The sequence below is a fragment of the Delphinapterus leucas genome, chromosome 2 (assembly GCF_059928025.1).
Source record: "Delphinapterus leucas isolate spDelLeu-1000000601 "Yukka" chromosome 2, BTC_Dleu_Yukka2, whole genome shotgun sequence".
NCBI classification, from domain to species: Eukaryota; Metazoa; Chordata; class Mammalia; order Artiodactyla; family Monodontidae; genus Delphinapterus; species Delphinapterus leucas.
In genome coordinates, this window is record NC_143130.1 from 168,888,435 (window position 1) to 169,132,227 (window position 243,793).

Sequence of the window (243,793 nt, forward strand, 5' to 3'; positions counted from 1 at the left end):
GGAACGTTTTCATTACACTTCAGTAAAGAATCGTATGAGGAAATATGGTCAAGAAGGTTTTTTTCACTTAACTTATGTGGAACCCAGTCAAAGTGATTCACATAACCAAGCTGATGCAAATGATTTTCAGTGCTTGATTTGGGTATATTGAGTATGTCCACTGTCTCCCACATGGTATCACGTTGCTTGTTCTCAATTATTGTTTCGATTTGATTGCTGTCAACTTCAACTGGTTTACCTAACCATGGAGCATTGTCCAGCAAGAAATCTCCAGCACGATACTTTGCAAACCACTTTGACACGTTCGATCAGTCACCTTCTCCATACACTGCACAAATCTTTTTGTGCGTTTCAGTTGCGTTTTTACCTTTCTTGAAATAATAAAGCATAATATGCCAAAAATGTTGCTTTTTTTCTTCCATCTTCAATATTAAAATGGCTACACAAAAATTCACCAATTTTGATAAGTCTTTTTTTAAATGCACCCTGATATGACAGCTGTCACATACAATCTAGCAAAATTGTTTCGAATGAATGGCTCTGAGTGCTACTAGAGCCATCTTATGGAAAAAACTGAATGAACCTTTTGGCCCACCCAATATATATATATAAATAACTTATAATGGGGACTTCCCTGGTGGTTAAGAATCCGCCTGCCAATGCAGGGGACACGGGTTCGAGCCCTGGTCCGGGAAGGTCCCACATGCCATGGAGCAACTAAGCCTGTGCACCACAGCTACTGAGCCTGCACTCTAGAGCCCGCGAGACACAACTACTGAGCCCATGTGCCACAACTACTGAAGCCCACGTGCCTAGAGCCCGTGCTCCCAACAAGAGAAGCCACTGTGATGAGAAGCCCGTGCACCGCAACAAAGAGTAGCCCCCGCTCACCGCGACTAGAGAAACCCCGCGTGCAGCAACGAAGACCCAACACAGCCAAAAATAAATAAATAAATAAATTTATATATAAAAAAAAAGACAGGAACCTTTTGTCAACAGGGAGTAAGAAATGAACACAGGTCAAGTTAAATCTTTAGTGTTTTTTAAAGCTGCATCGAGGCCAATAAAAATAAAAGTTGTCATTTGTTATGAAGCTGGATTATTAAATGAGGCAATATACCTTTATGTATTGAGGAAACCTGACTAGAAAATGTGTGCATTTGGGGCCAACAAAGATTTGGGTTTGAGTCCTGGCTCTTCCACATCCTAGTGGTGTCAGTTTAAATGAGCTTCTTAACTGTGGTTTGCCTGTCCGCACAATGGGCTCCTACTACCTTCCTCACACAGATGTTGTGAGGGTTGGGAGCATCACTGTGAAGTGCTTGGCATACCAAAGGGGACCAATGAAAAGTGACTGTTTTAATTGGTAAAATTATTACAGCACTTGATATCTTTCAAAGCATTCTCACTTTCGTCGTCATTTATCATCGCATCTCAGTGGAGGAGTTAGGTTAAGTGATCTGCCTAAACATGCCAGGCGTTGGCAGATTCGCACCTGAGAGCCAGGCCTCCAGAATGAGTCCCATGTTCTCTCATCCTGATTCCATGGAAGACATGTGCCAGATCGCAAAGCTGTGTGTCCGCTCAGAACTCTGTGCTCAATGAGAACACAGTGAAGACTAAAACGTGGTTCTTGACCTTGGGAGCATTATGGTGCATAGCAGGGGGGAGCAGCATGTGAATCAAGTACTTTAAAAGAACATCTTGGAAAGCCTGTATAAGGTATAGAAATAGTACAGAGGAGAATGTGGTTAACCCTTGGCTTTGTTGAGAATGTGATCTCTGACCAGAGTTTTCAAGGGTGAACAAGAGTTCGTCTTGCAGAGAGGTGGGCACTCCTTGTGCAGGGCATGTGGAGGGAACTGCGGGTAACCCCACATGGCACAGACATAAAGGGAGGTGATGCTGGCGGGGCTGGCAGGGGCCAGCTTGTGAACGGCCTGAGGGGGCCCAGTTAAGGAGTTTAGACATTATCTTAAGGAAAAAAAGGAGTCATCAAAAGGGCTGAAGCAGGGTGGGACTTGGTTAGGCTGGCATTTTAGAAAGATCATCTCTGTGCAGTCTCAAAGAATGGACCAAAGAGGGGAAAAGGCAGGTAGATTGGGGGATTTTTGCAGTCATCCACCTGAAGGATGATTAGGGTCCAAACTAGAGCAGAAGAAGCGGAGAGAAGAGTTGGTGATTCCCTGAATGTTGGGGTAGGGAGGAAGACTGCGTTATGCCGCCACCCCTGGCAGCCCCACCCAAACGCCTTGCACAGCCTGTTGCCTCGCAAGGCCTGGCCTGTGAACCAGCGTGACCGGGGAGCTTAGTAGGGGCGCAAAACCTTAGAACCCTCTCAAGATCAACTTGAATCAGAATCTGCATTTTAACAAGATCTCTGATTGATTCTTGTGCACTTGAAAGTTGGAGAAGCAAGGGTCGAGAACGCCCTGCTTCCATTCACCCTTTCATTGCCAGCTGGCCTCTAGCATGAGCCTCCATTTTGGCAAAGGTAGATTTACTGTAAAGATGCAGGATTAAACGACACATCACAGTATAAACATGTTCAGTTGCGTCTGGCATCAGAAGTATGTGGGTAGTGGAGGAGAAACAAGGTTTGAAATGTACAGGCCTACCCAAGTGTCACAGAGGAGAGAGACGGCAGGAAGAAGCAAAGAGGGCAGCTCTCTGAGGCCCAGACCCGGCTGGTTCACTTCAAAACTCCAGACTTGTAGTGTGTTTTCACTTGGAACAGTCTATAGGTGAGACTGGTGTCTGTTGTTCAACACTTGAGAGTGAGCATATCTTCAACAAAGGCTTACTTGTTTAAGGGGATTTTTAAAAAATCAACAGGAAATCGACTTCTCCTGGCCGTTGGAAAAATTACCTGAAAATCTCTGCTCATACGGCCAAGGCAGAACAGGACAAAGCGTTTTTCGAGCCTGTTGCAGGCTCTGACTAGTGTCCTAACCCTCGGGGTCTGAAAACACCGTTTTATGATCAAATGTTCAAACCTAGGTACCTGTTTGCACCACCACGCCACCAGTATAGGGTGTTGTCAAGCTTTTGAGCCTTTGCAGTCCCATCAGAAAGAAATGGAATCTCAGGTAGTTTGCATTGGCATTTCTCTAATTGTGAGTGAACTTGAACATCATATTCATAGGCTACCTTTGAATCTCTATTTGTGAATTACCTGTTTAAAAATCTTTTGTCCATTTTTTCTATAAGATTATTGGATGTCTAAAAATTTTTTTAAAGGTTCTTCGTATAAGATTTTTTTGCCCCTTTATCTGTGATATTTGTTGCACTATTTTCTGCCAGTTTATCATTTATCTTTTGACTTTGTTTATAGTGTTTGTTTTTGCCATGAAAAAATCATATATTGTTACATAGTCACTTTTATCAATATAGTAGGTTACGTTAATTGATTTTCAAATGCTTCACCAGCCCTGCTTTCCTGGGATAAACCTTAGTTGGCCATGATGATTGGTTATTTTTATGTGTTCTTAGATTCAATTTGCTAGTAGTTTGTTGAGAATTTTCACATCTGTATTTATGAGGGATACTGATCTGGAGTTTTCTTTTTCTGTAATGTCTTCGTCTGATTTTGGTGTCAAGTAATGCTGACCTTATAAAATGAGTTAGAACATGTTCTCTCCTCTCTGTATCCTCCAAGAGGTGTACAGTTGGCATTATTCTTGCTAAATATTTGGTAGAATTTGCCAGTGAAGACATCTTGGCCTGGAGTTCTAATCGCTGGAAGGTTTTAAACTACAAATTTAATTTCTATAATAGATATAAACATTCAAGTTATCTATTTCTTCTTGATTAAATTTTGGTAGTTTGTGTCTTTTAAGGAATTTTTCTGTTTCATCTAAATTGTCAAGTTTAGGGCAAAAAGCTGTTCATACTATTCTCTTATTATCCTTTTAATGTCTAGAGTGTCTGTACTGATGTTCCTTTCGGCTTTCAGTTTTGCTGTTTGTTATTTGTATCTTCTCTTTTTTCTCCCTTGATAATTCTAGGTAGATGTTTATCAACTTTGATTTTTTTCGAAAGGAAAATAATTTGTCTATTTTTCTATTCTCAATTTAATTGATTTCTATTCTTTATTTTCTTCTTGATTTGGGTCTCATTTCCTCTTTTTTTTTTTTTTTCTAGCTTCTTAGAGTGGAAACTAGATCGTTGTTTTGAGACCCTTTTTTCTTTTTAAAAATAGCTTTATTGAGATAATTCCCATACTGTACAATTTACCCATTCGAAGTGTACAGCTCACTGTATTCCTAGATATTGCAGTAATCACCACAGTCAATTCTAGAACATTTTCATCACCTCAAAAAGAAACCCTGTATCCTTTAGCTGTCACATTCTTTTTCCCCCCTTCCTCTGCCCTAAGTAACCACTAATCTACTTTCTGTCTCTATAGATTTGCCTATTCTGGACATTTCAGATAAATGGATTCATATAGTATGTAGTCTTTTGTTACTGGCTTCTTTTACTTTGCAGATATTTTCAAAGTCCCTTCATGTGCTAATATGTATTAGTAATTCATTCCTTGTTTTGGTTGAATTGGCCATTGGATGGACATACCACATTTTTTTAATCCATTAATCAGTTGATGGACATTTGTGTTGTTTTCCACCTTTTGACTCTTAACGAATAATGTTCCTATAAACATTTATGTATGTTTTTGTTCTCTAAGGTATATACCTAGGAGTGGAATTGCTAGTTCGTGTCTTTCATTAATTTTAGAAGCTGCCAGACTGTCTTCCAAAGTGCATCATTTTACATTCCCACCAGTTATGTATGAGGGTTATGATTTCTCTACATCCTTGCCAACACTTGTTATTATTCGACTTTTTCATTCTAGCCATCCTAGTGGGTGTGAAGTATCATCTCATTTTGGTTTTGATTTGCATTTCCCTGATGGCTAATACTGTATAGCATCTCTTCATGGCATTGGCCATTTGTATATCTCTCTTGGAGAAATGTCTATTCAGATCCTTTGCCATTTTTTTAGTTGGGTTATTTGTCTTCATTTTTGAGTTGCAGGAGTTCTTAATATATTCTAGATACAAGTCTCTTATCAGGTATATGACTTGAATATTTTTTTCCCATTCTGTGTGTGGTCTTTTCACCCTCTTGAGTATCCTTTGACATACAAAAGTTTTAAACACTGATTAGATTTCAAGTCTAATTTATCTGTTTTGTCTTTTGTTACTCATGTTTTTGGTGTCATATCTGAGAATCCATTGCCAAATCCAAGATCAAAAATTTCTACCCCTATGTTTTCTTGTGAGATTCCATGGTTTTAGCTCTTACACTTAAGGCTTTGATCCATTATGAGTTAATTTTTGTATGAGTTTCATTCTTTTGCATGTGGCTATCTATCATTTCAGCACCATTTGTTGAAAAGACTATCCTTTCCCCATTGAGTGATCTAGGTATCTGTATTAATCAAGGTTCTTCAGAGAAGCAAACCAATAAAATGTGTGTGTATCTGTACTTATGTCTATCTATAATATAGAGAGAGAGACGGTAGGGAGAGAAAGAGTTATTTTTATTTATTTATTTTTTTTTTGCGGTACGCGGGCCTCTCACTGCTGTGGCCTCTCCCGCTGCGGAGCACAGGCTCCGGACGCGCAGGCTCAGCAGCCATGGCTCACGGGCCCAGCCGCTGACCGGTATCCACAGAATGGGTCATCCTGTTCCCTTGATTAAAATCTCCCTCTGCCAAGGTCACTCTTGGTGAGCGTTCACGGGGGAAACAAATATCTTTGTGGCTTTTGCCCATTCATAGAGGTCTGCCCACGTACCTCCTCCCAGACTTCCTTGTTACCAGTGCTCCAATCACGTTCCTTCTGAGTCCCTGACCATCCAGCCACACAACTGGTTACAGCTCATGAACTGGTATATAATCACACAGCTGGCCATCTCTCCTCCCAAGCAAAATGGACAGCTAGGTGCACTGCTCGAAGGTCTGTCCACTGTGGGCATTTCCCTTCACGTGCTGTGTGTTGGCCCCTGCCCCCCAGATCCAGTCACCCCTGTTGCACCTAGATCGCCCAATTTAATTGCGGCAGCTCCCACCGAAACTCCTGACCTACAGGAAAGAATGGTGGATCACGCAGCTCTTCCAGGTGGCTGGGACTCGGCTCACAGATTCCTTGGGTGTAGTGAAAGGTGTATCGTATCCACCCAGGATGGGTTAGCAGATCTCCAAGTGACAAATGTCCCTAACATTCCTGTCTCCCTAAGCCTTCGGATCCTTCCCTCTGTAGTATCCCAAGGCAGGTCTGGCACTTCAGCTTCGCTTTTACTGTAGTCACCTTTTGGTTCGGGTTTCAGCCAGCCAAACTGTTAGAACCCTGTTTAACCCCCTAAAGTACAACATTAAATACACAATCTCTGGCTAGTGGCACCCTATAAATAAATTTGGCTTGACCCACCTTCTTGTTCCTTCCACCATTTTCTCATACTCTAATATCCATTCCCACACACATTCCCTGGATTTCTATATTAATTGGAAATTTTATGTGGTCCTTTTTGGAATAGTGCACCTCCCCATAGGTCACACTTTTTTTCTTTTTTTTTGCGGTGCACGGGCCTCTCACTGCTGTGGCCTCTCCCGTTGCCGGAGCCCAGGCTCCGGATGCACAGGCTCAGCAGCCATGGCTCACGGGCCCAGCCGCTCCGCGGCATGTGGGATCTTCCCGGACCGGGGCACGAACCCGCGTCCCCTGCATCGGCAGGCGGACTCTCAACCACTGCGCCACCAGGGAAGCCCAGGTCACACTTTTTACCCCACCTTGAGGAGCCTGAAGGGACTTGAGTCTAGTTATAGATGTAGAAGCAAAGGGGAGGTGGGTTGTGGGCACCGAGGTGAGGCCGCAGGGTCTGGCAAGGCAGCTACCGCAAGGGGGACCATTACAGCTTTCTCAGGCAAAGCAGGGTAATCTCCTTGGATAGGCTGGCAAAGAAGACTTATCGGAACTAAGGGGTTCTCCACTCCCAGATTCATCAGGATCTCTGCATATATCCCCATTCCAACTGTTGATGAAAATAATCAATAAACAGTCTATAATAGGAAGGGAAACGAGTTTCATCTGAGCCAAACTGAGGACTGTAGCCTGGAAGACAGCCTCTCGGATAACTGTGAGGAACTGCTCTGGAGAAGCATGGCTTTCAGCACAGTTTTATGTCTTGTCAGAACAAAGAACATCAGACAAGTCAGGGATGCTTTCCTTCAAGGTTTCAGAGGAAAACGGCTCAGCACGTACACAGCGAGTCAGTATGGCCTTGGCACCTGGGAAGGGAGTCATCCTGGACGGGGGACCAGCAGGGGCATCCCAGGAGGGGAGGCATTTAGTCTTTATTTTTAACATGGACGTTCTTCACTTCTGGGCAGTGCGCCCTTTCCTTTAATAATTAAAGCAGATGCACAGTGTACGCTCGATAGGCCACAGACAGGCCGTTTTCGTTAGCATAAAATTCAAGTTAACTCATGTATAAGCCAGAATGACTTCCCCAGACCTCAATATGTGAAAATATCTTTTATCACAACTTTCAGGATCACATTGCTTCCCAATTGTATTAGTCTCTGCTCGGGCCCACGTAACGAAATACCCCAGACTGGGGAGCTTCAATAGCAGAAATGTATTTTCTCACAGTTGTGGAGACTAGAAGCCCAAGATCAGGATGCCAGCAAATTTGATTTCTGGTGAGGGCTGTCTTCCTGGCTTAACGGGCAGCCACCTTCTGCTGTGGCCTCACATGGCCTGGCGTCTGCACAAGTGCAGAGAGCGCTTCAGTGTTTCTTCTTATAAAGACCAGCCGTATGAGATTAAGGACCTCCCCTTATGACCTCATTTAAGGTTAATTAACCTCCCTAGCTCCAAATACAGTCACACTGGGGGTTAGGGCTTTCATGTGTGAATTGTGAGGGGACACAATCTAGTCTACAACGCCAGTCAATGCTCAAGCTTTAACAGTATATACCCTGTGTGGTTCAGAATTCAATCTGCATCGTAATTCAGCCACTCACAGCATGAAGTTCTGGGTTTTATTTTCTGCAATGCTTGCTTTACAGCTATAGGAGGTAAGGATCTCTTTCAGGCAGACATAGAAGCATCTGAGTCCTTTATGTGGGGTTTGAACTGGAAATTTGAATCCCTGAGCTCATCCTTCTCTTTCCCTACTTTGTTCAGTGAAATTAGGAACAACCAGCCAATCTCATTACACTTGTTAGTTTGACCAAAAATGTTCCATGGTATCATATACATGATTGCCCAGAACCTTGCCTCTTACAAGTATTTGATTAGAAGAGTCCACTGGTGATATTTTGAATATCTCCATGCCACATCACACCATGGACTATTTGTGCTTTCTTTACTTCTGGAAATGGAGTCATTAGTGCCTTTAAGTCTAATCAGATTAGAGAACCAATTCCAGAAATCTCAGAACAAGTTAGAAAATTTATCCTTAAGATTCTGTTCTCTCGAACGACTCTTAATACCAAAAACCTTTATTAGCTAGGTCTGCCTGTGGTAATGAAGTATCACAAATTAGGTGGCTTAAACACCAGAAATTTATTTTCTCACAGTCCTGGAGGCTAGGTCCAAGATCATGGTGTCGGCAGGGTTGGTTTCTTCTGAGGCCTCTCTCCTTGGCTTAAAGATTGTTATCTTCCCTCTGTGTGTATCTGTGTCCTAGTTTCCTCTTCTTAAGAGGACACCAGTCATGTTGGATTTGGACTCACCCTAAAGCCTCATTTTAATTTAGTTACCTTTTGAAAGACCTAGACAGACACAATCTGAGGTACTAGGGGTTAAGACTCTAACATACAGGTTTTGGGGGAACATAGTTCAGCCAATAACAGTATCCTTGTTGAAAGTCAGTTGACCACAGAGATGTGGTTTTACTCCTGAACTCTCAATTCTATTTCATTGATCTGTATTTCTATATATTAGTACCACACTCTTTTTTTTTTAAAATAAATTTATTTATTTATTTATTTTGGCTGTGTTGGGTCTTTGTTGCTGTGCACGGGCTTTCTCTAGTTGTGGCGTGTGGGGGCTCCTCTTTGTTGCACTGCGTGGGCTTTTTATTGTGGTGGCTTCTCTTGTTGTGGAGCACAGGCTCTAGGCACGCGGGCTTCAGTGGTTGTGGCACGGGGCTCAGTAGTTGTGGCTCGTGGGCTCTAGAGCGCAGGCTCAGTAATTGTGGCGCACGGGCTTAGTTGCTCCGCGGCATGTGGGATCTTCCTGGACCAGGGCTTGAACCTGTGTCCCCTGCATTGGCAGGAGGATTCTTAACCACTGTGCCACCAGGGAAGTCCCAGTACCACACTCTCTTGATTATTGTTGCTTTCTAGTAAATTTTGAAATTTGGAAGTGTGTGTCCTCCTACTTTTTCTTTTTGAAGATTGTTTTAGCTATTTTGTGTCCCCTGCAATTCCATATACATTTTACAAGCTTTTCAGTTTGTACAAACAAGTCAGGTGGGGATTCAGACAGGGATTGCATTGAATCTGTAGATCAGTTTGAAGAGCATTGCTATCTTAACAATATTGTCTTCCAGTCCATAAGTGTAGGAGGTTTCTCCATTTATTTAGGTCTTCTTTCTTTCTAGTGTTTTATAGTTTTCAGGTTATAAACTCTGCTTTTCTTTTGTTAAATTTGTTCCTAATTTCACACGCTATTGTAAATGGAATTGTTTCCTTTGTTTCATTTTTGTATTCATTGAAAATGTATAGAAATACTATTGATTGTTTATTGATTTTGTATCCTGAGATTTTGCTGAACCCATTGATTAGTTCTAATAGTTTTATAATGTATTTCTTAGTATTTTCTGTATGTAATATTGTGTCATCTACAAATAGGTTTACTTTTTCCTTACCAATCTGGATACCTTTTATTTACTTGCCTAATTGCCCTGGCTAGAACCTCCAGTACAATGTTGAATAGATGTAACAAAAGCAGATATCCATGTCTTGTTTTTGATCTTGGGTGGAAAACATTCTTTAATCACTAAATATAATGTTAGCCGTAGGTTTTTTGTAGATGTCCTTTATCAGGTTGAGGAAGTTCCCTCTCCCCAGAGTGTTAAGTGTTTTATCATGAAAGAGGGTTGACTTTTGTAAAATGCTTTCTTCTGCATCTGTGACAACGATCATATAGGTTTTGTGTTTTTTTCTTTTGATATGGTGTATTACATTGATTTTTCAGATGGTAAACAACCACGCATTCCTGGGATAAATCCCATTTAGTCATGGTGTCTAATTCTTTTTATTTGTTGCTAGATTCATTCCTTAGTATTTTGTTGAGAATTTTTATGACCATATGTGTAAGATACTGCTTTGGAGTTTTCTGGTGATGTCTTTGTCTGGATTTGGTATCAGGGAATAATGACCTCACAGAATGAGTCCTCTTCTGTTTTTTGGAAGAATTTGTAAAAACTTAAGAGAATTCAGTTTTGAAACCATTTGGGCCATATGGCTTTTTTTTAATGGGTAGCTTTTTGATCACTAATACAATCTCTTCATGTATTATATAGATCTGTTCAAATTGTCTAGTTCTTTTTTATTATTGATATAATTGACATATGACATTATATTAGTTTCAGGTGTAAAACATAATTATTCAATATTTGTATATACTGCAAAATGATCACCACAATAAGTCTAGTGAATATCCATCACCCCACAGTTACAATTTTTTTTTCTTGTGATAGGAACTTTGGAAGTTGCTAAGAGAGTAGATCTTAAAATATAATACAGTATTATTAACTATAGTCATCCTGCTGTACATTACATTCTCATATTTATTTTATAACTGGAAGTTCGTACCTTTTGACCCCCTTCAACTATTTGCCCACCCTCCATCCCCCACCTTTGACAATCACCCATCTGTTCTCTGTATCTATGGGTTTGGTTTGTTTTTATTAAATTCCACATATAAGTGATATCATACTTTGGCTTTCTTTGTCTGCCTTATTTCACTTAGCATAATGCCTTCAAGGTCCATCCATATTGTTGCAAATGGCAAGATTTTTCTTTTTTTATGGCTGAATGATAATAACCATTGTATATATGTGCCACATTTTCTTTATCCATTCATCCATTGAAGGACACTTAGGTTGCTTCCATGTCTTGGTTATTTGTAAATAATGTCGCAGTGAATATGGAGGGGAGGGGCATATATCTTTTCAAGTTAGTGTTTGGGGTTTTTTGGATAAATACCCAGAAGTGGAATTGCTGGATCATATGGTAGTTCTATTTTTAATTTTTTGAGGAACCTTTATACAGTTTTCCATAGTGGCCACACCAGTTTACATTCTCACCAACAGTGCACAAGGGTTCCCTTTGCTCCACATCCTCGCCAACACTAGTTGTCTCTTGTGCTTTTGGTAATAGCCATTCTCACATGATAATCACACTGTGGTTGTGATTTGCATTTCTCTGATGATTAGTGATGTTGACCACCTTTTCACCTGCCTGTTGTGATCTGTATGTCTTCTTTGGAAAGATGTCTATTCGGTCTTCTGCCAATTTTTTAATTGGATTATTTGGTTTTTGCTATTGAGTTGTATGACTTCTTAATATATTTTGGATTAACCTTTTATCAGATACATGATTTGGAAATATTTTCTCCCATTTTGTTTTATTTCCTTTTCATTTTATTGATGGTTCCCTTTGCTGTGCAGAGGCTTTTTAGTTTGATGTAGTCCCACTTGTTTATTTTTGCTTTTGTTGCTTAATCCAAAAAGATGTTTGCCAAGACTGATGTCAAGGAGCTTAATATCTGTTTTCTTCTAGGAGTTCTGTGGTTTCAGATCTTATATTTAATTCTTTAATCCATTTTGAGTTTATTTTTGTGTATGGTGTAAGATAGTGGTCTAGTTTCATTCTTTTGCTGGTGGCTGTAGTTTTCCCCACACCATTTATTGAAGAGACTATTCTTTCCCCATTCATTATATATTGACTCCTTTGTCATAAATTAATTGACTGTGTATGTGTGGATTTACTTCTGGGCTCTCTGTACTATGTCATTTATCTATGTGTCTGTTTTTATGCCAATACCATACTGTTATCACTATAACTTTGTAATATAGTTTGAAATCAGGACATGTGATGCCTTTAGTTTTGTTCTTCTTTCTCAAGATTGCTTTGGCTATTCAGGGTCTTTGTAGTTCCATACAAATTTTAGGATTGTTTTTTCTATTTGTGAGACATGCCATTGGAATTTTGGTAGGGATTACAATGAATCTGTAGATTGCTTTGGGTAGTATGGACATTTTAACAGTATTATTTATTCCAATCCATGAACATGGAATATCTTTCCATTCATTTGTGTCTTCAGTTTCTTTCATCGGTGTCTTAAAGTTTCCCATGTATAGGTCTTTTACCTCCTTGGTTAAATTTATTCCTAGATATTTTATTCTTTGTGATGCAATTGTAAATGGAATTGTTTTTTAAATTTCTCGTTCCGATAATGTATTTGTATTTAGAAACACCATCAATTTCTGTATATTGATTTTGTTGCTGCAGCTTTACTCAATTCGCTTATCAGTTCTAATTATTTTCTGATGGACTCTTTTTAGTTTTCTCTATATAATATCATCTGCCAATAGTGACAGTTTTACTTTACTTTCCAATTTGGATGCCTTTTTTTTTTCTTGCCTAATTGTTATGGCTAAGACTCCCAATACTATGTTGAATAAAAATGGTTAGAGTGAGCATCCTTGTCCTGTTCCTGATCTTAGAAGAAAAGCGTTCAGCTTTTTATCATACCATTAGTATGAGGTTAGCTGTGGGCTTGTCATATATGGCCTTTATCGTGATGAGGTGCACTCCCTCTTTACTCACTTTGTTAAGAGTTATCATAAATGGATGCTGAATTTTGTCAAATGCTTTTTCTTCATCTATTGAGATGACCCTATGGTTTTTATCCTTCATTTTATTAATGGGACTTATCACATTTGCAGATGTTGAGCCGTCCTTGCACCTCTGGAACAAATCCCATTTGACCACGGATATGATCTTCTTAATGTATTGTTGGATTTAGTTTGCTTATTATATTATTGAGGATTTTTGCATCTATGTTTATCAGGCATGTGGCCTATAATTTTATTTTCTTGTGGCATCCATGTCTGGTTTTGGTATCAGGGTAATGCTAGCCTCATAAAATGAATTCAGAAGTGTTCCCTCCTCTTCTAAACTTTGGACAAGTTTGAGAAGGAATGGGATTAATTTTTTTTCAATGTTTGGTAGAATTCACTAGTGAACCCATCTGGTCCTGGACTTCTGTTTGTTGGGAGGTTCTTGATTACTGATTCAACCTCCTTACTAATAATTGGTCTGTTCAAATTTTTGTCTATTTCTTATTGAGTTATTTTATGTCTTGCTAGGAATTTGTCCGTTTCATCTAATTTATTGGCATAGTTATTCATAGTATTCCTTTGTAATCCTTTTCATTTCTGTAACAGTGTCCCAACCAAATATCTTGCATTTCTGATTTTAGTAATTTGAATCTTCTATTTTTCTTGGTCAGGCTACTGTTTCTGTGAACAACCGATTTGTGAACAACCGAGGGCATGTATTTTTTTTTCCTCTACTCGAATCAAGTCAGCCACTTCCAGTAATGAAACTGCTTGTTTTCACAGCTGTCCTGCATTGGTAGAACTACCTAGCTGGTTGAGCTGAGGGAATAGTGGAAGATGGGCATGGGAGTAACCCCAGGCCAAAATGCCAGACTCTCGCTTTTTAAAAAGAAGATTCTTGAATGAACTCTTCTCAATTTGTTATATACCTTTGGCTAATGTCCAGAGTCCTGAAATGGTTGGTTTTGACAGTTTTACCCAGTTTTTAAATTATTTTGTGTGGGGCAGATTTGCCAAGCTCGTCATGTTGCCAGTCCTGAATGTACTACTTTTAACCAGTATATTGGATATCAATCCCCCACTGTAGAGACTGAATTGACTCCTGAAAACGGATAGTTTTAAGTTTTAAAGATAAAATCATCATACCCATCTCTCCCCAGATTTGGACTACTTTAATATATTAAATAGCTACCATCTACTGAATATATACCATTGGGATAGTTGCTTTATCTACACACACACACACACACACACGTTCATTCTACAGTCCTCACACCTGTCTTGTAATGTTACTCCCATTACAGATGGGGAAACCAAGGCTTAAGGAACTTGTCTAAGGTCTCAGTAGCAGAGTAAGAATTCAAACTCAGGACATTCTGACTATGCTGTTGCAATTACACCTTGTCTCTGCAGCTTTACACCACTTTCTCCCAGGAAATTTGTTCTTGGTATCAATTTGATTAATCAACATGTGTGGAGCACATACTGTGAGTTTCTTGAGTGCTCATTCAACCTCTTGTTCATTCCATCCCCAACCGCCACCCCCATTCTAGTCTTCCAATGTAGGTCCAAGAAGCACTTGAATTGGCAGGGCTTTGGGCAAAAGGTTTTCACTAATAATTCAAATCACATTCAGAGCCTTTTTGAAAGCTACCCGAGAATTCTAAAAGACAATTTTTTCTGCGCTCTTGGTTTTGTTGGGACACCTATGAGCCAGAGAACCATCTAGGAAGTTGTTAATAAAACATGTCATTATTTCCTCATCTCCTTCCAGAATAGTACTTTAGAAGGAGAAAACCTGAAGTAGCAATTCAGGTTTTGCTTTGTGAATTACACCAGCATTAAAGTAAAATTAATCGATCTGCTTCTTTTCTGCAAGACAGCAGCAACACATTCCTGTACAAGGTTATTTAATGCTAGAATGCAGTACTACAGTTTGAGTGATCACATTCTTCAGGCTCTTTATCTAAATTGTTCTTTCAGCAATGAAGAAAATGCATCCCTTTTATTATTCTTGTGAAGTATCCATTGATTCTACATAGAAAATCTATCTACCCAACCAATCTACCTATATACCTAATCATCTAAATCTGGGCCTGCCTTCTAGGAACTCACACCCCAGGAAAAAGACCAAGATATAAAAGGTTAAGAGCATGAGATTTAATAAAATAAACATCAGACCAACAGATAAGTGGTTTGTGAAATCTACAGCTATGGCTAAGTCTAGCAATAAAAGGCAGGGGTCTGTACTTACAGGTGAAGAACTGTGACCAACAGACCAGTAAGAGAGTTAAAGAGTTAGAGATGCTGGAGCCCAGGATGAACAGACCAGGAAAGCTGGTCTGTTTAAGTAGGATTTTAGTGGTTGTTGAAATGACTCAAGATACGCTAATTGTATGAACCAAAAATACCCCCTTGTGTTGTTAACCTAAGGCTCAAAGGTATGAAGGACAGGACAGAGGTCTTGAGTCCTCCCTTTATATCCAGAAGGAATTTCATGGTCAAGAATGAGTCAAACTTGACTGTGTAAGGGAATCAGCTAAAAGACGTTCCCAGTCTCTATACTGCATGCACATTACTCAGTCTTTCCTTTATTCATCCAATAAACATGTGGAGATCCATCTGTGGGCTGGGTATCATGCTAGATACTGAGGATACAAAGTTGAAAAAGATATAACCCCTTCCTTCAAGGATGGAGTCCCAAGTATCAGGGGAGCACTTCTGAATGATAAATGAGTTCATCAGCAGGCAAGGCAAGAAGAGCATTCAGAGGGGCACGTGACAGGTTAAGGCAGTCTTTTAGAGCACAGGACGATTGGAACAGGGACATTAAGTAACGTGGCTGGCTGGAATTTGGGAAGATGAGTACCCAAGATGGAACCCTAGTGAATCCCAGCATTTAAGAGGTAAAGTAGGGAACTATCAAACAGTAGAAAGGTCAGTAATGTTAAAGCACGTTAGAGAAGCCAAGAGAATAAGGTATCAAGAAGACAATGGATAGTAGCAAATGCTGCCTAAGTGTCAAGTAATATAAAGATGGAAAGGGCCCACTGAATTTGCAGGTAGGATGTGACTTACACCATGGTGGGAATATATGGAAATTAAGCCGATTTAGCATCATGTTGAAGAAATCACTATGCCCTTGGAGTCCATGGAAGAACTTACCTAGGAGAGCAGAAAGGTCAAGGAAAGTTGTGTCTCCAACTAGAGTTATTTTAAGGACCAAGACATCTGACTCCAACAGTTAGGACGTTTAATCTATTTGAAGAGAGCCTCTCTACAGTTTCCTTTCAAAGGAGCCAAGATGAAGAAGCATTAAGGCCAAAGAGGAAAATCAGACTGATTTAGCACTGAGTACAAATACTGATGATTGCCCCATTTCCTCATGTGTCAATGTCCCACTATAATGGTAGACAATAATCCATCCCGTAAAAATGTTTCTATAATTCTCTTGCTCAAAATGGATGTTATGGCAGAGAAAGTTTCCTTGTATAGAAGAATTTCGAAGGTCCTAAATTTTCCCCCAAAGGGATTTTACCATGCTGTTTAAACAAAGTTATTCATGGTGAATACTAGAAACAGGTTGATAACATAAAGTTATCCACGTAAAGAAATCTTCCAGTGTAAACTCCTTGCTGTTCTAATCTTGCAAGCTTTACAAACGCCACTGCTTAAATAAAGAATAAAAACAGAGGAATGTTCCCCCCTGCTCCATGTCTCCCCCTCAGTTCCAAATTCACAAAATTGACTTGCAGCAACATTGGTGTTCCAGAGAAAATGACATGCAGGATCTGAGTACAATCAATCAGGCAGAGAAAACCCATCAGGCTTCATTCTACCAAAAAAATGCCAGGATAGCATTTCTGGACAAGATGGGATGTCAGGGTGTTTTCTGTAGCAATTACAGATCTTTTTCAGAAACTGCTAGGTAATCACTCTGAGAAGTGAAATTTTTCATTTTAAAATGAGCAAAAGAACCAACAGGTATCATTAAAATACGTATTTACATTATTATATTCACATCGGTTATCAAAATAGTATTTATACTTGAAAGTGTGGACTTGAGTCAGACGGTACTGTGTCAGTTCAAGTGTTGTGTTTCTAGCAATCTATTGCTAAGAGTCTTCCTCCATGAAACGAGCAGCTGTTTAGACTTTTCTCCTATTGTAGCAGCGTGTGTGAAGTTCCGCTTCAGTAACCCATCTGTCCATCAATGGAAGGGCATCCCTTAAATGTTGAAGGCCAATAGTTAGTATCTTTTTTTTTTTTTTTTAATATACTGGACCACAATTCATAAAAACAAGGGATGGTTCTTCCCACTACCCAAGAACCCCCAGAATACCAAGACAAATACATGTTCCACGAGTCAATCAGAAAGGTCAGTTTAAACTGTATGTTTAAGGCACAGACATTTCACACGGGACTTTCTAGGTAATAAAGGAAGACGTAATATAATTAACTTACATCCTATTAAGTTTCTGTTCTCTTTATTTGCAAGATAAGTTGATTAAAATGATTAACTGCCAGAACTTGTGGCCCAGAAGAAGCTCTGTACTGTAGTGAAACACACGTAAACTCTTACAGTTAATAATGCACCCAAAGTTTCATTAAAAAAAAAAAAATTAGCCAACAATAAGACTTTTCATGACTGTGGCAAGTTGTTGCTTTCTGGTTTTCTATGCAACTATTCCATATAAGCTTGTTTTTGGTATCGCGATGTACTGAGGGCTAAGCAAAAGAGGAGCTAAGGTAGAAGCACACAGTGCTTGCTAGATTATCCAGTTAAAGTATGTGATACTTAAAATAGTATCCTTTTCCTAGATATGGATTTTTATTCACATTTGCAAATACATTCTTCAGTAAGTTCTAAAATCTTCACTTTAAAAAAGTGAAGGTATGTGGAATTGAGATATTTATGTTCGTTTCCTTAAAAGAACTTTAGCACACCTAAGACAATAAAAAGAACCTATTTAAACATACTGTTTTAATGAAGTGGTATCTGATGGTCCTCTGGCCAGGTATTTATTTAGGAACCACCGCTTACAACTCCAACTGGTATTCCAAAGGGAGTAATTAAAAAAAAAGAAAAAAAAAATACAACTAATACAATTTCTCTTACTCTTCACTTTTTTTATTACTCAAAAGTCAAATACGTTATTTTTAAATTATTCATCCTCAATTTTGATTTAATGTACCATCATTTTCCCAAGATATGAAATTTCAGAATCTCTTTGGAATACTAATTTCATGTTTCTAGGTTTAACAAAGCTGCTGAAATTTTAAATTCCACTCTATTTCCCTGAATTCTCAAGACAGTTGCTGATGTAAATTTTAATATAAAATATTTAGTCACAAAATAGTATTGCTTTTTGTATGCACATAGTTGTAAGATTACTTTGCTTTTGTCAATAAAAACTATTCCATCTTTCATAAAACTCTAAACAAATTAAGAACTGTGATGGAGAACAAAAATTACACATGGTAAAACAGGTACCAGCACAACGTTAGGTTATATTACATCAAAAAAGTTTTTAATGGTCCCAAATATATATACTCAACAACTAAGCATACACTCAGGAGAAAAAAAAAAATCAAAAACAAAATGAAACAAAAAAAATTATGACACAAATGACCACATCTAGAATTCCACTCAATCTTTAATCAAGTAGGGACAAATCCCCACTTAAAAAAAAAATCTGCAGTTTGAAGGGCAAAGGGAACAGATAAAAAAGAGGAAACCTCATATTCGCCCCTCCCCCAAAGAGGTTTTTCCAAACCTGCTGTAGCTTGACTAAAATGTTCAGAATGTACGATTTTAAAGGCAGGTCTCTTTATACAAAGAAACTGCTGGCATTCTTAACTAGTGAAGAATTAGGGCAGAAAAGCCTATTCTTCTGAGTCTCAAACATGGTCCGAGAAAGCATATTCTGATTGTAGCAACTGACCGGTCAATCCAGAGTTCCACTTACAAAACCCCTGCCCTGTTGGCTTTTCGTTTCCATTTCCTTCCCTGAGAAAAGGGCAATGTGTGGTCCAAGCTTAGACCTCGAAGGTGTAAGTCTTCCCCCTAAATGTATAATTATCCCCTCCTCCTGCTCCACTGAATTGGCACTTGATGAGCAGAAGTCAAGTGTGCGAGCTGAGCCGTGTCAGTCATTCACAACAGGCCACTGCTTTGTTATAGATTTGTAGTGGGGAGGGGTAGAGAACCAGTTTTCTCAACAGGTACTGATCACAGGCAGCTGCCATTATGACTCAAACTTTGCTTTCTTTGACAAAGGGAGCGTGTCTTCCTTGTCTTCGTCCTCATCATCATCCTCATCGTCATCAGGGTAATCTACCAGACCCACGAGGCCTCCCTGTTCGGAAGTAAGGATTACTTTAAGAAAACACTACATTTTCAAATACATAGGTCTTAAGTCTGGTAAAGGATACACCCCCACCCCAATATACTAACTGGTTATTTCTGGGAGGCGAGATTGTATGCAGCTGAAATTCATTACATATTTCCCAAGTTTTCCATGATAAAATTTTAAGCAGTTTATGATCCTTGCAAAACACCCAGTAGATAAATACTAATTACTGAATTTAAAATTCAAAACTTAAGTTTTAAGACTTTATGCATTAAAAAAATTTTCTTTAACAGAGTCTAAACAGCATCAAAATTAAAACCACAGAAAATAAACAGACACTAGAAATGAGGGTAGACAGACTATCGGAGGCTAGGAAAGTGATTCTGCCCTGTCCCTTCCTCATTATTTCATCCAGGCTTCTTCCTTTTAGCCCTGCTCCTTCACCAGAAACCACTGTAGCTCACTTTAGTCTTGATGTAGATCAATGAATCCCAAATGCCAGTCTGTTAACTGCTAGTCCAGGGAAACATAAGGCAGCCAAAAGAATTGTTTTCTGAGATTATGTCTTTCCTACATTTTTGGTGGTAAAATTGTGATCCTTCCTAAAGGAAATGTTAGTGATAGTAGACAGTTAATTCTTTTTTATAAACCTGGCTTGACAAAATTAAGTTAGGAGTGTCCAGATATTTAGATTATATTCTTCCTACGAAGTCTTTATCTGGGTATTAATTGGGAAAGCTGATAAAAGTAAATAATAATTTAACTTTAAAATTTCTGTAAATGTTTTGACACATACAAATGTGAACTTAAGGTGCTAAAATGCAAACAACCAAAATAAGAATATATTCAAACTTCTGAATTGGTCATAAAAACTTTCAGAAGTTTCTCAACTGCTGGTGGGAGAATTATTCCCTAGTTCACAAAATGTTAAAATCAGTTCCAAAAGACAGTAACCAAAGGGACTACTAGTCACAACAATTTTACTGTTGGGAAAGCTTAAATTAGGTAGGTCTGGGAGTCAAAAACATACCTTGGTAGTAATAGCTGCCGTCTGAGATGTATTTTTAGGGATGGATCCAGGAGAGCCTGGAGATCCTGGGGATCCAGGTGAGCCTGGAGAGCCAGGCAGATTTGTTGCAGGTGACTGGCTGGAGAGGGTAGTCTTTGTTCCACTAGAGAGGGAAAGCTTGAAACTTGGGCTCTGCCGACCAGAAAGATTCGTTTTCAGAAGCACCTCCTTTTCCTCACTTTCTTTTACTAAAAATGAGAATACTGTCAATAATTGTCACCCATACTCATCTTTTTAAAAACCTCCAAGTGAGGTGGCACTAAAAACACAATTAACTAGCTTACTCCTCTGCCAGAGAGCGACACTGAAATTCAGTTTATGAACAAAGCTTAGCAAAATACTAAGCATCCTTATCCACAGGACTTTACTACTGAGAAGGAAGGAGACCGTCAGTGTTCCTACCCTTCTGAAATATCTCACTCAAGACAAATGAGGAAAATTTAGTCTATACCTTCACAACAGAGCTATTAAATTCACACTCTAAAGCAAGTCTTTTAATATCTGTTGTGACACAGTAGATACTAATCATTCTGTCAAGAAAAAAAGGATAAACCTAGAGTGAGAAAACCTTCAATATTTCCTTGCCCATCTTTTCAACATACATTTCTTCCTCTCCATGAATTTACTTATTGGATCCATAATGTCATCATCATTCTTAGTTTTGTCAGATGGAGACACGACAGCTTCTCCATCTTCCATGTCATCTTCATCTGTGTTGAACCACATCTCCTCTTCATCTTCTAGTGTTCTGGCGTCTCTTCGATATCTATGATTCCTCAAAATGGAACGCATACTATGAGTAAAGAGAAGAAAGTAGAATTAATAGACTCATATAAAGACTTTCGTCTTCAAATATTATCCCAAATTACGGTCTTAATAGATAAATGGAATAATACAGATTTATACACACAGAGGTGGGGGAAAAAAACAGATTTTACCTAGCATATAACAAAAAACTACACTCCACCATATCTAGTGTTAAGTAGTGGAATCAAAATTCCCATTATCAAAATTGTACTGTTACAGATCAGTTATTAAACTTGCTAACACTACGAATTAACAAGTCTTAATTTATGGATTTTAAAATATACCACAAGTATGTGAACTCAGGTATTTAGAAAAAAATGTACACAACTGCGTTAAAATAATTTGTAACCTTAAAGCAAAGCAAATACAATAATATTCTGATTTTACTTTGGACACAAAAGTAGCCTTATTGCCATATCAGTGTTTTGCTTTTTTTCTTTTGCATTATCTAACTTGATATATGCCTGAGAAAAGTCTACAAATCATACTGATACCCACCTAACACCATCAAGAAAACATTTACATTGACCATTAGAGAAAACTACAACCTCCATCTGCTTATTTCCCCCTCTGCTGCCAAGCTAAATAATAAACAAGCAAAGAAGAGCTACCATCATAAACTTGTCGCTGAATGAATAGGTTCAAATATGTGGTAATCTACCTGTCAAGTTTGGGATTATCTTGCCTTTCTCTTTGTTGTTCAAATCTCAGTTTCAATCCTTTAAATGTTTGTACATAATCTACATCTTCCAATGCTTTCCAGTAATTTTCAATTACATGAGCAGTTAATGATTTTATATCTTCCTATAAAAAAGAATTATAATAAAAAATGATAGGAAAAATTAGCAAAATATGAGGCTTAATTGTAGTGAACTCATAAACCCGCCCAAAATGGTTTAATTTCATAAAATTATTATCCAATCTTAGGGACAAAAAAATGCAAATGGGCATAACAAATACTGGCTACTTCAATAGCCCCTGACTTTTGGTGTACCTCAGAATTATCCATGGCTCTTTCCAAAGTAAATGCTCATGTCCTACCCTAGATGATTCTTATTCAGTAAGTCTGGGGTGGTGCCTAGGCATATATACAGAAAAGTGCTAGAGATGGATGGCAGTGATGATTGCACAACAATGTGAATACACTTAACGCCAGTGAACTGTACACTTTAAAAAATGGTTAAAAGGGCAAATTTTGTTACGTTTATTTTACCGAAATTTTAAAAAAGCATGCCACAGATAATTCTGAGACACACCAGTGTTTGAGAACTACCAGCCTACTATATCATTAAAGAATGAAATTTGCTCTTTAGAGACATATGGAGGAATGTCAAGAAAAATTCAAAAAACCTCAAAGTTAAAAACAAACAAAAAACGCATCTGAATACTTATGTCAACTATAATTTTACTTTCTTAAAATGACTACCGTGACAGTGTTAAATCAGTTTTCAAACTATCCTGAGATAATCTGAAACTAGCTGCTGAGAGAGATTATTTTGGTTTTTGTTAGTTCAAATTGAATCTCTCATAAGCTTTGGTAACACTGGTTTTCTTTCAAAAATTCTCTCCAAATATAATAATCTCAAATAAGCCAAAATACCAACAATGCATATTTGATTTGCTCAAACAAAACCAAAATTCTAACTAAAAAGTATAGAACCTACCACTCTAATAAATTCAAACATTTCTATTATGGCAGAGTTCATCAGATTGTAGCGGGATCCATTGTTGAGAAATGCTTTGACTACTGGTTCAAACAAAAAACTTTTCATTATATAGCGGTTGTAAAACTCATCTTTTAATCCAATAATCTTTCTCTTAAAACGAAGAGCACCTGAAACACAGAGGCATTGTTGTTCAAATTACATACCATATCTTCATATTTTAGAATTACAAAAAAACCTGTTAAATAAACATAGTTCTTCATGCAGTAATAAGTTACTGCTTCCAGAAGTATGAACCTAAAGATAAGGATTACAAAAAGGTTATCAGAAAAATGTATTCTAAAAGCAGTGTATGTCACCATAGAACACAAGTCTTAGACAGCCAGAAGAATTCTGGAAATAAGTTACTGATTACCAAAATGTACTTTACATCTGAAATTAGAGCTAAGCTAGGGCTAATAAATGAATTAACCTATCATACTACTTAAGATGAGAAAATTCCAAATATATCCTTTTGTATATACCTTCAAAACAATAGAAAAAACATTGTTTTATTAGGGCAATCCACTCTATAATTTGATCTTCCTTATTTTTGGACACTCTTATCAGGGTTAATGGTGTTTACATTGATTTGTTTTTGGATGTGTTTGTAGAAATGCCATAAACCCACAGAAATCTGCATGACCCAAAATTTGCCTTCCCGGAGTTTAGGAATCAATTTAGAGGATGTGTTTAAAATGTGGTCCTCTATGCTTACTGCAGCGAGTATGCTTTTTATTTTTTTCCCCTAGTTTTCCTTTTTACAATTAATTAGGCTTTAACTTACAGATTAAAAGGTATATTTACATCTTGAGGTATGGGGAGTTACTTAAGTCACCATTCGTCAAGATCCAAATATACTCAGACAGCTAGACTTCAACAAAGCCCTCTTTACCTAAATGGAATTATCAGTAAGTTAATGCCCCAGTTATTGTAAACAGTTCAAAAAAGCATACTCACTTCATGCAGTCACATCGTCTTCGGTTGGCAAGATTAAATATTGTGTTTGTATTTTGGTTTCTTTGGAGATCATGGAAGTGGCTCGTTAAATTGCCAATTTGTTATTAATCAAGTCCTTCATGAGCAGGTAGCCAGGCAACCATGCTGACACGGTTTCTGGGTAGGAAGGCAGAGGAGTAAAGCAGCTCAATTTTTCTTTAGTTGGCAGAAAAGAGGTCCACAAGTGAATGCCCAATTAGGTACAATTGATTATAAACTGCCTTAACAATCCAACTTATTTAACAGTGTCTCTTACTAAAGAGACACTCTGGGCAGGGAGTTCAAAATCGTTTATAGAAGAGTAATTGCATTTTATTTTTTAAACTACTGAGTATTTTCAAATACATAAGCATGGTGAAATAAGACATTTTAAACAATAAGCATCATCTTTCTTTGTGATAAGTCAAAGCCTAATAAGGGTTTATTTTCCCAAAACAATGATTTGAGAGCTTGTTTTTTGTTGTTGTTGTTGTTTTGTTTTTTAATGTTACTTGACAAAGGAACTTAGGCAGTTCCACTTGTCAGAATAAAAATCAATACTTTAGAGCTCATGCTAATAGGCCAAATTTTAAGCTTTTAGTAATTAAGGCAAGTGCTGTTATTTTAAAAATTGTTACTCCAACTTTGCAGGCTTTGTGAAGACTTGTGTCCTACCATAACACACACTAATTGAACCCTATGGTCTGCAAGCAGTTCCCGGGTAAGTGAAAAGAAAACCCCCTTCCTAGAACTCGCAAAGACCAGAGTATGCAGCTGGCACCACTGCCATCTCCTCAAGAGCAGTTTTGTTCAGAAACTGCCAAGTTAGACAGAAGGTAATTCTAATGGGCTTTTTTTTTGTTTTGCTCCTCATTTGCCCTCATTTTATTTATATCAAGAATCGTGTCATTTCCATCCAAACCTCTCCCCAAAAAGAAACTTGCATGAAAAATGTCCAACCACTATTCTTGCTGTTGAATAAAGTTACTTTCAAAAATTTACCAGTGAGTTCTAATGAAGTCAGGTTGCTTGAAGGAGGTTAGAGAAAGCTTTTGCGATAGGTCAAGTTAGCACAAATGTAGGATTGTCAATGTAAAAGTGCACTCTGCTTCCACTCACATCTCTAACCTTTATTTAAACATGCCAGGAATCTCTTACGCTTAGTTTCAATCATCTCTAAAACAAATAATAAATCTTTACCTTACACAACATGACGTTTTATGTAAGTCTGAAACTTTTTGCTGCATATGTAACTAATGATAGCTGAAAAAAAGCATCTACCACAAAATTTTTCTCTACTTCATTCTTCTTATAGATTTCCATATTTTAAAAAACAGCCAGACAACATACAGGTATGAACTAAAAAGCTACAATTTAAGATCCAAGAATCTGGTAAAGGCCAAGACTGATAAAACTGTGTGTGTGTCTGTGTGTTTATACACATACATATCTAACCTATAAAGACTAAACAGGATGGTTGTTCTCACTCACAGGCTTGACTACGTCGTCTTTACATACGATACAAGTATAATAATTAAGAACCAGCAGGTATGAAAAATTCACGGTCCCCAAACTGTGTACATTTAACCAATCTTTTGTCTTTACAAGTGGACATCTAAATCTACTTATAAAATCTCCCTTAAAAAACTATACTTAATATTTTCATGTACTCTTTCCTAAGACTGAATAGATAGTAAATCTCTGCAAATTTATGCTTAGTTCTTTTAGAAATCCTTGATTAAAACTCCTACTGTATAGCCAGTCCTAAAGAGTGCATTCCTAATGACTGGCATCTTCTTTCAGAAGCTACTCATTCTCAATCCTGGGAAGAGAAACACACTGAGAATCATTTGAGAAAGAGTAAGGTTTAATTAATGATAACCTAACTTAGTCTGGAAAATATTAAAATAATAAAACATAACTAAGATTTTTGCTAGCATGCTTAATTTCCTACAATATAAACTCATTAATTTGTCATGATTCTCTTCATAGTTCTCACTGAACTGTGAGAAATTTTCTTTGCAATACTGTAAGCAAAATGAGATGAAGGACTAAAGAAAAGGCCTTTCCCTTTCCTGCCACTCTCCCACTAGACTCATGTGTTCTACCTATACCAAACCTCTAACATACCACACTTTCACATTTGTTCATCTTAATTGTGTATTCAACCAAGAATTTCACACTCTCCCATGATCAAGACACAACTTACTTTACTTCTTTTTGCAAGGTTTTCCTGATCTGCCTCATTCAGGGAGAATAAATCATTTCCACTATACATCCAAACACACCTCGATATAGTGCTTTTGATGTTGTTTTGGTATTTACAGACCATCTCCTCCTAATGAACTCTGAGCCACTTGACAACTGACTTCAGGTCAATCATCTTTTTCCTAATACTAGGTATGCATCATACTTCATCAAATGTAAGATGCCACTGATCGCAAAAAACCTTCCTTTCTACTACTAAGAAAACAAAACAAAGAAAAAAAGCTACCAATCATAATGACATGCCATTAATTTTAAGACTCACCTTGATTTGAGATGATAAATGCATATCTTAGAATCAATAAAACATGGTAGTAGGTGTTAAATAAAACTGATTAATTTTTTAATTTATTCAGTTTTCCCGTTCTGTCCCATCTGCTCAAACTCCCTTTCCTACACTCAAACAAAACCTTCTATGTTGACATGAAAGAACAAATCAAAGAAGTGTTCACTATTAACTTCCTCTCAACTTGCTTTGGGACTCTCACTTTTGCTATGATAGGTTTATAAGGAAAATGAATATGAGTTTAAGAGCCCTTTATATGCACTATTCCTTTTGGCTGAAAAGCATCTGACCACATTGTATTCTCAGTTCATACTGCAGTGTGTACACCAGACTGAAAAACTAATTCAACTATAACAAGTGTCACCCTAATAGGTTTCCTTCTAAGAAAAATTCATTAAACTTTCTATTTTGAATACCATTTTAAAGATAAAATAAATGTTGACAGAATAAATCAATGTCAGAAATATCCTTATAAACAATGTTTTCATAATTTAAGGATATTTTAAAAGTCAATTAAGCAAAACATTTTTTTTGGCTGCGCCGCACAGCTTGTGGAATCTCAGTTCCCCAAACAGGTAATGAACTCAGGCCCTCGGCAGTGAAAGTGCAGAGTCCTAACCACTGACTGAGGACGGCCAGGGAATTCCCAAGCAAAATGATTTAAAACGAAGTAAAAAAAAGACAGCAAAAATGGATGTATATGTTCAGGCTTCTAATTACTGGATGATTATGATGCCTTTATACAACAACAAAACCAAACCTACCCATAAAAACCAAAAGGCCAGAAAGAGTTAGTTACCAACAGACATTTCTTATTGAGCCTCTAGGGTACTCTAAAACTGGTGTGCCAACTTACCAAAGAAGGCTGACTGCTACATGATCAAGAATATTCTGGGTTAACCTATTTCTAATTCAGAAACATGTTTTACTTCTGTAAACTAGGGTCTTAAGAATACAGTGAAAGTCAACTTTTGAAAAACATGTATAACTAAGAACAGCCTTGTTAAAAGACTATCTGTTGCTCTACGAGAGGTGACAAACCTTTCCCATAAAGGTCTACAGAATACATATTCTAGGCTTTGTGGGCCACATATGGTCTCTGTAGCTTTTTTTTTGAACAATGCTTTAAAAACACAGAAACTATTTTTCGCTTTGCAGGTTGTGCAAAAACAGGCCATGGACTGGATTTGGCCACAGCTGCGGTCTGTCACCCCTTCTCTAAAGTATCTGAGGTAACACAATGTCATATGTCAAATATGTCTCAGTAAAGCTGGGGGAAAAATATTTGTGGAATTAATGAACAGACCATCTGCAGGCATTTGTGCTAGGCATTCTGTAACTTAGAAAAAATGTATTTTGGAAACTCAGTGCTATTAGCTATGTTTTCCTAATTACGAATGTATTCTTCATGACTCAGTGTGAGACTCTGGTCTCACAAGAATGTCCAATTTGTGATTGTCATGCTATATAAGTCAAAAATAAATACGGCAAATAAAATGATTTAATGTGCCATTTTAATAATACTTTAATACATTTTGTAGGTACACTCTAACCCCTTTACTGTATATTGAGAAAGAAGAGTCAGGAAAGTCACCTGCTCAAAATGTGGCAAAAGTACATTATCAGTGTAGTTCAGTATTAGAACCTCGGTCTCCTGCAATCAGTGATCTTTTCTTCTCAGGCAATAACACCGAAAGATAACAATAATAATATACAGACAATAAGTAATTCTACCAGAAGCAACACTTACATAATGCCAAGAAAGCATGCTTTGAGGCCATAAGAACTAACACTCTCCGGAGAATGTCCTTATTAATAATGTAGTTCTTTATGTGGTAGGTATGGTGCTCCACACAAAATGTTAACAATTCCAGTACAAGTGCCAACAACTGGGCAGTCTGAAAATCATCTAAACAAAACAAAACACAATTATATTTAATGGCTTATATTCTTTTCCTCCCCAAATTAAGAATCCGAATTCTAATCAAGTAAAATCCCTTCTATTAACCCAAATATGTTAAAGTTAAGGAAAAAGGAACTAACATTTACTGAATGCCTACCATGTGCCAAGAACTGTGCTTTCCATTTTTTCACATTTAATTTAAATAACTCTGTGAAGAATTAGTGTCACAAGACCCAGGTGTGAAATGTTATTAGTAAGGCAAACTGGGATACAAATCTATTAGATCTGTTTCATTCGAGAGGGCAAGAATGCTCTACCATGTCTTATGTCCCTCAACGGATATACAGATATCACAGGAGGTCCTCCTACCACACATCTGGCTTTGATGGAACTACTCTCTCTGCTCCTTTGATTCATGTACTTTGTGCCTCCTTTTACTACACATAATGAGTCCACGCTGAATTATAATTCCTGGCTTATCTTCCTCACCAGGCAGTAAGCCTCCAAAACTATTTTACTCACTGTTTTTATTTCTCCCATTTAACCCCTAAAGATTATATATATAGCACAGTGCCTTCCACACAATGGGTTCTCAATAAATGTTTGATGAATTGAACATGTGGGTTTGGAAAGAAGCCTCAAGCTTTACCTACTATGAATAAAGTAGACAAGAAAAATTAGTATCACATTTCCAAGACTTGATTCTAGAGTCATTAAAAAAGGTAAATTTAACATTTTTTTCCTAAGTGGTGTCATAAGTTAAATATACTATATTGATAATTCATATGACAAAATAACTTACTTATTCTCAAAGCTTCAATAAGGAATTTCCCAATGAAGACCCTAAAACTATTTTCTAAATCAAACACACACACACAAAGCTAAAGGAGTAAAATGCAGAAATAATCCTACCTTGGAATAATCCTCAATGCAAAGAAAAACTGCTTAATACTAAGCATAAGCTCTGCTCTGTATCTACACACCTGGAGTACAAATAACTTAAAATGAATCTTCTAATAGCTTCTTCCTTCTATTTGTTTCATACATGTAAATGCAAACTAAATACAAATATTGCTTTAACAAAAAATATTGTTTTAAAATTCTGAAAGCAAAAAATTATCTCTAGTATATTCTTTCACAGTTCTAGTACCTCTGATTATAGCACTTTTAAAAGAAATTTTACCTTGAAATTACCTCTTTTGAAAATATATTAGTAGACCTCTAGGTTAACCCCAACTTTTTGAGTTTCAGAATTCAAGAACCAAGAACTTAACTACCAACCTGTATTACCTTACCTTTGCTAGGTTTGTCTTCTGTTGTATTTGCCAGTAAGGGAGCAGTAAGGACATGCATACAGTGCTTGTAGAAGAAACCCAGAAATTCAGTCTTTTCTGTTTTCTAAGGAATCGAAAACACTTCCATGAACTTTAACTGCATTGGTTCCTACCAGCAATAAAAATTACACTAGTATGAAAAAGAGAAAAATGCCCGTAGCTTACATTGGCAGTAGCTAACATGTTTTCTGGGTCAACTAATGTTCGAAGGAGGCCCATAAGCTGGACTGCTCCTCCAAGTTCAGGGTCTGTATCACAAATCATATGTTCTATAATGAGGTTGATGAGCAAAATATCCTGGTGAGAAAAATACACATAGTAAGGATCACTTATTATAGGAGGGAATGGAAAAAGCATATACTATGAGACATGCTACAACTACATGCTACAGCTACATGCTACAGCATTATACCTAGCTATGGCTTTCTTAACTGCAAACAAAATGAAATGCTTGACTGACTTCTTTAATGGATACAGAGCAGTTTTCCAAAAGTATGGTATAGGCACATTACACAAATAGTACCAAAAAGAATTTATCTTTAATCAAGAATTTATCTTTAATCAAGGGGATTTTATCTTTAAATCCCGATTAAAATAAAAACAAAGTTTCAGTTTGGTGCTAACACATCTTTTACACCTCTGAATAACAAAATCTCCCTTCTGAAGAAAGCTAACGGGCTTTACAGTAAGAATGCTTAGCTAAAATTTATAACATTGTTCTTTCACTGCATTTTTATAGATTCCTTCTATTTATGGCAGATGATAACTGCACCTATTCTCCATTTATGGAAATGATATAAAGTTTCCATTTAAAATAAATTTAAGGAAAAATTAGTTGGTACCTGAATGTCTGAAATTGGGGGAAACAAGATTACGTTATTTAGAGAGCACACAGGAGAACAAATATATTATAGATATTCCAAATGACATACAAAATTGACTTAGTTTTCCTGATGCTCTATTATGACTGGTTTTCCTGGCTGAAGAGGAAAAATTGAGAGGCATTCAGTGAGAAAAATCCCTCCTCTTGCCTATATATGCAATGGTAGGATAGACAGAGAAAATGCAGACATACATGGAAATAACAATCAGACTGGGAATCAAGACGACTGCGTATGAATGAAGTACATCAATATATGTTCAACTAGTGGGTTACAGCGCCAACAAGAATAGCCTTTATTTTATATATATATATATATATATATATATATACACACACACACATACATACATACATACATGCACACACACACACACAGGTTTTCAAGATAGGACTATTTCATAAAAGCAAAATGTGACATAATATTCAACAGTTCAAACTGGCACTTCCTGCACCTACTCTGACATTACAGTTTTGTAAACAAGTGTTAAATATAGAAGGTACTAGGCATTCCACTTCATTTTGACATCACAACACATTACGATCTCTTTAAAAAGTCTATTTCCTCATTTTGTAAAAATATGATAGGCTGGAATTCTACATATACTTTTTCTAAGAGATTGTCTTTTTACCCTCTGTTTGAGGGCAGAATATCTTAGTTTATTCTTAAGTAAAAAGTTACTTCCAAGATTTTATGGGGGAACGAGAAAATAAAAAATCAGGATGATGGGTTTAATTATCTGAAAAGAAAACAGAGCACAAACATTTACGGTTTCCACATACGCCATGTACCACTGACTCTGGGAGAACCTTTCACATCACCAGGATACATTCTCTCACCGACTCTGAAATTGATGGGCAAGTGAGCGAGTGAGTGAGTGAGTGTGTTTGTGTGTGTGTGTGTGTACGCAACACAACAGCTTGTTCCCTATGGTTAGGCAGTAAAGAAAGCACCCTAAACACTTTCCAAAGGAACGTGCTTCATCATTCTTGATGATTTTGAGACTCTATCCCTAGCAAAGCCAACGTTTTCCTAGGGAAGTTATTCATAATTCCACATAAAGAAGAACAATTTATTGATTAAATGATTTAAACAACACTACACAGCACATTAACTTCTGAATTAAGAAACTTAATCTCAAATTTTTTTTTTTTTCTCAGTACGCGGGCCTCTCACTGTTGTGGCCTCTCCCGTTGCAGAGCACAGGCTCCGGACGTTCAGGGTCAGCGGCCATGGCTCACGGGCCCAGCCGCTCCGCGGCATGTGGGATCTTCCCGGACCGGGGCACGAACCTGTGTCCCCTGCATTGGCAGGCGGACTCTCAACCACTGCGCCACCAGGGAAGCCCGATCTCAAAAATTTTTAAAGAAATTTAAGTTGAGCATTAACAACTGCTGTAAGATAATTTATAAACTGAGACAGGAGCCAGTTAGGGGAAGAATAAGCCATGATATTATGGCTATACTTTTCTCAAACATCAACTATTTAAATCTTTAAGAAATGAATAATAAATACAGTTATAGCTTCCCATGTATAAATACTTACTGTTAGTGCAAATAATATTTACCTTGTTGGTTATTTTTTGCTCTGTTAACTTCTTACTTACATCATCATTCTGTTGTGCCTCCTGCATGACAAACTCTCGTACCATGGATGGATTATATTCAACCAAGTATGAGAATATATCAGTAGCAGCACTTCGCACCTGTGTATCATCCATGCCCTGCAGATAAAAAGCACTTATTTCTCCTATAATAACAAAAATATGGAACTTGAAGCTATATAAATCCAAAACCTAACAAATTATAAGAAAACATTTGAATAAAAAAAGAGAGATCAAGGAAACTCTGCTTATGTAAAATTCTTTTTCTATGGATAAAGTTATACTTTCTTTTACTCCTGTTTTTTTTCTACTTTAACATTTCAACTAATAGGCTGCCAAGTTAACAAATTATCGATATTAAAAATATGGAAAATTCCTGTATGTGCCCTTTCAGTACTCTCTGTAAGGACTAATACTAGAATTTTATAGCTTTTTATGTAATACACAACTGATACTGAATATTGGCTATAATCAAACAGTTGCACGCTACATAAGAAATATACTATTTTGTGGATTAAAAATATGATGGTAATTAAGTATAAGGAGAAACAAACTTACAAGGATGACTTCTAAAGCTGGTAATATACCCATGTTTGACAAAGTCTTGAAAAAAGCATCTCTGTTTTGAGGTTGTAGCGTTTGGGAGAACGCACAAAATTCTTTTAAAAAGTTAACCTGAAATTAGGAAAAAGGATAAGTGAATATAAAAGGTGTGTTGTTTTAGCTTCATGCCCTCCATAATATCAAATTTCTTACCAATTCCTGTCTTTTTTCCTCATCTGTTGCTTCATCTGTTAGCTGTGCAAACAAATCTGTCAGAAATTTTTCATCTTCCTATGAAATCAAAGGATAAATTAATTATGCTAATAGTAAGAGTGTAATATATTTTCAAAACGCTAATACAGAAGATATAAATCGCAATAACTGGAAAAGGGGAAGATGGTATTGGCAATGCTGTTTTTTAAAAGAGAAGGAAAAAACTATGAAAGGATAAATTGGGGATTTATACAAAGATTATCCTTTATATTTCGGCAAGGCTCTATTTCTTAAGTCTAGTTAAGGGCCACATTATAAACACTTTAGGCTTTGCGGACTCCACCACAGCTACTCAATTCTGCTGTTATAGTAGGAAGCAGCCACAGGCAATGTCAATGAACAAGTATGGCTCTGTTCAGATAAAACTTTATTTACAAAAACAAACATGGTCTGTAGACCCATGATTTTCATAGGGTTTCATAATCTTAACTTTAGAAGTTAACGTTCTACAACCACTCAAATAAAGATAAAACTTCCTTCATGTTTTAAAACCAGAAATGATTCAATTATGTAAAAAGCTAAATTCAGAACTTTTAAAGAAACATCTATTATTTGAAGCTATCCACCTACAGACATATAACAATAATTATTAAATTATTCTATGTTAAATTAAAATGTATTAAATTATTTTAGAAATGATTCAAAAGATCCCTCATAGGATACTCATCTGGGCATGTAAAAGTTAGAGTATAGAACTTGGAAATAACCTCATATGTTATCTTATCTTACCTCCTTATTTTATAATTGAGACAGATTAAGAAATTTACCCAATGCCCAATCACAGTTAGCAGGTAGGTGGTAGAGCCTTCCTGACTGCCTGTTCAATTTTTTGTCACTATTTTTAGTTAAGATTTTGTTTTAATTCCATACTACCTCAGCTAGTAGAAATCAATTCAACACTACATGCCCTACAGACATGCCTAAGTCTAAATGTATATATGTATGCGTGTGTGTGTGTATATATATATATACATGTATATGTATGTGTATGTATGTATGTATGTGTGTATCTCCCACTAGTTTATAAACCCCTTATTCACTGCTGCAGGTGCTCAAGAAACATTTTCTGTGACCCTAAATTAGTTTGGCTATTCCCACCTTCACTTTTTCTGCAGTGTACAAATAGGCCACACCTCAAATGGCATCCAATATCAAGATCCATCTCAGACATAATATATCCACCAAATGGAAATCAAATGATTAAAGAAGATTCTATGAACTGCTGTGAAGTACAGAGAATTAAGAAGGTTCAACAGTATTACAAAGAATCAGTCAACAGTAAGGGTTATGACTGTGTACAAGGTAAGAACCTGCTTTAATTACTCCTTGTCAAAAAATGTGTAAAACTCACCTTCCTTCATAGCAGCACTTTCAATATAAATGCTCAGCATCAAGAGAAACAGAAAGACCTACAGCATTGGCAGCCTGCATTTTACAGAGCGTATTGTAGGGAAACAAAGACTTAACAACTTGAAATTATTCATACTTAATGAGTAAAACTGGCATTTTACAGGTCTGAAGACCAAGAAAACAAAGAAGTGACAAATCCCTATGTAACAAAATGAGAACCATGTGGAGCTGAAGAAAGGGACCAGCAGTGCTTAGGACTATCCAAGGAGACCAGGAATCAGAACTAGACCAGAACAGAGGATCTATTAGGTTGCTAGCAAAAACTAGTTCCTTAGCAAAGAACAAATGAAAATTGGTACCAGAACACCCTTCTTCTTCCATTATCAATCACAATACACTGTGTCAAGGAATACTGTTGTACTTACCAGGCTGTATTGCCTATGTTATTTGTCTGTCTTAAATGAATGGAAAACATGTCAAATTAATCAACGTGAACTGGACTTATCACTAGCTTCAGGAAAGCAGTTTTGGTAAAATTGACTTTTCTATCTAAATTCATATATATATATATATTAAGGTGATAAAACCAGGGTCACTGAAAATACAGCAATTTTCTAAAAAGGAATAGACAAAAATTAAATTTACTGTTTTACTCATAACGTGCTACCAAGCAGCTCTTACTGACATTTATTTGCCTCTTTTTTTTTAATTCAAATCCAGGTTTTAAATAATTATTTTATTTGTAGATCTGAGGTAAGGTCTTACAATAGCTTTCAAATCATATCACACAGCTGTTATTGTTACAACATCTTGAGCATAAAGAAACAAAACACACAGGAAGTGTGCAACTCACAAATCTTTGCACTATGCAAACTTATATTTCAACTGGACTAGACTAATTCATGCACCATGGGATAAATTACTGAGAGATTCTCTAACTTTGGGGGTGTTACAAATGCAGATTACCGGCCAGCTCAGACATTTGGATTGTGTGCTATGTGCAGAATCCAGGATGCATCCTAGGCAGTTCTGATGCAAGCACCCTAACACACCACACCCGAGAGACTGGGCATACTATAAAAAGAAAATCTGGAGTTTAATAGGCAATTATTAATAGATACTTTAAAATAATACTCAGGAGTCTTGTATCATGTTCAATGCTTTATAGGCATGCATCTGATCTAATCTTCAGATGACCTTATAGGGTAGGTACTAATATCACCAACCTTAAGATCAGGAAGCTGAAGCTTTAAGAGATTAAGAAAGTTGCCCAAGCCACATAGCTATTAAGTGACAGGCAGAGCTGAAACTCATACTCAAGCCTAACCTCCCCACACTCTCATCCATTACAAAAGCATGCCTTTTGGTAGGGAGACATGCAGCTATAACTTGCCAACATCTGCTGTACCTCTAATAAATAATTACCTGGGAGTTGTATAAATGCTAAAGAATTTGTATTCTATACTTAATGACATATTTCTTGGCTTCTCTTTTATTTTTCTTTCATCTTCCAATCTATTCTGTTCTATGCATAACTGATAGATTAATATTCCTAAAATTCCACACTCAAGTGTTTCATTAAGATCCTTTTCCTATTTCTTCAAGCTAGATTTTTTTTTTTTAATTAATCACCCCTAATCCAACACAACCTTCTGGTCCCACAGTATTATATATTATCTCTTGTAATATCACCAAAATACATACCTTTAGACAAAAATTAAAAATTCAATTTGTGTGCCTAAAAGGAACAGAAAATTATTTCTGCTGAAGGCAATCAGTATCTTTTTAAGTAGGAAAAAAAGAATGATCTAACTCACCTGTAACATACCAACAATTTCTACCTTATTGAAAAAGATAAAAGAGTGAAGTGTTGATAACATATTTTCTTCAAAGACTGAAGGGGTAGGTAGAACCATGTCTTGTATATACTGAACTCGGTATGTCTGATGAATTTTTTGTTTCAGCTCAGGATCTGATATGGGAATCACTTCTTTAAACTTGGCTGTTTTTGTTAGAAATTCCCTATGTTTTCGTGGTTGTGATAAAGCAGGATCATATTCTAAGCATCCAATGACGTCCATTATACATTCCTCAGAGAACATAACTTCAAAAAGAGCAGTTCGATTCAAGAGGAAGATGCCTTTGATAATTTCATACAAGTGGTGCAGTCCTTCAATATTTTCCAAATCCTCACACACATGAAAAAGCTCTAAGAGCTTTTTAATGTAACCCTCATTTTCCAGTGCTAGTGCAAGTTTTTCACGACGCAGGGGGGAAGGTAAAGATGATGCCACAAGTTCTGCAATTTCCTCAAGGCGACTTAATTCACAAGATGGCAATTCTAAACCTGGCGATGACATATCATCAAAACGCTCCTCTTCAGACTCATCTACAAGGTCCTGAGTGATGTCCACTGATGGGTCCTTTCCTTGAACCTAGTAAACAAGATTTATGATAGCTGACAAAGTATAATCAAAGCAAATCTAAATGGTATTCTTAGATACAAGAGATGTTATAAGAAAACTATTAATGGTAATTTTCAAGTTTAAGACTAGACAAACTTTAAGTCTTCAAACTTGACACCGGTGCTTTGTGACCACCTAGAGGGGTGGGATAGGTAGGGTGGGAGCGAGATGCAAGAGGGAGGGGATATGGGGATATATGTATAGCTGATTCACTTTGTGATACAGCAGAAACTAACACACCGTTGTAAAGCAATTTATATTCCAATAAAGATGTTAAAAAAAAACAAAGCTCGACACAATTGCCTACTTTTCTAAACACATTTCTACAAATAACATACACTTTCGATTTTAAGGAAGGAAGTTCAAAGTTCAGAAATGGAGTAAGCTTTCTTGTAAGTACAAGGTTTACCAGCAACGGAAACATTCTAAAGATGCACTAAACTAATTGTGACTGTGACTTACAGTGCCCTGCAGACGCATAACATATAGAGTGGTAAAACATCCACTCACATTTTATATCCATGGCCCTCTTTTCCAACAGACCAGGGCAAATCTCAGAAACACCCCTAGCACTATGCTCTGGTAGAGCCACAGAACTCTTCAAAGTTTAAGTAAAATTCAAACAAATGCTGTGACCATAGAAAATATATATAATTGTAAGCAATAAGAAAAATATTAGTTAATTTAGAAACCAAGGGCCAAGAGCATTTACAAATTGGCTTTGGACCAAAGTAGGTCACTGATTTGGTATGAAAATGTTGGTTGGTAGCCCAAAATGATGATTAAGAAAAACTGAGTGGGAAACAAGTGCACCCACACAAAAATAAAACCACATAAAAAGTAACTGCAACCTATGTGTAGCAGAGCTATCCCCTAGGAATACCTGCTTAAAGTTAAGTAACCAAACCATGGAAGTTCTCCTTTCTACACACCCAAACCTATACCTCTCATGATCCCCTAGAAGCTCTAAAGTTTGTCATAAACCCCAACTGTATGTCAGTGTAGGGGCTCTAATTATAAAAAGATAACTTATACGTCTTCACAATTAAATACATTTTAAGGTAAAAGAAAATTTTTACAAAAGGTCAAAGACGTATTTTGGAATGAAATGAGTTTTGCTATCCTGGCCCTGTAATTTGAGACACTGCCACTAAACCAGCCCAAAAGGCCAAGATGAATGGCAAAGGGATGGAAAACTTAGGCCTTATATGAAATGACCAACAAACTTAAATTGCTTAGCATGGTTAAGAGATGTTGATGGATACTAGAAGGGAAGAAGTCCTGGACTAAGTCTAGAAAAATGCTGCAAGGCAATACCGTCTTGACCTTAACCCAGTGGACAGCACCACTAAAAGGAGGCTAGGCACATTCACAGCTTTTACCTGGCATGGTCTCAAGTTGGCCCTGGATTTTTAAAAATTACGTAAGATCTCATCAGAGCTTTAGACTCCTAGTATTCAAGCTATGGCTCTACCTATAGAAAAATGGTAGGGGTTTGTTACAAAACCAATGATAAGGGATGAGAGCCCTTATTATAGTGAAAAATGCCATCTTCTGGAGTTAATTTGCAAATACGAAGGCTGAACAGGTAATCAAAAAGACCTGTGTTTAGGAATTTGATCTTCTCAGGGAAACATGGTGAAACTGTAATAATCTGACAAATATGTTTCAGTCTTACTTTCAGAAGAGAAGCAATAGAAGAATGAAAATTTAAAAAGGAAAGTAGACTAAGCTAGAAGAGAGAGCTTTCCTTATGAGAAAGGATAAATCTCAGAAGTCAATCTGGACAGATATGAAGCAAATGAGAATGTGAAGATCATAAAGATATAAAAAGGAAAAAGAGATGCACCCAGACATAACTGCTATCAAGGAGAGTACTAGATAATGTGGAGATTTTTTAGTTGTTTCTAGATCAAAAAATGATGAGTTCAAGAAATAGAGAAACATAAGGTCTCAGAGAACAAAATACAGTAAATTCCCTAAAATAAGCCAGGATACAGAAATTAATTGAGAAGTACAATCGGGATCATAAGAGTCATTGAGAAATGACATCTTGAACATAAACTATGTAAAAGTTGGGAGGGGAAGATCAGAAAGGAACAACAAAGTAGGCAGTGATTCCCAGGAAAGTTATTGTAGAGCAAAGTATACAAGTACTACTACTTGTGCCCCAAGAGAAAATGACGGAAAAATTTATGGTGTTACAGACTAAGGAGAAGCATAATAAAGCCCCAACAATTTTAAAGGAGAGCCAGGCATGACGGTTAACAGATTGAGTCCAGGTCTGAGTTAAATACTGACCCAATAAAAGACTGTGTCCAGGGTGGGACTGTTCATCTTAGAAAGGTGAAAGAGAACAAGATTTTTCTTAATAACAGGTGCTTTCAGCACCACCCTGAGCTCATTAATCTCTTCTCTTTCTATGGAAGAACTCCACATGACAAAAATCTAGAGGAACATGCTGTAAAAACAACTGTATGAGACAGAAAGCAAAGAAAACATGAAGAAAGCATAAAAACAAATGTTAGCTTTTCACATGTTAAGAGAAGGAAAGGGACAGCTTAACAGGCAGGTTAATTTATGAAAAACACAGCTAAGTAGAATTATATAGCAGAAATAAATTCTACAAGTTAAGGAGAAACTGTGCCTCAAGAGCACTGTGGCTTCTCCTAAGGCAGTGGCTCTTAAACTTCAGGGTGCATCAGAATCACCTGAAGCAGGCGTTGACAAACGAGCCAAACCTGGACCACCGCTTGTTTTTGTAAATAAAATTTTACTGGAAGAGAACGATGTCCATTTATTTACGTGTTATCTATGGCTACTTTCACAGTACAACAGCAGAACAGAATAGCTGTTAAGCTGTATGGTCCACAAACCCTAAAATATTTACCATCTTGCCCTTTACAGAGAAAATCTGACCTAGAGGGCTTGTTAAAATAGAATTACTGGTACCTACTCATAGTTTCTGATTCAGTAGATCTGGGATGGGGGTCTCAGAATTTGCATTTCTATCAGATCCCAGGTCATGCTCATCCTGCTGGTCTGAGGACCACACCTTGAGAACCAATGAATTAAAGAATCTCCTGAAAGTTATTTATTCTCCAGATAAAATAAACATGAAGATAGAGAAAGCATCCTTAGGATGTAATGGTCTAAATAAGTCCATAACAAGAACCAGTGGCTTTAGCCATCAGAGCACATAAAAAATGACCATTCTCAAAAGACTGTGGAGACTTTATCACTAGACTGAGGTACTAGAACCACTAGGGAATTCCAGAATCAATTGAGAACGTGCATGATGACACTGAAGAGATAGTCAAGAGCCATAAGAAGTTACTGAACAAGGGGTAACACGATCAGGCTTGCATTTTTAAAAAGATCACTCCAGCTGTGGTACAGATTTGGGAATGAAAGCAATAAACCAGGCAAGCAATGATGGTGGCTTAGTAAACTAACAGCAATGAAAATGAAGATAAGTGAATGCATTTAAGACTTACAATTGAGGGACTGAATGGATATAGAAGATGAAGGAAGGATAAACACGTTTCTAGCTTCAGCAACTGGGTGGCACTTACTGAGATGAGAGAGAGAGCTAGGAGAATGAACAAATCTCGGTGAGATTACGTTCAGTCTTAGACTATTAAATTTGAGATGCTAGTTAGCACTCATGGAGGAGCTCTCAAAGGCAGCTGGATATAAAACTCTGGAGTTCAGAAAAGGTCTGGGCTGGGTAGATTAATGTCAATAAACTGTACTTTCCTATTAATCAAGCTTTTTCACAGACAGCAGTGAATTTAGAAGATCTATATGAAATGTGTCTATTTAAAATTTGGGGCATTAGCATAAAGCACAGCAAAAAACAAAATGCTTAAAAAGAAAGCATGTTGATTTTCTGATTTTTAAAATTACCTGACATATTTTCTCCCAAATTTCATCACATCCAGCTTTTTCTTGAAAGCTAAGGGCCAAGTCATAATTTTCTGCTTCAGACCACACAATCAAAGTGTCCTTGAGAGAAAAGAAGTCTGAATGATTAACATATATTACCACAAACTACTTCAAAGTATAAGGCAAATGAACAAAGCAATAGGGAATTGAGAACAGTACTCATTTTTACTTTTTGTAACACTGATGTCAGTAATTTCCAATGCCTTTTTGCACTTCACTTTATCCAATCTATAAAATGAAAACATTCTCCTTAAGCACTACAAATTGAGCCCATAATCTAAATATATCAAAAAATACAAACTAAACATTATATCAATCCTTTGCTTGCACATTAAGTTACATTTTATGCTCTAGTCAAAATGCTCAAAGAGGAAGTCCTGAGTATTCAGTAGCAAGGGCGTGTCAGGAGGATGTGATTAATAAACATAGTTGCTCCTCCTCCTCTCTAACTTTCAGTATCGGGTGTTCTTTACCTGGGGCACTTGAGGCCCATGACGCCCTTGAAATTATTGGCTAAATTTGTAACGTGAGCATTTACCTGGACAGAGGTTTTTTAACTTTCACCAAAGTTCAAGAAGCAAGATGCTCCTACCACCTACCACCCTTTTATTCATTTCATACCAATTTTTGTTTTTTTAATGATAGTTTAATAAACAGTTCAACAGTTTTTACTAAGATGTAATCTCAGCAAGACACTACAATTATAATACCAAGACCACTTTATATTTCCTGTAGTACAAATAGTCTGTATTCTACAATATGCATGGTATATTTACAGGGTCTAAGGTATCTTTTTGAAATTACTCACTATAAATAAACACATACACTGTTTCATAGCAATTAACCATTTCAAAAAAGAGCCTTCCAGAGGGATCTATGAATCATATTAAGAATTTCTGAATGGCACTAGGGAGAGTTACATTTGAAAACGAAGCCTAATGTAACAGCTACCATGTAGCCTTTTTCAAACTGGTCCAAAGAGACAAATTAGGAGTAGAAATTAGATGTGAACACAATATAAAGAAAAATAATTTAATCTAATAAGTAACTGAAAGGAGCCAAGCCAAGGCTGGCTGAGCATCTATTGAAATGATAGAAGTTCCTGTATTGAGGAGGAAACATGACTATATTTTAAGCTATCTTAAAAGATCTATGTAATTTCTAATACTTTTCAGTACCTCGTAAGGACACCGCTTATTGTACACAAATGGATCCCATGTTTAAAAATTTGTCTGCTAAATTGCATATTTACTCTGTTCAGTCAATTATTTAACTGTCAATCATGAGACCAATAGTCTCTTACTGAACTAAAGTGATGCCCGCCAGAAGTAAATAAACAATCCTCTGATCAGGCTGTGCAGCATTACTAAGAGGATAAATCTGCAAATCTTACTCAGAATTCTAAAAAAGAGCTCAAAGTCCCCTTTTTATTATCTTCAAGAACTTCAAGAGATCATAGATCCCAGGCAAGCAATCTGTTCCAGTGACTGAGTAGCTGTTCCAGCTCAAAATAATTTACATTAACATTGTAAGATCAACATGTCAGAAATTAGTCTGTTGGCCTCAGTTTCATCTTTAAATAAATGGGATCATACTGTTTTGAAAACCATTAATAAGGTAAGATCTATTGGAAGAAGTCTAAAACCACTATCACATTAGTAATAAGATAAGTTTAAGACAATTGTAAGCAACTACTCTGTTACAATGTATATTCAGAATCATTTGGAGGCTTAAATCAGGGCACAGATAGAAATACGCTCTTAATTATCCATTTGACAAATTCATAAGTTTGAAAATTTTTAGGAATTACTCTTCTGTTTTCCTTGAAGAGCCTAATTTTCACCAAATCATCCTGCTTGCTTATCATCCAACAGCCTATAGGTTAAGACATATAGATTTGTTCATTCATCCTCAAAATAGACTTGATCTTTTCTTTTTCTTAGGATGTACTTTTACTCTTCAGCTGACTGAAAACTCAAAATGTTAATTTATGTATAGAATATCAAAACCAAATAATACTCTAGTCTCCAGCCATTGCAATCTAACCTGAGAGTTTTCTTAAGAACACCAAATGCAACAAAGTGAATTTAACAGACCAGTGACCATCAAGAAAATATTTCATATTGTACCAATACCTGTTGGACAAATAAATCACCATTATATAAATTTAGGAGTAAATATCCGATTTCCTATGTACTATCTGTGTGACCTCAAGCAAGCCACAATCTTTAGGCATCATCTTATGTGCAAAATAAAACTAACTTGCCTCTAGTAGTATTTTGATGGTCAATGATGAAGCAAAGCACTTTATAATTTATTTATAAAGTTATATATTTATAAAGTTATATAAATGTGTTGGTAGTGTATTTTACTTTAAGTTATTTTATATATGCATCTTCAGGGCAGTGAGGGAACCGATACTGATTTCATTGGCTTTGTAAAGCACTCAGTATTATCTACATGGGTATATTCTGAATAAATACCAATTTTGATGACAGTGCTTGCAAGTATTAAGTGAGAGATTTACTTTCAGATATCTCTTGCATCAGAAGGGTACAAGAAAGAGAGTGTACTCAAATTGAAAGTTCTTAAAAAACTTACATCATTATAAGGTCCCACTCAGGCTATATAAGAAATCAGATTCGTATTTATACTGAGTTGCTGTATAGAGATATGAATGTTCCCCCTGCACTAGCATTTACAGCAGTGAAGGAAGGAGTTTCTACCATTTAGTTGCGTTAGTAGCTGATTATTCCATCAGTGGTCACTTTTTAAATTCTCTTTAGGTAGAAACAAGAAAACTGTGTCGTTTTAGGTTTTAACTTTTGAGAATAAGGCTCAGTTAGTCAAATATCTAGAACTTAGCTTAACTTGAGGCAAGTTTTTCTTTTTTTAATTTAAAATGATTGCTTTATACATACAGAGATTGGTAGAACTGGATTTTAGAATTCGACTGGCAAAGCATCTTATAATCTACTCCAAAATTTTCATTGTAAGGAATCAGATGGCAAATTTTCATTTAATCACCAAATCGAGAGGATAATATGCAAGATAAAGAACATCTTCAAAATTTTACCTGTTGTTTCTGGTATGCAGTATTAGGATTTATTTTGGACTCTAAAAGTAGAGAACCTAGGAAAGAGGAAAAAAAACAAACACATTCCATTATGTAACTGTAAAGCAGCAAAATTATATTCCCTTACATACACACACATTTCTTTTTTTGAAGGACTGATGCACATACAACTTCAGTTGAGGAAATATTATTTTAAAACAATACAAATTTAAATATAATAGCCTGTAACCTAAGAAATGCTTGCTTTATACATGTTTACTTTTAACAAAACAGACACGATCATCTAAAGAGTGAGCACTAGATGGGAAGAGAAATCTAACAACTCCTGGGCAGCAGAAGGTAGTGAAACAGCACAGTGTGAAGCCAGATGATCTGGGATTAAATCTCTAATATACAGTATTATTTAGAGAAATATACAGTATTTATTTAGAGAAATAACTTAAAACATGCAAATAAGCATTATAAATAAAATCTGGTCTCTCTCAAGACTGAAAATAAGAATTCACTGGTAAAAGTCTGAAAACATCAAGGATATGATCCATTGCCCAAGTACATCCCCACATTATGATTCACCTTCAGAAAGTCTTATATTTCTGTTTAATACAGAAATCACACTTCTCCATCTTCAAATTATCAATTTACTTCTCAGAATAAGCTAATTTGCACATTTCTGTTTTTCCCCGGCAGTATTGTAAGACTCAAGGTATTAGAAAATAACTACTGCTTTGTGGCAAAGAGCAAAATAAAATAAAAAAAAAACTTATTTAAGTATAGTTGATTTACAATGTTGTGTTAAATTTCTACTGTACAACCAAGTGACTCAGTTATACATACATATATATATATATATATATACACACACACACACACATTTTCATATTCTTTTCCATTATGGTTTAATCACAGGATACTGAATATAGTTCCCTGTGCTATACAGTAGGACCTTGTTGTTTATCCATTCTGTATGTAATAGTTTGTACTTGCTAACCCCAAACTCCCAATCCATTCCCTCATTCCCTCCCCTACCCCGTCTCCCCCTTGGCAACCACAAGTCTGTTCTCTATATCTGTTAGTCTGTTTGTTTTATAGATAAGTTCATTTGTGTCATATTTTAGATTCCACATATAAGTGATATCATATGGTATTTGTCTTTCTCTGTCGGACTTACTTCACTTAGTATGATAATCTCTAGGTCAATCCATGTTGCTGCAAATGGCATTGTTTCACTCTTTTTTTTACAGCTGAGTAGTATTCCATTGTATACAGGTACCACATCTTTATACATTCACCTGTCAATGGACAGGTTGTTTCCATGTCTTGGCTATTGTAAACAGTGCTGCTATGCACACTGGGGGGCATGTATCCTTTCAAATTAGTTTTCTCCAGCTATATGCCCAGGAGTGGGATTGCAGGATCATATAGCAACTCTGTTTTTAGTTTTTTAAGGAACCTCCATACTGTCTTCCATAGTGGCTGTATCAATTTACATTCCCACCAACAGTGCAGGAGGGTTCCCTTTTCTCCACACCCTCTCCAGCATTTGTTATTTGTAGACTTTTTAATCATGCCCATTCTGACTGCTGTGAGGTAGTACCTCATTGTAGTTTTTATTTGCATTTCTCTAATAATTAGCAATGTTGAGCATCTTTTCATGTGCCTGTTGGCCATCTGTATGTCTCCACAATGAGCAAATTTTAAGACTAAATGTATACCTCTCCCCTCCTCAACCAATTCCAGTTTAAAGCCAAGTTCTGACCCAAAATACTTGAGAAAAAGCATTTTCTCTGAAGCTGTCTCTCATCCAAAGCTTTCAACTCTTCTCATATTACATTTAACAGTTGCTTTATCCATTCCAAATAGTGGCTAGACACTTGAGAAAAGGGCACTCTTAACATTTCCAAATTTGACTAGTTTTGCCTTTACGTTAAAATTTGTTTACTAAGTTTATGATACTGCCCCGTGTTAGTAATTTACTGATCATTCACTACCATGTGCTAGTAATGATGCTCAGTGATATTGAATATATATAGTAAAATACCAGCATTTGCCAAGCTGCAGTGACTTAATTTGCAAACACCTTGTGCACAAGAAAGCTTCCCACTTTACTTGAATCTTTCCAGTGTATAGCACAGGTGAACTGCTTAATCCAAAATCTGTCTCTTACCCTTTCTGTACTTAAGGTAACTAAACAGTCTCCCTATTTTCTCCTCCTGTACTCCCAACACCCCATTTCTTTAAGCTCTTTTCTTTTTACTATTTTTGGCTCACTGAGGTTCAGACAAATATTCTCACATTCTGGAGGAAGCCTGATTACTCTTCTTCCCATTTTTCCAACTTTTGCCACAATAATCAAAATAAATTTTCCAGTGCCCCTTAATTTTCTTTATGCACAATCATCGAATTTTTATTTCGGTAATTACTAAGAGCTGTCTAGTGATATATTTATAAGAAGAAAAAGCAGCAAGCAAACGAACTCAATGTCTAGAGTCCCTTAAAAGTATTAAAATTTCCAACTATCTCTGTAAATATTCTTTCACTGTTTGTTGTTTAATTACTAAAACAAAAATTGCACCCTATTATTTCCCAATGAAATCACAAAGTATGTCAAGTACATTATGGATCAAACTTTTAAAAGATGAGTCATGGCATATAATCATATTCAAAACATGTTTCTATGAGAAAATACATTCCAAAAACCCTACTTTGAAATATATCATGTCTTCAAAAAACAATCAATCCGCAGAAAACTACATAAATAATAGAGTGAAACAAATGGATTACTTTATAACATATTTCAGAAGATGCAAGAGATCTAATGTCATAGAACCAAACTAAGTAATGCCACCTTAAAAGTCAAACTGCACAAAAGCACAAAGGAAAAAAATCAGACATCATTGATAAATGATGCTAACTGGACATAATCAAAATTAAAAACAAAAATAAAAAATGCTACAAACAATACCATTAAGAATGTGAAAAGAACCCACAGAATGTGCAAAATTATTTGGAAATCATATATCTGATAAGGGACTTGCATCCAGAACTCTTACAACTCAATAATAAAAAGATAACCCAATTTAAAAATGGGCAATGGATCCGAATAGATATTTCTCCAAAGAAGATATACAAATGGAAAATAAACATGAAAAGAAGCTCACCGCCTTTAGTCATTAGGGAAATGTGAACCAAAACCACAAAAAGATAACCATTTTACACCAGCTAGGAAGCCTATAATCAAAGACACACAATGACGTGAGCTGGCAACCAGGTGGAGAAATTGGAACCCTCATACATTTTTCTTGTAGGTATGTAAAAAGACATCTACTTTGGAAAAATTTGGCAGTTCCTCAAAAAGAGAGAGTTATGGGCAATTCCACTCCTAGGTACATACAAGAGAAACGAAAACATCTGCCCACACAAATTTGTGTACACACAGCAAAAAAGTGGAAACAATCCAAATGTCCAAACACTGATGAACGGGTAAATAAAATGAAATACTATTCGGCTATACAAAGATATGAAGTTCTGATCCATGCTGTAACTGAACCTTGAAAACATAAGTTAAAGAAGCCAGTTACAAAGAACCACATGTTTTAGGACTGCATTTATATGAATGGTCCAGAATTTGCAAATTTAGAGGATTTGTAGATTAGTGGCTGTTTAGGACTGCGAGGAAGGGGGAACAAATGGGTAGTGATTGCTAATGGGTACACGATTTCTTTTAGAGGACAAAATGGTCTCTCATTGTGGTGATGGTTGCATAACCCTGTGAATATACTAGACAATACGGAACTATATACACTTTGAATGAGATGGCATGTGAATTCTGTTTAAAAAAAGCTAAAGTGTAAATATTCATACAATGGAATATCATTCAGCAATGTTAATGCATGAACCAAATATATGTAAATGCAAAAATGTATATGAATCTTACAAACATAAATGAAAGAAGCCTCAGACAAAAGTATATACCATAAGTCCATTTACATGAAGTTCAAAAAGTGGCAAAAATTAATCTATGGTGTTAGAAGTTAGGTTGTTGAGGGGAAGGGGAGAGAGAGTGACTGAAGAGAGACATGAAGCAGGTTTCCGGAGTGCTGGTTATGTTGTTTCTTCGTCTTTGTGCTGGTTATTTTGTGAAAAATTCATCAAGCTGAATACTTATGATTTGTGTACCTTTTTGATGTATTATACTTTAAAAGTTTTTTTTTTTAAGTTTAAGAGAAGGGGTAAAATGACACACACCATGGGGCTGGAGCTATCACTTCAAGTTGTGATTTCAAGAAACACACACCTGGGACTTCCCTGGTAGTGCAGTGGTTAAGAATCTGCCTGTCAATGCAGGTGATACAGGTTCAATTCCTGGCCCGGGAAGATCCCACATGCTGCAGAGCAACTAAGCCCGTGCGCCACAACTACTGAGCCTGCGCTCTAGAGCCTGTGCTCTGCAACAAGAGAAGCCACGGCAATGAGAAGCACGCACACTCCAACGAAGACCCAACACAGCCAAAAATAAATAATTTAAAAATAAAACAAAAAAACCCACACACCTGACTTGGCAACTGCTAAAACAAAACACCAACACCAACTATTATTTTTTGAGTACAAGTTTTTTTGCCCTTTTTTTTTTTTGCATTTGTTTCAAAACTCGGTAGTGTTACAGTGTTAGGATGACTAGAAAGGAAAAATCAATCACAAATTCAAAGTATGAAGTGTTCCCTTCCGAAATGCTGGCTAAAACAAGAATAAGCACATACTAGAAGCTTCTGGTAAGTTTTTCTTTTTCCTGGGCCATTCAAGATGTCAGGGGGAAGAATCTCACCTGAAACCATTTCAGCCATATCCAATGGTTTTAGTCTTAAGATATAACTTTAGGAAGTCCAGCTCTGGTCCCCAAATACCATGTTCCCCAAGATGTCAGTAGGCTGTAGAGGCTGGAATATGGGAAACAGCCTTTTAACTGGGGGGCTAAGTAAGATAATAATGAAAAGACACATTTCTAGTTTTATTCCTAGTCCATCTATTAGGTTCCCCACTCCCATCTCATAGTTTCTACTGAATAAAGTTATAAGCACTTATCCAATCAACTGAAAAAGATCCAGCTGAGTGTTAATATGCATTTACACAATCCTTCCCCCCAACAAGTTTATTTGTTATCAATTGCTACAGCTACAGTACTGGGAACTGTAGTTCCATCCCAGTAATAAGTGGGTATGGAAGGGGATGTAGAGTTCAACTGTAGGTGTGAGGCATTTATCATGGTAGCAGAGATAACAAGGGGAGAAATGAGGAAAATGTTCCTTAATAGGAGACCTTAAATGACATCAAGGGAGTTAAAGTTCTCATTAAGGGGAACACAATGCTTTTGGTAATGGGTAGATCCAGTATATCTTAGTAGCTGAAACACATACGTAAAACAGCCCCCCACCCCAATTTATTTGAGGAACACATTCATCCTATCCAATGAAATAGATGCCTTTATCCTCCAAGAGGAATTCATTCTCACCCCCACCCCCCACCATGACACAATCTCCTCACACGTCTGAGAAAGACACTCACACAGACAAGAGAAAGACAAGCCTACATAGCAAACCCCAATATCAAGACTTGAGAAAGGCCTTCTCACTTCCCACCTGAATGACTGGGAAGGAAATATGGAAACACAAAAATCGAGAGATTGATGTAGCTAAGGGGAATGCATCAATACATGTAATTAAGTTTGTCACTGCAGAATCTATCATTCAGACCACTAGCAAAATCAGCCACGCTCAGGTGAACTAAAGAATACTCCTGCACAGCAAATGCTTGTCAGAGTCCATCCCCAAGATTCTGACAGGCGTGCAAGGCCATATTTGCACATATACTTCTTCAAAAAATAAAGAGGGTCCTTAATTCTCATTTACTATTACCCAAACTGAACATCAGCACAACCTTTTTGGAGGGTCATTTGCCTTTATCTACAAAGCTTCTGAACACATACTACTCTTTGGTCCAACAATCCTAGGAAATTATCCTACACCCTCATACAGGTGCCAAGTATATGAATACAGATGTCATTAGCAGTGTTTGTAAAGGCAAAAAAAAACTAGAAACAATGTATGAGCCAGCTGGAGAGTGTGGGGATCTCAAGAGGCCTAGAAAAATCAAAACTATTTTCATAATATTACTAAGAGATTATTTGCCATTTTCATTCTTATTTTTCTCACAGTGTCTACACTGATAGTGCAACAGATTGAATGCAGAAGCAGAAAAGAACACTTTAAAAAAAATTGAACCAGACATTATAAAGAGATTTGTAAAACTGTAAAACAGTGACATTCTTGTCACTGAATTTTGCTTTAGAAAAGATCTTTAAAGTCTTATTTTAATTTCTAATATGCTAAATATCAATAGATATTTTTTATTTAAACATAAACAAAAGCTATTAGGGATCCTCAATTTTAGTACTATAAAGGTATCCTGAGGGAAAAAATCTGAGAAATGTTACTCTATGCCACCAACACTGTACTGTGTGAATTCAATATATACAGTGGAATACTATGCTAGTTTTAGATGAGATAGATCTGTATATCCTGACACAAACAGAGGCCCCAAATATACTGATAACAAGGAGATCTGTACACTCAGGAAATGGGGGGACAATGGTAAAGAAGGGGAAATGCCACTCATAACATCACCAAGACAACTACAGGTAAAGCTGTCATAGACTGATAGCAAGAAAAAGTGACCATAAAACAAACAGTACAATTATGAGTATAAACAATTAGGTCATTAAAAACGTTCCCTCCCTACTTCACATCTTGGTTCCTCTTGAACTTTTCTAGTATCCTGCTGCAACCCCCCAATACACCCCTATTAAAACAAAACAAACACCTCCAGGGATAGGGGGAGGGTAGTTAGTACATGCAGAATGAAGTCTCATCTGAAGAGTTGAAATCAGAGAACTTAAAACTAGTGCCTGTAGTATAGATCCAGCCAGCAGACAGCTTGTTTGATTCCTAGTTCTAACAAACATACTCAAACACAAAATTCATGCAAATCTTTTATAATGGAAAGATTTTACATTGGAAAAAAAAAAAAAAAGTCTAGATTTCCGGCTGGGTACAGGAAAAAAAGACCCCAGAACTATCCAATCAAAGAATCAATGCACCAAGACTTATGGTTAGAAAAAAATAATACCTCTTAGGGTTGCTTTTGAATATTAACTGAAATTTTATATTAAAGCGCCTACCCCAGAACCTATCACATAACCAGCACTCAATACTTTTCTTTAACAGCATGATCAGAATACCATTTCCCTGGCATCACTATAATCTTGAATAGTAGAAAAATTAGTACTGATAACAATGATCCAGAAACACACTACAAATAAAAGGCTAACCAACACAGGCTCATTAGACTGCCTAAGAAAAACCTTCTAATATATAGTATTTAGGAAATATTCCATGAAAATTGTTGAGATTTTTAAATCTTGTTACACAGTTTAATTTAGCTGGAAAATTCACTTGTTCAGAAGATATCAATTCCCTTCACTGGAGAAATGATAATACTATAGTTTCTATAATTTTATGGCTTTATTTTCAATACCAACCAATCAATCAGATTCCGGTAATATGGGAGTATCTGGTTTGCGGTTAAGAAACTTAGATCCTGACCTTAGTTCAGATTTGGATAAATACTTAAGGATTTCAGAATGAAGAGCTTCCAGGTCTGCTGCTCTTAAGTAACCAGTTCAATCTTACTGGCAATATACTGGCTTTTCCAGTATATTGAGATTATCAACGGTCAAAGCTAAGGGCAAGAGCTTAGGTACTATGCTTCCTTAGGAGAAAGAAAACACCATCAAAATGAATTAATGGAAGTCCAAAATTTAATGATGATAGGAGACTAGTGTATGTTTCAAACCCATAGCAGGTCTCTGTTCCAGGTCCCTCCCTCCCAATTTTGTGGACCACAGATTACACATGGCATTTAAAACCTAAAATGAAGGCCTGGGAAAAAAAAAAACTTGGTAGCATTATGTTAAAAGGTCCCACCCCTGTGTCAAGCCTTCACTACACTCCAACCCCATCAGGTATACCCAGTGTAGCCAACGGCCCTCAAACTTTCAAAAGCTATCACACGCAACAGATGAAAAATAAGGGTTTGGTTATCCTAAGCCTATTAATTTTCCACAAAGTAGGTCTACACAGGAGAAAAAAAGCACATTTATATCAACTTTTCAAAGTGAAATATTTCTCCCAGTACTGACACTGGGTTCTTCTTGGTAGCTAAATTTGGAGTGCTTACTATATGCAAGATTATATACTACTTACTGATTTATAAGAATAACATAAAAAATGCTGATGCTATCTCTGTTTATTTCTCACCACCGCAGCCAAAACAAAACAAAACAGACTCTCCTACCCAAACTGTTGACCTCCTTTTCTATTTATAGTAGGAGTAGAGGCAGATCTACAACCAAGTTCTATCAAGAGGAAGAAGCACAGGATTCCAGTTTTTACCATTAGCTAGCAGCACTACCTTGAATAAAACATTTCCCCATGTCTCATTTCTTCGTGCCTCAAATAACAGTGAAAATGAAATCTTTTTAACTTTGACTAGACAAGTCAGAATTAAAACCATTATGAAACGTAAAAAATACTTTATAAAACTTAAGGTGAAAACCAAATATAAGAACACTATTCTTTTTTTTTTTTTTTGCGGTACGCAGGCCTCTCACTGTTGTGGCCTCTCCCGTTGCGGAGCACAGGCTCTGGACGCGCAGGCTCAGCGGCCATGGCTCACCGGCCTAGCCGCTCCGGGGCACGAACCCACGTCCCCTGCATCGGCAGGTGGACTCTCAACCACTGCGCCACCAGGGAAGCCCCAAGAACACTATTCTTGATGATTGGCAAAGTAATCCAGAATAAAGAGTATAGACATGATTTTATGTTCAAAGACATCCTTCAGTGTGTGGAGAAATTCCAATTTCTTTACTTTATCAATTCTAAAATTGGCAGGTGGAGGTGGTAAAAATAATAATGGAGGAAACAAGTAGAATGATTTGAACATAAAGTGAGAGAGTAAGTAAAGGATGACATCATTACCCTCACTTCACCAACCTAACAGGGACAGCATAAACTGGGAGAAGAAAAAAAACAATAACTAAGTAATCTTTATTGGAGGATGGAACTTTGCAGGTACATGGCTATGAGGTAATGAGGTAATCTACCTTCGTTTTTAAAAAAAGATATGTTCCTACAACATATCTGCCAGTAGGAACCTACTGAATAAGGATGCAATCCAGAAAATGGGCTCAGTAACTTAGTGGGACATCTCTCCTCCAAGGCTAGGAGAGCTACAGATTTGCCAAGCACTCAGCTCCAGAGGGGAAGGGCATACTTACCCAGACACCTATGCCCTGTAACAGGGAAGACACAAATACTTCCATTCAGAAATTTCATTCCTGATTTTCAGATAAGTGTATATGCTCCTCTAACAAGATAAATGACTCATTTTATGGAAAACCAGAAACAACTTTCCATTTTGCCCATCGCAATAAAAAGAAAATTCTCAATTATCCTGTAATGGAAAATGAGGGAAGCACCCAATAATGGATAATCCAAGCTAGCAGCCAATACAAAACTCCCACATGTGGCTTGGAGATAAACTATAATTTTAAATATCTTTAGGCTAAAAATTGTTTTCACTTTCTTTGAAATGAACCTTGAATCTAAGTATAAAGCAGCAAATACAAGTAGACAATAATATGGGGGTTTAAAAACACACTATTAACAGTTAATGATGTTAATTAAATAATTCATAATACTAGTTTCAAGTCATAGTCTACAAGTCTTATTCAATCCCTGACACCTCTCCCCCACCTCAGTTCAAACACTGATCTTCCTTGTTTTTTAACCTAGCTATGTGATTTTAAGTTATTTAGCTTCTTTGAGCCTCAGTTTCCTGATCTATAAATATGGCTAATAACAGTACCTACACCAAGAGGACACCAGAGGATACAAGTGAAGAATCTCCGGCACACAGTAGACACTCAATAAATTTTGACTATTATTCCTATTTGGAGTTTTCCTGTTAGGAAAAAGACCCCCCATAAATCGTCAAATTAAAGATTATTTACAAAGTATTTTACAAGTATCCTGGAATTTTCTAAGCCTACTCTTTGAATTTAGTTTTCCTAACAACTTATAAATTTAACAAGGAGACAGTCAGTTTATTTCAGCTCTTTCCCTATTAGATAAAAATGGAAAAAACCCGGATTCCTATATTATTGTGTTAGAAGAGTATGATTCCCTATGACAATATGACGTTAAGACTTAATGCTTAAAAATACTTTAAACAAAGAACTTTGTATAATGAGTCCAATTAAACACGTGATGTGAAGGTATGTTTTATTTCAAATTATTATGAGGTTTCAAAGAATTCATCTCACATCTACACATGATTAACTGAACCTATAAAGCCTATACTTTCCAACTCACTATGTAAAGTTTTCCAAACAAGCAAAAACATAGAGGTTAGAATAGTTGGTTACTATATGATAGTCATACAGAAAAGTACACTAACACTTCACATTCAAGCTTGTATTTTAAGAGACAAATAATATAGGCCTCAGAAAAATTTACCCAATGTGTTCAAAACCCTTTAAATGCCTCCAAGGAAAAATAATTTTTCTCCAGTTTTAAGTTATTTTGGTAAGGCTTATAAAGTAATCTGTGGGCATTTTACTCCAAGTTACCATTTTTCTTTCAATTCAAATTGAAAAGCAATGTCCCTACAGTCTTCAATTACAGAATGGTGAGTCTTATTTGTTTTCCGTGGAATTGGAGTTCTGGGTAGGAAGTCCAATTAAAGGTCCTTGAAATGAGTTTGTAATAATTTAGATACAGACCTACAATCGTAATAAACTCAGTTAGCTACCATAAAATTATAGGCTATCGTTACAAGGCAGATTTTCAAATTCAGAAGGAACTATTTTGAAAAAAGTTTTACCTGATATGAACATTTTAAGGGAAATTCATGGTACGCCACCGGAGGAAGTGGCAATCCCTAAACTGCGTTAAGTCTTTAAAAATGTGAAACACTTATCTTCAATCAACGTGGTCTTTGAACTTGAAGGACTGTTTCAAAATATGTGAAACACATGCATCCCTAGGGCAGATTCGAAAGGTTTTAAAGGTTTCTGCCAACTTCTCCCCACCTGTTAGCTGAACCAAATTATGAATATACATTTAAGCAACAGATAAAATGCTCGGATAAAATGATTCCAAACTTGCAGGGTGTTTACCCAGTGAAACTACACACAAAGTTCTGCATTTCTAATAAAAAAGACAACTAACGCTGCGGGAACACAAATCTCTCTTCTCACGGCAAAGAAGCACTTCCTCTGCCGAGTGCAGAGTTGCCAGATCCAGAACCAAGGTTGCCAACCTGCAACAGGATCGGAAAGATGCAGCAATGATACGTTAAAAAACAAAAAAGAAGAAAAAGAAAAGCACAACAAAATGTTTATGCTCCAAAAAGTTAAACAGCTAAGAACTTTCTCAGCTCCGAGAAAAGTTTCATGGCTGCTTTACAGAAGCTTGAACTAAGGCAGAAGATCGGTTTGATCAGTAGCTTTCTCAAGGTCACTCTTGTGCAAAGTAACTGCACGGTCCGGACTCCCGCTCCCAGGCCCCCGACCTCTGCACACGCCCCGGCGGCACCGCTCAGACGCGCCTGGCTCCGCCCGTGCCCGCACAAGTGCGACGGGGCACTCAGAGAAAGAGACACTTGGAGCGCTCTCCGGGCAGCTCCGGGAGGACAGGGGGGCCGGGGGCCCGGGGGCCCGTCCTTCCCCGAGGCGGCGGCCGCCGCGGCCCAAGCCGCCGCGTCCGTCCCCTCCGTCTTCTCAGGCAGAGAGCCGCTAGCCCCACAGGACCGGGCAGGTGGCCCAGGGGCGAGGCGAGGGTCCCGCCGCGAGGGGTTCACTCACCGTCACTCTCGGCCCTGACAAGCAGGGACATGCCCTTCAGCCGCTCCACGTAGCCGGACGACACATGCCCGGTGCCCCGGTCGTCCCACTGCCGGTCCTCGTTGAGTGTGTAAACCTTCACCCGCCGCCGGGTGTCGGTCATCGTGCCGCCCGGGGTCCGGGGCAAAGGCCCCGCCGGAGTCGCCCGGGAAGGGGGTCCGGGGAAGGCGGGAGCCGAGGCGAGAGGACGCCCACGAGCGGAGGGCTCCCCGGCCTCACTGCCGCCGCTGGCCGCCCCGGGGCCGCGCTGCCGCCCTCATGGCCCGCCGCCGGGCCTGAGCTCTGGCCCCCGCCTTTCCTCGCCTCCGGCTCCTCGGCGCTATTGTCCAGGCCCGGCGAGGCCGGCCGCCCAGAGGGGGCCGCGCAGCGCTTCGCAGCCTCCCGCCCCGCCGCGCTAGGAACTCGCGGCGCCGTTCACTGCCCTGCTCCCGCCTCCGCCATGATCTCCGTGAAGCTGCTTCCCGCGCCGCCGCCGCCGCCGCCGCCTCCTCAGGCCGCCGCCGCCATGTTTTCCTTCCTTATACCTGGCCCTGCCACCGCAGCCGGGGACTGAGCTCCGCTCCCCTGCTTCAAATGTCCGAAGCCGACCGGCGCCTGGTCCTGCTGCAGCTGCCACCACTACGCGGGAGACTCCGAGAGCCCCCTGGCGCACGAGCGCTCTTGGCTACTGGGAGTCGCTTTCCCTCCGCCGCTGCCGCCGCCGCCGCCTCTTCCGCTGCCGCCGCCGCCTCTTCCGTCGCCTCTTCCGTCTTCCTCACCGAGCCAAAGCCGCCGCCATCTTGGTTCGCTCCTCAATGGCGGCGCGCGGGGCCACCCCGGTAGCAGCTGCAGGGGCGGCCCATTGGCCCCACCATTTAAAGAGACAGGAGGGAAGCCGCGAGCCTCGCAGCGGCGGAGGCTTCGGACGGAGGCGATAGGCGGGCGTCGGGTTGCCGAACTGGCGGGAGCGCAGGGAGTGGAGGACGCGGAACGCTGGTCGCGCCGGTGACGGACCGAGGCTCCCTCCCGCTCCCTGCACGGTACTGTCGTGCGAGCACGGGGCGTGTGTACGTCCGTCGCTCCCTGTGTTCGTCATCAGTCCCGTTCGGGATTCGAAAGGGGCGTGGAGCCCGCCTCCGGCTGCTGAGTCCTGAGCTGGTCTCTGCGCGCCGGGCGCTTGGCGTCTCCGGCTCTGGGTCCGCCCGCCGCCTACCCGGCTGGCTCGCTGTCCAGCCGCCGCTCCTTGCAGGCGTCCGGCGGCATCGGCCTGGGGCTTTCTCGCGGCGCGCCCGCCTCCGCGAGTGTGCTGTTCGAGCCGCCTTTGGGGCTGGACTGGGCACCCGGAGCGCGGAGGTCGGTGGCGCCGGAGCCTCGCAGACTCAGACCTTTCTCCTTTGGGAAGAAATTGAGAAGTTTTCGGGAAAGACCGCAGGTTTGGCCGCAGGTCCTGGGAGCTGCCATAGGGCACGCACCGAGATGGGAGTCTGGAAACTTGGCACAGTTTTCTATTTCTGAGCGTGGTACCAAGCCTGAAGTGACGAATCTAAGACCTCTCCTTAAATTAGCTGCTACCTCTTTTTCCTCCAGAATTGTTATTTTCTAGCTCTTCCTGTTGCAAAAAGAACTTGAGGGGCTTACAGAAACCAACGGGGTACTGTATAAATTCTCAACGTTCACTGTTAAGCACTGTTAATCTTAACAAAGGAATGTCGTTCCCATTCCTATCACACAAATGATAGCCACCATTTGGGGGGCTTTTACTCTTTGCCACGCTGTCTAGGTCATTGCTGGCCACTGGAAATAAAATGTGAGCCGCGTATGTAATTTTACATTTATGGTAGCCGCTTCTTTAAAATGTTTGAAGAAACTGCTGAAATTTGTTTTTATAATGTATTTTGTTGTCTTAAGAAAAAATGTTAAGAAAAAAATGTTGCCTGCCGTTCCACTTCTACAAGATTCCAGCCATTAGCCACTGCAGTGGCTCACGGACAGTGCACCATGAGGGGAATTCAGGAAGGAGAAAAACAGGAAGCATTCTGTACTTCGGATAAACTGGCCCCTGGAAAAGTAAGAAACATAGCCAAGGAAAAATTTCAGTGACCCCGAGATTCTAACATCTTCCCAAACGTAGAAAAGCACTAAAATCATTGAGATGTCTGTTCTTTGTGATTAGCAGTAACCTTTTCATGCTTGACTACAAATGTTTTTCACAGCAAAAAGTTCGTATATATTCCTGGCTCCTCCCTGACCTCTATGGAGCGGTTCCTCAGAGCTATCCGAGAGGCTGTCTCCTAGGCTGTAGCCCTCAGTAAGGTCCCAGAACAGAACTTAACTCACAACTTTTACATTTTGCCTCTTTATTTCAGTTGACAGTTTAATGCGATATCTTCAATATAAAATGAATGAGATATTTTGAATTACTTTTTTTCATACTAAATTCAAACTGTGATGTGTATTTTACCTTTAGTGTAAATTTCTATTTGGATGCTGAATTTTCATTGGAAATACCTGATGCGTATTTAGGTTTCACTAAATTTACACTTGAAAAAGTAGATTCACATATTACCTTTTTTCCAAAAATAAATCGACTATTTTTAAACTTTAATTAAAATTAAGTAAGGTTTAAAATTCAGTTCCTCAGTCCCACTAGCCACATTTCCAGGCCTTAGTACTGAAACCGAGCAGGACCCTATGGGGCTCCTGGGCACAGAAGCCTTTCTGTGTCCCCCGTTCCTTGTTTGTAAGGAACAGACCCCAGCTTCTATGATCTTCCCTGAGTCCCAAAGGGCAGATTCAAACAGTTGCTAATCAGGGAAGGGAGGGGATGCAGAGACAAGGGAAGAACAGCCAAGAAAGAATAGTGCAGCCTTGGGGCAGGATCCTGGTTCTTCAAGGGATGCACATAACAATATCTTTAAGCTCTTTATAGATCTAAAACCCCTAACAAATGGAAGATGTCAGGATTCTTCATTCCACGGAAGACCACCTGAGGCCAGATTAAAGGAACCAGAAAAGCTCATCAAGAGATTACCTGAGACCAGATGAAAGGAGTGCAGTTCCTGCACACACCCTAATCTTACCAGCAACCCCATCTTTGAACCATTGCTATAAAACTCCTCACCAAATCCTCCCGGGTTGGGACACACAGCTTTCGAGGGGAGGAGCCTACTGTGTCCCCTTTTGCCTGGCAAAATAACAAAGCTATCCTTTTCTACTTCATTTAAAACTCTGTCTCTGAAATTTGATTCGGCACCAGTGCACAGAGACTGAGTTTTTGGCATCATTACCCACATGTGGCTACTGGCTACCGTTTTGGCAGGTTCACGTGCTTAATATTATCAGAAATCTCACCAAACCTGCAATGTACAGTATTTTGAATTATACCCATCTATTCAGACAGAAGTTGGAACCTTCCTCCCCTACCACGTCAAATACAAAGAAGTGCTTACAAAGAACAGCCTGAGGCTTTCATCATTTACAAAAAAACCTGGAAAATTATAAAAACAGTAATTGTTTTTTTCTAAAAAGTAAGATGCAATAATTTCAAGCATATGGGCATGACAGCAATTATGTCTACTTTTGACACAGACATCTTTAAATGTATTCACATGTTATTACTTATTCGATCCCCAAACCAAACATGAAGTAATTTGTGGGGGGAAAAAATACTTTATTTTATAATATCTTTTTAAGGTAAATTAAACAGCAGGGTTTATTAAATGGCAAAAATTTTAAATTATATATACAACTAATAATAATTATGTTTAAAGGAACTTTTTACTATAATCTTAAGTAACAGTTGAGTTGTATTAGGGTTCTACCAGAGAAACAACCAGTAGGATACATCTACAGGGAGAAAGAGATTTCGAGGAATTTGCTTATATGGTGGTGGGATCTGGTTAGGCAAGTCTGGAGGTACATAGGGCAGGTCAGCAGCAGGCTGGAAGCTCTTGGGCAGGAGCTGACAAGTGCAAACCACAGAATTTCTTCCTCAGGGAACCCTCAGTTTTGGTGTTAAGGCCTTTCCACTGATTTGGATGAGGCTCACCCAGATTACTGAGGATAATCTCTTTTACTTAAAGTCAACTAATTGTAGATGTTAATCACTCTACAAAATACCCTCACAGCAACACCTAGATTAGTGTTTGACTGAATAACTGGGTACCATAGCCTAGCCAAATTGACAGCAAAACTAACCATCACAGTAATAAATAAATACCTTAATTTATAATCACTTAATCATATGCCATGCGCAAATGGTGATACAATTTAAGAAAATTCCTAATGGGAGGTTGCAGATCACAAAAGGTTGAGATACGTTATCATAGTGGTCAAGGATGTGGGTGTTGGGTTGTGAGTCCAGGTCCTGCCTGTTAGTAGCAATGTGATATTTGCAAGTTTCTAAACCTCTCTACCTCCTTTTCTTCACCTGTAAAATAGGAATAATAATAAGTTCTAAGGTTGTTGTATGGATTAAATAAGATACTGACTCCTCCTGTGCTCTAAATATAAAGCTTTTCCCCTGAACCCTGTACCTTCACCTACATACATAACATAAACTTATAAAATATGCAGTGGAGTCTATTCATTGTACAATATTTATACCTGCTCTATGTTACTTACCTTTATCCATGTCACAGTCATTAGTTTTATAGTGTTACCTCCTTTAAACTAAAAACCCTGGAGAGAACAGGGACAAGGATGCTGGATTATGCACTGCCCAACTCCAGAATGCTCCATCCCTATAGATGACCCCCATGTTAGGCCATGAAGATAATGGTGTCTGTATGGGGGGAAGGGCACAGCACCAATGCTGGAATTGTTGAACCCTAATTGTGGTTCAGCCAATAAACTGGTGGCCTAGGATAAGACACTTAACCTCCTTGGGCCTCAGTTTTCTAATTCCGATGAGAAGATCTTTAAGGATACTTCTAGCTTTCAAATTCCATAAGTGTGGAGCAATGATGGTAAGAATAATAGAAATTATTAAATTCTCCCCATAAAGGCAATAAGAAGATGTGGGGTGTGTGTGTGTGTGTGTGTGTGTGTGTGTGTGTGTGTAGTGGAATACTACTCAGCCATAAAAAAGAATGAAATAATGTCATTTGCAGCAACTTGGATGGACCTAGAGATTATCATACTAAATGAAGTAAGTCAGAAAGAGAAAGACAAATACCATATGATATTTATATGTGTAATCTAAAATATGACACAAATGAACTTACCTATGAAACAGAAACCAACTCAGATATAGAGAACAGACTGGTGTTCACCAAGGGGGGGTGGGAGAGGGAAGGACTGGGAGTCTGGGATTAGCAGATATGCAAACTATTATGTATAGAATGGATAAAGAACAAGGTCCTACTGTATAACACAAGGGAACTATATTCAATATCCTGTACTAAACCATAATGGAAAGGAATACAAAAAATAATATATATATAACTGAATCACTTTGCTGTACAGTAGAAATTAATACAATATATAAATCAACTATACTTCAATAAATTTTTTAAAAATTCTCCCCATAAATGCAGATGCTCATATGAGCATACATAAGCATTTTCATGACATTCATGAGCATTTTATTACATAGCACCATGTAATATAAACAGCTGAAAATAATCAGAAAAAACAGCAGAAAAATGTTCCATCAGTCATCCATTTTTGTTCTAAACTATTTTCATAAGTTAGATAGATATTTAATTTGCTATATACTTCTGAAAAAAAGTTTCTCGTATCCTACCCTCAACATAATGTAATCATGAACAAATCAGAAAATGAAGGTAATTTTAGATAAACCCTGTAGCAACAACAGACTTTGACCAGCTGAGAACTCACTACCACCCACAATTCATTTCTTTAAATATAAAAACTACCTTACAAAATACTGAATAGCAACTCTTCATGGGTTAACAACAAGCAAAACAAGTGTTAAATTTATTAACAAAGAACAAGTTAAATCGAAAACAAAATTCCCTAAGTCTGTCATTCAATTAGCATGCTTGGGGATCATTTAAAAAATCTTGAAAGAAAGAGGAAGGTAGTTTGTCCTCTCTCTTGAAAAGCTTTTAACATGAATTCCATATGTGTTTATTATTCCTTTCCATCAAAAATTTGATAAAGACAAGCCTTCCCAGAAGTACAGCTGTTGTAGCAAGATAAGCTTTCCTGCTGGAAACCCAATTGGTACTTCATTGACATAGACCTGTAATAAAAGGAGCAAAAATCTGTGATGTTGCTTAATTTTTATTAACCAACCAAGAGCTTCATTCATGTTCAATTGTCAATAAATGTATCAGTCTAGTCCTAGAAATAGTCATTTATGTGTGTGCCCCAGTGAATAATAATATAAGCAGGATAAATAGAAGTCATTATTTTACTAATGATATATATTAAAATGAACAGGTGGGTAGCTTAAATATTTGGGTACGTTTTATTTTTTTAATTTTATATTTCTATTTATTGGCTGTGTTGGGTCTTCGTTGCTGCACGCAGGCTTTATCTAGTTGCAGTGAGTGGGGGCTACTCTTCATTGTGGTACGCGGGCTTCTCATTGTGGTGGCTTCTCTTGTCGTGGAGCAAGAGCTCTAGGTGCGCGGGCTTCAGTAGTTGCGGCACACAGGCTCTAGAGTACAGGCTCAGTAGTTGTGGCGCACAGGCTTAGTTGCTCCGCGGCATGTGGGATCTTCCCGGACCAGGGCTCAAACTCACGTCCCCTGCATTGGCAGGCGGATTCTTAACTACTGGGCCACCAGGGAAGTCCTAGGTACTTTTTAATTTCAAAGCTTCCCCCTACACTCCAATCCAGGGAATGCCCTGCTACCAGAATTACATGTTTGATATACATATCCCCTATATACAGTGATATATAACAGGGGTCCCCAGCCCCTGGGCCGCGGACCCGTATAGAACCGGGCTGCACAGCAGGAGGTGAGCGGCGGGTGAGTGAGCGAAACTTCGTCTGCCACTCCCCGTCGCTCCCCATCGCTGGCATTACTGCCTGAACCATCCCCCCTCCCCCCCCCCGCCCCCCCGCCCGTGGAAAACCTGTCTTCCACGAAACTGGTCCTTGGTGCCAAAAAGGTTGGGGACCGCTGATATGGGATATGCTGGAAACTCTTCAGCAGGTTACTATTTTGCCTAAAAGTTCAAAGGATGAAACAGTCAGCATCTCCCTTCATGATCTGTTACTTGCCCCTTGAATTTTAACACCACTCCAGGGATGTTGACTGCTTCTAGTTCCCTAAATATTAGTTTTTGTTTTGTGTCTTAAGCCTTGTGCCTCTGTCTAGAATGTTCTTTCCATCTTGTTTCCTTTTAAATCCTGTATAGGTATCACCTACTCTGTTAGACCTCCCCTGACAGCTTCCATCCCAGACAGCCTTAGCCATCCTCTCTTTTATAACACTCTGTGTCTTTTCAATACTTAAACTATCACCTGTGCACTATTGGTTTATTAACATGCTTGATTCTTCTACTAGCTTGTGAAGCTCCTTGAAGGCAGGACTTTCTCTTATTCTTATGTATCTCAATGTCAAGTACATTGCCTGGAATTTGATTAATGTTCAGTAGATATTTGGTGAACTGAATGCTAAACTGTCTAATTAGGAAGGTCACCTAGTAATTGAGCACAGATTAGCTACAAGAAAATAAGTGTTAAACTAAGGCAAAGGTCATGCTGAATGAACACAGAAGTTGTGGTAAAATTGATGATTGCAGGGGTCAGAGAAGAGTTTTGTGGGAGAGGCAGCATTGGGATGAGATTTGAAGAGTTTGATGTCAAAAGAATGGGGAAAATAGCATCTGAGGCTGCAGGATTAAGAGAAAAAATATTTACAGCAAGGAGATATGAACATGTATGGAAATTCAGGAAACTGTAAGCAGATCAGCATGGCTGGGGAGCCCAAACTGAGGGAAAGTAGGAAATTAGGCAGAAAAGGGAGTTTGGGCCAAGATTGTGAAAGCCTGAAATGTCATTTGGATATTTGTTTGGATGCCATTCTGAAGATGAATGGAGAGACATGAAAAGTTTCTGGGGCAGAAAAGTGACAAGATAAAAATCTACACTTTGAAAAAACAAGTACATTTAGAGTAGCATCGAAAAGAATAAAATAGGAATAAACTTAGCCAAGGAGGAGAAAGACTTGTACGCTGAAAACTACAAAATATTACTAAAAGAAATTTTAAAATACATAAATAAATGGAAAGATATCTCATGTTCATTGGTTGGAAGACTTAATATTGTTAATATGACAATACTACCCAAAGCAATCTACAGATCCAATGCAAGCCCTATCAAAATTCTAATGCCTTTTTTGTTGTTGCAGAAATTGAAATATCCATCCTAAAATTCATAGGGAAGCTGAAGGGACCCTGAATAGACAAAACAGTCTTAAGAAAGAATAAAGTAGGAGGACTCACACTTCCTTATTTCAAAACTAACTACAAAGCTACAGTAATCAAAACAGTGTAGTACTGGCATAAGACAGACATCCAGACCAACGGAAAAGAATAGAGAGCCCAGAAATAACCTCTTGCACATATGATCAAGTGATTTTCAACAAGGATGCCAAGACCATTCAATGGGGGGGTGGGGGGATGGCAGGGTGGAAGACAGTCTTTTCAACAAATGAAGAAGAATGAAGTTGGACATGTAAAAAGATATCCACATGTAAAAAGAATGAAGTTGGACCCTTACCTTACACCATATGCAAAATTACCTCAAAATAGATCAAAGACTAAACATAAGAGCTAAAACTATGAAACTCCTGGAAAAGAACTTAGGACATGACATTGGATTTGACAATGATTTCTGGGACATCAAGAGCATAGACAACAAAAGAAAAAATAGATAAATCAGACTTAATAAAAATTTAAAAGTTTTGTGCAAAGGATACTATCAAGAGAGTGAAAAGGCAACCCATAGAATGAAACAAAGTATTTGCAAATCATATCTGATAAGGGATTAATGTCCAAAATATGTAAAGAACTCCTACAACTCAACGACAATAACAAAAAACATGCTATTAAAAAAAATGGGCAAGGGTTTGAACAGATATTTCTCCAAGGAAGATAGGTAAATGGCCAATAAGCACATGAAAAGATGCTTAACATCACTAATCATTAGGGAACTGGAAATCATTGCAGCTCTATTTACAATAGCCTGGAGATGGAAACAACCTAAGTGCCCATCATCGGATGAATGGATAAAGAAGATGTGGCACATATATACAATGGAATATTACTCAGCCATAAAAAGAAATGAAATTGAGCTATTTGTAATGAGGTGGATAGACCTAGAGTCTCTCATACAGAGTGAAGTAAGTCAGAAAGAGAAAGACAAATACCGTATGCTAACACATATATATGGAATTTAAGAAAAAAAAATGTCATGAAGAACCTAGGGGTAAGACAGGAATAAAGACACAGACCTACTGGAGAACAGACTTGAGGATATGGGGAGGGGGAAGGGTGAGCTGTGACAAAGCGAGAGAGAGAGGTATGGACATGTATACACTACAAAACGTAAGGTAGATAGCTAGTGGGAAGCAGCTGCATAGCACAGGGAGATCAGCTCAGTGCTTTGTGACCGCCTGGAGGGGTGGGATGGGGGGGGTGGGAGGGAGGGAGACGCAAGAGGGAAGAGATATGGGAACATATGTATATGTATAACTGATTCACTTTGTTATAAAGCAGAAACTAACACACCATTGTAAAGCAATTATACCCCAATAAAGATGTTAAAAAAAAAAAACACCACAATCAGATACAACTTCACACACGTTAGGAGGGCTACTGTCGGCCAGGATGTGAAGAAATTGGAACTCTTTTGTGCATTGCTGGTGGAACTATGAAATGGTGCAGCTGCTATGGAAAACAGAATGGCATGTCCTTCAAAAAATTAAACAAAGAATTTACCATATGATCCAGCAATTCTACTTTAGGTATATACCCAAGAGAATTGAAAGCAGGGACTTGAACAACTATTTATACATCCTTGTTTGTTGCAGCATTATTCACAATAGCCGAAAGGTAGAAACAACCCAAAAGTCTATTGACAGATAAATGGATAAACAAAATGTGGTGTACACATACAATGGACTATTATTCAGCCTTAAAAAGGAAAGAAATTTTGTCATGTGCTACAACATAGATGAACCTTGAGGACATCATACTAGGTGAAAGAAACCAAACACAAAAGGACAAATATTGTATGATTCCACTTGTATGAGGTACCCAGAATAGTCAAATTCATAGAGATGGAAAGTAGAGTAGTGGTTACTAGGGGCTGGGGAAGGTGGGAATGGGGAGTTATTGTTTATTGGGTACAGAGTTTCAGTTTGTGATGATGAAGAATTTCTGGAGATGGATGGTGGTGATGGTTGCACAACAATTAATGTACTTAATGCCACTGAACTGTATGCTTAAAAATGATTAAAATAGTAAAATTTTACGATACATCTATTTTACCACAATAAAAAAAGTCTACAGTTTAGAAGCTGAATTCTGGTGGCACTGCTGAAGATAGATTGAAGAAGGTAAAAACTGGAGTCTGGGAGGCCTGCTTGCAGATTATATAATAACAATCAGAGTTTCTCAGGAGGGTCTACGTCAGCACCAGGGCAGAGTAATGGAAAGAGAAGGGTAGTTACAAGGGCTATTTTAGATGTACAATCAATAGGAGTTAGACACTAACTGAATACTGAGGTGGAGATGAGTTATGGATTATCAAGGTTTCTAGGTCATATGACAATAAGAAGATAGGAAAGGGATTGCAGGAGAAAATTTGATAGGTATTTGTGTCATTTATAAAATATGAAATCAATTTAAATTAAAGGAATATAAAGCAATCATTTGCCCCTTTATCTAGATGCAGTGTGGTCAACTCTTTCTGTTCTGGTTTATTTGTACTACCAACGCTCGTTAATGTGGCTAAGAGCCAGGTTCCAGATTTGGACTGCATTTTGCCACGTTTTGTTCTTTCTATCACTAAATTTCATGACATCCGAGGTACAAGAGATAAGAGCTTTATCAGATGAGTCTAAATTGTATATTACTTAAATTATGAGATAATCATACATACAGAAAAGTGTATAAACATAATATACAGTTTATTGAGTAATAATAAAATGAAAAACTGTACCACCATCTAAAATGATCTCAGAAATACTCTGTGTCACCTTCCCCCTCCATCTTCCCTCAGGAGGATCACTTGTTCCTTTGCTTTTCTTTTTAGTTTTACCTCCAATGTACGGATTTCTAAGCAATATGCTGTTTAGATTTGAAAACTGAGTAAGAAGCACAGATTTAGCTGTGCAAAGAAAGAGCACAAAAGTGCCGCTGTTAGGCTCAGTCGTTGCTGTGGACTAAATGTGTTCCCCCCAAATTCATATGTTGAAGTCCTGACCTCCACAGTGTGACAGTATTTGGAGATGGGGCCTTTGGGAGGTAATTAGGTAGTTAAAGAGAGGCTTTCACGGTGGGATTAGTGCCATTATAAGAAGACACAAGAGAGAGCTTGCTTTCTCTCTCTGTTCTCTGTCATGTGAGGACACAACCAGACATCTGCAAACCAGGAAGTAGGCTCTCACCAGACAGGGATCTGTTGGCACCTTGATCTTGGAGTTCTCAGCCTCCTGAACTGTGAGCAATAAATGTTTGTTGTTGAAGCCACCCAGTCTATAGCATTTTGTTACAGCAGCCCGAGCAGACTAAGGTCATCATAGTCTGCGGGCATTAAATGGATTCAGGTTTCCTGAAAATTCAGAAGGGCCCTTCTGGGGAATTCAGGGAGCAAGGCTGTGAACGATTCCGGGAAATGAAAGATTTCCATTTGGGGGGCATCTGGTGGGGCTTAGCAGGGGCCAGGTCCTGATGCCTGACATAAGCACAGTCATTTTCTGCTCGTAAGTAGACTATGGTCTAGCTCTAGTCCTCCTGTATCCATGCCCTCTCTTTCTTGTTCTACCCTCTGGTTTTGGTAGACCACATTCTTTGGTAGCTTCTTGAAAAAAGTTCATGGGAAGGGAATCTTTTAAGAAACTTTTGCATATCTGACTCAATATTACTTGAAGGTTTAGTTCAGTATCGAATTCCAAGTTGGAGGTAATTTTCTTTCAGAATTTTGAGTGTTTCACCATTGTCTTCTTGTTTCTGGTGCAACTGTTGCAAAGTCTGGAGCCATTTTGATTCCTAATGCTTTGTATTTTTTTCTCTCTGGAAGCACAACTAAGTTTTGAGGTAATTTGCTACATAGCAATAGTAACTAGGACATGCATTTGCTTGGTTAATTGATTCTAAGCTCAAAGAGATGGGGGTAGTAGTATATTTTCCAAGGATAGAATAGATGGGATTGAAATAGTTTTGCATTTTTAAAAAACTTTCTTCTGATATGCTGCTTATCTCTTATGGAAGAACTCTTTACTTAAGTAGATACAATCACTTATGAAATGGATTTTTGAGCACAGTCTATATCTCAAACGTCTGACTCTGGTTCCGAGATTTGATTTGGGAAATATGGATCAGATCTGATTAAACCAACCTTATAGGGACTGTATAGATATTTTATACTATACTGAAATTCTGTGGTATCTTTTTCCCCCCTTAGGTGGTCTCAAAATTTCTGTTTAGTTAAACTTTTATTTATACAGGTATTATTATTATATTTCTATTTGAAGTTGGATCAAAGGAAAAAAGTGAAGGGAGTAAATATGATAAAGAATGAGAATAGGACTTTCCTGTGATCAATGACTAAACGAGAACACTGTGTTTTCTCTGAATGGCAGTTAAGAGTCAGTGTTACTTTCTCAGGCTGATTAAAACTGAGAGCCCGGGCTAGCAAGATCAGTGTGGGAAAGGGGAGAGTTGAAGGATAGTTGAAGCTGAGGTGTCTTAGCTGAGGTATCTCAGAAAGCAGAGTCTGAGACAAAGACTTGGGAATGAGTATTTTGTTGGGAAGTGTGATCTCACGGAGAGAAGCAATGAAGAGGGGTACAAGGCAGAAAAGGAGGAGAAGCCAATATGGGGAGGTGTTAGCCAACATGGCCACTGCTGTGCGTGGATGATTGCTTGATCCTACAGGGCCATTAGTCTGAGGGGAGAGATGGAAAGCATTTATTCATTAGCTCCCATGTCCCTCAGTCAAAACTTTACCCCATGGAGTGTTAATTCCCCTACACTTCTGGGTTTTGCCTACATGAGCACAGAGCAGGTCATCATGACGTCCCCACATTACAGCATCAGAGAGGGCCGGGGAGGGAGGTGAGAAGCATATGATACAGGGCTATGGTGAGGCTGTTAAGTTGCATCTGTGGGAATGTGATGAGTGCCCAAGCAGCACTGGTCACCACAGTAGTGCCTGGAATAAGAGAGAGATGAGTATGAGAGTATGTGGGGGGGAGGGGGGACTAATCTGAAAACATAGTTAATAAGTGGAAGTTTTCATATTGAATCATGAGACCCCTGAGAAGACTTTCCCCCTTTCTAGGCAAGAGGTGGCAGACTTCTCTGCACAATCTGATCATAAAGGGAAAAATTTTAAAGATGCTAAATCACTGGGATTTTCAACAAAATGGTCTAGCTAGGTCATTCCACAATGCATCCACAGTTGACAAACCCAACCCATTCGCATAATTTCCAAACAGCTTTTTAGTTTCTTACTCTTAAATATGAGTAGAGATCTTAGGCCCACAAGAGAAAAGCTCATAACATGGCATACGGATGCTGAAGCAACAAGCAAGCAGGGAAAAGCAACTTGGAGGAAACAGGAACTATTCTTAGAACAGGAAATTTCTAAAAACCTATTAATATCCTCAGAGATAGAGGATGTGGCACCTATGAAACAAAAATGGGGTGCTTTTAAAAAGGAACATTCAGAGAACAAAGTATAATAACAAAAATTCAATAGATGACTGGGAAAGAAAATTACGACTATCTCCTGAAAGTAGATCAAAAGAACATGTATAGGAAGAAATGATAAGAAAATCGGAGGAGCTTCCAGAAAGAACAAAGCGTGAATATTAGGAGTTACAGAGAGAACAGAGAAAATGGAAGGAAAATAATTATTAAGATTATTGATTCAAAAAGATTTCCCAGAATTGACAGACACGAGTGTCCAGACTGAAAGGCCCACCACGGTGTCTGACCCATAACATGCATATAGAGCAAAACCAAAGGACATCATTACAAAATATCAGAACCCTCGGGACAACAGAAAGATATTTAAATCCTCCCACGCAAAAGAAACAGGAAAAATAATGGCATTCGACTTCTCAACTGCAATACAGCAAACTGGGGAACAATAGAGCAATGCTTTCAAAATTTGGAGGAAAAATGGTTTCTAATATAAAATACTATACCTAGCCAATCAAGTGAAAAGTAAATAAAGACACTTGCAGACATGCAAGATCTCAGAAAATTGGCCACCCATATATTTTTTCTCTGGAAGCTACTGGAAGATGTGCCCCACCAAAAAGAGGTATTAAACTAATAAAGCGGAATATATGGGAGCCAGGAAACAGAAGATCCAGCAAAGGGAGGTTATGGGGATAAAATAGTGAAATGTGCATCAAAAACTAAAAGCAGGGGCTTCCCTGGTGGTGCAGTAGTTAAGAATCAGCCTGCCAATGCAGGGGACATGGGTTCAAGCCCTGGTCCAGGAAGATCCCACAGGCAGTGGAGCAACTAAGCCGGTGTGCCACAGCTACTGAGCCTGTGCTCTAGAGCCCACGAGCCACAACTACTGAGCCCATGTGCTACAACTACTGAAGCCTGCGCACCTACAGCCCGTGCTCCGCAACAAAAGAAGCCACCACGATGAGAAGCCTGCGCACCACAATGAAGAGTATCCCCCACTCGCCACGACTAGAGAAAGCCCGTGTGCAGCAACAAAGACCCAATGCAGCCAAAAATAAAAAATAAATTAAATAATTTTTAAAAAATCTTAAAAAATAAGAAAACTAAAAGCAAGAAAAACAAAAAGATTTTCAGAGAAGGAAAAGAAACATGGCTTAGTTGTGAAAGTGGTTTACATTGTTCAAGTAATGTAAACAGTGAATAATGATCTGACTAAATTTTGATAAAACTATAGTGGGGGGTGGGAAGAGTGAGTGTTAATGTATGGTGGTCATGGTGGGGCTCATGAGAAAGCTAAACCCCCTTTTCCGCTGGTGGAAAGTTAATAGATTATAACTTTTTAAAAAGTGGAAATAGGGAATTCCCTGGTGGTCCCATGGTTAGGACTCGGCGCTTTCCCTGCTGAGGGCCTGGGTTCAATCCCTGGTCAGGGAACTAAGATCCCACAAGCTGCGGGTGCAGTCAATAAAAACAAAACGGTGGCAATAAAAGCAGGTTTTTTAGAAATACAGGGGGTAAATATTCACACAGCTAAAAGAATTTTATGTGGTTGCCTCTAAGGGAAAAGAAATGGGCATCTGAAATTACCCGTGAAGTTATTTACTAAATGTCTATTTGGTGGAATCCCCTGTTATTCAATTGTGATTAGTCTAAGAAATATTGCTTTCAAGTTTATTGACAGTGTAAGTGCTTAATCTTCACTCTTAAAATATTAAAGTTCATTTTAAAAATTCATTTTTAATATTCACTTAGTATCCAAAATATATAGTACAAGTTGTTCTACTTATGGATTCTAGCAGGTATTGTGCAGCATTTAACCACATATAATGACAAGATTATCTATTTGTTTAAAAGTCCATTGGGTGGATTTAAGTGATTCTGCTGAAGAATAATGTTTTCCCTGAAAATAAAAAAAACATTCTACATCCTAGGAAATGGCTATTGTAAGCGGCATGAGAAGATGTTTTGGTCAGTGAGAATAGTTGGGTATGTATTTAACCAACTGTATTATATTAACCAGATTATGATTATGGGTGTAATTATTTAATTCTTTTTTGAGATATGAAGAATTTTGAAAGCATAGAGAGCAAAATAATGATGCTACCCATACAATGAAAGGGGAATTTTGCGTAGCGCCCTTACATTTGAATTGAGACCTGGGATGCTGGTATCTACACACTGATGAACTCTGTTAGAAACTTTTATGATCTTGAGGGATAAGAATGGCCTTTGGCAATTTGAGACTTTTGGCTCATAGCTGCTCTAAAACTTAGACTGACTTGAAGTTCAGTGTTCTGGTTACTCTGCACCTGGCTGCTCCTCCCAGCCACATCCGTTCTTTTCCCTTCCCTGCTCTGTGGCCTGGGGGGCTGATCTCCATGGAGTTTTTTACCAGGCTCTCTTGCCCTCTGGCTTCTTGCTTCTGGTTGGATTCAGTCCGCAGGAGGAATGGCAAGAGACTGTTGAGGGGGAGGAGATGCGAGGAAAAAGTGAATGTGTTATTTTTTCTCTTGTTTTCTTATTGCCTCGTGGCCTCAGTTCTGTCAGGGTCCACATCCCAGGAAAAAATGGTTTGTTGCGGATGGAGTACAGAGATATATAGTGGACTGAGATGGTGCCGGAAAACTCAGTTGAACCCAAATCCTGAAGGCCTCTATTTGTTTTGGATTTTATTCTGAAGGGTACAGGGATTTATGAAAGAATTCCAAGGGGGGGTCCTATTTATAAAGTAACTGTCCCAGACCAGACAAGAAATGGCAAATTATAGAATTAAAGCAGTTCTAGTGAATATAGAGGGGAAGCAATAGATTTCAGGTACTCCTATCACTCCCAGGAAGGAAGGTATGAGTGGAGGCCTGTAGGGAGGCTGGAACTCCCATCTCCACCCAGCAGTAATGAGGAGTACCCCAGCTTGGATGTCAGAGGAGGCCAAGTGGGAACCTGGACTTTTACCTCCACCTGGTAGTAACAAGGCACCACTCCTTCCTTCTCCTGGAGTGGAGTCAGAAAAAAGCAGCCAAAAGGAAGGCCTAAAGAATATCCAGAGTCCTATAACATGTTAACCAAAATGTCCCAAATTAAACTGAAGAGTCATTGTCATCCCAAGAACCAGGTAGAGCTCAAATTGAATGAAAAAGTACATTCAACAGATGCTAACACCAAGGTGACAGAGATGTTAGAATTATCTGAGAAAGATTATAGAGTAACCATCATAAAAATGCCTGAACTAGCAATTACAAACATACTTGTACAAGTGAAAAAGTAGAAAGTCACCCAATATGAAACAGATCATTGGAATAGCTCTATGATTATTAAGCCCTGTGAACTTGTAATTAAACTCTCCTCAAAAAGAAATCTTCAACCCAAGAAACTAGGGGTTCACTGGAAACTTCCTCTCAAGAGCCTTAACTTAATCACAACTTTTGGCATATAAGATAATATTCACCCTTTTGCCATATAAAGTGATATTCATGGGTTCTGGGGATTAGGATGTGGCCATATTTTGAGGAGCCACCATTCAGCCTACTACCTATAGCCACAGTAATCAAGATGTGTGATATTGATGCAGAAATAAACATAAAGATCAATGAAACAGAACAGAAAACCCAGAAACAGATGCACACAAATGAGCTCAACTGATGTTATACAAAAAGCAAGAAAACCACTTCAACAAATAGCGCTGGAGATTTAGAACATCCATGAGGGGAGAAAAGAACCTCTCTCCAAGTTTCACACCTTATTAAAAACTAACTCAAAATGGATCCTGTACTTTAAAATGTAAAACTATGCAGCTTTTAGCAAAAAAACATAGGAGAAATTATTTGGGACCTAGGAGAAGGGAAAGAATTCTTGGACTCAACTCCGAAATCACAGCTTATAAGAGGAAAAATGGACAAATCAGACTTTATCAAAATTAGAACTTCCTCTGTGACAGATCCTGTTAACAGAATGAAAAGATAAGCAACAGACTGGGAGGATTTATTTGCATACCATGTTATCTGACAGAAGATTTTTTTCTAGAATATACAGAGAATGCTCAAAACTCAACAGTACAACACACACACAATCCACTTAGAAAATGACCAAAGATATGAACAGACATTCACCAAAGAGGATATACAGCTGGCAAATACACGAAAAGATGTTCAACACCATTAGCCATTAGGGAAATGCAAATTAAACCCACAATGAGATATCATGTGCACCTAAGAGTGACTAATATTAAAAAATAGTGACAACACCAAATGCTAGTGAGGATGCAGAGAAATAGGATCACTCATATGTTACTAGTGAAAATAGTTTGCCATTTTCTTAAAAAGCTAAAATGAAATTTGACCCAGCAATTGCACTCCTGGGCATTTATCCCACAGAATTGAAAACCTATGTTCACACAAAACCTGTACACAAATATTTATAGAAGTTTCTTTGTAATAGCTAAAAACTTCAAACAACCCTGATGAACTTTTATGGGTGAATGGTTAAACAAACTATAGTTTTAAAAAAAACCCTCAAATCTGTCTAAAAACCAAGTCATACCTTATTAAAAAATTAACTCAAAATGGATCAGGGACTTAAATGTAAGATGTAAAACTATAAAACTTCTAGCAAAAGACATGGGAGAAAAATCTATAAATTGGACTTCAAAATTAGAAACTTCCTAGAAAAATTAGAAACTTCCATGTTATACCATGGAATACTATGCAACAATAAAGAGGAATGGACTACGGATACACACAACAACCTGGATAAATATCCAGAGAATTATGCTGAGTGAAAAAAGCCAAAGGATGCATACCCTATGGTTCCATTCACATAACATTGTTGAAATGATAAAATGATTGAAATGGAAAAGAGATTAGTGGTTGCCAGGGGTTGAGGAGGTGGGCATGTGTGGAGCTGGAAGGAAGTGGGTGTGGTTATAAAGAGCAACAGGAGGCATCTTTGTGGCGATGGAAATGTTCTGTATCTTAACTGTATCCGTGTCAATATCCCGACTGTGGTATTGCACTATATATAGTTTTACAAGTTGTTTCCTTAGAGGAAACTGGGTAAAAAGTACTTGGGATCCATCTGTATTATTTATAATAACTACATGTAAATCCGTAGTGTTCTCAAAATAAAAATTTTAATAATAGTATTATTATGAAGCAAACAACTGTGTAACCACCCTATATAGTTGGCCAGCATCTCAGAAGCCCTCTGCCCACCTCATCCCATTCAAAATTACTCCTTCCCCTAAAAGTAACCTCTGTTTTGACTTTTTATGGTACTAACTTTCTGGTTTATGTTTATAGTTTTACCACCTAAGTTTGCATCCTCCAAGGTAGCAGAGTTTTTCCTGTGTGGTTTTTTTTTTTTTTTTTTTTCTGTTTACTGCATGCTTACTTCCTGGCTTATTTATTTGTTTATTTTTTAGTTTTTTCATTCCTTCTATTTTATTTGAGTTTACATTGTTGTTCTCTCTCTAACTTCAAGAGATGAATGCTTATCTCATTTATTTGTAGACTTTGTCCTTTTCAAAGGCCAGTATACACTTTTAAGATGAAATGTTTTCCTCTAAATACTGCTTTAGCTGCATCCCCAACCAGGTTTGATATGAAGTATTTTCATTATCACTGTGTTAAAAACGTCTTATAAGATCACTATGATTTTTTTTTTTTTTTTTGCGGTACGCGGGCCTCTCACTGCTGTGGCCTCTCCCGTTGCGGAGCACAGGCTCCGGATGCGCAGGCTCAGCGGCCATGGCTCACAGGCCTAGCCGCTCCGCGGCATGTGGGATCTTCCCGGACCGGGGCACGAACCCGTGTCCCCTGCATCGGCAGGTGGACTCTCAACCACTGCGCCACCAGGGAAGCCCTATGATTTCTTTTTTGACTCCCACACAAGGATTTACTTTTATATTGTTGTTTTGTAATTGATTTCTAAGTTAACTGCAGTGTGGTGAGGGAACAGAGTCTGATTATTTACAATCCTTTTAAATTTGCTGAGAATGCTTTATAGCCAGCATATGGTCAATTTTCATAACTTATCTGTATGTGCTTTAGAAGTATTTGTAATATGGTAGTAGTTATGGTCAGTATTTTATATATGACCATTAGGTCAACTTTTCTCATTTTGCCATTCAAATCATATATTCTTACAGATTTTTGTCTGCTGTTCTTTTAATTACTGAGACTTAAAAATCTCCCATTATGCTGGTGGATTCCTCTATTTCTCAGCTTTCACTTTTTTTGAGGTCATCTTATTAAGGGCTTACGCATTTTAACTGGCTATAGCTTCCTGGTCAATTGACCTTTTATTACTGTAAAGTGACTGTCATTAATTTAGTATTGATTCTTGCCTTAAGGTCAATTTCATCTGATATTAATACAGCATACCAGCCTTCTTACTGTTAACGTTTGCATAGTATATCTATTCACAACCCTACAAGACATTCTTTTTATTATTTAATACATTTGGAGTTACCCATCTACGTGTTAGCTTTTTACCCTTTATTTTTTCTCCCAACTCGGACTTTCCATCTGGGATCATTTTCTTTTTGCCTAAAAGGCACCTTTTCATAATTTCCTATAGTGAGACTGTGCTCTTGGCAAACTCTTAGTTTTTGTCTGAAAAAAAATTTTTTTCCTGATCCCTGATAGATATTTTTGGTTGCTGCAGAATTCTAGGTTGATGGTTATTTTCTTTTAACTATATTAAAGGTATTTTTCCATTGTCTTCTGCCTTCTGTTGTTCTGATGAAGAAATCAGATAATTTCTGATTGCTACTAATGGTTGCCTTTTTGAGGATAATATATTTCATTTTCTCTGGCCAATTTTTAACACTTTATTTTTTGGTTTTCTTTAGTTTCGCTATTTATTTCACTTTTATTTGTATTGCTTGGGATGTGTTGAGCTTCTTGAGTCAGAACTCCTGTTTTTCATCATTTGCTTGACAACATCAACCATCCTTTCTTCAAGTATTGCCCTCTGCCCTCTTATCCTCCCCGTGGGGGACTCCATCTGATTGTATTTTAGATTTTCATACTGCTTCTTCTAAGTCTACCATATCTTCTGTATTTTCTATCTTTTTGTCTTCCTAATCTAGTCGGACACTATTTTCTTTCTAACTGGATTGCTTAGTTATAACAACCTGTGATCCAGTTAACGAAACCTTTCTTTTCCTAGCTAGATCGTCGCACTTGTTTCTCATTTATTTAAACTTACTTTGCACAGCTGTTTCATAGTATACGTACCTGTTAAATCCAATGCCTGCAGATGCTGTAGGTCTGGTTTGGTTTATTTCTCCTTCCTTTTGCTTAGAGAGTCTGATGTGGGGGCGGGGAGGGTTCTTCTTATTCTTTGGCTACAGTTTGGACATTGTATTTGAAAAATTATTTGTAGAAATACGTTAAGGCCAAGAATTGAGGTGCTTTACTTCAGAGAAGAGTTGCACTTGCCTCTGCCAGATTCCTGGGTTACTACTAATTCAGAATCACTTTAAAGCAAGTTTAAGCCTTGTCAAGACAGGCGATTTGAAAACTGGCCATAATTCTGTGAGGGCTGTTGTACTTCTGGTTCATCCTGTCTTATTAGACTCCCTGCTAATGTCCTGGGCTTGATTCTGTCCTTCTATTCTGGATAAATGGTTTCTCTTCATTTTTGGCCTCATAATTTCTTACTGTATTATCATTTTTTCATGCTATTAAGATTTTTTTAAATGTTTTACCCACACTTTTTGTTGTTTTCACCATATAAATTAGCCTTCAATGACAGGGTGACATATGGTATCTTCTTTTATCAGTTATATAAAGTTCTTAATAGCTACAAAGTTCTAAAGTTAAAGAATGGGATCTGAAGGAAAAAATCCATAATTAAAACTTTATTTGATAAGATCAGGAAGTATTATGATTTCTCCTCATAGATTAAAACATCTTTGGGTCCAAAACATCATAGTCCTCTCTTGAGTGCTCTTTTAAGTTTCTGTTAGTAGAACAAATAAATATAAGCAACAATGGAAGACTAGAAAATTTAAAAGCAGCTGAAATTCTAGAAACACATCAGAAATTAGTGTAACTAAGGTAAGGTATTAGTTTCCTAGAGCTGCTAAGAACAAATTACCATAAACTGTGTGGCTTAGAACCACAGAAACTCATCTCTTACAGTTCTGGAGGCCAGAAGTCTGGAATCAAGGTGTCAGCAGGGTGGTGCTCCCTCCAGAGGCTCTACTGGAGAGAATCTGTCCCTCGCCTTTTCTAGCTTCTAGTGGCTGCAGGTGTCCCTGGCTTGTGGCCGCCTCACTCCAATCTCCCTCATGGTCACGTGGCTTCCTCCTCTTCTGAGTCTTCTGTGAGTCTATCAGATCTCCCTCTGCCTTTCTCTTATAAAAACACTTGTGATGGCATTAGGGCTCATTCACGTAATCTAGGATAATCTCCCCATCCCTAAATCCTTAACTTAATTACATCTGCAAAGGCTTTTGTTTTTCCCCACATAAGGTCACATTCACAGGTTCCAGGGATTAGGACATGGATTATCTTTTTAAGGGCCACCACTGAGCCCACTACAGGTGCTATGATGCAAAACAAAATTAAATATAGCTATTGTTGTGATAAAATCTTGTTAAGATGAATAATAGTTGCTAAGAAATAAATTTGAATATTGCTCCAGGTCAAATTTGGAGTGTCCAACTTATTCTTTATACTTTTTTCATTCTTCCACCTTCCCTTAGTGTCTCTTACTTAAATCATGACAGTCATATCCTCCTCTCACATCCAGTTACCTAAAAAAGAAAGTGGTTACATGTGTGTTTGTCTTCCATACAAAAATATCTAAGGCTGCATGGAAACTGGGCATATTAACTCTGAAATGATAGCAGTGATTGCTCTAGGGAGAACTGGATATGCATTCAGAATACATTGAGTACCCTCCCGTGTTACAGACTGCAAGCATCCATCCTTTATGTTTTCTTCTTGCTTCTTTTGGGTGTTTACCAAACTAACATTAGAACCATGTGGGACATGAATTATAGAGTTTCCTCTTTTCCACAGTAGGGATAGAGTTCTAAGGATACACATACAATAAGTCCCCTACATATGAACCTAAGAACATTTTATGTATGCAGTTAGTCAAAAAGTATACATACTAAAATTCCAATTTTATAGTCATTTCAAAAAGCCTTCAGTCCTTGAGTGCTTTGGCACCAAAGTGGCTCCGTAGTGTTTTCTGTTGCATTTCCCATCTGAGCCAGAAGGTGGAGATGGTTCTCATTAGAGTAGTCACCCCTCCGCCCCTTCCTGACCCAGGAAGTTCAGCGTTCTCTTTTGGAATTAGGGAGTCAGCTTTTTGAAAATTCATAATGGCATTGACTTCTTGAATTTTAAAACATTAAATAATATAACAAGCACTAAATGAATATTGGTTCATTTGATAAACTACATGTGAGACTGCTTGGCAGAGAGCTGCATTTCTAGAAGACATTTGAAATTGGGACTATCTTTATGGTTCTAAAGGAAAAGAGATTTCATAGCGTTGGACCACTAGTATCAGTTAACGTTCTAGTAATCAACATGCTTCTGATTTCTGCATGCTTAACCTCTTAGGTCCCTTACCAGGAGAAACTTTTTGTCCTCTGATTAGAGGTTGCAAACTGCTAATCTGAGGGTCAAATCCAGTTCACTGACCTATTAAGTTTGCCTGGATAGTTTAAAAATTGGGAAAACTTACATAAAAATCTTGATTTCTGACTTCTCTTGAGGGATTGGGAAATCTGACCACATTGCTTACATTCCCACAGGACAACAATGTGTTGGTGATACACAGTAGAAACTGGCTTTGGAGAGGACATCCCAGCTCCAGTCAGCTACTATGTGTACCGTGCCCATCAGGTTTTACTTTTCCTGCTTCCTTATTGATGCCTGGCTCCTGCAGGTCCTTACGTTTCTGACTGTTCTTAGCAGATCAGCAAGTGCCTTGCTGCCGAGGAGACAGATAACTACATTTTATATAGATGAGCCGGCGGAACAGTTTTTGAAAGTTCGTGTGTGTGTGTGTGTTTAGTATAACTGCAAGAAAATTAAGTCCCAAACATTCAACAGACTTAAAAAGAAGAAAGATTTCCCTAGGTTATGTGATTTATATCACTTTTGAAGTTCCTTAATTTTTTCATTAGTTAATTTATTATCTATCATCTATATATCTATCTTTCTTTTGCTAAAGACATTGGAAAATGTAACATACTAAGAATTAAACCAAACTAATAAAAACTTTACCAAGGCTATTTTTTCTTTCTAAAGTGCTTAATAATATATATATATTTAACATACTGAACTGTGAACCACGCAGGCATGTTGCCTGCTTGGAGTTTACTAGAAGCTATTATTTCCACTGTGTAGCTGTGTGTATCATCCCGATAATTTTTGATTTTTATTTCAAGCACATTCAGATTTCCAACTAACACTTGAATAAATGGTACATACAACACGTCGGCGACCACTGCTGTGACGAAGAACAACTATTAACGTTACCCTGGCAAGATAATGAAAAACTATGTCTTTAAAAAGTCAACATTATACTCGGTGGCAAAATTCTAGAGCAGAGGCCATAAACTGGTAGCCCTACTACTATATCTGTCCCACACACTGTATTCAAAAAATTTGAATTACCGTAGTTGCAAGCACTGAAAATCGCAATACTATAGCGCATCCTCCACAAGGGGGCGCTTCCAGAACACTTGACTGGGTTAAATGACATGCCTGGCCTTACAGGGCACTAGAGTTTGTGACCTGTGCTCCAGGTATTCTTTTTCAATTCAGAAATATTACAAGGAGGCTCATTTTCACCATTTCCCCCTATTTTTAAAAAGTATTGGTAATATATGAAGGCATGAAAAAAATACCAAGAAGCAGCTGTTGGAAATGATGAAGCTAAAATGTGACATCATCGTAGGGTATAAAATCCAAATAAACTAGCAAACTATCAGAACTAATCAGAAGATTTAATAAAATGACTGTGAATCAATAAATGTAGCTATTAACAATGCTCTAGTATTTCAGCAAGATAATTTCTCCCTCACCTCATCTTATTTTTTTAATTGCAGTATAGTTGATTTACAACGTTGTGTTAGTTTCACCTCATCTTTTTAAAAATGTGTGCTAAATACAGTTGGTTCTTGTTATGTGTGGTAGTTAAGTTCTATAAAGTTGCCACGAACTCTGACTTAGTGAATATTGAACCACTGCTTCTAGGGGGAACACAGGGATGGGTTTCTGTGAGCCTCTGGTCACATTTTTGTCGACTGATCAATATACGACCTTGCTTTTTGTGTGTTTCTGTTTAAAGACACTTTATTTAATATATAGTGTTGACTCACTAACACTGATCTCACAGCCAACAACACTGTCACTCAGGGGACTTCCCTGGTGGTGCAGTGGTTAAGACTCCACACTCCCAATGCAGTGGGCCCAGTTTCAATCCCTGGTCAGGGAACTAGATCCTGCACGCCGCAACTAAGAAGTCCACATGCCACAGCAAAGATCCCGTGCACTGCAACTAAGACCCGGCACAGCCAAAATAAAAAAAATTTTTTTAATTTAAAAAAAAGCTGTCACTCATGCCTGTAGGAAGCTTACCTAACACATATTTTCTCTGTAAGGTAATCACAGCCTTCCACTTAGGAACACTAGACAGCACTTCTGCTTAGGGCCATTTTAAACAGCAAAATCACCCACAAAAAGCACAAAAATGTGAAAACCATGGCACTAAATAGATTGTGAAAAGGACATTTGTTGACATTTTGAGAGCTGGCACAGAAGGCAGAGGGTCACCTTGTTCTGCCCTAGCTGGGAAGGTGCACATTCGGTGACTCAAACATTTTCCCCAGTCTGAGCATTTGTGTGTCTGAATGACCTGAAAGTGTTCTAAATAGTGGTTTGTGGTTACAAATAAATTTTAGTAAGTAGGCAAATTAAAAAATACAGAATCTGCAAACAATGAGGATTGGCTGTACGTAAACTTACAAGCACACACATAATTTTACAAAAATACATATGTACTTTTTTTTTTTTTTTTTTTTGCGGTACGCGGGCCTCTCACTGCTGTGGCCTCTCCCGCTGCAGAGCACAGGCTCCGGACGCGCAGGCCCAGTAGCCATGGCCCACGGGCCCAGCCGCTCCGCGGCATGTGGGATCCCCCCGGACCGGGGCACGAACCCGTGTCCCCTGCACCGGCAGGCGGACTCCCAACCACTGCGCCACCAGGGAAGCCCCTGTACCTTTTTTTTAATGCAATTTTTCCTTTAGCGTTTTGGTTCCTTCCCCTTTTCATCCTCCTTCCTCTCCTCTATTACATACTCCTCTATTTTCACCCCTCCCCCAGGGTAATTTATGTTGCTAACTTAATTGACATCATTCCATCTTTTCCTTATGCTTATTTAATCATATTAAAAAACCCACATGCACATAAACATATATTGTTTTATAAAACTAGAATCTTAAACATTCTTAATCTCCATCTTGCTTTTCTTACTCAACAATATCTTATGGAAATTCATCCAAGTCAACTAGTGTGTCTCTAACCCAATCTTTCAATCTTTACAATAGCTGTGTCATATTCCATAGTTGGGGGGGGTGTATTTACTTCCTTCTTGATAAACATTCACTTTGCTAGAACAAATAATGCTGCAATAAAGTTCATAGGACATATATTCCTTTATTTCTGTCAGCTACGTCATCAGGAAAGGGACTGCTGGCTGTTGTCAGATTATTTTCCAAAATGTCTCTAACAGCTGACATTTCCATCAGCAGCATATGAGAGTACTCTTAACACACGTCCCTATAAGGAATAGATGTTATATGTCTTTTTTATTTTTGCCAGGATGCTAGTAAGAGAGTAATCTATCTCATTATCATTTTAGTTTGTATTTCCTTGACTACCACTGAGATTTTGTTTGTTTTCATTTGGATTTGCTTATCTGAGGACAACCTGATTTTCCACTGTTCTGTCTAATCCCTTCTTGTTGAAATATAAGAGTTCCTAATATATCAGAAATCTTAAATTTATTTTCTGATTTAAAAGTATTTTTCCAAATTATTAGACTTTGATTATGGTATTTTTCCTAAACATGATTTTAACTTTAATATAGTCAAAATGTTCAAATTTCCCTTTTTTTTTTTTTTCTTAAACAACAAACTTTAATTATTCACAGTTCTGGAGGCTGGGAAGTCCAGAGCAGAGTGCCAGCAGGGTCAGATTCTGGTGAGAGCACTTTTCCTAAGAAAGAGAAAGTAAGTACACTTTCTCTCTCTCTCTCATATAAAGGACGTGTCTCTTCTTATAAGGGCACTAATACATAGGGCAGGCCATCAGGAAGGGCAGGCTGGGGCTCTCCTGCACAGTCTGAAGCTGCTATCCATAGGCAGAATTTCTTCTTCTTCTTTTTTAAAAATATTTTATTTTCATACAGCAGGTTCTTAGTAGCTATCTATTTTATGCATATTAGTATATATATATGTCAATCCCAATCTCCCAGTTCATCCCCACCCCCACACTTTCCACCCTAGGTGTCCATATGTTTGTTCTCTACATCTGTGTCTCTATTTCTGCCTTGCAAGCTGGGTCATCCATACCAATTTTCTAGATTCCACATATATACGTTAATATGCAATATTTGTTTTTCTCTTTCTGACTTACTTCACTCTGTATGACACTCTCTAGGTCCAGCCACATCTCTACAAATGACCCAATTTCGTCCCTTTTTATGGCTGAGTAATATTCCATTGTATATATGTACCACATCTTCTTTATCCACTCATCTGTTGACAGGCATTTATGTTGCTTCCATGACCTGGCTATTGTAAATAGTGCTGCAGTGAACATTAGGGTGCATGTGTCCTTTTGAATTATGGTTTTCTCTGGGTATATGCCCAGTAGTGGGATTGCTGGGTCATATGGTAATTCTATTTGTAGTTTTTTAAGGAACCTCCATACTGTTCTCCATAGTGGCTGTATTGATTTACATTCCTACCAACAGTGCAAGAGTGTTCCCTTTTCTCCACACCATCTTCAGCATTTATTGTTTGTAGGTTTTCTGATGATAGCCATTCTGACCAGTGTGAAGTGATACCTCATTGTAGTTTTGATTTGCATTTCTCTAATAATTAGTGACGTTCAGCAGCTTTTCATGTGCTTCTTGGCCATTTGCATGTCTTCTTTGGAGAAATGTCTATTTAGGTTTTCTTACCATTTTTGGATTGGGTTGTTTGTTTTTTTTAATATTGAGCTGCATGAGCTGTTTATATATTTTGGAGATTAATCCTTTGCCCATTGATTCTTTTGCAAATATTTTCTTGCATTCTGAAGGTTGTCTTTTCATCTTGTTTATAGTTTCCTTTGCTGTGCAAAAATCTTTAAGTTTCATTAGGTCCCATTTATTTTTGTTTTTACTTCCATTACTCTAGGAGGTGGGTCAAAAAAGATCTTGCTGCGATTTATGTCAAAAAGTGTTCTTCCTATGTTTTCCTCTAAGAGTTTTATAGTGTCCAGTCTTACATTTAGGTCTCTAATCCATTTTGAGTTTATTTTTGTGTATGGTGTGAGGGAGTGTTCTAATTTTTCTTTCACAAGTAGCTGTCCAGTTTTCCCAGCACCATTTATTGAAGAGACTGTCTTTTCTCCATTGTATATCCTTGCCTCCTTTGTCATAGATTAGTTGACAATAGGTGTGTGGGTTTATCTCTGGGCTTTCTATCCTGTTCCATCGATTTATATTTCTTTTTTTCTTTTGCCAGTACCGTATTGTCTTGATTAATGTAGTTTTGTAGTATAGTTCTGAAGTCAGGAAGTCTGATTCCTCCAGCTCCGTTTTTTTCCCTCAAGATTGCTTTGGCTATTAGGAATCTTTTGTGTCTCCATACAAATTTTAAAACTTTTTGTTCTAATTCTGTAAAAAATGCCATTGATAATTTGATAGGGATTGCATTGAATCTATAGATTGCTTTGGGCAGTATAGTCATTTTCACAATATTGATTCTTCCAATCTAAGAATATGGTATATCTCTCCATCTGTTTGTGTCATCTTTGATTTCTTTCATCAGTGTCTTATATTTTTCTGAGTACAGGTCTTTTACCTCCATAGGTAGGTTTATTCCTAGGTATTTTCTTTTTTTGTTGCAATGGTGAATAGGATTGTTTCCTTAATTTCTCTTTCTGATCTTTTGTTAGTGTAGAGGAATGCAAGAGATTTCTGTGCATCAATTTTGTATCCTGCAACTTTACCAAATTCATTGATTAGCTCTAGTAGTTTCCTGGTGGCATCTTTAGGATTCTCTATGTATAGTATCATGTCATCTGCAAACAGTGACAGTTTTACTCCTTGTTTTCCAATTTGTATTCATTTCTTTTTCTTCTCTGATTACTGTGCATAGGACTTCCAAAACTATGTTGAATAACAGTGGCAAGAGTGGACATCCTTGTCTTGTTCCTGATGTTAGAGGAAATGGTTTCACTTTTTCACCATTGAGAATGATGTTTGCTGTGGGTTTGTCATATATGGCTTTATTATTTTGAGGTAGGTTCCCTCTATGCCCACTTTCTGGAGAGTTTTTTATCATAAATGTGTGTTGAATTTTGTCAAAAGCTTTTTCGGCATCTATTGAGATGATATGGTTTTTATTCTTCAATTTGTTAATATGGTGTATCACATTGATTGCTTTGCATACATTTAAGAATCCTTGCATCCCTGGGATAAACCCCACTTCATCATGGTGTGTGATCCTTTCAATGTGTTGTTGGATTCTGTTTGCTAGTATTTTGTTGAGGATTTTTGCATCTATATTCATCAGTGGTATTTGTCTGTAATTTTCTTTTTTTGTAGTATCTTTGTCTGGTTTTGGTAACATGGTGATGGTGGACTCGTAGAATAAGTTTAGGAGTGTTCCTTCCTCTGCAATTTTTTGGAAGAGCTTGAGAAGGATGGGTGTTAGCTCCTCTCTAAATGTTTGATAGGATTCACCTGTGAAGCCATCTGGTCCTGGACTTTTGTTTGTTGGAAGATTTTTAATCACAGTTTCAATTTCATTACTTGTGATTGTTCTGTTCATATTTTCTATTTCGTCCTGGTTCAGTCTTGGAAGGTTATACCTTTCTAAGAATTTGTCCACTTCTTCCAGGTTGTCCATTCTATTGGCATAGAGTTGCTTGTAGTAGTCTCTTAGGATGCTTTGTATTTCTTTGGTGTCCATTGTAACTTCTCCTTTTTCATTTCTAATTTTATCGATTTGAGTCCTCTCCCTCTTTTTCTTGATGAGTCTGGCTAAAGGTTTATCAATTTAGTTTATCTTCTCAAAGAACCAGCTTTTAGTTTTATTGATCTTTGCTATTGTTTTCTTTGTTTCTATTTCATTTATTTCTGCTCTGATCTTTATGATTTCTTTCCTTCTGCTAACTTTGTGTTTTGTTTGTTCTTCTTTCTCTAGTTCCTTTAGGTGTAAGGTTAGATTATTTGAGATTTTTCTTGTTTCTTGAGGTAGGATTGTATTGCTATAAACTTCCCTCTTAGAACTTCTTTTGCTGCATCCCAAAGGTTTTGAATCATTGTGTTTTCATTGTCATTTGTCTCTAGGTATTTTTTGATTTTCTGTTTGATTTCTTCAGTGATCTCTTGGCTATTTAGTAATGTATTGTTTAGCCTCCATGTGTTTGTGTTTTTTACGTTTTTCCCCCTGTAATTTATTTCTAATCTCATAGTGCTGTGGTCGAAAAAGATGCTTGATATTATTTCAATTTTCTTAAATTTATCGAGGCTTGATTTGTGACCCACAGTGTGATCTATCCTGGAGAATGTTTCATGTGCATTTGAGAAGAAGGTGTAATCTGCTGTTTTGGGATGGAATGTCCTATAAATATCAATTAAGTCTATCTGGTCTATTGTGTTATTTAAAGCTTGTGTTTCCTTATTTTCTGTCTGGATGATCTATCCATTTGGTGTAAGTGAGATGTTAAAGTCCCCCACTATTGTGTTACTGTCGATTTCCTCTTTTAGAGCTGTTAGCAGTTGCCTTATGTATTGAGGTGCTCCTATGTTGGGTGCACATATATTTATAATTGTTATATCTTCTTCTTGGATTGATCCCTTGATCATTATGTGGTGTCCTTCCTTGTCTCTTGTAACATTATTTATTTTAAAGTCTGTTTTATCTGATATGAGTATTGCTACTCCAGCTTTCTTTTGATTTCCATTTGCATGGAATATCTTTTTCCATCCCCTCACTTTCAGTCTGTATGTGTCCCTAGGTCTGAAGTGGGTCTCTTGTAGACAGCATATAGATGGGTCTTGTTTTTTTATCCATTCAGTGAGCCTGTGTCTTTTGACTGGAGCATTTAATCCATTCATGTTTAAGGTAATTATCGATATGTTCCTATTACCATTTTCTTAATTGTTTTGGGTTTGTTTTTGTAGGTCCTTTTCTTTTCTTGTGTTTCCCAGTTAGAGAAGTTTGTAGCATTTGTTGTAGAGCTGGTTTGCTGGTGCTGAGTTCTCTTAGCTTTTGCTTGTCTGTAAAGCTTTTGATTTTTCCATCGAATCTGAATGAGATCCTTGCCAGGTAATCTTGGTTGTAGCTTCTTCCCTTTCATCACTTTAAATATATCATGCCACTCCCTTCTGGCTTGTAGAATTTCTGCTGAGCAATCAGCTGTTAACCTTATGGGAGTTCCCTTGTATGTTGTCATTTTTCCCTTGTTGCTTTTAATAATTTTTCTTTGTCTTTAATTTTTGCCAATTTGATTACTATGTATCTCAGTGTGTTTCTCCTTGGATTTATCCTGCCTGGGACTCTGCGCTTCCTGGACTTGGGTGGCTATTTCCTTTCTCATGTTAGGGAAGTTTTCGACTATCATCTCTTCAAATATTTTCTCGAGTCCTTTCTCTCTCTCTTCTCCTTCTGGGACCCCTATAATGTGAATATTGTTGTGTTTAATGTTGTCCCAGAGGTCTCTTAGGCTGTCTTCATTTCTTTTCATTCTTTTTTCTTTATTCTGTTCCATGGCAGTGAATTCCACCATTCTGTCTTCCAGGTCACTTATCCGTTCTTCTGCCTCAGTTATTCTGCTATTGATTCCTTCTCGTGTATTTTCCATTTCAGTTATTGTATAGCTCATCTCTGTTTGTTCTGTAATTCTTCTAGGTCTTTGTTAAACATTTCTTGCATCTTCTTGATCTTTGTCTCCATTCTTTTTCCGAGCTCCTGGATCATCTTCACTATCATTATTCTGAATTCTTTTTCTGGAAGGCTGCCTATCTCCACTTCATTCAGTTATTTTTCTGGGGTTTTATCTTGTTCCTTCATGTGGTACATAGTTCTTTGCCTTTTCATTTTGTCTATCTGTGAATGTGGTTTTTGTTTCACAGGCTGCAGGATTGTAGTTCTTCTTGCTTCTGTTGTCTGCCCTTGTTGGATGAGGCTATCTAAGAGGCTTGTGCAAGCTTCCTGATGGGAGGGACTGGTGGTGGGTAGAGCTGGGTGTTGCTCTGGTGGGCAGAGCTCAGTAGAACTTTAATCCGCTTGTCTGCCAATGGGTGGGGCTGAGTTCCCTCTCTATTTGTTGTTTGGCCTGAGGTGACCCAGCACTGGAGCCTACAGGCTCTTTGGTGGGGCTAATGGTGGACTCCAGGGGGCTCAAGCTAAGGAGTACTTCCCAGAACTTCTGCTGCCAGTGTCTTTGTCCCCATGGTGAGCCACAGCCGCCCCCCACCCCCACGACTCTGCAGAAGACCCTCTAACACTAGCAGGTAGGTCTGGTTCAGTCTCCTATGGGGTCACTGCTCCTTTCCCCTGGGTCCTGATGCACACACTACTTTGTGTGTGCCCTTTAAGAGTGGAGTCTCTGTTTCTCCCAGTCCTGTCAAATAGCAATCAAATTCCACTAGTCTTCAAAGTCTGATTCTCTGGGAATTTCTCCTCCCGTTGTCAGACCTCCAGGTTGGGAAGCCTGACGTGGGGCTCAGAACCTTCACTCCAGTGGGTGGACATCTGTGGTATAATTGTTCTCCAGTTTGTGAGTCACCCACCCAGCAGGTATGGGATTTGATTTTATTGTGATTGCGCCCCTCCTACTGTCTAATTGCAGCTTCTCCTTTGTCTTTGGATGTGGGGTATCTTTTTTGGTGAGTTCCAGTGTCTTCCTTTCGATGATTGTTCAGCAGTTAGTTGTGATTTCAGTGCTCTCGCAAGAGGGAATGAGCGCACGTCCTTCTACTCCACCATCTTGAACCAATCCTTGACATTTTAAAATTACGTTTTCCCAGTCAAGGACATGATGCCTCTTTCCATTTGTTCAAACCTTATTTGATGGCTCTCAAAGAGGTTTTAGTTTCCTTCATGTAGATCCCAGTCTTGTTAAATTTATTTCCAAGTACTTGACAGATGTTGCTGCTATTATGAATGGAAAAATTCCCCCATTTCTTTTCCTAGGAAATTATTATTAAAATAGAGAAAGGTTATTGACTTTAGTACTTATAGGCCACCTTATGAAATTTATTAATACTAATGCATTTTCTTATTAGAATCTTTTAGGCTTCCTTGGTATAATATCATCAGCAAATAGCTGGTTTTTATCTCTGCTTTTCCAGTGTTAAACCAGTTACTTCATGTCTTCACCCTACTCTTCTTGCTGTAACTTCCAAAGCAACGTTGAGTATTATGGTAGTAGCATGTAGTCCTGTTTTGTTCCTGATGGTATTGAACACCCAGTGAATGTTTGCTGAGAATCAGGCAGTGTCCTAGGGTCTGAGAGTACTCTGGGGAATAAAACAAAAGTCCCTGGAAACATTGTATTTACATTCTAGAAGGGGGTCCATGGAGGGACTTTGAGTACCTTTGTTCCACAAATGGTTGTTCATGTTTCTGATTTTCATCTTGTGGCTTTAGTGTTTTTCCATTTAAAGACATTGTTTACTATTGATTTTTCATAACAATTCATTCCTATTTTTTAAAAGGGAGAGCTGCCAAATTTTATCCAATGGTTTTTAAGGATGAAATGATATGATTATTTAATTTTTCTCTTTTTAACTTGTTGATGCATCTGTAATGAAATATATTGATTAGCTTACTGATACTGAATTATCCCTGCATTCCTGGAAGATACGGCGTGATCTTGTTGTACTATTCATTTGTTATACTACTGGATTCTATTTACTAATATTTTATTTGAAATTTTGTATGAACTTTCAAAAGTGCATTTGCTCATTTTTGTTACTAAAGTTATGTAAGCTTTATAAAAAGATCTGAGATTTTCCACCTTTTTCCTACAGTGTGTAAATGTTCAAATAACATTGGAATTACATTATCTATTCCTTACTGGTTAAATAAATCTCAGGTGGTAATTAATCCTCTGATTCTGGCCTTATTTCAGTGGTAGCCATTGGCCTTTTGGGCACTTTAACCTCATTCTAGCTCCAGTGGCTCAGGCACTTTCCTTCTATTTGTGAGCGTTACCAAATTGGTCCAGAGCTTCCATAAGTTACCTATCATGATAGAGGAAATCTTAAGTCTCCTCTGCAGATATTGGCAGGGATGCTTCAGCTCTCATACTGAACAGGTAATCTCAATTTTTCCCATCTGCCAGAAACACAATCCTGTTAAAAAGGTAAAGGTGGGGCAAGGATGCCAGCCAGCTCCCTCAGGCCCCTTTCTCCATCAGCAAATGGATTTTGTCAAACTCCCATGGTCTCATGGGTACAAATATGTTCTAACCATAGTCTGCATTCTAAAAATAATGCTTGGAAGCTTTGCCCTGCAAATAGGCTACTGCCACAGCTTGAGCTAAATTGTTGCTAGAATTTTTCCCACCTGGGGAATCCCTCTTTTCCTCTCTAGCGACAGAGGAACTCACCACATTGCTAAGTACTTCCACTCCCACAAAAACGGCAGTGTCCTTACCATCCTTAATCCGCAAAAGAAAAAAGAATGAGTCAACGGAACACTCAAGTTAGTAAAATGCTGAGGAACTCAAGCTAACGTGACCCGAAGTCTTGCCATTAACCCTGATAATACTTTCTCACTTTCCTCTCAACATTGATTATCCCCTTATGAAATAATTACTGGCAGGCCCATGAAGATTTCTTACTCTTGTTGGACCACAGGAGGTTCAAATATGATCCAGACTGGTACTCTTAAATACTGCCAAGGTCTCATTCAATACACTTATATTTATTACTGATAGTTCAAGTGTACTTTCCCCCAGACCTCCCACCTCAGCCCTTAACATGATCTTCATGTTGAAGACCTGGTCTTCTGGAAAAAAATACCATCAAAAGACCAATCTTGGGCTTCCCTGGTGGTGCAGTGGTTGGGAGTCCGCCTGCTGATGCAGGGGACACAGGTTCGTGCCCCGGTCCGGGAGGATCCCACGTGCCGTGGAGCGGCTGGGCCCGTGAGCCATGGCTGCTGAGCCTGCACGTCCGGAGCCTGTGCTCCACAACGGGAGAGGCCACAGCAGTGAGAGGCCCGCGTACCACAAAAAAAAAAAAAAATCTTGAACCCAGGCAGAAGGAACCTTATACTGGCTTCCTAACCAGTTGTACTGCTGCAAAACTATAAGGAATACAACCTGTCATGTTTTAATATTTTAACAATACAAGTCTCCTTTTGAAGTTAGGAAAATTCACCCTAGCAGCAGACCTTAAACTGAGGCTCTTTGAGAGCTCCCAGAAGCAGAAGATGACATGAGACAAACCGCTTTCTCATGAATTTTGGAACAAGCAGATGGCACCACAATAGGGTCAGCTTCCACCCAAAATGCTGGAACACAATTGCCTGGGATTCCCCTATCCAGTGCTCTCCATGTTCCTCCTTCGTATCCTTCTCATCATTCTTTAATTTTTCTATTGTCCATTAGTTTCAGAACTTCCTGAGCCATGTCTCCTCTATTCCTTTCCATTTCTGGCCTCCTTACCATTTCCTTCTCTATTCCTCATTTATCCACAGACATGCAGGGTCCCCAGTTGTTTCACCTTTGCTCCCCCAAACCTCTCTGACCTCTACATCGTAAGCAAGAACATGTGAGATGCTAACCAGAGAATTCACTGCATTGCCTCCACAATCCTAACCCCATCCTTGAAGGAGCTCCACACCAATTTCCTGGAATCCACTAGACTGGTTCTCGATGGCCTTGGGTCTTGGTTTTACTCCTTATCATAGCCTCTAATGATCGATTTTCTGCAAGCATCCTAATTAAGTGCTTTTTCTCCAGAACACCTTCTCAGCTTCAGACCACCATCAGAGCTCAACAGATGACTACGCTGGTGCTCCAAGGGGAGAGCTGACGAGAAACTACTGGCTCCATGGACAATTTCACTTAGCCTTGACCAAAACCCATGGAAATTACTGAGATTGTTCTAAGACAGGTGATGTTTGTATGGAGCAAGACGGGACACTGACAAGGCCAAATACAGACCTTTCCCCTTTTGCCTGAATCTGCTGAGGAGGCCAGATACTGACCCTCCAATTTCCCATTCTCTGTCTCGTGATTGATTTGCTAAGATTAAAATTGTTTGTCCCCTGAAACTAGCTAACCACAGAGAAAACCATTTCCTCTTCACACAACTGACTGAGACTTCTGCTGGAAAAACAACCCCAAGTATAAATCACCCCTTCTGCAACCTGTTTACTCCTCCCCACAAAAGTCTAAGGCAGAATCACCCTGCAGAGACATTCTGATCTTTGGGTCTTCGATGCTCCCCCTATTGCCTGAAAACAACCTATCTCCTTACTTGACTGACTTCTGTCTTTGATATAAATCACACTAAAAGTGAACAGACAGTAGAGTAGTAGGGCAAAATCAAATGGACCAAGAAACAGAAATCAATCTCTGTTATGTGTAAATTTGATATATGATAAATAAGGTACCACCAAGGAATGGCAAAAAAAATTGTTTTATTCGATGGTAGTGGGCAAATTAGCTCACTCCATGGAGAAAAGTAAAGAAAATAAAGTTGAATCTTTAACTTATATGAAATAAAAAGGGTGGGTCTCAGACTGAAGACCTAAATTCAAAAGGTAAATTTATAAATCTAATTGAAGAAAATGTAGGAGAATATCCATGTGAACTAGAAGTGGGGGGAAATTTCCTAACCAAGACTCAAATAATGAATAAATTTGACTGCATCAAAATTAAAAATTTCTGATAAACAACGTACCCATTTGGCAAAATTAACAGAGACATGACAAACCAGGAGATGTTTGCAAATCTATAACTGACCAGGGATTATATCAAGCACAATTGATTTTAGATTATGATTTGTAGACCATTACTGAGTGATAAATTCAACTTAGAGAACTGCAAGCATAATTAAAAAAAATAAAGTAGGAAAGAATAGAAAATATCAGAGTGCATAACAAGTATTAGGAGAAAATACTCATCAGCCTTTTGTTTACATCATGTAAATGAAAATGTAAAATTAAAAATATATACAATACATGCATACATATATACAATAGTGTGTTTTTGTTGGGAATATATATATTTACATATATAGTACATTAATACATATTAATAATTAATCATATATTTAATTATAGAGACTTAATAGACACTTACACAATTATATATTACTGATATAATCAATATATACTCTAATTAATAATATATTGATATATAACATGTATACTCATATATGTATATATGTATGTATGTACATAAGTATATATGTATACTTATAAGATTATAACTATACATCTTATATATTAATATATTAATGTATTATATATTATATATAATGTGTGTTGGTTGTGATGTAACATATACTTCTTACTGTTGATTATGATCAAAACAGTGAAACACTCAACATTTAAGGGGCTCAAGCAAATCACTGAGAAAAAGATGATACTCAACAGAAAATTGGGCAAAGTATATGAACAGGCAATAAATAGAGAGGGAAGCCTGAACAGCTAACGACTATATGAAGAGGTTCTCAAACTTACTAGTAATCAGGGAGATATATTTTAAAACTATAGACCCATGTTACACCCATCAGAATGGCAAAAATAAAAAAGATGTCTGCTACTAAGTGTTGGAGAAGATGGGGTATATGGGAACTCTTGCAGTTTTGACAAAAGTATAAACTGGTAAGGTCATTCTAAAATAATCATCTGGAGGTCCTTAGTGACATTAAGAATGTGAATTCTCTTTGACCCAGCAAATCCACTTCAAGGGCTATATGTGATGGCCCTCCAATCATGCCCTTAGGATGGCACATACTGAGGTGCTCTTATGGTGGTGTTTATGGTTGGGGAAGTTGGAGGAAATCTAGGTTTTATCATTAGGGAAATGGATACCTGAAATGTGGTCAATGCACACTTATAATATGAATTGCTATCCACTAGTTGGGAGCAACAGACTTGTCTCCAAACAAAGGCTGATTACTTAGAGAAAAACACAAAATATGAAAAGTATCTTTTCATAATATGGCTAAATATATTTGCCTTTTATAAAATTAATACAAATACATTGTAAAATTTATAAAACATAAAAAGTAAAAACAGCTAGTATCCTCTTACCCAGAGTATAACCACTATTAATTTTGTGGTCTATATTCTCAATTTTTATGTCTTAAATAAAAGTTGGATTGTATTGCATATTTGAGTCTATAGTATGTATTGTTTTATAATTTTTTTATTTCCTTAACTCTGTATTAAATGAGTTTATGATGTGATTTTTTTTCCTTAAAAACCTGACTTTGGGGCTTCCCTGGTGGCGCAGTGGTTGAGAGTCCACCTGCCAATGCAGGGGACACAGGTTCATGACCCGGTCCAGGAAGATCCCACATGCCGCGGAGCGGCTAGGCCCGTGAGCCATGGCCGCTGAGCTTGCGCGTCCGGAGCCTGTGCTCCGCAACGGGAGAGGCCACAACAGTGAGAGGTCCGCATACCGCAAAAACAAAAAAAAACCAAAACCAAACAAACAAACAAAAAACAAACAAAACCTGACTTTGTTGCATTCTACCATATGGACATATCAAAGCAAATCTAACCAATTTCCTACTGTACATTTATTATTTATCAGTTTCTAACTGATTACTATTATAAACAATCCTGCAGTGAACACCCTCTAATAGAGGCTGACGTTTGGCTCATAGGCATTGGTATAAGAAAAGTGGATGTTTACAAGCCGCACCTCTTCTGATTTAATAGATGGTCATGGTGATTGGCGATCCTATACTACCAGTGGCTGAATATCAGCCCTGCTTCTACCTAATTCTTAGTGTTTAGTTAATGTTGTTTCATTAGGATAAATTCATTGAAGTGGAACTGCTGAGACAAACAGTATGAATATATTGCCAACTTACCTTCCTGTAAGATTCTACCAAGTTAGACTCAGACAGCCGTTCTCATTAACACTAGGTATTATTATGTTTTCGATCTTTACCAATTTCTTGTTACATTTTAATGCTAAGATCCTGTACACCTCAGCACTCCACTAACTCCAAACGATTATTGCCTCAAACGGCAGAGTCCAGATCACTCTCCTGTGCCACAGTCTTTCATTCTGAAAAAAAGTCTGACAAGTTAAACACCTTATACCCAAACTGTTCTGTTCCCTGTTGCTCCTTCAGAACTAAATAAACAATTATCATTTCCTTCAGCATTTGAGAGATTATTTTTTTTAATTTATTTTATTGAAGTATAGTTGATTTCTCATGTTGTGGAAAGATTAATTATACTCCTCAAAACAAATTTTAAAAATTTGCTCATAGGTTAAGTATTATTTTCTGAGGAAACTCTTGCCCAGTGCACAAGCACTGGCTTAGCTCACCTCTCAGGGTCTGGTGGGGGACAGGGGATGGCTTTCTATGTTAGAGATAGTTGGACCAATGAGGATTCTCTCACTGTGTAATCATTGGCCTAACATAGCTCCATTCCAGGGCCTTTGAGCAAGGTGCCATCAGCCTGCTGCCCAATTCTTATAAAAATAAGAGGCATTTTTCTAAAGGGCCGAATGATCGTCCATTGTTACAGATCCTCTGATTTTAACCTTGGATTAAGCATACATTCAGAGAGTTACTCTATTTTTTCTTTTCTTCTGATTTTCTCACATTAAAAAATCTTTGGAAACCAGACAGTATCCTTCTGAAACTAATTTTTTTTGGGTGGATCCCAAATTGTCATTTGTATCATTTCTTTTAGATTCCACAAACAGGTGATATCATATGGTATTTGTCTGTCTCTGTCTCACTTACTTCACTTACTATGATAATCTCTAGGTCCATCCATGTTGCTGCAAATGGCATTATTTCATTCTCTTTTATGGCTGAGTAATATTCCATGGTATATATACATCCCACAACTATTTTATCCATTCATCTGTTGATGGACATTTAGGTTGCTTCCATGTCTTCTTGCCTATTGTAAATAGTTCTGCAATGAACACTAGGCTGCATGTACCTTTTCAAATTATGGTTTTCTCCAGATATATGCCCAGGAGTGGGATTGCAGGATATGGTAGCTGTATTTTTAGTTTTTTAAGGAATCTCCATACTGTTCTCCATAGTGGCTGCACCAATTTACATTCCCACCAACAGTGTAGGAGGGTTCCTATTGGTTTTCTTTTTTTCTTTTCCTATTGGTTTTCTTTAACAAAGGACACATCATAAAAGGGTTTATAATCTTAATAGCACCTGTTATAGACAATATTAAAAGTAAATAAATCAGATTTCACGTATTACTCTTTTGTTCTGTATAAAGTGGGTGGGGAAAGGACATATTTTGATAAAAAGTGACCTAGAGAGCCATGATGATGGTCAGCATTGCTATGAATGGGAGGGCTTCTAACTCCATTTGTCTTTTTATTTCTAGGAAGGTTAGCAGCACCCAAACATTATTCAAAATCTAACCATAATCTGGAAAAAAATACCATAGAGAGAAAGCAAAAACAATGACAATAACTTACTCTGCCCGTGTGTCAATACCCTTCCTTCTTCATATTCAAGACCCAGCTCATATGCACACCATTCCCTGGTAAGTATAGACAGGGCAAGGCCTTTCCCTTACCTAAACTCCTGGCTAATTTTATTGACTTGAAATCTTCCTTTCCTTTTAACTTATTCAATTTCCTTATGATGGCATCATATCTGAATATTTTGGTTAAACTGATATGTTTTTCCCTCACAGTAGATTCCAGGTTCTATAAGGGAAGAGAACACGCTTCCAGCATCTTTATAGCCCTAACAGCCAGCACGTGGCCTGGTACACAGAACATGCTAAATAAACAAATTAAGAATCACTAAACGAATGAATGGATATGTGTGAATAAGTAGTTATCAACACTCTCAAGTTAGGGAAAAAAACAAAAGGAAAATTATTTTACAAAATTAAAACTATCAGAATCCCAAAGTCTTGTTGCTTCGTGATGTATATGCTATTTCTAAACTCCGAGTAAATGAAAGAAAATGAGCACTTCAACCCTGAAATAGGTATTTCTGTATTAGGGAAAAAGAGAAGTATTTTTAGTATGGAATAAAAATAAAATTAAAGACAGAAGTACTACAAATAAACATATCTGTTCTAATATAAAACAGGGGCTCAACCAAGGGACAAAATGTCACTACTGTCACTGAGGGAAAAAGATCTATTGGAGTCCTTATAAAGGTCTATACAGATTAGTGAGTGTCCAGAACAGTGTCTGACATTCAATAAATATTTGTCAAATAACTGAATAATATCAAATCAAGAAAGTCAATATAATGGGAATAAATGATCAAACTGATAGCTGAAGAAGAAAGCAGTAAGCTAGGGGATCAAGAGAAGAAACGTTCCTAGAAGGCACTGCAGTAGAAAATGGGGATTAAAAAAATAGTACTTAGTAAAATTAAAAATAAATCAATCCAGGAAGTTGTATAAAGTAGAAAGAAAAGTGAAGCCTAGTGAGGCCTACCATCGATATTTTATTGGTGGGCTTATAAAATCTTAATGGAACAGATAATCCATACCTTAAATGAACACTTCCATAAAAGAGGGAAAACTGCCAAACTCATTTTATGACTGAACTGCTTTTATGCCAAAACTAGACACAGATAGTACCAGAAAAGAAAATAATAGGTTCGTTTCACTTACATTTATAGTTGTGAAGATCCAGAATAAAATATTAGCTAGCCAGACTCAACAGTGTGTTAGCAATCAAGGAACACAAGAAGGGTTCAAGTGCGGTCAATTTGCAAGTCTACAAGACAGAAAGACTGGTCATAATTTTTCCTCTGCCGGAAAAGAACTTTTCCATTAGAAAAATACACCTTTTCTTCAACATGCCCAAGAGACTACAGTCAGCATAATTAACTAGTAACCTCCCCAAGGTCAGAGAGGAGGCTTCCCTCATTGTAAATACTGAGATCCTGAGGATCACTAGCTGTCTACTAAATACACTAATGTATTCACTAGGTCCTGAATTGAAGAGAGGGAAAAATGTTTTGCCACTCTAGAAAGGAGAGTGCTGGTTGCCACAAACTGGATAAGGTTAGCTATCATCAAAACAAAGGGCCTTAATGTCATTACTGTTATGACCCTTAAGTTTTATCATTATGCTAAAAATTTAAGTGTCTCTAAATACTAAGTACTTGTCTATGTTCCCTATGGTTTTTTAAAAAATGTAAATTAAGATTTATTCTCTAAAACGGAAGCTTCTAGCTACTCATAAGTCACTAATATTGCACAATGGTATTTTAAAAGTATAGCTTTATAACAAAAATGTGTTCAAGATTATAAAAACTGTAAAGTAGAAGAAAAAATTATTTTGTAATCTCAACAGGTTTTGGGATTTGATCTTTTTATCTTATTTTTTAAAGAGAGTTGAAAATAATAAAAAGTGAAACAGATTATTTTCATACAAGCTGACCCAGGGTAATCAGTCATCCTGATTACAGCAGGCCTTTCTGGCTACATAGGGTTGTTGCCTCAGACAACAGAAGTTGTCTACAGCTTTTGGATCAGCATGGCAGAAGCACCTCCTCCTCCGCTGCAAATACTGGCAAGACCACATTCTCCTTGCTTCAAGGCATGAGCCAATGGACGACAATCCTGGCTCCACACATCCCAACTGGATGTCCAATAGAAACAGCTCCTCCATTGATATTCACTTTTGGGGGATCAATCTCTAGCATTTTAATGTTTGTTAGTATGACTACACTAAAGGCTTCATTTATTTCCCACATTGTAATACCTTTTTTTCAATCCTGCATCTTTTAAGATGCACCTGCATCTCAGGTGCAGCATATGCAGGTGCAACTGGAAAATCTATAGGTTCTACAGCAGCATCAGCAAATGCTGCTATTCTCGCCAGTGGTTTAACATTGAGCCTCTCGTTGCATCTGCAGTCATCAAAACCACAGCAGCTGCTCCATCACCCAGTGTGCTGGCACTGGGAGCTGTTACTGTGCCATTCTCTTTTTGGAAACCCGTCTTCAGCTTTGGAACTCTGCTGAAGTCAACATGTTTATATTCTTCATCTTCTTTCACCACTACATCTGGTTTACCTTTTACTGTAATTGTGACAGGAACAACTTCACTTCCAAATTTTCCAGCTTCTCATGCTGCTTTACTTCTGGTATAGGAGTTAACAGCATAAGTATCCTGTTCATCTCGTGCAATATTCAGCTTCTTTGCAGTATTTTCAGCACAGCTGCCCATATGAATTTTATTGTAGACATCAGTTAGCCCATCTTTTACAATCAAATCTTCAAGCTTCACCCCACTATATGGTGTTGCTCCTCTGTTCATTACGTAGGGAACATTGGACATGCTCTCCATCCCACCTGCCACCGTCACATCCTGATGTCCACACATAAGATTCTGAGAGGCCATCATGATAGCTTTCATTCCTGAGACACAAACTTTAGTTTACAGTGGTACATGGAGTAGAAATAAGTAAGCCTGCACCCAGTACTGCTTGCCTTGTAGGGGCTTGTCCTCCACCTCCTTGTAGAACATTAGCCATGTATGCTTCTTTCACTGCTTCTTTTGGAAACCCTGCCTTTTCAATGGCTCCCTGAATTGCAATGGAACCAAGCTCAGTGGCTGGCAGAGAGGAAAGGCTGCCTAGAAAGGACCCAATGGGTGTTCTTGTAGCACTTACTATGACCACTTCATTCAAAGTGGGTTTTGATCATAACTTCGTTCCACATATCTTATTTCCTGCATCCACCTCCGAAGCAGGGGGCTGCGCCTGCGGGCACCACCGTGCAGAAGGGCTGCCAGCACAGCCATGGTCACCGAGCGTGGAGCGGAGAGTTACCAGTGGAGAGATGTGGTCGCACGCGGCGGGTCCCTGATCCCGCTTCCTCTATGGTTTTAAAGGTGTTCCAGTGATGCTTATATCTTTTACCTGGAATGACGTGTGTAACCAAAAAAAAATTATGCATGAGAACAGCCCTGTTTAGCATATGGAATGAACTAAAATTTACTCATAAAAATGAACTAAGAAACTCCTCAAAGGCAATGACTGTGACTGACTTCTTCAGTTTTCCCTGCAGATACCAAACTAGTGCTGGATGCACAAATGAATGATTAGTACTTGTTAAAACTGATTTCAGTTTGAGGGCAAATTTGAATATTTTCGATGAGTAGGACAGCAGCCGCTTTATTAAGAGGTTTAAATGTATGGGTCCTACTAAAAATGTTGAAGTCAAGGCCTTCCACCTCAAGTGAAAGCTGGAAGATACAGTGGCATTCTAACAGATGCTGGAGTACAATTTTTTTTTTATTGACATGGAAAAAGTACAAGATCATTGAGAACAGAGCCTGCATTCATTTATTCCCTTGCTCCCACAATCACTCCTTTCAAAGCCATTCAGCTCAGTTATGCTGGGCTGGTGGGACGACACACAAGCAGAAAAAGAGGCATAGAAGTGTCCTCACAAGGTTGTTTACATTTATAATAGGAGCAGGGGACAGCTCCTATTTCTGTTTTCATTGTCAGAAAACCTTAGATCATTTGGCATGTTTTTTCAGACATGCAAACTGAAAGTAAATAATGTCTTTATTTAATCAAAAATTTTTATTGAGTTATAGTTAACTTACCACATTAAATTAGTTTCAGGTGTACAACATAGTGATTCTATATTTTTATACATTATGAAATGATCAGTGCAATAAGACCAGTTGCCATCTGTCACCATACAAAGTTGTTACAATATTATTGACTATACTTCCTGTGCTGTACTTTACATCCCCATGACTTATTTATTTTAGAGCTGGAAGTTTGTACCTCTTAATCCTCTTCACCTATTTCGTTCACTGCCTTCCAGCCCCTCCTCTCTGGCAACCACTAGTTTGTTTTCTGTAACTATGAGTCTGTTTCTGTTTTTCTTTGTTCTTTTTTTTTTTTTTTTTTCCGGTACGCGGGACTCTCAGTATTGTGGCCTCTCCCGTTGCGGAGCACAGACTCCGGACGCGCAGGCTCAGCGGCCATGGCCCACGGGCCCAGCCGCTCCGCGGCATGTGGGATCCTCCCGGACCGGGGCACGAACCCGCATCCCCTGCATCGGCAGGCGGACTCTCAACCACTGCGCCACCAGGGAAGCCCCCTTTTTTTTTTTTTTAAGATTCCACATGTAAGCGAAATCATATGGTATTTGTTTTTCTCTATTTCATTTAGCATAATACCCTCTAGATCCATCCACGTTGTCACAAATGACAAGATTTCATTCTTTTTTATGGCTTACTAGTATTTCAGTGTCTCTGTGTATCACATGTTCTTCATCCATTCATCTACTGATGGATGCTTAGGTTGATTCCATATTTTGGCTATTGTAAATAATGGTGCAATGAACATAGGAGTACATATATCTTTTCTAATTAGTGTTTTTATTTTCTTCAAATAAGTAGCAGAAATAGAAGTGCTGGATTGTATGTTAGTTCTATTTTTAGTTTTTTGAGGAATCTCCATACTATTTTCCACAGTGGCTGCACAATGTACATTCCCACCAACAGTGCACAAGCGTTCCCTTAAGAGATTCAAATCCATACACAGCCTCAAATATTTTGCACACATCCTACCATGCTCTCCTGTACTACACAAGGCTGCTCAATGTTCATTTCCCTGAATTTCTTTCTTCTACTCCTTTGTTACTATCTTCTGCCTGCATTCTGCTCTGTTTTTGACCTCTCAAAACCTTTATCATCCTTCAAGATTCAATTCAAACATCACTGAACTGTTTCTTCCTCTCTGCTGCAATAACACCTCCTTTTCACTTTGTTACTACGTTGAGCACAAAGTATAAGAAATTACTTTTGGGGGGGCGGAGTCAAGATGCCATACTAGGAGGATGCGGGATTCACGTCTCCTCACAACTAGGGCACCTACCAGGCACCGGTGGGGGACCACGGACACCTAAGGGGGCAGGAGGAGCCCCCAGTGACCGGGTAGGACGTGGGGTGTGAGGGGGAGTGAAGGGGGAGGAGAAGTGAAGGCGGGACGGGTCTGGTGGCCCTGAGAGGTGGCTGGGGGACGGGAAGGGATCCCACGCCCGAATGGGGAAACTGGGGAACCATCGGGAGGGCAGAGGATCAAAAGGGAGCGTGGCCAGGTTTCCGCTGCCCACTTGGGCCCCCAGGAGCTTGTTGAGATCCTGGGCCTGATCCTCTGCCCTCCTAGGCTCCCTCCAGCCACGTGGGTCCTAAGGGAGTGGGAGGGAGGGGAGGGGCAGCAAAAGTAAAGGCCGGACCTCCGGGACCTGCACCCCTGAGGGGTGGCTGGGGGAGGGGAGGAGTTCCTATGCCCAGCAGGATCCACCCATGGTTAGGGGCCCAGTGGCGATGGGGGAGAACCTGGGGGAGATGGTGGGGGAGGGGCACAAAGGAACGGAAGGGAACAGGGCCAGTGCTTTCCCTGTCCACTTAGGCACCAGGGAGCCTGTTGGGCTCCCGGGCCTAATCCTCTGCCCTCGGAGCCTCCCTCCTGCCATGCAGAGCCCACGCCCCGCCCCTACGCCCCCACCCAGGGCCCCACCTCTACACTCGGAGTCCCCCTCCAACACAATGGGCCTAAACCCCACCCACACACCCTCACCCAGGGCCTTTCCTCCAAACTCCTGAACACCGTATTCCAGAGGCCCTCCTTTCCAAATGCTGCCTCTCCCCTTCTGCGAAGGTCCTAAGCAGAGGCCCCGCCCCACGCTTGAACGTCACCCTGCCTAGGCCCCACCCCACGCGCAAACGTCACCCCCCCACCTGCCTAGGTCCCACCCCACCCTAAGCCTTGCCCCTAAGTTCCACCCCCACCGAAATTCCACCCCCATAGCCAAGGCTTTTATTTTTTCTTTTTTCCTCTTTTAGATTGGGCTTCTGTTTTACCTTGTTGATTCATTGTTGTTGATTCTTTCACATTTTTTTTTTTTGCGGTACGCGTGCCTTTCACTGTTGTGGCCTCTCCCGTTGCGGAGCACAGGCTCCGGACGCGCAGGCCCAGCGGCCATGGCTCACGGGCCCAGCCGCTCCGCGGCATGTGGGATCTTCCCGGACCGGGGCACGAACCCGTGTCCCCTGCATCGGCAGGCAGACTCTCAACCAGTGCGCCACCAGGGAAGCCCGATTCTTTCACATTTTTAAAAGAAGCTCATAAATCAGGTGCCCAGCTGAGCCCAGCCACCAGCCAACATGCCAGCTGAAGGATGTGCAAGAGGGACCATTGGCAAGACCAGCAGAATCACCCAGCGAAGTCCAGCCCAGGCTATCATCTTGAACAAATAAAATGGTTGTTGTTTTTAGTCACTAAATTGTGGAGTTGGTTACATAGCAATAGATAAAGCAATGAGGTAAGAGTGAGATCTTAATATTTGACATCTAGAATGAGAGTAGTAACCAACCCTGTCCTGCTGGTGTTGGGCTTGGCCATGTGATTTGATCTCATAATGGAATATGAGCAGACATGATGTACATCCCTCACGGGCTTTATATAGTTCAGATGGTTTGGCTGGGTCTCTTGTGTCTGGACCTGTGCCATTAGAAGAGCTGCCCTGGTGGGCCCTGCTCTTCAGCCTGTGTTCCAGAATGACAGACATGTGGGGCAGATCTAGCGGGTGCAGAACCAGCACAGCCACTCCAGAGACCGGTGGGCAAGAAACATATGCTTATTGTCACAAGCCAGTGAGAGTTGAGATTTGAGGGTCGATACTGCTGTAAAAACTGACTAATATGCTCGACCAAAGATTGAACAATATAACATGTGATCATTCTCAATTCATTGTCATAGTGATACTGTATTTGATATGCTAGCTAAGGCTGCTGGCTGGGGTTCTAAGGGACTGGACTGATTAATGCAAATCTGGCCCAATACCTGCACCACGCTAGGTGACATTGAAAGGTCAGAAAGCACCTGACCCAGCAGAGAGAGAAGAGTTCAAAGACGGACAGCACCCAGAAGTCTCTCTCCCCTTTCTTGTCATTAGGGGGCAGATCGAAAAGAGAAGCATCTGCATCTTTTAAGATGTGCTCCCTGACCTTCCCTGTATAATAGCTAACACTTCCACAGCACTTTCTAGGGGCAAGGCTCTGTTCTAAGCACTTTACATATATTAACTCCTTCAATACCCAAGCAATCAAATGAGGCAAGTAACAACTATTATATTGGCAAAGAAACTGAGACACAGAGAAATTAAATAACTTTCTCAAGATGACACAGTTGGAAACTGGATCCCTGATACTGATAGAAATGAGAGGTGCCTAAGATGACTACACCCTGTGTGCTCATTATAGTGACAGCAGAGTGGGCACAGTAATCATGGTACAGAGACAACCATTGAGGGCCCTGGCACATTGCTCCGTGTCAAGCACAGGCCTTCCCCTGGCTGGGTAGCAGTACACTGTTACTATTCTGCCACTCTGGCTCTGTGTCCCAGTCTAGTGGGGAGCAAGGTGATCACCTCATTATGCAATAAGACATTATGTTGCAAGGACCTGAAGAGCATAAAGAAACAACTTCCTAAGACATCTTGGTAAGATTCATGTGTGATGAAATAGAAGATCAAAGTTGATAAGAATATGCTGTAGCAAACTTTGGATTCATTCAGTATTCTGGAGCCTGTGAGGATCTCCCATTCCAAAGTAAAGAACAGGCCAGAGCACCACGCATTCCCTACCACGAAGACAAACAATACCTGGAAATGTGAGGCCGTACATACTGCATACCATTTAGAATTCCTGCTCTAATAATTTTGGTTCAAAGATGGACAGCTTTGAGTGGGACCTAGCCCAACTCAGGCTGCAGTACAAATTGGTTACTCTTCTCTCATGACCCAGCAGACCTGTGAACAAATTTAAGCCTTGTTTGTGCCAAGAACTGTGAAGGATCTGAGATTTTTATCCTACTTGCTAACTAATGAGGTAGTTCTGGGAATGCTGGGTGAGGACAGAAGACACCTGAGACAAAACAAAGGACTGTTTATTACTTTCAACAACAGCAGTAGCCAGAGTATTAGCATCTTCGCAGCACCCTGAGCCCCAGGGTAACACAAAGCGGACCAGATGACACGTGCACATATGGTGAGTTGCATTACCTGAAAGGAACCCTGAACTTAGGGAACTAGAATCTTTTTTTTTGGCTGCGTTGGGTCTTCATTGCGGTGCGTGGGCTTCTCAGTGCGGTGGCGTCTCTTGTTGCAGAGCATGGGCTCGAGGCATGCGGGCTTCAGTAGTTGTGGCATGCGGGCTCAGTAGTTGTGGCTTGCAGACTCTAGAGCGCAGGCTCAGTAGTTGTGGCGCACAGGCTTAGTTGCTCCGTGGCATGTAGTATCTTCCCAGACCAGGGCTCGAACCTGTGTCCCCTGCATTGGCAGGCTGATTCTTAACCACTGCATCACCAGGGAAGCCCTATTCAGAATTTTCCAATCAGAAAATCTGGAAAGAAGTTATTCTAATTTCCACGTGTATTTAAGTGCTGTGTTATAATCAAACATTAAAATTTTTATTACCCATAGGGAGACACAATAATCTTTTCAGCACGTTGGGACTCTAAACAGTTTGCCTCTGGCCCTATCCTCAGCTCACTTCACAAAAAGATGTGAGGCAATGGGTGGATGTTTTGGGGATTCATTGCATTACTGTTACTCTGTCATCCAGAAACAGGTGGTCTTATGATATAAGGAAGCCTACTGAACGTTCATACACAGCGGTCTCTTGGACACTGCGATTTCTCCGGCTGGATGAAATATATGTTCCATGTTGGAAATCCCCAGTATACAGGGATGTTTGCTAGCTAGAACACATTCATCTGGGAAATAAGGGGTGGAGCATGAACGGTTATTTTTAGATTTCACTTAATAAACCTACCAAAAGTTTTGATTTTTTGTGTTCTAAACTTTGAGCTCTGATAATCAAGTGGCCTATGTAACCAGTGTAGAAATACCAGTGAAAGCAATAATGATCCCACTGAATTGGAAACCAAGACATCCGTGTAACCATTTTTGGTTCCTGGTGTATTAAGAAAACAGGCACAACAGAGGATAATCAACCTTACTGAGGAAAAATAGAGATGCTATAACACACTGAGGACCAAGATCAATTAGGTGGATTCAAGGCCACAAACTTCTACTACCAAGGATACCCCCGGATAAAGATCAATGGAAACTAACTTACAGAGTAATAGATATCTGATTACCAAAGGGCAGGTTTACCAAAGGCTCGGATCCTTCACAAATGAAGACATTTCATTCTTCTGGGCAAAGGATCCTAATCAGGTGAGGTGCTCTTCAGAGGCAGGGCAGCACACGGAATGTGTGGTGGAGAGATAAAGCTAATGCCAGCTTTAGCGTTAGTTACAGGGTCATAAATAATTCACATTTCTTGAGTTTTGCTAAAGTATAATAATCATCACCATTTCCTCCTTTTCAACAGAAATGAAGAGAAATTGATAGCACCTAGAGATTCTGGACTCCCAAGAACAGTGGCTCTATGACGTTACTTCTAGACCCCATCATTAGATATGACTTTGGATGGTGCCTTTTGGGGGAAGAGGTGAATGAATTTGTGGTTACATGTAGAGTGAATTATCTTAGCAGGGGCATCTTTGAACACACAGGAAGACAGATGTGTACACGGCATGCATCTACATGCTCAAATAGCCAAAAGATGACGTGTATAGACCACAGTACAGAATCTCAGGTTAAATAACTTTCCCAAGATCACACAGCTAGTAGGTGATGGAGCTAGATAAAAACCAGGCTGTGAGACATTAATACTAGGGACAAATGAGTGTGGGTTATACGAGAACCCTCTGTACCACCTTCACAACTTTTCGGTGAATCTTAAACTATTCTAAAACAAAAGTTTATTAAAAGAAGAAACACAGGTTGTTAGACTCTGGAGCTTACAATTTTAACTTCTGTGCCATGTTTTATCTCTAGAGCCCTGGCCCAAGTGATGTTCTGAGGTGTTGACAAACTCCTGTTTTCCTAGGTCTCCAGAATGGTTCTCATTCCTCCCCATGGACAAGAACTGATTGTCCAGATTTTGCTTAGATTTTCTAGCTTTCTGTAGTATCCTTCCAATAAATTTCCCTTTTTATTATAATTAGACAGAATGGCTTTCTATCACTTACAACCTAACAACAACAGCTAACACTTAGAGTATTCACAGAGCCAGGCACTGCTCTGATTACTTTGCATGTATTAATTCATTTGACCCTCACAACAGCCCTATTAGGTAGGTATTAATATTATCCCCATTTTACAGGTGAAAACACTTAGGCACACAGAAATTAAATAGTTTGCTCAGGTCACACATCTAGGAAGTGGCAAACCTGGGACGTCTGGCTCCGGAGTCTAACTGTTGGATCTACCTTGCCCACTATCCTCTCAAAAGAACTTTCATGATACACAGGTACGGCCACTGTTTACAGTTCTCAGAGCTGGGCTCTCCTGGACTGGATGCCTAGCCTCTCCCTATGTTGTCAAGAGCAGTCTGCGGCTCCTCCTGAGCTTTTCCAGGAGGGTGTCACTCTCTGATCTCCAAATGCAGTGGCCATCTTCTGACTACCTGGGGACAGGTGCTCTGAGAGTACACAGAGGTGAATCTTTTGGAATTCTACATGTTGCATGTAGTTTTGTAAATAAGAACCTCACCCAGACCCCGTGTTTGTCCAACCCCACAATTCATTCTCTTTAGGTGTTACAGTCTGGTTTTGAATTTGCCTCAAGAAACCCAAATGGTTTCATCTTTAATTTCCATGAGGCTCTGAAAGCACACATGGACAGGAGCCTCCTTTATCACCCAACTTTCCCTGGCAGGATTGCATTCTACTCATATTCCAATCTGAAAAGGGCAAGGCCCAGAATGGGCTCCAGTCAACAAAAGCTGAAAAATACAGAGAACCCATTCCACACAGAGATGGTTATCATTTTGTATTTTTCTAAAAACCAAGTAAAATCCTCTATTGTAAGTGTTGACATAAGAAATTTTCCATGTATTCAAAATAAGAGAATGGAATGGTAAACATGTTGACAAATAGCAATTTGAGTTAAAATGGTAATTCTATAGTATTTGAGCGAGTTTTTACATTAACATTTAAATATATTTTTTTCTAGGAGTTGTCTAATGAAACTAGGAAATAAAGAGAAAATTATGATTACCATTTGTTCACTATTCAAATTTTCAATCGATGAGCCAGCTAATTAGCAGTACTATTTGTTGAATTCACATTGTTTGTCCTAATCAATTTTTTGCATGTATCCCATGGGTGGATGTTACGTATTTGGAACATAAATGCTATAAAAATTAATCCCCCTAGCAGTACAGCTGCTGCGAGGGCAATAAGTGTGTGTCCTGGAAATGGCAGAGGGGCTTCGTCAACATAAATCTGCAACAGAAAAAGCAAAGTCTTTAAGCTTTCTGAACCCAGTAATTCAAAACCCTGAACTTGACATGATTCCCACAGTGGTGGAGACATTGTTACTCATTTAGCAACATTCTGTCCAGACTGATATAGATATTTAGCTTCCACAAAGCTTACAAACAGTCTCTTGACAATTTGACAGGTGGTGAATTTCCACATGATACATAGGGAATAGGAAATCGATTTATATCCTATTCCTTTATCCTATGTCTTTAGTGGCAGAGGTGGGCAGATAGAACACTTACACAGCAGGAAAACATTCTGTGTTCAGTTACAGAGGAACAGGCAAAGTGCTGCAGGAACATGGTTAGAAGTGCCTAACCGCTTAGAGTTATCAGGTAATGTGCTTCCTGAGCTGGATCTTGAAGAATAAGAGAAGGAGGAGAAGGTACATTCAAGGTAGAGGGAATAAGCATGGGCTCTTCCAAACTATCTTCTCTTTAGAAATCCTCTGTACAAGTGCTGACATTGGGAAATTTCTGTATATTCAAAATGTTTCCTCTGCCTGAATGGCTAATTAATAAAAACAAGTTCCTAGAGGGGAGACAGGATCGTTGACAGAGGCATAGAGTCGTCTTTTTCTCTGAGACTAGAGGCAAAGATGGGTGCCATAGATGTTACAAGTAGAAGTGGGGGCATATGGAGAATAAGGTGGTTCAAGCTTATGTTTTCCCAGTGAAGTAGGAAGGAAGATCATCTTTGGAGGTAGAAGAAAGTAGAGATGAATGAAAACAGGATGGTGGGAATGTGGGAAAATGCCAGGACAAGATAAAGGATTAAAAAGCTGCTTTAGGGTATAGATCAAGTTAAAGGTATCTCCATCCTCCCAGTGACCTAAGGATGTATCTGTTTTTTAAGAAACAGTCCCATAAGCTATGAATTCTTTCATAATTTCTCTCACATTCATTCTTTCTCTTCCACTTTTGTTACCGCTGTTGTGAGTTTTAATACCCCACTTTGTATAAATAAGCTCCCCTAACAGCTTTCCATGCCGTCGGTCCATGTTGACATAATAACATTGCCAGATTAATCTTCGTAAAACATCAGTCTGTCTATAAAAATTTTTTTTTAACAAAGAGAGATTGCTTCATTTGTGACGAGAAAAATCTTGACTATATAGAACTGGTACCAGAAATGGAGTATTGTAAGCAACAGAATTTAGAAGGTGGATCTGGCCAAGTGGTGTGGAAAGCAGAGAGAAACTGTGCTTTCCAATCTGGGAACATAATTATCTTCATGGTAATGGACCAGCTGGTTTAACCATGTCCTATTGTACTTGGAGGCTCAGACAATGTGCCCAATGCTACTGGAATTATTCGGGATTTGATAGACAAATATTACATATCGGATATGATATGCTACTTGTGTTTTTCAATATGATGTTACAAGATACCAAAAATCTTTCTTTTAAAGGTGGCCCATCAGAGGAGGTTGGATAATAAGCTTTGTAAGAATGATCTAGCCTGTTTGTGGTAAATGAGAGAGACAATTGTGCGCTTCATGTAATCTCAAAACCGAAATTTCTTTTCTATGCTAAAGTTAGGAAGAGCCAGAGGAAACCACCCACTGTAACCATAATCTATCTTTTTCTCTGTTCTGCTTCCTCAGTGTTGGATAACTCTCTCCATAGTCCCAACAGTCCTTATGGCTGACAGTAGCTCCTGGGGCTGCAAACTTCCTTGTTCGATGTCATTAAGAAAGAGCAAGTCCATGTCCCAGCACTTTGAGAAAAAGTCCTGTGATTCACTGTGACTGGGCAGGCGTAGATCATGTGCTCATCCCTGAACACCCCTTTTCAAAATGTTTAATAGTTTCTCATTGTTGACAGGAATGTTCCAAAGTTCTCATCCAGACATTCAAGGTCTCCCACAATGGGACCCTAACCTACCCACTTTCTTATATATAACCTTACATTCCAGCCAAATGGATCTACTATTGAAGAGATTGCTTCATGACTTCCTATATCTGTGTCTTTGCTGCTGTTATTCTTTCCACCCAGAATGCCTTCCTTACCCATTTCTGCCTAAAACAAAATTTCAGTCACCTTATCAGAAAATATAAAAATTTCACTTGCTTAAGTCGTCTACTATATTTCTAAGAGTAGAAACCTCTATCACCTGTGAATCCTGTATTCTCCAGCTAAACTGCTATCTCTAAAGTTCTTGAAAACAGTTTTTTCTTTAAATGTTTCCCTCCCAATCTTCTATGATTATCTAAATATTCCATGCCATGTCTAAAGAAAAGTTGAACTCCAGAATCATAAAAGAGTATGTCTAGACACAATGTCTTTTTATCATCAAAATACTTCAATTTGTGCTTCTTTAATGCAAAGAGTTCACTTAACCAGAGTGCAATTATCAAAACCAGGATATTAACTCTGAGACAACGCTATTATCTAATCTCCAGGTTTTACTCAAATTTTATCAATGATTCCAATAATGTCCTTTAGGATGAGAAAAAATCCAAGATCATGCTTTGCATTCCATTGTTTCAGGATACTTGCAAAAGTAGATTTCAGGAACCTTTGTCTTTTGCTATTGTTTCTTAATGATTCTCTTCCTTTATTAACTTGCAATCACTTCCTATTTTTCTTTTATTCATTGTCGTGGTTCTTCCTTCATTCCTGAAGCTTTGTTTCTCTCTGTTGACACTTCTTTTTAGCCTGAAGAACTTCCTTAGGCATTTTTTCAGAGAAGTTCTGCCTACAGTGGATTATCTTATTTTTCCTTCACCTGAAATTGACCTTTATTTTCCCCTCATTCCTCAAGGATATTTTCACTAGCTGGGTTGACAGTCCTTCTTCCCTACACTACAACTGTCCCCAGTACATTAAGGATGCTGTACAACTTTCTTCTGTGGTTTCTGATGAGAAATGAGCAGTCATTCAAATTGTTGTTCACTTACATGTAGTGTTTTTCTCTGGCTGCTTTCAAGATTTTCCTTTGTGTTTGATTTTTAGTAGTTTGATTTAGGCATTCAGGTGTAGAGTTTAGGCATGATTTTTTTAAGTTCATCTTGTTTGGGATTCATTAAGCTTCTTGAATATGTCAATTTTGTGTTCACCAAATTTAGGACATTTTCAGCCTTAATTTCTTCACCTTTTTTTCCCGTGTACTAATCTCTTTTTTCCTCTCCTTCAGGGACTCTGGTGACATAAGTGTTAGACCTTTTGATACTGTCGCGTAGATCCTTGAGGCTATTCTTTTTAAAATCTTTTTTCTTCAGGTTGAATTTTTACTGATTTATTTTCAAATTCACTGATTCTTTTCTCTGCAATACCCATTCTGCTATCGAGTCCATCCAGTGATTTTAAAATTTTAAATATTTGTACTTTTCAGTTCTAAAATTTCCATTGTGTTTTTTTTTTTAATAGCTTCTATTTCTCTGCTGAGAATTTCTTCCTTTCCCTTTCCATTCATTTCAGAAGTGCTTGCCTTTACCTAGAGCATGGTTATAATAGCTGGCTTAAAGTATCTGTCTTGATAACTCCATTTGCTGTCATTTGCTGATTGTCTTTTCTTTCCCTGAATTGCTTATATTTTCTTAATTCTTGGTATACTGAGTAACTGTGGATTGTATCCTGGATATTTAAGATATTACGTTTAGAGACTTTGGGTCCTGTTAAAAATTCTCTGGAAAATGTTGAATCTTTTTTTTGTTTCAGCAGTCAATCACACTGGTTGCATTCAGATCACAAGTAATGCCTTACTGTCTGTGGGTATGGCTCCAATGTCTGCTCAGTTTTCAAAAAAAGCCTTAGCTATGCTATCATGTCTTCCTGTCTCCTTTGCCACTTAGGGGAACGTAAGTGGGTGTTTATATTGTCGTTTTATTTTGAAGCCTTTGCTAAGCTTCTTTAGGTGTGTTCTACTCGTGTGCTGCTTGGTACTCACGCTAGTACATATACACAATTAGGAATCTCCTCCTCCAGCTCTCTTCTCTCAGGGATTTCCCCCGCACTCTCTACTCCTAGAGGCCCTTTTCCTTAGGCCTCTGGGAAGAAAGCTGGGATTCATTAGAGTTTTAGCCTTCTATACTGCTGTGCTGTTCTATGAAACTGGGGCTGACCTTGGGACAAAGAGATGAGAAAAAAGAGGAAAAATAATGGGGATTTTCTCTCATGCTCCTCCTATGACAGATGCTTCTTTTCCTAGATCTAGTGGGATGGATTTTCTCTCAGGGTCTTAGATGTCTGCACTGCTGCCATGGCACCCATCACCGCAGTTGTGCAGATTCATTACTGAGGCAGGGCCAGGATAGAGAAAGGAAAAAAGAGAGAGTAAGAGATTTTGTTTTTGATAATGTGGTACCAGTATTTGACAATGAATGAGCCATTAATCAATTTAATCAAATCCTTATTCCTTCCCACCCACCACAGGTAGCAGATATCATTATATGAATAAACAAAAATGAGTCATTGAACATCATAGGGTGATTTGGAGAGACTGACTTTGGTTTCCAATTCTTTTGGATCTTGACGGCTTTGGGAGTATTTAAGACTCTACCGTTACAATGCAAATAACCAAAGGGAGGATAATACTGGAAACAAAAGTGTTACAGACATAGGTCTCTGTGGGGAGTTGAGGGGGGCGGTGTCAGAAAACCAAGCTAAATATGGAAGGTTGAGATGGAACAAAAACAAATACAGGCACTTATTAAAATTTTCCCAGCATTAATGGTCCTGCAACCTACCAAGGGCCCTAACTTCATCACTGCTGATAATGTCACCACCAGTCTCCAGGATCCCCCATCTCCAGGCCTTGTCTATCATACAAATTCTCCCATTTTTTTCTCTTAAGTGTCTCCTGGACGGATGCCTGTCATATTATGTCCCCAGCCATCACTCCCTTGGATACCACTGGATACCTGTGCCTTCACTATACCTGAAATTCTTCACCTAAGTTACAAAAAGAGACCCCTGGAACAACAGACACTCTGAAGTGAAAGAGCTCAGAGCCCTGTGGAAGAAACACACCAGGCATTAGCAACATTGACATATATGTTCTTTTAAGTAAAAATATACACTGGGGCCACTTTCCCTACAGATTCTGCATAGAAAAATTCCAACCTCTTTTCTAAGGTTCTTCGGCATATACTTCATGTATCAAAATAAAAATGGAGGGAGAAGGACAAGAGTTAGAAACAGAGGGATTCGATAGCTGACACTTTTTTCTTTTTGAATGAAGAAACAGAAACATAAAATCTAACATGGCCTTGATGAGTACTTTGGGCTAATCCACATATTCATGGTTTTGAGATGTCCCCTAACTTTTATTGGCTTTCACAACAATCACCTAGATTATGTCAACTTGATGTGTTCTTAGGGGCATCTGAACCCAGAAGACATGTGTCTGTACATGTCCAGGTGAAGAATACTGAGCCCATTTCCCCCTAACTTCTGGAAACACTTTTTCTGCTCCACCTTGATAATCTATTAGTCTTGCATTTTAGCTCAAAACATGGTAAGTTAATGTTAAATTCAACATTCAGATATCTTTAAATATTATAATAGCATCAAGGGAAATGGAGGAAAAATAAACTCCAAATAGTGATGCTATTTCCACCATTCATGGATACCTATCCTTTAAAACTAAAGCCAAAGACATACAGGTTTTATCTAAACTCAAAACAGGAAAAATAAAAATGCTGTCAACTTACCTTTATACTTAGGTTGAGGCCTAAAGGATTATACACTGGAGCATGAAGAATCGATTCTAAGTAGTCTTTCATTTTTTTTACATTTTCTGGCACAGTGTGTTCTAAAATTACACAAAGTATATTTTAAGCACATGTATGCTATTTTCTCATTCTATGTAAAGCTTCTTAAATACAGTAAGGTACAATGAAAGATTCCACTCCATAACATGGCTAAATTGTACATAATTTTAGTTCTGTTTGACTCTGTGGAGAATATATTTAGGGGAAATTAGGCCTAGCATCTGACACTGCATCTTCTCAGGGGCATCCCTTTTCTCCCTTTTCTCCATACAGGATGTGAATATCATCATGGCTAATTTTAAGCAGCGAATGGTTTAACAAACAGTATGCCATATGCTTGAATATTTAACAATCAGTGCTCAAAAACAGCAGACTGCAGCACACCATAGAAATGAGGATTTTAGTTAAAGCAAAATATTTACTAATTCTCTTTGCTCAATTTTTCAATTCAAAAATGCACATGTTGGGCAGAGTAAGACTCTCACTGAATACCAAATGTCTGGATGCTTGATTACATTTGGAAATTTCATTTGACTCTATCTATTGATCTATTAATCTATCTACCTATTGATCTCCTTAAAAGTACGCATTCATGAACAAACACAAATGTACAACAAAAAAGTATATATTTGAGGTAAAATTGAATTGTGGTAGATTTTATTTTACTTATTTAGAAATACTTCTGCATCCTTTCAATTATTTTACCATAAAATATTTAAGAAACTTTTCTCATATAATTAGAAGATAGATCCTATAGATAATCTGGCAACACGTTTTATATCTCCCTCCATAACATTGCAAAAGCAATGAAAGGAGACACCAGACCAACGTGTAGCACAAATTCAATCATTTTTGCTGCTAATCTACATAATGGCTCCGAGTCCAGGTCACTGGAAGTGATGATGAAATAAGTGTGAGACACACAGACATAGAAAACAAACTTATGGTTACCAAAGGGGAAGCGGGTGGAGAGGGGATAAATTAGAAAGTGAGGATTAACATATACAGAGTACTATATATAAAATAGATAACCAACAAGGACCTACTGTATAGCACAGGGAACTCTACTCAATATTTTTTTTTCTACTCAATATTTTTTAACAACTTATAAGGGAAAAGAATCTGAAAAGGAATATATATATATATATATATGTATAACTGAATCACTGTGCTGTACACCTGAAATTAACATGATATTGTAAATCACCTATACTTCAAAAAAAAAAAGTGGGAGATGATAGAAGCAGCATGAACAGCAACATGACAACTGATTCGACTTCTTTTCCAAAGAACTCTCAACCATCTTTTGTGTAAACAGTTTTGTAAACCACTTCTCTACATAATAACAACAGTACGCATAGCTGTAATAATTGTAGAAGAAAGCAAACCTTACTTAGGTTCCAGTTTTCCCTGTTATTCACTTCAGTCACAGTAACCAGGTATGGAGTTTCCACTGGGATATGTCCCTCCTCACTGTAAATTTTCAAAGAAATTGGATATTGTGTAACTGGAAACTTAAAACGAGGAACCTAAAATGCAAATGCCAAGAATGAATGTAAATTTGGAAAATTCAATACTAACTCTTCATTTCCTGGTAAAGAATGAATAGATGTATTCCCAAGAATTTGTCTATTCTATATGAAATGTGCTTCTGAGGGTTTCTGCCTTCACAGAGCATTAAAAGAAATAAATCTGTCTTATAGTAGAATCGCTGTGAACTCCAAAAGTAGTGCACAAAGACTGTGGTAACAAAACTCCTGCCTTTCTGTCGGCCTTTTCTCACAGGAATTTGCTATTATGGTATCCACACTTTTTCGGCCAACCCATATACCCTAAGATACTGCATGAATTAGGTCTTGCCCAAATCCCTTAACGACCCTCTCTCTGCCAGTCATCATCCTTTTTTTTTTGAATTTTATCTTATTTTATTTATTTTTTATACAGCAGGTTCTTATTAGTCAACCATTTGATACCCATCAATGTATACATGTCAATCCCAATCTCCCAATTCATCCCACCATCACCACCCCCCCTCGCCACTTTCCCCGCTTGGTGTCCATACATTTGTTCTCTACGTCTGTGTCTCAATTTCTGCCCTGCAAACCGGTTCCTCTGTACCATTCTTCTAGGTTCCACATATATGCGTTAATATACGATATTTGTTTTTCTTTCTGACTTACTTCACTCTGTATGACAGTCTCTAGATCCATCCACATCTCTACAAATGACCCAGTTTCATTCCTTTTCATGGCTGAGTATTATTCCATTGTATATACGTACCACACCTTCTTTATCGATTCATCTGTCAACGGGCATTTAGGTTGCTTCCATGTCCTGGCTATTGTAAATAGTGCTGCAATGAACATTGGGGTGCATGTGTCTTTTTGAATATGGTTTTCTCTGGGTATATGCCCAGTAGTGGGATTGCTGGGTCAATAAGGTAATTCTATTTTTAGTTTTTTAAGGAATCTCCATACCGTTCTCCAAAGTGGCTCTATCAATTTACATTCCCACCAACAGTGCAAGAGGGTTCCCTTTTCTCCACACCCTCTCCAGCATTTGTTGTTTGTAGATGTTCTGATGATGTCCATTCTAACTGGTGTGAGGTGATACCTCATTGTAGTTTTGATTTGCATTTCTCTAATAATTAGTGATGTTGAGCAGCTTTTCATGTGCCTCTTGGCCATCTGTACGTCTTCTTTGGAGAAATGTCTATTTAGGTCTTCTGCCCACTTTTGGACTAGGTTCTTTGTTTTTTTAATATTGAGCTGCATGAGCTGTTTATATATTTTGGAGATTAATCCTTTGCCCGTTGATTCATTTGCAAATATTTTCTCCCATTCTGAAGGTTCTCTTTTCATCTTGTTTATGGTTTCCTTTGCTGTGCAAAAGCTTTTAAGTTTCATTAGATCCCATTTGTTTATTTTTGTTTTTATTTCCATTACTCTACGAGGTGGATCAAAAAAGATCTTGCTGTGATTTATGTCAAAGAGTGTTCTTCCTATGTTTTCCTCTAAGAGTTTTATAGTGTCCGGTCTTACATGTAGGTCTCTAATCCATTTTGAATTTATTTTTGTGTATGGTGTTAGGGAGTGTTATAATTTCATTCTTTTACATGTAGCTGTCCAGTTTTCCCAGCACCACTTATTGAAGAGACTTTCTTTTCTCCATTGTATATCCTTACCTCCTTTGTCATAGATTAGTTGACCATAGGTGTGTGGGTTTATCTCTGGGCTTTCTATCTTGTTCCATTGATCTAAATTTCTGTTTTTGTGCCAGTACCATATTGTCTTGATTACTGTAGCTTTGTAGTATAGTCTGAAGTCAGGGAGTCTGATTCCTCCAGCTCTGCTTTTGTCCCTCAAGACTGCTTTGGCTATTCGGGGTCTTTTGTGTCTCCATACAAATTTTAAGGATTTTTGTTCTAGTTCCGTAAAAAAAATACAAATTTTAAGATTTTTTTGTTCTAGTTCTATTGGTAATTTGATAGGGATTGCACTGAATCTGTAGATTGCTTTGAGTAATATAGTCATTTTCACAATATTGATTTTTCCAATCCAAGAACATGGTATATCTCTCCATCTGTTGGTATCATCTTTAATTTCTTTCATCAGTGTCTTATAGTTTTCTGCATACAGGTCTTTTGTCTCCCTAGGTAGGTTTATTCCTAGGTATTTTATTCTTTTTGTTGCAATGGTAAATGGGAGTGTTTCCTTAATTTCTCTTTCAGATTTTTCATCATTAGTATATAGGAATGCAAGAGATTTCTGTGCATTAATTTTGTATCCTTCAACTTTACCAAATTCATTGATTAGCTCTGGTAGTTTTCTGGTGGCATCTTTAGGATTCTCTATGTATAGTATCATGTCATCTGCAGACAGTGACAGTTTTACTTCTTCTTTTCCAGTTTGTATTACTTTTATTTCTTTTTCTTCTCTGATTGCCATGGCTAGGACTTCTAAAACTATGTTGAATAATAGTGGTGAGAGTGGACATCCTTTTCCTGTTCCTAATCTAGAGGAAATGTTTTCAATTTTTCATCATTGAGAATGATGTTTGCTGTGGGTTTGTTGTATATGGCCTTTAGTATGTTGAGGTAGGTTCCCTCTATGCCTACTTTCTGGAGAGTTTTTTTTTTTATCATAAATGGGTATTGAATTTTGTCAAAAGCTTTTCTTGCATCTATTGAGATGATCATATGGGTTTCATTCTTCAATTTGTTGATGTGGTGTATCACATTGATTGATTTGTGTACACTGTAGAATCCTTGCATCCCTGGAATAAATCCCACTTGATCGTGGTTTATGATCCTTTCAGTGTGTTGTTGGATTCTGTTTGCTAGTATTTTGTTGAGGATTTTTGCATCTATATTCATCAGTGATATTGGTCTGTAATTTTCTTTTTTTGTAGTATCTTTGTCTGGTTTTGGTATAAAGGTGATGGTGGCCTCATAGAATGAGTTTAGGAGTGTTCCTTCCTCTGCAATTTTTTGGAAGAGTTTGAGAAGGATGGGTGTTAGCTCTTCTCTAAATGTTTGATAGAATTCAGCTGTGAAACCATTTGGTCCTGGACTTTTGTTTGTTGGGAGATTTTTAATCACAGTTTCAATTTCATTACTTGTGACTGGTCTGTTCATATTTTCTGTTTCTTCCAGGTTCAGTCTTGGAAGGTTATACCTTTCTAAGAATTTGTCCATTTCTTCCAGGTTGTCCATTTTATTGGCATAGAGTTGCTTGTAGTAGTCTCTTAAGGTGCTTTGTATTTCTGCGGTGCCTGTTGTAACTTCTCCTTTTTCGTTTCTAATTTTATTTATTTGAGTGCTCTCCCTCTTTTTCTTGATGAGTCTGGCTAACGGTTTATCAATTTTGTTTATCTTCTCAAAGAACCAGCTTTTAGTTTTATTGATCTTTGCTATAGTTTGCTTTGTTTCTATTTCATTTATTTCTGCTCTGATCTTTATGGTTTCTTTCCTTCTGCTAACTTTGGGTTTTGTTTGTTCTTCTTCCTCTAGTTCCTTTAAGTGTAAGGTTAGATTGTTTATTTGAGATTTTTCTTGTTTCTTGAGGTAGGCTTGTATAGCTATAAACTTCCCTCTTAGAACTGCTTTTGCTGCACCCCATAGGTTTTGGAATGTCGTGTTATCATTGTCATTTGTCTCTAGGTATTTTTTGACTTCCTCTTTGATTTCTTCAGTAATCTCTTGATTATTTAGTAATGTATTGTTTAGCCTCCATGCGTTTGTGTATTTTCCATTTTTTTTTCCCTGTAATTGATTTCTAACCTCAGCGTTGTAGTCAGAAAAGATGCTTGATATGACTTCAATTTTCTTAAATTTATTGAGGCTTGATTTATGACCCAAGATGTGATCTATCCTGGAGACTATTCCATGCGCACTTGAGAAGAAAGTGTAACCTGCTCTTTTGGGATGGAATGTCCTATAAATATCGATTAAATCTATCTGGTCTATTATGTCATTTAAAGCTTGTGTCTCCTTAGTAATTTTCTGTTTGGATGATCTGTCCATTGGTGTAGGTGAGGTGTTAAAATCCCCCACTATTATTGTGTTACTGTTGATTTCCTTTTTTAGAGCTGTTAGCAGTTGCCTTATGTATTGAAGTGCTCCTATGTTGGGTCCATACATATTTATAATTGTTATATCTTCTTCTTGGATTGATTCCTTGATCATTATGTAGTGTCCTTCCTTGTCTCTTGTAACATTCTTCATTTTAAAGTCTGTTTTATCTGATATGAGAATTGCTACTCCAGCTTTCTTTTGATTTCCATTTGCATGGAATATCTTTTTCCATCCCCTCACTTTCAGTCTGTATGTGTCCCTGGGTCTGAAGTGGGTCTCTTGTAAACAGCGTATAGATGGGTCTTGTTTTTGTATCCATTCAGCAAGCCTGTGTCTTTTGGTTGGAGCATTTAATCCATTCACATTTAAGGTAATTATCAATATGTATGTTCCTATGACCATTTTCTTAATTGTTTTGGGTTTGTTTTTGTAGGTCCTTTTCTTCTCTTGTGTTTCCCACTTAGAGAAGTTCCTTTAGCATTTGTTGTAGAGCTGGTTTGGTGGTGCTGAATTCTCTTAGCTTTTGCTTGTCTGTAAAGCTTTTTATTTCTCCATCGAATCTGAATGAAATCCTTGCCAGGTAGAGTAATCTTGGTTGTAGGTTCTTCCCTTTCATCACTTTAAGTATATCATGCCACTCCCTTCTGGCTTGTAGAGTTTCTGCTGAGAAATCAGCTGTTAACCTTATGGACGTTCCCTTGTATGTTATTTGTCATGTTTCCTTTGCTGCTTTCAATAATTTTTCTTTGCCTTTAATTTTTGCCAATTTGATTACTATATGTCTCGGCATGTTTCTCCTTGGGTTTATCCTGTATGGGACTCGCTGTGCTTCCTGGACTTGGGTGGCAATTTCCTTTCCCATGTTAGGGAATTTTTCTACTACAATCTCTTCAAATATTTTCTCGGGTCTTTTCTCTCTCTCTCCACCTTCTGGGACCCCTGTAATGCAAATATTGTTGTGTTTAATGTTGTCCTAGAGGTCTCTTAGGCTGTCGTCATTTCTTTTACATTGTTTTTTCTTTATTCCGTTCCACAGCAGTCAATTCCACCATTCTGTCTTGCAGGTCACTTATCCGTTCCTCTGCCTCAGTTATTCTGCTATTGATTCCTTCTCGTGTATTTTTCATTTCAGTTATTGTATGTTCATCTCTGTTTGTTTGTTCTTTAATTCTTCTAGGTCTTTGTTAAACATTTCTTGCATCTTCTCGATCTTTGCCTCCATTCTTTTTCCGAGGTCCTGGATCATGTTCACTATCATTATTCTGAATTCTTTTTCTGGAAGGTTGCCTATCTCCACTTCATTCAGTTGTTTTTCTGGGATTTTATCTCGTTCCTTCATGTGGTACATAGCCCTCTGTCTTTTCATCTTGTCTATCTTTCTGTGAATGTGGTTTTTGTTCCACAGGCTGCAGTATTGTAGTTCTTCTTGCTTCTGCTGGCTGCCCTCCCAGTCATGATCTTTCAACCACACTCATTAAACTCAGGCTCTGGAGTTCAAATCTAGCTCATCACATATTAATTATGTGGTCTTTGGCAAATTACCAGGCTTCTCTGTGCCTCAAATGAAATGAGACAAGTTATGGAGAAGCCTTAGAGCAGTACATGGTAGAGAGTAAATTCTCAAGAAATACTGGAATCCAACAAGTGTGGAGTTGTGGAGGTATACAATAGCAACCCTCATAGTTTATTGACTGCTGACTCTATGCCCAGTATTATAGTAAGCGATTTTATCCTTGTATAAAATCATTTAAAATAATGCCGTATACAGTCCAACAAAGTCTTTGAAATAGATCTACTCGAAAGTTATACCAAGTGCACAGGTAAGTCAGCTAATGCAGAGACCAACATCAACTTGATACATGTTTGAATGTTTGGAGCCTAACAGAAGGAAGTATTTGACACAGAACCCATCCTCTTAACCAACATATTATACTGTCTTCTATTTTGTCACTAGTACCTTGAGCTTTAAGTTCTATATTCTCAGAACCTGATACATGTTTGATAGTCAATACTTTTTTAAATGAATCAATATTCACCATAACCTAGTGTAACGTTTGACAGGTTATACTTTGTTTTCACATAGATAGAAGCATGTGTGTGTGTATCTTTATAAGAACCTGTGAAATGAACAAGGCAATGCAGATATTATTCTATTCTACAGATGAGGTTAATTACTGTGTCTGGGGACATTTAAATTCAAATATTTTTAGCTCTATGTCATATTTAATTCTATGTCATAATAAAACAGTATTTCTATGTCTTACTTTTCATGTTTAACCAAAATGTGCATTTCAAAGTCTTATTAATATGAAAATACTCTGTCTTCAGGAAATTAAAGATTATCTTACCTTTTCTCTGCAATCTGAGAAAGCAACAGCATGTGAAAACTTCTGATCATTTGTGCAATTACATTCCTCCCGAGTAGACACATTTGCACACTGTTTGAATTTACCAGATTTCTGCAAATAGAATTAAAATAGGTTGATGTGCTTTTTTTGGTGGCAGGATTTATGCAAACTGAGTAGATGTGCAATAAATATTTGTTACCTGAGTGAATAAAATCCCTGAGAAGTTAAAAAGGGAAAAAATCCATTAATAATAAGGTAAAAGCACAGTATTTCTGAATTTTGTCTATTTGCTTGGAATGAACCCAAGTATCACTCAGCTGCTTGCCAGTTTACCTCAGGGCAGTTGATAGTCAACATGCATGGGACCCAGAAAGCCTGTGTCTTTCTGAATGCAGTAATTAAGATGCCCACCTCCATCGCTGGCATGGAAACTGAGACCTAAAAGAACAGACTTGATATGATGGGCTGCCGACTATGGATACTCTCCAAACCTACTATTTTGTACTTATCTCTCCTCATAGCAGTCACTAAGGCTGTTTAAAATCTCCGCTATAACCATCCACTTGTCATTCATTTTTTCATTTGATCACTCTTGCTTGGTTTATTGGCTTTTATTCATTTTTTTATTGGTTTATTCGTTTTTTCAAAGAACTGGCTTTTGATTTTGATAATCAACTCTGTTTCTAAAAATGTTATTCTTCCTTCTACTTCTTTTAAGATTACCATTCTCGTCCTCATTGCTTCTTTTTTTCTTCTTTTTATTGAGATAACATTTACCATTTTTAAGTGTACAATGCAGTGGGTTTTAGTATACTCACAATGTTATTCAGTCATCACCACTATCTAATTTCAGAACTAATTTGCTGCTTAGTTAGGTTCATTCAGCTCTTCCAATCTTTTGAGCTGTTTCACGATTACATTTTAAATTTCTGACATCTTTTTTTTGTGTGTGATGTCTGTCTCCAATTTTTTTTTCATGGTTGCAATATGACCTAAACTGTTCTAAATAATTATTTTGCTTATTCTAAAGTTTGCTTGTATTTATGATACTGTTTTCCAAGGCATGAGTTTTTTAGTTGTTTAGATTTATGCTTCTTTTTTATTGTGGAAGTTTTCTTCAAATATTTGGTGTTTTACAGTTGTCTGCTTATCCCTGGAGAGTGTAACTGCCAACTCTGTATCTGGAATGACATCACACATGATTGTCTAGTAAGGGGATGATGTCAGCATAATAAGAAGTCACAGTGTTGGTTCAGATGTACTTTTTTCCCAGCTGTTATATTTTGGGGTGATCAGAGGAAGAATTACATAAATTTTGAGTAGTATGCTCCACTAGATGATGCTATTTAATTTGTATAACTTTTAAAGCTTATTCTCCCCCATTAAAGATCCATGAAGATGTCATGTTTATCTTGTTCACTGTTGTCTCCGCAGAGAATATCTGTTTGTACAGTGTCTGATAACTCTGGAAATTCACATTTGTTGAATGTATAAAAGGTGCCCCCCCCAAACCTGTTATTTACTTATGTGTAAATTAGATACATTTCCTATTCAACTCCCAAGAAAATCCAGAAGAAAAAACAAATCCAAATGAAGGATTTCCATGTAAATATATTAAACTCATATTTCAATAGATGAGGCTTGCGTCTAGTGACATATCAGACTTTATCTTTGGAAGAAACTGCAATTGAAGAATTCAGTATTTGAGTTGCTCATTGCCTGGAGCAGAGCTGCTTACCTTGAAATCCAAGATTCAACAAGAAGTCAACCTTGTGTGTGTGTGTGTGTGTGTGTGTGTGTGTGTGTAATCATATGTGTATAAATGTGTATTATTTGTTTGTTGAAGAATTTTTAAGCACTCCCTATGTCGGGCACTTTTCTGGGTACTAAAGATATTGTAGAGAATAAAATAGATTAAAAAATCCCAACAATAACCCTGCTTTATATAGCTTACCTTTTAATGAAATACAATAAATAAATGGGTAAAATATGGAAAACTGTAAAAGTGCAGTGAAGGAAAATAAGGCAGGGAAGGGGGACAGTGGAGGTGGAGGTTACAATCCTAAATACAGTGGCCAAGGAAGGTCTCACAATGATGGTGACATTTAAGCAAAAATCTGAAGATGGTGATGGAATGCACTATGTGATATCTGGCAGAAGTACATTCCAGACAGAGGAAATGTTTGAAACTTGAAGACCCTGAGGTGGAAATATGTCTGGTACACTTGAAGAACAGCAAGGAGGCCAGTGTGTGCAGAACAGAGTGACCTGCGGGAAATCAGGTCAGATGTGAAGCTAAGGCTGAACCACAGAGGACCTTATAAACTATTGTAAGAATTTGGCTTTTACCCTGAATGAGATGGGAAGATGATGAAGAGTTTTGAACAAAAGAAACAACCATTTTCTGTCTTTGTGTGTGTGTGTATGTTTGTGAATGGATATGAATGTCTGCTTGTCCATATGTATATGAAGTTAGGTACGTTTTTCTCAAGAGAGATATTACAGGTATCTGTGAGGTTTCCTTGGGAAGCCACCCCATGATGTACTTTTCTTTTGTAAAAGAAGTATTTATTTATTTATTTATTTTGGCTGGACCGGGTCTTTATTGCGGCACGCGGGATCTTTAGTTACATATGCATGCGGGCTTCTTAGTTGCGGCCTGCACGCAGGACCTAGTTCCCCTGATCAGGGATCAAACCCAGGCCCCCTGCATTGGGAGCTCGGAGTCTTACCCACTGGACCACCAGGGAAGTCCTGATGTATTCTTCTTTTGAGCCTAGTGGTTTCTCTCTGTTCTACCTTGCTCTCCCTGACTCCAGAGAGGCAGAGTGCTGCTGGGGTTTGGTTATTTTCTAGGTGGATCCTTGGCAGGAGTTCAAATGAGTCTATGTTGGAGCAAACACTCTTCTCTCTTTTTGGACATCATTCCTTTCACAGAGCTGTGAGATGGGTCTGAGGCCCCTTTCATTTACAAAACAATGTTCTCACTCTACCTATGCTCTTTGAAATTCAAATGGGAGCTAGGGAGAGGTCAAGGGGAGAGAGTCCATTTAGACTTCTTGGTTCCAAAACTGTATCCAGGAGTAGCAGTAAGAGAAGAAAAGGCTAGAGTAGTAGTAGGAGGAACAGGGATAGCAGTAGTAGTAGTAGTAGTAGTAGTAGTAGTAGTAGTAATGAGGGAGGAGGAGAGGGAAGGGGAGGGGGAGAGGGAGGGGGAGGGGAGAGGGAGGGGGAGGGGGAGAGGGAGGGGGAGGGGGAGGGGGAGGGGGAGGGGGAGAGGGAGGGGGAGGGGGAGGGGGAGAAGAAGTAGTGATGTTATCAGGGCAGATTATGCTTAATGCACCTTCTCATTTAATCTCCACAGCTAGGTCTGTCCATCTGTAATTTTACTGAATGATTTCTTGAATTCAAATGAATACTAGTATATTTGCAGAAAAAATATTTACCTTTGACTTGTGAAATAGGTTTCTCGGTATGGGTTTGCTAGGATCTGCATGATAAAAATTATCTGTGAGTGGAATAGCTATTCCCATATTAGAGGGAGGCCTGTAGTTTATCTGAAAATGATTAAACAAAGTTAGTGTAAAGTTCATTATTATTTACTAAGTCTTTCATTTAAAAATCTTGATTTTCCAGAAAAGCATTCAAAACAAGTATTTCACTTTCAGCTCCTGGTATTTAAGTAAATTTCTCTTTCCCCAGCACTCCCTCAACCCATGGTAATACAACTTGGACCTTGTAAATAAGTGAAAAATGTTTTAGAACCTAAAGTAGCTGTCATAAAGTCAATGCAATAAAGTTTAAACACCTTATAAAGAGGCTTAGTGACATATTTAGTAAATAATTCTTCAAGTTTGGTTATTTTTTTTGTCACAAAGAAAATGGTAAGTAATAAGTTAACAAAGATATTTTAAAAAGAGTCACAGAGTCTGACAAGGCAAAAATTAAAATTGTTCTTATATTGAAATGGGACCTGTAAGATATATCAGCTCAGGATGAGAATGAGTCAACTTAAGGGCAAATAACTGTATATATTGTTAAAGCCCAAGATTATGCCATCATAGTATAGCATAAAACGTGATATTAATAATGATAAGACTAAGTTACCAAGAAAAATCATTATTTCAGAAAGTTTTCACATTTTAGTCATCATATCCTCAAAATGACATGAGGATTGAAAAATAACTGGAGTGTTTTGAGCATTTCAGGAAAGAAATGCTAAGACTGAATGGCCAGCCTATCATACAAAAGTAATCTGTCACTGGTACCCTTCAAACAATCTGCTTAGGTTTCTTACTGGCAAAACTTTGATCATATTAAAACCCTGACTGTCCATGTGAACTCCACTCATCCAGTCTTCCAATGGGATAATTTCACTAGGAATGTGATGCATAGACTTGAGATAACTACAGCTGCTTTTCAACATTGGCACGAATGTTGTAACAAGACACTCAGTCGATGCTCCCCACACAATAAACGCCAGTGAAGTTGAACCCTGGAAATATCCAAATAAATGAAGGTTATTTAAAGTAACTGTTATCGGCTGAACTGTGTCTACTCCATATGTTGAAGTCCTAACCTCCAGTACCTCAGAATGTGACTGTATTTGGAGATAAGCCCTTTAAAGAGGCAATTAAGTTAAGATGAGATCATTAGGGTAGGCTCTAATCCAATATGATGAGTGTCATATAACAACAGGAAATTTGAAAACAGACACACACAGAGGGAAGACCATGTGAAGACACAGGGAGAAGACAGCCATCTGCAGACCAAGGAGGGAGGCCTTTGAAGAAACCAACCCTGCCAATGCCTTGATCTTGGCTTCTAGCCTCTGGAACTGTGAGAAAATAAATTTCTGTTGTTTAAGCCACTCAGTCCATAGTATTTTGTTATGGAAGCCCTGGAAAACTAGCACAGTACCCAAGTAAAGAATACAGAAAATGAAAATGAAAAGAAATAGAAAAAGAATGGTAATAGAAAACAGAAATAGAATCATAAGTTTGATCATAACGATCTGTTTGAGGATAAATCTTAACAGAAGACATATTCTTTTCCAGGAAGAAATACATTCCAATCTAATTGCCTGTGGGTGACATTTGGAAATGAGCAAGGATCAAGTGTTTATTATTAAATAAACACTATTATTGGATGTAGTTGGATGTAAATCCAACTTAGAATGGCAAGGCTTCCCTCATTCATTGATGAACATTGACATTTGCTTGGATAATATGAGTAAAATAACTTCCATTGGTATACATTTTGAAAAGAAGATACTCACTTAGCAATCACTGTATTTCACAAAGATATGTTTTTAGTAGAAATTTATGTACAAAAACCATATTTGAACCTTGCATGATATTAAACATTCAACAAAATTTGATAAATTCTGTTTGAAATTTTTAAGTACTTCTTGAAATTAAAAAATGTAGAAATACTAATAATTTTACTGATATAGTAGACTCTAGTAGTTTTGCCTCCACCTCTATACTCTGTAAGCCATTAAAAATAATCTATTTTTAATGAATTTTTGCGAAAACACATTGAACCAGAATCTAAGCAGGGTTCTACTATTAAAGGAAATTTGGGGTGGGTGGCACTAGTTCAATAAGAAATAAGGAAGTAAACAGAAAAATCTAGAATACTGGAGATTCTACAACATAACTGACTCAATTGCTACAATTCAATGGCAGGGGAAGAAAATGGAGTCATACCTACCTTAAACTAAAAGAAACTTAAGAGATTAATAAATAACCACATACTGTGTGACTTTTGTTTGGATGCCAATTCAAACAAACCAACCCTAAACATTTTTTTTTTTTGAGAAAATTGCGGGAATTTGATTATGGACTGGGTTTTATAGGGTACCAAAAAAAATTGTTTAAAAAAATTTCAGGGATGATAATGGCATTCTTGTTATGTGAGAGATAATACACATATTTTTTGGAGATATGTATGGAAGCATATAGGAGTGAAATGACATGATGTCTGCTATTCATTTAAAACTATGTCAGAATATAAACCAAAAAAATTAGAGATGATAAAACAGAAGTATCAAAACCTTGACTATTGTTTAATTTCAGAAATAGGTATATGGAAATTCTTTTGTCTATATCTGAAAATTTTCATGATAAACAGATTGTAGAATTTGCAGAAAAATATTTATTGACACAAAGGAATTAAACTATATAATTAAGTGGAAGGAGCAAATTTTTAAAACTGTATATACAATGCTCTCCCAGTTTTAGGGGGGAAAAAAGGAAAATACTGTAAATTCATAGTGATTGAGCATTTTCTATGTGCCAGACATTGTTTTAGGTGGCCTACCTGAATTATCACATTTAATTCTCAAAACAATCCTAAGAGGTAGGTATTATTAGTATCACTTCCATTTTATAGATGAGGAAACTTAGAGTAAAGTAACTTTCCTAAGCTCACAAAAACAGTACCAGCAGTGAAAACTAACTCAGGTAGTCTTTTCCAGAGCTCACTTTTTTAATCTCTATGACATACAGCCTTTTCGTAATTCCCAAAATGTTAAAAGTGTTTAGTCATCCTTGATAGGTAGGATTATGCATAAATTTTCCTTCTTTTTCTTAGCTTATATTCTAAATTTTCTATAATCCATAGATATTTTTTAATAATTAAAGAAAAACTTACTTGACGTAAAGTTTTGCTGGCTGCAGAAATTTCCATTAGATAACTATCAGTGTCATCAAAATGGCCTTCAACTTTAACTTCCAACAAATTTGGGTTTCCAACGACTACTTTCAGTAGTGGGATTTCAAGTGTTTGAACACCTTTGGAAACAAAGCCAAGAGTGAACATGAAAATTTTAAGCAATTTCATAATGACTGGCTGATCAGAATTCTAGAACATCTACAGAATCTATTTATACAGAGTTAACTTTAATAGTTCTTAGAAAAATTTAACTTTGCAAATATTTTCTCCTAATTTTTTTCACAGAAATATTGCTCCCCTCCACCCCTCATTCCTCAGCCAGATTCTCGAAGGCAGTCACTTGGATAGTCTTGGTCACACTGAGTTGGCTAACTCAGTAGAGAAACTGAGAATACACGCTCAATTTAAAGGGCTGTCAATCAGTTGCTGGCAAGAGAAAAACCCTAGGCATTTAACACAATACGTCATTAGGCCATTTCCTGCCTTCAGGGCCTCTGTTTGCAACCTCTCCATACTGAGAAATTAAATGGAAAGAGAGATTTGAAAGACCATGTAATCTAATTGCCATCTTTATTAATTAGTAAATCAGAGCTGAGTAGTAAATAAGTTGCCTTAAGTCTCAGCTCTAGCTGTTTCCCTTAAACCAAAGTGATCTGGCCAGTGCTTCCTAAACTATAACTGGGGATTTTGTTAGAATGCCAATTCTGATTTAACAGTTCTGAGGAGGGGGCTGAGATTCCACATCCTGTCCCCTTCATACCTTTATTGAGGTATACTGACAAATAAAATTGTATATTTTTAAAGTGTATAATGTGGAGATTTGTTGTACTTATACATTGTGAAATGATTACCATAATTAAGTTAATTAATACAGCCACCACCTCACATTGTGTGTGTGTGTGTGTGTGTGTGTATGTGTGTGTGTGTGGTGCGAACACTTAAGATCTACTCTCTTAGCAAATTTCAACTATACAGTACAGTATTATTAACTATAGTTATCGTGCTATGTATCATATCCCCAAGACATTTATTTTATAACTGGAAGTTTGTACTCTTTGACCAACATCTGCCCATTTTCTCCATCCTCCAGCCCCTGTCAACTGGCACTCTATTTCTATGAGTTAGACTTTTTTTTTTAAGATTCCACATATGAGTGAGATGACACACTACTTGTCTTTCTCTGGCTTATTTCACTCAGCATAATGTCTTCCAGGTTCATCCATGTTGTTCATCCTTCTTTTTTATGGCTGTATAGTATTTCTTTGTGCATATATACCACATTTCTTTATCCATTCATCTGTTGATGGACCCTTACGTTGTTTCCATACCTGGGCTATTGTGAGTAATGCTGCAATGAAAGTGGGAGTACAGATACCTCTTCGAGATACTGATTTTGATATATGCCCAGAAGTGGGATTGCTAGATCATATGGTAGCTCTATTTTTAACATTTTTGAGAAACTTCCACACTATTTTTCACAGTGACTGAACAAATTTATATTCCTACCAAGAGTGCACAAGGGTTCCCTTTACTCCACATCCTCAACAGCACTTAACTATCTCTTGTCTTTTTGATAACAGCCATTCTAACAGGTGTGAGGTGATATCTCATTATAGTTTTGATTTGCATTTCCCTGATGATTAGTGATATTGAATACCTTTCCATATACCTATTGGCCACTTGCATATCTTTGGAAAAATGTCTATTCAGGTCATTTACACATTTTTAATTGGATTATTTGTTTGTTTGCTACTGAGCTGTATGAGTTCCTTTTATATTATAGATATTAACCCCTTATCAGATATATGCTTTGCAAATATTTTCTCCCACTCTATATGTTGCCTTTTCTTTTCTTTTTTTAACGTTTTTATTGGAGTATAATTGCTTTACAATGGTGTGTTAGTTTCTGCTTTATAACAAAGTGAATCAGTTATACATATACATATATCCCATATCTCTTCCCTCTTGTATCTCCCTCCCTCCCACCTCCCCTATCCTTCTAGCTGGTTACAAAGCACCGAGCTGATCTCCCGGTGCTATGTGACTGCTTCCCACTAGCTATCTATTTTACATTTGGTAGTGTTTATATGTCCATATATATACTACCACTCTCTCACTTTGTCCCAGCTTACCCTTCCCCCTCCCTGTGTCCTCAAGTCCATTCTCTAGTAGGTCTGCGTCTTTATTCCTATCTTGCTCCTAGGTTCTTCATGACCTTTTTTTTAAGATTCCATATATATGTGTTAGCATACGGTATTTGTTTTTCTCTTCCTGACTTATTTCACTTTGTATGACAGACTCTAGGTCCAACCACCTCACTACAAATAACTCAATTTCGTTTCTTTTTATGGCTGAGTAATATTCCATTGTATATATGTGCCACATCTTCTTTATCCATTCATCTGTCGATGGACACTTAGTTTGCTTCCATGTCCTGGCTATTGTAAATAGAGCTGCAATGAACATTGTGGTACATGAATATGGTTTTTTGAATATGGTTTTCTCAGGGTATATGCCCAGTAGGGGGATTGCTGGGTCGTATGGTAGTTCTATTCTTAGTTTTTTAAGGAACCTCCATACTGTATCAATTTACATTCCCACCAACAGTGTATGAGGGTTCCCTTTTCTCCACACCCTCTCCAGCATTTATTGTTTGTAGATTTTTTGATGATGGCCATTCTGACTGGTGTGAGATGATATCTCATTGTAGTCTTGATTTGCATTTCTCTAATGATTAATGATGTTGAGAATTCTTTCATGTGTTTGTTGTCAATCTGTACATCTTCTTTGGAGAAATGTCTATTTAGGTCTTCTGCCCATTTTTGGATTGGGTTGTTTGTTTTTTTGATATTGAGCTGCTTGTAAATTTTGGAGATTAATCCTTTGTCAGTTGCTTCATTTGCAAATATTTTCTTCCATTCTGAGGGTTCTCTTTTCATCTTGTTTATGGTTTCCTTTGCTGTGCAAAAGCTTTGAAGTTTCATTAGGTCCCATTTGTTTATTTTTGTTTTTACTTCCATTTCTCTAGGAGGTGGGTCAAAAAGGATCTTGCTGTGATTTATGTCATAGAGTGTTCTGCCTACGCTTTCCTCTAAGAGTTTGATAGTTTCTGGCCTTATATTTAGGTCTTTAATCCATTTTGAGTTTATTTTTGTGTATGGTGTTAGGGAGTGTCCTAATTTCATTCTTTTATATGTAGCTGTCCAGTTTTCCCAGCACCACTTATTGAAGACTGCCTTTTCATTTTGTTTTTTGTTTCCTTTGCTGTGCAAAAGTTTTTTAGTTTGATATAGTCCCACTTGTTTACTTTTGCTTTTATTTCCTTTGCTTGTGGTGTCACATCCAAAAAAAATCATTGCCAAGACCCATGTGAAGGGGGCTTTTCCTTCATGTTTTTTTTTCTAGGATTTTTATGGTTTCAAGTCTTACATTTAAGTCTTTAATCCATTTTGAATTAATTTTTGTGAGTGGTGTAAGATAGGGGTCCAGTTTTATTCTTTTGCACATGGCTGTCCAGTTTTCCCAACACCATTTATTGAAGAGACTATTCCTTCCCCATTGGCTCCCTTGTCAAAACTTAGTTGACTGTGTATGCATGGGTTTATTTCTGGGATCTCTATTCTGTTCCATTGGTTTATGAGTCTGTTTTTATGCCATTACCACAATGTTTTGGTTAATATAGCTTTGTAATAGAGTTTGAAATTAAGAAGTGTGGTTCCTCCAGCTTTGTTCTTTGTCTACATTGCTTTGGCTACTCAGGGTCTTTAATGTGAATACACCACATTAACAGAATGAAAGATAAAAATTATTATCTCAACAGATATAGGAAAAGCATTTGACAAAATTCAACATCCATTCATGAATAAAACTCTCAACAAATTAGGTTTAGAAGGAATGTACTTCAACACAATATAGGCCATATGTGACAAGTCCATAGCTAACATCATACTCATACTTATCATACTCAAGCTTAAAGCTTTTCCTCTAAGATGAAGAACAAGACAAGGATGTTCCCCCTCACCACTTCTATTCAACACAGTACTGGAAGACTTACCCAGAGCAACTAAGAAAGAAAAAAGGCATCCAAATCAGAAGGGAAGAAGTAAAATTGTGTCTGTTTGCAGATGACAGAATATTATATTTAGAAAACCCTAAAGGCTCTACCAAAACACTGTTAGAATAAAAAGGTTCAGCAAAGTTGCACGATAAAAAATCAATGCACAAAAATCAGTTGTGTTTCTATACACTAGCAATGAACTAGCTGAAAGAGAAATTAAGAAAATGACCCCATTTATAGCACCGTCAATAAGAGCAAAATATTAGGAATAAATTTAACCAAGGAGGTGAAAGACATGTACACTGAAAACTATGACACCAGTGAAAGAAACTGAAGATGACACAAATAAGCTGAAAGACATCTCATGTTCATGAATTGGAAGAATTAATATTGTTAAAATGTCCATACCACCTAAAACAATCTACAGACTGATTGTAATTCCTATCAAAATTCCATTGGCATTTTTCGCAGAAATACAAAAGAAAACCCTAAAATTTGTTTGCAACCACCAAAGACTGTGCATTTCTAACAAGCACCCAAGTGATGCCAATGAAGCTGGTCCAGGAACCACATCTTGAATAGCATGGACTAGGTTTTTCTTCAAAGAGGCAACTGAGTTGATTTGCTGATTATTATTTGTTTTTTCAAACTGAACAAGTTTAAAATATAACAAATTAGTTGTTAAATACAATTAAAGCTACAATAGTTAGAACATTTGGGATTTGTCCTGGAATACAGAGAAATAACAAAGGAACAGAATTTTTTAAACCCAGAAATGGTCAAAAGAATAGGTAAATTGCATTGTTTTTAAAAATCAGTGAAGAAAAAATACATTATTCAATAAGTGATGTTGGAACAACTACCTAACCACCTATAATACACCAAAACAAAGTGTAGATAAATTAAATAATTAGATGGAAAGTTAAAGCCATAAAATTAAAACCCTAAAATTACTTGAAGGAAATATGGACAATTAGTCATATAATCAGAGAGAAAGGATTCTAAGGGTTTCAGAAAGAAGTTTTTTCAGAATATTTAGTTCACAATACTGACAGAAATAGAAATACATGTCTCCAATTTTTTTCAAAGCCTATAATTTTTATTTTTATAAATTGCACTTGGTTATGTTTTTCAAATAAGCTTGTTTTTTTTTAAATAGTGTTTTGTCCTTTCATTATGGTTCATATGCTTTCTTTTATCTCTTTAAGAGTTTTACATATTTTATACTTTACAATTGTTTTTATAGTGTCTTTCTGATTTTTCCATTAACTCAAGATTAAAACTTTGTTTCCTATGCTTGTTGAGTTTCTCTTATGTTGGGTCATTTCCTTACACGGTTTTGAAATTCTTTCCCTCAATTCATGTTCATGAAGATTGATTTTTCTGTGGAATTCCATGTTACCTTGTTTATGAAAGTATTCCTACAGAGGGTTTTGTGCTTGCTTATGCTGGGACCCAGGCATTGTAATGATGTCTCAGTTTGGGATTCTTGTATTTGGTGGGTAGTGTCTAGGTGTTACACAGTCTTGGAGTTTGGGTTTTTTACAAGAAATTCTTTGAGTCCCGTGGAGATGACAATCTCCCTACCTCTTTCTTTGAGTTGTTGGGTAGCATTTTCCTTATCCTCTCTTCACCCTTCACAATTTGATGGTTCCAGCTTTACTTAATGTTCTCATTTCCAACTTCCTGCCACAAGGTAGAAATGTCTAAAGGTCTACATCTTCTACTAATGCTTGGGCATTAAAATTCATCCCACTGCCTATATGGCCTTAGGTCTGAGCCTCAAAACCTTCCAGGAGCCACATATTAGCTAATTTTTTCGACTTTGAGTTCCCTTTTCATTTCTGGTGACAGGATTTTCTTTTTTCCCTCCCCTTCCTTCCATATTTTCCCCTCAATTTCTAGCTCAGTAATTTACTAAAATTTTTTGTTTTATTTCTTTCCAGTATGCCATTTCCCCATCATTTTTAGTAAGTTTTATATTAGTTTTGTAATAAATAAATATCTTGAAAAATGGAGCAAAGTATAGAATTTTATTTAAAAGTCTTTTTTTTTTGGCTTAAAATAAATACTTGAAATGATTATACCAACACCAAGGTAATTATAATGTTTTCTTTTCAGAGGGCAGCAAAAATCTAAACTAAAATCCTGTGTATATTTGGGCTGGTAATTTAAGCTCATTTATAAAATAAGGATTATAATCTAGCCTTTTAGGGTTGTTATAAACATTAAATTTTAAAATGAATAAAAAAATCATTTAATACAGAGCTTTGTATAAGTGCTCAATAATTAGAGCTAATACTGTTATTGGTAGAATGCCACCTACTACAGAAACCAAAGATAAAGGAAATATCAAAGAGTATATTCTATATTCAAGAAAAGCAATAACATTTCCTTGTGATATTTTCCAATAAAAATAAACTTACCTTTGGTATTAGGTATGACTTTAATTTTTAAAGTATGAGATTTCCCCAGATCAATGTATTTCAGGACATTGAGGGATAGTGAACCATCATGTTGTTGAAACCAGTAATTACATGGCTTTGAATGTATGTTCCATGTTCGTCCATCCCTTTGTCCAAAGTTGTATAAGAACCAGGAGCCTTGTAGAAAGGTCATATTGTGGGGTACTGTTTCAGGCATGGTAGCGATAGCTAAAGCATTCTCATTATCTAAAATCCTTGTGATCAGGAAGCTGCTGTAACCGGGAATCACCACAGTCTTTTCTATATCCGAATCTTGAAATGAGGAAGTAACACCTGAAGCTAAAACAGGAATGATTTGGTATAAAATAAAACAGCCAATGTTCCCCAAGTAATACTGGTGGACATAACTGAGGAATACACTAGTTGAGTTTTTAAATTATGGTCTTAACTAGAGGACACATTTGCCAGATTTCAGGTTATATTTCAAATTATTTTGTAGAAAGTGTACTGCAAATATGCCAAGCACAGTTTTTACTGTGAAGCTAGTTCTATAAAATTCTCAGCAGAAAAAAAACCACATAGGGCTAAGTAATTATAAGAAATCTGATTTCTTTACCATAGAACTGGTAAGAGCCTTAATAACCCAGAGTCTTTATTGTGATTTTATAAGAGAAGGATAATGTAGCTAGTGTTTTCCCTAGGGCCTAAAGGTCTGCCTATTACATAGCAGATGCTCAATAAATATTTGTTGAATAAATGAATAATTGATTGCTTAAGAAGAGCATGAAGATTTAGAAGAAAAGAGGCTTGAGGGCAGGACCATAAGGAACACCATCATGTAAAAATGGGAAGGAAAAAAAAACTCCACAAAGGAGACAAAGAAGAAATGACTGGAGAAAATCCATCAGAGAGGATATGAGGGAAGCCAAAAGATGGGCTGTTTGAAGGAGAGGGAACTCATCATTTTTAAATGTTTTTGAAACATGTCAACAATGATACTCACCTCGTTCTGAAAAAATAAGTAGAAGTAGTCAGAAGAGAATCTCATAATTCCCTTTATTATGCACACACGCTCTAATTTTTCCCATTTCAACAAACCAACAAAAATCCTTTCCTACATTCCCTTCAACTACCACATCATTTCTCTCCTCCGCTTCATTGTGAAATTCCCTGAAAGGGCTGCCTTTATTCACTATCTTCAATTCCTCGCCTCTCAGAAGTTTATAAACCTAACACAATCAGACTTTTGTCTACATGACTCCACCCAACAATAGCTTTTATCAATGTTACCAATGACTTGACACAGATCCATTGGGCACTTTTCTCTCCTCATCTTACCTCACCTCTTGGCAGCATGTAGCACAGCATCATTCCCTCCTTCTTAAAGTACCTTCTTCACTTGGTTTCTGAGACATGCTCTCTCTTAATTCTTCTCCTAGCAGACCATCTGGTCTTCCTGTTCTCTGACCGCTAACTGTTGGACCTCAGACTTTTTCATTTCTATACCTACACTAGTTTTCCCAGTGATCTCATCTGATCTCATAGCATTAACTATCATATATGCTGACCACTTGATTCCCCCCCCCTTTTTGAGATACAATTGATATATAACATTAGCTTCAGGTGTACAACACAATTCAATATTTGTATATATTGCAAAATAATAACCACAAAAATCTAGCTAACATCCATCACCACACATAGTTACAACTTTTTTTCTTGTGAGGAAAACTTTTAAGATCTACTCTCTTAGCAACTTTTTGGGCCTCTCACTGTTGTGGCCTCTCCCGTTGCGGAGCACAGACTCCGGACAGGCAGGCTCAGCGGCCATGGCTCACGGGCCCAGCCGCTCCGCAGCATGTGGGATCTTCCCAGACCAGGGCACGAACCCGTGTCCCCTGCATCAGCAGGCGGACTCTCAACCACTGCGCCACCAGGGAAGCCCACTCTTAGCAACTTTTAAATATACAATGCAGTGTTAGCTATAGTCACCATGTTTTACATTACATTCCTATGACTTATTTATTTTATAATTACAAGTTTATATCTTTTGATCCCTTCACTGAACCCCCACCTCTAGCAACTACCAATCTATTCTGAGTTTATTTATTTGTTGTTTGCTTGTTTTTAGATTTCACATATAAGTGATGTCATACAGTATTTGTCTTTCTCTGTCTGATTTATTTCACAATAATGCCCTCAAAATTCATCCATGTTGTTGCAAATGGCAAGATTTCCTCCTTTTTTATGGTTGAATAATATTTTAATGTATATATATATGAACACACCCAATTTTCTTTTTTTTTTTGCAGTGCGCGGGCCTCTCACTGTTGTGGCCTCTCCCATTGCAGAGCACAGGCTCTGGTCGCGCAGGCTCAGCAGCCATGGCTCACGGGCCCAGCCGCTCCGCGGCATGTGGGATCTTCCCAGACCGGGGCACGAACCCGTGTCCCCTGCATCAGCAGGCAGACTCTCAACCACTGCGCCACCAGGGAAGCCCCCAATTTTCTTTATCCATTCATCTATCAATGGACACAGGTTGCTTCTATATCTTGGCTACTGTAAATATGCTGCAATGAACAAGGGGGAGTACATATCTTTTCACGTTAGCATGCTCATTTTCTGTGGATAAATACTCAGGTGTGGAATTGATTGATCATGTGGTAGTTCTATTTTTAATTTTTTGAGGAACCTTTATGTTGTCTTCCATAGTGACTGCACCAATTTACATTCCCACCAACAGTGCACAAGGATTCCCTTTTCTACACATCCTCCCCAACAATTTTTATTGCCTGTCTTTTTTTTTTAATATTTATTTATTTGGTTGCACTGAGTCTTAGTTGCGGCTCCAGGCTTCCTTAGTTGTGGCTCACCAGCTCCTTAGATGCGGCATGGGGGCTCCTTTCTTGTGGCACGCGAACTCGTAGTTTCAGCATGCATGTGGGATCTAGTTCCCTGACCAGGGATCGAACCTGGGCACCCTGCATCGGGAGCATGGAGTCTTATCCACTGCACCACCAGGGAAGGCGAAGGTATGTGTTTACTGGTGGATAAATACATACCTGCACCAAAGAATGTATATGTTAACATGTTAAGGCCAAATACATACCACCTTATGTATTAAGGTGGATAGGTATGTATTTATTGGCAGTTTGTTAATTGTTTCCTAGGTGTTTTATACTTTCTCTGTTCCTTTCTTCTTTTGCTCTCTTTCTTTGTGATTTGGTGACTTTCTGTGGTTATCTGTAGTGGCTTAGATTCCTGTTTGTTTTGTGTATCTACTATAGGTTTTTGCTTTGTGGTTACCACTGGGCTTACATAAAACAACTTATATTTGTAATAGTCTATTTTAAGTTGATAACAACTTAAGTTTGAATGCATTCTAGGGATCTACATTTCTATCCCCCCCAATTTATGTTTTTGATATCACAATTTACATATTTTTATCTTGTGTATCCATTAACTAATCATTGTAGTTAGTTTTTTTACTACCTTTGTCTTTAACTTTCATTCTAGCTTTATAAGTGATTAACTACCACATTTACAACATAAGATTATTCTAAATTTTACTATATATTTGCCTTTACCAGTGAAATTTATACTTTCACACATTTTCCTATTACTGATTAGGTCTCTTTTGTTTCACCTTAAAAAAATTCCTGTAACATTTCATGTAAAGCCAGTCTAGGATGATGAACTCGTTTGGTTTTTGCTTGTCTGGAAAACTCTTTATCTCTCCTTCAATTCTCCATGACAACGTTGCTGGTAGATAGATATACCTGGTTGGGAATTCTTTTCTTTCAGCACTTTGACTGTATCATGTCATTCCCTTCTGATGTGCAACGTTTCGGTTGAAAAATCTGCTGATAGTCTTATGGGGGGGGTTCTACTGTAGGTAACGAGTTATTTTTCTCTTGCCACTTTTAAGATTCTCTTCTTGTCTTTAACTTTTGACACTTTAATTATAATGTGTCTTGGTGTGGGTCTCCCTGGGTTCATCTTATTTGGAACTCTATAGGCTTCCTGGATCTGGATGTCTGTTTCTTTCCCCAGGTTATAGAAGTTTTCAGCCATTATTTGTTCAAATAATTTTTCTGCTCCTTTCTCTCTCTCTTCTCCTTCTGACTACTCAAATGTATTTCTCCAGTCCAGAGGTCTTTCCTGAACTCCAGACTTGTCTTTCTATATATCTACCTTATTTCTCCACTTGGATGAGTAACAGACATCTTACATTTAATAGGATCTCTCACCTGATTATTGCAATAGCCTCCTAAATGATTTCTCTGCTTTCCTTCTTGCCCTCTCTCTGTCACATGCCCAGTCTGTTCTCAACAGAGCAGCTAGTTCAATCATGTCACTTTCTGCTCAAAACACTCCAAAGCCTTGCCATTTACTCAGAGTAAAACCCAAATCCTTATAATAAGCTATACTAACTTTTGCTATGTATCTATCATATAATCCTTTGAAATAGAAATATGCTACATGACAGTGATTCAAAATTACTTCATTATGTAGGGTAAAGTCTGGACTTCTTGACTTTTCTCACTGTTCCTGAGCACTGTTAAAGACAAAATAACATCATATTATAGAAATAAATGATAGGTGTTACTATTGATGAAATATCAATGAAGTGATAGCTAGGTTTCATTATATTAGAAATAAAGAATTCCTCCAGGAATCTAAGTATATGTAGACTTCTGTAGATTACCAATTGGACTAAATTTTGAAATCTATTGTTCTATAAAAGAGCATGAACACTTTTCCCAAAAGATAATTTCTCATTTTCCCCAGCCATCAGAGAGATATATTACTACACTTACTTTGTAATTGAAGAGTAAGCTTATAGGAGAAATTTCCAGCTTGATTAATGGAAAGGGAACTAGACAAACAAGAGCTTTCATGCACTTCCTCTATTCCAAAAGGATCCACAATTTCTGCAATAACTGACGACAAAAATCCTTTAGGAGTGTTATGTTGCAATATCTTTCTTATGTAAGCTGTTCCAGTTTTCCTAAAAACAAACCAACAAATACCATGCAACTTGGGTAAAACAGTGGCTTAAATTAGCAAGTTCATAACCATATCATTTATAAATAAAATTTACCACAAATGGCTAACAAATGAATATTTGAGTAACGTTTGTTCAACCTCATTAGTAATCAATGAAATGTCAATTACAACAATGGGATATGATTTTTCACCTATCAAATTAGGAAAGGTTTTTTAAAGGCAGAGTTTAATAGTGGTAAGAATTTAGTGGAGATAGGCACTAATGGGATTGTAAACTGGTACAAGATGCCTAGAAAGCAATTTGACATTATGCATTAAGAGCCCTAATACTATTTTTTTCACACTCTGATTCCATAAATCTACCGACAGGTCTCTATCCTAAGGAAAGAACTTGAAACACAGAGGGGGAGGGGGAGAAAAGCTTTCCATACAAAGATGTTCATCACAGCATTATCATAAAAGCTAGAAATAAAAATGCCAACAACAGGAAAATTAAGTAAATGATAATACCTGATCTACCCAGGCAAAATACATCTATTAAAATGCTACTTACAAAGAGTTTTTAATTACCTAAGGAAAGTGGTCACATTACAATGTCAAAATGAAAGAAGCATAGTGAAGAATGTTGAAATGCATGTTGAAAAGCACTAATCAGTAATTCATCAAGGTGTTAACAGTCATGATTTCAATTGTCTTCTTTATATTTGCCTTTTAGGAAATTTCTACAGTGAGCATGTTCTTTATAATCAAGAAAAAACATCCATTTTTAAAACGTTACGCTAAGATATCCATGTGCAAAAAATAAATCTACACAGAGACCTTACACCCTTCACAAACAATTTAACTCAAAATAAATTACAGACTTAAACATAAAATGCAAAACTCTAAAACTCCTAGAAGAGAACATAGGAGAAAACCTAGATGAACTTGGGTATGGCGATGACTTTTTAGATACAACGCTGAGGACACAATCCATGAAAGAAAAAAATTGACAAGCCATACTTTATTAAATTAAAAACTTCTGCTCTGTGAAAGACACTGTCAAGAGAATTAGAAGACAAGCCATAGACTGGGAGAAAATAGTTGTGAAAAACATATCTGACAAAGGACTGTTATCCAAAATAAACTGTAGGGGAGGAATAAAACCTCTTTTTCCTCTACCCTCCTAGGTTCTGTGCCTGGGACCCTAGAAATTAAACTGATGAAAGCCAGATTAACAATAAAAAATGAACACTTGATTAATGTGTGTCATGCTTACACAGGGGAGACACCTCAGTGATGAGTAACTCAAAGGGGTGGTTGGAACCTGGAGCTTGTCTAGCATCTTAATAAAGAACAATAAATTTGTGGAGAAGTGACAAGACAAAGAAAAAGGGGCTAAGGCAAACAGTGAAAAAGTAAATATATGGGAGAAACTATTGGAAGATAAGGGTTGTTTTTAGGAATGCTTGTTATGCAGGTTCCCCTCAGTGTCTCTGAACTGGTAAGAGTCTCCAGTTGTCTCTGGTGATTAGGAATCATCCTGCCTTTCTTGGTAGAGAGGTGAAGGGCAAGGGATTTTTTCATATGTCTGCTTCTTAATTGCCTTAGGCTAAAAATAATCTTTACGCCAAAGTGGTATATTTTGGATTGCCATATGCCAATCCCCTACAATACAAACAACTCTTAAAACTCAACAGTAAGAAAAGAAACAGCCCAGTTAAAAAGTGGGCAAAAGGTCTAAATAGACACCTCACTGAAGAAAACATGCCGATGGCAAATAAACATATGAAAAGATGCTTATATGCATCATATATCATCGGGAAATGCAAATTAAAACAACAACGAGATACCACTATACGCTCATTAGAATGGCAAAAGTCCAAAATATTGACAACACCAAATATTGGTGAGGATGTAGAGAAGAGGAACTCTCATTTATTGCTGGTGGGAATGCAAAATGGTACAGCCACTTTGAAAGCCACTTACCATAAGATCCAGCAATCAAATTCCTTTGTATCTATTCAAATGAGTTAAACACAAAACCTGAACAAGGATGTTTATGGCACCATTATTCAAAATTGCCCAAACTTGGAAGCAACCAAGATGTCCTTCAGTAGGTGAATGGATAAAAAAACGGTGGTACATCCAGACAATGGAATGTCATTCAGTGGTAAACAGAAATGAGTTATCAAGTCATGAAAAGATATGAAGGAAGCTGAAATGCATATTACTAAGTGAAAGAAGCCAATCGAAAACTACACACTGTGTGATTCCAACTATATGACATTCTGAAAAAGGCAAAACTATGGAGACAGTATAGATGTCAGGGGTTAGTGGGGATGGATGGATGAATAGGCAGAGCAGAGAGGACTTTTAGGGCAGTGAAAGTATTCCATACGATATTAATAGTATAAGGTGGATACGTGTCATTACATAATTGTCAAAAGCCATAGAATGTACAACACCAAGAGTGAACCCTAATGTAAACTATGGGCTTCAGGTGACTGACGATGTGTCAGTACAGGTTCATGGATTGTAACAAATGTACCTACATTATATTGTAGTATAGTGTCCTACACTGTGGTGTAGGACATCAATAGTGAGGGAGGTATGTGTGGAGAGGGGGTATATGGGAACTCTACTTTCTGATCAGTTTTGCTGTGATCCTAAAACTGCTCTTAAAAAGTAAAGTTTATTACTGTAATTTTAAAAAATTAACCTCTTTGTATCTGAAGTCATTGACCAATAGCCAGGCTATTACTGAACCTGTCTTACCACTTCCTCCACCACTGGCGAGGTAAATGAGCCTCTTGTACTCAAGTGTCTAGGATGGCTTTTGGGAGTAATCAAGCTCCAGTCTTCCAGGAGAGGTAAGAAGTCAGCTTTTAGAGGAGGGAATGGGGTTTGGGCAATGAAGGATGGGCTTAAAATTAGGAGTCAGGGAGTTCCTGAGGTGGAGAGTAATATCTGTTGAGGGGGGAAAACACTGCAAAAAGACAATCACCATCAAACTTAACTGCCTGTAATGCTAAGCTGCCATTCTAGTACCCATGCTGTGTCCCCAGCCCACTGCCCTCACCCCATGCCAATGAAGCTGCTTTAATCAAGGTTACTACAGCCTGGAATGTTGCCACATCCAAAGGTCACTTCACTTCTTTGTTCTTATTTTACTCAGTCTCTCAGCCGCATGGGTCACTGTGGTCCACTCCATACTTTCCAAAACACCCACCTCCCTTGGCTTATATGATCCCACATTTCCCTGGTTTTTCTCCTATCTCACTGGCTGCTCCGTCTTGGTTTTCTTGGCTGGGGCCTCCTCTTCTGCCCAATCTCTCTTCTTGGAGTGCCCAAGGCCTTTTCTTCCCTACAGACATCCATTTATGCAGGAACAACTGTCAAATGAAGAGCTCCTCTCTGACCTTGTGTGCTATGCATTAGTACATCCATGCAACTGCCAACTTCACATCTTCACTTGGGTACCTAACAGGCATTTCAAAATTAATATTTCTAATATGGAACTCTCACTCACCCTGACTAACTCTGCATTCCTCGTCTCATAAAATGACAGCATGATCTACCTAGCTGCAAACCAAAAACCTAAATAGTTCTTGATTGCTCTCTTGCTAATACCCACACCAGGCAATCTGTCATCAAATCCTGTCTTTTCTCAAGTGCACCTGCTTCAACTGCCTTCATTTCTCACCTGTATTACCTCAATAGCTTTCCAAGGGGCCTGGAAACTTTGACTTCTCATTCTGTCCTATACTTTTCACAGCAGAGTGATCTTTTCGAAAATAAAAATAATTTCACTCTCCTATGTAAAACTCTCCAATGGCTTCCCCTGGCACCAAGAATAACACTTAAACTCCTCATGCAGCCCACGATGCCTTATATGGTCTGGCACTTACCTACCCCCTCGCTCACCTTCCACCACACCATCTTACTCTGCACCATCCACACCAGCTTCCTTCCTGTTTATTTAAAACACCCACGTATTTTCTTGCCTGACTGCATTTACACTTGCAATTTCTTTTGCCTGGAAAGCTCTTCGCTCTTTGTTCTCAGCTGTTTGCTTACCCTTCTCACTCCCTCTGTCACCATGTTTACTTTCTTCATAGCATGTATTAGATCTAAAACAATTTTTTTTTTGCTTACATGTTTATCATCTGTCTCTCTTCATTAGAATGTCACCTCCATGTGGACAAGGACCTTGTCTATCTTATTCACCACTATATTCCTGGTCTTAGCAAAAGACTTGATGTGAAATAGTCACTCAATAATATTCATGGAATTAACAAATAGCTTTACCAAAAACTTTGTGTAAATGTTGATGATGTTTTCTTTCTGAGCAATTTAGTAGAATTATTGACATTAAGTTATCACTTTTAGGATTTTGTGGAGATTCTTAAAAACAATTGACCATGTTATGAAATGAGAGAAGTTCCTTCTCAATACTTCACCATTTGTGGAACGACTATACTTCCCATTATCAAGCAGATACAGTTTTTTTAATCTGTGGGTATATAATCAATTCCCACTGTGGAAAGGATTTTGATTCAGTATCCAACATCTCGTAGGTAGTGCCCCCCAAATCCAAAATCCTTGCTAATGTTCTGAATCCCTTGTGTTCCACCATTGAATCTTTCTTTAAACCATTTTTAGAAATTGAAGTATAGTTAATTTACAATGTTGTGTTAATTTCAGGGGTACAGCAAAGTAATTCAGTTATATATATATATTTTTTTTTCAGATTCTTTTCCATCATAGGTTATTACAAGATATTGAATATAGTTTCCTGTGCTATACAGTAGGTTCTTGTTGTTTGTCTGTTTCTATCATCTAACCTTAGTTCCTCTTATTCCTCAAATTCTCTTTTGAATTCCAAGAGACTGTCATTTCCACACTGCATGATTCCTCACCCAACAGTCTGTCTACCACAAGTACCTGTCTTCTTAAGCACGATATGAGAACCTCAGATTCCCCCACAATAATAAGACAAGATGTGGCTGGATGTGGCACGCAGAAGACAAGCATAGATGTGTTTTATAAAGCAAAGAGCCAGGCAATAGAGTAAAGGAATGGAAATTACTCTGGATCCATTGCCCTTTTGAGTCTACCTCCCAAATATCTCTCAAATCAATCCATTCCTCTCCATTTCTACTATCAACATCTTAGACTGAAACACAAAAAATTTTAGCCTATACTATTGCAAAATCCTTCTAACTGATCTCAGTGCATCCACAGTTGTTACCCTCTACTTCCTTCTCCCCATCTCAGCAGAGTGGTATTCTAAACAAAAGCTAGACCATTTGAGATAAATGGAGTTTATGAGTTTAAAGAAGGCAGGAGTAATGGTGTGCTGTGCATTTCATCTCTCATCTCCATTCTACCCTACATGGAGAAGAAGAAAGGGCTTCTCCTCATGATATGTCAAGAAGGGCTTCCAGGGGACCACTTTATAACTTGAAATATGCCTTCTGAGGTTTGAGGGGCACAGGGACCAGAGTTGGACTTATCCTGAGAAATATAAGGAGTGGAGACAAATCAGACACCTAGAGTTTAAAGTTACATATGTGGTGGGAAAGGGAGAAAAATGTCAATACATTTTAGACTTTAAGTTAACACACGTGAAAATCTTAGATAACACTAAAAAAAAGAAAGGAGTATGAAAGTCCCAATCCAGTAAAAGAAAATAAAATGGAAGTGGGGAAGAAATGAACCTTAAAGTGAGGTAAACAAAGAGAACAAAAAAGGAAACATAAAAAAAGTAGGACAAATAGCACAAAAGAAGATGGTACAAATAAATTCAAATACATTGGGTTGACCAAAAAGTTCATTCGGGTTTTTCCATAACTCTCCAATTAAAAGATAGAGATTGGCTAAAAAAAAGCCCACAAAACCTATATATGTTTTTTATGAGGGATACATAAGGAAGGTGGCAGTAAAAGGATCAAAATCATATGCTAGACAAACATTACCCAAAGAAGGCTAGTGCAACTATATGAATAACAGATTAAAAACAACAAAAATAAAACAAAAACCATGGTAACAACAAAAAGATAATCTGATTAAAAAGTGAGCAAAGGACTTAATTAGACATTTCTACAAAGAAGATATACAGATGGCCAATAAGCACATTAAAAGATGCTCAACATCACTAATAATTAGAGAAATGGAAATCAAAACCACAAGATATCATTAGAATGGCTATTATAAAATAAAAAAATAGAGAATAACAAATGTTGGCAAAGATGTGGAGAAATTAGAACCCTTGTACATTGTTGGTGGGAATACAAAATGGTGCAGCTGCTGTGGAAAATGGTACGGAGTTTCCTCAAAATATTCACCATAGAATTACCACATGATATAGCAATTCCACTCCTTGGTATACCCAGAATAACTGGAAGTATGGTCTCGGAGAGATAGCTGTACACCCATGTTCATAGCGACATTATTCAGAATAGCCAAAAAGTGGAAGCAACCCATGCCCATCAATAGAGGAATGGATAAGCAAAATGTGGCATATGCATACAACAGCATATTATCGTCTTAAAAATGAAGGAAATTCTGTCACATGCTATAACATGGATGAACTTTAAGGACAGTATGCTAATTGAAATAAGCCAGTCTCAAAAGATATGTACTGTATGATTCCACCTATGTAACTGATCTAGGTGTATCCACAATTGTTCATAGTCAAATTCACAGAGACAGAAAGTAGAACAGAGGTTGCCAGAGGCTGTTGGGAGAGGGGAATGGGGAATGAACTGTTTAGTGGGCACAGAGTTTCAGTTGGGGAAGATAAGATAATTCTGGCGATGGATAGTGGCAATGGTTGTACAACCATGTGAATATACTTAATGTCACAGAACTGCACTCTTAAAAATGGTTAAAATGGTAAATTTTATGTTATGTATATTTTACTACAACCAAAGTACTATAATGCAAAAAAGCATTATAAATATAAAAATAATAATTAAATACCAATAAAATGTTCAACTCATCAAGAAGATGTAACAATTCTAAACTTATATGTATCTAATAACAGACTCAAAATATATAAGGCAAAATTGACAGAACTACAAAAGAAACTGACAAATTCAATATCACATCAGAAAATTTTAACATAACTCAATAATTGATAGGTCACACAGAAAAAAAGTCAGTAAGGATACAGAAGATTGAAAAATCACAATTAACAAGATTAATCTAACAAATAAATACTAACATTGCACTCAACAATGTATGAAATGTATAAACATAGACAATACACAATGACCAAGATAGGTTTATTCCGTGACTTCAAGTCTGGTTCAGCATTAAATCCATAATATAATTTACAACATTAAGTAAAAAGTTAAAGGAAAAATATCTATAGGTAAGCTCAATAGATATAGAAGAAACATTTAAAAACAAAAATAAAGCACCTGTTAAACTGAAAAAAAAGATAACTGTCTACAAATGAAAAAGAGTTTTAAAAATTTATGGAAAGGATAATCCGTGATGGTGAAATGTTTAAAACATTCTTTTAAAAGTCAGAAACAAGGAAGCCCACTGTTATGGTCTGAATGTCTGTATCCCTCTAAAATTCCTATGTTGAAAACCTAAAGCCCAAAGTGATGGTATTCAGAGGTGAGGCTTTTGGGAGGTGATTTAGGTCATGAGGGTGAAGGCTTTGTGAATCACTTTACTACCCTTATAAAAGGGGCTCCAGAGCAATCCCCTGCCCCCTTCAACTATGCGAGGACAGGGCAAGAAGTTGGCAGTTTACAACCAGAAGAGAGCCTGCACAGAACCCAACCATGCTGGCACCCTAATCTTAGACTTCCAGTCTTCAGAACTATGAGAAATACATTTCTGTTGTTTATAAGCCACCCAGTCTTTGATATTTGATTATAGCAGCCTGAACGGACTGACACCCACTATCTTCATTTCTATTTAATGAGCTCCTAGATACTGTGACAGAAAAAAAATGTATAATATGCTAAGAAATGTTAAAGAAACAAATTATTTGCAGGTGATGTGATTATTTGCTTAGAAAAATGTTTACCTCTACTGAGAAAATCCAAAAGAATATATAGAAAAAGTACTGGAATCATCAAAAGAATGTAGCAAATTTGAAACATTTAAGATTACTGCACAAGGGCTTCCCTGGAGACACAGTGGTTGAGAATCCACCTGCCAATGCAGGGGACACGGGTTTGAGCCCTGGTCCGGGAAGATACCACATGCTGCGGAGCAACTAAGCCTGTGCGCCACAACTACTGAGCCTGTGCTCTAGAGCCCGTGAGCCACAACTACTGAGCCCGCATGCTGCAACTACTGAAGCCCTCATGTCTAAAGCCCATGCTCTGCAACAAGAGAAGCCACCACAATGAGAAGCCCGTGCACCACAGTGAAGAGTACCCCTGCTCACCGCAATCAGAGAAAGCCCGTGCACAGCAACGAAGACCCAATGCAGCCAAAAATAAATGAACAAAATAATTTTTAAAAAAAAAGATTGTTACACAAAAGTCAATTACAAGACATCTGCTTTTGCTTTCAACGCAGAAAGAAGCAACCCAACAAGAAACAAAACAGATAAATCACTAAGTCATCATTTTCCTTAAGCCATCAGATACTAAAGTCACAAGATAACCAACTAACCTGAAATCCAAGGGAACAAGCCATTCCGAGGAGAATCTGAACACAGGAACAGTCTCACTTATGGAAGAGCATGAGAGGGAAAAGCAGTGCTGGCACAAAAGAAGCAAGTAAGAAATAGCTAAAATTGTAAAAAACTGTCAAAGGCCAAGTATGTGCTGCTATGTGAGTCTGGAAATGCTGGGGCACCTTTCAAAACGGAGTCTGCACTCACTTGCAAGCTCCTTCCCATGGGTTTCCCTGGACGCTCAGGAGAAAGACTGGGGCAGGGAATAGACCAGACAGTCCCTGCTGGTGGTGCAGGCATCAAGGGAGTGTGGGAGAGGTCACCGTGGGGAGTGGGTGGAGAGGATGGGAGCAAGCATCACTCGCTTCCCTGAACCTTCTTTCATGAGAAGCAAAAACCTTAAGCTACAGGAGGCTGGGCATTCAACAGTTGCACACAGGTCTCAAAAGAGGTGATCCATGCTGGGGGGAAGTGCTTGGGGGGTGCTGGCACTGAAGCCCTGGCTCCCTCCCTCCCTCTTATCCCCTACACAGCAGAAGCCTGAAGCTACTGAGAGAGAGGAAGCAAAGCCACCCATCACTGGGGCACAGGCAAAGACACATTATGGATAAGGGAAGCTAAAATGATAACTCTCTATCCTTATGGAGAGTCAGGGAGCTGTCTTGGGCCTAAAATTCTAGGAGAACAAATAGAGTTATCCTGCTGCAAGAAGAATCAGAAATCTCCACCTAAGATCTAACTGCAGGTACAAGGCAGAATTTGGCTGCAAGAGGTAATTTTTATTAACAGGTTGTTGTGCTTTTTTTTCTTAATGGAACTTGACAAGCTGAATCTAACATTTAAATGCAAGAACAAAGGCCAAGAAAATCCAAGAGGGGGTGCTATTCATAGGAGTTACCTGGTTAGAGAAATTTTGTCATTGTGATCTAGGGAAGGGCAAATACAGCAATGAAGGAGAAGAGAGACAGAGACAGATTGATGTACATGTGGAACTAGGATATATCACAGGGGTGACACTGCAGATCAGGGGGAAAGATGGGTCTTGTTTGCACAATTGGTTATCTATATATATAAAAAAAGAAAGAAATCAGATTCCCACCTCATACTACACTCAACATCAATTCTAGACAGATTAAAAACTTAAAAATACAAAGCAAAAGTTAAAAACTACAAGGCAAAATAGGAGAATAGCGAAATAGATTGTGGTATATTCATATGAGTGAATACAGATGCATACATCAATACCAAATCTTTTTTTTTTTTTTTTTTTTTGCGGTACGCGGGCCTCTCATTGTTGTGGCCTCTACCGTTGCGGAGCACAGGCTCCGGATGCACAGGCTCAGCAGCCATGGCTCACGGGCCCAGCCGCTCCGCGGCATGTGGGATGTTCCCGGGCCAGTGCACGAACCCGTGTCCCCCGCATCGGCAGGTGGACTCTCAACCACTGTGCCATCAGGGAAGCCCAATACCAAATCATTTTTAAAGCATATGGGGTAATTTTTTAAAAGCATAAGGTTGTATGAAAAAGGCAAGTCACAGGAAAAGGTATACATTGCTAAGTAACACATCTGGCAAAACTAAACTATATATATATATATGTACATATATATATATATATTTTTTTTTTTCTGGTACACGGGCCTCTCACTATTGTGGCCTCTCCCTTTGCAGAGCACAGGCTCCGGACACTCAGGCTCAGCGGCCATGGCTCACGGGCCCAGCCGCTCCACGGCATGTGGGATCTTCCCAGACCAGGGCATGAACCCGTGTCCCCTGCATCGGCAGGCGGACTCTCAACCACTGTACCACCAGGGAAGCCCTAAACAATATATTTTGATACACATATATGTTAAAGCTATAGAGAAACATTTCTTAAAATGTTTACACAAAATTCAAGGTAATGCTTATTTCTGAGGAGGCAGAGTGTTGGGGCGGGGAAGAGGCAGCAAAGCAAAGGAAAACTACACAGAAGCACAGCTGGAAGGTTGCAGGGGCCCCAAAAGAGTGGAAGACTTCCAGAGGCCCAGAGGTGATGGGGGCAGTTGTCTCCAGGTAGAAGTGTCACCCCCATCAGCAGAGCTCTTGTCCCTTTATCTCACCTCCATTTTCTCACCCAAACTCCGGAAGGGGCTGGAAACCATCAGCTATGAGGGAGGGGGGATATGAATCTAAAAATAATAAGAATGAGGAAATTCTCCACCTCCCCACATTCCAGGCTCCCCAGGCTGGGTCTGGCTAAAACAGGGGCCGGAAAACAAACTTAAATTGGATGAGGGTTTGAAGTTTCTTAAGACACTGGGCAGGAATGGAGTCATGTGGTAATTGACTGACTTAGATTTTTTAAGCTAAGGAAATATTTATTTACTCTCTAAGGGAAAAGCTATGGGACTTGCTGATACTTCATCTAGAGGCAGAAAGGAAATAGGTCCACAGAGGTGGTCTGAAGAGACAGGAGGAAAAAAAAGTTGATATCCAGCTGATTCAGTAAACAAATTACACATAATTGATGTGGTTATTCACCTAATTTGAAGCCTTCAGTGCTTCCCCCTCCCTTAGAATAACATCCACATTCCCTACTGGGACTCAGAAGGCCCCACCTGACCTGGTCTCGAATGACTTTTCTCCTTGGTTCACAACACTGAAGTCACTCTGGTTTTTCTTGGGTTTCTCAAGCACACATCATGCTCCTTTTGGCCTGGGGGCCTTTTCCACGCTGTGCTCTCAGGCTGGAACCTTCCCCCCACCCAATCCCCTTCCTTCATCCTCATTTTCCTGATCTCATCATAAGCATCACTGCCTCTGGGAAACCTTCCAAGATCCTCCAAATAAGGGCTCAACCCCCAGGAACTCACTCTCTCAATGCTCCATGCTCCTCTGTTGCAGACTTATATCAACAGCAATTACACAACCGTCTATGTCCTGTGCTAGAATACAAGTTCCAGGAGTACATGGGTTTGAACATCTTCCTCACTCTCCATCACAGCACCTTCCAGAGTGCCTTGTTAAATAACTATTTGTGGAAGAGAAGAATGAAGGGTTCACCCTGCTTCACCTCCTGACTATCTAGATATCTGCCTTTGGCCCACAGCTGACCTCATAACTTCCGGCTTCCACATCCTTGACCTTCCTGCTTGAAGTCCCACTTGCTTCCAGTTCCCTGATCCTGGCTCTTTGCTCCCATTTCCTTCCTTGGAGATGCTCATTCTCTAGTTTCTGTGCAAGTGGAGCACAGTTATTGAATTTGATCACAGAACATGCTATGCTGGTTTTCAACTATTCTGATCCTTTAGAGAATTATCGTATGCTTTTAAAAATAATTAGGATATAAGAAATTGATATTAATGTTGAGATGATGTTAATCATATGTTAATTTTAAAGAGTGATTCTCTATGTTTTCTACAAGGACATACCTAGGTAAACATGCACTAACTGATCTGGAATATCACACATCCAAAAGCCATCAAAAACAAATAGTTCTAGGTGATCACAGATACTTTTCTCAGAGGCTGAAGATGCTACAGTCTTTGTGGAAGAAAACCCTAATGCCAGCATTTGCTATATTATGTTTGATTCTTGTCCCCATCTCTACCTCTGAGTGAGCTGTCCCGTAGAGCTGGAGTTGTTGGCTATGGGACAAGATCCTAGTTGACAGCCCAAAGCATGTATAATAGACAGATTTCAACCTGGTGGAACAGGGCTCACCACTTTGGAGATAGGTGAGTTTCTGGTAATCTGAAACTGTTTCTTTTCTGGTTGTTAGATGTGGGGGTGAGGGGTTATAGAATTTATATTGTTTTTCAAAGAAAGATTTTAGGCCTTAAAGGCAGCTTTCAGGGTCCCTGGCTCTTGCCAACATCTTCAAAGTAAGCGTTCCTGAGAACTCTGCATACCTTGCCATGCAGTATTTCATGCAGAATGGCCTCCTCTATGTTAGATGTGCTTGTCTTTAGGACATATGACAACTGCCATGGGAGTGAACTCAGAGGATAAGCAGTATCCACTGTAGCCCAGACATTTTTGATACTCAGGACGACAAACACACATTTCTTTAGCTTGGCCAGATGGTGCTGACAAAACTGGCCCCATGTTTCTCAAACTGGGGCATTGTGCAAGGCACCTTAGAGTCTATAAGTAAATGTATTTGGCCTTGCGAGGTGTCCAAAAAAAGACTTACTCTCCTTGACTAGTAAAATTACTCCAAAAGATAGGCTCAAAATTTAGAATATCAATACTGGTGTGCAATCTAAGTAAAATGTGAAGATAATCAGTACCTACCTGGAGTGTATCAATTTTCCAAGGTGAATGTCATTGAATTTCTTGGTGTATATACTTTCCTTTGGTTCATTCTCGGGCACATATGCATAAAAGATCATTTCATTTAAGGTGATATACTGTGGAGCAAGGACAGTCTCAAAGCCCAGGTCAGGAGCCTGGAACATGAAAAAAGAAAGTATTGAATTTAAATGAGTTTATATTTCCATTATGGCAAAATGAAAATAAGATTTGCTTCCAGTTCACATCAAAACAATACTGCTTTGCTTATCAATAGGAGGAATATTTCAACACATTCTGTGTGAATATCCACGCGTGTGCAAGGGAAAACACACTTTTCTGTTGAGGAGAAGAAATTCTGAGAAGTAAAGTTCAGTTTAAGATTCCCATGTAGAAGGCTGCAGTGGGAGATGTGAATGTCTTGTCTTGTGTGTGTGGGAGGAGTCTGGAGGTGCAGATTCTAGAATTCAGTTCCTATTTGGAGTTTTCTGTAAGCGAGGGGCAGGGAAGAACCTCTCGTCACTTGAGAGCTGCCCCCCACCCCCCGCAATCTCACGCTGGTGACTCTGCACAGCTGCCGCTGAGTCCCCAACACTGGTGGTTCACAAGGCTTTCCCTCACTGTCAACACGGGCACCTTTGGACCAGATTTCTGACCCGCAGGTCTTCTTTCCAACACACCCTTCTCTGATCCTGATCTTGTCCAGATTTGGTAACTTGCAGGGGTGAGAAGATAGGTAGGGACCAGCCCCCAGGGGGATGCTGGAGTCGCCCTTGTTGCTATGACAGGAGGAGGGATGGTAGATGGTACAGACTGGTTGGGACGCCACCATCAAGTCATGCCTTCCAGACCCATTTTCTGTCATGCCTTTTCCTCTGGCCTCTAAAAGTTGGGAACCCACGGAGAAGAGAGAGTGGGAAACAGACGCCAGGAGAATACATGTGGGACTGAACAGATGGCTTAAGGAGCCTTGAAAATTACTGACAATGCTTTAAGGGTTCTGCATGACACTCTAGACCGGGAGTGGCAAGAACATCCCATGAAAAGAATGTGCAAGTCCAGGGAGAGGCTGTAAAATGGCTGAAAGCTTGCTGCCTGATTCGATGTCTGATTCCAGTGACTACCCAGTGATGTGTGTAATTTGGGGTGAATTATTTAGCCTCCCTGTACTTCACTTTCCTTATGGGTAAAATGAGGGTAAATAATTGTTATAAAGATTAAGTGTTCATGACAGTGCCTGGCACCTAGTCGGAGCCAAATAAGGTCTAGGGATCGTTTGTACCCAGAGACAATACATGTATAGTTTGTTTTGGGAGAGGGAGGTCGTAATATTGAGTGTAAGTTCCTTGAACTCACTCGCCCTGAGTATAAAAACCCCCACTGGCTTTTGATTTAATAATTTAAACTTTCACATAAGAGAACTAAGACATTTCCTACAAATTGTGAAGTTAGTGAAAATTGAGGTAACTGCTTTTGTGGTTAGTGCTACCCTCCCGCTCACGTGATTTGATTTATTTCTATGCAGAGCCGCACAACAGATGGGCAAATAAATACACAAGGAGTCACGTGATGGCATCTTACTGTCACTAGAAAGTTCCACTTTACTCTCTACAAATATCTCGGACAGACAGGGAAGTTAAAACACCATGTTCTGAACCGCAGTTAAAACAGAGTCATCCTTGAGTCCTCCTTTATTCTGTTTCCTTTAAGCCAAAGGGTAGGTTTTATTAAGTCCCAGTCAAAAAATATGTTTGATTCTTTGCTGATACATTGATGAAAATTCATTATTAATTATTATTAATTCATGATTATGTGCCCCGTGATGAGTTCTTAGGCATATATACCTTCAAAACTGGCACATTATACATTAAAATTATTAGAAAAATCTGCATGAAGTATCTTCTGTGACACACATAACACCTTTCTCTGTTAGTATTAGAAAAGGAAGAAACAAGGGGGGCAGGGTTAATATGAAAGAAGAAAGGTCAAATATTGGGAAAAAACAGAACTCATGTTTCTTCAAGGTCAACCTTGAGAGGCAGAGAGTCAAACCCACCATGGATCTGGGTTGGATCTAGCTTAGAATATCTGGTGGTTTGCTGTGAAGACATTTATATGAACATATTCTGGGTGGATATAAATCTATATAGCTCTGTATGTGACTTGAAAGATTTTGGAGATGTTCCCTGATATATGGAGGTTTTTCCTTTAGCTAAATAGAGCAAAGAGCATTAATAAGAGTTTGTAAGGAAAACACTTTCCCATTTCCATTTAAAACAAGACAAACTGTTTCAATGCATTATATCACTGACCTGTCCAAAAATACCTTTAGAATTTCCAAAGGCAGCTTCAAAATGATCCGGAGTCAGTTTATGTATGAATCCCATGTGGTCATAGTATAATGTGAAAATTTTATCAGAAATAGATCCAATTTTACTATATCTTCCTAACCCTGTTAGGAAAGGAACAGACATCTCTTGATATTGATACGATACAACTAGAGAACTTTAAAAGCTATACCTTATAAAAACTCTATTTAAACTAAGCGGTGGGAGAAGGGCTCTGAGACTCCAGAATTAGCAAAATTCATGTTAGTCTTTGGTAAGTCCCTGGAAAGTCTTTTTCAAGCTCCATTTCATTACAGAACCTGTTCACTGAAGTAGGTGAAGGACAGAGTGAGGGGGTGTCTAGAAGTATAGAGGAAAAGAGGTTAGCTCCTCCGGTGGTGGGTTCTCTTCCTAACACTGAAATCAGACCCCTGAGTAGATAGAAGGCAGTGAGAAAATAACCCTTGGGGAGGCAAGGGGGAATTATCAGTAGAGACCACTGGGTCATTAGCTATACTAGGATTAATATGTTGAACCAAACTTGGTGTTTTGCGTTTCTCTTGTGTCTTAGGGCAACATATTGAGAGGAACTGGTAGTCACCTGGTGACGCAGCAACATTCACTGAACCAAACACTGATCCAGACAAAGAAAGGGTCCCCTCTCCTGGATGGAGGATGGAGACAGAGTGAACGCTGAGGTTTCAGGATGAGAAAGGTCGATTGCCAACCCCTCCCCGCACCAAGCTCCCTAATCCTCCCTAGTTTCTCCTGTCCTGACCCCTAAACACTGGAGTGCCCCAGGACTCAGTTCTTAGATATCTTCTACCATTATCTCTGGAGATCTCATCCAGTTCCAGGATTTTACTTTATTTTTTAAAATTAATTTTTATTGGAGTATAGTTGCTTTACAACGTTGTGTTAGTTTCTGCTGTATAGCAAAGTGAATCAGCTATACGTATACATATATCCCCTCTTTTCTGGATTTCCTTCCCATTTAGGTCGCCACAGAGCACCGAGTAGAGTTCCCTGTGCTATACAGGAGGTTCTCATTAGTTATCTATTTTATATGTAGTAGTATATATATGTCAATCCCAATTTCCCAATTCATCCCACCTCCCCTTCCCCCCTTGGTATCCATATATTTGTTCTCTATGTCTGTGTCTCTATTTCTGCTTTCAGGATTTTAAATCCATTTTTATGTGGATGATCCCCAAATTTAAACCTCCCATCTCATTCTCTTCCCTGAACTCCAGACTTATCTAACTGCCTAATGGCATCTTCATATGCATGTCAGCCAAGCATCTCACATGGAACTCATCCCAAACTGAACTCCCAATCCTCACATAAACCTCCTCCATCCTCAGCCTTCCTCATTTCCAGGAAGGGCAACTGTGTTATTCCTGCTGCTCAGTCCAAAAACCATACAGCCATTCTTAATTCCTCTCTTCCTCTCACACCCTGTGTCTAATCCATCAGCAAATCCTACTGACGTTAGCCTCAAAATATATATAGAACCCAGCCACTTCTCACCACAATCACCCTGGACAAGCCAATATATGTATTTATTTATTGTGAAATTTAGAACGAGGAATTAGCTCATGCAATTATGGAGGCTGAGAAGTTCTATGATCTGCTGTCTGTAAGGTAGAGAACCAAAGGCCCAAGCACCAGGGGAACTGATGGTGTAGCTCCCAGTTGAAGCCCAAAGGCCTGAGAACTGGGTTTGTGGGGCGGGAGGGCAGGAGAAGACTGATGATGTCCGAGCTCAAGCTGGCGGGCAAGAAGCAAAAGGGGTGAATTCCTCTTGCCTCCACCTTTTTGTTCTACTTAGGCCCTTAAGAGATTGGATGATGTCCACCCATACTGAGGAGGACAGCCTATGGATTCAAATGTTAATCTCACCCAGATACACCCTCACGGCCACACACAGAAATAATGTTTAATCTGGGCACCCCTTGGCCCAGTCAAGCTGACACATAAAATTAACCATTACAATTGTTAAGGTTCAATATGCCATATTTCATCTAACATAAGATACACTTTTTTTTTCTTCACATTTTCACATCTTGGAAATGGAGATATTTTATAATTGATCTGTCTTATAATCATTGTCCACTAGGTGGCACTCACGTCATAATGGTCAATTGGCTACACATGTTTGTATTATACTTTGTCTCCGCCCTTTATACTGTCATCACTTTACTGAATCACTGGTATAATACATGTGGAGCTTTAATGCTGCTTAAAATGCCTTAAAATATTACATTATAATCTGGTACTGAAACAAAATTATTATGGGTTCAGCAAGAGAGAAGAACAAAGCAGGGCATAGATTTATCAACAAAGCAAAAGTCGCTAAAGAATTACCACACTGCCACATTTTCTTGTAGAACAATCACCAATTATTTTATAAGACCTAAGAAAAAAGAAACCTACAAGTAGATGAAATTACATTATGTTTTACTATGGAGATACACATGAAATTATTGCCTTGTCACACAGAACGCTGGGGAAATGTCAGCACAATCCATGCATCATCCACGATCACTGTGAAAACACTGTGTTAAAGTTTAATTGGAAGAGTTTTTCCTTTCTTTGTGTTAATAGAACAAAGTGCATCTTACACTCAATGAAACTCACATTTGATGAAATATGTTTACAACATTCTTCTGTTGGTTTTGCATATGAACAACTAGTTGAGTTGGTTCTTAGGTAATATTTTTCTCTGAAAGTTCTTTAAAAGAATATGTGATATTCATTGTTGTAGCAGAAAAATCCAAGGCTGGCTTGATTTTTTGGTGTGCTTTAAAAATTTTTTTTTTTCTTGGCTGCATTTGATCTTCATTGCTGTGCACGGGCTTTCTCTAGTTGCGGCGAGTGTAGGCTCTTCTTCGTTGTGATGTGCGGGCTTCTCACTGTGGTGGCTTCTCTTGTTGCAGAGCATGGGCTCAGTAGTTGTGGCTCATGCGCCCTAGAACGTGCGGACTTCAGTAGTTGTGGTGCACGGGCTCTAGAGCACAGGCTCAGTAGTTGTGGCACATGGGCTTAGTTGCTCAGCGGCATGTGGGATCTTCCCAGACCAGGACTCAAACCTGTGTCCCCTGCATTGGCAGGCGGATTCTTAACCACTGTGCCACCAGGGAAGTCCCTGGCTTTACATTTTCTATTTCAAATAATTCAGAAGTGTTTTTGCTTTTATTATTGGTTTTGCTTTTAGTTAAAAAAATTAATGTTTAATCAACTTTGGTTTCCTTTATTCTTCCTATTTTCAGTATTTATACATCCATTCATTCATATCAGAGGGCTACAATGTGCCAGGAAGAGAAATACAGAGCCACCACCTTTGTTCATCACTGAAAATCCCTACCACTTGCAATTTCTCAATCTTTAGCATCTATATTTGTCATCCGAGATTCTTTCTAATTATTTATTCATTCTATATGTGGACATGTTTCTATAGTTTATATCTATAATTTTTAATAATTTATATTGCCAATTTAGTTTAGTTTTCTGAGGTATTAAATATTTTTACTATTTTCAAAGTAATCTTGCTTAGTCTATGTTGACTTCTGTTTCATAATACGTGTTTATTCTCTATTTGCCCATTCCCCTGGATCCATTCTCAGACTTCCTCTTCCCTGTTCGGTGCACTGAAAGGCTCACCCCTGTGTATTTCAATACTTCCACTCTGTTTCCAGCTGGATTCTGAATGGGTTTGGCCAGTGAAAGGCACTAGCAGGAGATAATAACAAGGGAAGGAAAGAGAAGTCTGTCTGTCTATCTGTCAATCTATCTATCATCTATTTATTTGCATTACCCATTTAACTAAAGGGATTGTAATGGCTTTCTTCCATTGCTAGTCTCTGGGTATTTTAATATTATTATTGGTTCCTTTAACTCTGTCCATCATTCTGCAAATAATTCCCTTATAAAGGCTCTTCAGGTGAAACACTTGAGGGGTATTAGGTTCTTGCCAGGATTATTACTGATAAAGAATTTTTTTTTTTTTTTTTACCAGACATGTCCCTAGAAACAGTATCAAAGTGGGATTCTGGGACTGAGTAGCTTATACATTTAAGGAATGCAAAGACGACTTGTTATGCCTGGCAGATATTGTGAACTGGCAATCCGTACCAAGCATGGGCAACACAATTACTCAGATTATATTGGATGGAGTAGGTCTGTGGAGGGCAAGACTTCAGGTGATCAAATGGGGTGGCTGTGCTTGATTACAATAACAATCATAGTTTTTAGTATGACTTATTAGATGTACTAGAAAGCTTACCAAAAACAACAACAATAACAACAACAAAACAACAAACTTATGACCTTGAATATCCAGCTCAAGGCCAGCGTAGAGAACCTGACAGCTGTATGGGGAAGAGGGAACCTTACCTCACCACAAACAAAATCAGGAATTTTAAACAGACCTATATAAGCAATCTAAAATAATTAATCTCCTAGAAGAAAACAGGAGAATATCTTCATAAGTTTGGGATAGACAAAGATTCCTTAAACAGGATATATGAAGCAAGAAGCACTAACTATAAAGAAAAGGCTGAGAAATTGATCATCTAAAAATTAATAATTTTGGACTTCCTGATGGCACGGTGGTTGGGAGTCTGCCTGCTGGTGCAGGGGACGCGGGTTTGAGTCCTGGTCCAGGAAGATTCCATGTGCCGTGGAGCAGCTTGGCCCGTGTGCTGCAACTACTGAGCCTACGCTCTAGAGCCTGCGAGCCACAACTACGGAGCCCGTATGACACAACTACTGAAGCCCGCACGCCTAGAGCCCGTGCTTCACAACAAGAGAAGCCACCGAAATGAGAAGCCCACGCACCACGAAGAGTAGCCCCCACTTGATGCAACTAGAGAAAAGCCTATTTAGCCACGGAGACCCAGTGCAGCCAAAAATAAATAAATAAATAAGTAAATAAATAAATTTATTTTTTAAAAAATTAATAATTTTGTTCATCCAAAGACACCATGAAAAGAATAAAAATTACAAGCCACTAATTGGGAAAAGATGTCTGCAAATTATATTTCTAAAAAAGGACTCATATCCATAATACATTAAAAACTCATACAAATCAATAAGAAAAAAGGCAATCCAATAAAATTTTATTAAAAAGACTTGAAGAGATAATTGACAAAAAATGATACAAAGATTGGCCAGTGAGGGACTTCTCTGGTGGCGTAGTGGTTAAGAATCCGCCTGCCATTGCAGGGGACACGGGTTCGATCCCTGGTCCGGGAAGATCCCACATGCTGTGGAGCAAGTAAGCCTGTGCGCCACAACTACTGAGCCTGCACTCTAGAGCCCACGAGCCACAACTACTGAGCCCACGTGCCACAACTACTGAGCCCACGTGCCACAACTACTGAAGACTGCACGCCCTAGAGCCTGAGCACTGCAACTACTGAAGCTTGCGTGCTGCAACTACCGAAGCCCCTGCGCCTAGAGCCTGTGCTCCGCAACAAAGAGAAGCCACCACAATGAGAAGCCTGCACACCACAACGAAGAGTAGCCCCCGCTTGCCACAACTAGAGAAAGCCCGTGTGCAGCAACGAAGACCCAATGCAGACAAAAAATCAATAAAGTTAAAAAAAAAAGATTGGCCAGTGAACATGTGAAAATGTGCTCAACATTATTATTCATGGAAACTAAATCTTCAATGAGATACCATTACACACTCACCATAATGGCTTACTATTTAAAAGACAATACTAAGTGTTGGCCAGAAGAGGGAGCAACTGGAATTCCTTCATATTGCTGGTGGGACAGTAAATTGATAAAATCACACTGGAAAAATGTTGGCAGCATTTAATATTTTTTCTCACAAAAACTAAACAAACATATACTTTATGATGTAGTAATTCCATTCTGACATTTATACCCAACAGAAATGAAAGCTCTGTCTAGCAAAAGACTTATACAAGAATGTTCATAACTGCTTTATTTGTAATAGGCTCCAAATGGAAGCAACTCAAATACCTACCAGCAGTGGAATGGATAAATAAATTGTTGTATATTCAGACCATGGAGGACCACGCAGCAGTGAAAAAGAGCAAATTACTAATACTTGTGACAATATGGAAGAATCTCAAAGTCATAATATTGACTGGAAAAAGTCAGACATTAAATATATACCACAGGGGCTTCCCTGGTGGCGCAGTGGTTGAGAGTCCACCTGCTGATGCAGGGGACACGGGTTCATGCCCTGGTCCGGGAAAATCCCACAGGCCGCAGAGCGGCCGGGCCTGTGAGCCATGGCCGCTGAGGCTGTGCATCCGGAGCCTGTGCTCCGCAACGGGAGAGGCCACAACAGTGAGAGGTCCACGTACCCCAAAAAAAAAAAAAAAAAAAAAAAAAGATATATATATATATATATATATATATATATATATATATCACATAATTCTATTTATATGAAGTTCACAACCAGGCAAAACTAATCTGTGGTATTAGAAGTCAGGATAATGGCTACCCTTAGAAGTATACTGATAAGAAAAGGCATGTGGGACCTTTCCAGAGTACTGGGAATGTTCCATAGCTTGCTCTACTTTCCAACCCCTCCCAATGATACTGATAGTTATTTTTGTTTATTTCACAGTCACAGGATGCCTGATCGTCAGAATTCTAAATGCTACTACTGCACACCTTCCGTCTCAACAAATGATTCAGACAAATTAAACACAAGATTAACCTTGATACCAACATAAATTGAACAAAATTTTATTGACAGAAACGAGAATAAATAAACATTGTGGGGAAGAGCTGAGGAACTAGAATCAGAATTTTGTGCTCTCTACTTATCCTTGAATAAGGAAGGACCATTGAGGAGATATTATGATGGTAAAACTGTTCCTGCTGGTGAGCATCAAGGACACAGGATCAAGGCCTTAGAAGCCATGCTTTATGAAGTCATATCAGAAACTTTTAGAAAGCTTGTTGTTTAGAATCATATCATAGACTTACAAGACCAGAAGAACCTGGTTTTAAGCTTGGACAGTCAAGAATGCTGGCAATGTTAAAAACAAAGAAACAAACAAAAACCCCCAGACTCATTCTTGTCTTGGAGACAATTAGTATATTTCCTACTCTGGTTATACCTAATCAGGTATCTCCAAGTTTACCCCAATCTCCAAACTTACCCAATGATCTATAAAAGTGTACTTGAACATTGGGAGATCTACCTTCGGGGAGACTGTATTTCTTTTTTTTTTTTAAACCTTTATTGGAGTATAATTGCTTTCCAATGTGTTAGTTTCTGCTGTACCACAAAGTGAATCAGCTATATGTATACAAACATCCCCATATCCCCTCCCTTGTGAGCCTCCCTCCCACCCTCCCCATCCCACCTCTCTAGGTCATCACAAAGCATTAAGCTGATCTCCCTGTGCTATGCCGTAGCTTCCTATTAGGGGAAGGGGAAGCTGGGATGAAGTGAGAAAATAGCATTGACATATATACACTACCAAATGTAAAATGGATGGCTAGTAGGAGACTAGTAGTGAAGGTAGATCTTCCTTGTCTATTAAGTTATTGAATTTCAGCATTATTTTTTTTACAATTGGTAGTTTTATTATCTCATGAACACCTGAAAACAGGAACCCTAAAATGTATGAAAAATATAAGCCTCTCTGAAGAAAACATTAAGAGTAAAGCTTCATGCTCATGAATTAGGCAATGGTTTCTTAGATAAGACAGCAAAATCACAAACAACAAAAGGAAAAAGAGATTGGACTTGATTAAAATTTAAAACGTTTGTGCCACAAAAAACACCATCAGGAATGTAAAAAACCCATAGAATGAGAGAAAATACATGCAAATCATATATCTCTTAAGGGGCTTACATTCAGAATATATAAAGTACTTTTATAACTCATCAATAAAAAAACAATTAACTCAATTTTAAATTGGCAAAGGATTTGAATAAGTATTTCTCCAAAGAAGATATATTAGTGACCAATAAACACATGGAAAGATTCTTAATATCATTAGTCATTAGAGAAATGCAAATCAAAACCACGAGATACAATTTCCCATCCACTACAGTAACTAAAATTTTAAAAAGACAGATAATAATAAGTGTTGGTGAGGATGTAGAGAAATAATCCTCATACATTGCTGGTGGGAATGTAAAATGGTACAGCCATGGTTTGACAGTTCTTCAAAATGTTAAACATAGAGTTACCATATGACCGACCTAGCAATGAGAATCCTAAGTATATACCCAAAAGAACTGAAAGCATATGTCTACACAAAACTTGTACACAGCACAGATGTTCATAATAGTATTATTCATAAAAGCCAAAAAAGTGTAAAAAACATCAAATGTCCATCAACCCAAATATCCTGATGAATGGATAAACAAAATGTGCCAAATCCATATAATAAAATATTATTCATCCATAAAAAGGAATGAAGTACTGATATATGCTACAACATGGATGAAACTTGAAGACATATTAAATCAATAAGTCAGTCACAAAAGGACAAATACTGTATGATTCTACTTATATGGGGTATCTAGAGTGGTCAGATTCAGAGAGACAGAAAGTAGTTGCCTGGGGCTGGAGGGAAGAGAGAATGGAGAGTTATTGTTTAATGGCTATGGAGTTTAAGTTTAGAAAGATGGAAACATTCTGGAGGGAGATGGATGGTGATGATGGTTGCACAACAATGTGAATATACCTAATGCTACTGAGCCATATACCCCTAAAAGAAATTAAAATGTTAAAATCTGTGTTGTGTATATTTTAACAAATAAATAAATTGGAGTAAACAAAACCACCAGCAGGAATCAACAACAACAACAACAAAAGAGCCATATTATGCCAAAAGGCAGAAAAGTATGAGCTAAGGAAAGGAAGAGAAACTTCTGATGTAACAGGTCACGCTACTCTATGTCTAACCCTTTAAAGCAATATAGAGAGAAGGAAGGTAAATCAACAAAATCCTGGGGACTCCCAGTAATATCCTCCTAAGGAGACAGAGGTTAACAGTGGATGAGATGGTTTCCAAAGGAAAAGTAAAGGGAAAACCCAGCCCTCTTAAGTGAAGTCAGGTTCACCACCTTCCAAGGTCCTTTACTGAGTTGAGAGAATGAATGAATCAAGTGCTACCTAGATGAGGTGAAGCAAACAGTCTCAAGAATAATTTACCCACATTGCATCAGAGCAAAGTGAAGATCTACCAGTGCTGCACACTTTAGTGATGAACCAGAGAAAAAGAGGAGGAGGAGGAAGAGAAGGAGGAGAAGATGTGAGGGAGGAAAGGGGTAAAGAAGAAGGTAGAATAGGGGAGGGAAGGGGAGAGGAAACGGCAGAATAGGAAGGCACTGATAGCATACAAGAGATATAAAGAACCCAGTCGGACAAAGCATATCCCAAGATAAGGTAAAATTTCCTCTGTATTTTGCATCAAAAGACTTTAATGAATTAATAGATCCAACAAGACAAGATCTCAAAGCCTCAATAACTGAATGACAACATGAAAAGGCAGATCATAGAGATAGAGAAATAAATTGAGAGCCATGTCCCTTTATCATTCTAGGCTCCAAGACAGGTTAACAAAATTTAACTGTGTTGGAAGGGGGGAGGCATCTGTCAATAAGGTCAATCAATATGAATTTTTCCTTTCAACTGTGCAAACTGAGAGGAGCTATGTAGGCTTGATCAATGACATCAATGACGAAATTTGACATCAATGACAAAATTACCAAACCAAGTAAATGGAGAGCCATTTATCATTTACCCACTTCCACCTCTTACAAGCTGTGTGACTTTATTATTTTTATTTTTATAAATTTATTTATTTATTTATTTATGGCTGCATTGGGTCTTCATTGCTGCATATGGGCTTTCTCTAGTTGCGGTGAGCGGGGGCTACTCTTCGTTGCAGTGCACGGGCTTCTCACTGCGGTGGTTTCCCGTTGTGGAGCATGGGCTCTAGGCACATGGGCTTCAGTAGTTGTGGCTCGTGGGCTCTAGAGCGCAGGCTCAGTAGTTGTGGTACACAGGCTTCGTTGCTTCGTGGCATGTGGGATCTTCCCGGACCAGGGCTCGAACCCATGTCCCCTGCATTGGCAAGCAGGTTCTTAACCACTGCACCGCCAGGGAAGCCCAAGCTGTGTGAGTTTAATCATATCAATTTAAACTGTAAAAGTAATTTAACATTACCTATTTCAACTTGGTTGTTGTGAATATTAAATGAGATGATATTTGTAACATGCTGAGTACAACTATAGTAGCTCAGTGAGTGGGAGCTATTATTATTTGTCTTTGGGGAGGGTAAAAAAAATCACTGAAATTGTAAATGAGAATAAAGCATGATGTTTCAGAGTCCCCCTGCTTTAGGGTTGCTCATAGGATCCTATTTTTGTAGATCCTAAAAATCCATCATCACCACCACCACCACCACCACCCCCACCACCCCCACCAGAGGATTTTGGGAAGATGGGATGTACTAAGAATCTCTCTCCCCATTTGGACAACAATTGCACTGGAAGAATCTATCTGATGTAATAGTTTGGGAACTCTGGAGTCTATTGAAGGCTTGCAACTTCCAGAGGAAGACTCGAGTAGTAAATCGTGGTTAATTTCAGCCCTTAGCACAGTAGAAGCTACCCATCCTCCACCTCTAGCCTCAGGGCAGGCAGTTATGCATGTGTTCCTGGGGCTGTTGCACACAGCTTGCAGGAGCCAGTGTGGGCAAAAAGGACCTTGTCCTCCAAATATTGGGGATCTGTGCTCTGTTTGTTGATTGCAGCTTCTTATCACAGAGGTGCAGACAAAAAGGAGGGTGGCCAATCTTGTTGCACCTCTTTCATTGTTGCAAGTCCACTCCCCACTGGCTGAAATGACTTCCAGGGAATTTAAAGGTCTGGGCCCTTCCCCCTTATCTACCCCATCATTTGTCTCTTTTTTTCCCTTTTGGGAACCAGACATTAAAGACTAGGACATCTGAGGTATTATCAAAAAGACAAGAGGCAACAAGTGTTGGTGAAGATGTGGAGAAAAGAGAACACTTTTGGTGGGAATGTAAATTGGTGCAGCCACTGTGGAAAACAGTGTGAAGACTCCACAAAAATCAAAAATAAAACTACCATATGATTCAGTGATTCAACTTTTGGGTATATATCCACAGGAAATGAAATCACTATCTCAAAGAGATATCTGCACCCCCATTTTCAATGCAGCATTATTCAGAATAATCAAGACAGGAAAACAACCTAAGTGTTCACCAACAGATGAATGGATAAAGAAAATGTGGTATATATACACAATAGAATATTATTTGGCCATTAAAAAGAAGGAAATCCTGCCATTTGCAACAATGGATGAAACAGAAGGCATTATGCTAAGTGAAATAAGTCAAAGAAAGACAAATGCTGTATGACCTCACTTATATGTAGAATCTATTAAAAAGTCAAACTAATAGAAATTGAGAGCAGAATGGTGGTTGCCAGGAGTGTGGTGGCAGGGGAATGGGGAAGGGGTAATTGGTGAAGGTGGTTGAAGGGGACAAATTTCCAATTATAAGATGAATAATTCTGAGGATGCAACATACAGTACAGTGACATAGGTAACAATACTATACATATATTTGAAAGTTGCTAGGAGGGTAAGTCTAAAAAGTTCTCATCACACAAAAAAATTATAACTATGTAAGATGACTGATGTGTTAACTAATGTTATTGTGATAATCGTTTTGCAATATATACATATATTAAATCATTACACTGTACATCTTAAACTTACACAATATTATGTCAATTATATCTCAGTAAAGCTCGGGAGAAAGATTAGGACATTCAAAAGCAACTGCATACACAAGGAAAATTTAGAAACTGACCACATACACTTGGGGAAAGGTACAGGCTCAGGAAAGACCTAAGAAGATCTTGAGCTTACATTGCAGGCTAATCCTTGGCACAGAGACAGCCCACAACAATAAAAAAACAAAAACAGTAATAACAAAAAAGCAAACCCTGGGGAAGGGGGAGAATCTGACTTCCAGATCTACTATATTATTAGATTCAAATGTCCAGTATTCAACAAAAAAATCACAAGGCATACAAAAAAAACAGAAAATATAGCCCATTCAAAGGAAAAAATTAAATCAACAGAAATGTTCCATCTTAAAGATATTCAAAAAACTAAAGGAAGATGTGGAAAAAGTCAAGAAAATAATACATGAACAAAATGGAAATATCAATAAAGAGATAGAAAAACTAAAAGAACCAAAAAGAAATTCTACAGCTGAAAAAGCACAATAACTGAAATTAAAAATTTGCTAGAGGGGGGCTTCCCTGGTGGTGCAGTGGTTGAGAGTCCACTTGCCAATGCAAGGGACACGGGTTCCTGCCCTGGTCCGGGAAGATCCCACATGCCACGGAGTGGCTAGGCCTGTGAGCCATGGCCACAGAGCCTGCGCATCCAGAGCCTGTGCTCTGCAACGGGAGAGGCCACAACAGTGAGAGGCCCGCGTACCGCAAAAAAAAAAAATTTTGCTAGAGGGATTGAAAGGTAGAAGAATCAGTTAATTTGAAAATAGGACAATGAAAATTAGCAAGTCTGAGGAACAGAAAGAAAAATCATTGAAGCAAAGTGAATAACGGTTTGTAAGTGTACTTCTGTTTTCTATATGATTTAAGAGACTAATACATTTAAAGAAAAAAATGGTTAATGTAAAAGCTAGTATTACTTACTGTTAACTTGGGTTTGTAACTCCAAATCTCCTTTTCTACATAATTTAGGAGACTTATGCATTTAAAAGAATTACTAATTTATGTTTGGAGGCACACAATGGATAAGGATATAATTTTGTGACATCAACAGCTGAAACAACAGTAGTTGGAGACTTCAATACCCCACTCACAATTATGGACAGAACACCAGACAGAAGATAGGTAAGGACATCAAGTACTTAAACAGTGCAGTAAACCAACTGGATCTAATAGACATACACAGAACATTCCACCCAACAACAGTACATACACTTCTTAAGGGCATATAGAACAATTTCCAGGACAGACCATATGTTATACCACAAATTAAGTTTCAACAGACTTAAAAAGATAAATATCACACAAAGTATCTCCTCTGATCACAAGGAGATGAAGTTAAAAATTAATAACAAAGAAAACTGGAAATTCACAAAATTGTGGAAACTAAACAACACTCATTTAAACTAGCAACCTACCAAAGAAGAAATCACAAGGGAAATTGTAAAATACCTACAGACAAATGAAAATGAAAATACAATATACCAAAACTTATGGGATGAAGTGAAAGTAGTGCTAAGGGGGAGATTTATTACTCTAAATATTTACATTAAAAATAAGGAAGAGAGGGCTTCCCCGGTGGCGCAGTGGTTGAGAGTCTGCCTGCAGATGCAGGGGACGCGGGTTCGTGCCCCGGTCCGGGAAGATCCCACATGCCGTGGAGCGGCAGAGCCTGCACGTCCGGAGCCTGTGCTCGGCAACGGGAGAGGGCACAACAGTGAGAGCCCCACGTATCGCAAAAAAAATAAGGAAGAGAGCTTCCCTGGTGGCGCAGTGGTTGAGAGTCCGCCTGCCAATGCAGGGGACATGGGTTCATGCCCCGGTACGGGAGGATCCCATATGCCATGGAGCGGCTGGGCCCGTGAGCCATGGCCGCTGAGCCTGCGCGTCCGGAGCCTGTGCTCCGCAACAGGAGAGGCCGCAACAGTGAGAGGCCCACGTACCACAAAAAAAAAGGAAGAAATGAGTGAAGGGAGCCAAAAAGTACGAACTTCCAACTATAAAATAAATAAGTCATGGAGATGTACAGGAATACCTAGGAGATACTGCAAGTTTGTTTCTAGGCCAACACAATAAAGCAAATATTGCAATAAAGCAAGTCACATGAATTTTTTGGTTTCCCAGTGTATATAAAAGTTACGTTTACACTAGACTGTAGTCTATTAAGGGTGTAATAGTATTATGCCTTTAAAACAATGTATATACCTTAATTTAAAAATACTTTATCACTGAAAAATGCTAACCATCATCTGAAAATGGATGGTTGCTACAAACCTTCAGTTTGTTAAAAAAAAAAAGCAGTATCTGCAAAGTGCAATAAAGCTAAGCACAATAAAATTACATATACCTGTAATGTACAGCATGGTTACTGTAGTTAATAATACTGTATTACATATGTGAAAGTTGCTCAGAGAGTAGATCTTAAAGTTCTCATGACAAGAAAAAAAAATCTGTAACTATGTATGGTGATGGATGTTAACTAGACTTATTGTGGTAATCATTTTGCAATGTCTACAAATATAAAATCATTATGTTGTATACCTAAAACTAATATAACGTTATATGTCAATTATACCTCAATTAAAATTGTTAAAACAAAAACCAAGAAATTTCTCAAATCAACAATTTAACTTTAAAACTTAAGGAACTAGAAAAAGAAGAACAAAGTAAACCAAAAGCTAGCAAGGAAAAAGGAAATAATAAAGATTAGAGCAGAGATAAATGGAATAGAGAGTCAAAAAACAAGAAAGAAAATCAATAAAATCAAAAGTTGATTCTTTGAAAAGATCAATAAACCTTTACCTAGATGAACTGAGAAAAAAAGAAAGACGACTCAAATTACTAAAATCAGAAGTGAAAGTGAGAATATTACTGCTACTTCTACAGAAGTATAAAGGATTATAAGAGAGTATTATAAACAACTGTACACCAGCAAATTGGATAAGCTAAATAAAATGGAAAAATTCCTAGAAAAAAAACCCTACAAGACTAAGTAAATCGTGAAGAAATAGAAAATCTGAATAGACCTAAAACTAGTAAGGAGATTGAATTAGTAATAAAAAATCTCTCAACAAAGAAAAGCCCTGGACCTGATGGCTTCACTGGTGAATTCAACAAAACATTTAAAGAAGAGCTAATACTGATCCTTCTCAAACTTTTCCAAAAAATTGAAAAGAAGGGAACATTTCCCAACTCACTCCATGAAGCCAGTGTTATCCTGATACCAAAGCCAGACAAAAACACTATCAAAACAGAAAAAAGAAAACTGTAGACCAATATCCCTGATGAGTAATGATGCAAAAATCCTCAACAAAATACTAGCACACAGAATTCAGCAGCCCATTAAAAGGATTATTCACCATGACTAAGTAGGGTTTATTCCTGTAATGCAAGGAACATTGAATGCAAACAACATATGAAAACTGATGAATGTAGTATACCACATTAACAGAATGAAAGAAAAAACCCACAACATCATCTTAACTGATACAAAAGAGCATCTGACAAAATTCAACATACTTTCATGATAAAACACTTAACAGACTAGAAATAGAAAAAAACTATGGGGGGTGGTGAGTGGGATGAATTGGGAGGTTGGGATTGAGATATATACACTATTGATACTATGTATAAAATAGATAACTAATGAGAACCTACTGTATAGCACAGGGAACTCTACTCAGTGCTCTATGGTGACCTAAATGAGAAGGAAATCCAAAAAAGAGGGGATATATGTATATGTATAGCTGATTCACCTTGCTGTACAGTGTAAACTAATACAATATTGTAAAGCAACTATACTCCAATAAAAATTATAAAAAAAAGAAGAAAACTAACTAAACATAATGAAAACCATATATGAGAAACCCACAGTGAACATTATACTCAAGGGTGAAAGACTTAAAGCTTTTCCTCTAAGATCGGGAACAAGGCAAGGAAGCCCACTCTCACCACTTCTATTCAATATAGTACTGGAAGTTCTAGCCAGAGCCGTTAGGCAAGAGAAAGAAGTTAAAAGCATCAGAATTGAAAAGGAAGTAGTAAAATCATCTCTGTTCACAGATGATGTGATCTTATATGTAGAAATCCCTAAAGCTTCTACCAAAAAAAAAAAAGAAAGAAACCTATTAGAACTAATAATGGAATTTAGCAAAATAGCAGGGTATAAAATCATCACTCAAAAATCAGTTGCATTTCTGTACACTAACATGAATAATTAGAAGACAAAATTAGGAAAACAATTCCATTTACAATAGCATCAAAAAACTACTTAAGAAATAACCAAATTAGTTAAGGGTAACCCACAGAATGGGAGAAAATATTTGCAAATCATATATCTGACAAGGGATTAATATGCAGAATAAACAGAAAACTCTTAAAACTCAACAATAAAAACAAGCAATCTGATTAACAAACAGGTAAAGGACTTGAAAAGACATTTCTCCAAAGAAGATTAAAAAATGGCCAATAAGGACATAAAAAGATGCTCAACATCACTAATAATTAGGGAAATGCAATCAAAACTATAATGAAAAACCACTTCACATCCATTAGGATGATTACTATCAAAAGACCAGAAAATAACAAGGGTTGGCAATGATGTGGAGAAACTGGAACTCTTTTGCACTGGGGATCAGAATGTAAAATGGTACAGTGCTGTGTAAACAGTATTGCAGTTCCTCAAAAAATTAAATATAGAATTATCATATGATCCAGCGATCCCACTTCTGAGTATATACCCAAAAGAAATAAAAGCAGGTCTCAAAGATATATCTGTATAGCCATGTTCATAGCAACACTATTCACAATAGCTAAAACATGGAAGCAACCCAATTGTCCACTGATGTATGAATGGACAAGCAAAATGTCATATATACCATACAACTGAATATTATTCAGCCTTAATGATGAAGAAAACTCTGACATATGCTATTACATGGATGACCCTTGAGGACATTATGCTAAGTGAAGTAATCTAGTCACAAAAGGACAAACACTGTATGATTCCACTTATATGAGGTACCAAAGTAGTCAAAATCAGAGACAGAAAGTAGAATGGTAGCTGTGAGAGGCTGTGGGGAAGAGGGAAGTGGGGATTTATTTTTTAAAGGGTATAGAGTTTCAAGATGAAAAGAGTTATGGAGATGGATGTTGGAGATACTTGCAGAATATTTGCATGTATTTAATACCACTGAACTATACACTTAAAAATGGTTAAGATGGTAAATTTTGTTATGTTTATTACAGTAAAAATTTTTTTTAAATCCATCACCCCTAATAGGTCTGTGACCTTAGGATTAGTTCATTAATATGGCAGATTTTAAAATAAATCTTCTAATCCCTGGCTCACAGGTAGTGCTTATACCAATAAAAGTGAATTCCTCACCTGCCTTTGTCAAGTAAACCTTTCCACTTCGGGAAACAAAAGTAATATCTGAAGTATAAAAACTATGATAAGTATTCTTTATGATATCATCATGAAAGTCAGCTATTAATTCAAAGGTGTTGCCGCCATCAATTGAAAGCCATACCTAAGGGAATAAAAAGATAATACCTCACTAAAGAGCTGCCATGTAACAGTCATCAGTTACCTAATCGTCCTACATAAGAAAAGTCATGCACCATGACCATACTCCCACATCCATCCCACACACACAGACGTACAGACAGACTCCTTACCTACTTGGTCAACCATCTATTTCCTTCCTAGAGTTTGTGCAAAAGTGTACATGGCAGTCTTCAGTTTTAAACAGTATGCATTGTGAATGAACCAAAGAACAAAGTTATTCCATCATCTCCCAACTGGTCCTCCTTGTTCATAAAAGGATGAAGTGTTGGATGTATTTGGATATGGAGGAGAGTGCTTATCCATATTAAAATGAGACTTCTGTGCTGAATTCCTTTATTAGTTCTAATCAGGTTTTTTTGTTTTTGTTTCGTTTGTTTCGTAGAATCTTCAGAGTTTTCTACATACAAGATCATATCATCTGTGCATAGAGATAATTTTACTTCTTCCTTTTATATGCAGATACTTTTAAATTTCTTTTTCTTGTCTAATAGCTCTGGTTAGAACTTCCAGTACTATATTGAATACAAGTGTTGAGAGTGGGCTTCCTTGCCTTGTTCTTGATCTTAGAGGAAAAGCTTTAAGTCTTTCACCATTGAGCATAATGCTCACTGTGGGTTTCTCATATATGGTTTTCATTACGTTCAGGTAGTTTTCTTCTATTTCTAGTCTGTTAAGTATTTTTATCTTGAAAGTATGTTGAATTTTGTCAAATGCTCTTTTGTATCAATTGAGATGATGCTGTGATTTTTTTTTCTTTCATTCTGTTAATGTGGTGTATTACATTGATCAGTTTCATATGTTGAACCATCTCTGTGTTCTAGGAACAAATCCCACACGGTATGTATAATCCTTTTAATGTGCCGCTGAATTCAGTTTCCTAGTATTTTGTTGAGAATTTTTGCATCAGTGTTTTCTAGGGATTTGGTCTCTAGTTTTCCTTTCTTGTAGTATCCTTGTCTGGCTTTGGTATCAGGATAATGGTGGCATCATAGAATGACCTTGGAAGTGTTCCTTCCTCTTCATTTTTTTTGGTATGAGTTTGAGGAGGATTAGTGTTAATTCTTCTTTAAATATAACATTTGGAACAACTCACCAATGAAGCCATCCCATCTTGGGCTTTTCTTTGTTGGGAGGTTTGATTACTGATTCAATCTCCTAACTAGTTATTGGTCTGTTCAGATTTCCTATGCCTTCACAATTTAAGAATTAGTAGGTTGTATGTTTCTAGGAATTTAACCATTTCTTCTAGGTTATCCAGTTTGTTTGCATACAACTGTTCATAATAGTCTCATATCCTCCTTATTTCTGTGACATCAATTGTAATGTCCCCTCTTTCAATTTTAGTTGTCTTCTTTTTCTTAGTTAATCTAGCTAAGGCTTGTCAATAAAGCAGCTCTTAATTTCATTGCTTTTTTTCCTATTGTTTTTCTATTCTCAATTACATTTATCTCTTCTCTAGTTTTTATTATTTCCTTCCATCTGCTAGCTTTGGTTTGGTGGGTCTTCTTTTACTAGTTCCTTAAGTCATAAAATTAGGTTGTTAATTTGAGATTTTTCTTTTTAATATGTGTTTATAGCTATAAACTTCCCTGTTAGTACTGCTATTGCTGCATCCCATAAGTTTTTATTCACAGATTATTTATTATTTTTTTACTGAAGTATAGTTGATTTACAATATCATGTTAGTTTCAGATGTACAGCACAGCGATTCAGTTATATATATATATATATATATATATATATATTCTTCAGATTCTCTTTCCTTATAGGTTATTAAAAAACACTGGGTATAGTTCCATGTGCTAGACAGTAAGTCCTTGTTTATCTGTTTTATATATAGTAGTGTATATGTGTTAATCCCAACCTCTTAATTTATCCCTCTCCCCACCCCCTTTTCCCCTTTGGTAACCATAATTTGTTTTCTATGTCTGTGAGTCTCTTTCTGTTTTTGAAATAAGTTCACTTGTATCTTTTTTTTTTCTTTTCAGATTCCACATGTAAAGCGATATTATATGATAGTTATCTTTCTCTGTCTGATTTGCTTCACCTAGTATGATAATCTCTAGGTCCATCCATGTTACTGCAAATGGCATTATTTCATTATTTTTTATGGCTGAGTAGTATTTTATTGTGTATATATACACCACATCTTCTTTATTCATTCATTTATCTGTTGATGGAAATTTAGCTTGCTTCCACATCTTAGCTATTGTAAATAGTGCTGCAATATGTCTTGTTTTCATTTTAACTTTCTCAAGGTATTTTATGATTTCCCTTATGACTACCTCTTTGACTCACTGGTTGTTTAAGAATGTGTTAATTTCCACATACTTGTGGATTTTCCAGTTTTCCTTCTATTGACTTCTAGTTTCATTCCACTGTGATTGGAAAATATACTTCGTATAATTTCAATCTTTTTAAGTGTGTTGAGACTTGCTTTGTGGCCTCACATATGATCTTTCCTAGAGAATGTTCTGTGTGTATTTGAGAAGAATTTATTCTGCAGCTGCTGGGTGCAGTATTCTGATTACATTGGTTAGGTGCAATTGCTCTACAGTGTTGTTCATGTCTTCTGTTTCCTTATTTATCTTCTGTCTGGTTGTTCTATCCATTATTGAAAGTGGAGTATGACGTCTCTTACGATTATGTTGCTATCTATTTCTCCCTTCATTCTTTCAAAGTTTGCTTCATATTTATATTCAAAGTTTGCTCTGATGTTTCATGCATAAATATTTATAATGGTTATATCCTCTTGGTGAACTGACCTTTTATTCTTATATAATGTCTTTGTCTCTTGCAATGATTTCTGACTTAAAGTCTATTTTGTATGATTACAAAACAGTATAGCCATCCCTGCTCTTTTGGGTGCCATTTGCATGAAATATTTTTTCAACCTTTTCGTTTTCAGCCTATGTCCTCAGGTCTAAAGTGAGTCTCTTGTAGACAGAATATAATTGCATCCTGTGTTTTTTTTAAAATCAGTTCAGCTAATTTATGTCTTTTGATTGGGATATTTAGTCTATTTAAATGTAAAATAATTACTGACAGGGAAGGATTTACTATTACCATTTTGTTTATTGTTTCGTATGTCTTGTAGCTTTTTGTCCCTCCTTTCCTCTCTTACTATCTTCCTTTGTGTTTTTGGGGTTTTTTTTTGTAGTGACATGCTTTGGTTTCCTTCTTGTGTTCTTGTGTATATGTTCGACATATATATTTTTCTTTGTAGTTACCACTGCAATTACATAAAATATTACATTCTATTTTTTTGTTTTGTTTTTGTTTTTGTTTGTGGTACGCGGGCCTCTCACTGTTGTGGCCTCTCCCGTTGCAGAGCACAGGCTCTGGACGTGCAGGCTCAGTGGCCATGGCTCACGGGCCCAGCTGCTTCATGGCATGTGGGATCTTCCCGGACCGGGGCACGAACCTGTGTCCCCTGCATTGGCAGGCAGACTCTCAACCACTGTGCCACCAGGGAAGCCCACATTCTATTTTTAATCTGATAACAACTTAACTTCAACTGCATACAAAATCACCTCCTATACAGCTCCACCCCCACACTTTACGTTATTGATGTCATAAATTACATGCTTTTATATTATATACTTGTTAACATATTTATAGTTTTTAAAATATTTTTCTCATGTAAATCCTATACAAGAATTAAAAGTGAACTTACGCACCAAAATAATATTAATACAAGTTACTGTATTTGTCCATGTTTTTATATTACTGCAAAACTTTTTATTTTCGTGTGACTTCATGTTGCTATCTAGCATCCTTTAGTTTTGTCTTGAAGGACTCTTTTCAGCATTTTTTTTTGCAGAGCAAGTATAGTTGTAATGAACTCCTTCAGCTTTAGTTTACCTGGGAAAAATTTTAATTTCCCCTTCATTTTGGAATGACAGTTTACCAAATACAGTATTCTTTTTTTTTTTGCAGTACATGGGCCTCTCACTGTTGTGGCCTCTCCCGTTGTGGAGCACAGGTTCTGGACACGCAGGCTCAGTGGCCATGGCTCACGGGCCCAGCCGCTCCGCGGCATGTGGGATCCTCCCAGACTGGGGCACAAACCTGTGTCCCCTGCATCAGCAGGCGGACTCTCAACCACTGCGCCACCAGGGAAACCCTACAGTATTCTTGACTGACAGTTTTTTGTGTTTATTTTCCCTTTCAGCACTTTGAATATATCACCCCACTCCCTCCTGGCTTGCACTGCTTCTGCTGAGAAATCCACTGATAATTTTATGAAAGTTCCCTTGTATGTGACAAAGTCACTTTTCTCTTGCTGCTTACAAGATTCTGTCTCTGACTTTTGACAGTTTGATTATAATGTGTCTCAGTGTTGGTCTCTTTGGACTTATTCTGATTGGAATTTCTTTAATGTGTATGTCCATTTTCCCCCTCAAATTTGAGAAGTGTTTGACCATTATTTCTTTAAATAAGCTCTGTGTCCCTTTCTCTCTCTCTCTTCACCTTCTGGGTCTCCCATAATTGCATATGTAGGCCCATTTGATAGTATCTGTAAATTCCTGAGGTTCTCTTCACTTTTCTTCATTCTTTTTTCTTTTTGCTCCTCTGGCTTGATGATTTCAAATAACCTCTCTTCAATTTGCTGATTCTTTCTTCTGCTTGATCTAGTCTGCTGTTAAACTTGTCTAGTGAGTTTTTCAGTTCAGTTATTGTATTTTTCAGTTCCGGAATTTCTGTTTGACCTTTTAAAATGATTTCTATCTCTTTGTGATATTCTCACTTTGTCCATGCATTATTTTCCTGATTTCACTTAGTTATCTGTGTTCTTGTCTGACTCATTGAGCACCTTTATGACAGTGGTTTTCAATTCTTTGTCAGGCATCTCATAGATCTGCGTTTCTTTAAGGTCATTTTCTGGAGTTTTATTTTGTTCCTTTGATTGGATCATGTATGCCTGTTTCTTTGTACGCCTTCTGATGTTGCTGTTGTTGTTTTGAGACTTGAGCATCAGATAAAGCAACCACATTTCCAGTTTTTATGGACGGGCTTTAGGCAGACCTTTACCAATCTGCCCAGTTAGAGATTCTAGGACCTCTGAAATCCTTTCTGAGGATGTGTCTTCTCTGGCTTGTTCTGTGCTTTTAGTTGTCTCAAATTCCCTAAACTGCTTATCCCTGCTTCTTCTCAGAAGCCCATAAGCTCTTGCCGCCGCTGGCATCTGCCTGCAGAACTGCAATTTTAACGTGCTGTAGTGATCATATCTGTTTTCAGCAGTTTCCAAACAAGGCTGCCAGTTCCGTCAGTGCTTTGAGTCAAGTGAGACAGATTCCAGTCTGTCAGGCAGCCCCTGGTCTGGCCAGAATATTGGATGCACTGTTAGCTCTTTTGTTTCTGTCCTGAGGGAGACTCCTCGGTGTGGGAAGTTTCCTTCAAGTTGTGCTGCACTAAGTCAAATAGGAGGAGAGGCATGGATGTATGTGCAAAATGCTGCAAGTTTTTCTATCCCTTTTGCTGGAATCCCTTCTTGGTTTTAGCTTGGTTTGGGTGCTGTAGCTTCTCAACAGGCCTGTAGAGTTCTTGCAAAGGTATGCTGGTTTGTATATTGCTATCTTTGTGGTTCTGGGGGAAAGTGATGGTCTGAAACTTCCTAGCCTGCCATCTTGTCAATATTACTCCCCCTTTTCAGCAGTTTCCAAACAATGCTGCATGTTGCATCAGTGTTCTGAGTTAGGCAAGACAGAAACCAGTCCCTTGAGCAGCCCCCAGACAAGCCAGAATGTTGGACACAAGGCCCACTCTTCTGTCTCTATTCCAAGGGAGGATCCCTGGTGTGGGAGGTTTCTTCCTGGTTGTGCCATGCCAGATTGAATGGGGGCAGGACAGATGGGCAAACACTGCAAATTTTCCCACCCCTTTGTTAGAATCCTTTTTTGGTTTTATGTTGGTCTGGGTGCTGTAGCTTCTCAACTGGTCTCTAAAGTTCTTGTAAAGGTACTCTGATCTGTATATTGTTGCTAACTCAGTGTCTCTGTGGAAGAGCAATGGCCTGAAGCTTCTTAGTCTGCCATCTTGCTGATCCAGAATTCTTCTTTTTAATGAAGGTGAAGTTCTCTTTTTCTTTTATGGTTTTTTTTTTTTTTTTTGCAGTACACGGTCCTCTCACTGCTGTGGCCTCTCCTGTTGCGGAGCACAGGCTCCGGACATGCAGGCTCAGCGGCCATGGCTCACGGGCCCAGCCGCTCCGCGGCATGTGGGATCTTCCTGGACCGGAGCACGAACCTGTGTCCCCTGCATCGGCAGGCGGACTCTCAACCACTGTGCCACCAGGGAAGCCCCGTGGTTATTGTTTTTTTAGTCTTGTTTTAAAATGCTTTCCCACACTGAGTTCAGAAAGATATTCATTTTTTTCCCTCTAAAAGTTTTGATATTTAAATTAGTAATCTGTCAGGACTTGAGCTTGATGTATGTTGCAATGTGGGGATATATTTCAACAGTTTCCATATGTATAACCAAACTTCCCATCCCATTTTGAGCAGTCTCTTATTTCCCCCTGTGATGTCACTTTGGCCTCTATCAATATTCTAGATTTGCATGGGTCTACTTGTGGGCTATTTTATCCCATTGGTCAATTTGTGTATTCCTGGCCCAAAACTGCATTTCCAAAATTATTACAACTTTTAAAATAGTGTTAATATCTGGTAATACAAGTCCCTCCTTCTTATTCTTCTTCAGAAGTGTCTTGGTTACTCTTGGTCTTTTGTTTTTCCATGTATAATTTTTTTTTTCTTTTTGCTTTACTTAAAAAAATTTTAATTGAGGTATAATTGACATATACCATATATATTTTAGACTCAACTTAAACTCCACAACAAATCTTGGGATTTTGATTAGAGTTGTATTAGATCTACAGATTAATTTAAGGAAGAATTGGTATTATAAGTCAAGTTTTCTTGTCCACAAGCATGTTTATGTTCATTTCTTTATAAAGTTTTAAATGTCCTTCAGTGAAGTTTATAATTTTCTACATATAGGTCTTAGAAATCTTTTCTTAGATTAATTCTTAGATACTTAGAGTTTTTGTTTGTGGATTTCTGTTTTGTTTTGCTTTGTTTCTGCTATTGTAAATAGTGTCTTAAAAATTGTGTTTTCAAATTTATTGTTGATCGTGTGCAGAAATGAAATTGACTTTACCTCCTGCCTAGTTTAACTTTAACTCCCATCTTGTTTTAGTAATTTGTATGTATCTTTTAGATTTTCTATATAGACAATCAGATTTTCTGCAAGTCAATAGATTTTGTTCGCTACTTTTTAAAATTCATGCCTTTGATTTCTTAAGTTTTTTCCTTTGTCTTATTGCATTCCCCTCTGTATACTTTTTCACTTCTTAATAGTTTCTTGGTAGAACTCCAAGAAACTGTTGTATTGTGGTTAATACAACCCCCTGCCTTTTCCACAGTTGAATGTGGAAAAGAACATTTGATAATGCTGAACTGGTCACATATTGAATTCATGAGCACAAAGCTCAGGCAATCATACTGGATTACCTTACTCAGTTCATTCTCCCATCTTCCTAAGCAACTATCTTACTCTGTTCTCTCTTTCCTCAACCCCTCAACATTCCTCCTCCATCCTCACTAGTAAACAATAACTTTGATTTTTGTTGAGAAAATAGAAGATAAATTCCCACACCTTCCATTACCATAGCTATCAACCTACCTACCACCTTCTGAACCCGAAAACCCTTCCTTCCTCCCGTTACTATAGAACAGCTGTCTGTGCTCCTAAGGCCAATCTCTCCACTAGTTCATAGACCTCATCTCCTCTCACCTCTTTAGAAATGTCACTCCAGAAATTTCTTTCCTCTCTTTCCTGCATCGTCAGCTTTTCCTCTCTACCAAATAAGTCCCATGAGCACACAACGTAATTCCTCCTATCTTTAAAAAAACTCTTCTTTTGACCTTTCTTTCTTCAAACACTGCCACAATTCCCTGCTCCACTTTTCAGCAAAACTTTGCAAAAGATTTGTTTGTATTCACTGTCACTAATTCCTCTCCTCCTCAGGCTTTCCACCTCCCTGACCATCAGAGCAACCCTGTTCTTTACTTGATGTATAACCACTCAGCATAGAGCAAGTGAATGATTTACATCTATACTAGAGTGTGAAGTTTCATACACACCTGATTACCATAAGCATACAGAAAATGGCTTCGTGGGTGGAATGTCATTCCAACAGGAGAAGAGAATGATGAAGGAAATAAGAAAATTGGAAATTTTTGTATTAATCTTGGTTTGTTGTTTTTTAGGATCCTCACAGAGACAGTGGTATTTTTCTAGAAATAGATAAACAAAGCAGGAGCAAATCATAAGAATTTTTCCACCAATAGTACTAGTCTATGTTACAATTTTTAGAGTTTCCTGTTACTTGGATTAAGATAGCAACAAAACACTTAACACAGCATAGAACTGGAAGGATTAGCAACTATCGGTATCTCTTTACTCTGCCTCCCCCCACCATACATGTCCACTTTATAGATGTTGAACATGAAGTAAAGGAGATTAAATAATTTTCCCATTTATTATTTAATAATAATAATTTAATTAATAATAATTTAATTATTATTATTCAATAATACATGTCATGGGGGGATTTATTGTAGAATCATTACTGAACTCAACAGACTCCAAGGCCCATGCTCATAACTATAATGTCAAACTACTTTTTAGAAGTGTGGATGCCTAGGCCACACTCCAGTTCTGTCAGATCATGATTTTGAAGGGATCAGCATATGCACCCCCAAGGCATGTGTCACTTTGGTATAAAGACTATTTTAAGCCGAAGATATTTGAGATTCAAGAGATGCGACAAAATCCTTCCCTTATCTGCCGAAAAGCAGCAACTTCTGGGATAAAAGGCTGCCATTAATTCCTCTTCAGAGCAGATCTACTCCCCAGAAGGCAGAATGTGAACAAAACCTACCCCAAATCCCTTCTCCAGGGGAGTTTTATGGCCCTGAAGGAGACGGAAAGACCACGCATACCTGTACAAACAAACATCACAAATTTCCTTATCTCCTGTTTGTTCTCCTGTAAACCATTATCTTTTCATTTGTTTTCCCTTAAGTACCTTTCTCACTCAACCCCTTAAACTATTAAGATGGCATATAACCTCCAAATTTTAACTACCTTTTGAATTATTCATCACTGACTTTCACTCGCATGTATGTGCACTGCATGCATAAAGAAATTGTTTTCTTTTCTCCTCTTAATCTGTCTTTTGTCAGTTTAATTTGCAGGGCCCCTAAAACTGAACATAAGAGGGCAGAGGAAAATTATTTTCTTTCTCCCCTAAAATCATGAGGGTAGGGCTAGTTCCACTTTTTGTTCATTTAAACTAACCATTTTACAGACACTTAAATTTATATAGACCAAGCTCAGCTTACATTCTCCTGAAGAATAAGCAAAGAAGCATTACTACACAAACGGCTCTGTATTTTCCATTTTCATCAAACTGAATGACAATAAGAGGCAAGACATCTATGAAGTATCAAACTATATTGTTAACCATAAATAATTTCACTGTAGCCAATTTTATCACCTTCTATTGTCAAAGATAAAAAGAACTTGGAAATAAGTTTTGCAAAGGTAAGTTTTCACTATTGTGGTATCAACAGCAATCACCTCTGGGCTATAAGGCCTACCTGGTTATGGAAGAGGTAGACTCCAGAACTTTGCTCTTGGTCAACAAGAAATGTTACCACAGTTGAAAGAATAGTTTTCATTCCTTTTGAAATGGGGGGTAAGCAAGGTAACCATTCAAGAAATGGTTCTTTACTATAAAAACAAGAGCTTGCCTACAAAAAGAGAAAGGAAAAGTTAATGCCATTCTTGAACTATAAAAGTCCTAATTAGTTCTTGCAGGCAAATAAACTAATGAACAACACTAATTGTGTTGTCATGACTGGCCACAAATAATAGTGATATATCTTTAATGCCTGTGTTTCTCTTCTGGGGGATATGAGTCCAGAAAACACTGCAAAGCATCCCTTTCTGGCATGGATTGTTTTTCTAGAACCACTATGTGGGTCTAGATTTAACATAATTAGGTAATTACCATTAAATCTAAGTACAGGCGCCACTGGGAGCAAAGAGTGATCGTTAAGCTTTTGAGTCTACAGAATTGCCATTTTTTAGATTAATAACAACCTATGAAATCATGCACAATAAAATTTCTTACTTTTTAAAATATTTAATACCATACCTCACTTAGGGTCCTGTTTCTCTCAAAGGTGATAGTAACATAATCAACTATAAAATATAAAGGTACAGAAATTATAAGTAGCATCTATATTTTTAAACGTATCACTAATTAAATGATACAATTTAATTGTATCATTTACAATACAATTTTCTTGCACTTACAACAGGGCATGCCTATTGTGTCAGATTTAAACTAATTTTTCCCCCAGTTTTAGGCCATTAACTTATACAAAACAAACCTATCTTTATATTTAATTCTATTTTTATTTTATTTCATTTTATCTAATCTATATATGCTAGCTATGTTGAAAAAAGCTTATTAATAGTTCTTTAACTAAAATTTACCTTCAAAATGTTCTCTGTTAGCAAAACATCTTTCATTATACCACAGTTTTCCTTTGATGTAGTCAACCTACATAAATAAACAAAAATGTCATTTAGGCAACATGTAGCCTTAAGATGTAAAAATAGAAAAACATAAGAAATTCTAAAAGTTCGATAGTTCAGGAATGTGAGGCAAATAAAAAAAGGAAAACTGTATGCCAGCAAAATAAAAGTTCGTAGAATGAGGACAAGAAACAAGAATATGCTTTTTGAACAACACACAAAAAAGGAATAAAAAGAAATTTCGCATGATTGACATATGTTAATGGAAGATGCTACTATCTATGAGCTGTCTTTCCGAGGCTCTCAGGAGCTGTTGATCTTTCATTACAGTTAAAGTGGGCCACATGCTTATCTTTTATTCTCCTTCAGCTGAGCTAGGTTTAAGGAGACCTCCCAGAGGCCTGACAGCAGCAAGAAGCAATAAGAAAAAAAAGCCACAAAATACAGGTTTTGGAAAATTGGTCATACGGGAGAAGCTTCCAAGAAGGTGAGATTATACATGTTGGATATGAATTATATGCAAGAATTTGAGACGGTTTTGTTATAGGTGTCATTGAAAAAATGTTGCCTGCCATATCAGTAAACAAAGGATGTTGCAGCCATCAAGCCAGAACAGCCACTCCGATGGTGAGCCCTGAGGGAACTCAGGACAGAGACAAATGAGCTGCCCACTGCCAAGCCCTCAGTCACTGCAACCACCCCCCAAGGATGCACCCTGAGGAGACTCAGGATGACAAAGCACAGGATACTGGCCCCAGATAGCTGAGGTGCACATCAAAGGAATGATTTCAGGGAGCCCCGACTCTTGCATCTTCCCGTACATAGAAAAAGGACTAAATTCCTTAACTTGAGATATCTGGTTTTCTTTAATTAACAGTAATCTTTTGATGTTCTGACTACCTGGTCTTTGTTGCAAAAACTCCTAAATATCCTTCTGTTCCCTTACCTCTTAAGAGCAGTCTCTCAGAGCTATCTGAGAGTCTGTGTCCCAGGCTCGTGTCCTCAGTTTTGTCCACTGAATAAAACATAACTGAACTTCTAGGTTGTGGGTTTTTTTTTTTTTTTTTTTTTGCGGTACGCGGGACTCTCACCGTTGTGGCCTCTCCCGTCGCGGAGCACAGGCTCTGGACGTGTAGGCTCAGCGGCCATGGCTCACAGGCCCAGCCGCTCCGCGGCATGTGGGATCTTCCCGGACCGGGGCACAAACCCGTGTCCCCTGCATTGGCAGGCGGTCTCTCAACCACTGCGCCTCCAGGGAAGCCCTGTGTATTTTTTTGTTTTTAGTCAACATAGGAAGATTCTGACTCTCATATTATTGTTGAGACAAAAGGAAGACCTTCTTACATTTTTAAAGACCAGTAATAAAATCTGCATAATCTGTGCATTAAAAGCCTTTAAAATGTTTTAGAATAGATTGCGGTGATGCTTGCACAACTCTGTGAATATACTAAAGGCCATTGAGTTGTACACTTTAAGTGGGTGAATTTTATGCTATATGAATTATATACTGATAAAACCACTGAACAAACAAAAAAGCCTTTTAAAATGGAGCGGACAATAATTTATTTGAATTTCAACCTATGGTTTTATATCAAATGAGCCTTTTGAGTTCTCATATAAATCTTCAGATTTTCAGGATGCCATAATTATCATGATTATAGCTGGGCAATTAGTATAGAATCTTTATCGGGCCCTGATTCCTTTTTTACTCTTTAGATCCCTTCTTTTTTTTTTTTTTCCTACCTGGAATAAAACTCGTAATAGTCCAGTGAATATCCTTGGGGATAATTTAATCTGATCAGGCTGACTTTATTCCAAGGGTGAGCTCATGCCCCAGGCCTGATTTAGAGTCACAAAGATAGGTCAGGAATGAACACACATCCAAGTCAGGTTAATGAGTAGGCCCTGAGGCTTGCTGGAACCACCGGGGAAGAGATACTTTATTCCTGTGGGGAGTGCTAAACTGATGGCACATAAACCTGGTGGCTATTCTTACTGACAATTGGAGAAAACCCACTGAGAATGAAGCTAATGCAGAGGAAAACAGACTCAAATGCTGAGAAGACAGGGTTGGACGGACATCTGTTAGTCACTAAATCCAGTCATGTCTGGAAGCTGGATTCATTCACTCCTTGAATTCCCTGTTCACATGAGCCAACAACTTCCTCTCCTTTGCTAAAATCAGTTTTAGTTTGGTTTCTATCATTTGCCTTCAGAAGTTTCTGACTATCTGTTTGGGGAGAAAACCCAGCTTTTTTTTTTTAAGTTACTACTTTGATTTGTGAACCGGTGTTCTTATGAACACTGAGGTGTTTCTTTTTTTTTTTTTTTTTTTTTTTGCGGTATGCGGGCCTCTCACTGTTGTGGCCTCTCCCGTTGCGGAGCACAGGCTCCGGACGCACAGGCTCAGCGGCCATGGCTCACGGGCCCAGCCGCTCCACGGCATGTGGGATCTTCCCAGACCAGGGCACGAACCCGTGTCCCCTGCATCGGCAGACGGACTCTCAACCACTGCACCACCAGGGAAGCCCTGAGGTGTTTCTTATGTAATGTTATTTAATCACTTCACCTCTAAGAGGTAGATATTGTCATGCCCATTTTAAAATGAAGAAATTGAGGCCCAGAGAGGTATATGACTGTTCAAAGTTCCATGCTGCATGGCTACTAAGCTCATCCAAGATTGGACCCCTGTCCATCTTCATTTATTCACTCATGGATTCTGCAAATATTTATTGAGACAGCCTATCTACAAGGCAGCCTAATAATAGCATACAATGGTAAATAGGATAGTTCTTGACACAAAACCTAAAGTCTGGCGAGGCTAGTCAGAGGGCTCAACAGATAAAATAGGGTGACAAATGACAGCAATTGGTATTGAGAGGTTTGAGACCGCATATTGCACTCAATATACATTGAGTATAGACGTATAACAGATTTTGCCTCACGCCAAGTTCCCAATTTAGGGCCCCTGCACCTCTGTCTGGACATATTTTGTCGAAATCATTTCTTCAAATAATTTGAGTTTCTGCTTAAATTTCACCTCCTTGGAGAGGCCTGCTATAATCACCATGCTTAAATACAATATTATCTTCCCTTCACTCTCTATTTCTCTTTCCTGCTTTAATTTCAGTAAACCCTTGTTACTCTCTACAATCATATTCTGCATATATTTGTGTACTTGTTCATGGTCTAGCTCCCTCAGGAGAATGGGGAGCTACAGGACAGTCAGGACTTTATCTGTCTTGTTCACTATGGAATCTTCTTTGTCTAAATAAGCCTGGCTCAACAAACATCTGTTGAATAGATGAATAAGTGAATGAATAAATCACCAAGTATTAACTCCTTCAAATTCCTGGCTGGACAGCCACATACACCCCATTCTTACTATCCTTCCTTCAATCATTTTAGAAGATGTCTTTCCCAAAGGTAAATCCCTATACTTTTAAGAATAAGTTCACTTCCCCCTTTCTTTCCCCTGCCACACGACCTCACTATCTTTGGGAAACTTGTAGTTCCCCTCTCCCTCATCACTACCAGAAACCCCTGTGTTTTGCTGGAACATTTTAGCTCAGGAGGATTTATTTTAATATCCTTGTAAATGGTAAAAACCTCTATGAAGGGCAATTTGTGACTGTCTTTTAATATTGCACAAGCATTTACTCCTTGATGTGTGAATCCAAGTTCCAGGAATGTATTGTACTGATACACCCAGACATGTACAAACTTGTTCGGTATAAATTATTAATGGCAGCATTGTTTGTAATACAAAAGCAAAAGATTAGAAAACTACCCAAGTATCCATCAATAGGAGACAGGCTAAGTAAACTCTGGTTAAGTTCACACAACGGAATATTTGCAGCTATAAAAAAAAGAAGGGCAGGCTTAGGTCTGGTAAAAAGCACAAACAAGGTTCCTGTCTCACTTACAGCTTACATTTCTAGGTCTGTCTTTATTTCTGGCATCCCACTCCTTCACGGGAGTCTCTGGATAGTAAGCTCTCCTGATGCCTTATCTGTGACAATTTCTTTTCTTCACCCTCATTCTTGAATGATATAGTTTAGCTAGGTTTGGAATTCTCTCTTGACAGTTTCCCCCCTTGCTCTTTCTGATGTAAATCACTTTCGCCTCCCTGGCCTTCCCAGTTCTCAGCTTCACGTTTCTTCCCATCAATACAGCAAGAAGTCAGTTCCTTTTGTTTCCTGAGAAATAAGTGCCCCTTTGCTTTAGACAGTGTGAGTGAGCGTGCGTGTGTATGCACAGGTGAGTGTGTGTCCACAGGCCTGTATGAGGACAGGATGGGGAGGAGACATGGCAAAAGGCTAGAAATGCTCATAATTTTGTTGTGCTTTCCAAACTAAAGCATGCTTATATGTTGATGGGAATGACTTAGTTGGATCTCAGAACTTGACCTCGTAACAGAGAGGGGAGATAACTGATGGAACAAAATCCGGAATCAGAGCTGTAGAATCAGAGCTTACGTGGTACTTGTATCAAATTAGAAAGAGTGCCCCGGGACTTCCCTGGTGGTGCGGTGGTTAAGAAACTGCCTGCCAAGGCAGGGGACACGGGTTCTGAGCCCTGATGCAGGAAGATCCCACACGCTGCTGCGGAGCAACTAAGCCCGTGCGCCACAACTACTGAAGCCCGCGTGCCTGGAGCCTGTGCTCCGCAACAAGAGAAGCCACCGCATGAGAAGCCCGTGCGCAGTAACAAAGACTCAGTGCAGCCAAAGATAAATAAATAAAATAAATATATTTATAAAAAAAAAAAAAAGAAAGACAAGGTAGGCACAGACCCACACGGGGGTGGGGGGTAAGCGGATTGGGGAGTCAAGTGTTAGCCATATTTCGGCTCTCACTATCTTTTCAATTGGGTGTCCTTGTGCAGAATGCACTGAACAACCACAGCAATCCTGGACAGAACATATAAAGATGGGGTGGGGACCACCTCAAAGACAAAGAGGGGGCATTTCCTCCTTTGAAACAGAAGGGGATATCATTGCTTAATGGTTACTGGAAATACGTGTTTTTAGTTCAAACTGTAAATAATATTATAGTATCAGCAATAATAATCTATATTATGAATTCTTGTCTTGTACCTCATCTCTTAGGTCACCAAGGAAACACATATCTTTTAACCAACCCTTGGAAATTGAAAGCTTCTTACCCTTTCGAAACCACAAAAGTCTGCCCTTGAAAACTAGAAGAAAGAAAAAAAGGAATTTTAATCTTTGCTTGTAAATTGGAAGGCATAACAAAACAGCAATTTAAATTATACTAAAGGAGATGATGTTTTTTACATCCCAGCAGTTAGGAGTATCAAACACTAAAACCAGCTTCTTAAGTAGTTTGCAGGGTATCTTGGAGATTTCCCCCTCAGTCTTTGCCTTGTTCCACCATTTGATTAATTTATTTATACTTTAACTTAATTCCAGAAAGGATTTGAGATCAAAACCCCACTTTTTAATGATTTAAATGGAGGAGTTAAGAAGTGTACAGGAAGAAACTAGGTCAGCCACCGACTGGGGTTTAGGAAGGCACATCCTTATCCCACTATTTTCTCCATGGCCACTCTGTCTTCTGTCCAGCCCAGGGCAGCTCCTAGACCAGGCCCTCAGGATGCACAGCCCACACCTCACTCTCTGTGCTTTGACCTCAGGTCACTGCTCCTGGCTGTTTCAAGTCTCTTCTTTAGCAACCACACGATAAGCACATAAAAGGCCTGATCTATTAGTTGTCTGAGCAACAAATGATACTTTCTTAGAGATAATGAGGAAGAAGGAAGGTTGTGAATATCTGTAAACCTGAAAAAAGGTAGTAATTACCATGTATAAGAAATAACTACTTCTTAACCAATACAATCATCCCTTCTACACTTCCCCAATCTCTTCTCCTACTGTTCCTAAGTCTTTATTACTGATCTTATTTCTGTTGAGGTAATTTTGAGAGCTATTTATTAACATACTTAAGAATTGATTTTCCTTCTCTCAATCCCAAAACTTGCTTTTAATTACTTTATTTATTTATTTATTAATTAATGTCTCTTTTCAATGCCCTATTTTGGAGCAGATGGGAGTGACAAAGCAGAAGCTGAGGAAGCGCTTTAAAACAAAAAACATGGTGTCGAAGCTTTGATATAGCCATTTAAGAATAAAAAGAAAAAACTCATCAGAAGGACATAATTTTAATTTATGTTATTTTGTAATATTATATCTGGCTTTATGTACCTTAAAGCATTTTGGGAACATGTATGACTATTTATAAGTATATAGGGTATTTTCTATATGAATTATTTGAAACGTCTCATAAATTTGTATAGCAATAAAGCCAGCACCATTTCCAAATGATGTATTCAACACTATAAGGCAAAGGAAAATGTCACTATATTACGCTTTTACGTTTTTTAAAAGGAAGAAGCATTTTAGTTCTAAGATACATAACTCAAGTATCCACTATTTCTGCTTTATGTCACAGAAGATACTTAAGGTTATTAGTTACAGAGCAATTCACCTACCATTAAGACAGAGGAGGATGGATAGCGAAGATCTCCACTTATAAAAAGACCCAAAGAGGTGAGGATAACTAAAAAATGATTTGTTAAAACCATATCCACCATGGAAAGCTCTGTGTGTTCTAAAGGAAGAAATCATACCATGGGTTAAAAAGTAAGGAAAAAGTGACGTCTTCAGCAAAGCAAAGACATTTCATAAATATCCATCAAGTGTTGATGTAAAGGAAATGCTGACGATGAAGGCACTGTTAGACGAATTACCTTCTCCAACTTGGGAATAGACCATGTCTGTCAGGTTATACCACGTGGTATCATCATAATTCCAAAATCCAGAAAAGCTGAGGCCTATGTAAACACCTACCATGAGAGAAAAGGGAAATTAAGGCAACGCAACTTTGCAAAGTGAATAACCAACTCCTAAGGTGCTAGGTCTTTAGTGGGCAGAGCCTGCATCTGCCCCACCTTCCAGCCCACTCTCCACCCCTGCCTCAACTCCCCTCCTTCAGTTTGAATCTCACTTCCCCCAGCACTGGAAGATAAAGTAACTTGGGTTACACCACAGGAGTTTAGCCAACCATCTAGTTATTAAGGATTTTGTTTTGTATTGAAGGGGATCAGAATATGCCACCCGCAGAATATGGCACTTTGGCATAAGGATTATTTTGAGCTGGAGGCAACTGAGAATCAACGGATCCAGGAAGAGTTCTGTGCCTCCCCTTGCCTGCCTAAAAGCAGGGCATTTTCTAACAACCTCACTCTGTATCAGGAAGAGAACAGAGAGCAATTTTATCACCAGAGACAGGGAGTTGACACCAAGATGAGTTTGCATAAACAGACTTTACTAAAATAACTCTTATCTCCCATTAGTCCACCCACATATTTCCTTGGCACTTCTCCACAGTTTCTTGTCCCTTGAGGCCTAGACCCCTTTCCTTTGTTAAGATGGTACATAAGTCCCCAAGTTTAACCACTTCTTTGAATTTCTTTTCTGTGAACTCTTGTGAATATAAATATTAATAAAAATTGCATGTCTTTTCTCCTGCTAATGTCTTGGTTAATTTGTAGGCCCCCAATCATAACCTAAGAGGGTACAGGAAGAGCTTTTCCTCCCTGACAATATCCTTCTAAGCAAAAAATATGTTCCTATTTCAAGAATATAATTATAGTCAACAGTACAAAAACTCCAAAGAAGAAAATTAAAATGTGAACCTCAAGAGGGAAGAAACTATGTTTGATTTACTTATAAAGTGATTTACTTTAATATTTGTGATTTTAAAAATAGAAAAAAACCCTGTTAATATGAGAATATTAAACCTATTAAAACTTATGAGAACTTATTAAAAGGAGACTGAGCATGTTGGAAATACTGAAAGCGCTTTGCTCCTTGGTCTCACCTTTCCTTGGCCATAGCTAGGAATGCTTAGAGTCTTTTGTGTTTTATTTATTTTTTAAATTCTTATCTAGTTTTTTTTTTAATATTTGTTCTTTGGTTTTATTTATTTATTTATTTGGCTGTGCCGCCCACACAGCACGCGGGATCTTAGTTCCCCCACCAGGGATCGAACCCACGTTCCCTACAGTAGAAGCGCGGAGTCTTAGCCACTGGACCGCCAGGGAAGTCCCGAGTCTTTTGTGTTTTAAATGCAGAACATTAATCTGAAGTCTAGTCAACAGGCATAACTGTGGGGGCGGTGGAGGGTAGAGGGAGCCTGAAAAGAGTTGATAATCCAACGCACATGCTTTGTTTCCAAAAGATGAATGTAGGGTCACTCGTATTGTGAAGTGTGTGTTTAACTCCCAGCTCTTTTCTGTGTTTTCTGTGTAGGGAAAGATGTAGAAGGAAATGTTATCATCATCCACTTTTTCCAGAAAGAGGAAAGCTAAAGACAAGCTTGTGCCTTTCTAAGCATGAAATCTAGTTCTGCAGATAACACCACACTATATTCTAAGTGGGGATGATTATAGGTGTGCAGCATATCACATGACTGGATTCCTGCAGAGTCTAGAAATATTTAATGGAGCAGTAAGCAGTAAAATAAATGCTTTATTCTGGTTGATATTTTAGCCTGAAATTAAGTTATAGGCCACTCTCTATGACACACTGGCCACAATTGCATCCCAGGGTTACAGAAGCTGATGTAGATTTTGCAAAGATTTTGGATTTTATTCTAATGGGCAAAGGGAAGCCATTGGAATGTCTGAAGCAGGAAAATGATGTGATTTGTTTTACACTTGAGATCACTGTGGTGGCTGTACGGAGGGTGAGTTGTACCGGGTTTAGAAACAGGGAGACCACTTAAGAGGCTGTGAATTAGTCTCGTGGAAAACCAGTGCTGACTTGACAAAGACTTTAGCAGAGGAGAGAAGTGGTCACACTGAGGATAGACGCTGGATGTGGCATCGTCCTGGAATGCCATCAGAGTAAGAACAGTCAAGAGTGTACGCTAGATTTTATTTTTGAGTAATTGGATATGAATTGGGATGAAGAATACTGGAGGAGAACAGATTTTAGAGGGAGATGAATCAAGAGTTCAGGCTTAGACTTGTTATAGCTGAGATGCATCAAGAGGAATTGTAAAACAGACAACTGAATATAGGAATTTAGCTTCAAGGAAGTGGTCAGCACCAGAAATACAAATTCAGGGATCATTAGCCTGAAGGTGGCATTATTACCAGAGGACTGGATTAAGTTTCCCAGAGAGAATCTGGTTACATAAGGAAGGAGAGTCGAGGACAAAGCCCCATTTCATTGACACTTTAGGGGTCACAACAAAAGAGCAGGCTTAGAAAACTAAGGAGTGATCAATGTGGTGAGATAAATGTAACTGAAGGTGGTGTCAAGAACCCAAGAGAATAAAGTGTTTTGAGGAGAAATAAAGTGGTTAACTGTGTCAAATTCTGCTGGGAGGGAAAGTAGAATGAGGATAAAGAATTGGCTGTTGGAATCAGCAACATGGAGATCACTGGCGATCTTGGGAAGAATTGTTTCAGAACAGTGATGGCAACAATCCAATATGCAGTGAAATGAAGATAAAATGGGAGGTGGAAAATGTAGCACCACCTACAATAAATTCTTCCCATACATTTTGTCTGAAGGAGAACAGAGGGATGAGGGATAGTGGTAAAGTGAGATAAATGAAGATTTTGGCTAAGATGGGGGATTTTAGGGTATGTTTGTATGCTAATGCCTCTAATCCAGTAAAGAGGGAAAGCATGATGATACGGGAGAGAAAGGTGAGAACTGCGGGACAGATGCAGGAGCAACGTTGTCCAGATGACTGGGGAGAATGGGATGCAGGACACGAGGGGTGAGGAGTGGCCTTTGGTAGCAGCAGAGACACTTCTCACGATGCAACAGGCAAGAAGGCAAAGCACGCAAGTACAAAGGCAAGTAGGGTGGCAGACGCGCACAGGAGCGATGATGGAGTGCCTTGCGATCAGTCTTTCTCTTCTACATCAAGTATTAAAGGCACAGCTGAGACCAGAGGAGGAAAGGAGGTGAGGTAGAGTGTGTGAGGAGTGGGAAGAGGTGTGACAAGGTCATTTTGCAGAGTGGGAAAATAAACAGACCAGGGAAGAGAGGTAAGATTTCCGGGCAGTGCTGAGTACCCACTTGAGACCTGCGATCATGAATTTATAGTGACCACTTCGTGGAATTTTAAGGTGAGACTGGTGTGCAACTTTTCTCTAGTAATATTCTGCTATTCCAGTGGCATAGAGGTGGTTTTAAGGAGAGTGGGGACTGTGCAGGCAAAAAAGTTACAGAAGTATTTATAAGGAGAGACTATGAAAATTATGGTGAAAAAGTTAAGGATGTTGAGGAGTGAAAAAAGTGGTAGAAACAACATATTGAAGTCTCCATGAAATCAAAGAAATGTCAGAGTGTGAGTACTAGGGTAGACTGAAAGAACAGAAGGTAGTGGGCAGAGCGCGAGATGGTTGTAGTGAAGATTTTGGAGACAGTAACAACATCAGAGACAACAAGGTCAAGAAAATGACCACGGAAGTAAGATGGGGGAAAGATCATTGGAGGAGAGGAGGCCTTGAAAGCATCGATCCATATGGGTGGTGAAATCACCAAACATAGTGACAAAAATAAGGTGTAGAGGAAGGCAGGGGTCCAGACGCTAAACTCATCCATGAGTGTGAGTGATGGGAAGGTCATCACAGGCTGCCAACCAAGAAGAGTTAGAGGGAGTAAAGTCTGAGTTCAAAGGAGCTGGGCATTCTGAATGAGAAGACAGGAGTAATTATTAATAAGTAGCCCTTAAGGAAGAAGGACAATGCCCCTTGAGACTCAGGCATGTGACATGTGACAGGGCCGCAGGGGAAAGAATGTTAACTGGGAGTGGCCAGATTATTCTTTATGGCAAGAAAGTTAAGGGACCATTCTGAGAAAAGATTAGTAGTACAGGGGAATTTGCTGATGACAGACCACAAATTCCAATGAATGGATTTGGGTAGATGGAGAGGGACAGAAGTTTGCGTGAATTTAAAGGAAGTCCAGAGCAGTATGTGGGATAGAGTAACCATAAGTGACCTGGAGACTTAGGTTTCTGGCGGTGACACAGAACTGGGGTGAGAGGCATGATGGCATTAGGAGTGTCATAGAGGAGAAAGGTGGGTAATAAGTCGAAACTGGAACACATGGGGCTCCTGGATACCTGTTCCCACCATTAACTCCCTGTGGGATGAAACCCGGTATGTGGACAAACCAGGGCCTCACAAAGAAACTGCTAGTTAGGCTGGATACTGTGGGAACTTACTTTCTGCTTCAGCGCAGTGGGGGCCAGCTGGGGGAAAAGGTGGCTTCATCTAAAAACAGGTTTCCAAACTGTTTCTTTTCTTGAGACGTTGAAGCGATCGGGTGAGTGAGACCCCAAGGAGTTGAGACTGCCTCTTCTCTCCTATGACTCTCAGGGGTGTGGCAGGATGCAGAGACTGGCTCTTTTCCTGTGACTCACAAAAGTAAGGCAGCTTTGGACAGAGAGGAGGAGGGGGCCCTAGCCTGGCATCCGTGGAACAAAGGTAGAAATGGAGTTTCCATCTGGTTTAGAGAGAGGAAAAAGAGACACAGGCTTTCTAAACTAATTCAGCACAAGCAGGCACTCCAAGCTAGAGGTATCTAAAAGACTGCAAGACATTAGGAATTCAAAGAAATCTGGGGCAAGGCTATCTGTCTATTCCTATACCAGTGCATACTGCTTGAATCTATTACTTTATAATAAGTCATGGTAGGCAACCTATTGTGCTTTTTATTCTTCTTTAAAATTATGTTTGTTATTCATGTTGCTTTATTCTCCCACCTGAATTTTGGGATTGGCTTATCAATTTCCACACACACAAAATACTGCTGTAATTTTTCTTGGACTTGTATCAAACTGATTGATAAACTTGGAGAGAATTAACATCTTTACAATACCAGAAATTCCTGTTCATGAACATAAAATATCTTTTTTAGTCTTTTTTTTATAGCCTTCATTAAAGTTTTATAATTTCTATACAACAGGCCTTGCAAGTCATTTTTTGTTTATTTCTAGGTCCCTATTGGGGTTTATTACTTTCTGAACAGGATTTTTAAAATTATAATCTTTAATTACTCTTTGGTGGAGTGGTTTTTGTATATTGTTAATATGTTCCTCAATTCCATAGCACTCCCATATTTGTTCTGATAGTCTGTCTGTTGATTCTTTTGGATATTTATATAGATACACATATAATCTATGAGTAATAAAATTTTGTTTCTTATCTTTTAATTCTTTTTTTCCCTCATATTTATTAGATTTGGGGACTAGGAGTTCATCAATCACCTAAGAAAAACAAACTAGAACAAAATGATTAGTAATTGAAATGTGTAAGGATGCTATTAAATATTACAACAGTAACTGAAAAACACATATGTAACAAATAAAATAATGTGATACCTTAGAACAACTTTACCTATTCACATATGGCAGGCATAGAAGATGGATTAGAAATGCAATGAATAATCTCTGGGAGGGAGGAACATATTAACAGAGGGCAGAGTATCAAGGAAATTTGGAGAGACACTAAAGTCACTAGTAACATGGCAAAAGTCACAGAGAAAAAAGTTTATCACACTAGCAAGTAGACAAGGGAAAGTGATGAAGAGTAAGTTCTTAGGTGTTTTTGGGGGACATTTTCACTCCATTACGCCTATGTGTTTAACTTGTACTGCCAGTTAAACGTCACTGTAATAAAATACAAAACACCACCTCCAAATTTGAATAAAGCTGCAAACTTACCATCAAGTGTTGTGTTCATAATGAAGCCAAGTAACACTACATCATTGGCACATGGGCACTTTGCCGTTTTGAGATCTACCACATGTGGATATAATTTACTGATGTCGTTTTTTGTCATTATAGTCCCAAGTTTCCACTGAAGAATAGGTTCTGCGGAAATCAAGTTTTGGTGTTTAAGTTGTGGCAGCACTCTTGAAAATAGAACACTACTGTTTTCTTTTTTGTTTTTATCTTTAAAAAGTTTTTTTTTAATTTTTATAAATTGAAATATAGTTGATTTACAATGCTGTCTTAATTACTGCTGTACAGCAAAGTGACTAAGTTATACATATATATACATTCTTTTTCATATTCTTTTCCATTATGGTTTGTCACAGGCTATTGAATATAGTTCTTTGTGCTATACAGTAGGACCTTGTTGTTTATTCATTCTAGATACATCAGTTTGCATCTGCTAATCCCAAACTCCCAAGCCGTCCCTCTCCCACCCCCCTCCCCCTTGGCAACCAGCAGTCTATTCTCTATGTCCATGATCTGTTTCTTAGATAGGTTCATTTGTGTCATACTTTAGGTTCCACATATAAGTGATATCATATGATATTTGTCTTTCTCTGTTGGACTTACTTCACTTAGTACAATAATCTCTAGCTGCATCCATGTTGCTGTAAATGGCATTATTTCATTATTTTTTATGGCTGAGTGATATTCCATTGTATATATGTACCACATCTTCTTTATCTGTACATCTGTCAACAGACATTTAGGTTGTTTCCATGTCTTGGCTATTGTGAATAGTGCTGCTATGAACACAGGGGTGCATGTACCTTTTTGAATTATGGTTTTGTCTGGATATATGCCCAGGAGTGGGACTGTTGAATCATATGGTAGTTCTATGTTTAGTTTTCTGAGGAACTCCCATACTGTTTTCCACAGTGGCTGCACCAACTTACATTCCCACCAACAGTGTAGGAGGGTTCCCTTTTCTCCACACCCTCACCAGCATTTGTTAGTCATAGACTTTTTAATGATGGCCATTCTGACCCACATGAGGTGGTACCTCATTGTAGTTTTGATTTGCATTTCTCTGATAATTCATAACTGCTTTCTTTTATGGGTTTTAAAGGCACTATGTAAAGGAACTGTTCCATTGTTTTAAAAAATGGGTGTATTACCTCACTTTTCATCAGTTAAAAATAGGTTGTTGATTCTTATTTTCCAGAGTAGGAGGAATGAAGTCTAATTTCCTTGAAGGGGGCCTGGCCAGGTCATACTGCAGAAGAGCAGGTGAGGTGGGAGATACTGCTTTGAACATCTTTGGAGAATACAATTGGCCACAGGATCTATCTCTAGAAATGGAGTTGCTGGATCACAGGGTTTGCACATTTATAGCATAGAGAATAACTTCTGCTTTGAGAGGCCACACATTTACTTTCTGTTCACTTTCCCAATCCCATAGAGAGCAGGATATATATATATATATATATATATATATATATATATATATATATATATATATAAGAATAAATCTAGAAAAGCAATAGGGAACAGGGAAAGTTGTCATCAGTGGCCAAGACACTTAGAAGGATTTCTGGAAGATACAAGGGAGTTAGGGAGGAACAAACAGGAAAAACCAATCAGAGGTAGGACATCTCCAACCCTTCAATGCAGCAATCTACTCTTAGATATACAAAGGGTTGGAGCTGGATAAAGTCAAATTTTAAAGCATGAGAAATGGGAGGATTTTTTTTTCTGAAAAAATGAGAAAAGAGAATACAAAAAGTAAGCAAGGACAGTTTGACAGAGTACTGTTGTCCGAATTTCAAAAATAGTCAAAGGACTTTTAAGAATAGAGACACAATCACTCTGTAGCTATTTACATTTCTGCATCGTGAATCTCCTCCATCTCCTCATCAAACTCTCAATAAAATCTGCTACAAAGCCAAAGACTTTAGGCTTTGTATGCTTCACTTTGTGCAAAGCAAGAAAAGGAGCTAAGTTTCCATCTGGGTTGACATAGTGTAGCACAGCGACAGCCAAGAAGAAGAAGAGAAACAATTTATAACCAAACTAATTCACTCTGAAATTCAAAGAAATCTGGGGTAAGGCAGTTGACTTTCCAGGGTATAGCATACATGTACAATTAATGACCAGATCTTAAAGGACAGGGAGATTTGAGCTTGTATCTGGGACATGATTGCACTGAATCGAAAATGCCTCTTTACCCATGTGGTCTATTTTAAACGTTTTAAGAATGAGGGAGTGATCAAAAGTCTTGACTGCTGAGAAGCTACAAAGGAGATGGAAAAGTGACCAATGAGAAAGTGACTGGTGATTGTATTAAGAGCAATTTTAGTGGAGTAGTCTGGACTCCGGATCAGAGATGAGGAAGTAGGGACAATATTTTTCAACATCTCATTTGAGATAGGTAATGAAGAAAGGTTCCCAACTGTAACTCTAACCTTAATGCTTGATTGCCACTTCCCAATGTTTTCTCCTCATGTCTTCAGCATCTCAGAAAATGATACCACCATCCACTTCATTGCTCAAGTAAGAAATCTAGGATTCATCCTTAATATCTGTGTCTTTCATCCCCAGTCCACCCAGAGGTCATATCAGCTCTACTTCTAAACTGTATCCTGAAGACTCTAACTTCTCACCATCTCCACTGCTCGTCCCACAGCCCAAGTACCCCAGACCATCTCCTGCGTGGACTGTGGTGACAGCTGCCAACCAATTTCCTTTATTCCATTCTTGTCTTCCTTCCTTGACAGTCAGTTCTCTACACAGCAGCCAAAGTGATCTTTTTCATAGAGCAGAAGTCGGAATTTATCACTGTCTTGCTTAAAATACTCCAGTGGCTTTTCATTATAATTAGAATAAAATCCACACTTTACCGTGGTCTCTGCCAGTCTCTCTACACTCATCCCACACCACTCTGTCATCTACTGTGCCCCGACGACACTGGCCTCCTCTCTGCAGCTGCAACCTTTAAGAATTATTCATTCTCCACGGTGGCCGGACCGATTTACATTCCCATCAACAGTGCACAAGGGTTCCTTTTTTCCACAGCCTTGCCAACACTTGTTACGTCTTGACTCTACAATAATAGCCATTCAGACAGGTGTGAGGTGATAGCTCACTGTAGTTCCGAGTTGCACTTCCCTGATGATCAATGAGGTTGAGCATCTTTTCATGTGCCTGTTGGCCATCTGCATGTCTTCTTTGGAAAAATGTTCAGTTCTTCTGCCCATTTTTAAAATCAGGTTTTTCACTTTTTTTTATGTTGAGCTGTATGAGTTCTTTGTATATTTTGGATGTTAACACCTTATCAGATACATCATTTGCAAATATCTTCTCCCATTCAGTAGGCTTTTGGTTTTGTTGATAATTTCCTTCGCGGTGCAAAAGCCTTTTACAATAGCTGATGTGGTCCCATTTGTTTTTGGCTTCGGTTTCCCTTGTGTGAGGAGAAAGATCCAAAAAAATACTGCTACAACTGATGTCAAAGTCTGTACTGCCTACGTTTTCCTCTAGGAGTTTTATGGTTTCAGGTCTTACATTTAAGTCTTTAATCCATTTTCAGTTATTTTTGTATAAGGTGTGAGAAATTAGCCCAGTTTGATTCTTTTGCCTGTAGCTTTCCAATTTTCCCAAAACTAATTATTGAAGAAGCTGTCTTCTCTCCCACTGTACATTCTTGCCTCCTTTTTTGTTCGGTAGATGTATTGAATGCATAAGTGTAGATTCATTTCTGGACTCTTGATTCTGTTCCATTGATCTATGTGTCTGATTTTTGAGCCAGTACCACAGTTTTAGTTACTATAACTTTACAGTACAACAATTTAAAATCAAGGAGCATGATACCTCTAGCATTGTTCTTCTCAAGATTGTTTTAATGGGAAAATATGTATACATATAGCTGATTCACTTTGTGATAAAGCAGAAACTAACACAACATTGTAAAGCAATTATACTCCAATAAAGATGTTAAAAAAAAAGATTGTTTGGGCCATCCAGGGTCTTTTGTGTTTCCATATATATTTTAAAATTACTTGTTCTACTTCTGTGAAAAATGCCATTAGTATTTTTTTTAAAACATCTTTATTGGAGTCTAATTGCTTTACAATGGTGTGTTAGTTTCTGCTGTATAACAAAGTGAATCAGCTATACATATACATATATCCCCATATCTCCTCCCTCTTGCCTCTCCCTCCCACACTCCCTATCCCACCCCTCTATGTGGTCACAAAACACCAAGCTGTTCTCCCTGTGAATGCAGCTGCTTCCCACTAGCTATCTATTTTACATTTGGTAGTGTATATATGTCCATGCCACTCTTCTCACTTTATCCCAGGTTACCCTTCCCCCTCCCCGTGTCCTCAAGTCCATTCTCTACATTGGTGTCTTTATCTTGTCCTGCCCCTAGGTTCTTCAGAAACATTTTTTTTTTTTTTTTTAGATTCCATATATATGTGTCAGCATACGGTATTTGATTTTCTCTTTCTGACTTACTTAACTCTGTATGACAGACTCTAGGTCCACCACCTAACTATAAATAACTCAATTTCATTTATTTTTATGGCTGAGTAATATTCCATTGTATATATGTGCCACATCTTCTTTATCCATTCAGCTGTTGATGGACACTTAGGTTGCTTCCATGTCCTGGCTATTGTAAATAGAGCTGCAATGAACACTGTGGGACATGACTCTTTTTGAATTATGGTTTTCTCAGGGTATATACCCAGTAGTGGGATTGCTGGGTCATATGGTAGTTCTATTTTTAGTTTTTTAAGGAACCTCCATACTTTTCTCCATAGTGGCTGTATCAATTTACATTCCTACCAACAGTGCAAGAGGGTCCCCTTTTCTCCACACCCTCTCCAGCATTTATTGTTTGTAGAGTTTTTGATGATGGCCATTCTGACCAGTCTGAGGTGATACCTTACTGTAGTTTTCATTTGCATTTCTCTAATGATTAGTGATATTGAGCATGCTTTCATGTGTTTGTTGGCAATCTGTATATCTTCGTTGGAGAAATGTCGATTTAGGTCTTCTGCCCATTTTTGGATTGGGTTGTGGTTTTTTTTTTTCTTTTTTTGATATTGAGCTGTATGAGCTGCTTGTATATTTTGGAGTTTAATCCTTTGGTCGTTGCTTCGTTTGCAAATATTTCCCCCCATTCTGAGGGTTGTCTTTTCATCTTGTTTATGGTTTCCTTTGCTGTGCAAAAGATTTTAAGTTTCATTAGGTCCCATTTGTTTATTTTTGTTTTTATTTCCATTTCTCTAGGAGGTGGGTCAAAAAGGATCTTGCTGTGATTTATGTCATAGAGTGTTTTGCCTATGTTTTCCTTGAAGGGTTTTATACTGTCTGGCCTTACCTTTAGGTCTTTAATCCATTTTATTTTTTGTGCATGGTGTTAGGGAGTGTTCTAATTTCATTCTTTTACATGTAGCTGTACAATTTTCCCAGCACCACTTATTGAAGAGACTGTCTTTTCTCCATTGTATATTCTTGCCTCCTTTATCAAAAATAAGGTGACTTTAGGTGCGTGGGTTTATCTCTGGGCTTTCTATCCTGTTCCATTGATCTATATTTCTGTTTCGTGCCAGTACCATACTGTCTTGATTACTGTAGCTTTGTAGTATAGTCTGAAGTCAGGGAGCCACAATCCTCCAGCTCCGTCTTTCTTTCTCAATTGCTTTGGCTATTCAGGGTCTTCCGTGTTTCCATACAAATTGTGCAATTTTTTGTTCTAGTTCTGTGAAAAATGCCATTGGTAGTTTGATAGGGATTGCATTGAATCTGTAGATTACTTTGGGTATAGTCATTTTCACAATGTCACAATGTTGATTCTTCCAATCCAAGAAAATGGTATATCTCTCCATCTGTTTGTATCATCTTTAATTTCTTTCGTCAGTGTCTTATAGTTTTCTGCATACAGGTCTTTTGTCTCCTTAGGTAGGTTTATTCCTAGATATTTTTATTCTTTTTGTTGCAGTGGTAAATGCAAGTGTTTCCTTAATTTCTCTTACAGATTTTTCATCATTAGTGTATAGGAATGCAGGAGATTTCTGTGCTTAATTTTGTATCCTGCAACTCTATGAAAATCACTGATTAGCTCTAGTAGTTTTCTGGTAGCATCTTTAGGATTCTCTATGTATAGTATCATGTCACCTGCAAACAGTGACGTTTTCCTTCTTCTTTTCCGATCCGGATGCCTTTTATTTCTTTTTCTTCTCTGATTGCTGTGGCTAAAACTTCCAAAGCTATGTTGAATAATAGTGGTGAGAGTAGGCAACCTTGTCTTGTTCCTTATCTTAGTGGAAATGGTTTCAGTTGTTCACCATTGAGAACAATGTTGGCTGTGGGTTTGTCATATATGGCCTTTATTATGTTGAGATAAGTTCGTTCTATGCTTACTTTCTGGAGGGCTTTTATCATAAATGGGTGTTGAATTTTGTCAAAAGCTTTTTCTGCACCTATTGAGATGGTCATATGGTTTTTATCCTTCAATTTGTTAATAAGGTTTATCACATTGATTCATTTCCATATATTGAAGAATCCTTGCATTCCTGGGATAAACCCCACTTGATCATGGTGTATGATCCTTTTACTGTGTTGTTGGATTCTGTTTGCTAGCATTTTGTTGAGGATTTTTGCATTTATGTTCATCAGTGATATTGGCCTGTAGTTTTTTTTTTTTTTGCAGTACGCGGGCCTCTCACTGTTATGGCCTCTCCCGTTGCAGAGCACAGGCTGTGGACGCACAGGCTCAGCGGCCATGGCTCACAGGCCCAGCTGCTCCGCGGCATGTGGGATCTTCCCAGACTGGGGCACGAACCCGTGTCCCCTGCTTTGGCAGGCGGACTCTCAACCACTGCACCACCAGGGAAGCCCTGTAGTTTTCCTTTTTTGTGATATCTTTGTCTGGTTTTGGTATCAGGGTGACGGTGGCCTCGTAGAATGAGTTTGGGAGTGTTCCTTCCTCTGCTATATTTTTGAAGAGTTTGAGAAGGATAGGTGTTAACTCTTCTGTAAATGTTTGATAGAATTCACCTGTGAATCCATCTGGTCCTGGGTTTTTGTTTGTTGGAAGATTTTTAATCACAGTTTCAATTTCAGTGCTTGTGACTGGTCTGTTCATATTTTCTATTTCTTCCTGGTTCAGTCTCGGAAGGTTGTGCTTTTCTGAGAATTTGTCCATTTCTTCCAGGTTGTCCATTTTATTAGCAAATAGTTGCTTGTAGTAATCTCTCATGATCCTTTGTATTTCTGCAGTGTCAGTTGTTACTTTTCCTTTTTCATTTCCAATTCTGTTGATTTCAGTCTTCCATTTTTTCTTGATGAGTCTGGCTAATGGTTTACAAATTTTGTTTAACTTCTCAAAGAACCTGATTTCAGTTTTATTGATCTTTGCTATCATTTCCTTCATTTCTTTTTCATTTATTTCTGATCTGATCTTTATGATTTCTTTCCTCGTGCTTTTTTTTTTATTATTATTCTCTCTCTAATTGCTTTATATGTAAGGTTAGGTTGCTTATTTAAGATTTTCCCTGTTTCTTGAGGTAGAATTGTATTGCTATAAACTTCCCTCTTAGAACTGCTTTTGCTGCCTCCCATAGGTTTTTGGTTGGCATGTTTTCATTGTCATTTGTTTCTATGTATTTTTTTATTTCCTCTTTGATTTCTTCAGCGATCTCATGGTTATTTAGTAGTGTACTGTTTAGCCTACACGTGTTTGTATCTTTTACAGACTTTTTTCCTGTAATTGATATCTATTCTCATAGTGTTGTGGTCAGAAAAGATACTTGATATGATTTCAATTTTCTTAAATTTACCAAGGCTTGATTTTTGACCCAAGATATGATCTATCCTGGAGAATGTTCCATGAGTACTTGAGAAGAAAGTGAATTCTATTGTTTTTGGATAGAATGTCCTACAAATATCAGTTAAGTCCACCTTGTTTAATGTATCATTTAAATCTTGTGTTTCCTTATTTATTTTCATTTTGGATGATCTGTCCATTGGTGAAAGTGGGATGTTAAAAGTCCCCTACTATGATTGTGTTCCTGTCAATTTTCCCTTTTATGGCTGTTAGCATTTGCCTTATTTATTGAGGTGCTCCTATGTCAGGTGCATAAATATTTACAATTGTTATATCTTCTTCATGGATTGATCTCTTGATCATTATGTAGTGTCCTTCTTTGTCTCTTGTAATAGTCTTTATTTTAAAGTCTATTTTGTCTGATATGAGAATTGCTACTCCAGTTTTCTTTTGATTTCCATTTGCATGGAATATCTTTTTCCATCCCCTCACTTTCAGTCTGTATGTGTCCCTAGGTCTGAAGTGGGTCTCTTGTAGACAGCATATATATGGGTCTTGTTTTTGTATGCATTCAGCCAGTCTATACCTTTTGGTTGGAGCATTTAATCCATTTACATTTAAGGTAGTTATCAATATGTATGTTCTTATTACCATTTTCTTAATTGTTTTGGGTTTGTTATTGTAGGTCTTTTCCTTCTGTTGTGTTTCCTGCCTAGAGAAGTTCCTTTAGCATGTGTTGTAAAGCTGGTTTGGTGATGCTGAATTCTTAGCTTTTGCTTGTCTGTAAAGGTTTTAATTTCTCAGTCTAATCTGAATGAGTACCATGCTGGGTAATCTTGGTTGTAGGTTTTTCCCTTTCATCACTTTAAATATGCCCTGTCACTCCCTTTTGGCTTGCAGCATTTCTGCTGAAAGATCAGCTGTTAACATTATGGGGATTCCCTTGTATATTATTTGTTGGTTGTCTCTTGCTGCTTTTAATATTTTTTCTTTGTATTTAATTTTCGGTAGTTTTATTAATATGTGTCTTGGAGTGTTTCTCCTTCGATTTATCCTGTATGGGACTCTCTGTGCTTCCTGGACTTGATTCAGTATTTCCTTTCCCATATTAGGGAAGTTTTCAACTATAATCTCTTCAAATATTTTATCAGTCCCTTTTTTTTTCCTCTTCTTCTGGGACCCTTATAATTCAAATGTTGGTGCGTTTAATGTTGTCCCAGAGGTCTCTGAGACTGTCCTCAATTCGTTTCATTCTTTTTTCTTTATACTGTTCTGTGGTAGCTATTTCCACTATTTTCTCTTCCAGGTCACTTATCCACTCTTCTTTCTCAGTTATTCTGCTATTGATTCCTTCTAGAGAATTTTTAATTTCATTTATTCTGTTGTTCATCATTGTTTGTTTGCTCTTTAGTTCTTCTAGGTCCTTGTTAAACATTTCCTGTATTTTCTCCATTCTATTTCTAGCATTTTGGATCATCTTTACTATCATTACTCTGAATTCTTTTTCAGGTAGACTGCCTATCTCCTCTTCATTTGTTTGGTCTGGTGGGTTTTTACCTTGCTCCTTCATCTGCTGTGTCTTTCTCTGTCTTCTCATTTTGCTTAACTTACTGTGTTTGGGGTCTCCTTTTCGCAGGCTGCAGGTTTGTAGTTCCTGTTGTGTTTGGTGTCTGCCCCCAGTGGGTAAGGTTGGTTCAGTGGGTTGTGTAGGTTTTCTTGTGGAGGGTACTGGTGCCTGTGTTCTGGTGGATGAGGTTGGATCTTTTCTTTCTGTTGGCCAGGACCAAGTCCAGTGATGTGTTTTGGGGTGCCTGTGAACTTATTATGATTTTAGGCAGCCTCTATGCTAATGGGTGAGGTTGTGTTCCTGTGTTGCTAGTTGTTTGGCATAGGGTGTCCAGCACTGTAGCTGGATGGTTATTGAATAGAGCTGGGTCTTAGTGTTGAGATGGAAATCTCTGGGAGAGCTTTCGCTGTTTGATATTACGTGGGGCTGTGAGGTCTCTGGTGGACCAATGTCCTGAACTCGGCTCTCCCACCTCAGAGGCTCAGGCCTGACACCCAGCTGGAGGACCAAGACCCTGTCAGACACATGGCTCAGAAGAAAAGGGAGAAAAAAAAAGAGACAGAAAGAAAGAAAAATAAAATGAAGTTATTAAGATAAAAAATATTGTTAAAAATAAAAAAATTAAAAAGTAATAAAACAAAAAGAGAGAGCAACCAAACCAAAAAACTAATCCACCAGATAACAAGTGCTAAAAACTATACAAAAACAAACAACAACAAAAAAAAAAACAGAGCGAACCCTCGTACAAATGGTAAAAGCAAAGCTATACAGACAAAAGCCACACAAAGAAACATACACACTCAGGAAAAGAGAAAAAGGAAAAAATATATATATATAAAAGGAAGTGAGCAACCAAATAAATGCACAAATCTACCAATGATAATAAGCTCTAAATACTAAACTAAGATAAACATAAAGCCAGAAACAAATTAGATGAAGAAAGCAAACCCCAAGTCTACAGTTTCTGCTAAAGTCCACTGCCTCAATTTTGGGATGATTCGTTGTCTATTCAGGTATTCCACAGATGCAGGGTATATGAAGTTGTGGAGATTTAATCTGCTGCTCCTGTGGCTGCTGGGAGTAATTTCCCTTTGTCTTCTTTGTTCGCACAGCTCCCGGGGTTCAGCTTTGGATTTGGCCCCGCCTCTGCGTGTAGGTCGTCTGAGGGCATCTGTTCCCACCCAGACGGGACAAGGTTAAAATAGCAGCTGATTAGGGGGCTCGGCTCACTCAGGCTTGGGGGGAGGGAGAGGTATGGAATGTGGGGCGAGCCTGTGGCGGGAGAGGCTGGCATGACATTGTAACAACCTGAGGCGTGCCGTGCGTTCTCCCAGGGAAGTTGTCCCTGGATCATGGGACCCTGGCAGTGGCGGGCTGCACAGCCTCCCGGGAGGGGAGGTGTGGAGAGTGACCTGTGCTTGTACACAGGCTTCTTGGTGGCTGCAGCAGCAGCCTTAGCGTCTCATGCCCATCTCTGTTGTCTGCACTGATAGCCACAGCTCGTGCCGTCTCTGGAGCTCGTTTAGGTGGTGTTCTGAATCCCCTCTCCTCATGCACCCTGAAACAATGGTCTCTCGCCTCTTGGGCAGGTCCAGAGTTTTTCCCAGACTCCCTCCCGGCTAGCTGTGTCACACTAGCCCCCTTCAGGCTGTGTTCACTCAGCCAACCCCAGTCCTATCCCTGGGATCTGACCTCCGAATCCCGAGCCTCAGCTCTCAGCCCCCACCTGCCCCAGCAGGTGAGCAGACAAGCCTCTCGGGCTGGTGAGTGCTGGTCGGTACTGATCCTCTGTGTGGGAATCTCTCTGCTTTGCCCTCTGCACCCCTGTTGCTGTGCTCTCCTCCGTGGCTCCGAAGCTTCCCCACCGCCCATCCCCCATCTCCACCAGTGAAGGGGCTTCCTAGTGTGTGGAAAATTTTCCTCCTTCACAGCTCCCTCCCAGAGGTACAAGTCTCATTCTTACTCTTTTGTCTCTGTTTTTCCATTTTTCTTCTGCCCTACTCAGGTACGTGGGGAGTTTATTGCCTTTCGGGAAGTCTGAGGTCTTCTGCCATTGTTCAGTAGGTGTTCTGTAGGAGTTGTTCCACATGTAGATGTATTTTTGATGTATTTGTGGGGAGGAAGGTGATCTCCATATCTTACTCCTCCTCTGTCTTGAAGTTCCCCTACACCATTAGTATTTTGACAGTGATTGCATTGAATCTGTAGATTGCTTTGGGCAGTATGGTCATTTTAACAATGTGAATTCTTGTGTTTTTGTTTTTTAATCCATTCAGCCACTATGTTTTTATTGGAGCATTTAGTCCATTTGCATTTAAAGCAAAATTATTGAAACGTATATACTTATTACCATTTTGTTCATTGTTTTCTGGTTTTGTGGGTTTTTTTCTCTTTTCTGTTCCTCTCTTCTTCTTTTGCTCTCTTCCTTTGTGCCTGATGACTATCTTTAGTATTATGTTTGGATTCATTTCTCTTTTTTGTTTATCCATCATAAGTTTTTGGTTTGTGGGTACCATGAGGTTCATATATAACAGCCTATGTACATTATTATTTACATGATAATATACATGATTATTTTAAGTTGATGATCTCTTAAGTGGGTCTGACCCAGACTCTTTTCAAATTACTGCCTCTGCACTGAGACTCAGAGCATGTTAGATTTCGTGTGTGCCCTTTCAGAGCAGAGTCTCTGTTTCTCACAGCTCTCTGGCTCTCCCACACACAAGTCCCACTAGCTATCAAAGCCAGATGTTCTGGGGGCTTGTCTTCCCAGTGCAGGACCCCTGGTCTAGGGAGCCTAATGTGAGGTTTGGACCCCTTGCTCCTTAGGGAGGACCTCTGAAAGTGTGATTATCCTCTCATTTATGGGTTGCCTACCTGGGGATGTTGGTCTTGACTATACAGTGTCTCTACCCCTCCCACTCATTATATTTTGGTTCCTTCTTTATTTGCTTAGCTGTGGGAAATCTTTTTTGCTAGTCTTCTTGTCATTCTCATAGATAGTTGCTCTGTAAATAGTTGTAATTTTGGTGTGCCTATGGAAGGAGGTGAGTTCAGGGTCTTCCTACTTCACCATTTTGGCCCTGAATCATCATTATTTTCTTAAAGCTACCCAGGTGTTTCTTTCCATAAGATGAAATATTTATTTTTACTCTGGCTTCTACATAGCACCATATCAAAGCGGGTGCAAAAGAATAAAAGTAAAAAGGGAAGGTGAGGAAAATGAGAATAAATACAAACTCCAGGATGGAGGTTTTTTTCTATATACTATGGCTGACCCAAAAATTGGGCTATAGATCAGACAATTGAAAAAGAAAAGCCTAGTCAGTTATATGCCTCAGTGCTCATAACCTTAAAACAACCAATTTTTTTATGAAGAAATACAAATGTTCTTACTAAGACTGAGCAAAACTTTTTGCTTGATGGTCCTCATAAAGTAGACTGTGATGCAATAAACAATATCTTCTATAACATCTTTATAGAAGATGCAAAAACTAACTCTATAAAGCCAATTGTTTATGATGACCCCCCAATATGGCTATAGAAAACATATATTTCCACATTTCTATAACACTTTTTTTTTTTTTTTTGCGGTATGCGGGCCTCTCACTGTTGTGGCCTCTCCCGTTGCGGAGCACAGGCTCCGGACGCGCAGGCTCAGCGGCCATGGCTCATGGGCCTAGCCGCTCCGCGGATCCTTCCAGACCAGGGCACGAACCCGCGTCCCCTGCATTGGCAGGCAGACTCTCAACCACTGCGCCACCAGGGAAGCCCTCTATAGCACTCTTTACTGAGCTCTATTAACAATTACCCATGTGTATTTAATTCTTTGCCTCATCAGATTGTAAGCCCTTCAAGAGTCATGATCATCTCTTATTTATCTATCTCTAGCACTTAGCACAGAGTCTGGCGTGTCATAGCTTACAAGGTTTGTTGAAAGAATATTACAAATTTTCACTTCACTTTTATCTACTGACATTTACCTCGAACACTATCCAATAGTGTTCCTTCAGTAGTATAAATATTTAATCCATGTTGCAAAGTGATCCTTACTAACCATTCTTCTACAGCTGCAATATCTGTTTGAAAACAAAAGGCAAACAATCAGCTATTTTTTTGTATGTCACGTTGGTGAAATTTAAGACTATATGAACATTACCGACCACAATTACCTTTTATTTCCCAATCATTTTGATTGCATTTATATATGTTTTCCCAGCAAACATTTTGATGATAAAATAAGGAAAAAAGAATTATGAAGTGATCTTACCAATACAGCAATGAACCCAGACAATAATATTTTAGATTATAATTTTTCTCTGAGAGCTCTTGTAGCTTGGTAAGAAGCAAATTGTGACACTTCAGGTGAAGTGGTATAATATTTTTTGAAAGTAGACCATGATTAATTAAAATATTTAGTATATCAGGAATTCCCTGGTGGTCCAGTGGTTAGGAATCTGCGCTTTCACTGCCCAGGGCACAGGTTCAATCCCTGGTCAGGGAACTAAGATCCCACAAACTGTGTGGCATGGCCAAAAATAAATAAATAAAATAAAATAAATAGTATAAACCCTAGGGCAAACACCAAAAAATTTCTTTAAAGAATAATAAACCAATAGCTGAGACAAAACAGAATCATAAAAAATAATTAATATGGATGAAGAAAGAAAAAGAAAAGTAAAACAGAAGAGATAGAATAGAAAAAACCCTAATGGTAGATTTCAGTACAACCATACTAAAAATTGCATTAAATGTAAATGGCCTAAAAATACTAATTAAAAGACAGATTTCCAGATTAGATGTGAAAATCAAGACTGAAAGATATGCTAACTCTAAGAAACCCACTTTAAATACAAAAGCATAACTGAGTTAAAAGTTAAAGAATGGGTGGGCCTGGGGAAGCCAAGGTGATGAACTCAGCCTGGGTGCTGCAGCAGTTGTACCCATAAGTCGAGGCTGAAACCAGGGCATGCTCACGAAGAACATGCCTGACCCGAACAGCTCAGCTACACAAGCCCTCATGTCCATCCAGGCCTCTAGGTGGATCTGTGCACCACCCTGGCGAGGATATGGCTCTTCTAGTGGCTGCTTAAACAGCTAAATAAGTAGATCAAGTGCTATTTATGCTTCTTGCTGTCACTGCTCTTTATCAAGCAATTCCTGGATTGGGGGAAAGATAATGGTGTGAGAAAATATCCTATATGTTTCTACAAAAGGAGCTTCCTGCACAACTGGCCAACACAATGAGAGAAGTCAATCTTCTGATGGGTAACAACTGGACTTCAGTGTGCCTGGTTCCAAGTTGGTATAGGCATAGCTTTCTTGAACTTCTGAAATATGAAAATAAGAGCACTGAGAATCCACAGGTCTTGTATAACTTTATACAAGTCTTGATAAAAATCACAAATAGAAACAACAATGTGGTTCCTATAATGGTACATGGAGTGATCGAATGTAAGGGAAAGTATGGGTTTCAACAGCAGTAAGAGCCAATATTTTCTGGATTGGTTTTATACCAACTGTATCTCTTTCCACATGCATATTAACTGGCACACACTTCTGTTTGGTGGTGATACTAACCCTGCTCATCCTAAACACACAGGAAATATTAATCCCACCTGTAATGTGGCTCATACAGTGAAAGATGTATATGAAGCAGCCAAGAGACTGTGTGAACAGTGTCAGCTGGTAGACCCAGAGCTGGAAGTTGAAGAGGTCAATGCCAAAGCTCTAGGCAAACCTATTCAGGTAGTTTATGTGACCTCATATCTGTTTCATATGCTATTTAACAACTCAGTGAGAACAACAATAGAACTGCACCAAGAATTACAGAAAAGAGGGCTATCTGGCTGTTAAAACCTTTGTTACTTTGGGTTAAGAAGACACATCCATTAGATCAGTGACTACGGTGATGGTACCTATTCTGAAAAATAGCACCATAGTTATTCCACTGATCGAATGTTTATTTTCTCTATATCAGCTGGACGTTTTCCATGGAGTCCTTCCTACACCTACTCCTGTTCTTCCAGTAAACTAGTAACTTGAGTAATTTTTCATTGTACCTTGCTGCAGTGTGGTTAGTGCCTGACATAGAAGAGCGTAGTCTCCCTATGGTTCTTGTAGCCTCATACCCTCCACCTCATTATTATAGAGTTGAGTGTCCACAGTCTCTTCAGGATTCTGAACTTCTTCCCCTTTCCAGACCCAGCAGATACCTACTGTTGCTCTTTGTGACCAAGTATCATGCTTATCTCAGACTACCAATTAGGGACCAAGGTATTTGGAAGTTAAAGACATCAGTTGAATCTACCTTGATAAGTCAGTATGCCAAGGTCCTTCCTCCCTTATATGCATCTCTCCTCCAATCTCTGGTTTAGATTTATGCCTTCCTCCACCACTGTGAGGCATCTGTACTTTTGTGTTAGATCACACTCATTGATGCACTGATTTTACTTTAAAATTCACTTGTGTACTTCTATTCTGTTGCTTAATGTGTTCTAAAAGTTGTCTTGGGGAAAAAATGTAAAAGAATGAAAAATATATCTTATGCAAATACTAATCAAAAGAAAGGTGTAATGGCTATATCAGTATCTGACAAAGGAGACTTCAGATCAAGGTAATATCAAGAATAAAGAGGAAAAATACATATGATAAAGGGATCAATTCACTGAAAAGGTATGACAGCCCTAAATGTGCACATGCCTAACAGAGCTTCCAAATACATGAATCAAAAGCTGATAAAACTGGGGATTTCCCTGGCAGTCTAGTGGTTAGGATTCCAGGCTTTCACTGCAGTGGCCCAGGTTCGATACCTGGTCGGGGAAATGAGATCCCACAAGCCGTGCAGCATGGCCAAAACAAACAAACAAACAAACAAAAACCTAATAAGACTAAAAGGAGAAATAAACAAATCAACAGTTATAGTTGGATATTTCAACACTCCTCTCTAAGTAACTGAGTAATGAGTGAGGATATAGAAAAGCTGAATAACATTATCAACCAACTGACCCAATAAACACTTATAGAGCACTCCAGTGACAAACAACAAAGTAAGTATTTTTTTCAAGTGCACAGGGAAGATTCACCAAATAGGCCATAAAAACCATCTTAACAAATGATCATACAAAATATGTTCTCAGAACATAATAGAATTAATCTAGAAAAATCAGTAACAGAAAGATATCTGGAAAATCCCCAGATATATGGACATTTTACAACACATTTCTGAATAACCACAGGTCAAAGAGAAAGTGGCATGGGGAATTAGAAAATATTTTGAAAGAAAATGAAAACACATAAAAATTTATGAGATGCAGATAAAGCAGTGCTAAAGAGAAATATATAGTAGTAAAATATATTAAAAAAGAAAGATCTCAAATCAATTATCTGAAACAGGGATTAAAAGATAGTACTGGCCTTATAAAGTGTCAAATAGTAAATATTTGGGGTTTTGTGGGCCATATGGTCTCTGTCTCAACACTTCAACTCTGCCATGGTAGCCAACAAGCAGCTATAGAAAACATAAATATATGAGCACAGCTGTGTTCCAATAAAACTTATTTACAAAAAAAAAAAAAAAAAACTTATTTACAAAAACAGGCAGCAGACCAAATTTGATCTGCAAACTGTAGTTTGCCACCTGCTGATCTAAAGGTCCCCAACTTAAGAAACTAGAAAAAAAGGAGCAAATGAATCCCAAAGGAAGTAGAAGGATGAAACAGTGAAATCAACGAAATGAAGACCAGAAAAACAATAATCACAATCAATGAAATCTAAAGATGCTTCTTTGAAAGGGTCAATAATGTTGATGAGCTTCCACCAGGCCAGACGAGTCAAGAAGGAAATAAAGATGCAAATGTCAATAAGATGAAATAGGGCACATCACTATAGACCCTTTAAGGTTAATAAAAGAATATCACAAAAACACCTAAGTTACAAATTCAACAATTTAGATGAAATGGACAAGTTCCTTGAAAGATACAAACTGCCAAAAGTCACTTCAGAAAAAACAGAAAGCTTGAATGTTCCCATATCTATTAAGGAAATTGAATTTGTAGTTAAAATCCTTCTCACAGAGAAAACTCCATGCCCAGAAAATTCCACTGGTGAATACCACCAAACATTTAGTGAAAAAAATACCAATTCTGCAAAAATTCTTCCATAATATAGGAGGGAACTCTTCTCAACTCATATTTATTTATGTATTTCCCTTTTTAGAAATGAGCTTTATTTCAGTGCAATTTAGATCTAAAAGCCTACATACTTACTTTGTCCTCTGACCAGGTTTACCTACCAGTCAGGATTTCAAAAACCACAAGCAAATCAAACACCTGTGAGATTATGGACAGCGCCCACCTTCGTTTCATTTTGGCAATTAAACCAGGACTCCCTTTGAAAGAAGCTTCTGTGCAAAACGCCGTATTTCCTAGAATGAGGCTCATTGTTTTCCCACCTTGAATTCACCCACTTAAAAAGCAGGTCCAGAAACCCAAGCTTTTAGAACTCAGTCCCAATATCACCACATAAGTCACTTTCATTCTAGCAATTGTATAGCTAATAGCCCCCAAATTGCCTTTATTTAACAGAGGGCTTCAAGGCAAGGCAAACTTTCTCAAAACACCCCTGTCTGCATCTGCCAACTGTTTTCCGTGGGACTCAGCAATACTTCACTCTTAAAGTCCTGGAGATGACCCCACCTGGCAAGCAGAGCCAGATCCCACCAGGAAGGAATGTAGACAAAGGGATCCTTGCTGGTCCCAGCACTGCTGTCAGACCCAGAAACAATGAACTTGTTCCTTACTCATAAACACTGTCCAATAAAGAGGCTACCATGAAACTCAGAAACTAAATTTTCTGCTCAGATTCCTGGATAAAAATGATTTTTAAAAATCTGTGTAATTCAGACCAAAAGATGATTATTTAAAAGAAAATCAAGAAATAGAAACAACTTTCTAGTAAGAGCTTGTTGGAAGACAGATTCCAATACGATAAAAACGATCTAGATAAGTCCTTTTGTCTATGGAGAATGCAGTGTTATCAGCCCCTTACACGAGCCCTCCTGATACTCCTTATAGACAGCATTTCAGTTCAGAAATCAAAGTGGAAATACCTTTGAAATGAAAACAGTGATGTGGCTGGAAAACCATGTGCATCAACGTTTTCCCACCTACCACGAGCCTGGGTTTTCTTGGCTTTCCCGTCAAAAACATTCTTGAACTCGTAGGGAACAGAGGAATGGAGACTTGGTGTCTGAAGCGCGTGTCTTCCGGGTTCCATATCTGGGGCTCAAGAGCCAACAGCAGGATCCTGTGGGACTCATGGAAGGTTCCCCAGGGCAATGAAGATTCTAAAGTTTCTTAAGCTCAGTATGAACTCAAGTCTGGTATCACCTGTGCTGGGCTCCCTCAACTCCTCCCCAAAGCCCTGTGTGCCCTTGGTTTTCAGCTTAAAGCTGAGCACCGCCCCCAGCGTTCATCAGCAGCAGCAGCTAAGCAACTCATTTGATAAAGACAGCATTACCTGATGCCGAAACGAGATAAAGGTATTACAAGAAAATAAAACTCCAGACTGATAACCCCAAGAACCCACTAGCCAAATGAGTCCAGCAATACACAAAAAGGATAATGCATCGTAACTAAGAGCTGTTTATCCTAGGATTGCAAGGCTGGTTGAGAATTCAAAAACGAATCAATGGAATTCTTCATATCATGGGATGAAAGAAGAAAATCCTCATAATCATCTCAATAGATGCAGAAAGAGCATTTAACAGAATTCAACACCAATTCTTGAACTCAGCAAACTAGGAATAGAAGGGAACTTCCTTAACCTGATAAGAGGCATCTGCAAAATACTTACAGATAACATCATACTTAATGAGGAAAGGCTGAATATTCTCTCCCTAAAGTTGGAAACAAGGCAGAGATGTCCTCTCTCACCATTCCTATTCAACATTGTACTGGAGATCCCACCAGCACAATAAGGCAAAGATAAACAAGTAAGTACGTAAGTAAATACATATATAAATAAATAAAATGAATCATATTAGAATGGAAGAAATATATAAAATTATCTCTATTTCTAGATGGATGTTTATCCATGTAGAAAATCCCAAAGAATATACAAAAGACTACTAGAACTAATAAGTGAATTTAACAAAGTTGCAAGATATAAGGTCAATCTACAAAAATCAATTACATATTTACATATTATTAATGAACAATTGGAAATTAAAATATTAAAAATAACCATTTAGGGCTTCCCTGGTGGCGCAGTGGTTGAGAGTCTGCCTGCCAACGCAGGGGACATGGGTTCGTGCCCTGGTCTGGGAAGATCCCACATGCCGCGGAGCGGCTAGGCCCGTGAGCCATGGTCGCTGAGCCTGCGCATCTGGAGCCTGTGCTCCGCAAAGGGAGAGGCCACAACAATGAGAGGCCCACGTACCGAAAAAAAAAAAAAAAAAACCATTTAAAGTAACATCAAACCCATGAAATACTTAGATATAAATTTCTTAAAGTATATGCAAGATCTCTATGCTGAAAATGACAAAACCCTGATGAAATAAGTCAGAGGAGATGTAAATAAATGGAGAGATATACTGTGTCCATGGATTGGAAGACTCAATATTGTTAAGACGTCAGTTCCCCCTAAACTTATCTATAGATTCAATGCAATTCTGATTGAGATTAAAAAAATCACAGCAGAATTTTTTGTAGAACTAAGCAAACTGATTGTAAAATTTACATGGAGAGACAAAAGAACTAAAAGAACAAAAGAAAAAGATCAAAGTTGAAGGGTTAATATTACTCATTATAAGCTTATTATTTATAAAGCTAAAGTAATCAAGTGTGGCATTGGTAAAGGATAGAGAGCCCAGAAATAGCAACTCAGTGGACACAAAATAGCTTTTACAAAAAAGGTGGTGGAATAATTGGATATCCATATTTCCCCCAAATTACCCTCAGTCCATATAATGTACAAAAACTAACTTAAATTCCGTCATAGGCCTAAATACAAAACCTAGAACCATAAACTTCTAGAAGTAAATATAGGAGAACTTTTTTGTTGGTTAGGCAAAGACTTCTTAGGTATGATGCCAAAAGTACAATCCATAAAATAAAAAACTGATAAATTAGACTTCATCAAAATTAAAAACTCTAATCTACAAAGGACATTCTTAAGAGATTAAAAATACAAGCCATAGACTAGGAGAAAATATTTATAAATCATATATCTGATAAAGGAGTTGTATCCAGAACAACAATGAACTTGCAAAAGATTTGAACAGATAATTCACCAAATGGCAAATAAGCACAAAAAAGGTTGTTCGTTCTCATTAGTTATTAGGGAAATGCAAATTAAAACCACAATTAAATATCACTCTACACCTATTAGAATGGCTAAATTAAATACAAACATATTTATACATATTAAAATATATTTATATATAAGTATACATATATACATATTGTATAAATATACATATATGTATAAATGTATATGTATACATGTATACAAACATACACATACACTTATATATACTAAGTGCTGGCATGGATCCAGATAACCTGGTGGTGAGAATGCAAAATGATACTGCTACTTTGGAAAATAGTTTGATAATTTCTTATACAGTTAAACTTACACTTACCATATGACACAGTAATCCTACTATCTGGTATTAGCCAAATGCAACAAAAATTTGTGTTCACCACAAGAATCTGTATGAGAATGCCTACAGCAGCTTTATTCATAATTGCCAAAAACTGAAAAAATCCAAATGCCCTGCAACAAAATAAACTATGGTACATCCATACAGTGGAATACTACCCAGTAAGAAAACAGAAAAAACTACAACATAGTGAATCTCAAATGAATTATGCTAAGTGAAAGTAGCCAGACTCAAAAGACTACATATTTGATGATTCCATTTATATGGCTCTGGAATAAACAAAACAATAGGAACAGAAAACAGATCCGTGGTTCCTGGGGTTCACGAGACAGAGTTCATTACTGGTGGGGTAATTTTACTGGATGATGGAATTGTTCTAAATCTCGATTCATGATTACACAATTGTATACATCTGTGAAAATTTATAGAGCTAGGCACTAAAAAGGGTATATTTTACTGAATGTAAATTATACCTTATTTTAGAATGAAAAAAGAACAAATTGTGAAGTATAAATTAAGGAGGGACTCTTTTTACCTTCAACAGTTCTAGGTAGTTCGAACTTCAAACTGCCTTCACCACTTTCTAGCTATCACCAAATCTCCATATGGCTCCATAGGCCTCAGTTAAATCATTCGAAAATGGAGCTAACAATAGTAACTAACACACATTGAGTAATAAATGAATTTAGTTAGGTAAAGTGTTTAGAGTCATGCTGAAAATATAAGAATTCAGTAAATGCTACCGGCAAGTTCTACTACTACTATGATGATTATTTTGCTACCTTTGCTGGTTGATGTTACGTAAACTACCCTTCCCAAGATTTTACAGATACATAATACTCAAATTCATGGCACGGCAGCAAATAAGATATGATTAAGGAGTAAAAAGTGAATGAGCAAATATGGTCTCCTTCCCCCTTAAGATTTTCTTTCATGATTTCTAGCATATTACTAACATTAGACCATTCTCTTCTATTACATTATAAGCTCAAATATATTTCTTTTTACTCAATCCAGAAGTTGTGTCAAGATAGGCAGAGATCATTTGGTCTCTTTCCATAAAATACTTAAGTTTTCAGATCACCTTTGTTCTTGCCTGGGTGATCTTAGAATCAATGCATTTCTGAAATTAAATTTTATAAATAGAAGAAGTGAAAATAACAAGTGATCTTCACTTCTTCGATTGTCAAACTAATGTCAATATTAGGCAAGCAGCTAGAACAATCCATCATTAGACTGTACTCCCTTTTTTTTTTTTAAAGGAGTACAATCTTCAGGATGAATTCCTTGAAAAAAAATCACAAAAAGTTCCGATAGATTAATTTGAAAAAACTGAGATAAATAAAGGATAAAAATAGTGATATAATCCATGTTAGCTGTTATAATACTGGGGCTTCTTTTGCAGTTTTTATCTTTGATGCTTCCTTGTATAGAGTCTTTTCTATCCTTTCTGCCTTATTCTCACTTTCCCCCTGCCGTTTACTCTGTAGGACACACAATTTGGTTCGTTCTTTAACTTTCCCATACTTAGAGGGGTTTGCCTGTATGATCCCACCATCTCACTGTCCCAATTCATCATCACCTGCTACATTTGACTGGCACACAAGTGGGTGCAGGATCAATTCTAGGCCAATTGAAGATACTCCCCTGGGGATTTGGAATTGGGCTGGCCCCTAGGAAATATATATAAAACTTTGACAGCAGTGAGGCAGCTTTAGGAAACTAGTCTGCATGAAAGGAAAAATAATTATAGATGTACAGAAAATACAGATAAGAGAAACAGGGTGAAATTATTCCCTGGGTTCTTGATGGTTCTCCATTTCTTACTTCTAATTCCTTCTTATAATCTGGCTTCACTTTTGTCTTTGGGTTCCACAACAAAAAGAAATTTAGTCTTTTTCCTTTAGCGAGGTCAGGATGGTTTCTATTTCTTACACCTACCATATTAGAATAATATACCCTTTATCATTTTTAAACTATGGGTCTGTATCTCATGCCTGAAGATCTACTAGCTCAGTTCACTAGCTCAATACTCACACCTTCTGGAATTTGACTTTCCTGCTCTTTCCTTCTTGGTATTTACAGTAGTATATAAACTAGGTTGCCACATAGCATTTAATAGTAGACCCAATGGTAAACTAATACACTACATATTACATTTTAAAATTAATGATTCCATTTCATTAAAATTAATTGGTACCTGACTTTCTCAATACTATGAATTTCAAGTTCTAGAAAATGAGTTTACTTTAACTAAAGAATAATATAAATGCTATGTATGTCAGAACCATCTATCTATAATATAACTGCCAGGTAAAATACAGGAAGCCCAGTTAAATTTGAATTTCAGATGAATCACTAGTTTTTAGTAAGTATGTATATCCCAAATACCACAGGAGACATTAACATGAAATAACATAATTTTTTAACATAATAAATGTTTTTTATTTGGTAAATTTGTCAATCCAGACCCATGTGTAAAATAGTGAATTCAGATCATTCTTACCTGTATTTTTTGTAATGTTTTCTCTGGGAATATCAATCAACCAATAAACTCGATCACTGAACTTGAACAAAGAAGACATCAGAAAACAGTGTTTTACAATGTTAATAGCAACACTTATTTTGGCATATTCTACCCTATATTTTAAAAACTAAAATTAAACAAAAACATCCAATGTATATGTCCTTTACCCAGCAATTTCACTCTTGGGAATTTATCCTGCATTATACTCACATATGTGTGAAATGAAATGTGTTCAAGGATATTTTTCATCATTGTTTGTGAGAGTACAAGATTGGAAATAACTAAAGTATTCATCAGTTACGTGTAAGAATATAGCCACAAAACGGAATATCATACAGCCAAGCTCAGACAGCACAAAGCTGAAGCATTACTGGCTTGATGTGTCAGAGGACAGAACCTGCTGCTGACAGAAAATTTAGGAATGTAAGAGGAAAATCCCAGGCACAAGGGAACTTTAAAAATAATGATCTAAGAGTTAAATATAAACTCTGTCCATATCCTTGGGCAACACAAGTGCCGGGGAGATCCTCAGAAGGCCATGTGAAAAAAAAAGTCAGCAGTGGAAGGTAGTAGAACTGAGCAGAGATAGCAGCTGCTGAAACCATAGGTAAGACATTTGGCAATTTGTGCCAGGGCAATTAATAGCCTTTTAGACCACCACCAACAAAAACATCAGCAAATTCGTATAAGAAAATAGCAGAATCCAGAGTTGTTACAGCTTATTATCTTCAATGTCCACTTTTCTCCCAAAAATGACAAGACATGGAAAGAAACGAGAACATGTAACTGATATTCAGGGAAAAGAAGATAAACCATAAACTGACTCAGAATGAGTTCAGATACAGATGAAGACTTCAAAGCAGCTATTACGAATATGCAAACGGATTTAAGGAAAATGTGTTAATGAGGGAATGGATAGGAAATCCAGCACCCAAATGAAAAATACAACAATGAAACGAAATGGAAATAGTGAGGCTGAAAAGTATAACTGAAATAAAATATTCACTAGATGAGTTCAATAGATTGGAGATGGCAAAAGAAAGGATAAGTGAATTTAGGGCTTCCCTAGTGGCACAGTGGCTAAGAATCCACCTGCCAATGTAGGGGACACGGGTTCAAGCCCTGGTCCAGGAAGATCCCACATGCCGTGGAGCAACTAAGTCCGTGCGCCACAACTACTGAGCCTGGATGCCACAACTACTGAAGCCTGCGTGCCTAGAGCCCATGCTCTGCAACAAGAGAAACCACCACAGTGAGAAGCCCATGCACCGTAACGAAGAGTAGCCCCTGCTTGCCGCAACCAGAGAAAGCCCGCGCACAGCAACAAAGACCCAACGCAAATATAAATAAATAAAATAAATAAATTTATTTAAAAAAAGAAAGAAAGAATAAGTGAACTTAGATATATAACAATTGAAATTATTCAATTTGAAAAAGGTGGAAAATGATTAAAGAAAAATAAATGGAGCTGTAGAGATCTGTGGGTCAATAAAACGTGTTCCAAAATGTGCCTAATTGGAGTCCCAGTCAGGCAAAGAGACAGAGAAAAGGGTAGAACATTTCTTTGGAGAAATAGTGGTTGAAGACTTTCCAAATTCAATCCAAGTAGCCCAGAGAACCTCTCAGGGTAAATACAAAGAGAACATCTTAAAAGCACCCAGAGAAAAATAACACATTACATACAGGGGACAATAATAAAATTAATAGCTGACTTCTCATTCAGAAACAATGGTATCAGGTGACATATTCAAAATGCAGAATGACATATTCAAAATGCTGAAAGAAAATGAAGTCACCCAGCAATTCTATATCTGACAAAATAATCATTCAAAAACTAAGGTGACCACTAAAAACTACTAGAATTTATAAATGAGTTCAGCAAGTTCAGGATATAAGATAAATATACAAAAATTAAGTGTATTTTTTATACACTTGCAAAGAACACTCTGGAAATGAGAATAAGAAAGCAATTCTCCTTACAACAGCATCAAAAAGAATAAAATATTAGACATAAATTTAACAAAAGAAGTGCAGGGCTTCCCTGGTGGTGCAGTGGTTGAGAGTCTGCCTGCCAATGCAGGGGACACAGGTTCGTGCCCCAGTCTGGGAAGATACCACATGCCGTGGAGCAGCTACGCCCGTGAGCCATGGCTGCTGAGGCTGTGCCCGGAGCCTGTGCTCCGTAACAGGAGAGGACACAACAGTGAGAGGCCCGCGTACCACAAAAAAAAAAAAAAAAAAAAAAAAAAGCAAGTGCAAAACTTATACTCTGAAAACTACGAAAAATTGTTGAAAGAAATTCAAGAAAATGTAAATAAATGGAAAGACAACCCATATTCATGGATTGGAAGATTACTAAAATGGTGATACTCCCAAAACTGATCTACAGACTCAACACAATCCCTATCAGAATTGCAGCTGGCTTCTTTGTAAAAATTGACAAGTTTATCCTAAAATTCATATGGAAACTAGTGAAATTTATATGGAGACTAGCAAAAACAATCTTGAAAAAGAAGAACAAAGATGGAGGACTCATCCTTCTCAATTTCAAAACTTACTACAAAGCAGCAGTAACAAAACAACATGGTACTGGAATAAGGGTAGATGTATAGATCAAAGCAATAGATTTGAGAATCCAGAAATAAACCCTCACATTTAGAGTTGATTGATTTTCAGCAAAAGTGCCAAAACAATTCAGTAGGGAAACAGTAATAGTATTTTCAACAGATGGTGCTAGGATAGCTGGATATCCACATACAAAATAATGAATGTGGACCCCCCTACCCCACACCACACACAAAATTCAACTCAAAATATATCAAAGACCTAAATGTAAAAGGTAAAACTATGAACCTCTCAGAAGAAAACATAGGGGTAAATCTCCATTACTCTGGATTAGGCAATGGTTTCCTATTTATGACACCAAAAGAATAAGCAACAAAAGAAAAAATAGATACCTAAGACTTCATCAAAAACATTTTTGTGCATCAAAAGACAGTATCATGAAAATAAAAAATCCACCCACAGAATGGAAGAAAATATTCGCAAGTCATTTGTCTGATAAGGGACTTGAATTGAGAATGTATAAAGAACTTTTACAACTCAACAATAAAAAGACAACCTAATTAATAATCTATATAGATATCTTCACAAAGAAGATATTCAAATGGCCAATAAACACTGTTGAGCAATGAAAAGATGCTCAACATCATTAATCATCAGGGAAATGCAAATCGAAATATAATGAGATAGCACTTCACACCCAGTGGGATGGCTATAACAAAACAAAACAAAACAAAAAACAGAAAATAACAAGTGTTGGTGAGAATGTGGAAATTTGAACCCCAATATACTGATGATGGGTACGTAAAAGAGTCCAACCACTGTGGAAAACAGTCTGGCAGTTCCTCAAAAGGTTAAATATAGAGTTACCCTATAACCTAGCAATTCCATTTTCTAGTTATATACAGAAGAGAAATAAAAAACCAAAATTTCCACACAAAAACTGTACACAGAAGTTCGTAGCAGCATTATTCATAATAGCCAAAAAGTGAGAAAAACCCAAATGTTCATCAACTGATGAATGGATAAACAAAATATGGTACCAAAACAGTGGGATGTTATTTGGCAATAAAAGGAAATGAAGTACTGATACATGCTATCACATGGATGAACCTTGAAAATGTTATTCTAACCGAAAGAAGCCAGTCACAGAAGACTGCATATTATATGACTTCATTTACATGAAATGTTCAGAATAAGCAAATCTACAGAGACAGAAAGTAGATTAGTGGTTGCTTAAGACTGGGGAGTAGAAGGTAGAATGCGGAGTGATTGTCAATGGGTATGGGCTGTCTTTTGGAAGTGATGAACGTGTTCTAAAATTAGATAGTAGTGATGGTTGCACTCTATGAATATACTAAAAACCATTTAATTGTACACTTTAAATAGGAAAATTGTATGGTATGTAAATTATATCTTAATGAAGTTGTTACCCCCACACACAAAAAGGTGAAATAAAGGGGAAACAACTTCCAGAGAATTAATTGCCAGCAGACCTGCACTGTAAGAAATGCTACAAGTTCTTTATGCTGAAGACACTGGATGGCAATAAAAAGTAAAAAAAAAAAATGCCCACATGAATCTTTTTCTTTTCTTCTCTTAATTTCTTTAAAAAATTACTTTAAAGTAAAAAGTATAACAATGTATTATTGGGTTTAAACCACATACAGATGTAATATTACTGGACTAGCTGTTTTTAAAAACACATGCTAAAAGGAAGAGTATTCTTCTTGTTAATAACATACCACAAAATAAAGTAAAATGTAATTACCAAAGTTAAATTAAAGTGAAAGATGCCCGTATATGTACTATTTATGATTCCCAAGCTTGGAGCAAGTCCTCCTGATGTGAACACGCTTAGAAATTCCTTTGAAGTAAGCTCAATTTCAGATTGGAAAAAACACTGGATTTTCTTTAGGAAAGAGAAAAAAAACAAGTAGTGACAATTTGATGGAGAGGAGCATATTTTACATTAATTTGAAAGTGAGGAGAAATCTATGAAAAGTAGATGCTGCTGAAGATTGCTATCTCTAGTAATTCTAGTCTTTAACTTGGAAAAAAATCTATTTTGAAAAGTACACTTTCAGAACCCATCAGCCTATTATGCCAGTGTCATCATAGGTTTCAATTCATCCTATAATAATCTTTTCTGTCATAGAAATGGTCATAGAGTTATTATGTTTAACAAACATAGACTCAAAGTCACATGCTACCACATGTAGAAATTCCTATTTTATTAAAATCATTATTTTGTGTCTAAATAAAAAAGCAAATGTATAAAGCAAAACTCATTTTACTGCATTTTTATTGAATATTTCCCAGTTTTGAGAAGGTATATGAAAAGGTAGCAATCACAAATGGTGGATTTCCCTGAAAACCAATATGGATAAGAAGAGCTTCATCTAACTTAGTTCTCCTAGTAGTTAAGATCACTCTGGGCAAGTTACCTATCTGAATTTCAGTTTCCCTATCTATAAAATGGGGAAACATGTTCATTCCAAAGATATTTACTGACCCCTTAGCATGAATCAGGCAGTGTTATAGGTGCTGGTGAAACAGAATTAAACCAAACAGGCAAAAAACCCTGACCTAATGGAACTTATTTTCTAATGGGGCTTGGCAGGGAGATAAACCCAAACCCTTTTCCTTTGTCTTCAACTTCTCCACAATTTATTGCACTTTGTTAAGATATTATATAAGCTCCCAATTCTAAGGATCCCTTTGAGTTACTCATCTGAGTTCTCCCATGGGTATGTGCATTGCATGTGTAAATAAACTCTGCTTTTTTTTGTTTCGTTTGTTGTTTGTTTTTGTTTTTTAGGGATTTTTTGGCTGTGCCGTGAGGCTTGCAGGATCTTAGTTCTCAGACCAGGGACTCAACCTGGGTCACAGCAGTGAAAGCACTGAGTCCTAACCACTGGACTGCCAGGGAATTCCCAAACTTCATTTTTATCTCCTGCTTAATCTGTCTTTTGTCAGTTTGTTTTACAAGCTCCAGCCACTGAACCTAAGAGGGGAGGTTCAGTACTCCCCTACAGTACTTATCTTACAGAAGATTAAATGTCATAATGAACATAAAACATTTTGAAAAATGCCTGACAAACACTTTATAAATGCTAGCTATTATTTCTACTAATACTTCTTCTAGAACTACCACATCACAACTATCCAAAAAGTAGATTATACTTCCCTTTCAAAAGGACAAAACTGAAGATCAGAGAGGTTAGGTAACCTGCCCTAGGGCACACATACCATATATGGCAGAACCAAAATTTGACCCCAGCTCTGTAGGTCTCTCTTCCTATAGAGCCCGTTCCTTTTCCATAATATTTAATCACAAATAGGAAAGACACGTGTGACTCAAAGGGCTTGCACTTCACAATAGTTGTAAATAAAAAACTAAATATACGTTTGGCATATTAAGAAGGAACCGGGAACTAAGTCAAAAGAGACTTTAGGAAAATGTATTTGTCCTCATGGGGTGTTTTTCTTCGTTTTGTTATATTTATCATAGACTTTTAGACAATTTGTGAAATTTTTATTAATTTATGTTTTTGTTAGCATTTGCTGCATGACTATCTTAACAGTACATCTTATTTTGTTATGTTTTTAAAAATTTTGCCATTATTTGAATCAAAGGAGTCAAATAATCCCCTACCCAAAATGACACCTGCAATGTGGTACTTGTTATAAAAGGGAAAGATTCTTTCCCAAGGTCATGTGAGGTAACGTTCTTTCGCTAACAGGCTACATCTGTCAAACTTCAGATGGACAGATCAGAACCATAAAAAATGAAGATCATTACAGCCAGTTTTTTTAAAAAAGGGATGGAGCCATCTTAAAAAAAAAAAAAAAACGCAAACCACCCAGGGTGTTCAATGGCTAAATGAAATATTTTACTTGATCCAAGTGGAATGAAATAGAAAGGATAGAAAGGATTATTTATATCAAATTTCACCTCCCCAAGTCTGAAAATAGTAGAAGGTATTTGAAGAGAGTACAGTGCTACTGGTTTCACCTATGCACTTAAAAGGAATATAAGGGGGTGTAGCACATGCTATTAGTGGACCTTACCAAGTCATCAGAGGAAAGATACAACTTGATTATTTCATTCTTTTGGGGGAACCCTTCGCTAGCACAAGCAAAGCGTTTCTCCGTATCACCTAAATAACACAAACATATATATATATATATATTTTAGGTCACTAATGAAGAATTTCCATTAAAAGAACCATATTTTTTAAACAAAATATTTTTTAAAGTATAAGAATTATAATTGTATATTTTAAATTCACATCACTCTAGATAAAGTTTAAATCTTCCACTTTATTTTTTCATTTTAAAGATACAATATCAGGACACTAAAAAGAAAGGTTTGACTGAGCACTAAAATAAAATATAACATGTGCTAGGCTATGATACAGATTTTCAGAGGTGGCCAAAAACCAGTTCTTCACTCTTAAACTCCTCAACCTTGGTGAACATATAAAAGGGACAGAAGTTGGAGATTGGAGTGAATTTATGTTTTGATAGAGAGCTACTGATATGACTCCTCTCCCCAAAGGGTGGGAGTGTTGGGAGGAAGATCCCTCCTTCTTATCTTGTTCTAAAGTGAGTCTCTCTGGGAATTCCCTGGCAGTCCAGTGGTTAGGATTCTGTGCTTCCACTGCAGGGGGCATGGGTTCACTCCCTGGTCAGGGAACTAAGATCCAGCATGCTGTGGCATGGCCAAATAAAATAAAATAAAATAAAAGAGTCTCTCATAGACAGCATAGAGTTGGATCATGTGTGATTATTTGTTTTTGTTTTTGATCATGTATTTTTACCCATTCTGCCAATCTCCCAGTTTTGATTGGGAAATTTAATCCATTTGTAGTTAAAGTGATTACTGATAAGGAGAGACTTACTTCTATCATTTTGCTATTAGTTTTCTATATACCTTATAACTTTTTTGTCCTTCATTCCTGCATTACTGCCTTCTTTTGTATTTAGTTGATTTTCTTTCTGTAGTGAAACATGTAAATTCCTTTCATGTATATTTTATAGTTATTTCCTTTGTGGTTACCATGGGGATTACATTTAACATCCTAATGGTATACTACCCTAATTTGAATTTATAGCAGCTTAACTCCAATAACATAGAAAAACTCTGCTCCTTTAAAGCTCCATCCCCACTCCTTTCAGTTGTTGATATCATAAAATTATACCTTTAAATATTGTGTGCCCCCAAAACATGAACTAATAATTCTTTTGAATGCATTAGTCTCTTAAGTTATGTAGAAAACAAGATTTGGAGTTACAAACAATGATAGTAACTTTTGTACTAACAATTTTTTTCTTTAGAATGTATTAGTCTCTTAAATCATGTAGAAAATAAAAAGTGGAGTTACAATCCATTGTTACAATATAATTACCCACATATTTACCTTTATTTCTCCCTACGGCTTCAAGTGACTGTCTAGTGTCCTTTCATTTCCCCTTGCAGGACTCCCTTGAGCATTTTTTACGTGGCAAATCTAGTGGTAACAAGCTCCCTCAGCTTTTGTTTACCTGGGAATGCCTTAATTTCTTCCTTACTCTTGAGCACAGTTTTCCCAGATATAGGATTCTTGGCTGACTGGTTTTTCTTTTAGCAATTTGAATATATCAGTCCACTGCCTTCTGGACTCCAAAGTTTCTGATAAGAAATCTGCTTATTATCTAATTGAGGATTCTTTGTGTGTGGTTATTCACTTCTCTCTTGCTGCTTTCAAGATTCTCTCATTTTCTTTGGCTTTTGAAAGTTTGATTATAATGTGTCTTGGTGTAGGTCTCTGTCAGTTCATCTGACTTGGAGTTTGCTTAGCTTTCTGGATATATATATATATATTATACATATTTATGCCTTTCATCAAATTTAGGAAGTTTTTAGCCATTATTTCTTCAAATAGTCTCTCTGCTCCTTTCTCTCTCTCTTCTGCTGTTACTCCCACAATGTGTGTTGGTCCACTTGATGGTTTCCCAGAGGTCTCTTACACTCTACACTTTTCTTCAACCTTTTTTCTTTCTGTTCCTGAGACTTGATAATTACAATTGTCTTATCTTCAAGTTGCTGATTTTTTTCTTCTGCCTGCTTAAACCTGCCTTTGAATCCCTCTAGTGAGTTTTTCATTTCAGTTATTGTACTTTTCAGCCCCTGCATTTCTTCTTGGTTTCGTTTCAGGTTTTCTATTTCTCTATTGATACTTCCATTTTGCTCATACATTGTTTTCTTGACCTTCTCCACATCTTCTTTGGTTTTGGAAGCAACTTTAACATGGTTGTTTTAAAGTCTTTGTCTAGTAGATCTGCCATCCAATCTTTCTTCAGGATAATTTCTGGTGACTTATTTTTTTCCTTTAATGGGCCATACTTTCCTGTTTCTTTGTATGTCTTATAATTTTCTGTTGAAAACTGGACAGTTGAATCTAATAGTGTGGTAATTCTGGAAATTAGATTCTCCTCATTCCCCAGGATTTGCTTTTTTTGGTTACTGTTTTTGTCTTTTGGGTTTCTAAAAAATTGTTGTAGGCTGTCTCTGTATCAAGGATCAACCTCAGGTGTAAATTTAAGGTCTTCTTAGGTCTTTTATGAGCCTGTGTCATTTTTCCCTGGGCATGTGTTGTCACTTTGTAATTTATCCCCTTAAATGCAGTTTTTTTTGTTTGTGTTTTTTTTGATAGTCTTTAATGTATGGCTCCCAAAGAGGAAAAACATGAAAAATGAAAAAGGGGGTAAAAAGGGCACTGGCCCTTTAAGTTCCTTGAAAATCTGTTCAGCTGAGGGAGAGGAGTTTGCAACAATGAGGGGAGGTACAATAACAATGGCTGCCCGCCTCGTTGCATCTCTGTGATCAGAAGCAGCAATCAGAGTACAGATCCTCAATACTTGGAAGACAGGGTCCTTTTTGCCCACCCTAGCTTCTGCAAGCTGTGTGTGACTGCTCCAGGAACACGTGCACAGCTGCATGCCATGAGGCTGAGGGTGGGGCATGGGTAGTTTCTACTGTGATAAGAGTTGACAATGACTGAAGTTAACTGCAACTTACTGTCCAAGCCTTCCCCTAGAAGTTGTAAGCCTTCAGCAGACTCCAGAGTTCCAAAAAAGTTATATCAGACAGATTCAGCCAGTGCAGTTGTTGTCCAGTTGGGGAGGCAGATTTCTTGTGCTTCTCACTCTGCCATCTTCCCAGAATCCTCTATCCCTTCTCCTTATCTTGAGTTTCAGGAAAGAGGCTGTGATGGGACCACTCATCAATGTCATATGTATTCCTCTAATCTGGGGCATAAATTCGGACTCCTTCTTGGAAAAAGGCAGGACTTGATTTGATGAAGAGGATAGGCCCTATCCCTTACTAGACCAGCATAGCTATTTTCACAAGAATCCTGCTATCTTAGAGAGAAACCCCCCTCCCCAACCTTTTTTTTTTTAATTAATTAATTTATTTATTGTGGCTGCATTGGGTCTTTTGTTGCTGCACACGGGCTTTCTCTAGTTGCAGTGAGCAGGGGCTACTCCTTGTTGCCGTGTGCAAGCTTCTTATTGTGGTGGCTTCTCTTGTTGCAGGGATTTGTGGCACACAGGCTCTAGAGCACAGGCTCAGTAGTTGTGGCGCACAGGCTTAGCTGCTCCGCAGCATGTGGGATCTTCCCAGACCAGGGCTTAAACCCGTGTACGCTGCATTGGCAGACGGATTCTTAACCACTGCACCACCAAGGGAAGGCCCCCCCCCATCCTTGATATCTAACCACTCTCAATATCTACTCAAATTCCTCATCCCCTACCATCCACCCAAATGGTCATGCTGGCCTGCCCTCAGCAAGAATACTGTTTGGTTAGCTGAGCAAGAATCCTCCCTACTCTTGATGTCTCCTCTTAGTAATTTTCCATCCAAAGACACAATTTCCCCCACAATGGACCTGCTCCTTGGCTATAAATTCCCACTTGCCTATGTTGTATTTGGAATTGAGACTAGTTCTATACTGAGATCTTTTTTCCTCAATTGCAATAGTCCCTGAATAAATTGTAGTTTTACAGCTTTAAATATTGTCCAGCTCTGTTTTTCTTTGTCTCAATGAAGTTGAAGCCAGATGCTGCAAAAGTACTGAAGGACATCAGAGGTAAGGCTAGATGAAGGGTGACTACAAACATCTTTTGTAACAAACATGGGTTTTGGTGGTATACAATGGCAAAGTACTTCTTAAAAAACTGTATAAAGATGAGTAAGGGATATTTTTATACTACTTTTTAAAAAGTGTTTTAAATTTTCTGACCCTTCTTTTTTAAACATCTTTATTGGAGTATAATAGCCTTACATTGTTGCGTTAGTTGTTGCTGTATAACAAAGTGAATCAGCTATACCTATACATATATGCCCGTATCCCCTCCCTCTTTCATCTCCCTCCCACCCTCCCTATCCCACCCCTCTAGTTGGTCACAAAGCAACAAGCTGATCTCCCTGTGCTATGTGGCTGCTTCCCACTAGCTATCTATTTTACATTTGGTAGTGTATATATGTCAGTGTCACTCTCTCATTTCTTTTCAGCTTACCCTTCCCCCTCCCCATGTCCTCAAGTCCATTCTCTACGTCTGCATCTTTACTCCTGTCCTGCCCCTAGGTTCTTCAGAACCTTTTTGTTTTTTTTAGATTCCATATAAATGTGTTAGCATACAGTATCTGTGTTTCTCTTTCTGACTTCCTTCACTCCTCTGTATGACAGACTATATTCTATTGACAGTAATATTCCATTGTATATATGTGCCACATCTTCTTTATCCATTCATCTGTCGATGAACACTTAGGTTGCTTCCATGTCCTGGCTATTGTAAATAGAGCTGCAGTGAACATTGTGGTACATGACTCTTTTTGAATTAAGGTTTTCTTAGGGTATATGCCCAGTAGTGGGATTGCTGGGTCATGTGGTAGTTCTATTTTTAGTTTTTAAGGAATCTCCATACTTTTCTCCATAGTGGCTGTATCAATTTACATTCCCACCAACAGTGCAAGAGGGGTTCCCTTTTCTCCATACCCTCTCCAGCATTTATTGTTTGTAGATTTTTTGGTGATGGCCATTCTGACCGGTGTGAGGGGATACCTCATTGTAGTTTTGATTTGTATTTGTCTAATGATTAGTGATGCTGAGCATCCTTTCATGTGTTTGTTGGCAATCTGCAAATCTTCTTTGGAAAAATGTTGATTTAGATCTTCTGCCCATTTTTGGATTGGACTGTTTGTTTTCTGGATATTGAGCCGCATGAGCTGCTTGTATATTTTGGAGATTAATCCTTTGTCAGTTGCTTCATTTGCAAATACTTTCTCCCATTCTGAGGGTTGTCTTTTTGTCTTGATTATGGTTTCCTTTGCTGTGCAAAAGATTTTAAGTTTCATTAGGTCCCATTTGTTTATTTTTGTTTTTATTTCCATTTCTCTAGCAGGTGGGTCAAAAAGGATCTTGCTGTGATTTATGTCACAGAGTGTTCTGCCTATGTTTTCCTTGAAGAGTTTTATAGTGTCTGGCCTTACATTTAGGTCTTTAATCCATTTTGAGTTTATTTTTGTGCATGGTGTTAGGGAGTGTTCTAACTTCATTCTTTTACATGTAGCTGTCCAGTTTTCCCAGCACCACTTATTGAAGAGGCTGTCTTTTCTCTGTTGTATATTCTTGCCTCCTTTATCAAAAATAAGGTGACCATAGGTGCGTGGGTGTATCTCTGGGCTTTCTATCCTGTTCCATTGATCTATATGTCTGTTTTTGTGCCAGACCCATACTGTCTTGATTACTGTAGCTTTGTGGTATAGTCTGAAGTCAGGGAGCCTGAATCCTCCAACTCCATCTTTCTTTCTCAAAATTGCTTTGGCTATTTGGGGTCTTTAGTGTTTCCATACAAATTGTGAAATTTTTTGTTCTAGTTCTGTGAAAAATGCCATTGGTAGTTTGATATGGATTCAATTGATTCTGTAGATTGCTTTAGGTAGTAGAGTCATTTCCACAATGTTGATTCTTCCAATCCAAGAACATGGTATATCTCTCCATCTGTTCGTATCATCTTTAATTTATTTCATCAGTGTCTTATAGTTTTCTGCATACAGGTCTTTTGTCTCCCTAGGTAGGTTTATTCCTAGGTATTTTATTCTTTTTGTTGCAATGGTAAATGGGAGTGTTTCCTTAATTTCTCTTTCAGATTTTTCATTATTAGTGTATAGGAATGCAAGAGATTTTTGTGCATTAATTTTGTATCCTGCTACTTTACCCAATTCATTGATTAGCTCTAGTAGTTTTCTAGTGGCACCTTTAGGATTCTCTATGTATAGTATCATGTCATCTGCAAACAGTGACAGTTTTACTTCTTCTTTTCTGATTTGGATTCCTTCTATTTCTTTTTCTTCTCTGATTGCTGTGGCTAAAACTTCCAAAACTATGTTGGATAATAGTGGTGAGAGTGGGCAATCTTGTCCTGTGCCTGATCTTAGAGGAAATGGTTTCAGTTTTTCACCATTGAGAACGATGTTGGCTGTGTGTTTGTCATTTATGGCCTTTACTATACTGAGGTAAGTTCCCTCTATTCCTACTTTCTGGAGATTTTTTATCATAAATGGGTGTTGAACTTTGTCAAAAGCTTTTTCTGCATCTATTGAGATGATCATACGGTTTTGATCCTTCAATTTGTTGATATGGTGCCTCACATTGATTGATTTGCATATATTGAAGAATCCTTGCATTCCTGGGATAAACCCCACTTGATCATGGTGTATGATTCTTTTAATGTGCTGCTGGATTCTGTTTGCTAGTATTTTGTTGAGGAGTTTTGCATCTATGTTCATCTGTGATATTGGCCTATAGTTTTCTTTTTTTGTAACATCTCTGTCTGGTTTTGGTATCAGGGTGATGGTGGCCTTGTAGAATGAATTTGGAAGTGTCCCTCCCTCTGCTATATTTTGGAAGAGTTTGAGAAGTATAGGTGTTAGCTCTTCTCTAAATGTTTGATAGAATTCACCTGTGAATCCATCTGGTCCTGGGTTTTTGTTTGTTGGAAGAGTTTTAATCACAGTTTCAATTTTGATGCTTGTGATTGGTCTGTTCATATTTTCTATTTCTTCCTGGTTCATTCTCAGAAGGTTGTGATTTTCTGAGAATTTGTCCATTTCTTCTAGGTTGTCCATTTTATTAGCAAATAGTTGCTTGTAGTAATCTCTCATGAATCTTTGTATTTCTGCAGTGTCAGTTGTTACTTCTCCTTTTTCATTTCTAATTCTGTTGATTTGAGTGTTCTCCCTTTTTTTCTTGATGAGTCTGGCTAATGGTTTATCAATTTTGTTTATCTTCTCAAAGAACCAGCTTTTAGTTTTATTGATCTTTGCTATCGGTTCCTTCATTTCTTTTTCATTTCTTATCTGATCTTTATGACTTCTTTCCTTCTACTAACTTTGGGGTTTTTTTGTTCTTCTTTCTCTAATTGCTTTAGGTATAAGGTTAGTTTGTTTATTTTAGATGTTTCTTGTTTCTTGAGGTAGGATTGTATTGCTCTAAACTTCCCTCTTACAACTGCTTTTGCTGCATCCCATAGGTTTTGGGCCGTCATGTTTTCATTGTCATTTGTTTCTAGGTATCTTTTGATTTCTTCAGTGATCTCTTGATTATTTAGTAGCATATTGTTTAGCCTCCATGTGTCTGTACTTTTTACAGATGTTTTCCTGTATTTGATATCTAGTCTCATAGAATTGTGGTCGGGAAAGATACTTGATACGATTTCATTTTTCTTAAATTTACCAAGGCTTGATTTGTGACTCAAGATATGATCTATCCTGGAGAATGTTCCATAAGCACTTCAGAAGAAAGTGTATTCTGTTGTTTTTGGATAGATTGTCCTATAAATATCAATTAAGTCCATCTTGTTTAATGTATCATTTAAAGTTTGTGTTTCCTTATTTATTTTCATTTTGGTTGATCTGCCCATTGGTGAAAGTGGGGTGTTAAAGTCCCCTACTATGATTGTGTTACTGTCAATTTCCCCTTTTATGCCTGTTAACATTTGCCTTATGTATTGAGGTGCTCCTATGCTGGGCGCATAAATATTTACAATTGTTATATCTTCTTCTTGGATTGGTCTCTTGATCATTATTTAGTGTCCTTCTTTGTCTCTTGTAATAGTCTTTATTTTAAAGTCTATTTTTTCTGATATGAGAATTTCTACTCCAGCTTTTTTGATTTCCATTTATCTTTTTGAAATGACAAATGGCTGTCAGGAATATGCTGACACATAGTTTCAAAAAGTAAATCAGGACTCAGTCTGTCCATCCAAACTGAAGGTTCATTTGAACAATGAACATTAAATTAAATACCTTAAAAATGCATGCTGTGGAGAGAGCATTTTGAATATAGGCAGCTGGAAATGTTCACATTAGTATGTGATTTTGTTACTGGAAATCTCATAAATATATCATCTATAATAACTGTCATATCTGCAATACTTTAGAAACTTGAAAATGGAAATTTTTTTTACTTGATTTAAATATTTCAAATGAATTTCAATGAAGTTTGGAACTATTTGCTTAAAATGGAAAAAAGTTGATTGACATACAGAAAGCTGGAAGCTATCTAAAATTTTTTCAGTAAAAACCTTTACAAAGTTGATAGATGGGATTGAAAAATGAGTATCATGATTTATTCATTAAGCCAACATGCATTTATCCCATTTATATATACAAAAATTTGCGAGATATATTTTTAATATAATAGCTAATTAAAGTCAAATACCAAAATAAATTGAATTAGAGCCAGATATTCAAATCTCTATAAACTTTGACTCCAAGATTTAAAAACAAATATTTACATCACATTTTCTCACCAAAAATCTTAAAATTTCAAAGAATTTTATGATGTTGATCAGTATAGTTTATAATAATTTTAAAAGATTATTTCATCCTTTTTCATCCCCTTTTAATTTCTGGTTTTTGTGTAGGTTTACAAGGTACACAATATATTAGTACAGTAGTACAAGTACATAATTTAAAAATAAATAGAAAATATTAGAGAACCAAGCTTACACTTTTTTTTTTCAACTGTTGCAATGCATGACCAAAAAACTGACTTCATGACTGAAGATATGGTGTAAACTACTGTCATCGTCTTCTGTCTGTTCTCTCTGCCTCCCAACTTTCCCTTCACCAATCTACTTTACATAATGCTGCCATATTAATCTTCCTAAACTGTAGCTTTGAGATGTTACTCCCCTACCCAGTCATCTTAAATGACTTTCCAATGAACATAGACTAAAGCCCAAATTCCTTAGCTTGGCATTCAAGTACCTCTATAATATAAGCCAGTTTCCTATCTTTCCAAAACATTTTACTTCTTCTATTCCTTCATTCAAGTCAGAATGAACTATTTACTGCTCCCATCATGTTCTGTGGTTGCCTACCTCTACGACTTTATTCATCACTTACCTGATGTTGTCTTTGTAGGATGCTCTTCCCCATGCATGTACAGACATTTGGGGGACAAATATGGATTGATATCTTTCATACAGTGTTTTCTCTGACTCACTCCATCCCCTGCCCCAGTTGGAAGTACATTCTCCCTTCTCTGAAATCTCATAAGTTTGCCAGTGACTATCCAATCTTTGGTTATGTCCATACTTGTGTAATATATTCTCTAGTGGAATATAGGACCTAGAACTGGTTCATCTCAGAACTCACCCAATTCTGCAACACACCCATGTGTAGAAGAGAGCCTGAGTCTCTCCAACCACTCAGTCAACAATTTTTTGACCATCGACTATATTCTGGTAGATCCAGTTCAGGATACTACAGAATCTATACAATCTGCACAAATGGAGGTGGATTTGTCTTATTCCTTTTGCAAAGTTTTACACCATGAAAGTCCTATTGGGCAATTTAATCCATGTATTAATTTCAGAAAATTCTCAGTCTATTAGCCTATAATTCAGTTTACAATTCATCGTACATGCAACCATTCATGGAGGAAAAATCAAAAAGATCTATCCAAATAATTCAAGTTTCGCAAATATAAAATGTTCCTTAAAATTTAAATATTCTATGACTTATAAGTAATGAAATACTATAACAAAAGAAAAGTCCCGATGTACACAATGATATTATTAGAAACCTCTGGACCAGAGTACAATAGATAATACCTGGGAAAAACTGGAAGATAAGGTAAAGAAGAAGTACTAAGAGAAAAATATTTTAACTGTTAGTGAGGAAGGGGTATAAAGGGGAAGTCTTGAGAAGATATTCTCTATTTTAGAGAGTAAAAAGAGTCTGAAACTTACCTTTATTATATGTTATTCCTGATGAAAAATCAAAAATGTTCAAAAGTAAAATCGTAACATATAAAAGTGGTAATTCCATCTGTTGGAAGAAAAAAGAATTATTTCCATTCAATTACTCTGAAGATACTTTTTAGTTTCTTTTGCTATAAACAATGGCATAGTAAAGAAATCATTTCTTCTTTGAATTAAAAATATTTCTCATTTTGTGGCAAAAGCAGACAACAATTGACTAAGCTCTACACTTACTCCTTAACTGGTATTAAAGATATTTATAAATATAATTATTGCAAACTAAAGAGCTGTGTCTCAGGGTTTTCTGCAACTGTTAGAAAGGCATGATCAATTCTACATCTGTGTAAAACACAACCTCACTTGATACTCAGGATGGTACAGTTGTACCTTGATCTGAGACTGTGACAGCATTGCTCTTGGGAGAGACAATCCATGTGAGTCCTGAGCACCCCTGCACATCCTTGCTGTGTGCCAGGAATGCAAGGCCCTTTTCTCAGAGTTGTGTTTGCAGCAAGCAGCCTTGAGGCATGAGGTAACATCCTCTGGACAAGCACAGGCTTGTTTCCATGGTGAATCTCCCAACTCCGTGTTCTTCTCCTGTAATGCACACCACTATGTGTGTTAGCAAGCATCCGTCATGGGCTGAATTGTTCCCCCCTCCCATATTCATATGCTGAAGTCCTAAACCCCAGTATATCAGAATGTGGTCATATTTGGAGATAGGGTCTTTACAGAAGTAATTAAGTTAAAATGAAATCATTAGGGTAGGCCCTAATCCAGTATAACTGGTGTCTTTATAAGAAGGCGAAATTTGGACACACTCTTGTACAGGTAGAAGATGATATGAAGACACAGGGAGAAGGCAGCCATTTACAAGCCAAGGTGAGAGGCCTGGAACAGATCCTTCCTTCGTGGCTCTCAAAGGGAACTAGCTCTGCTAACATCTTGATGTTGAAACTGAGCAGGACCCTTTTGTACCCACTCACTTCGTTCGGGACTCTCTGTGCCCCGCATCTCTTGAAGTATAAGAGGTTTCTCCTGACGTCTTCAGGTTTCTCCCGAGTCTCAAAAGGCTGGCTAAAGAGTTAATGATTAGGAAAATGTGAACATATAATAATAAAGAATAACTGTTGGGCCAGGGAAGTAAACTGGTAACAATTTAAACAAAAGATCATCCATATAGCAGAGTCACAGGACCTTTAGTTCATCCATTAAGGACATAGATAACAATGTCTGAAGCACATTCCTAAGTTGTTTTTACAGAAACTAGACTCCCACCAGATGGAAACAGCTGACCATAAGCACATAGACCCCAGACCAGTTGGGATCAGAAAGTTGATGATGTTGACTCTGGAAACATCACCCTGTTACCTCACTGCCAATCAATCAGAAGAATGTCCATGAACTGATCAGGCACCCCTGCAACCCACATCCCTAATGGTGTCTTTAAAAACCCTTCCCTAAAAGCCATCAGGGAGTTCAGGTCCTTTGAGTACTAGCTGCACATTCTCCTTTCTTGGCACCCTGCAATATACGTACTTTCCTTCACCACAACCCGGTGTCAGACTGGCTTTGCTGCACATCAGGGAAACCGACCCAAATCCAGGGTCGGGATAATCTCAGACTTCTAAACTCCAGAGCTGTGAGACAATACATTTCTGTTGCTTAAACCACTCAGTGTGTGGTACCTTGTTAGCCCTAGTAAACTAATACAGCATGAGACTCCATGGGACTAGGGTGGGAGGAGGGAGGGAGGAAGGGGACATGGGGAACTGGGGTGAACATCATGTTGACAGTGACTACTGCTTTTGCTGTGAGTGATAAAGTCCTACATCTCTGACCCAGGAGTCTGTATCTTTTGCCAGCACCCAAGAAACAGTAACAGACTGACTCGCCAGCTATAGGAAGAGTAAATTCCAGATCCTTTGGGGTTCCTGACAACTGCTGAGTAAATTAAATTTAACTGATGTTTTTCTTCCCTCAAAATTGATTTTCTTGATTCAATACATTTAACTGACAGTAGAAAGCTCAACATTTGTTGGATTTTGAATTCCTCACCCTTATCACATGGTTAGGGGAGAAATTGTTTTTTAAGTGCATTTTTTAGTCATCTAAGAAAACAACTTGTTTTCACAAGGTAAGAGGAAATAAATGGTCCATCAAAATTACATCTGCATGGTGCTAGGCTCAATATTATTTTTGGTATAAGAATGAAGTTAACATTAAATGGAGAAGTTACCAGAGACAAACTTTGAAAATAGTGCCCTTACCAGGAAAATCTTGTATTATTTTGCTAAACATTCAAATTAAATGACATAACACCATTATTAGAACCCATAAGCTTTCCTCATCCCTGAAATACTGTCTGAAATGTATTATATTCCAGGACCCCAGTTTGGATGGCCTCTTAATAAGTTATCTTCAAAGTTGTTCCAATTCAGTTCTCTCAAGTAAATATAAGAAGATCTCTAATTTCATTTAAGTGGATTTGACTGTACCTGTCTTTGAGTCAAAAACTAAAAACTTAATTTGAAAGGCTTTTAAATGCTTTCATTAAGGAAAGGAAACCCAAGAGAGCATATTTACGGACAAGACAGCCAAGGAGTGATCTTTGAACACTGCATGGCTTTGTGCTAGCTGCATATTCCCTTACTCTAATAATTCAGCCCATATATATAAATTCATATTTATAGCTTATATATATAATTATATATATAATTTTTCTTAATTTAGAGATGAAATGTACTTTACTTTAGAGTTGACATATGAGACATTAAGTAACATGTCCAAAGTCCGTTACTAGCTAGTTACAGAGTTGGGCTTAGAACCAAGGTCTCCTGATTGAATTGATCTAGTCAGTGTAAAAAGATGCCACAAAATGAAAATTTCAAAACTTATTCCACACTACATTCTTGAGTAGATTTGACCGCTCACCAAAACTGCTAAATTTGTTCACCATAATTCTGCTTCATACATACATTAGTCTCATTCTTCTCCTTCTTCAATATTATGACTTTCTCAATTTGGTACTACCTTCTTTCAACAATTATCTCATGGTTAGAGAAAAGGCACAGACTTTGGCCTAAGATCAGCTCTGCCCACTGAGATGTTTGATCTTTGGAAAGTTACTTAACTTCTTCAAGTTTACTTTCTATTCAGTAAAATAGGGATAACACTTCACAGGGTTGTTGTGAGAATTAAATGAATAATATACTAAAACATCTAACAGCTAGCTACTTTACACAGACTAAGCACTTGATAAATATTAGCTCTGAATCCATATCTTTATACATTGAAGCAACTTCTTTATCTTCATCACACTCTCCTACGCATCCTTAACAGTCAAATTATCCCCACTTATTATTCCCATTTAATGCTTATGAGTTTCATGTAACCGTCAGATATAGGTCATATATCTGGGTATTTTCTATTCTCTGGCGTCAAATAAATATTGGGAATTGTCCCAAAGGAGGAACCTACCGGTTCATTTGTAGTTACTCTATTATCATGGACGAGTGATTATACTGTAAATTCATACTATAGTAGGGCCCTTATTTCTTACTGTAATTCCTTCTTAGTGGGGTGCCCAACCAGTTGCACTTTTCTTTTTTATATTTTCCCAAGCTTTCTTCCATACAGGCCGAGAAAGAAGACCCAAAACTGGGAGCTGAGTTTTCACAGTTTACTGGTTTAGTGGTCCACTTAACTTCGGTAACAGCCAATCAGCTGCTACCAAGTACAGAAGCATGCTTAGAAAAATCTAAAGGACAGGCAGTTGGAATTTCCAATTAACTGCCTCTTCAAAGAGCACCAAAGATCATTTTCTGTGTTCACATCAGTGTCCTGAAGGAAGAGTGGGACTTAAAAGAATAAAGACCTTATTGATAGGGTAAGCAAGAAAATTAAATACACAAAGCAAAAAGATAGGAATGAGCTACTTGTGCATGGGAATCAGTAAGACCAAATGATATGCCAATCTGCTCTTCAGGTTCATTCTTGTGTAAATGTCCTTGGTGGAGTTGATTATACCCACTCAGCCTGCCTTTGACCAGTGGGCTGAGACTGAACCTTTCTTACTTAGCACCCTAACTAGTCATCAAGGTCACAGAAGCTAACAAATAATTTTTTAAATGATGATAATAAAACCTGCTTTACATTCATGTTTTCCTTCAGAAGTCCCTTCAAATGGCCATGTAGAATCTGCTTATACCCATATCATGAAAGATAGCTGGTATCTGGGTTACCTATTCCTAAAGAGCCCATGTAAGAAAAACTTTCTCTCACATTTTCTGGTGACTTTAGCTGAAAGAAAAAAGTTACTCCTCAACCTGCAACAATGTGCAAAACTCAACAAAATCTCTCTCCCAATAAAGACTCAGTTCCTCCCCTATTAAGGGTAAGGATCTGCTTTCAGTCAGTTACTGTTGAATTACACTTTGATTTGAAGGAAAGCTCCCATAGCAGAGCTTTTATCTGTAACAGTAAAATGAAAATGTTCTTCTCCCTGGAAAACAAGACAGGCACGGGGCATCTAGTTAGGAAATTTGGGGACAAGGAAAGGGGCTCATTGGAAGGATGACTTTGACTTTTTCTGCAATTTTTCTCCGACTATAAAAGTGCTCATTGTGCAAAACTTGAAAAATACAAACAGGTACAGAGAAATTAATTACCCATAAACCAACAATCAGATATAAGCACTATTAACACTTTGACCTATTTCTACAATCTGTTCCCTACACATTTATGTGTTTCACATAGGATCCTTCTGTATATAGCTTCAGTATATAGCTTTCAGTCATTGTTATTCTGGCCATTTTTTCATGTAATTCAACTTTAAAAATTTTTTTCACAATTACATATCTAAAATCACTACAAATTATTTAAACATAAGTCATTCAGTTGTTTCCAGTGTTTTCCTGTTATGAATAGTATAACTGAATAATCCTGAACAAAAATCTTTCCCTGCATTTAAATATATTTCTTTAGGATATAAATATATTTAAGATTCTTGGTATATGTTGGAAAATTGCTTTCCAGAAAATGCAGTGTTTGGGGCTTCCCTGGTGGAGCAGCAGTTAAGAATCCACCTGCCAATGCGGGGGATGTGGGTTTGAGCCCTGGTCTGGGAAGATCCCACATGCCTCAAAGCAACTAAGCCCATGTGACACAACTACTGAGCCTGCGCTCTAGAGCCCGCAAACCACAACTACTGAGCCCGTGAGCTGTGACTACTGAAGCCCACATGCCCTAGAGCCTGTGCTCCGCAACAAGAGAAGCCACCACAATGAGAAGCCTGCACACCCCAATGAAGAGTAGCCCCCCACTCACTGCAACTACAGAATGCCTGTGCACAGCAACAAAGACCCAACACAGCCAAAAATAAATAAATTAATTAATTAAAAGAAAAAAAGAGAAATGCCTGTGGGACATACGGTTAAAAAAAATGTAGTGTTGAGAATTAGATATAATCTGTAATAGTTTGATAGGCAAAAAAGTATCTCATTGTTTTACTTTTTAAAATATTGGTGCAATTTAATATTTAAGATATGCTTGTTAGCCATTTTGTCTTCTATAAATTATCTGGACATATTCTTGACCATTTTCTGTTGGAATTTTAGTGTTTTGCTTGTGAAATGGTAAAAGAATTTCTTGCAATATTTACAATGAATATTAAACCCAATTAGTCACTTAATTTTGTTTACAATGGGCTTTGATACATAGTAATTCAAATCTGATGCAATCAAATTTATCAGTATTTTCCTTTGTTTCTGTTGCCTTATAGTTTCAAAGTCTACCCCCATCCAGAGACATACTTTTCTTATGCTTTTTGTGACCACCAAGATGGGTGGGATAGGGAAGGTGGGAGGGAGATGCAAGAGGGAGGGGATATGGGGATATATGTATACATATAGCTGATTCACTTTGTTATACAGCAGAAACTAACACAACATTGTAAAGCAATTATACTCCAATAAAGATGTTAAAGAAAAAATTTAAAGACTCAAAAGTTCAAAGAATAAAATAACAAGGACATTTTGATCACCCCAGATTAACATTACTACCAGTTTAAAAAAATTATTATGGGATATTCCAACATTAGAAAAAGATTCCAAACAAAAGAAAAAGAAAGACTGTACAATCAGCCTGTTTGTATCCATCATCTAGCTTCAGTCTTGTTTCATCAATACATACACCCACTCAACATCCTCCTTCAGGATAATCTTGAAGATATCCTAGACATTTATACATATTTCAGTATATACTTCTAAGAGAAAATGACATTTTTAATTTATTATTTATTTATTTATTCATTCATTTATGGCTGTGTCAGGTCTTAGCTGCGGCACACGGGATCTCTGTTGACACGTGTGGGATCTTTCGTTGCAGCATGCAGGCTTCTCTCTAGTTGTGGTGTGCTGATTTTCTCTTCTCTACTTGTGGCACGCAGGCTCCAGGACATGTGGGTTCTGTAGTTGTGGCACGCGGGTTCCAGAGTGTGTGGGCTCTGTAGTTAGAGGCACAGAGGCTCTCCAGTTGAGGTGAGCAAGCTCAGTAGTTGTGGCACACGGGCTTATTTGCCCCACAGCATGTGGGATCTTAGTTCCCTGACCAGGGATCAAAACCTTGTCCCCAGCATTGTAAGGTGGATACTTTACCACTGGACCACCAGGGAAGTCCAAAAATGACATTATTAAAATAAAACAAAACCATAATACTGGACTTCCCTGGTGGTGCAGTGGTTAAGAATCTGCCTGCCAGTGCAGGGGACATGGGTTCGAGCCCTGGTCTGGGAAGATCCCACATGCTGTGGAGCAACTAAGCCTGTGCGCCACAACTACTGAGCCTGCACTCTAGAGCCCGTGAACCATAACTACTGAGCCCGTGTGCTACAACTACTGAAGCCCGTGCGCCTAGAGCCCATGCTCTGCAACAAGAGAGGCCATCCAAATGAAAAGGCCGCGCACCGCAGTGAAGAGTAGTCCCCACTCAATGCAACTAGAGAAAGCCTGCACGCAGTAACAAAGACCCAATGCAGCCAAAAATAAATAAATTAATAAAAAACAAAAAAACACAATACCATATCATGCCTTAAAACAATAATGATTCCTGGATATCTACCCAGTGACTG

General features: G+C 38.1%; 2 protein-coding genes and 2 pseudogenes across 4 annotated transcripts; 1 reads left to right on the forward strand and 3 right to left on the reverse strand.

The window, feature by feature from the left end:
* Window positions 1-16,799: 16,799 nt before the first annotated feature.
* Window positions 16,800-56,198, reverse strand: PPP4R3A (protein phosphatase 4 regulatory subunit 3A). 3 transcript variants are annotated; one of them, XM_089908121.1, is made up of 16 exons: window positions 55,676-56,198; window positions 43,699-43,754; window positions 40,584-40,682; window positions 36,027-36,644; window positions 32,800-32,877; window positions 32,602-32,718; window positions 32,008-32,163; window positions 29,725-29,856; window positions 29,521-29,623; window positions 28,073-28,231; window positions 22,755-22,924; window positions 21,752-21,894; window positions 20,886-21,076; window positions 20,245-20,471; window positions 19,679-19,816; window positions 19,106-19,220 (listed from the first exon to the last, which is right to left on the reverse strand). In XM_089908121.1, exons 1-15 carry the CDS (start codon window positions 55,815-55,817, stop codon window positions 19,721-19,723), a joined length of 2,487 nt encoding a protein of 828 aa, XP_089764247.1. In that variant the 5' UTR covers window positions 55,818-56,198; the 3' UTR covers window positions 19,106-19,220; window positions 19,679-19,720. The 3 variants fall into 3 exon arrangements, with proteins under 3 accessions (XP_022431980.2, XP_030617794.1, XP_089764247.1); XM_022576272.3 differs by lacking the exon at window positions 19,679-19,816 and having other exon boundaries at window positions 16,800-19,220; window positions 32,047-32,163; XM_030761934.2 differs by lacking the exon at window positions 19,679-19,816 and having other exon boundaries at window positions 16,800-19,220.
* Window positions 56,199-93,914: 37,716 nt separating this feature from the next.
* On the reverse strand, window positions 93,915-100,011 carry LOC149750349 (acetyl-CoA acetyltransferase, mitochondrial pseudogene; annotated as a pseudogene).
* Window positions 100,012-104,795: 4,784 nt separating this feature from the next.
* CATSPERB (catsper channel auxiliary subunit beta) lies at window positions 104,796-243,343 on the reverse strand. The gene is made up of 27 exons (XM_089908126.1): window positions 240,244-243,343; window positions 236,653-236,732; window positions 226,417-226,505; window positions 224,114-224,254; window positions 219,760-219,820; window positions 209,572-209,667; window positions 196,191-196,340; window positions 190,186-190,281; window positions 189,928-190,046; window positions 188,581-188,613; window positions 183,373-183,439; window positions 183,029-183,075; window positions 182,469-182,621; window positions 180,948-181,100; window positions 172,618-172,762; window positions 155,426-155,565; window positions 153,117-153,271; window positions 140,020-140,210; window positions 135,200-135,538; window positions 128,696-128,835; window positions 126,336-126,533; window positions 125,485-125,595; window positions 122,039-122,149; window positions 115,509-115,644; window positions 114,056-114,156; window positions 113,281-113,355; window positions 104,796-108,361 (listed from the first exon to the last, which is right to left on the reverse strand). Exons 1-27 carry the CDS (start codon window positions 240,297-240,299, stop codon window positions 108,173-108,175), a joined length of 3,372 nt encoding a protein of 1,123 aa, XP_089764252.1. The 5' UTR covers window positions 240,300-243,343; the 3' UTR covers window positions 104,796-108,172.
* On the forward strand, window positions 210,770-213,109 carry LOC149750350 (pyruvate dehydrogenase (acetyl-transferring) kinase isozyme 3, mitochondrial pseudogene; annotated as a pseudogene).
* Window positions 243,344-243,793: the final 450 nt, after the last annotated feature.

Excerpts from the sequence above, each read along its gene's own strand:
- CATSPERB (XM_089908126.1), bottom strand. The coding sequence starts at position 240,299 with ATGGAAGAAAGCTTGGGAAAATATAAAAAAGAAAAGTGCAACTGGTTG. Across the intron at positions 181,101-182,468 it reads TCTACCTCTTCCATAACCAG|AAAAATACCACTGTCTCTGT; the intron begins GTAGGCCTTATA and ends ATCTATTTCTAG. Across the intron at positions 172,763-180,947 it reads TGTATGCTTATGGTAATCAG|GTATGGCTTTCAATTGATGG; the intron begins GTGTGTATGAAA and ends TTATTCCCTTAG.
- PPP4R3A (XM_030761934.2), bottom strand. The coding sequence starts at position 55,817 with ATGACCGACACCCGGCGGCGGGTGAAGGTTTACACACTCAACGAGGAC. Across the intron at positions 43,755-55,675 it reads TGTCAGGGCCGAGAGTGACG|GTTCTCTACTTTTAGAGTCC; the intron begins GTGAGTGAACCC and ends CCTCTTTCCTAG. Across the intron at positions 28,232-29,520 it reads AGAAGACAAACCTAGCAAAG|ATGATTTTCAGACTGCCCAG; the intron begins GTAAGGTAATAC and ends TGTTTTGTTTAG.